Source organism: Hoplias malabaricus, chromosome 2 (assembly GCF_029633855.1).
Source record: "Hoplias malabaricus isolate fHopMal1 chromosome 2, fHopMal1.hap1, whole genome shotgun sequence".
In the NCBI taxonomy this organism is placed as follows: domain Eukaryota; kingdom Metazoa; phylum Chordata; class Actinopteri; order Characiformes; family Erythrinidae; genus Hoplias; species Hoplias malabaricus.
In genome coordinates this window covers 15,961,411-16,202,611 of record NC_089801.1, presented here as the reverse complement: position 1 = coordinate 16,202,611, position 241,201 = coordinate 15,961,411, and the positions used below count along the sequence as shown (strand labels likewise).

The window sequence follows — 241,201 nt, the reverse complement described above, 5'->3', positions numbered from 1 at the left end:
ACTCACACACTCACACACTCCCTCAGTAATTCACACTCACCCAGTAACCCACACACTCACTCACACTCACCCAGTCACTCACACATTCACCCAGTCACCCACACACTCACCCAGTCACCCACACACTCATCCAGTCACTCACACACTCACTCACGCACTCACCTAGTTACTTACTCACACACTCACCCAGTCACCCATACACTCACCCAGTCACTCACACATCCACCCAGTTACCCACACACTCACCCAGTCACTCACACACTCACCCAGTCACTCACACACTCGCCTAGTCACTCACACACTCGCCCAGTCGCTCACACACTCGCCCAGATGCTCACACACTCACCCAGTCACTTACTCACACACTCACCCAGTCACTCACACACTCACCCAGTCACTCACACACTCACCCAGTCTCTTACAAGGCAAGCCAAGCAAAAAGGCAAGTTTATTTATAGAGCACCTTTCATACAAAATCAATTCAATGTGGTTTACAGAATAAAAAAACAGTTAAATTAAAAGCCAGAATAAAATCATAAAAGTCCACTAAAACATAATTACATAAAATTACATAAAAATAGTAAAATTATTAAATGATTAAAACAATTTAAAATGATGAGAAAAAAACTAAAGTGCTGTTACAGAATAAAAGTGCAGAGTATTTTAAACTGAGCTGTAGCTGCTCAAACAGGAATGTTTTAAGTCTTGATTTAAAAGTGTCTAAAGTCGGGGCTGTTTAATATTCTCAGTCAGCTGGTTTCAATTAAGAGCGGCGCTGGAGCTAAACGCTGCCTCTCCATGTTTAGTTTTGACCTGAGTCAAGACTAACTCTAGTTCCTAAAGATCTTAGAGCTTTGCTCGGCTCATTTCTCTGTAGCAGATCTAAATACGCTGGTCCTACCCCATTAAGACATTTATAATATTTATAACCAGTAACAACACCTTAAAGTATTTTCTGTAACAGATTCAGTGTAAGCATTTGAGGATGGAGATGATGTGATCTCTTCTTTTGCTCCAAGTGAGACTCTGGCAACTGTGTTTTGAATCAGCTGAAGCTGTTTAATGGTCTTTTGTGGAAGTCCAGTTAAGAGACCATCATCTGCACAGTTGTGATAGGAACGGCCCATAGTCCGGTAGAATCTGGCCAACAGGAAGCATATATAAATTAAATTAAAGTGGACCAAGAATAGAGCCCTGGGGGACACCACAGGTCACTGGCATGTTCTCTGAAATATTGTTTTCTATTCCTACAAAGTAGTTCCTGCCTTCCAGGTAAGAAACGAACCACTTCAGGACTGTTCCTGAGAGTCCAACCCAGTTTGCGGGTCTATCTATAAGAATCTTATGGTCAATGGTATCAAAGGCAGCACTAAGATCAAGAAGTAATAGAAGAGATACTTTTCCATCCTCTGTATTTAAGTGAATGTCATTAATTACCTTGATTAGAGCTGTCTCAGTGCTGTGATTAGACCGGAACCCGGACTGGAATTTGTCTAGGCTGCTGTTTATGGACAAGAAACTAGTGATTTGCCTGAAAACTATTTTCTCAATGATTTTGCCAATGAAAGGTAAATTAGAAATTGGCCTGTAGTTTCTTATCTGAGATGATTCTAAATTTAGCTTTTTTAGAAGAGGCTTTACAACTGCAGTTTTTAGTGAGCTCTGAAAGACCCCCGACATGAGTGAAGCGTTTACAATGTGAAGTAGATGACAAGGGAGTAGGATTACAAATGAGACACTGACGGGGACACTGATGAGGAGGAGGAACAAAGGCAGGACTAGAGCGGAGACATGAACAATAACAAACAGAGCCATGTGCAAGAGTGTGCACATGGTGTGGAAAACAGACACGACAGGACAAGGGCGTGACACTCTGACATTTGAACTAAGGAGTCTTTACGAGGTGATGGAGAGGGTACAGACTCATTGTCAGATATAGATGTACTAATCACTCGTCTGATATTCTGGATTTACGTGTTAAAAAATAATGCAAACTCATTACATCTTTCAGTTGATACTAATTCAGGTGCCATTGGTGTGTGTGAGTTAGTGAGTCTGTTGACCACGGTGAAGAGGATTTTGCTGTTAATGACGTTGTTGATGATGCTAGAGAAAAAGGATTTTTCGTGTTTCGGGTCGTGTTTTGAATATTATCTTGCTGTATTCACGTAGCCTATCTTTGTAGATTTCTTTGTGAATATGAAGACTTTTCTTTTTGTTTTACACCATCTGCGTTCTACCCTGTGACACTCCCTCTTTTGGATTTGAACAACAGAAGCATTTCTCCATGGTGCTTTCTGTTTGCAAGACATAGCTTTCACTTTAACTGGCGCAATCTCATCCATAACACTGACAATTTTTAATTAAAACTATTCAGCTGATCATCAGCAGAGTTGGATCGTTCATATGGCGTAGTGCACATTTTACTCATGAAAAGTGTAGCTGTGCAGTCCTTTATAATCCTTTTCTTGACACAAACTCTTCCGTTCCTGATGACTGCTGAGGCCCACATACCAAAGAACACACAGCAGTGATCTGACAATGCCACATCCTTCACAGAGGCTGATAGGTTGAGACTCTTTGAGATAACAATATCCAGCGTGTGACCATGACAATGTGTACTCCCTGTAACATGCTGTGAAACACCAAAAGAGTCCAATATGGCATGCAGTTCCTTGGCAAAACAGTCCTTGGGATTGTCGATATGTTAAAGTCACCAGCAGTAAGGGTCAAAGTCAGTAGAAATAAAAGACAGCATCTCTGTAAATTCATCAATAAAATTAGCACTGTACTTCAGAGGCCTGTAGACCATTACTAGTAATACCTGTGGTTCCATTCAGAAGTACACAGAGGTACTCAAATATTGTGAAGTCACCAAATGATAACTGCTTGCACTGAAAAGAACCATGGAACAGAGCAGCTAGACCTCCACCTTTTCTACTGGCACGAGAAGCATTTAAAAAATGAAAATCTGGAGGAGCCGACTCCAATAAAACAGTTGCAGCACTACATTCATGTAGCCAAGTCTCAGTTAAAAGTATAAAACCAAGCCCATGTGCTGTAATAAAAGCATTAAGTGTGATTTGTTTGTGAGAGATCTGATATTTAGAGCTAACTCAGTAACTCGTGCACTTTGCCACAGAATCTGTCTCACATTTTATTTGCTGTAGATTGGCTTCATTCACAGAATCTGACCTGAACTCACTGTTTCTCTCTCTGATAAGTACTGGAATTGGAGAGATTACAGGCACCAAAGGTCCAAGCTTGTTTTGAAAACATGTTACTGCTGACATCATCACTGCAGCAGCCAGGACCCGAAAAACATCACTTTTCCTCTCCCTTAACAGCTGACGAAGCTGTGTGGATCTATTGCTGGCGATGAGGCCGTGAGTGAAGCTGCCTTTCCAGGGGTCGAGGAGCTTGTCTCTTCCATTGAGGGGCTCTAGGTGGTGATGGAGCGTGATTTTTCTTAGGGGACAGTCTGGGGGGCTGCAGTGGGGAAGTGGCAGTACATGAGGGTGGAGTAGAACCTGGGGTGGTTCTTCTTTGCACCTGAGGCTGGCGGACAGGGAAAGAGGGGGTGGGGGATATAGGACATGGAGGATTCCTCTTGGGGTCTTGGTGTCTCTGGCAGCTGATAAAGTTGGTCATTGCCACTCATGTCCAGTGTCTGCTGCACCCTCAGGTCGTCCTCAGTGGAGAGAGGATGTTCTGGCTCTGACATGGTGTCATCAGCTTGTACAGCAGAGTTCCTGGATGTTGATGCTGATGTGCCACCACCAAGAGAAGTGAATAAATTACACACTGAGAAAATGAGGTTGTCTGTCAGACGTTTAACACCCCTCGTTACACCCCTTGTTCATGTGCAGTCCATCTCTCCTAAAACGTTCTCTCTTCACAAAAACAAGTTAAAGTTGTCAATGAAGTACAGTCCATTTGACCTGCAGCTGTTCTGTAGCCAGGTGTTTAATCCCAGTAACCTTCAGAAAATATTAGTGTCTCCTGCAGATAGAGGTCCACTGATGAAAAATTGGATTTTGAACTTGCTGAGTGTGTTAAGGAGGTCATTAAAATCTCTTTTAAAGTGTCATTCTTTCCAATGTGTAAATAATCAGCTTCACAGTCGTGTACTCAGCCAGTACAGCTGGAAGCTTTGCAGTAAGTTCAGGGACTGTGATGTCTGGTTTACATTGCACTATGAGTTTTGGGTTTGTTCCCCATTAACAGTGTCATCTCCAAAGATCAGGGTGTCTGCAGTAGGTTTGTTAGGGTTTTTTGACCGGCTGACACTTCTGGCACTTTCTGCGTTGTGTTCACTGTGTTTGTGATTCTCACGAAGGGCATGCAGTGGTTCAAATCTGTTTTTCAGCTGAAGTGAGTGAGAGCGATATTCTGGTCTGGTTCTGGGCTGTGATCTCTCAGCAGCAGTGTTAGGTTTAGCAGCTGATTTTCCTGGACCAGCTGTAGTACCAGGAGTAGAAGACAAGACTACAGAGCTATACAAAGCACGGCGCTTGGGTCTAGCTTCAATCTGCACCCATTGCCAATCTCTAGCTGTACTCACAGCAGTGTTGCCATCCACACAATCCTCTGGTTTGGATGTGTGTCCCTCCACTGTCCACTGCTCTGTTAAGTCCTCAGCCCGCTGTCTGCTGCCCGTACTCCCACTCACTGTTACTCCTCACACAGCTCAGAAATGCCAGTCCTTAAACTCTGACAGCAGGTTCCGAAAATTCTGACATCACATGTGTTGAACAAAATGATGAGGCATTTCACAAGTTTCTTCTACTGTAGCCTGATGAAAATGTCCTGGTTGTTGGAACAGTCCTCGTTCCTAGAGCAATCGCACTACTTTAAAACGTATCAAAAGCAGAAGATATCCAGTTTTGGCTTCGTAGTGCTGCTGACTTGTGTATATAAGCTCAGATACTCTATCACAGAAAAAACAGAGAGTGTGGGAGAGAATGTGTGTGTTTGAGAGAGAGGGAGAGAATGTGTGTGTGTGTGAGACAGAATACGTGTGTGTGTGAGAGTGATTGTGTGGAAGAGAATGTTTGTGTGTGTGTGTGTGTGTGTGTGTGAGTGTGTGTGTGTGAGAGAGAGTGTGATTGTGTGTGAGAGAGAGAGAGAGAGTGTGTGTGTGTGTGTGAGAGAGAGAGTGATTGTGTGTGTGAGAGAGAGAGTGTGTGAGAGAGAGAGAGAGAGAGAGAGAGAGAGACAGAGAATGTGTGTGTGTGAGAGAGTGTGTGAGACAGAGAATGTGTGTGTATGTGTGTAAGTGTGTGTGTGTGTGTGTGTGAGACAGAGTATGTGTGTTTGTATGTGAGTGTGTGTGTGTGTGTGACAGAGAATGTGTGTGTGTGTGTGTGTGTGTGAGCTGCAGGCGTCAGATTCTAACTGTGTTCATATTACACAGTACATGAAAATATAAAGGGCGGCATGGTGGCGCAATCACACAGCTCCAGGGGCCTGGAGGTTGTGGGTTCGATTCCTGCTCCGGGTGACTGTCTGTGAGGAGTTGGTGTGTTCTCCCCGTGTCTGTGTGGGTTTCCTCCGGGTGCTCCGGTTTCCTCCCACAGTCCAAAAACACACGTTGGTAGGTGGATTGGCGACTCCAAAGTGTCCGTAGGTGTGTGTGTGTGTGTGTGTCTGTGTTGCCCTGTGAAGGACTGGAGCCCCCTCCAGGGTGTATTCCTGCCTTGCGCCCAATGATTCCAGGTAGGCTCTGGACCCACCGCGACCCTGAATTGGATAAGGGTTACAGATAATGAATGAATGAATGATAATATACAGAGCACAGTCGTGTCTGTTTTTTTCAGGTTCAGTCACTAAATACATTTCAGGAGAATTAACACAGCACTGATTTTCCTGAAGTTCACAGACTGGAGACAATGTTTAATAAACTGAAGAGGTATAATTAATACAGACTCATTCATATACAGTAACATTGTTATAATTAAAAATGATTATATTAGTCAAATACTACTTCATTAACAAACAAATATTATCAAAGTTTCCACAGAAATAGGTTCCTCCTGTTTCTGCCGCGCTGAAGTTTGGGTCCACTCTCCTCAGTTTGGGTCCACAGCGCCCCCTGGAGGTGAAATCACATTATATCAGCAAGATTGGTCAACATACATTGCTGGGTTAAAGGGGAATTCCACCCATTTTCCAAAATCTGCATCAGGGTTCTATAGAGTTCTGTGTGAGGTTCTAGAGTGTGGATGAGAGGTGCTGGGTCGGTGTAGTGATTTTACCTCGTCCACTTGCAGCTACAGGAGTTTAACTGGAGACAGAATGGAAAGAGCAGTGCTGAGAGACCATTATTATTATTGTTATTGTTTATATAGTTGTTTTTATTGTGGTTGTTTACCCACAGACGCACCTGTACGGCACACTCCATTCGCAACGCCTTTCCCTGAAGACATCAAAAACGTTCACAGATCAGACACAAACAAAAAGATTAAAATCAGTGAGTTCATAGAAAAACACAAACACAATGATAATAACAATAATAATAAGTTTCTCTCACCAACGTCCACCACCTTGTTCAGCCAGTTCATTACTGCAGTGGAGAACAAAGTAAGTGTCTGTATTTAATGTTGCTCACTGTAAAACTGAAATATGCAAATGAGGTTGGTTGTGGTTTGCTGTGTCTGAGTGACATCAGCAGAAAGGAGTCACTGACTCTGATCTACAGGCGTAAACACTTTCGACTGATCCCCAGCCACCGAACTTACCGTGATCTCACCGTGAAGAAAAACAACAGAATAAAGGACTGACCGTTGTTTTAAAGAGAGACCAGGAGGGGACAGAACAAAAAAATAACAGGATGATGTCTTACACTGAGTAGACACTGTGAAAGACAAAAGATGACCACAGTTAAACACTCTGATAATACTGATCTCATATCTCTACAATGATCACTATTTCACAATCACAATCACCAGTATCACTACAATCACAGCTATCTCTGTAATCATCACTATCTCTACAATCATCGCTATTTCTATAATCATCACTATCACTACAGTCATCACTATCTCTACAATCACAGCTATCTCTGTAACCATCACTATCTCTACAATCACAGCTATCTCTGTAACCATCACTATCTCTACAATCACAGCTATCTCTACAATCATCACTATCTCTACAATCATTGCCATCTTTACAATAACACTATCTCTACAATTACAGTTATCTCTACAATCATCACTATCTCTATAATCATCACTATCACTACAATCACAGCTATCTCTACAATCATCACTATCACTACAATCATCACTATTTTTACAATCACAGCTATCTCTACAATCATCACTATCTCTACAATCATCACTATCTCTACAATCATCACTATCTTTACAATCACAGCTATCTCTACAATCATCACTATCTCTACAATCATCACTATCTCTACAATCACAGCTATCTATACAATCATCACTATCTCTATAATCATCACTATCTCTACAATCATCACTATCTGTACAAGCATTGCTATCTCTACAATCATCACTATCTCTTCAATCATCACTATCTCTATAATCACCACTATCACTACAATCATCACTATCTCTCCAATCACAACTATCTCTACAATCATCACTATCACTACAACCATCACTATCTCTATAATCATCACTATCTCTACAATCACAGCTATCTCTATAATCATCACTATCACTACAATCATCACTATCTCTACAATCACAGCTATCTCTACAATCATCACTATCTCTACAATCACAGCTATCTCTACAATCATCACTATCTCTATAAGCATCACTATCACTACAATCATCACTATCTCTGTAATCATCACTATCACTACAATCATCACTATCTCTGTAATCATCACTATTTCTACAATTATCAGTATCTCTACAATCACAGCTATCTCTGTAATCTCCGCTATATCTACAATCATCGCTATCTCTACAATCACAGCTATCTCTACAATCATCACTATCTCTACAATCACCAATATCACTACAATCACCAATATCTCTGTAATCATCACTATCACTATTATCACAGGTATAATTATTATTATTATTGATATTATAAAAAAATTTAATGTAAATTTTGTCGTTATTCTCAGTGTTGTTATTGTTGAAGATACTCACGTCTCACATGCTCGTTGACGATGCTGTCCTCAGTGAGTTTGGCTGTGGAGAAACTTTCTGTAGTTTATATCACAGTCAAATAAAAAGTGGAAGAATCTCAGCCTTAAATCAACCCATATCAACCACTTCCAAAAGCTCTGTGTGAGGTTCTAAAGCTCTTAGTGAAGTTCTAAAGCTCTGTATAGAGTTCTAAAGCTCTGTGTAGGGTCCTAAATATGTGCATAGGTTATTAAGCTCTGTGTGGGGTCCTACAGCTCTGTGTGAGGTTCTAAAGCTCTGTGTGGGGTCCTAAGCTCATTGCGGCGTTCTAAATCTGTGTGTGAGGTTCTAAAGCTCTGTGTGAGGTCCTAAAGCTGTGTCTGAGGTTCTAAAGCTCTGTGCAGGGTCCTAAGCTCATTGCAGCATTCTAAATCTGTGTGTGAGGTTCTAAGCTAATTGTGACTTTCTAAATCTGTGAGGTTGTGAGAGATAATGTTAGAATGTGTTTTCCCTCACCCAGGTCCATGTCTTTAAACTTGCGCGAGGGGTTTATAATCTCAGAAGGGTCTGAAACACACAGCAGCAAGACATTTTCACAAAACCATCACACACTGTGTACACACACACATACACACATACTCTGCACACAAACACACACATATTTCACACACACACACACACACACACACACACACACACACATCGTACACATACACACACACACACATACTCTGCACACGAACACACACACATATTTCACACACACACACACACACACACACACATTTCACACACACACACATATACTCTGATCACAAACACACACACACGTATTTCACACACACACACACATTTCACACACACACACACACACACACACACATACACACACACATACCGCACACACACACACACACATACTGCACACACACACACATACTGCACACACACATACACACACACACATATCACACACACACACACACACGGCTCACCCATTGCACATACACTACACATAAGACACATCATACACACACTACACACAAACACGCATCATACACACACACACACACACAGACACACGCCTTACCCACTGCACATATAATACATATAACACACATCGTACACACACTACACACAAACACACATCGTACACACACACACACAGAATCAGAATGTGTGTGTGGCTGTACCTAAGGCGTCCTCTATGTTGTCGGCGGTCCGGCTCAAAGAGGTGGGTTTCTTTTTCTTGTTTACCCTTTTTCCATCTGCAAAATAAATTAATCATCAACATTACATTCCTTCACCTTCCCCACCTCATCTTCACTCTCTCCACTTTATCTCCACTCTCTCCATCTGATTTCCACCCTCTCCATCTCATCTCAACTTCAACTCCTTCATCTCCATCTCATCTCCACTCTGTCCACTTCATCTCTACTCTCTCCACCCTCTCCATCTCATCTCAACTTCAACTCCATCACATCTCCACTCTGTCCAATTTATCTCCACCCTCTCCATTTCATCTCCACCCTCTCCATCTCATTTCCACCCTCTCTACCTCATCTCCATCATCTTCACCCTCTCCATCATCTCCACTTCATCTCCATCTTTTCCATCTCATCTCCAATCTCACCTCCACCCTCTCCAGCTTCTCCATCTAATCTCCAACCTCCCCATCTCACCTTCACTCTCCCCATCTCATCTCCACCCTCCCCATCTCATCTCTATCCTCCCCATCTCACCTCCACCTTCTCCACCTTCTCCATCTCATCACCCTCTCCAGCTTCTCCATCTAATCTCCAACCTCCCCATCTCACCTTCACCCTCCCCATCTCATCTCCACCCTCCCCATCTCATCTCTATCCTCCCCATCTCACCTCCACCCTCTCCAGCTTCTCCATCTAATCTCCAACCTCCCCATCTCACCTCCAACCTCCCCATCTCATCTCCACCCTCCCCATCTCATCTCTATCCTCCCCATTTCATCTCCACACTCTCCAGCTTCTCCATCTCATCTCCACCCTCTCCATCTAATCTCCACACTCTCCATCGCATCTCAACGCTCTCCATCTCATCTCCACCCTCTCCGCTTCATCTCCACCCTCTCCATACCCCCTCCAGCTTCTCCATCTCATCTCCATCCTCTCCATCTCATCTCCACCCTCCCCATCTCATCTCCACCCTCTCCTGCTTCTCCATCTCATCTCCACCCTCTCCATCCCAACTTCACCTTCTCCACTTTATCTCCACCCTCTCCATCTCATCTCCATCATCTCCAATTCACCTCCACCCTCTCCACATCATCTTCACCCTCTCCATCATCTCCACTTCATCTAATTCTTCTTTACCTTCTCCATCTAATATCAACCCTCCCCATCTCATCTCCACCCCATCCACCTTCTCCATCTCATCTCCACCCTCTCCAGTTTCTCCATCTCATCTTCACCCTCTCCACTTCATCTCCACCTTCTCAATCTAATCTCCACCCTCCCATCACACCTCCACCCTCTCTACTTCATCTCCATCATCTGAACCTTCTCTGCTTTCTCCAGCTCATCTCTCTCATCTCCGTCAGTGTGTCTATTATTTACTCACCACAAACACACACCAGTAGAAAGAGGACTAGGGTCAAGCTCAGAAAACCCCTCATTCTGTTCTAGTCTGCCTCGATTCTCCCGTTCCTTTGTTCTCCCGTTCCACGGTTCTCCCGTTCCTCTGTTCTTCTGTTCCTCTGTTTCTCTGGGCCACTGTTCTCCGGTTGTTTCTCTCTGTTTAACTGTGTCCCTAACCTCATCTATTCCGTTTAAACACCACCCTCGGCTCCATTATTACCATCCTCTTATTACCACCATCACCATCAGTTATTACAGTCACCCAGACCACACCCACACACACACAGAGAGGGAGAGAGAGAGAGGGGAGGGGGAGAGAGAGGGTGGAGAGGAGAGAGGAGGGGGGGGGGGGGTGAAGACCTGGAGGTTGTGGGTTCGAGTCCCGCTCTGGGTGACTGTCTGTGAGGAGTGTGGTGTGTTTACCATGTGTCTGTGTGGGTTTCCTCCTGGTGACTGTCTGTGAGGAGTGTGGTGTGTTTACCATGTGTCTGTGTGGGTTTCCTCCTGGTGACTGTCTGTGAGGAGTGTGGTGTGTTTACCATGTGTCTGCGTGGGTTTCCTCCTGGTGACTGTCTGTGAGGAGTGTGGTGTGTTCTTTCTGTGTCTGCGTGGGTTTCCTCCAGGTGACTGTCTGTGAGGAATGTGGTGTGTTCTCCCTGTGTCTGCGTGGGTTTCCTCCGGGTGAGTGTCTGTGAGGAGTGTGGTGTGTTCTCCCTGTTTCTGTGTGGGTTTCCTCCTGGTGATTGTCTGTGAGGAGTGTGGTGTGTTCTCCCTGTGTCTGCATGGGTTTCCTCCTGGTGACTGTCTGTGAGGAGTGTGGTGTGTTCTTTCTGTGTCTGCGTGGGTTTCCTCCAGGTGACTGTCTGTGAGGAATGTGGTGTGTTCTCCCTGTGTCTGCGTGGGTTTCCTCCGGGTGAGTGTCTGTGAGGAGTGTGGTGTGTTCTCCCTGTTTCTGTGTGGGTTTCCTCCTGGTGATTGTCTGTGAGGAGTGCGGTGTGTTCTCCCTGTGTCTGCATGGGTTTCCTCCGGGTGACTGTCTGTGAGGAGTGTGGTGTGTTTCCCCTGTGTCTGCGTGGGTTTCCTCCGGGTGACTGTCTGTTAGGAGTGTGGTGTGTTCTACCTGTGTCTGCGTGGGTTTCCTCCGGGTGACTGTCTGTTAGGAGTGTGGTGTGTTCTATCTGTGTCTGCGTGGGTTTCCTCCGGGTGACTGTCTGTGAGGAGTGTGGTGTGTTCTATCTGTGTCTGCGTGGGTTTCCTCCGGGTGACTGTCTGTGAGCAGTGATGTGTGTTCTACCTGTGTCTGCATGGGTTTCCTCCGGGTGACTGTCTGTGAGGAGTGTGGTGTATTCTACCTGTGTCTGCGTGGGTTTCCTCCGGGTGACTGTCTGTGAGGAGTGTGGTGTGTTCTCCCTGTGTCTGCGTGGGTTTCCTCCGGGTGACTGTCTGTGAGGAGTGTGGTGTGTTCTCCCTGTGTCTGCGTGGGTTTCCTCCGGGTGACTGTCTGTGAAGAGTGTGGCGTGTTCTCCCTGTCTCTGCGTGGGTTTCCTCAGGGTGCTCCAGTTTCCCCCCACGCTCCAAAAACCCACATTGGTAGATTGGAGACTTCATTGGAGTATGATTTATTCAGTATGCGATTCAGTATGAATTATTCAGTATGTGATTCAGTAAAAGTGATTCAGTATGAGTGATTCGGGAACGAATAATTCAGTATTAATGATTTAGTAAGTGTGATACATTACAAGTGATTCCGTATGAATGATTTAGTAGGTGTGACTCAATATGAGTGATTCAGTATGAGTGATTGAGAAAGTGTTATTTAGTATGAGTGATTCAACACACAACTTCAGTAACACACACACACACACACACCTCGCTCACTCTCTCTCTCTCTCTCTCACACACACACACACGCACCCCTCTCTCTCTCTCTCACACACACACACACACACATATCTCTCTCTCTCTCTCTCTCTCTATCTCTCTCTCTCACACACTCACAAACACCCCTCTCTCTCACACACACACACACACACACGCACACCTCTCTCTTGCACCCCCCCCCCCCAACCACTTACACACACACCGATTTATTGGAATAATCTGGATGTTCTAGACACAGGAGGTTCTAAGAGGTTCCACCGCTGCCACGCCCTCCTCTCTTTAACTAACCTGTAGAGACTGACCCTGTTGAATGCAGAAGTTAAGGCGGCGTGATTAATTTACTGACACAGAGCATGGGGCTGCATTTAAGGTGGACAGGAACAATGGGAAAGCGTCTCTCACTGAAATAGATGGAAATCAAACCTAATCTCTGGCGTGTCCCGGTCCACCGGTCCGGTTCTGCCTGTAGCTGTGTTCATGATGACAATCAGCAACAACAACAACAAACAACAAACAACAGCTACAAACTACACTCACCTCACCAGCGCCACATTAAATACCTTTAGTCCCTTCCTCCCTCCCTCCCTAGAGCCACCCTGCTGATATCAGCCCCATGGTTCTTCCACCTGTCCCCACCCATCCTCATCTGTCCCCACCCGTCCTCATCTGTCCCCACCGGTCCTCATTTATCCCCACCTGCTCTCATCTGTCCCCACCCGTCTTCAACTGTCCCCACCTCTCCTCATCTGTCCCCACCTCTCCTCATCTGTCCCAACCTCTCTTCATCTGTCCCCACCTCTCCTCATCTGTCCCAACCTCTCCTCATCTGTCCCAACCTCTCTTCATCTGTCCCCACCTCTCCTCATCTGTCCCAACCTCTCTTCATCTGTCCCCACTTCTCTTCATCTGTCCCCACCGGTCCTCATTTATCCCCACCTGCTCTCATCTGTCCCCACCCTTGCTCATCTGTCCCCACTTCTCTTCATCTGTCCCCACCTGTCCCCACCTGTCTCCACCTGTCCTCATCTGTCCCCACACGTCCCCATCTGTCCCCATCCGTCCCCTCCGTGACTGGGTGTAACTATAATACCACATTAATGTAGAACATAGTGAAAAGACAGAACACTTCAGGGGCCCAAAGCAGAAAAAAACAAGATACTTAAGGTGGAATGGAAAACTAAATATAGTAATAAACACAAAAAACACTAATAATAGGATATAGGATAAGGATAGCACTGACATTTGTTATTTTTAGTTGTGTTTAATGTCCACTGAGGGTCCGGCTTGGGTCCAGTTCCACTTTAAGAGCCTGCACCTTCGAGAACAGCAGGGTTTTACAGAAATAAAACTGTTTCCCTTTGTTCCCTCTATGATACTCTAGTCTTGGGGAATACACTGTGTTAAAGTCACAGTTTATAAGTGTGTGAGTAAGGTTTAAAGTCTTTATTCTGCTGTAAAATATTACAGAGTTCACTGTTCCATTTAAAAAGAGTTCAGAAAGTGTTTGGCCTTTATTTGAAAAGCTGTGATTCGTCATTTTATTCTATAAAATAATACCCAGAGCGTAAGAGCGTAGGGTTTAGGACCGTGTTTAAATTAAACGTACTGAGCATTTTATTGTGGATTTCATACGTAGTGTTTATTATGTGTTGCCTGAATGAGTGTGGGTCTGATGTGTTTATCACACAATGAAGTAATTCACTACTGAAGTAGTTTTGTTTTGTTAGATATCTTCATTTTACTGGAGAAATTAAATGACTTCTATTCCTACTGTTCAAGTCATTATTGTTTTAAAGTAACAGTAATTTCACTTGAGAAAGTCGACCCTTGTCTGATGGGGTTTAAAGTAACAGCGTGCGTCTGATGCTTGGAGCAAAGTTACTAGATAATGTTACTTTAATAAACAGCTACAGGCAACATTTAGCATCAGTTCCTCCCCCGCTACATTCACTAGGGAACAGTGCGAATTAACCACAATAAAGAAAAGTTATTTCTCAAAATAATCCTGTGTGAAACGTCCACTGTCTCCGATGAAACCAAGGTGTGAGAGAAGTGCTCACTGAACATGTGTCGGAGCAGAAATAATGGCTGTGATGTGCCGTGTCTCTGTGAAAAACCCAAACACATGAAGATACCGAGTCTGTGAGGGCGTAAATACACTAATGAATGAATGAATGAATGAATGAATGGATGAGTCAGGACCCGCTCTGGAGCTGCTCCTGTGATTCCACCCGTGTTTTATTACATTTCTCAGAGGTTTGTTCTTTTTATTTATTTGGAAACATTTTTAAGAACTTATAAATAACTGAAATAAAATCAAATGGTAAAACAGTGCGTTATTATCTATCAGAGCCATTAATCAATACCAACCAATAGCGGGAAAGCCATGTCTGTGATTGGTGGAAAACTGTATTGCGTGCGTTTCCTATTCTCTTCTCAGCCAATGAAAGTGCGCCTCGTTTCAATTCCGCCCACTTCCACTTCCGTGCGCTCCAATTTGCTTTATCCGTCCCTCATCAGCAACAAGACCTCCGTAAACCTCCAGGACCTCTGTAAACCTCCAGGACCTCTGTAAACCTCCAGGACCACTGTAAACCTCCAGGACCTCTGTAAACCTCCAGTCTTCCTGCCCGAGGGTCAGAGCGGGTTTCGCGGACAGTGGACCGAGGAGTGACGTATCGGAGCTTAAGATGTTGCCCCTCCGCGCCGTGTGTGTGCTGCTGGTGGTCGGTCTCGGGGTCGCTCTGAGCTCCGCTGAAGAAGCCTGTCCGGATGAAGGCGGGTCCTGTAAACGACACATTTACAAACAGCCGCTCGGTTCAGGTTTGGATCCGCTTTAACTCCCCTTTACTCCTCTTTATCTCAGCTTTACTCCTCTTTAACTCCCCTTTACTCCTCTTTATCTCAGCTTTACTCCTCTTTAACTCCCCTTTACTCCTCTTTAACTCCGCAGTGAACGGGGAAATCTCGGCAGTGAAACCGGTCCGAACTCGGGTTTTGTTCTAATCTGGGATTTCTGGGCTGTAGTTTCATTAAAGTCACAGTTCATATTCGAGCCTAGTTCTGATTCACTGCCTCCGTCTGATCCGTGTTTTCATTTACAGCCGTAAAGACTCGTTATTTACAGTTAATCAATAACTGATAAATCTACACTGACACGGGGCGGCGATGTGGTTGTGAACTTTAAAGGCGAGTCTTTAAGAAGTCTGTTATTTGACTGATAACAAACTCATTCAATCACGGACACTTTCAGAGCTGTGAAGTATGTCGTAATTTAAGTGAGTAATGTTACTGTAATAAAGTCGCGCACATGGGGCTCTGCACGTATCATCTGCAGCAGTGTACAGCCACCAGCAGAGGGCGCCAGAGAGGCGGGAAATGCCACCCGAACATTTAATCAGCCTTTTAACCCTTTACCATTAAACCCTTTATCGTTTAACGCTTTACCATTTAGCCATTTGTGCTGCAGTCTTAAATTATTATTATTAAATACATTCATTCATTGTAACCCTTATCCAGTTCAGGGTGGTGGTTAGTCCAGAGCCTACCCAGAATTACTGGGTGCAAGGCAGGAACACACCCAGTCCAGTCCTTCACAGGGCAACACACATTCACTCACACGCAGAGAACCCAGAGGAAACCCACGCAGACACAGGGAGAACACACCACACTCCTCACAGACAGTCACCCGGAGGAAACCCACGCAGACACAGAGAGAACACACCACACTCCTCACAGACAGTCACCCGGAGGAAACCCACGCAGACACAGAGAGAACACACCACACTCCTCACAGACAGTCACCTGAAGGAAACCCACACAGACACGGGGAGAACACACCACACTCCTCACAGACAGTCACCCGGAGGAAACCCACACAGACACAGGGAGAACACACCACACTCCTCACAGACAGTCACCCGGAGGAAACCCACACAGACACAGGGAGAACACACCACACTCCTCACAGACAGTCACCCGGAGGAAACCCACACAGACACAGGGAGAACACACCGCACTCCTCACAGACAGTCACCCGGAGCGGGACTCGAACCCACTGTCTGTGAGGAGTGTTGCGTGTTCTCTCTGTGTCTGTGTGGATTTCCTCTGGGTTCTCCACTTTCCTCCCACAGTCACATGTAGGGAGGTGGAGTGAGTTTGTTGAAGTGCCCTTGTGAGGGTGACTGGGTGAGGGTGTGACATCCTGTGATGCACTGGTGCCCTGCCCAGTGTGTGTTCCTGCCTTGAGACCAATGTTAAATGCTTAGAGACAATGAATGAATGAATCAACCCCAGAACACACAGTAACAGAGTTTGTTTCAAACAGAAGGTTTTATATTTTTTCTTGTGTCTCTGGTTCAGTGAAGAGGCAGAGATAAAAGTCACACTCTGTGAAGTTGAAGGACTGTGTGTGTGTGTGTGTGTGTTAGATGCTGAGGTGTCCTTTGAGCAGTTGAAGCAGATGTTGGCCTCTGGAAATGTGCAGCTGTTTGATGTACGCGAGCCCAGTGAATTTGAAGAAGGCGCAATTCCAGGAGCCATTAACATCCCCTGTGAGTAACACACACAAACACTGTGATGAGATCATATAGACATGATGATAAAGTCCACATACATTTGTCCCTGTAGTATGTGTGTGACACTGTAAATGATGTGTGCAGTGTCGGAGGTGGAACAGTCCTTCACTCTGACCCCAGATCAGTTCAAAGAGCTGTATGGAGCCTCAGTGCCTGGAAAAAATGATCCTGACTTTATCGTGTACTGCCAGAGGGGGCGCCGCAGCCTCACTGCACTGGAGATCCTTTACGGACTGGGATACAACAGGTATCTCTCTCTCTCTCTCTCTCTCTCTCTCTCAGCACATCCTCCAGCCCTTACACTGGACACCAGTCTGTTACTAAATAGACTTAAGGGTGTTGTTACTGGTTATAAATGTCTTAATGGTGTAGGAGCAGTGTATTTATCAGATCTGATACAGAGATCAGAGCCGAGCAGAGCTCTCAGATCTTTAGGAACTAGAGTTAATCCTGACTCAGGTGGAGAGTAAACATGAAGCAGCTTTTAGCTCTGGCGCCTGTGGATGTGTGTGTGGTGGAGGGGGCTCTCTCCTCTCCCTCTCCTCTCTCACCATGACACACACTCTCTCCTCTCCATCTCCTCCTTTAGGGCTCTATTTAGGATGTTTATTAACATCGGTTCTCTCTCTCTTTCGCTCTCACTCTCTCTCTCTCTATCTCAGAGCCCGTCATTACGCTGGAGGCTACGGTGAGTGGGAGAAGCTGGACGCTCAGTGACTGTAGTTGGAAGCTGTTCTGGGGTCAGTCTCAGTGCTGTGTAAAAGGAAATTTTTTTTTTTGCTGCTGATTCCAGACCAGTGTTGTGAGCCCTGTGTTAGCGGGGTTATTTTTACTGAAGGAGCCGCTGTGATCCGACTGATCCCTCTGCAACTCTGACTGGGAGGGCGTGTCTGACCAGGGGTGGCAGGGGGCGGGGGTCTGACCGGGAGGGAGTGTCTGACCAGGGGTGGGGGAGGGGGGGTCTGACCAGGGGTGGGATACATGTTTTTACACTAATCCGGACATTGACACAGTTAATGACCCTTTTTTTATATAAATACTAATCTTTATGAGCTTCATGTGAAAATGCAGAGGGGAACATTTCCAGAATAAAGTATTTTTGCTGTTATAAACTTGCTGTTTTATTTCCTGAATGCTGATGTAACAAACATCACCTTTAAACCAAATAAGACAATCTTAGTAAAAAGATAATGTCACATTCTTATAGAAGGTAAGTTTCCCAAAGAGAATTAGTGTGTGTTCCAGTTCACACTCGTACCTTTCAGTGCCTCTCAGAACCAGGCGTCTGAAGGACCTCAGCTGTGACAGGAGCTAAAGTTCAGTACTCGTCCAAATGCTCTTTGGTTCCTGTAATAGCAATGACCAAGGACCTGGAGGTGGACACAGGTGGAGAGGGAGGCAGAAGATGGAGGTTGTCTGAGCTTGGAGGGGCTCTGAATGTCATCAAAGAGGAGCTCCTTAACCCAATAAACCTGCCATGGGCAGGAGGCAAGACTGGAGTCACACCTCTGTGAACTCGCCTGGACCTCAGGGGCAGTGCCTTTTTAAAAACTATTGAGGCATCACAGCGTCCAGAGGAAATCAGCTCCGGGACACAATCTGTGAAGAACGCAGAGTCAGTGCTGGTCTTTTGCAGATCTCTGTAGTTTGTCAGAGGTGGTCAGAGGAATACAGTCACTGTCCCAGATCACAGCCGCGAAGAAGGAGCTGAGCCTAAAGCATCGCTCTCTGATAATGATGCCACCTGGAGGCCGTCCCCTATTCCTAACCCTAACCAGACAGATTTTCCCAGAGGAAGAACCAGACAGCCACACACACTCTAGTGCACTAGGGCTAGAGAACACACACCTGGAGCGGGGGGCAGTTGGAGTTATGTGCCATGAATGTTGAGGGAGGTGACAGTGCTGTTCCTTCACTTCACCAAGAGAAGGAAACATCAGAGGGAGCTGAAAGGCAGGTCAGTGTCGGGTAAAAAGGGGGGTTGTCTGGGGAAGCGCATTGAGTGTTTGATTGAACACTAACCCTAACCATGGCCGTCACTGTCCAGACTGAACGCAGACTGAAAAGCCACCTCGTACGCGTTGGAGGGGGGTGAATGAAGGAGGTCGGATCTCACTGCTGAGCCTTCCAGAGGTGTCCTGGACTTAATTCAAGTGGAAATTCCTACCTGAGAAAAGCTGATAAGCAGCAGGTGTGGGCCACGGGTGTAATTCCCGTGATTATGTGCAGGGCGTTGTCGTCTTATTCTGTATCATTTTAACTGGAGGACAAAGGGAGGTGTGACATGGAGATGTAGAAATGAGCAGTGGCTGGGTGAAGATTACAGAATAATGGCCTTTAATTCAAAAGAAAACATACACAAACTTGTTTTGCTTTTAAACTGCAGCAGATGAATACAATGATGCCCACCGCACCCACAACAGCAGAGCAGCTAACAACTATCACTAGGATGGCTTCTGAGACACACACACAGTTACAGTTTCAGACAAAAACAAAATAAAGCCGAGGGAAGTGAAGAGTGATCTCAGAGTTCTCTGTGAGCGCTGGCCCTGTGTGAGGAACCAGCTCATGATGTTTACACCCCACTGTTCAGCTCTTTACAAACACAGCAGCAGGACACTCACTGGAGTTAATGCTGCCACCGCTGCTGCTTTTGTCCCTGCTGCTGCTGCTGTGGAGGGGAAAGAGGACAGAGGACAAACTATGGAGGTGTATTTAGTGCAAAACCCCTGAGCACCTGTGACAGTGAGATTTGTGGTTTGTAGAAAATAGTCACACATGTGTATCAGTAAATTTGAAGTCACAGAGAAAATCTCTTCAGGAGTTCAAACCTGTGGGTTTACTTTCTCTCCAACAATTACAGCTTAACACTTACACCTACACACACTCTTCACTGCAACTGCACAAATCCAGCTACACACACACATACACACACACACACAAGTGGGAAATCATTCGGCACTGATGCTGACACCTACGACAGGGATTTAGGGCCACAGCTGCTCAGGGGTTTCACACCAAATACACCTCCATAGCAAATCGTGGAGCTGGTGGTTAGTGTCTATACTGTTTGTGTTTGTTGTGATTTCACAGGAGTTCAGGAAAAATCAGCCACAGTTTTTCTCTTGTGAGGGTCCAGAGCTGCTCTCCCTCAGCTGGTCATTTATCAGTTTTACTGCTTTAAACATAACAGGAAAACACCTGCTAAGATTTTAACCCTCGCCGTGCCTCCTGTGGAGGAGGACCAGACAGGGCCATTATTAAACACCTTCATTACACTCCACTTCTGTCCCAGCATCAACCAAACAGGGACTGGAGAGGGTCAGTGTGAGGGTGAGGGTGAGGGTCAATGTGAGGGTGAGCATCATTGTGATGGTCAGTGTGAGGGTGAGGGTCAGTGTGAGTTTTGTGTGTTTTATTTAAAGAAAGTGAGGCAGAGTGATGTTTGAAAGGAGTCAGGACTGTGTTTTGTGTGTTTTATTTAAAGAAAGTGAGGCAGAGTGATGTTTGAAAGGAGTCAGGACTGTGTTTTGTGTGTTTTATTTAAAGAAAGTGAGGCAGAGCGATGTTTGAGAGGTGTTTTGTGTGTTTTATACAAAGAAGGTCAATAACAACATGTTTGAAAAGTGTAAATACCATTGCTTGTTTGTGTTAAAGAAATTGATGTAGATTCTCTGTGGTGTGTGTGTGTTAAACAAATTAAAGAGTAAGAATTGTGTTTGAAAAGCCTTGAATATTCACCTATTTAAGGTGGAATGGAGAAATCAAGCTTGGTAGTACACAGCAAATAATAGTAGGTAGACGTTTTAGTGACATGGTATTTACCTGGTTGTGTTTTAAATAGATAAAATAGGAAATAGTAAGTGTTTCACAACAAGTATTGTTCATAAACCTAGCCCTAGCTTTAGCTTCACATAGCTGTTTAAGGTGGAAATGCGTATACACGGGCCGTTTCTGACCCGGGGGTGGTATCTGACCCGGGGGCCGTTTCTGACCCGGGGGTGGTATTTGACCTCTACACTTTAACAATTTTAATCGTGATTAGACACATGAAAAATTAATTCCACAAAAGTAAATCCTACTTCTAAAACTGAGCATTGGAGGCGTGGGGGGAAAGCCCTGCAGTGAGTCTCCTGTCACAGCGAAGTGTGGATAAAGTGTGGAGAGTAAAGAGTAAACGCTGAGTGGAAATGAAAGAGGGGAATAAGACCAGGACGCATCTGTGTGCAGCAGAGAGATTTTATTGACACTTTTGCTGAGGGAATCATAAAAATGGATGGAGGACTCTGATGGTCAGCAGATGGAAGTAGTGAGAGAATCTTGCGGAGTGTGTGAACCGTCCATGCTCATGGTGAAGAACTGTATCCAGTTGTGTCTGAATCCGTGCGAGTGTGTTCCGGTGTCCACCAGCAGGCCGCAGAACCTCCGGCGCCCGGTTCCGTTCCTCAGCGCCAGCTGGACCTCGCGTTCCGTCAAATTGCAGCTGACATTAATGAGCTGCAGGATCAGCAGGTGCAGCAACCCTCCTGTGATTATACAACTGTACCACACACACGTAAAGCACAGGGCCGTACTGAACGAACACACACACACACACACACACAGAAATATAATTCTTCCTCCCAGGCCACCAGGTGTCAGTGTGATGTCAGTAATATAAGCAAACAAGGCTTTTTTAATCCAGTCATTTTTGAGCTTTTCTGTTCATCACTCCATCACACAGAGTCCTCAGATCGAGATAAAAACGAATTTTTATCTTTTCTGGCTGTAGACCTCAGAGCAGTACTGTGTGTGTGGGGTGTGTGTGTGTGTGTGTGTGTGTGTACCTGCACTGGTTGTAGACTTCAGAGCAGTACTGTGTGTGTGTGTGTGTGTGTGTGTGTGTGTGTGTGTGTGTGTGTACCTGTACTGGTTGTAGACCTCAGAGCAGTTCTGTGTGTGTGTGTGTGTGTGTGTACCTGTACTGGTTGTAGACTCCAGGGCAGTACAATAAAGCAGTGAACACACTCTGGCGTGGGCAAATGCTCCTCAGTACCAGGCTGATCCCGTACAGTGATGTCAACAGGAAGAGGAGGAGGGTCAGGAGGAAGTCTCTGTGATTGTCCTGTCCCACACAGCAGTTTATCCTAACACACACACACACACACACACACACACACACACACATTTAATAACTGTGTGATTAAGGATGTTAGTCACAGGCTCACTTTCTGGATGGTGGAGTGTCAGCGTTGAACTCTGCACTGAACAGTGCAGTAATGTGGTTGACACAGTGCAGTAAATCAGTGAACAGTGCAGTAAATAGGTGGACAGTGCAGTAAAGTGGTGGACAGTGCAGTAAAACAGTGGACAGTGCAGTAAAGTGGTGGACAGTGCAGTAAAACTGTGGACACAGTGCAGTAAAGCAGTGGACAGTGCAGTAAAGTGGTGGACAGTACAGTAAAACTGTGGACACAGTGCAGTAAAGCAGTGGACAGTGCAGTAAAGTGGTGGACAGTGCAGTAAAGTGCTGGACAGTACACTGGGGTCCTGGGGTCTGTATCTGACCTGGGGTCTGAATCTGACCTCGGTTCGGTGTCTGACGTGGGGTCTGTATCTGACCCGGGGTCGATGTCTGAGCTGGGACCGGTGTCTGAGCTGGGGTCTGTATCTGACCTGGGGTCGATGTCTGAGCTGGGTTCTGTGTCTGACCTGGGGTCGGTATCTGACCTGGGGTCTGTATCTGACCTGGGGTTGGTGTCTGACTTGGGGTCGGTGTCTGAGCTGGGTTCTGTATCAGACCTGGGGTCGGTGTCTGACCTGGGGTCGGTATCTGACCTGGGGTCAGTGTCTGACCAGGGGTCGGTGTCTGACCTCGGTTCTGCATCTGACCTGGGGTCGGTATCTGAGGTGGGGTCTGTATCTGAACTGGGGTCGGTGTCTGACCCGGGGTCCGTGTCTGACCTGGGGTCTGTATCTGACCTGGGGTCGGTGTCTGACCTGGGGTCTGTATCTGATCTGGGGTCTGTATCTGACCCGGGGTCCGTGTCTGACCTGGGGTCTGTATCTGACCTGGGTTCAGAGTGTGACCTGGGGTCAGTATCTGACCTGGGGTCTGTACGATGCTGGACTGAGAGTGACCCTTGTCACATGAATGACCCAGGAAACCAGAAGTGTCCAAATAGTTGTGGTTAAATATTTAAATATTAAATTGTGTCATTGATTATTACACATTATTGATGCATACATTAATCTCTGTTATTGTTCACTGAGGTAAAGCCACTGCAGGCTTTGAGCAGTGTGTGTGAGAAACCTGGCCACACTGAGTTTGCTGCACTGTCCACCACTTTACTGCACTGTGTCCACTGCTTTACTGCACTGTCCACTGCTTTACTGCACTGTCCATCGCTTTACTGCACTGTGTCCACTGCTTTACTGCAATGTCCACCACTTTACTGGACTCTCCACTGCTTTACTGGACTCTCCACTGCTTTACTGCAATGTCCACCACTTTACTGGACTCTCCACTGCTTTACTGGACTCTCTCCTGCTTTACTGCACTGTCCACCACTTTACTGCACTGTCCACTTTTTTACTGCACTGTCCACTGATTTACTGCACTGTCCACCACTTTACTGCACTGCCCACCTTTTTACTGCACTGTCCACAGCTTTACTGCACTGTCCACCACTTTACTGCACTGTCCATCACTTTACTGCACTGTGTCTGATGCTTCGCTGCAATGTCCACCACTTTACTGCACTGTCCATCACTTTACTGCACTGTGTCTGATGCTTCGCTGCAATGTCCACCACTTTACTGGACTCTCCACTGCTTTACTGAACTGTCCACTGCTTTACTGCACTGTCCACCCCTTCACTGCACTGTCCACTGCTTTACTGCATTGTCCACCATTTTCCTGCACAGTCCACCACTTTACTGCACTGTGTCTTCTGCTTTACTGCATTGTCCATCATTTTCCTGCATAGTCCACCACTTTACTGCACTGTGTCTTCTGCTTTACAGCAATCTTCACCACTTTACTGCACTGTCCACTGATTTACTGCACTGTTCACTGCTTTACTGCACTGTCCACCATCTGGGGTCGATGTCTGACCTGGGGTCTGTATCTAACCCGGGGTCGGTGTCTGACCTGGGGTCTGTATGATGCTGGCCTGAGAGTGACCCTTGTCACATGAATGACCCAAGAAACCAGAAGTGGCCAAATAGCTGTGATTAAATATTTAAATATTAAACTGTGTCATTGATTATTACAAATTATTGATGCACACATTAATCTCTGTTATTGTTCACTGAGGTAAAGCCACTGCAGGCTTTGAGCAGTGTGTGTGAGGAACCTGGCCACACTGAGTTTGGTGGTAAACGTGGCACTGACAGAGGACCAGTGGGGGTCTGGTGAAGCAGGTCGAGGTTACGCGGTTTTGTGTTTGGGAGTTTCTCATGCACAGTGCAGTGTTTTCCTCTTGTATCAACCCAAAAAATGAATTAAACTCAGGAAGATGACAAACATCAAAGAGGGGAAACTAAGCAATGAGACGCACTCAGAGCTGGAGACTTAAATACACAACGTTACAGTGTGTATTATAAACATAGCTGCAAATTCCTCATGCTTAGATTGTGTGTGTGTGTGTGTGTGTAAGAGAGAGAGAGAGAAACAGTGAGAGTGTGTCTGTGTGTGTGTGCGTGTGAGGGAGAGAAAGAACCTGTAACAGATTGTCCTGGAGTGTGTATCCAGGCTGAAGACTGATCTCCTGTGGACTTCACACATATTTCACTAAGAAAACTCAGCTATGGTGACCAATGTGTGTGTGTGTGTGTGTGTGTGTGTACGTGTGTGTGTATAGCTCCTTTCACACCTGCGCAGTAATCCAGGAATTTTACTGCACTGTCCACCTCTCTACTGCTCTGTTCACCACTTTACTGCACTGTCCATGTCTCTACTGCTCTGTCCACTGCTTTACTGCACTGTCCATTGCTGTATTGCACTGTGTGTGTGTGTGTGTGAGAGAGAGAGAGAGAGAGAGAGAGAGAGAGAGAGAGAGAGAGAACATGTAACAGATTGTCCTGGTGTGTGTATCCAGGCTGAAAACTGATCTCCTGTGGACTTCACACATATTTCACTAAGAACACACAGTTCTGGTGATCAATCTGAGAGAATGAGGGAGAGAATGAAAATATTTTTGTGTGTGTGAGAGTATATTTGTGTGTGTGTGTATAGCCCCTTTCACACCTGCGTGGTAATCCAGGAATTTTACTGCACTGTCCACCACTTTACTGCACTGTCCACCACTTTACTGCACTGTCCAACACTTTACTGCACTGTCCACTGCTTTACTGCACTGTGTCTGCTGCTTTACTGCAATGTCCACAACTTTACTGGACTCTCCACTGCTTTACTGCATTGTCCACTGCTTTACTGCACTGTCCACCACTTTACTGCACTGTCCATCACTTTACTGCAATGTCCATCACTTTACTGCACGGTGTCTGCTGCTTTACTGCAATATCCACCACTGTACTGGACTCTCCACTGCCTTACTGCACGGTGTCCGCTGCTTTACTGCACTGTCCACCACTTTACTGCACTGTCCATCACTTTACTGCACTGTCCATCACTTTACTGCAATGTCCATCACTTTACTGCACGGTGTCCGCTGCTTTACTGCAATATCCACCACTTTACTGGACTCTCCACTGCTTTACTGCATTGTCCACTGCTTTACAGCACTGTCCAGCACTTTACTGCACTGTCCATCACTTTACTGCAATGTCCATCACTTTACTGCACGGTGTCTGCTGCTTTACTGCAATATCCACCACTGTACTGGACTCTCCACTGCCTTACTGCACGGTGTCCGCTGCTTTACTGCACTGTCCACCACTTTACTACTCTGTCCACCACTTTACTGTCCTGTCCACCGCTTTACTGCACTATCCACTGCTTTACTGCACTTTGTCCACCACTTTACTGCACTGTCCATTGCTTTACTGCATTGTCCATCATTTTACTGCACTGTGTCCACTGCTTTACTTCTCTGTCCACCGCTGTACTGCAATGTCCATCACTTTACTGCACGGTGTCCGCTGCTTTACTGCAATGTCCACCACTTTACTGGACTCTCCACTGCCTTACTGCACGGTGTCCGCTGCTTTACTGCACTGTCCACCACTTTATTACTCTGTCCACCACTTTACTGTCCTGTCCACCGCTTTACTGCACTATCCACTGCTTTACTGCACTGTGTCCGCTGCTTTACTTCTCTGTCCACCGCTTTACTGCACTGTCCACCATTTTACTGCACTGTCCACAGTTTTACTGCTCTGTCCACCGCATTACTGCACTGTCCCCTGCTTTACTGTATGAATGTTTGTGTTTATGTTGTAAAACATGTAAAAACCATTAATCTAACTAAAATATAATGAAATAAAAAACCCACCAAACACAGTGATGGTCCATCCGCAGAACACACACACCACAGATCCTGCAGTGACCCGCTCTGGGAGGACGCATCAATCGGCAGCTGGTGCACCATTTCCACTTCCTTTCTATGGCCGTTTGTGATTGGCTGACTCCACTACAGTGGGTGAAGTCTTGAGTAAAATGTTTACTCTGTTCTGAGGTGTAAAAGTTGTGTTCACAGCTGGACATATCTGGTCGGACAAACCCAGGACCTTGTTTAGTTCGCACAAGTGACACCAACATCAGTATCATGCCAGTTGTCACGGTAACCACCTGCTGGTTACTAATGTCACCCCTAGGAAATATTTCAGTGAGGAAAAGGTAGTACATGTATCCAAGAGAGAAGAGTGCCAAGCTGAGGAAGAAGAGAGTTCTTCTCTTTTTGCGGTGAGTTATGTAATAATACCAAAACACTAGCCCAGGCAGAGCTGTAAGGACTATAACTCCAAGCATGCAATGCAGCGCCGCCACCTGCAAGAGGACAGGGAGGAGCAGCATTGGAGGCAGGACGGACAGTTCAATATGCATAGATCCCAAAGAGCAACATGGAAAACACAAACGATCCGAAAAAACAGACAAGAGACGGAGGAAGTCTATTTTCTTCAAATCCCTTGGAAACAATCTGAGAGAGAGAGAGAGAGAGAGAGAGAGAGAGAGAGAGAGAGAGAGAGAGAAGGTTAGAGGAACTGCAGGGGGCGATAAAAGCTTTTTCGCTGCACCATAGAAGAAGAAATTTAGGCGAGGAAGTAAAAACGCAGGAGGAGCAGTAGCTAAATGTTGAAAACAGAATTTAATGAATGACAAGTTTGGAAATATTGGCTGCAGTGCTAATGGTTATCATATCATTTTAATTATTACATTATCCTGACCTTTCACTGGCATTGTCTACCTCCTCACAGTTGCAGCAGCAGTGCTCCCTCTGCTGGTCAATATCTCCACAGCAACACAGTGGATCATCTGGCTCCGGAGGTTTAAAGTGCTCACACTTCATCCTGAACACCAGGAGGCACTGTTATCAGATTGAAAGACAGGTCAAACCAGTTTCAGAGAAGACTAATACTCTAACACTAAACCTGAACCCAGAGCCCTCAACATCACTCTAATTCTAGTCCGGTGGCTCTGCCAGCTGTAATCTTGTACTGTGCACATTTTTTAAAAACATTCTTTCTTGAAAATAAAATTGTGACAACAGCAGATCAATTGGCTTTTTACTGAATATTTTGCTTGAGATTGAGATGTGGTTTTGGCTTGGAGAGACATGAGTCCTTGTGAAAGCGGGTATTAAAAGTTCTTTCCCACTCAGACCTTGTCTCTGTAGAAATTAGCAATCTGGCTGCTGGTTCTCCTGCCTTGCAGAGCACTGATTGTCCAGAGAGTCGTCACTCTACGCCACGCAACGCAGACGTCCAGCACCAACTCTCCATCTGTAAAATCTCCAGCTGCAGCAGAGATCACGTTTGTTTTTATCCGACTCACGATGGCAGCTCGTAAAATTACGCTGTGGTCTTTTGAAGAGGTTCAAACGCTCAACCGACGAAAGAATCCAGCGAGAGCTGGACGCTGCAACAAGGAAGAAACAAACTCTACTCTACTACTCTGCTTTTGTCTGAACTGATGACGGAGCTGTACTCGGTCCAAAACAACAACAATAACTACTTGTTTCCAAAATGTTTCCAAAGCCCGCTGTTTCCATTAGAGATGGCACCCAATACATTTCAGAGGGGGAGCTGGGGGAGAGGGAATGTAGGGAGAGTATGTTTTTCAGTGCCGAGCTGAGTCAGGTAGGTACAATGCAATGGAAAAGGGCCATCAGTGTAACCCTAGCGATGCTTTTAGTACTGGTGTTATCGCTACTTTTAGCACTGATGTTAGCGCTACTATGGTTTTAGTATTAGTGTGCAACACGATACACTGTGCATTTCCCACAGTATTGAACCAGATTAACAGGTCAGCTATCTCCCTGAAAGGCATCTGCTGAAATTAACTGACCACCCAGCACTATGGTCAATCTGGACCACCACACCCAAATCAAACCTGAGCTGGAGGAGACACACTGTGTCTCTTGTCCATCAAATATATGAAGTGATTCAGGATTTTCTGGAGCAGCAGCCATTGAGCTCAATGCAATGTGTGGGATGGGATTCATTGTCTTCACAGGGGAGGATCACTCACACACACACACACACACACACACACACGACTGTGTATTTGAATGTGTTTAACTGTAACACATTTCCAACGTCAGTGACTTAAAAACCAAACCTTCTGGATGTCCATATGTTGTGTTCTCTCTCTCTCTCTCTCTCTCTCTCCGACCTGAAGAACTGTTTCCTAAGAGAGATCTCTATCACTAAAATCTAATGAGTGACACAGAATAATACACAAAGGGCCTGTTCCAAATTGCACTTGCTCCCTAGAGTGCGCACTGTGATGAGCCCTTATGTGTTTCAGGTTTTTAAAAGAAAAAGTCCTGTGCTGAAAATAACTGTTCAACATGTGAACCATTTGAATGTGTTATATCCGCGTTTATTACATTTTTACACAGTAACATGTTACATGTGACTAATTCTAAACTTAAACTAACCCTGCATTTCACATGACATCACACTATACAGTCACCACCGTTTAGAGAACATTAATCATAAAGAACTCAAAAACACACTGGGGTGTTTACATTGATTGTTCTTTCTGTCTAAACATTTATACCTCATTAAAATGAAAGAAGTGAGGAGTCCTGACGGATTTATCCTCATCACGGTTCTGTCGGACTTTGTCAGTCTGTCGAGGTTCGGGCTGTGTCCAGCTCCACAGATATAAAACTAGCACTATACACCCAGACAGCTAATTGCTTACGGAAACCTTTATTTTATGACCTACACTGTGCAGTACATAGAGTATAGGGAGACATTTAAAATTCAGCCACTGCTTTGTCACACCATGGAAACATCAGCAACACTCTCACGTTTTTAGACAAGAACTACTTTATTAAACTTTAATCCAGACCAGAGGAATAATTTAGACTGACAGTTGTGATAAAACATTATCCTCGAAGAATCTGTTCCACTCTCAGAGAAAAGACTGAGACAGAGGAAGACGGGGCTCATCTCTTACAGACTACAACGACATAGGAGTGAAATACAAGTATCCTGTGTATGACCTGTGTGTGAATAACTGGCTCAGATTCAGACAGAAGAGCAGAGAGAAACATAGTGGGATCCTTTACCCCTTGACGTGAAGATGCAGTGGGCTTCTGTGTGTTAAAGTGCTGTGAGACCCTCTCCAGCGCAGGAACTGTGTATGAGACAAATATGTCCATCTGTTACTTTTTTACTTACTGTTACTTATCTGTTACTAGTGCTGCATTGAGATAGTCACTCAAACACCAAACTTTAAACATCACTGACTGAAACCCGGGATGGCATGGTGGCGCAGCAGGTAGTGTCGCAGTCACACAGCTCCAGGGGCCTGGAGGTTGTGGGTTTGATTCCTGCTCCGGGTGACTGTCTATGAGGAGTTGGTGTGTTCTCCCCGTGTCCGCATGGGTTTCCTCCGGGTGCTCCGGTTTCCTCCCACAGTCCAAAAACACACGTTGAGGTGGATTAGCGACTCAAAAGTGTCCGTAGGTGTGAGTGAGTGAGTGTGTTGCTCCCCTGGCGCCCCCTCCAGGGTGTATTCCCACCTTGCGCCCAATGATTCCAGGTAGGCTTTGGACCCACTGCGACCTGTCTGTGAGGAGTTGGTGTGTTCTCCCCATGTCTGCGTGGGTTTCCTCTGGGTGCTCCGGTTTCCTGTTGGTAGGTGGACTGGCGACTCAAAAGTGTCCGTAGGTGTGAGTGTGTGAGTGAATGTGTGTGTGTGTGTGTGTTGCCCTGTGAAGGACTGGCGCCACCTCCAGGATGTATTCCCGCCTTGCGCCCAATGATTCCAGGTAGGCTCTGGACCCACCGCCATTACAGATAATGGATGAATGAATGAATGACTGAAACCCAAGAACAGATGATTTGATAGCATTCAGCCACATAAACGTCAGTGAGGTTAGGTTCTGATCTGGATCAAAAACACAACTCTAAATCATCTCTGAGGATCTTGATATGTTTCCATCACAGCTTTAGATCCCCCTCATCGACCTTAGCATTGGGCATTGTGAATGTAGACTCATGTGCAGCTGCTTCAGAGTCACCCTCTTAAAATGGGCAAATTATATACTTTTTAAAATGGAAAGCTCTGGAATTTATTTAAAAAAAAAATTAATTGTGCCCCTACCTTCAACTCAGGGCTGGAGAAACACTGAGATACAGATTCCTGTGGTTCTTCACTTGTTCCTGGCTCTGCCTGTTTCTGTACGTTGTTTGTGCTGCTATTGTGAACGCCCTTTAAAATTGATCAGTAGGTGAACAGGTGGGTACTCTCCAAACACACATGGGTCAGAAACTACTCTTCTCTGATGCAGTGGGGTCCAGTTCTGCGCCGTGAGGTCCAGCTGAGTAAGGTCCAGCACAGTTGCTTTGAAATGGTGTTTAATCCGGGAGAAGACACACACAGTTCATTCATTTCAGCTTTAACTCGACCACTCAGAGAGACAGGAGAACATACACACACTCTCGCACTGTCTCTCCCTCCCTCTCTCTACCCCTCCCTTTCTTCTCTCTCTCACTCTACTCCTCCCCTCTCCCTAACCCCTTGTTATATTTCTTGGCCTCTTTCTTCCATTTTCTTGCTCGCTCTTCTTAGATCTCGCTATCTTTTATTGTTATTGTTTGCTCAGCGCTCCCTGAGGGTGGTGTAACAGGGGTGGGACTCTGGGGGGAGTGGTGGTGCTGGGGGCATGAATCTACACACCCAAATGTGGGGTGGGTGGGGCATGACTGGACCTGATAAACACACACATAGAATAACTAAAGCTAATAATGAAGACTTGAAGGTGCTGACCCTGGGCACAGTGACCCCTGGTGGACTGTTGACTCTGGGCACAGTGACCCCTGGTGGACTGTTGACCCTGGGCACAGTGACCCCTGGTGGTCTGTTGACTCTGGGCACAGTGACCCCTGGTGGACTGTTGACCCTGGGCACAGTGACCCCTGGTGGTCTGTTGACTCTGGGCACAGTGACCCCTGGTGGACTGTTGATTCTGGGCACAGTGACTCCTGGTGGACTGTTGACCCTGGGCACAGTGACCCCTGGTGGTCTGTTGACTCTGGGCACAGTGACCCCTGGTGGACTGTTGACCCTGGGCACAGTGACCCCTGGTGGACTGTTGACCATGGGCACAGTGACCCCTGGTGGTCTGTTGACTCTGGGCACAGTGACCCCTGGTGGACTGTTGACACTGGGCACAGTGACCCCTGGTGGACTGTTGACGCTGGGCACTGTGACTCCAGGTTCCAATCAGATCCAGTTTTATGTTCTCAGTTTTCCTGGAAAATAAGAAATAAGCTTTATGTGGGATTTGTTTTTTTACTGGAGGACGCTACACAGCCACCTCTCCGTCCTCTCAGTACTGTACAGTTTAACAGGCAGAAGTGTGTGTGTGTGTGTGTAATAGATTCAGGCTTTTAACACACTTTCTGCTACTCTCTGGTTGTCTCTAGGGTTAAGAAAGCCTTTTAGCGTCAGCATTATTACAGTAATGCTACACTTAGAACTCCACTGTCCGGAACTGATAGACATCTCTCTCTCTCTCTCTCTCTCTCTCTCTCTCTCTCTCTCTCTCTCCCTCTCTCTCTCTCTCTCTCTCTCTCTCTTCTTCATACACTCATCTGTGGTTTTATGGAAGATATTAACCTGTCATTAAAATGTACGTATCTCCACCCCCATCTGGCAGTGTGTGGACAGACGTCTGTTCTGGGGTCAGTTCAGTTGCTCTTTTCACTGAGCACTGAGCACTTAACTCTGCGTCCAGAGGCAGAGGAACACGGAGGAAGTGGAAACTGTCTGAACATTTATGGACTGGATGAAGGAAGAGGACGAGCCAGAGACAGAGCTGTAGAAAATTTAAACTCCAGCAGAACTTAGTCCTAAAGCCCATCAGCACTAAACTACTACTACAACAATCCTAACACTAAACTACCACTACAAAAATTCAAGGCACTAAATTACCACTACAAACATACAAGCACTAAAATACCACAACAAATACACCAGCACTGAACTACCACAACAAAAATTCTAACACTAAACTACCACTACAAAGATACTAGCACGAAACTACCACTACAAATACACCAGAACTAGACACCACTACAAACATACCAGCAGTAAACTACCACAACAACAATTCTAACACTTAACTACCACTACAAACACACCAGAACTAAACTACCACTACAAACATACCAGCACTAAACTACCTCTACAAACACACCAGCACTAAACTACCTCTACAAACACACCAGCACTAAACTACCTCTACAAACACACCAGCACTAAACTACGTCTATAAACACACCAGCACTAAACTACCTCTACAATCAGAATCAGAATCTCTTTATTTCGCCAGGTATGTTAAACATACTAGGAATTTGTCTTGGTGACAGCAACACATGTATGACATGTAACACAGACTGTTAACAAACATAACTCTAAAAGAGGTACAATAAACAATAAATAGACTAAAGAATACAGTTAAAGTACTAGAAAAAAAAGAGCGTTAAGACATAAATTAGACAACATAAAATATAAAATCTATACTGTACAGATATGAGTATGAATATAAATGTTTCCAAATATTCCTAAGGTAGGTTATATTATATATTGTTGTAGAAGTTACAGAAATAGAACTTCTGTACAGCTGTGCAAAATAGCATATTGCAAGTGAGTAAAGTGTCCTGTTCAGTGCAGTTAAGTCCAGTCGGTTTAGTTCAGTGGTTTGGAGACTCAGAGGTGTTCACTGTGGTTGAGGAGAGCTACAGCTCTGGGAAAGAAGCTGTTAGCATGTCGTGTTGTGCTGGTTTTGATGGTCCTTAGTCTTCTACCAGAAGGGAGAGTCTGGAAGAGGTGATGTCCAGGATGTGAGGGGTCAAGCGTAAGTTTCCTCACCCTGCTGGTGTGGATCTCCTGAAGCGTTGGCAGGTTACATCCAATGATCTTCTCTGCTGATCTGATGATGCGCTGGAGCCTGGCTCTTTCTTGTGAGGTAGAGGAACCAAACCAGGTGGTTATGGATGAGGTGATGATGGACTCGATGATCGCTGTGTAGAACTGGATCATCAGGGTCTGTGGCAGGTCAAATTTCTTGAGCTGTCTCAAGAAGAACATTCTCTGCTGAGCTTTCTTGGTGATGGAGACGGTGTTCCTCTCCCACTTCAGGTCCCTGGATATGATGGTGCCCAGGAACTTGAGTGACTCTACAGTGGAAACTGCGGTGCCATTGATGTAGAGGGGGGATACAGGGGGTGGGTTGCGTCGGAAATCCACCACCATCTCTACAGTCTTGTCTGTGTTCAGCAGCAAGTGGTTGTCACTGCACCAGGACACCAGCTGACCAACCTCCTTTCTGTAAGCAGACTCATCACCATTGGCTATGAGGCCCACCAGAGTGGAATCATCTGCAAACTTCAGGAGATTTACAGCTGGTTCCTTGGAGACACAGTCGTTGGAGTAAAGGCTGAAGAGAAGGGGTGAAAGAACACACCCTTGTGGAACTCCAGTGCTGAGTGTTCGAAGGTCTGAGGTGTGTTTCCCAAGCCGCACATACTGTCTTCTGTCTGTGAGGAAGTTTGCAATCCACTGACACATGGAGTCCGGCACTGACAGCTGGGACAGTTTGCTTTGAAGTAGCTGCGGCACAACGGTGTTGAAAGCCGAGCTAAAGTCAACAAACAGAACCTGAGCGTAGGTTCTAGGGCTGTCCAGATGCTGAAGGATGAAGTGGAGAGTTAGGTTGACCACATCATCAACAGATCTGTTTGCTCTGTATGCAAACTGCAGGGGGTCCAGCAGGGGGTCTGTAATGGTCTTTAGGTGGGCTAAGACCAGGCGTTCAAAGACCTTCATGACCACAGATGTCAGGGCGACAGGTCTGTAATCATTAAATCCAGTGATGGTGGATTTCTTGGGGACTGGAATGATGGTGGAGGTCTTGAAGCAGGCTGGAACACAATGGAGCTCCAGTGATCTGTTGAAGATGCTGGTGAAGACTGGTGCTAGTTGGTCACAGCAGTGTTTTAGGATGGATGGAGAGACTGAATCAGGTCCCGGGGCTTTCTTCACCTTCTGTCTGCTGAAGAGTCTGTGGACGTCCTGCAGGCTGATGGTGAGACAAGCTGGGGATGGAGGTGTGAGAGCCAGTGTGGGGGAGGAGGGGGGTTGATGATGGGGTGAGAGAGTCTGCTGATTATCTATTGTTTGAAATCTGCAGAAGAACTCATTCAGGTCGTTGGTGAGCTGACGGTCGTTCAGGTGGAGGGGGGTATTTCTCACCTTGTAGCCAGTGAGAAGCTGAAGACTGTTCCAGGCTGACGATGGGTCGTTAGCTGTGATGTGGTTATCCAGCTGCTCTGAGAACTTTCTTTTCGCTGCTTTAACCCCTTTCTCCAATCTGTACTTGGCTTTTTTGTAGACAGCTCTGTCTCCATTCCTGAATGCGGCCTCCTTCTCTCGCCTAAGCTGTTTCAGTTCTATAGAAAACCAGGGTTTGCTGTTACTGTGTTTAACACGTGTTCTAGTTGAAATACAGCTGTCTTCACAGAAGCTTATATATGACGTCACAGCGTCTGTGTATTCGTCCAGTCCGTCTGTCGCCTCCTCAAACACAGCCCAGTTTGTGGATTCGAAGCAGCCCTGCAGCTTCTCTATGTCTCCACTGGTCCACCTCTTCACTGTTGTAATGGCCGGCTTGTTGGTTTTGAGTTTCTGCCGGTACGTGGGAATGAGGTGAACGAGGCTGTGATCGGAGAGCCACACCACACCAGCACTAAACTACCGCTACAAACACACCAGCACTAAACTCCCTCTACAAACACACCAGCACTAAACTACCACTACAAAAATACCAGCACTAAACTACCTCTAAAAAACACACCAACACTAAACTACCACTACACAAATACCAGCAGTAAACTCCCACTGCTAAAACTGGATAGTGTCCTGGGGGATGATGGACACGGTGCTGGACAGTGTCCTGGGGGAAGGTGGTGGACAGTAGTGACTCAGATTTCTCTCCAGACATGGCCTCTCCATGTCTCCAACACACACCCAGCATTTTATTCCCTCTCCTCCTCTAGCGGTGCTTTCACCATCTACAGAGTCTCTATGGAGTGATGTACGTCCCTCTCCACCAGGACAGGGTTTAAACACTACCCCCTTCTCCACACTACATTCAGACACCAGCCCTGTGTCCCCCACCATCTACTGTCATCACTTTCTGTGAGGGGCTTTTAGAGGAGGACGTCTGCTTCCATTCACACAACACTGTCCAATGCTCTGACTCTGGAAGGTTTTTCTGATTTGTTTAACTCTATTAGCTCTCTGCTGACTCAAATTCCCATGATGCATTTGGTCACCAATAATAATAAGAACAATGTGAGACGCTGCACAAGTCGATACAAAGGGAGACGTCCCAGAAGACCGCAGCTGATTCTCCACAGGGAGAACAAAAACAAACAAACACACACACACACATTAATACTGTGTATTTTTTTTTCAGTTGCTGCTCTTCGCTCTTCCTTCCTGGGAGCGGCGCTGTTCGATACCAGCCAGAGCACGTCCGGGAGCTCCCGCCTGTGTAGGAGTGCGCGCGGTGGCGATTCTCCGGTAAACACGTTTTCTTAAGCTTTAATCTCCGCTTGTTTCGGCGCGGTCCGCGGACCGGGACGGGTCGGGGCCCTGGTGTCTGTTGTTGCGGTAAAAGTCAGTTTCTGGTGCCTTTTAAGACGACATTTTCTTCCCTTTGTTAGAGAAGGAGCCAAAGAGTGACCCGCCGAGGCCGCGTTCCAATAAGTACCCTCGCGGACTAGGGAGGGATCTAAACAGTCCGTGTAGTTAAGCGAATAATTTGAGCGCCGCGTGTCCGTCCATAAAGCACATGGTTTGTGTCTAGAACGTGTGGTCGAGCTTTTACATCAAGCAGAACGTGTTTAATGAGAGTGGAGCGTAGAACGTCGTTGTCCCGTTAGAGTTTTGTTAAAATTCGCTAATGTGTTCAAATCAACTGCGTGTTTACACTCGAGCCCTAAACCATAGCAAGTGTATAGTACACAAGTGTAAATATCGGGACGCGCCCAGCTCGCCCAGTGGAAATGCTAAGCTAAGGTGTTTAAACATATTCGAGGGAAGTTGCGTATTTTTGGTAACGTTTTAGTTATGATTACCTCTTTATTTTTTAAGTTGCGGGTAAATGTATTACTCAGCGTGTTCTAGACATAGCCTTTAGCTCAGAGCTCTAAAACGTTTAAAACGTCTGAAAATTAACCGCTTTTCAGTTCGAAATTCAGTTTGATCTCGTTCACACTGTTTTCAGAAACTGATTATTTGATGTATTTTCTTGGATTGTAAACGTGGGTTAGGAGCGTGTGTTAGAGATTTGTTTGTGTCTGTAAATGTGAGAGAGACGTACGTGTGTGTGTAAATGTGAAAGAGAAGCATATGTAAACGTGAGAGGTGTGTGTGTAAACGTGAGAGAGATGTGTGTAAAAGTGAAAGAGAAGTATGTAAACGTGAGAGGTGTGTGTGTGTGTAAACGTGTGAGAGGTGTGTGTGTGTGTAAACGTGTGAGAGGTGTGTGTGTAAACGTGTGAGAGATGTGTGTAAAAGTGAAAGAGAAGTATGTAAACGTGTGAGAGGTGTGTGTGTGTAAACGTGTGAGAGGTGTGTGTGTGTGTAAACGTGTGAGAGGTGTGTGTGTGTGTAAACGTGTGAGAGGTGTGTGTGTGTGTAAACGTGTGAGAGGTGTGTGTAAACGTGTGAGAGATGTGTGTAAAAGTGAAAGAGAAGTATGTAAACGTGTGAGAGGTGTGTGTGTGTGTAAACGTGTGAGAGGTGTGTGTGTGTGTAAACGTGTGAGAGGTGTGTGTAAACGTGTGAGAGATGTGTGTAAAAGTGAAAGAGAAGTATGTAAACGTGAGAGGTGTGTGTGTAAACGTGTGAGAGGTGTGTGTGTGTGTAAACGTGTGAGAGGTGTGTGTAAACGTGTGAGAGATGTGTGTAAAAGTGAAAGAGAAGTATGTAAACGTGTGAGAGGTGTGTGTGTGTGTAAACGTGTGAGAGGTGTGTGTGTGTAAACGTGTGAGAGGTGTGTGTAAACGTGTGAGAGGTGTGTGTGTGTGTGAGAGGTGTGTGTGTGTGTGTGTAAACGTGTGAGAGGTGTGTGTGTGTGTAAACGTGTGAGAGGTGTGTGTGTGTGTAAACGTGTGAGAGGTGTGTGTGTAAACGTGTGAGAGGTGTGTGTGTGTGTAAAGTGAGAGGTGTGTGTGTAAACGTGTGTGTGTGTGTAAAGTGAGAGGTGTGTGTGTGTAAACGTGTGAGAGATGTGTAAAGTGAGAGGTGTGTGTGTAAACGTGTGTGAGAGGTGTGTGTGTGTGTAAAGTGAGAGGTGTGTGTGTGTAAACGTGTGAGAGATGTGTAAAGTGTGAGGTGTGTGTTTGTAAACGTGTGAGGTGTGTGTTTGTAAACGTGTGAGGTGTGTGTGAAAACGTGTGAGAGAGGTAAGTGTCTGTAAATGTGAGAGAAGTGTGTGTAAACATGAGAGAAAAGTGTGTGTGAGACTATGGGGTGTGCTTTAATGTGGGTGTCTCATTGTTGTGTTGCAGGGAATTCTGGGAGTCTCACCTGATTGGCTGCAATGGCAGACAGTGATGACGAGTACGATCGGCGGCGCAGGGATAAGTTCCGCAGAGAACGAAGCGATTATGACCGCTCGAGGGAGAGGGAGGACCGGCGCAGAGACGACTGGAGCGACCGGTGAGCAGCAGGGAGTCAGTGGGGGTCTTTACTCGGGAGTTCGTCCGGAAACTAAGTTTAACAGCTTTTAGTTTGCTCTTTTTTAAACATTTAAAGCAGACGTTACTGAAACCTTTCTCAAACATTTCTGCTGTGTAGCTGAAGCGTCACTGCTCTGGTTCGTACGCTGCTGGATTTCCCTGTGTCCAGGAGAAATGGCAGGTTCAGTCCCCTGATAAATGCATGGAGCCCAGCGTGGGCCACTATTCACTCCTCATTCCTGCATCAAAGCCACCCCCCCCTCCCTCCACCCTTGAACTGACTGTAAATGTGATGATCCAGGACCAGTGTCTTTTCCGCAGTGATCTGAAGTGATTTTAGAGGGTTGTCACTCCTTATGAAACGCTGTTATTTTTGGCTATGGTTTTTATTTCTGTTGCTTGTTGTGTTTGTGGTTTACTGGCGTCCGTCGGCCAGGGAGTGGGATCGAGGCCGAGAAAGACGGAGTCGAGGTGAATATCGAGATTATGAGAGAGGAAGAAGAGAGAGATTCTCTCCCCCGAGACACGACATGAGCCCACAGCAGAAACGCATGAGGAGAGACTGGTACAAACCCCATGTCTATATTTGTTTGCTCTCTCTCTCTCTCTCTCTCTATGAATGAATACAGTCGAGTTGTTCAGAGACAACTTTGGAAATCTATTATTTCAGTTTTGTCGCTAATTCTCATGGAGCTTTATTTAAAACACAGGTTCCTGCTTTTTGTAGTTTATAAATTTTACAGAAAGTTTAAAATGTATTTGACGAATGAAGGTTGTGCTTTAAGTTTGAGTTAAATCTCTTGTGAACAAAGTCCTGCTGATGTCTGGTGCAGGGACGATCACGGAGGAGACCCCTACCATGGTGGTTATGAGGTGGGTTTTGGAGGAGGTGGAGGAGGACCCAGTTATGCCCCGCCACAGCCCTGGGGTCACCCAGACATGCACCTGCTCCAGCCTCATCACGGCATCCCCATCCAGGCCAGGTGAGGGCACTCTCCTAAAAAATGTATTGTTTCAATGAAAAGTATAGTCTCGTAATGGTGGTGAAAAGTGATTATGTATTTCACAAACTCTTATAAACCAGCTGTTCATTAAGCAGTAAAACTGATGACACCCTGCTGCTGTGCATTTCATGAATTATTGTAGATTTATATCCCGTAATTTTGATTGAGTCGTAATCGTACTTCTGGAACAACATTTTTCACTGAACACCAGGGTTTTACTTATTTATTTATTTGATGTGGACAATAGAGCAACATTGGAACTGCAGCATAATACAGTGTTTATAGTGTTTCTAGCCGAATGCTAATTTACAACACTGTCCAGAGGAGGCATTGTTATAAATGAGAGCAATATTGTTTTTCTTTAAACCTTCTGCTAAAATCAGTAACATTGGATTCCTATTGAAGGCAATGTGTGAACTGTTCCAAAGTGTTGCTCCTCTAATAGAAAAATGCTGATTGTCTAAATGAGGTTTTACACAACGCAGTGCGACAGTTATCATTGATCAAGACCCTAACCCTGCAGACGAATGTTTAAAGGCAGGCATGTGCCGCATGCGCAGTCTCTCTCACTGTGACTGTGTGAGGCTGCACTGTGATTGGTGGCTTTGAGAAGACTGCTGTGATTGGTTAATCCTGTGATCACTGTCTGTGGAAGTTTACTTTTTCCTGAGAAGCTCACCGGTGACCTCTGACCTCGTATTTTAATAATCTACATTTTTTAATGTTTGGAAGTTTATCAAATGGCACACGAAAAATTCAAAAATAAAATATTCAGATTCAGAAACATGTCATTGAATTAACTCCATAATCTGTCTGTCATTTTCTGGACTGTGATTTAACCGTGTTCTCCTGCTGTTCGTCAGGTTGGGAAACATCCACGATATGGACCTGGGTCCCCCGCCTCCCGTGATGAAGACTTTTAAAGAGTTCCTGCTGTCTCTGGACGACTCTGTGGACGAGACGGAGGCCGTAAAGCGCTATAACGAGTATAAGATCGAGTTCCGACGGCAGCAGATGCAGGACTTCTTCCTCGCTCACAAAGACGAAGAGTGGTACGACTGGAGCTTTTGGCTTTGACTCGGTGTGAAAGTTAAAGCTAGAGATCAAGGGAAAATAAGCGCTAGGTCGTTATCAGACGCTCACAGCTTCTCTCCGTCAGAAAAATCTCTGGCCTTTCAGTTCTGATCTGGTTTATATTACATTCAAAACAAAGGGTACTGCTTTAGATTCAGTGAAAATGTCAAATGTAAATGTGATTTATCAAAGGTGTGAGGGTTCGTTTAACTGTGAAAATCTCCAGAGGAACCAGAGAAATCTCTTTATAAATATTCTCTCTGGTTTTAGGTGGAGCATTGCTCTGTGTTTCTATCTGGAAATGACTGAATACACTGAAATATAACTTGTCTTTGTTATTAATTATTAAGTAATGGTCTCATTAATTGTTAATTGTATTAGTTTGAATACATTTCGAAGTCATAAAATCAAACGCTAGAGTTATTGCACAAATGAAAGCTACAGTAATAACACTTTCTCTTAGAGAAGGTCACAAATATCAAAGATTTTTAAATAAAGTAATAAATGAGAAAAAAAACAGACAAGCTGAGGAGCACGGCTGAGTTTCAGTGAACAGAGCTGCGTCAGAACAGTTTTGATCTTTGAATATTTTGTAATTAATGTTTAAGAACAAAACCTCTCTGTTCTCTTTCTCTCTCTGCGCTCTCTCTTTCTCTCTCTGCGCTCTCTCTTTCTCTCTCTGCGCTCTCTTTCTCTCTCTGCGCTCTCTCTCTCTCTGCGCTCTCTCTCTCTCTCTCTCTCTGTGTTCTCTCTCTCTCTGTGTTCTCTCTCTCTCTGTGTTCTCTCTCTCTTGATCAGTGTTCTCTCTCACAATCAGTGCTCTCTCTCTCTGTTCTCTCTCTCTCCCTTGATCAGTGTTCTCTCTCCCTTGATCAGTGCTCTCTCACGATCAGTGCTCTCTCTGTTCTCTCGCTCTCTTGATCAGTGTTCTCTCTCACGGTCAGTGCTGTCTCTCTCTGTGTTTTCTCTCTCACGATCAGTGTTCTCTCACGATCAGTGTTCTCTCTCTCTCTCTCTCTCTCTCTCTCTCTCTCTCTTGATCAGTGTTCTCTCTCTCGATCAGTGTTCTCTCTCTCTCTCTTTTGATCAGTGTTTTCTCTCTCGATCAGTGTTCTCTCTCTCTTTTGATCAGTGTTTTCTCTCTCGATCAGTGTTCTCTCTCTCTTTTGATCAGTGTTTTCTCTCTCGATCAGTGTTCTCTCTCTCTTTTGATCAGTGTTTTCTCTCTCGATCAGTGTTCTCTCTCTCTCTCTCTCGATCAGTGTTCTCTCTCTCTCGATCAGTGTTCTCTCTCTCTCTCTCTCTCTCGATCAGTGTTCTCCCCCCCCCTCTCTCTAAAACAACCCAGTGTTGCAAAGTGCCTGTCTATAAACCATGAGGTGTTAGTGAGCTGCACATAATAAACTTGGAGAGAGAATTAAAAACTACAGAGATGTAGAAATGCTAAGGAAAATATTTATTATGAAAGACATTTTGCTTTAAATTGGTGTGAACTTTTAAATACAAAAAGATTAAATGTCGGTTTAATGTTATTGACGACACCAAGGCTGTATCTGTTTTCAAATCGACCCAAAACGTTCAGTACCGCTGCCTCCCTGCCCTAAAATAAGACCTTTGGAGGGTTTAGGGTTTGGAGATAGGGTTTTGTTCAAAGATGGATGCAATGGCACACTTTGGCTGTTTTTAATTGTGAACATTTTCTCCACAGGTTCTTTCTTAGTTTTGATTTGAATGAGCTACTGATTTATTTTGTTTTGTTGTGAAAGAATAAACCCAATGCTTCTCTCCTCCTCCTCCACGGAAAGGTTTTGGAGCCTGCGGACCCTGGAGGAAACGCTCAGTCAGTCAGGGCACTGCGCACAATGCAGCTGCTTTAGAAACCAAAGTCAATAGGGACATTAGTTAGATCGTCAACACACTTCGTCTGAAGATGATTTTATTTTCTTTGTTGTTTACTCATTTTTATCCCCGTTTTCTTTTTTTATTTTTTTATTTTTATTTTTTGGTGTGCGGATCTAATGCAAAATGCCAAGCGTGCACAAATGGGGTGTGTTTTGTGTGAAAACACACTGGTGCGCACTCCCACTGCTGAGGAGACCTGTCTGTATGTGTGGTAATTCTGGGAGTACTGCAGGTAAATTTAGTACACTCAATGAAACCTAATATTTTAGCTTCTCAAAATCTCTTGATTTTCTGATTGTGTGATTCTCGGTTGTGACTGGGACTGTGGTACACAGGAGGAACTCGAGACAGTGATTAGAGCACCCCCTGCTGTTTGCATTCAAAGTTGTAATGTTAGTGGACAGTAGCGAATAAATCCCACAAAACAGCGCTGCATCAAGCTGCATTTGCCTCGTTTGTATAATTTTGAATGAATTGTTATATAGAATATTTTGAATGAACCAGCTGGTGGCGCTGTCTTCACTTTCACACAACATACATCCTTCTTATAGATCCCTTCACTTGTGAAAACCTTTCTGGGCAAAATAGGGTGGGGGTGACATCAGTTTCTAAATTGCCCTGAAATATCAAAAGAATAAGTTTTTATTTTGTGTGAATTTAGAGACAGAAAAAGTCTGAGGACGTTCTAACAGACTGTTTTCTCCCATCGTCCCACCTTGTTTCTTTCTTTCTCTTTCTCTTTCTCTCTCTCTTGCTCTCTCTCTCTCTCTCTAAATCTCTCTCAGGTTCCGCTCTAAATACCATCCTGATGAAGCTGGAAAGCGAAAGGCTGAAGCCCATGCTGCTCTTCAGAACCGACTGAATGTGTTCATGTATTTGATGGAGAACACATGGTTTGACTCTGTTTCCATGGACATTGATCGCGCTCCTCAGATCCTCAAGATCTTAGACGCAGGTGAGAGACCGGAAAGATGTGCATCACACTTCATTAAAAAAGGAAAGAGGCAGAAATAAACCCAGAGTCGACGTTGTTATTTTCTGCAGCCGTGATAAAGATGGAGGGAGGGATGGAGAACGATCTGCGGATTCTGGAGCAGCCGGCGGAGGAAGAGGAAGAGAGGGAGAGACTCTCCTCTGGTGGAATGACAGAACCTGCAAAACGAGAGGAAAACAGAGCTGTGGAGGGAGAGGGCAAACCCTCCACAGAGAAGGATGAAAAGGAGGTGTGTTTATGGAGCAGTTACAGTTCTTCCTCATGCAGTTACCCTGACCCCTGGTGGCCTGGAAGCATAAGAGATGTGGAAGAGCTACATGGACTTTATCTCATGGGAGTTAGGGTTTAGCGACTTTGGAAATAATCATTAAATAAAATTTGTTGTTTTTTTCTTTTCTATAGATTTTTAAATTTTCAATCTACAGATTTAATAATGTGCAGTTAGTTGTCATTGTACAATCAAATTTGTCTTCTGCATTGAACCCATCAGGGTGAGAGTGTGGAAAGTGGAGAAAAGGAGAAAGAAGAAACTGCAGCAGCAGAGAGAGAAGACGATGAAGGAGAAGAGAAGGCTGATAAAAAGCCGGCAGCGGAGGAAATCCCAGAGCCAAAGAAGGTGCATTTGTGTTTTTAGGAAGAATTTAATAATTTCTACTTAAAACCTCAGTTATTTATAATGCAAAGAAACATTCTGAGAATTTTTTTTAGCATTATTTTCCTTTTTTTGGTATTTAAATGAATTCTTTAGCACTTTCTATCTTTTTTTTTTGTTATCGTCCTTTCTCTCGTTTTCATCTCCTCCCTCCACTCTGACCCCCCCCTCTCTCTCTCTCTCTCTCTCTCTCTCTCTCTCTCTCTAGATGAGTAAGAAGAGGAAGAGGAAGCACAGTGGAGACAGTGAAGATGAAGCAAGTGTGTCGGAGAGTGATTCAGACTCTGATTCAGACTCCAACTCCCACAGTTCAGAGAAGCCACCTGAGAGACAGAGGGACGGAGAGCGGGAGGAGGGGGAGGAGAAGGAGGAAGACGAGGAGGATGGAGAAGGTAAGTCTGTGGCTGTCAGTGATTGGAGGGTGTTGGGGTTTGTGTATAATCCCTGTCCCTGATTAAAGCAGAAAATGATCCACTGTTTTCACCGAGTCTAAGACTAAGTCTAGTCTCGTTGCTGGACTTTGCCATCGACCTGTTCAAGAGACTCCTGCTTCTACGACAGAACGACTGGTCAGAAGCAGGATGTTCCTGAACGTACTGAAGGAGGCAGACTTTTAAAACACAGGGAAAACTCGCTCGTGTGAGAAGCTCATGTTCAGGAACCTCTGAATACATCTGTGTGTGGGGCTCATGTACCACGCAGTGTGTAACTCATAGATCAAACCGAATCGGGTCAGAGTAGCTGACACTGTGGCCAAGTTAACTGTGGAGATTTTTTGTGCTGTGTGCAGGTGAAGTGAAGGAGCGACAGGATGAGAAAGAGAAAGAGAAAGAGGAGAAGAAAGTTAAAGATGATCAGCCTCTGAGGCCACGCCCCCTTCACAAAACCAGCTCTCTGTTCATGAGGAGCATTGCTCCCTCCATCTCTAAAGCTGAGATCATCGCTGTGAGCATGCACACACACACACACACACACACACACACAGAGAGAAGCTGATGTAACGAGATGTAATTCATCTTCACTCATTTTTAATTTTTTTATTTATTGACGTTAATAATTCGAAAGCATCACTAAATCTTTTTATAATAGTTTTTGTTCGTTCTGAAATATTCCTGACCCTTTGTGTGTAATTATTTCAGTGACATTTTTCAAGTTATTGCTGATGAAATGAACTATTAAGTGATTCCTGAATTTACAGAATTCTCAAATAAACAAACAATGTAGCACACTGCAGCCGTGTGATTCACTGTCTGTATCTCTTCAGCTCTGTCGTCGTTATCCTGGATTTATGAGAGTGTGCCTTTCAGACCCTCAGCCAGAGCGCAGGTAACACACACACACACACACACACACACACACACAATATCAAGTGTTTCCATCCTTTTTCAGACATCTTGCTGTAATCGCTATTTTTTTCTTGTCAGGTTTTTCCGGCGCTGCTGGGTGACCTTTGACAGAGCTGTCAACATTAAAGAGATTTGCTGGAACCTGCAGAACATCAGAGTGAGTTCTAGATGGTTCTCTAATGATTATACTGTTGTAAAGTAGATTAATGTGTGATGTGTGTAACACTGTGGTGCAGGTGCTTTGAGAATTAGACTTTTTTTGTGTAAAATGTCCATGTGATTTTTAATTTGTTTGCATTTAGACCCAAGTTCTCAACATTTATTTGAATGTTCTCAGAGATGAACCTGAAAACAATTGCTCGCTTAATGTTTGGAGATGAATTTTAAATATTCACTGAATGATGTTAGTTAAGTAACATTTCAGTCTTTAAACTGAAGCTTTGTAATGAACCAAATCAGTTCAGTTCCCAGTGGCACCTTGCACTCAGACCTCCATATGAGTCTTTTAGAATATAATTAGACGTGTGTGTGTGTGTAACATCTGCAGCTCCGCGACTGTGAACTGGCTCCAGGGGTGAATCGTGATTTGGCTCGACGTGTTCGGAACATAAACGGAATCACACAGCACAAGCAGGTTCTGCGCAATGACATCAAACTAGCAGCTAAACTGATCCACACCCTGGACGACCGCGAGGGGCTGTGGATCCTTCAACAGATTGAAGACCTTCCGTCTGTGGAGGTGACGCTGCTCAAAATTACTGAATGATTAAAGTATTTTTTCTGCCAGAGGCTTTTAGTTTTGAAGAGGGTGGTTTCTGTCGGAAAGATAGGGGTGAATATGCTACTGACTTCTGGGGGGAATAATTATGAATATGTTTGTGTTTAGCTTCCAGCTCAGAACCCCATTCTGAAGAACATCACCGATTACCTGATAGAGGAAGTGAGCGCAGAGGAGGAGGAGCTGCTGGGAAGTGCAGGTGGAGCGGAGACTGAAGAGGGCGCTAAAGAGGGAAATCCCACTGAGATCACGGTGGAGCGAGACGACAAACTCGTCAAGGCAAGTTTTAAATTTTTCCATGTAGAGTTCAGGGGTGGGGGGGGGGGCATGGTAGGAGTCGGGGGCTGGTGTGAGTGGTGGGGGGAGTCGGAGAGGGAGAAGTTGGGGTCTGGTGTGAGAGTGGTGGTGGGGAGGGGTTGGGGGAGTAGTGGGTGGGAGTAGTGGGGGATGTGGGAGTTGGAGGAGAAGTCCTCAGGAAAAGAAGGAAATGTCAAATCTTCTGTTGTGAAATTTTAACTTTGTCTCAATCTACACCAAGCTTCACTGTGTATTTTCACTTTTCAGGTGTTGGATCGTCTGCTGTTTTATCTGCGTATTGTTCACTCCATTGATTACTATAACACCTGCGAATATCCCAATGAAGACGAGATGCCAAACCGGTGTGGAATTATCCACGTCAGAGGACCGATACCCCCCAACCGCATCACACACCGAGAGGGTATACACACATACACACACATACACACACACACACACACACACACACAGAGGAAAGATAACCCCCAAAAGCATCACACACCGAGAGGGTACACACACAGAGGAAAGATAACCCCCAAAAGCATCACACACACACAGGACCGATACCCCCAACCGCATCACACACCAAGAGGGTACACACACACAATTGTTTTTGCTGTGTTTAAAAGGCTTATGAGGCCCCTATGTTGGGCCGGGAGCTCTGTGGTAATGTTGTGTTCTGGTCCTCAGTGGCGGACTGGGAGAAGACGTTTGAGGAGAAGCTGTCCCCTCTGTTCAGTGTAAAGGAGACGCTTTCCGAGGACGAGGCCCTGAAAATGGGGCGGAAGGATCCGGAGCAGGAAGTGGAAAAGTTTGTGTCTGCAAACACACAGGAGCTGGGGAAGGACAAGTGGCTGTGCCCCCTCAGTGGGAAGAAGTTTAAGGTGGGTGTGTTGGAGGGATGAGGAGAGGAGGTGGTTGGGGGTGCTGTAGAAGGGATGATGTGTGTAGGGGTGGAGTTTGGGGACTGCTCCCACATTTTTTCTGGGTTAGGTTTGGGACATTGTCAGTCAAAAAAAAGCCTATGGTTTGTGAGAGTGCTGGGCCTTGCCTGGTGCTTGTAGTGGTGGTTTTTCATTTTGTTTGTTTTTTTTTCCTCTTCAGGGTCCGGAGTTTGTGAGAAAGCACATTCTGAATAAACACGGTGATAAGATTGAGGAGGTGAAGAAAGAGGTGGAGTTCTTTAATAATTTCCTGATGGACGCTAAGAGACCCTCCCTCCCCGAGATGAAGCCACTGCCCCCTCCAGGACACGGGCAAGGTCAGTCACGCTCAAACACTGCACATGTCCCTAACCTATTTCTGTTTGAGTCCGAGTATTGCTTCTTACAGTAATACAGCTGTGACCCGACTCTGACCTGCTGTGTCCATTTTCTCTTAATTTTGGGTTTAAACAATAATCATTGATGCAGAGCTCAAATGCATTCATGTAATTAGTTTAAAATACTTCTATAATTAAAACTCCTTGAAGGTTCACGATCAAATAAACCCCCACAATCTCTCTGTCTCTCTCTGCAGGTTTACTGTCTCCTACTGGTCCTCCGTTCCCTCCCCAGGCTCCTCAGGGTCTCCTGGGCTTCGGGCAGCCGAGACCTCCCCTCCTGGGCTATGGAGGTACACGTCTATAGTTTATAGTCAGAAACACTTTCTGTTGACGTGAGTCTTTCTGATTTAATGAACTCTCTCAGTGCCTCTTTCTTCTCGAGGGTCACATTAACTTGGACCACAGAGACAGGGTTAGAGTAAACCAGCACTAACCCTAGGCCCACTGAGTCTTTGAGGCTGTCTCAGTGGTAAAGGATAGCCTCGTCAGGATCTGGCCAGTTTAACTCTTTACTGAAACATGGATAATTTTATGTTTGTTTGTATTAATTAGTTCATATTCATTGTTTCTCTTCCTAAGGTGGCCCAGCTTATCCTCTCAATCAGTACGGAGGAGGAAGAGGCAGCTATGATAATTTCCGTGGACAAGGGGGCTACCCCGGGAAACCCAGAAACAGTCGGTAATGAATTTTGAATGTTAGTGTGAAACAAACACCAATCACATCACAGATTTCTAGGAATATTTGAATATATAATGTGTTCATTTTTTTCTGATAGAAAACCAGAACTGAAAACTGGGGCATCAGTGAAACACAGGGTTAAGGCTCTAATATAATTATGTAGTTCTCGGGTTTGGTTTTCTGGAGCTGCATGGAAAGCTGTAGTTATGGATGAAGGGAATTTATACCCAAACTCTTCCTTACATCACAATTCTCACTCTGCTCCAAGATTAAAACCTTAATACTTTGAATAATTTAGTGGAATCATGACTTGAAGAACTTGGTCTTAATTGAAGCTCTTGTCTACAGCCCTGCAGACTTCCTTTGTTGAAATTATACAAATTAATACATTTTTAAAATATATTTTGTATTATTATTGATTTTTATTTTATTTTTTATTTTTTCAGTATGATCCGTGGTGACCCTCGTAACATCATTGAGTATCGTGACCTGGATGCCCCTGAAGACGTCGACTTCTTTTAGAGCTCCATCGTTCTACTCCCTTTTTTATCTCTTCCTTTTAATCTTTGTTTGGTTATTTCTTTGATGATCCATTCCTAGATTTATGTTGAAACTTGTTCTCGTTCTCTCTCTCTCTCTCTCTCTCTCTCTCTCTCTCAAATCCTTAAGTTCGCCGAACATCGCAACCTCCTCTTTATTTTTGTACTGAGTTTCTTTAGAGGATGAGTGCAGTGTTACAGAGAAGAACTGCTATGTTTTAGCTCTTGTTTTGTTCTTCATAAAAATAAATTTGACCAAGTCTTTTTTTTTGTCTGTGCTTGAGTCAGTTTCTTTTCCGGCTCTAGACCCTTTTGCTGTTTTAAGAGCTATGTATGGAAACCCTGATTGTCCAAGTAGGTTCCCTGATACTACCCACTTAGCCTGTTGGAGGATAGCCAAACCATGCCCAGGTTTGCACACCGTAATGTCGACTTGGATTATGTTTTTTCTTCCCCCCCTTGTCTGTGTTGTGCTGGGGTGAAGCAAAAGAACATTTTCTGCTTTTACAGCACAATGAAGTTTTATTGTTGTCTAGCTGCCAAATGACAAATGTAGAGTAAAATGCATTTTAGTTATGGGCAGGGCTTTGGAATGCTCAGGAAGTGCTCCCAGCATGCACTGCAATCTCACCTTATTCACTCTTTTGAGATGTATTTTGGGGTTTTATTTCACTGTTGTGTGCTGTGAGGGTGGGAGTAATACATATGCTTTTAGGTTGTTTATTGATGTTTGGGGCGATTAGGTCTTTTTTGTAGTGAAATATGTGTTTTGTCAGAGGCCTCACCCTCACAGTGAAACACAGCAGCTTTGGTGAGGTTTGGCTGATGCCTAGGTGCTGCTTGTCACATTTTCTCTGATGTTCTTTCAAGAGAGTTTATAAAGAGTGTTAATGGTAGCTATGATGCTGGAAAATACTGGAAAAAAACATGACAATTTTGTTGAGCAGTCTGATTTCAGATGTTTAACTGTTGTCTGCCATCAGTTCACAACCCATTGGATTTCCAATGTAGTAGAAGCTTCGTATCTTCCTGAAAGAATTCCAAAGGGGAAGTTCTGGAATCTGTAAGGAAGCTATCTGCTGCATTGGAGCTCCAGCCAAAACTGTCTGGGAGGTGACGTATTGCACGGGACCTATCTTCCCGGGTTTTGGATCAGTCACCCGGCAACGGGCTCTCTGGGCTCTGGGAGGTAATGCTTTGATTATTCCTGAGATCTTAGTGTCTGGTTTCTTGGCTATGGTCCCTACCAGAGCAGGGGCTTGGGCAAGGTGACCAGGGAATTTCATGAGACTGGGAGGCAGCGATCCGTTTGAGGCTGGCCCTGTTTTTTGGAGCTCTGGACACCAGTCCCTGTTCTACTCCTTTCATTGGGAGGAGAGGACTCGGATATGCCCCAAGATGAGACCATTTCTCAGGCCCTTTCAGGATGACTTGGGTAACCAAGTGATGTTAACAAAGTGTCATTTGGTCAGGGGGTAAGTATCCAGCCCCCCTGGGTCCACTAGGACAGCATATAGGGATGGTGGTCTGGAGCAAACAGACCTTAAATGGGTGCCAAGTTGTTTATTGGTGAATAGCACCAAGATGCACAATAGCACATAAGGCCTTCAACACCAGCTGTGTAGGATCCTTAGTCCTTAAATTCCCTTCAGCTTTGGTGGACCCTTATGCCTTTATGCTCCCCTCAGCTAACCCTTCAGCTCACTAACCCTTCACCCTCCCCTCAGCTAAACACTTCCCCTTAGGCCTTCAGTCCCCCAATATGCACTGGCCTACCACATGTAAGTCACAAGCACACTCCCTTGACTCCCCACACTCTCCAATTCATATTAGATATCCCATAATACATGGAGTCCAATTTAATAATAATATTTGGGGCTCCTGATATGGTATTTAATTTGATTTTAGGGTTATTTTTTAATTTAGTCTTGCATTTACATTTTTAAAGACATAACAAAATTATGTCTTAACATAAAAATATCTTTGAAAAACACTGAATATTGCATTAGGAGAGAAAAATATCACCCCTGCAAATTTAGTATAATTTTTAACAATTTTGTAAAATTGCCAGGAAAGTTATCCCGACATTTCTCGGAAAAATCCAACAAGTGGGGAAAAATATTCTTAACGATTTCACATCTTAAGCCATTTGTATATTATTTAATATACATTTTTTTTGTTTGTTTTAACGTCACACCAAAGGACATCACATTTGCATTTACAGTGCAGTGCAGTATAGATGCTAAAAAAAAACATTTTTGACCAAGATTGTGACCACTTGTATTTTCTGAAAGGAACTTTGAAGATGAATTTCTCAAAATAGTGTACAATCAGTACAAAACAGTTTCAAATGGTTAAAAAAAATAAAATAAAAAAATCTTTCATGTAAAGGAATTTTGTTCATATTGTCGGTTTCCAATTTACGAAGCATTTGTAATCATATTCATTTGTCACCATACTAACACACACAAATCAAGCATTTATCAGATTTACGATACAATATCTGCCTGTATAAAAGTCCTAGCTTTTACGTTGAACAAACCCATTTGCTTTAATTAAAAGAAATTATATTATGTAAAATTTGTTTAACTTTAGCCAAGTTAATTCATACAGACGCAATGTTTAACCAGGTTGCCATTTTAAGGAAAGCTATTGCGCCAATGAGTGCAAGACAAGATTGAGGATTCTGGACCGTAATTGCTAAAAAGAATGAGCCGTTATCCACTTATGTACACAGAAAATGTTCAACCTATACTCATGCTAGCAAAAGGCTAAAGCGTGAATGAGCGTCCACTGTAGTCCATATATTTACAAGCTTTTTAATGCTTTAGACGAGGCTGTCATCTTCGTTATTTATTTTATTCCTTCCAGAATACATGTCATTTTAGGACACAGATCTTTGCTTCTTATTCACAATTTTCATATTAAAAAATGTAGTTCCACCTAAAATGGGTCAGTTTGGGTCTTATTGGTGCTATTCACCAGCATCCTACTTGAATCCTCTGTTCCAGCTTAGATAAGCAACTGTGGATCTGGATCTGTCTTGTAGTCTTACTGTTTCTAAGCTGCCTACAACTTTCATATACATCGCCAGTATTTACTCCTCCTCTGGTCATGGAGAATTTAAGAAGAAAGTTTAGGGTTTTAGCTCCAGCTGAATCTTACCTCCTCTCTGTTAGCTTCGTCACTTCATAGTCAAGCAAAATGTCCAATGGAGTAAAGTTCTTCAAATTCTGATTCAAACTCTTAAAATTCAGGTTCAACTTCTCCAAAACTATGTCCAGGGTCTGGGGTAAAGCAATAGAGGCTGGCAATGAACACCTGTCACTTTCCAGCCAGCAGCTAGGCACAACAATGGCACTTCTGTCTTTGAATTTAACTACAAAATATTGCTCTAGAGGTGGGCGATACTGGGAGTTTTGGTATCGATCCAATACCAAGTAAATACAGGCCAGTATCGCCGATATTGATACCGATATCGGGGCGAGAAAAAAGACTTGAGTATCGATCATTTTCCACGAGTATTGATCAATACCAGTACCAGCATTGGTATCGATATTATCTATATTTGGATCTATCTGTCCACCTCTACTCGCAATGTGACTTCGCGGGGTGAGGGTGCTCTGTGCTGCTCTGTACTGCCTCGCACACAGACTTTAGCGGCAGAGCAGTGGGAGAGGAAAAAGGCTTGAGTATTGATCTTTTTCCATGAGTACTGATCAATACCAATACCAGCGTTGGTATCAATATTATCGATATTTGGATTGATCCGCTGACCTCTAGTCCCAGATAGCGAGCTAGCTAGGTAGAAAGCTGCACATAAGGGCAGACAGTTTGAATGTTGTGGACCGGATTTTGGCGAAGCCATTTCATAGTCTTCCTTACGAAGAAAAACTTAGAGTTAAACAACAGGGCAGATCAACTCCTCAGATTAATTTGGTGCAAAAGGTGGGGGAAAGTAACAGGTCTTTTCAGCTGTCCTGGTATGACAAAGTGAGCTGGCTGACTGGAAGTGCTGTAACAAGTAAAATGTACTGTTGGCCATGCCTCTTGATGAAACCATATCAGGTATGTGTTGTCTGGTCAAAAGTGGGTTTTGGGGATCTGTCCAACTTTGACAAGGCATACAAAAGGCATGAAAAAAGCAATGAACATGTGAGTGCATGTGCAAGGTTAAGTTGCCTGGGCAGAGTCAGGGTTGAGCAGGCAATCAATGAAGGCGCTCGCATTCAAGTGGCAAAACATAATGAAGCAGTTAAACAAAACGGCTTTCCTAAACCACCTTATTGATGTGACTTCCTTGCTTGGCCGTCAGGAGCTGTCATTTAGGGGGCATGATGAGTGTTGAATCATCCAACAAAGGGAATTACAGGGAGTTTAATGAAACATTAGCTATTTCAGCCACTGTTTCTGATGAGATCAAGGATGAAATCCAGGCTGCTCCCTCTTTTGCATGGCAGGTGGGTGAAACAACTGATATAGCTTGCCATGCTCAACTCTGTCATTGTTCGCTATGTGGATAGGACAGGTAAAATTCAGGAGCGCTTTGTTGGATTTTTTGACGTTTCTGGGGGAAGAGATGCTCAGTCTGTTTTTGAAGTCTCGAATGAGAACATGCAGGGCTACAATTTTAGGGAGAAACTTGTGGCGCAAACCTATGATGGGGCTGCTGATTGCTATGCACACAGACTGAATCTGGTTCTATGTCAGGGGGCTAAATCTGAGTGCAGAATATTTTTTTGCATCACTCTCTGGGTTTGCCACATTTTTCTCAAAATCCCAGAAATGCTCCTACTCAATGGAATTTCACATCATGGATAGTGAGCACTGTGGCAAACAATTATGATGCCCTCCTACAAACCTTTGAGATGATTATTGCAGGTAAGTCCATGGATGATGACACATTAGACTGAGCCAAAGGCCTTCTGATGAAACTGGAGGATTTTGAGTTTGTGTTTATGTTATACACATATGAACAAATCTTCTTTGAGACTGATGTGGTGTTTGACATTGTCCCGCAGAGAGATATGGATGTTCTGTACTGCAAGAAAAGAATTGAGTCTCTTCTTGCTTTTGTCAAAGAGAAGAGGTCAGAGGGGCTTTCCAAGTTGTTTATGCCAAAGCAGCAGATCTCACATCAGACCCACAAACTGAGCCCATGAGAAAACGCCGTCTGTCACAACTACAGGATCCCAAGGAGCGCTACAGAAATCTGTACATGGCCATCCTAGACAATCTCACAGAGCAGCTACCTTGACGTTTTGCAAATTTGGAAAGTCTGCGCTTCTTGGAATTGGTCAATCTAGGGAAATTTGTTGAGATGAGACAAGTGTTTCCAGAGGAGGCATTTCAGAGTGTCCTGAAAAATTTTGGCCAGTTCTTTGATTCAGGGAGACTGAGGTCTGAACTTCAAGTCCTATATTCAAACCAGGACTTGCAGGGCAACAGGGGAAAGCTATGTGATTTCTTGCTGTTTTTGAAAGACATGGAGTTGGACAGTGCAATGCCTCAGGTGTACAAACTATTGTCATTAGTGGCAACGATTGGAGCTACATCTGCAGGTTTAAAGCGGCTGAAGTCTTACACCCGCCCAGCCCTACAAAGCATTAAAATGTGAAAATAAATTTAGGATATGACATGAATAAATGTTAAATATAATTAATTTTTTAAAAATGTGTGTTTTAGGGCGGCACGGTGGCGCAGCAGGTAGTGTCGCAGTCACACAGCTCCAGGGGCTTGGAGGTTGTGGGTTCGATTCCTGCTCCGGGTGACTGTCTGTGAGTGGGTGTGCGTGTCTGCATGGATTTCCTCCGGGTGCTCCGCTTTCCTCCCACAGTCCAAAAGCACACGTTGGTAGGTGGATTGGTGACTCAAAAGTGACCGTAGGTGTGTGAATGTGTGTGTCTGTGTTGCCCTGTGAAGGACTGGTGTATCCCTGCCTTGTGCCCAATGATTCCAGGTAGGCTCTGGACCCACCATGACCCTAAACTGGATTAGCAGTTACAGACAATGAATGAATGAATTAAGATAAAATTGCGCTCCAGCAGAAATGGCACTTTTCTCATTCAGGGCAAAAGGGCAGGTGCTTGAACACAACTAGGGGTCTACCTGTGCATGTGCCTGCCTATACTTGATTGCATTTATCACTTGTTTGAGATTTATTAGGAACAATATGCTTGTTTTCATTTGTTGGAAAGGGACTACAGGAACAACATCTTTACCTTCAAGCACACGTATAACCCAACGTGGGCTCAAACCCATCTCTTGCCCTACGAATTGTTGTATCTGACACATATTTTTAAGACTTGCTTTGGGTAAGATTTTTTCAAAGTAAGGAAATGTAATTTAAATGTGTCACAAAACACACGATATCCCGTCTTTATCAACTTTATGTACTAGTCCTTCATAACTGGCAATACAATTCCCATCTGAATAGGGCTTTGATATCCTGGATTTGGCTATTAAATGTGATGCTTATAAAATGCACATCATTTTATCATCATTATGTTCCTTATTTTAACTTTTAAAACAAAAAATTCACATTCCTGCAGTACAGTATGGCACCCTGTGTATCAGACGTGCTGAGAAAACATAGCTTTGCTTAGTTGTATCACAAGCTGAGGTGGCTTGGGTATCGGATACAGACATTTCTTAAATTCTTGAATTGTTTAAATAATATAAATGTGCAATTACTTCACTTTCCCAGACATCAGCAATGATTGAGGATTTGTACTGCACTTATGTTTATTTTGTATATCTCTTTAGGGCTCAGTCCTGTGTCTAGCAAAGACTTAGTTAAAATGTATTTGGTCTAAAACTATTTCTTCTGGTGAGGGTGTATTATCTGAACAAAAAATGTTTGTTTGGTGGCCCTTTGTTGTATTATTGCTTATATGATGAGGAAAATGTATTCAATGAGTCACAGTTCTGGACTCTATATTGTGTGTGTGTGCATTTGTGTGTACAAATTGATCAGCATTAAGGCAGCCTTTACAAATGTGAAAATCATTCATGACAAATGCACTAATGTATCTCCATACCATAACGGATACTGGCCTTTGATTTGTGCCCTGAAAACAAGCCAGATGCTCTCTCCTCTTTAGCCTGGAGGATGTGGTGTCCATGATTTTTTTTTAAAAAAAAAGGAATTTTAAAGTGTAACCACTGTTGGACCACAGGACACTTCCCTTTTCCACTTCACGTCAGTCCATCTTAAATGAATATATGATATATGGTTTCTTCTTTGCAGAGTAGCTTTGTCACATGTGGATGCAGTGAAATGTGTTAATAGAAACTGGATTTCATAAGTGTTCCTGAGCCCATTAATGGATTTCCAAAACTGAGTCATTTGTGCTTTTAATGCAGTGGAATTCCTACACTTCAATATTAAAAAGAAAAAGGAAAAAACCCCAGCTAACAAAATGTATACGTATCGTATTTACGACATCCATTAAAGTTGAAAGGATGTCAAAAAATAACGTTATATGGACGTTATGTTGTAGGGTCCCAGAAACCGTTCAGAGGACGTCGTCACGTTTCAACGTCCCCAGCACTCATAAAACCACACCTTTAGGACGTCTTTTTATTTTGTAGGATGCTTTTATACAACAAGATTAATACACATTTGTAAAATAAATAAATTTTAGAAAATAGAAATTACTTTTCTAAATACATTATCATTAAAGTGACAGTAATTGTTTAATCAATAATGAAAATAACATTACACATGCCCACATTTTGTGTGGCTATGTAAATAATATTGTGTTATAATTTACCCAACAGACAGCGTACATGTCTAAAAATAATTAAGGCTCCAGGGTTGTTAAACGCATTACATTGTAAATTGTACAAATTCCACAATATGTTATCTGTGTCAGAGTAAGTCACCTTGCATGTTAATGTTTCTTGTATGTTCTTTAAATGGATATTTTAATAAATATACAGACTAAAATTTCAGTCATCTCTTCAGTAAAGTTAATACTGAAAACAAACACACATTTTTCATTCATTCATTATCTGTAACCCTTATCCAGTTAAGGGTCGTGGTCGGTTTGGAGCCTACCCAGAATCATTGGGTGCAAGGCAGGAACACACCCTGGAGGGGGTGCCAGTCTTTCACAGGGTGACACACACACACACACAAACACATATTCACACCTATGGACACACTTGAGTCACCAATCCACCTACCAACGCGTTTCTGGATTGTGAGAGGAAACCAGAGCACCCAGAGGAAACCCACACAGACACAGGGAGAACACACCAAACACTTTACAGACAGTCACCCGGAGCGGGACTTGAACCCACAACCTCCACGTCCCTGGAGCGGTGTGACTGCGATACTACCTGCTGTGCCACCAGCTTTAAAATTAATTAATTAAATTAAGACCCTAGAAAGGTGTTTCAAGAGCAAGCAAAGACATACTTATCAGCCAACTTGTGGATGATTTTTAAACAATGCTTCACAGTTTCCAAAAGACATTAACATAATTCAGGCATGTTCTAACATGTCAGCTCTCATCCTAAATACTGACAAATGTAAATTGCTTGCATAAAGTCTCAGATTATATGTAATACAGGGATGTAGCTGGGATTTCTTAGCATGAAAGACTTGGATATTAGATGATCAGCAACCTTAATCCTGGTATTAATAATTGCAAAAAAAATTAATACAGTGGCTGCAGAGAGATTCATCTTTGAGAGAAAAAATATAGTAAGCAAAGTTGAGGGTATAACTGGGCAGTCTCTTGATGTTAATTATCTAAATTCTGAAACAATTAATGACCTATTTTGTAATATTGTTAGGAGAAATAAGTATTATATTAGGAAATCTGTTTTAATTAATTTCTAGGATAATGGTGGTCTTAATTTTCTTAATTGTTTAGCCATTACAACAGAGGACATGTCTTTAGACCCTACTGTTACTGTTATAGGTCAGATGTGTGTCTTTCCTCAAAGCAGGATTAATAACTCTAGGGCATATGCATTGTTTCAGAAAGACATAGTCTTGGTTTCACATGTAGTATCCTATTGACGTTATTTTGTAGGGTCCCAGAAACCGTTCAGAGGACACCCTCACGTTTCAATGTCCCCAGCACTCATAAAACCACAAATTTAGGATGTCTTTTTATTTTGTAGCACGCTTGTATATTTATGTGTGTCACCTTAACTGGAAGAAAATTTGGAATTTGGCCTCAAAATATTGCTTGTCAATTAAGTATAGTATCATTTTAAATCTTACATAAATGTATCTCTCAAAATATTTTTTACAAAGATGTAATGAGGATATAAATGTTAACTTTTCTTTTTAACTGTCCAACCCTCTTCCAAAATGACATAGTACAGTTTCTGCAGGGCAGAGCCCAGAGCAGGACCAACAGAGGCTGTATTCTCCCTACTACAGGGCGGTGAAGTATAACAATGATTTTGAAGTTGTAATCTTCTTGTCTTTTCCATGAACATTGCTGTTTTGTTATATATTATATATATGATGTAATAATAAATTATAAAAATTACTAAATAAAATATAAGTGTCTTTTGATGTGCTGCATGGATGAGCAGTAATGTCAATGGAAATGACCACTGAGAGTTGTAGTATATTCTTTCTCGCCATCTTGGTATCAGTAGTCATAGTTCTTTAATGTGTCCCTATCTAAAGCAAAACTTGCATAAAACACCAAAATAACTGTACTTTGTTTCTTTTAAAACACACTCTTACTTAAGGCACACAATTCTTACAAATTAGAGATTTTAGAGATTATTGTCGCGCCCTTTTCCTGTGTCTGTTTTCCCCGACATTTGCTCACTTAGCACATGGCTCTGTTTGTTGTTGTTCGTGTCTCCGCCCTTGTCCTGCCTTATCCGTCCCCCTCGTTATCTGTTCCAGGTGTCTCTTGTCTGCGTTATGTATTTAAGTTCCTTTGTCTCACTTCCTCTTGTCGGTCATTCGTTTCCTATGTTATGTTGTTACCAAGTCTGTCTGTCTCTGTCTGTCCTCTGTCATTCCCAGTTTAGTCTGTCTACCTCTGCTGTTCTTTGTTTAGTCCACCTTTGTTTTCTAGTCCAAGTCTGTCTTTGTTTTGTTATATTTTGTAAATAAAAGTCTTTGTGTTTTAGTGTTTGCGTCTGCCTCCGTCAGTCCGCCCCGTGATCCTGACAATTATGTACAATTTTAAATATGTACAATCTTTCTTTTTCTCTCAAAGCTCATACATGACATACATACTCATACATGACAGAAGCAAGCTTAAACTGTATTTAAATATGCATGAGTAGTGTTGTGAAGTTTCAAATCACAGTATACTTCACATACTCATACTTATTTTTCAAATATACTCATTTTCATAAATTTCCTGAACCCAGTCTTAAAGAAAACCCACCAAAGTTTTTGGAAAATGCTTTGTACTTTTAATCTTTCTGACAGTAAATGGGGTCAAGAATCCTTCACCAAAATAACTAAAACAAAAAATGCTCTGTAGATTAGGATTGCCCCATTTAATAGATGTGCATTACTTCTGTAATCCATAATAATTTCATGTGGATGCAGTTTAGAGCAAAAGAAATAAAACATTTATACACATATTTCACTCTTTTTTTAACAGTGTAGATGGTTTAACAGTATAGATGGATGTGTGTTCACTATTTGGCAAATAACAGTTGCACTGTAACCTTTCTATCTATGTGTTATAACTGATTATTAATGACTTTTAATGTTTTTACAATATGATTCTTAACATTAATAAACAAATTTAAAGAGAGGGTATTCTTATTCAAACATGGTAACAGGAAAAAAACATAACCATCTTTATCATATTATCAAACCCAGGCTACTTTCTACTTATATCACAGACTGCCAGAGAAGGGCACTTTCATTAAATTTATTTCCTATAGTAAAATAAATTGATTAACTTAATTACTATTTATTACTGTCTCTATATATATTTCAAGATGACCTTACAGGTTGATAACTTGTGACTCTGATTGAACTCAAACAAGGCAGGAGGTGGGTGGAATAGGGGGCTATCCTTTTTCCATTTTAAATAAATTGAATCCACTTTAGCCAAACCACATAGGACTTCCCATAGCACTTTACCATCAGTCTTCACTTACACAAACAGCAGCAGCATAATAGAGCAACTGAAACTCAGTTATATGGCGTCAGTTCACTCACATCTAATGACAGCTACACACAGGAAAATATTGATTAGCTTTTTTAAAGAATAATAAATGCCTGTGTGTGTGTCTGTAAGATGGAGGGAGCATCCATCTGTGTGAATGAAATTCATAGACATAAATTATGCATTTCTAAATCGAACTCAAATTGAATCTTTATGGCTGATAGCTCCTCAAGACATTCTGAGTGGTCTCAAAGCAACTGGTCTTTAATTGGTGCTTTTATAGAGGGGATTTGAATGGAAAATGCCATTTGATCACTACTGATGACGAGGGAAAGGAGAGAAGGGAGTGGGAACAGAATAGCAAGACAGGGGGAGAGAGGAAGACATTTCAGAGAGACAGCTGTCATTGCAAGTGGATACAAATCTATTTTGGCCTCTTTCAAAACAAATATTAATCTGTTTTAGCTGCCTTTTACTCTGTGAAATGTCATCTCTTTTAAAGGAAGAGATGCAGAGAGTTTTGTTTAGACCTGAGAAACACAGACTGGTGGAATTTATTGAGATCGAGGAGGAAAAAAGGGGACGGCATTTTCTCTGTGTATCTGGTAAGACACCTTACACACTTTTGCATGTACCTTATATTTGAAATGTTTGTGCTGGTTTGGTTATTTTAAAAGGCAAACCAAGTACAGCTAGTTCTGGTGTTAGCATGTGTTTTGGCCACAAAAACGTAAAAATCATCAGTTCAATCCTAACTGTCTCATTTTGACAAGATTTGTATCTGAGATCTAAAGTCTAAAACTGGAAATATTAAAAGCTATCTATCTATCTATCTATCTATCATATATATATATATATATATATATATGTATGTTTTTTTTTTTTGCTTGATTTTGTAGTTTTTCTTACAGCACACTAGTGCTGGGTAGCTTTTGAATTGGTTAAGGTAAGCTTAATTTGTGTGCATCTGCTTTAGAGTACCGCTTTTCATTTTAGCATGTTTTTATGGAGATTATTCACGTAGGCAAAATTTGATATATTTTTCAGCAATGGCTGCATCAAGTTCAACAAGTCAACCTTCATCAGGTTCTCTCAAATGCACTCTGATAGCAGTAATAAGACACACATCAATATTTTATTTATGGGGAAAATGGTTGAACGTTTTAGCAGTTCATATCCTGAAAAGATGCTAACAGAATCCCTGGTGTAATTGTCTATGTCAAAATGCTCTTCTTAGGCTAATTTAATTTCTAAAATATGTTTTAAAATACCAATGACAGGACCATTAATATGTTCATTATAATATATATATATAAAATATGTAATATAGTTAACACATCATCTACAATAACTAAATGAATAAATGAATTTCTGAATAACTCTCTGGAATTGTGTTAAAATAAACTGATTGAAGAGGATATATTGTGATTGTATTTTGATTTTTTGATTATTTATTTGATCATGGTTTTCATGAGCCAACTACTAATATGTGGCCAATTGCTTTCCATCCCTGTCAATATTCACTAAAACTAAATAAATAAAGTGGGGAAAAAATCAATATTAACTGGGTCTATGTAATGTGTTTGTATGTGCGTAGTGTCTAAGAGTAATGAAGTCCAGATTGCAGTGGTGCAGTGTCAGAAAGCTCGGCATGATGGTAGAAAATCTAAGCGTATTGGCCTGGAGGACAGCTATGTGAAAACAGAGATATGGGCTCTTCACGAACTGAGGATTCTGGATGGAAGAGACCCAGATACAGTAAGCAAAATTTTATATTAAATTGAACTCTCCATATAGATGCCTATGTACTATTTCTGCGGCGGGGCTGTGCCCCAATCAACCACTGAAAAGTGAAGTATAGAACATTGATTCTCATACAATGGCACCTGGCTAGTGGTGGGATGTACTGGAAGCAAAGAAAATTACTTGTCAGTGTTCCTGATAGGCAGTACTTACTGTCTAATAAAAGTGGTAAAAAAGATCACTGTTCATTGCAATCTGTGAATAGGCTATTTGTCTCAACTAAATAATTAGTTCAACTTAAATTATAATAATGCAAATAATGCAGTTATAATGCAAAAGAAGTATTTTAAGCATATGTCTTTATAAGTGATAGTTTACCACAATTAATTAAAAGCACTCACTTTAAATTTTGAGGACAGTTAATTTTTCTATTAACTTTTGCCTTTAGATTGTTATTGTCTTTTTCCTAAAAATGATCTCATCGTGCTCACAATATTGACTGTGTAACAGCATGTTTAACTGACAGCATTTTTTGCCAATAAGAATTATATTTTGACCTGCTTACTGTTTTGCACGTGACCTTTCAACAGAACCCTCTTCTAACAGGCCCAATAATCATTCCTGTGGAGAGGCTTTGGTAATTTTCTTCCCTAGTGATTTGTGGTGGTAGTGCATTGATCTTTGGGCTGTGCGCCAAGCTCCCTGGTTGTTAAGCATGACGCAGTGTATCTGATGCTGAATATGAAAAGGATTCCAATAGCATGTGGTGCTCTTTTAATAGTGCCTCTTTCCTACTTAATATTATTTGGTTATCATTTAGTAGAACTTAGTGCTCACTTAATAGCAGAGGTGAAAATAACAAAATACATTTACTTGCGTTACTGTAACTGAGTAATTTGTTTGTGTACTTGTACTTTTTTAAGTAGCTTTTATAATCTGTAACTTTACTTTTTGCCCTACATTTTAAATCCCATCCCTTACTGAGTAAAAATGTAAATTTAAATGCAAGAAAAAAAATGGGCTGGAGAGAAATCTACTGATAAATTCACAAGAAATATGGAAAAGGACAAGTCCCTTACCAGTGCAGACCCAGCTGACTAGGCATGAGTATCTCATACATATCCACTTCAAAACAACAGAAATATCCCTTTAATAGGAATACGATGTTAAATAAAGCATAGACCTAACTTCAACTATTTTAATAGCCATGTTCATATCTTCAGGCCTCTCTATAAGCCGTTTATATACCCTTGTCCTTTTTGCACTACACATGACCGAGTATAGGGTACTCACTCAGTAGTATCTGGAGCTCCCTAAATAGTGTCTATTGCTCTCTTAATAGCATTTCCTCACTAAATAGTGTCTGGTTCTCAATCAGTAATATCTGATGCTCACTCAAAAATATCTGGTGGTCAATAACTAGTTGTGCTTACTAAAAAGCTTATTGTATATCATCTGCTGCTCTCTTCATAATATCTCTTTCTCACTTAATTCTTATTTGTGCTTACTTAACACAATCTGAAGCCCACAATTCAAAAACAATGTATAACATGGACCAATCACAAATTACATTAATCAACATAGAGAAAATATTGTTCCTGTCCAAATAAAAACATATAACTCCATTACTATCTTTTTATGTTTAACCACATCATTTGGACACAGCAGCTGTTCTTCGTATTCTGTGAAAAAAATCATGATTTGGACCAATAAAAATGCTCCACAATATAATAAAATATTTTATACATTGACTTCCACTGAAAGTTAAGAAGGTTTTTTATTTCCTTTTTTCTCTATAGTTACTGTTTAAGAGAATTTTTCTTTATTGGACATAGACAATCTGCTTTAGCTAATACGGTAGCTAATAAGCTAGGGTCCCTCTGCAGTCCATGGGGAGGTAAACATATATTCAATGCTAAAAACTATTTTAAAAAATACTATAAAAATATATACAATGCAGAATCACAAAAAGCCAACATTTCAGTGTACGACCCACTCACACTCCCAAATTCATCAAACCATTTGATCCAAATACATACAAAAATATAATCCATTATAATCTAGCCTGATTACAATAATGCAAAAATGATTGAATGATTCACAAAAAACATAAAATAAAATTAAGATTCACATTAACTTTCTAATCCATGGGTAGTGTATTGCATTGTGTTATAGCTTGGTTAGAAATAGCAGATTGTGCAAAAAAAGTAACCCCTGTAGGAATTGCCCCCTAAAGGCAGGTCTTGAAGCCCTGCACTGATTTTCAGGGCCAAGCAATACAATGTTCTTTAAACATGGAGGTGAAAATTTTATGAACAAGCTTATACACAAGACGGATATTTAGATATGTAGATTGATTGTCAAAATCTAGCATATCTTCAGAGAGTATTTGACAGTGATGTTATCACAGGGATTTCCTAGCAAAACGTTTAATGGCTTCACAGTAACACAACATACTATTTCACTTGGTTTAAAAATGAATATTAGTAAGTGAAGTTCTAATATGCCTAAAATCTGCCAGGTTATATTTTATTGAACAACTCCTCTTTTTTATGCGTTACTTATATCTAAAGATTACATTTAAAGCAGAACCTAAATATTTCAATTCAGTCACATTTGTATTTCCTTAGACCATTTATCTTGATCTAAGGGTAATGCCTCATTTTTAATTTGATAACAAAATACATTGTTTTCTCAACATTCAGAATTAAGCAGGAATTGCTGAGCCATACAGGATTGTGTCATCAGTATGCTGATCTGAATCCTCACTCCAGTATATACTGATGTCATATCATTTATGGTAAATCTCAATACAAAAGGTCCAAGGATAGATTATAGTGGGGTTCCGACGGCACATACTTTGATGACAGTAAGACAGAATTTATCCACACATATTGTGATTGACCACATAAGTAAGATTTTATCGACTTATCCATATTTGTGCATCCATGGAGGTTTATATTGAGCTAAATTAGAGAGAATTATTTGATGATAAATTGTATCACAGGCCTTATTCAGATCAAGAAAAACTGTCCCATGCCTCCTTAGTCTAATTTAGCCTCTAATAACTTCAAGACATTAACGACATGCTGTGTTGTTGTTGTTGTTTTTTCCAAACCCATATTGTATAGGATGCAATATTCTTTCGAAAGTAAAATGTGTATTAGCTGCTATGCAGTTACCTTCTTAAAAGCTTTTGACACCACAGGGAAAATATTAATTGGTCTATAATTGCTTGCTTCCGGTATGTCTCCTGATTTATGAACAGGAGTTAATGTTGCAGACTTCAATGTACTTGGAAATGCATTCTCCTGAACTGACTGATTTATAATGCAAGTTACATTGGGAATTAACTCTCTGTATTTTTTAAGACAAACATATCAATTTCAAATATATCCTTTGTTTTAGATTTAGATAATTATGAGAAATTATTTTTTTTATGAGTTCTTCATTTACATTTGTCTAATTCAATCCAGTTCTATTACCAAATGGTGTATATTTTTTATCACTTAATAGTATTTTTAACTGGTGCTCACTACCGTGTTTCCCCGATAGTAAGACGCAGTGTGGGTTTTAGGGGGGTCGGCTAATGTAAGACGTACCCCGAAAGTAAGACATAGTAAACTGTACGTTGGAAAAATATAAGCCATAGTACCGGTACCTTTTGCTGCATTAACTGCGGGATGCGGACGGATCTGGAGCGGAGTGAGCGGAGGGATGTGGAGGCCGCGGGAGCAGCAGTAATGTTGTCCGTGGTCCAACACGCAGCCTCAGTGCCCTCACGTGCAGCCGCTGGTGGCCGCTCTGATTGGCATGGCCATGGTTGTCATGGAATAAATCTGTTTTATCTTCCAGTATAACATATTCAAACTGTTCGTTCTTACCGTTTTTCATTGTTTTACATGTTATACATGGAAAAACCGTCATGATACGGTTGTAACTAGACATTCTTGGCACTTGCTTTTATAAAACTGTTTTATGGTGAATACCATGCTGTTCAGGTTGTTAATAAATGTTAATTTTATGGTTAAAACAAAAATCGACATTTTTTACCAATATAAGACATACCCCGAAAGTAAGACATAGTGGGACTTTCGGGGGTAAAAAGAATGTAAGACACTGTCTTACTTTCGGGGAAACACGGTATATAGTATCTGGGGCTCAACAGTTATCATTATAAAAACCCACTTAATTTCAGAAGCAAATATAGGCATAATTATGTTATTCCCACACACAAAAAAATACATAAATATCAATTTTTTGATATTTTTTGCTAAAAATAAATGTAATAAAAAGATATATACATAAACCACAACCCTGAAATGGATTAAGCCATAAAGAAGATTATGATAGGGATATATAGATACATTCATAATTATTACCAACAATTTTTGTTTCCATAACTTGAGAGAGCAATCAATTGTGTTTTTCAATGATTCTTCTTAATGTTAATAAATAGCTATTCTACTGACCCAAAATGTCCTGGGGATAGTAAAGCTGCTCTATGGAGTCTCTGCTCTGTGACGACTCAACTTCAAAGCACCTAAAAAAAGGACTAAAAAGCAGCTTTATTTTTCATCTCACGATTTGAAATTTATATATATTTATATATATATATATATTTTAAGTTTGATAAATGTTGTTTGTAATATTCTGAAAGTAAACTTTATTGCCCCTGCAAATCAGCAAGGTTTTTGAAATGTTAAAAAGTGTAAAAATATTTTGGATAGTAACTTCTCAAGTGTGTCTTTCACTTTTCTTCACTCTTTTCTGTTTCTCACTTTTAACAGGATGACCCTTGTTTCATGATGCACTTTGAGACGGTGCGTACAGTGAAAGCAGTGAGCTGTGCTGCAAAGTATTCACTGGCCCGCTGTCTGGTGGCCCTGAGCGACACACATAAGCACACTGAGCTTCACCTTCAAAATTTTGACTGGACATATGTTCAGCCAACATCCATATACTCCAGCAGAGGCGACTGCATGGTCTTGATGAGAATCTGTTTCTATGCCTTCAACCTTGTGTGTCTCTCCTTGTGCCCAGTACCTCTTTAAATCCATGGAACTACGGATGGTTCTAAATTTACATTCTTCACAGTCTTCACTTCATAATTTTCTTATTTTATGAGATGGATACCAGATGAAGGTGTCATATGAAAGCTGGAACTATCATTTCCATTGAATTATTGTAATGTATGTAAATATTAGAAGATGAATCACCTTTATTGTCCCTCTTAGGGAAATTGCTTCTCTGCATTTAACCCATCTATGTTAGTGAACACACAAACACACAATAGGAAGCAATTCTTCACACACACACATATACATACACACATGCATGCACGCATGCACACACACACACACACACACACACACACACACACAACTGGAGCAGCAGGCTGCCAACCACCTCAGCAGCCTGGGGATTGGGATTTTGGTGCCTTTTTTATCTGCTGGTCCTGGAAATAGTTTCCAGTTTGCTTCCCTAACATTAAGGCCACCACTGCCCCCAGCTAATGATGAATCTACTTCAAAGAAATAATGAGCCCAAAAACAATTTGAAGAAATGCGAAAGGGAATGTGAATATTTATCATTTCTACAAAACTAAATTTCAACCAAAAGGTATAAGTCATGCATCAAATGAAAGTGCTGTTTTTCAGGATTATGAATAAATGAAGAATTATTATTCAAGTGTTTTTATTTATTATAGGAAATATGTTTAATTAAAATACCATTAATTAAATTATTGAAAAACGTTTTCTTTCACCTTTATTTCAATATATCTGTGGTTATACAAGTTGTATGTATAAATAAGGCATTCATGAAATTATCTTGAAACTTACAAGCCCTCATTTGTCTGTCTACAAACTTCCTGTCAAATACAATCCAATATTACTGTGAATCAGCCTATCACATAGAAACAAAACAAAACCCAGAAATGCAGCATGTAATGTTAGGTTTTTAATAATAATACAAAAATTTTAGAAGTTGGTATCCACTGATATGGAAGTTCTTGAGCAGTAAGGGTAACTGATCATTTTAATATTGTTGTGGCCAAAGTCTATGCTAATACCTGAACCAGTACATATTACAATTCATACATGAAATGTTGTGTCTTATAGTTTTGTGGGATTATTCTCACAATTCCTAGAAGGTGTGTTATGCTACCTCAATTTCTCCGGACTAACAGTTCCCAAAGTTGGGAGCACAGCAAAGCAAATAAATGAGGCATGTACTGCTAGCACTATGCATCAGAATTGGGGGTCTTGAAAATATCATGTACAAAATGTTTAAAATGTGTTATTTAATATGATACGTTTTCAAATGTATTATAATAATAAGATTACATTTTTGAAAACCATTTTGCTCTAATGTGCATTTTTGTGCTTTACTCTTGCTGTACCCTTATTCTGGTATACACCAGAAATGAGACTGATAATGATTATTCAATAAATAATTCTGGTGTACCAAATTAGCAGGTAATCAGCCATTGATACACAGTTCCTTATTAGTTAATTCAGTTACTTTATACTGGACATGGGTGGCACAGTGGCGCAGCAGGTGGTGTCACAGTCACACAGCTCCAGGGACCTGGAGGTTGTGGGTTTGAGTCCTGCTCCAGGTGACTGTCTGTGAGGAGTTTGGTGTGTTCTCCCTGTGTCCGTGTGGGTTTCCTCCAGGTGCTCCTGTTTCCTCCCTCAGTTCAAAAATACACGTTGGTAGGTGGATTGGTGACTCAAAAAGTGTCTGTAGGTGTGAATGAGTGTGTCACCCTATGAAGGACTGGGGCCCCCTCCAGGGTGTGTTCCTGCCTAGTGCCCAGTGATTCCGGGTAGGCTCCAGACCCACCATGACCCTGAATTGGATAAGCGATTTCAGACAATGAATGAATTCATATATTGGACAAAGAAGTTCAGATGTGCACACACAGCTAGTATAATCTCCACAGAAAAGTATACATAGTTTTATATTAAACAGCAGGTGGTGGTTAATGTGTGTTGTGCTGGTATGAGTGAATCAGACAAAGCAGTGCTGTTGGAGATTTAAACACTGTCCACTCACTGTTCACTCTGTTAGACACACTCATTGGTCCACCTTGTAGATGTAAAGACAGTTGCTGCAAAATTTGTGGTGGTTGTCCTCTAATCCTTTATCAGTGGGCACAGGATGCTGTTTGCTGGATATTTTTTTGTTGATGGACTAATCTCAGTACAACAGTGGCTCTGAGGGCTTTAATACCCCAGCAGCACTGCAGTTTCCGATCCACTCTTACCAGCACAAAAAACACTAACACACCACCACCACAGTGACATATCTATTCTGAAATGTATGGTGAAAAGGTGAAAGGTGAAACTACTGTGTCTATTAAATATGTAATTCGCATTCCATAATAAACAAAAATATATTATCAAAGAATATATCACATGTAAATATATATTTTTTTCTCATCACAGTGAACAAGGGTATGAATGACAATAATTCATTTTATTATTTAAAAATGGTATTATCAATCATTATTATAATGTTGTTGATAGATGTTAGGAGAATAGATCCTTGGGCTAGCAACTCATAGCAGCAACAGCCACAGTGTAATCAACCATGTGGATGCAACCAATAAAGGCAACAATGAGACTTATAGATTCAATCCCCTTTGAGTCTGTGATAGCAGGGGTGGAAGATGGAGGAGGATGGAAAAAACAGTGAAGTCAAGACAGCAAGTAGAAATAGATAAACTAATTCAGGAGTTAAGAGCTCTTAGAAGGCAGTGGAGCTGAGTAGGGGAAGAGGAAAGAGATGGAAAGAGAGGGTATATAGGCACTACAGAAAGAGCCTAAAGGTAGGCTGACAGTGTTGAGAAGAGCAGAGAACTTGAGGAGCAGAAGGAAAAAGAAGGAACGTGCTAGGGCAGCATTCTTTAGGAATAATTTTAGTTTTGTGAAGACCTTATTTGGTAAGGAGAAATCTAGGCATTTCAAAGTTGGAAAGAGGGAATTAGAGGAGCATTTCAATATTGTGTAAAGTGATAAGGATAAAGCAGTGGAGCTAGATTTGCCATGAGATATTCCACCACTAGATAGAGAGGCAAATGGAGGTTAGCCAACCAAAATAGAGTGAGGTTCAAGATGTAGTGCATCATGCAGAGGCTGGTTCTGCAGGCAGGGCTAATGGTGTGCCATAATGGGTGTACAAGTATGCAGGTTTTTAAGTTTTTGTGGCGGTTAATGGTCATAGTATGGAAGAAAGAGATCATTCCAAAAGAGAAGAGGAGAGCAGGTGGTATCCTTATCCCTAAGGAGAAAGATGCTCTGGGTTTAGAACAGTTTTGTCCCATAAGTCTTCTTAATGTGGAGGGTAAGATTTTCTTTAGTGTGATAGCATGGAGACTTGCTGCTTATTTGAAAGCAAACAAATTAATAATACCTCAGTACAAAAGGTAGGGGTTTCTGGCATTGCAGGATGTCTGGAACATAGCAGCATGTTTTTGCATCAGATTCAGACAGCAAAGAAAGAGGGTAGGGATCAACATGTCGTTTTCTTAGATTTAGCTAATGCATTTGGCTCAGTGCCACACAAATATATGTAGACAGCTTTTGAGTTTTTGCAGGTGCCAGACAAGGTTACTAGTCTGGTTAAAGCATATTTTGAGGATATTCAGTTTTGCTTTAGTAGAGGGGAATTTGTTACATCATGGCAGCGATTAGAAATAGGTAAAATGGCTGGAGGTACAATTTCACCATTAGCGTTCACGATGGCAATGGAGGTAATAACTAGGGCCTTTAAGTGGGTCGTAGGCGGTGAGATGTTCGGCGATAGTTTTCAGCGCCCCCAATTAGGGCATACATGGATAGCATGACAGCCCTGACTACAACTGTGCCTTGCACATGGTGGTTGCTCTGGAAGTTAAATGATACTCTAAGGTCAGCTAGGCTGAAAGTTAATCCGAGCAAGTCAGAAGTCTGTCAATTGTAAAGGGAAAACTTGTGCAAGAACATTTAGTAATTTTGTGAAGAAGAAATTATCCCCATGGTAGTGGAGAGACCAGTGAAGGGTTCAGGTAGATGGTATAGTGCAGCGCTACATGATACTGAGAAAGTGGTGCGACTAAAGGCTTAATTACAGAAAGCTATTAATATCATTTATTGTTCATGTTTGCGAGGGAAGGTGTTTGCAGTTTGGCTTACTGCCTCGTATTAGATGGCCATTGTCAGTTTATGATGTAAAATGAAAAGGATTTTGAACAAGGCTATAAGGAACCAGGGGTGCCGCGTTGTTTAAGTAGTGTGGCATGGTATGAGAGCGGGGTGCTGGAGCTTCCACACACAAGTATAGTTGAGGAATTTAAATGTGCAAAGGTGAGTTGCGAGATGAGTTTGTCAGGATATTTCACATCTTATCTTGTGTATGATTAAAATAAGAAGAGAATATAACATTTAACACCCAATAATCTAAATAATATTAATAATGATAAAAATGTTTTTAATATCTGTGTGAATGGAGATAATTTACAGATAAATACAATTATTAATATAATAATAAAAATATAATAATAATAATAATAATAATAATAATAATAATAATAATAATACTAATTGTAGATCTCTGTGAATAACTAATATTTACACATACACATTTCAATGATTACTATATTCAGCTTCATATTTTAATGTTTTCTGTTGTATCAGCTATTTTATGTACATATTATTCACTTTTTAATTAATACTTTTATAACATATTTAGCATTGTTCCAGAATGAAATTTTTGGAAAATGCAAAATAAAAACTTAATACTCTTTTGTAACTGCTTATGCAAATCGCATACTAGCTTTCTAACCTGAGTGTCAGAAAATGTGCGACACCACTGACATCATCATCTTCTTTGCGGCTTAATCCATTTCAGTTTTTACTAGTGTGTGGTTTGAGACGCCCCGTCATTTCATCCAGTGCAGCAGGGGGCGCTGTTCTCTCTGCGCGGCGGCAACAACAGCAAAAACTGCGGCGGCAGTAGCAGGAGAAGAAGAGTGGGGCACTTTCGCGCGCCAGTTTTTGAACGCACTCAGCTCCTGAGAAAAGAGGAGTGAAGAGAAGGGAGAAGAGGGGAAAACTCAGTGAATCTGTGGATTATTTCAGAGCTGCTGTCGGTGATTTAACTGAAGATGTATATAAAGAGTATAGTGTTGGAGGGTTTTAAGTCGTACGCGGAGAGAACGGAGATAAGCGGGTTCGACCCGCTTTTTAACGCCATCACCGGCCTGAACGGCAGCGGAAAGTCCAACATACTCGACTCCATCTGCTTTCTGCTCGGAATATCCAACCTGTCACAGGTCGGTAACGGATAGATCCCGGACAGTAAACAACTTACTCTAGCTTCCTTTGTAGATCTAAGTTCCAAACCGCACACTAGGACACTGAACCTTACTAGCGGTAACTTAGTGGCCTTAGAGTTAAACAGTCCTCACTAGTATGTTTTGTAGCTGTCTACAGTCTGAGTGTGAGGTTTGGGACACAGCCTTAAGGAACATGAACTTAGCTGTTTACGCTGAAGGTTGCTTTGAAATGCAAAATGTAGTTAGGTTTAACTCTAAAACTCGTGTTATGTTAAATAACGTTACGGAATTTTAAACTAAAGGGGTGCCTATAAGAAGTGAACTGACGCTAGATTTACGTGAACGTTGCTCTTTTGTTATTCAAAAGCTGAACTCCCAAATATGCCACTTTATGTTGTTACACTTCTTCAATCAAATAGTTAAATGTTAGACATATCATACTACATTTCCCTCCATAACCCACGGCGGTGGTCATTTGAATTAGTTACAAAAAAAAATGGAGTAATCCTCAACCTATTTTAAGAATTGAACTGAGTGTATATGTATTTTAATGGTTATCACGAATTTTCAGACATTGGAATATGCCAACTATATAGAACACAAATAATATAAAGGAATATTTTTAAACAAATCCACAGAACAAGAGAAAAACGAAACAGAACAGAGCGAATACTGGAAATGTTCGCTCTTATAAACAAACATTAATATCGTCGAAGCAACCAATACACGATGGGCGATGTTGAGGTGATGTCCACATTCTGTACAAGAAGTCAATAGTGTAATAGTCTTAACAGACCTAATGGTACCCTAAATTCATGATATTCATTTTCTTGAGTGTCTCAGTTGACATGTATACATTCAGGACGTTTTGCACTATTTTCATATCTGGATCAAAAAATGTCTGACAGTTAAAATAAACTGTGTTTTGTCCCGTTAATTGTTGTAGGTAAGAGCGTCTAATCTCCAAGACTTGGTGTACAAAAATGGGCTAGCTGGAATAACAAAAGCGACAGTGTCCATTACTTTTGACAATTCCAACAAGAAACAGAGCCCACTGGGCTTTGAGACCCATGATGAGATTACTGTAACCAGACAGGTAAGCCACCTGACTGCTACATTGTATTTTTCTTTTTAATTACATTTTTAGACTGAACTGGAATCAGTATATGATTTTTATTCTTAGGTGGTTATAGGTGGGAGAAATAAGTACCTGATCAACGGTGTGAATGCGAACAACATGAGGGTCCAGGATCTCTTCTGCTCTGTTGGTTTAAATGTCAACAATCCACATTTTCTTATTATGCAGGTACATTTACGGTTAAGAGGAAACTTGTTTAATGATACATTTTCAATTTTTTTGGGGCTTTGATATTAATAGTTACTTTTCGCATCTTTTGTTCAGTAATTGTTAAACATTTTGTGCACTTTTGTTCCTCTCCAAATGTATCCAGGTTTTAATATATGATCTGACTGCTTGGTAAATAATGGCTTAATCTAAATGCTAACTTTAAAACTGTATTGTAATATATGGAACTTTAAATCTGATGTTGTTTAAAAATTAATGTTGAGTGTTGATTTTTTGCATTAAACTAGTGCTCTACTTTCAGGGACGAATCACCAAAGTTCTGAATATGAAACCCCCTGAGGTGAGGATCAACCCGATTGGTTTTCTTTTACTTCAAAAGAATTATTTACCTAATGGTTATATTATGTTGCCTAATTATTGTCTTAATAAACATGTCATTTGTCTGTACAGAGAGATGTTCATAACATTAACTTAAGATGAAGAACTGCAACATATTGCATATGTTCATCTTTGTGTATAGATTTTGGCCATGATTGAGGAGGCTGCTGGTACCAGGATGTATGAATGCAAGAAAATCAGTGCTCAGAAAACAATTGAGAAAAAAGATGCCAAACTAAAAGAGATTCAGACGGTAAACTTTCGTTGTATGTATATATGTGTGTGTGTGTAAGTGTGTGGAGGTTCCTTGGAGTTTCACTGTTTGTGTGTATGTTGTTTTACTTTAGATCCTGGATGAGGAGATCACCCCTGCTATGGAGAAACTGAAAGAGGTTAAATTAAACAAATTTATTTACAATTTTATATATATTCCTACCTGCAACCATACTTTCTGTTGTTTAAATCTGACACCTAAACACTAAGTTTTCTGTTGCTGTTTATGATTCAGCAACTAGGTATCCTTAATAACTACTACAAATTGATCCTCCCAGCATTTAAGTACCCAAACCACCCACAGCTTTACAAGCTCTTCATAGGGCTCATCAGATAGGCAACTTCTCTAGTGTGTTTTGCTGAATTAAGCCCACGACGCCTCCGGAAGGCTCAACAGTGAAGTCTGGCATCCCAGACCCATGCAATAATAAGATATATTGTACATGTAATAGGGTTGCAAATGGGGGAAAACTTCCCGTAAATTACTGGTAACGTTTTATGGAAGCTTTAGCTCAGGAACTTTGGAAATATTCCAAAATGTAAACTTTCCATGTGAATTTTGGGAATGTATGGGAATTTATTGAAATGAATAGAAGATATTGGAACATTTTAAAGGAACTATTATCAATGTACTTTTTTTTTTTTTTTGGCAGCAGACATGAAGGCATAACAATACAAATAATAACTATGACACATGTCATAGTTGCCGCACACGACATGCTTCTTTTAAATAAAATGAAAGTTTAAAAACACTAAATGGTCTACAAAATATTAAATAAATAATAAGTATTAGTACTTGATTACAGAAAATTGTTGAGGAAAAAATATATAGGTAGCTAGCATGCTGGGCTTTTCTGATTTACCGGATAGGAAGCACTTGTGAGATTACACCTTGATTTAATAGTTGTTTAAATGTTACAATGCTATTATTGTCAATAAAATATGAACCTCATCAAAACTTAACTGACTTTAGGTAATCCTTTGGTCCAAATGTGTGCTCAGTACTTAGTAGTGGTGAGTGTCAGGTTTCTAGAAATTATCTACATATGCTGTACATGTGATGGAGGAATAAACAGTGCAGGGGGTGTGGTCTCAATAGTCCTTTAGTGTGTAATTTGCCATGTGCCTGGGATTGAGGAGCAGCTTTACCTTTCAAGTGGTTTGGTATCATATCTAATTATTTTAGCCAAGAGTATGCTTCGGTATATGTTTTTTTAACAACTATATGTAAGTTTCTTACCCATAGCTTTGAATATTCTCATTTAATTCCCATTAATTTCTATGGTAAACTTCCCAAATTAGAAAATCACTGGAATTTTTACAACCCTAACCTGCAAACCTCCCTTATTCCACAGGAACGTTCTTCCTACCTAGAGTACCAGAAGCTCATGCGAGAGATTGAGCATTTGAGTCGGCTGTACATTGCTTGGCAGTTTGTCTGTGCAGAGGAGACAAAAGTGAAATCTGCAGAGGACCTGCAAGTGATGCAAGCCTCAATCAGCAAGCTACAGGAAAGCATGCAGCAGAATGCGTCTCATGTCCAGGTGCTCAGTGAGGAAATTAAAGCACTGGAGAAAAGCAGAGATAAGGTAATCCACACCCAACAGGTCCCTTTCTTGGTTTTCCTCAGTTTAGACCAATAACTTAATCCTAATATTAAGCCTGTCTAATCAGTGTAGGGATATTCCTATTTCATAGTCCTCAATGTAACATATGTTGGTCACTTTTGTAGGTAATCTGGTAAAGTATTATATCACATATGCCCAAAACACCAAGACGAATCATTAGATCCGGTGCACGATTAGTTTTGATTAATCCCTTACTGTAACTGCATACAATTATGAACGATGAACCTTTTAGTATTGTCTTTTTTTTTCATAGTAATATAACTGTTGTCACTCACTCTGGTTATAGGAAGTAGCAGGAGTGTTAAAATCTCTGGAGGAAACTCTGGCTGAGGCGCAGAGAGTGGATACCAAAGCTCAAAGTGCCCTTGACCTTAAGAAACAAAACCTTAAGGATGAGAACAAAAAAAGGAAAGAGCTTGTGAAAACCATGGAGGAGGTATGGGGATTAAAAAAAAATAATTAAATATCAGTGTTTTGTTTTTTTGCTCCGTTTGTCATATTCTTTATAATTATTTTTAATAAATTTGGCACCACAATCTATTTTTATTGTAGGATAAAAAAGTTATGTCGGCAAAAGAAAGTGAGGTTGCCAAGGCAACAGAGCGATTGAAGGCGGTGCAGGAGGAGGGGCAGAAAGATGCAGAGGCATTAGAGGCAGCTCAGCAGCACTTCAAGGCAGTGTCAGCTGGCCTTTCAGCCAATGAAGATGGAGAGGAGGCCACACTGGCTGGGCAGATGATGACATGCAAGAATGAAATGAGCAAAGCAGAGACAGAAGCCAAACAAGTAACATTTTATAACAAACATAAAATGCTACATTTTATGAGTGGTCTCTGTTATTGGTGATTTAAAATTGTTTTCCTTTCAGGCACAAATGAAGCTAAAGCATGCTCAGCAGGAGCTGAAGACTAAACAGGCCCAGGTGAAAAAGATGGACAGTGGATATAAGAAAGATCAGGATGCCTTAGAGGCTGTGCAGAAATGCAGAGACAAGCTAAATACTGAACTGAAGAAACTCAGCTATGAAGGTTGTACCCATAACATATTGTAATGTTAATTTTTTTAAAAAAAACATTACAGATAAAATTCAAAAGGGTAATGGTGACTAAATTGAGATACAAAAGTCTGTGAATAGGGTTGCCTTCTTGATAATATAAACTTCTAGGTTTATATAACTTTGGATAAGGAAAGACCTTTTAAATGAAAAACTGAAAGCCTTAGCAAAGTTTTCCATTACATTAAGAAAGAACTTTGAGATAAATCTAAACTATGCTTTTTGTGTAGATGGACGAGAGGAGCACCTAATAGAGCAAAAAAGACAGCTGTCCTCTGAAGTCAACCAGCTTAGAGAAACATATGAGTCCTTCATGGGCCAATTCCCCAACCTCCGCTTTGAGTACAAGTAAGTGCTTGTGTGGAAATGTTACACTGAATGTATAACTCTCACTAATGTTACTTTGCCTTTTTTTTCTGCTTTAATATTTCATTGTTTGTACATAAGCTTAAGATTCACTGTGGCCATTTTCTGAGTTGCCTACTGTTATGAATATTGTTGCAGTCTGTTAATCAAATATGGTGTACCTTTTCAGGGACCCTGAAAGGAACTGGGATCATAGTAAAGTGAAGGGTCTGGTAGCAAACCTGTTTACAGTGACTGATGTGTCTAACGCCACAGCTCTGGAGGTGGTGGCTGGTGGTCGTCTCTACAATGTAGTAGTGGACAATGAAGTAAGTGTAAAAATTTTTCCATTGAGGGAGCTTGTTCGCTACTGCTGAAACTTGACAATTAATTGGTCATTTGATTTGTGTATTTGGCTTGGACTTATCTGGGATAGCATTTAATAATTTAAGTAAACCGTTACTCTTGACAACTTGATTCACCTGATTCTCTGTTTTGCATTTTTTGTTACATCCGGCCTGTTGCTGGAGATTTCCACTGTCAAGACTGCATGGAGTAGAATTTGTCTTTTAAAATTAATTTCAGGTAACTGGAAAGAAAATTCTGGAAAAGGGAGAACTGAAACGCAGATACACCATAATCCCTCTGAACAAGATCTCTGCACGGACCCTTAATGACAATGTGGTCAACACTGCCAAAAACCTGGTAATGAAATGAAAAATGTAAAGTAAAAAAAGGGAAAAAAAAAAAAAACAATCACATTATGAGATATTTGCCTTTTATTCTTTTTAAGTTCATGTTCACTATTGCCAAAAGCAATGCTTTAGGTTAAGTACTTGAAATCATGTCTTGGTGTTTGGCAAACTTGAACTCAGCACTCTGGTAAAATGTTTTTTCCACAGCTAATTTATTTTGAAATGAATAGGATCTTTCTTGTAAAAATTTTGCTGACAAATGTTGGGTGTGACTACACTTAATTATAATCCAGATGGATAAACAGTGGATATGAAATTGAACCCATGAAACTGGGTTTGTTTTTGTTTTTTTTTTTCTTTCCCTCCTCCCCCCTACATGTGGAGGAGAGGCCTAAATACATACAAATCGCTTCATTAAAAAAAAACAAAAAAAAAACATTGGTGTTCATCTGGACAAGGGATTATTAGTTTTAGCCACAGATCCTCTGCCCACAAGTTGAAGGAGTCTAATACCTTCAGTGCAGTAACCTGGCCTGTCAGGATTCTGCCAGTTACATTCTGATTTGCTATATGTACATCCACGTAATTGCACTTTTATGTATCAGTTTTTACTGGCTCTGGTATTGGCCAGACATAAATTGCCTCCTACACGTTGTGCCAAAATGGCAGACTTCAGACTTCTTTTCCTGAAGTAGTAGGTGATTCTTGGCCACGTTATGTGGTGAAAGGCACCAAACTCTCCCTAGAGTGTATGGTATTGTGAGATTAATGGTATAGTTGCCACTTGCAGCAGAAGCCAATGTCAGCCAATACCTTACAAAACATCAAAGGGATCTCATGGCTGAAAGTTATCAGTTAAGTACAGACTTAAGACTTAAAATATTTTTAAGTCAAATATGCCATGGAAGACAATCATATAAAATTGGATATAATATGGCACAACAGCGACTTTACCAAGAACTGCATTACCCTACAAAACTGGTGGAAACATGAGAACAAAACTGATCTGGGAGGCTGCCGAGAGGCCTACAACATTTATTACAGGAGCTGAAAGCATGTGAGAAACGTGAGAAGCATGGTCAGATGGGGCCATGGTTTAAATTGTTGGCCATAATTCCAAGGGTAAGGATTGATAAATCACCTTCCATGCTGAGGGTGTTCAGATATATTTTTGGCTAGGTGTCAAATCAAAAGGTTCTTCAACAAAGTATTAGTTTAAGGGTGTGCATGTTTATACAATCACATAATTGCCGTAAATCCCTGCACAGAAGATATTTTAAAAAAATTGTTTCTTTTTCCTATTGAACAGTGCAGATTATATGTCACATTAGGTGGAAAAATGATCTGTAATGATTCATATTGTCCTCGTTTTTTCCATCACTGGGCTTTTAAAAAGGTGTCTGCACATTTCTTCTGTGCATTGACGTCAAGACATGTGCCTAAATATAACATGGCTAACAACCTGCAAATCCATGCTTATCTTTGCAAATTATTAAGTTCAAATATGTTATGGGAACATTTTAAATTGTCTTGTTTCAGGTGGGGGAGGATAATGTGCACACAGCTCTGTCCTTGGTGGGCTATGAATTAGAATTGCGGAAGGCAATGGAGTATGTTTTTGGGACCACGTTGGTTTGCGATACTCTGGACAATGCTAAAAAAGTTGCTTTTGATAAGCGTGTCAGCACCAAAACAGTCACTCTTGGTGGGGACGTGTTTGATCCACAAGGAACGCTGACTGGAGGTGTGTATAATGTTTATAAATATAGTAGACTAATGTATTAAATTAATTGATTTTATTAAGAACAAATATAAACTACTTTAAATGCATGAAAATATTTTTGTGTTCAGGTGCTCGTGGTCAGACAGCTTCAGTGCTCTCAAAGTTGGCTGAGGTGAAAGATGTTCAGGACAACCTGAGGGCCAAAGAGGCAGCACTCTCTGCAGTGGAAACAGAACTCAGTAGCCTCAAGGGAACTGCAGAGAAGTTAGTAAACTCTGTATTCAAAAGTGTCATCCAATTAGCTTTGGGAGGTTGTGCTTGTAATAGGCAAAACATAGAAATAATTACATTTTATCCTGCAATTTCATTTATTATCACTTAACACTTGAGAAGGGGTATAGAGGGAAAACAGGTTGGAGCCATTGTTTTTGTTAGGTTGTGGAATTTTTATTCTTTTAAGTAAATTTCTAGCTTGGAGTCTGGATATATTATGATTTAATCCTTGTTCCTGTCAGGATTTTGTCATACTAGCACTCCTATGGCATTTTGTGTTTTCATTAATATAATGCATGGGTGTTATCAGAAACATTCTTGAAAGTGAAATGACCATTAGTTGACCTAGTTAACCCAATCCATGTTACACTGACGTTTTAAAGCATATGGTTGTCTAGGAGTGATTTTATAGTGTGCACCTTTGTCTAAGGGTAAAGAATATGTGGGTGGTGGGAAAGGTGTTTTACCAAATACAGCTTGCCAACATTTAAGGAGAAAGAGACAGTTACCTGTTTCATGTTGTTTTGGTAGATTTCGGCAGCTGAAACAGCAGCTGGACCTGAAGACAGAGGAGGCTCAGATACTCGAGACTAAACTACAACAGAGTTCATTCCACAAACAACAGGAGGAATTGGAGAACCTTTGCAAGACTATTGGTATATACACTTAAGCTGAAAGAAATACCATACAGATGCGCTTTGTCTTGTTAGGAACATAATACTTAAACGTGCGAACAACCCCAAATTCATTGAAGTTGGGACGTTGTGTAAAACATAAATATAAGTAGAATATGATGAACTGCAAATCTTTTTCAACATATATTCAATAGAATACACTACAAAGACAGGATATTTAATGTTCAAATGGATAAACATTATTTATTTATTTTTTCTCCCCCAAATATTCACTCATTTTGAATTTGAGGTCTGCAACATGTTCCAAAAAAGTTAGGACAGGGGCAACAAAAGACTGGGAAAGTTGAGGAATGCTCAAAAATAATCACAGAAACCTGGCTGCAGCCAAGCATACCGGCTGTCGAGTTAGCATGCTATACGGCTCATCACTACGACCAGAATAGCGACTCCGGTAAGAGCAGAGGAGGGGGCTTATGTGTTTACACACATAATAACTGGTGTAACGATGCACGTAAACTAGACAGTCACTGCTCCCCAGACCTGGAATATGTGACTGTTAAAGCCAGCCCCGTGTATTTGCCACGCCAATTCAGGGTTGTCATGGTAACGGCGGTATACATACCTCAGAGAAAAGAACAACTTTTCTCAACGTACAATTGCAAGGAACATAGGATTTCATCATCTACAGTACATAATATTGTCAAAAGATTCCAAGAATCTGGAGAAGTCTCTGCAAGTAAGCGGCAAGGCCGAAAACCAACAATGAAAGCCTGTGACCTTCGATCACTCAGGCGGCACTGCATTAAAAACCGACATCATTGTGTAACGGATATTACCACGTGGGCTCAGGAACACTTTAGAAAAACCACTGTCAGTGAACACAGTTCGTCGCTTCATCTACAAGACCTATATCAACAACACCCAGAAACGCAGCAGGCTTCTCAGGGCTCGAGCTCATCTGAGATGGACTGACGCAAAAAGTAGGAAAAGTGTCCTGTTGCAGGCCTCAAATTCAAAATGAGTGAATATTTGCAAAAAAAAAAATCCAATAAAATTGATCTGTTTGAACATTAAATATATCTTTGTAATGTATTCAATTAATTATAGATTGAAAAGTATTTGCAAATCATCGTTTTCTGTTTTTATTTGTTTTACACAATGTCCCAACTTCATTGGAATTGGGTTTGTAAGGGTACCTTCCTGAAAACTACATTTACATGTGTAATGAAGGTTCAAATCATGTAAAATTAGCCAAATTGCTTTTATTTATATCTGTTGTTTCCTACGTTAGAGGATAGTGAGGAGACACTCAAGAAGACAAAGGAGGTGCAGAGAAAGGCAGAGGAGAAGTACAAGGTACTGGAGAACAAAATGAAGAATGCTGAGGCAGAGAGAGAGAAAGAACTGAAAGCGGCACAACAGAAACTTAACCAGGCCAAGAGCAAAGCAGATGCCTACAACAAAAAACTCAAGGAGAGAAAACAGGTATCCAGTTTTGTTTACTTAAAAAGTCTTGAAGTGTATCAGCATATGTAGCTCTACAGTGTCCTAGCAGTAAAACTTTTCCTTTGTTTTTTTTTTTTCTACCATGGTTGTTTTACTTTGTTGAACCCTTTGATTCTTGTCCTTTTTAAATAATGGTTTCTAATAATGGTTTGTTCTTGTCCAATATCTCATCTTATTTTCTGTTTTCCTTGATTACTTCATATTTATGAAGGCCTGTGTAAGCCTTCTTAATTAGCTGTAGCTTTTCCTCCTCTGCTGTACAGAAATTGTATTTGACCATGAGTAAGTGTGTGTGATATATGCATTAAGGTGTAAAACGTGGGACACCCCAAGAAAACCCTAACTTTTTTAACATTGTACTTTTGATAACTAATAGTTAATGTTTTTTCCCTATGGTAATATGCAGACATGTTTAAACTGGTTCTGCGTTGTTCAGCAACTCCCATTTAAATATCGTTAAACGGTGTATCACATTAAACACTCTCACCATTTAAGATGATCTTAATAGTGTGAAACTGTAGAGAAACTGAGCACCATAGGAAACTGGTCAGATTGCTTTCAGTATAGGATCACTGGTGTTGATTTAATCACTCAGAAAAAGGGGACACTTTATGACCTGAGCTGACAATTTCATACAGATCTCACATTTCAAAACACATGTGCTCAAGATTTCCTGCAACAGCTTGTGCCTTGCTCTTCACCCACGTGGCAGTCACTGTTGCGTCAAAATAGGGCCACGTTGGAAAGGCAGAGAAATGGTTTCAAACCGGACTTGTCTTGTAAACTTTGTTTTCCTATTACCTTCATCAGTCTTGTAGCTGCAGCATATCATGTATTCCCTGTGAATCCAGGACCATAACTGTTTGGTACAGATACACGTACTGTTACACCTCTACTGTTCAATGTGTATTTTAAAATTCTTATTTTATTTCTCTATGTCAAACTCTATGGGATATTATCCCTCTAAATTAATGTATTCTATGTAGAATAGGGTTCCTACTATGAGTCTTGGTTTCTTCGTCCAGCCTTGGGAAAGTGTTTTTCGCCCCTTGCCACTGTTGCCTTTGGCTTGGTCATCTGAGGCTTTTTTTTCTGATTTGCGGGTTGTTGATATTTTTGTTTTGATTACTGGAACATCAGTTGTAAAACCTGCAATAAAAATAAAATTTGATTGGTGACTTATTGAATATTAATAGTTTTAAGCTAAACCCTCCAGTTGTTTACTGAACTGTAAACTCTGTTCAGACTATTCATACAAACAGTGGTTCTGATTTAGCATGTTCAGATACCATCCCAGTTAAGATGATCTATACAATAACTACAACTGTACATCTCCAAAAATGTCTGTCTTTGACTGTTCTGAACTGTGTGTGTAGGAGGCTGATGCTGTTGCTCTAGAGCTGGAGGAGTTGAAGCGGGAGCAGGCTGGCTATGAACAGCAAATACAGGCTGTAGATGAAGCTATGAAGGCCATACAGGAACAGATAAGTGCCATGGCAACTGATGTCGCAGCCAATAAGGTAACGTACAGCATGCAGACTAAATCACTATGCTACTAAATGGCTTCAAATGGACAAAACTGTTGTGCTAAATCTAGATAACTTGTACTCATATTAGTCCAAGTGAGAATTTCCTAAATTCCACACCTTGTTAGACTTTTGATGGACTATTCGCTATTAAATATTTCCTGCGGCTGATTCAATTTGTGTGTTTTGTAGGAAGCTGTGCGGCAAGCTCAAGAGCAGCTATCTCAGCAGAAAGAAGTGATTTTGGGTCAAGAGAGAGAGATCAAAGGGAAGAGCGAAGAAGCAAACAAACTCAGAGAACAAAGCAACGATGCTCAGCTCAAAATTAAAGAGCTTGAGCACAACATCAGCAAACACAAGAAGGACAGCTCAGATGCTGCTGCTAGAGTATGTGTTAGATGGATATTAACACTTTCCCATGGCCTAAATTATCCTGGTGCACTAGAACATTTGTTCCCTACAATATAGTCCCTACAAAAATTAGTGATTTGAGGGGGAAAAAATTACAAAAAAAACTACATGTGAAATCCTGGCTTCAAGGCTTTGGAAACCACAACAATGCAGACAGTGAAGCACTATTAATGACTCAGTTATTGTAATTGAGTCATTAATGACACTACTGCTGGCTTTTAAAGCCTGTGGTTCCCCTTAGAGACGGTTTTGCAAGTCACTGGCTCGATTTTGCAGGTCTCCTGTGCTACTTGAAAAGTTGAGCTGATCCCATGGAGTGGAAAAGCACCATATGTGTCACGAAGCTCCTAATACTAGGGATCTAGACAGTGCCTGAATTCTATTTAATGTTCAGACTCATTGCAAAGGGAACTGTTGAGCAAATTTAGACACATACTGTATGCTTTTAGTTGAAGTTGGAATATAGCTTTGATTTACGTATAAATTATATAATCTGCCCTTAAATGTTAGGTGACACGCATGCTAGCTGAGAACGACTGGATCTCGTCTGAACGGCACCTCTTTGGCCAGCCCAATTCTGCATACGACTTCAAGACTAACAGCCCTAAAGAAGCTGGTCAGAGGCTGAAGAGACTGGAGGAGACAAAAGACAAGTTGGAGAGGAACATCAACCGAAGAGCCATGAACATGCTCAGTGAGGCTGAGGAGAGGGTAAAATAAAATTTATTGCTGGCTTCATACAAGGTTGAACATAAGGGCATTTGCTCACTAAATTGAGCCGTCTCGATGGAAGCATTTTAAGAGAAAAGCAAAACACAACAATTTTGTAAATTGTGCAATGTTTAGATTTTTTATTCTATTTTTGGCACAGATCCAGAAATCTAAAATAAGTGAATCTTTTTTTAATGTAAGCTCCACAGTGTTATATAAGTGATTAAACTGATAATTTGGTACGGCCATAGAAAATATTTTATATAATAATTGCATATTTTATATAATTTTTGCTGACCATGTAATGCATGTTAAAAATGATATTTTTTAATACTTTTGGATGATATTTGAAAGAAGCATTTTACAAAAAGACGGGACATTTCATAAAATGCAATAAAATCCAATGTGTGTTTGGAATGTTTATATAACTGACAAAATTTGAAAGAAAACATAGCCACAGTTTTCTCTGACCAGTTTGGTTGTATTTTGTGAAAAAAATAATTTCACTGAATGTGAATAATTGGAAAAAGAAATCCTGGACACACATTGCTTCACTATTGGTTCAGTGAGTTTGAGAGAAAACTGTGTGTGTTACTGGGGATTGCTACCATCTATTTATGGCAAAAACATAACTTATTATGATTTATATCCAAATATGTATTCTCTATTTAATGGTAGATATTGTTTTTAAATGCCATTTCTAGTACAATGATCTGAAGAAGAAAAAGAGGATAGTAGAGAATGACAAGGCAAAAATTCTGGAGACAATCAAAGAATTGGACCAGAAGAAGAATGAGGCACTTAATGTTGCTTGGCAAAAGGTAAGTATTTCATGTTTAAATGTACTTACTCAAAACTGCAATCTTCCATGCTGCCGTGGACCACCTGTAAACGTAGTCCTTAACTTTGTACTGTGTACTTTAGGTCAATAAGGATTTTGGTTCCATATTCTCCACTCTGCTGCCAGGGGCAAATGCTCGTTTGGCTCCACCTGAGGGGTGTGGTGTCCTTGATGGTTTGGAATTCAAGGTTGCTCTTGGAAACACTTGGAAGGAGAACTTGACTGAACTTAGTGGTGGACAAAGGTCAGTCACACACAGACCTGAAAATTACAGTTATGATTTGTGTATAGTTGCAGCTAATATGGTCTCTTGCGTTGATGTGTTTTTCAGGTCTCTGGTGGCACTCTCTCTGATTTTGGCCATGTTGCTGTTTAAGCCTGCTCCCATCTACATCCTGGATGAAGTGGATGCTGCACTTGACCTCTCACACACACAGAACATTGGACAAATGCTGCGTACCCACTTCACACACTCTCAGGTAAGATTTTATTACACACACAATTTATTTTCCACACAGGAGCTCCGGACAATATCAAAAACATTTGCCCTTTCACACGCGGAGATTATGTATGGCAGATGTGTTCTCACAGCTGGAAATGTTCCATTCGCTTTAGGCATTTGGAAGTATGGAATGGAGTTCTCTAGAACATTACAGGCACTATTTACACATGGGTTCATTCCGACGTTACCTGGATTTGTACTGTTATGGGCATTTACATTCTACAAAGACAGCTCCTCTGGGTAATGTCTAGAATGGTTCTGGGTTACGGTGCATGTGTGAAAGGAGCTAATAGCAAGCGTATAGCCTACTTTTGAAAATCTCTCTAGAAGTTAAAGAAGAAATAAGAATTTGATCTCCCATTGTGTGGTGTCAGCACTATATATTTAGCCCTCTTTGCTTCATGTTGTTTATTTTGTAGTTTGTGGTGGTGTCGCTGAAAGACGGAATGTTCACCAATGCTAACGTGCTCTTCAAGACCAAGTTTGTGGACGGTATTTCCACAGTGACACGCACTGCACAAACACACGAAGGTAAAGTCCTGGCCCAGCGAACACAGGATAAAGCCAAGGACAAACGGCAGCGGGAGATACTTGCTAGCTAAATACACATACATCTTTCCTTACAGAGCACTAACAGATGTGTGCATAATTGAATTCTTGTTTAAAAAAAAAAACACCTTTATACATGTACCACCATTTAGCTTTAAAAAGAAATATGGAATTAGGCTTTGCTCCTGTCTCTTTGTAAGCCATTTTTTCACACCTGAAATTCTTGTACATTTTAACTGATATGCAGTTTATTGCAGATATTTATACTGTGTAATGTTTTAGTAAACGTTCATATTTTCTGTCTTGTACGGGCCATTTTCTACCCAAACTTTTCTTTAAAATACACTTCTCATGCTTTTAATTCATTTGAGCCAATGTTAATAAATGTGCTTTGACAGTATTTGTCTTAAAATTGATTTTACATTAGTTTGATTACTTTCTATTCTGTGCAATTCAATTTCTTATGGAATGGTTTCCTCACCACCTTTCCTTTTAGCCCTCAAGTCTGTTCGTGTGCTAGTCGGTCCCTTGCTCTGAGATAATTGATACAGTGTATAAACATTTAGTTTAAACTTCAGCCATGTACAAATAAAATATTCCCCAAAACAGTTTTGCCTTAAAGACATGGAGCTTCCGAATGTAAACAAACCAGAGGGAACTGTTTCCCCACAATTGTAGACGTTCTCTTTGAGTTTATTAGAAATTTACAGGGTAAATTTTGTGAATGTTGCTAAATACAGAAAGGTATAAAATACATCCATTTGTATTAAGTATGAATGGTGCTGTCCACTTGCCTTGTGTTATTCTACAGACACTGTAATTCCGTTTGTGGATAAGGCTGCATTTTGTGTGGATTGAGCGACAAGTCTCAAAATACAAAAACCTGCAAGAGGGTATTAACAAAAATACATCACTGGAAAAACAAGCAAGTGACTTTTGTAATTATTGGGTTAACATTTACACATTTGTCAAGTATTTGAGACTTGGCTCTCTCCATATTCTTCTATCTAATGGTAATCCTGGCTAAAATTTACATTAATTACATTAATAGTCAAAGCAGCTGTTATTTTTGGGGGGCTGGACTGGACTTGAGCCAAGATGGTGGCTGGAAGACAACCTTGCTATTCTGGATACAGCAAAAAAAAATGTAAGGGTTCAGACATATTTTATTAATGAGGATTTCCCTGAAGCTTTTTGGCAAAGACCTGGTCCCAGCAACAAGTGCAGAGTGTGAGAGTTGATACAGCATATTTAAGATATGACAAGTTCATTGTCTGTTCACCTGCGCAAAATCTATTGCACCAAAAAGATGAATGTCTAGATTTCAACCGATAGTCACATTTATATATACATAATGGACTATAAATGTGACCCACGTTTATATTTCATTGTTTAGTTTGGTGTCTCTGAATGTCATTATTAAACTGCAGAGATTGTTATAATGTTCCTGAGTCTTAAGATATATTCTTCTATTCCTTTGAAAGTCTTCCCAACTATAATAAACATTGTTTATAGTCACTTTAGCATGATTTGTGGGTTACGTGATCAGAAACTTGGCTGACCAAGGATTCCAGAAATGCTTTAAAATTCTCAAATATAATTGGGTTAACTACATAGACCTTGGTGTTGAGTATTTAGGTGATAATTCAAATGTATAATTAGAGCTGATCTTATTTTGTTAGATATGGCTTGGGTTGAATCTATTCTTCTATAACTCCCTGGTGCTTTCAGTAGGGGGGGGGGGGGTTGTTGGGGTTTGGACAGGTCCCTTAACTTTGGATTAATGTAGAGGGTAAATTTTATTAAGTTGACTTTATTTAAAACATGACAATTACACACTTCTACTGGGAATAAAAAATAAACAAAATTCAAAGACTATTCACCAATTTTGATCAATAACACCTTAACCCTTTTCCTTAGTAAACTTATTAGTATTAAATAATTTAAAGTATATTTCTAAAGTCAAATACATGCTTGCTAGTGCTATATGGGATTTATGAGGATAATGGTAATTAGTTCTAACTTTTTGATTTCCAATTTGCGTGCCTGAGTATAATGAGCAGTGTTGGTCATCTGTTTAAAACATTGTCTTCTTACTCTTTATGGTCATTTATTACAATTGTATATTGTTTTATTGTTATTTTCAAATGTGCTTTTATGACATATTCAAATGAAGGAATTATCCCTGAACAATTTCACAGTAAACTCAGAGGTATATCCATATTTAACCTTGGGGGTACAAACTTGTGGAATTGGCCTTACTACTTGTTAAAGGATTGGTCATCTATATTTTATGAAAAACATTTTTCAAATTGTATTTTTAAATATCTATTTCCTATATCTTGTCTACTACAGATTTCTAGAATTATTTGGGTGGAGGCTTTATGGGGTGTATGCATCTACCCACAAATGATCTCTCTGTACTTGTAGTTTAAAATGTTTGAATAACTAAACTGACTGTAGTCCGAGGGCAAGAAGCAGAATTATGTTCTTCTTTTTCAGCATAAAGTACTTCTTATTTCACTGTACTTTTTTTTCACTCAGACAACAGTTCTAAAATCTCTGCACATGACAACACAGTACTAATGCAGAAAGGTTTTTTTTTTCTGAAAATATATATTTTTTTACACACCAAAGCCAGTAACATGCAGATGTGAGTGAGATCAAATTTTCAGTGTAACTTGCATGAAGAATTACTTTACATACAGACTTTAGCCAGTCCTTTTATGTAACATGTTCCAAAGCTTTTGTATGGACGTGTCTCTGTCTTCACTTCATGAACATTAGCAGTATTAAGGGGGGAAAAAATGTTGGCATAGTAACAAAACAAATGTGAAGTTTCACTATACTGTAATGACGCAAGTGCAAGCAAGCTGCAGTAGTCACACCACCCAGTGAGTGTCTAGTAGTTCAGTGCAGGTAAATATATGCTCCATGTTTAAACGTTTGTAGATGCTGCTTATGACTATATTCAGCTCCTTTTAAGCTGCATCCATTGTGGACACAGGCCATAAATTGTATAACCTCTGCAGAAAAGCTTGAAACAAAATGTGAAACACTTCAGCAGCTGTGCATAAGCTTGAGGTCCACTATGCTCAATGGCAAGAGTTGACAAGTGGGCAGAGCAACCCCAGAACTTGGCTGTGGAGCTGTTCTCTCACATGACATTTCTGGTCCAGAACGAATGACACTAATGCTCCAACATATAATGTAAAGTCTTTCCTTCAGATGAGCTGTTGTTACTGCAGGAAAGAGAACACACTACTTAAGACCCTTCATTTCAACAAAATTTTAAAGCACATGTGCACACTTGACCATACAATGCAATTTAAAGTGGCTAAAATGACCCAGAATCTAAGGCCCATATATGCAGTCTGGAGTTAAAACACATCCGTAGAGTGTGCAATAACTTTGGTGATACATAAAAGACTAGGTCAAAACTTCTAGGTTCTGGATCTAATAACGCACAAGATAGAACACAACCATACATGAGAGTACAAAATTACTCAAATGGTCTTTCGTGCAGGTGGCAAGTGTACGAAACTTGGAAAAAGCAAAGGAAGCCAAACTGGCTGTCGTTATAAGCGCATTGTATCTGCATGTCCCAAAAGTTCATCCAAGAGACCACTGAAAGTTACGGGATCAATGAAAAACTGGCTACTAAAATCTGGATATGGCATTTTAAAAGTTTTGCTTGCCTAACATCAGGTGGCATGGAGTAGGATTGTACAGCCTTATTAAAATATTAGAATCTGAGTTGGCAGAACAGTGGGTAGATTCCCAAATCATTCTGTGTGGGGACAGACTGGTTCAAGGCAGGCCCTGGATTTTCCTCCTCAATGTCTGGGCTTTGTCCTTCAGCTCTGGACGGCTGTCGGTTTCCATGGTAGCGAGAGAACGCTGGAGCTGCTGCCGACTCTTCTCAGGTAGGCAATCCCACTGATCACTCTCTATAACACACACACAAACAAGATGTTAACGTTGACCACCTTGTTTCTACATTCGAGGTCTATTCTCTCAGCTCCACCGACCAGACAGGAGCACTCTGTAGTACTATGATTATAGACTGTAGTCCATCTATTGCTCTGAATACATTGTTAGCCTCCTCTAACCCCATTCTTTAATGGTCAGGACCACCACAGGGCAGGTATGATTTGAGAGATGAATTATACTCATTGCTGCAGTGACACTGATGTCTCTCTGATTTTACATCTACAAGTTTGATGTGTCTAACAGAGTGGACATAGTGTTTAAAAACCCCAGCAGCATTGCTGTGTCTGATCCACTCTTACCAGCACAGCACGCACTAACATCACCAGCATGTAAATATTACTGCAACGCTGAGAATGATCTACCACCCAAACCATACCTGCACTGTGGTGGTCTCATGGGGGCCCTGATCATTGAAGAAAAGGGTGAAATGGGGATAAAGTATGCAGAGAAACAGGTGGACTACACTCTGTAAATGTAGAACTTAAGTACTCCTGTATGGTCAGTGGAGCTGATAAAATGGACAAAGATTGTAGAGAAAAGTAGGTGTAAATCTACCTCCAATCTTCTTCAGTAGTAGTTCAAGAATGGACAAGGCTTCTGTTCTCACAGACGAGTAACTTCTGTTTTCTGGAGATAAAAGAAAATGATTAAAATTCTCTCTGATTGTGAAGAAACTACTTCATCTGTAGACATGATATGGTTCCACACCTAGTGGTGTCGCAAGTGCAGTGCAGGTGGTCGTCAGAAGTTCAGTCAGTGCTCCAGAATTCAGATGACCCTGTTCTAACAGCAATAACCTACAACACAAAGAACAGCACATCATATTTCGAAACGGTTTTAAAAAATAGAGCTTCTTAAAGTAGCCATGAAACTTTAAGCCCACAAACATGTTTGAAAGTACAGTGGAACCTTTACTAACGACCTTTCCAAGATATACAATCAAGATATGAAGATTGAATATTTTTTGCCTCCACCAACGAACCATGACTCTAGAAACGAACCGAGCCCCCGCCGAGCCGGCGGCTGGAAATGGCCACTGACCCCAGTAGGCGAGTCTCCCAGCGCGCCCAGACATTGAAATTCGTGCTAAGTTAAGCCGTATCTACGCTTCGTCTCCCCACATTCACCCGCCTCCTCTCCGTTATTCCACCCACCCCCCACCTCCCGTCATACAACCAGTGCCTATGTTACTCCTCCAACCAGTCGTCACATCTTCAAGGTAGCGATGTGTAACGACTTAAAACTTTCTCTTTTTTATTACTGTTACCACTGTATTTCTTTTTTTTATTTTTAGTAATGCTGTATGTATTTTTTTTACTAATTTTTACTGAGAGTGTTGTAAACATATATCAGTGCAAAAAGGGTTACATTCGGGGTGGGGGCTGGAACACATTAATTGCTTTTCCATTATTTTAAATTAGGAAAATTGACTTTTCCACTTACGAACCGGGTCATAGAATGGATCAAGTTCGTAGGTAGAGGTTCCACTGTATATCTCAGTTCATTTATTTATATATGTTTAACTTTAGGACACTTTCCTAAGCATAGCATACAATCAAAGTGGGAGGGTTAGCACAAAAATACCCTCACACCCCCGTGCTGTGTGAAGCCAGCCAACGTTCCTGAATAGATCAACGTCATTTGGAGGACACCCATTCTAGCATTATGCTAATAATGAAAAGACAATGTAGGTAGGCCATTTTTTTTCTCTTTTGGACCAAAAATGTATTAAAAAGGGATTAAGCCTAGTCTTAGACTATACATGAATGGTCTAGGACTAGATTCTTCTTTAAAAATTAAACTTAGTTTCTACTTCCATGATGTGAAATGGGTGTATTAATTATCATTGTCCATTTAGGAGTGTGACTTATTCGGAAGGTATCAGGATTTAAGCAGTCCTAAAAGATAACGTGCCAAAATAATTGCCATCTCACCTTTGATAGAAAGCCTTCATACACTGAAGGACCCCCAGCTGAACCCTCCATGTGCTCAGTTTCAATCTATCACACATTAACCCACACACTTCTGCTTGATATTGATCTGCAACACACACATATACACAGAGACATTTATTCCTGCACACACGTGAACATACATATACATACAGATGTTTCTCTAGAGCAAGGGTCTCAAACTCCAATTACTTGAATAATACGAGGTGGTCTTTAAATTGGCTTGGTCAAACAAGTGTCCCAGTGTTTTTGTTTCCTCAGATAATTAGAATTTTAACTACAAAAAGCTAACATTTTACCTTGTAATAAATTAAATATGGGAAGTGTCTCATATTTAAACAGTCATTAAAATGCTTCTTTGCCAAGGTCATCCCTCTATCCCCCACAAACCACTATTAATACTACTACTAATACAATAATAATTTTGGAATTTCAGCTCAATGCAATGTAATTATTATACGACTGGTCAAGTCCATATTCTAATTTATTTAATAATTCCATTCATCTTTTAATACAGGTGCTTTTTATTTATGTCTGTGTTGTGACCTAACCCACTGAGGCAGATTAAGAACAGTAGTAAAATTAGTTTAACAACAATTGCTTTAACAATGTAGGCTTAAGCAGATTTGTTTAGCACTAAGTTTGGCAGTAATAGTGTCTGGAGGGTGAAGAAAATCTGTCCATCTGTTGAGACCTCTGCTCTGCTGGAGGGAATGTACATTTTTTGTTCTTACTCTGCGTCTGTTCAGTTTTGGGCCAGGCTTTTCCAAGAGTCTCAAATGCACACAGCAAAACTTCCATCCGCATTTCTCGTTCTTTTGCATCTTCATCGTCATCATCTTCATGCTTTGGTGAACCAGCACTTGTAGGTTGATACTAATGACCCCAGGAAAGACACACATTTAAAATGCAGTAATTATATATATTATACACACACACACACACACACACAAATAAAAAAGAGCAGCTATGGAATATGCTTCCAAAACGTTGGAGTGTACCTTTCTAATGAGGGGGAACAAAATATCCGCAAAGTCCTGAAAGCGGTCCTCCTCTGTGGCTTCTAAAATGTCTGCGGTACAGCGCAAGGCAGCCATTTTGTAAACAAGACTCTCCTTTTTACACTCCTTCAGCACCAGGTCCAGGACCTGACCCACACTTGGCTGACCTGCCACAGGCTTCTTCAGCTCCATACTACAAAACACAAACAAATCTGATAAAACACAGTGTCACATACGTAGCTTAAATGCAGTAAATTCTTATTAAGTAAAATGTTTATTAAGCGAAACATCTGACACAGTTATGTTTTGGTGGACAGTTTTGATTGAGTTTTATGACAATTAAGCAACCAGTACATTTATAGTGCATATATTTATATACATATATATATTCATTTATTCATTATCTGTAACCGCTTATCCAGTTCAGGGTCGCAGTGGGTCCAGAGTCTACCTGGAATCATTGGGCACAAGGCAGGAATACACCCTGGAGGGGGCGCCAGTCCTTCACAGGGCAACACACACACACACATTCACTCACACCTACGGACACTTTTGAGTCACCAATCCACCTACCAACGTGTGTTTGGACTGTGGGAGGAAACCGGAGCACCCGGAGGAAACCCACGCGGACACAGGGAGAACACACCACACTCCTCACAGACAGTTACTTTTGTTTACTATTTATGTAAAATAAGTAATCATAAAGTTAATAAGAAAACATAAACTTCATGGGAATGCTGGTTTGGCTGAGAACACATACAAGATAAAATATCATTAGAAGAGAGAAAAAGAAGCTGCCTAACCTGCATTTTGATACCACAGATCCAACAGCCTTTAAGAGCTCCTCCTAAAGGTGAAAAAGATGGCCATATAATTATTAGCTACAAAATCATTCACTAAAGAAAACCAAAAACAATGATGTTGATGAGAAGAACTGAATATCATTTTTTTGTGGCGCATAGTTTCATGGTGTGCTTTACAATAAGGGTAGATTGATGTGAAACACTGAATATCACCCCATGGAGCATCTGATGATGGTTGAGATTGGTTGCTTTTTATAAAAATTCATTTTGACATTTAATTTTAATTTTACTTAAAACAAACGAATTGGTACAAATGCTCAGAAAATACTTTTTTTCCTTTACTTTTGGACTTGTGATTCCAAATAAAGTATTTAAAATGTGTTTGTGTACTCACCTTTCCTGCCCAGGTGCGTCCAGAGAGACCCTGCATCAGTGCATTCAGCACCATGCCCAGGTGAGGCGCCACCAGAGATCCTATCTGTTGCTTGGCAATGGAGGCCATGGCAATACCACCCTGTGCCTTCATTTTCCATGACTGAGACTGCAAAGCCCTCTGGGTGATGGCTATGAGCTCTGTCATGTACAGCCTGATCCCTCCAAAACTGCCTGAAAAGAGCAAAAGATGAGTAGAATGGACCAATGACAAAACCCAACATCCTCCTCCATGTTGAACAAAAACAATTCTGCCTTCAGTGAGGAGACTGGAGGGGGGAGAAAAACAAATTCCCATATAAATGTCATTGGCATTGCTTATTACCACAGCATTTTAATTAAAAACAAACAAAAAAACCTCTGAGAAATAACATAAATAAATAAAATAAAAAATTATCAGTATTCAGTTAAATCTGTGCAGCTCATAGAAAAATGGATGAAAAAAAAGAATCAAACTAAATTGTCTGGGGTTAGATTTAGATGTAAAAAAGGGCCTGATTTAATAAAATTGTATCAGCCTATGCTTTTGGTTCTTTGTAAGAGACAATACTCTAAAGTGATATCAGTTCCTAGTGCAAGATTCCTGTGAAAACCTTGAAGTAACAGTATTCCCAGCTTCTCTTCTATGGTGCATTTATCCCTCTCCTTACCAGGCACATGCTCCTGCCAAACCTCAGACCACAGGCTGGCATCAGCACTTTCTCCCTGTTCATCTGCTTGCTGATGCATTCCCAGGAAGGCCAGCGGCAGAGCCACACCTGCATGAGCCTTCAGCACATCTGGACTGTAGTGACTGATGGCATGCATCGTCAGACAGCAGGAAGACTTATACACCACCTCTAGAGTCAGGGCATAAGAGGAACGATTTAAGAAAATAGAAAAAAAAAAAGGAAAAAGTGTGCACATTAAAATTAAGCCGGAAAACAAACAACAACTAAAATATATATTAGTTTTCTGAACATGTAACTTTTGGATTATTGTTCAGAAAATACAACTGGTTCTTGATCAAACACCTTACATCACAAAATGATATATTGTTAGATCTAAATCATTGTCAACTTTCAGTGCAAAGTAACTAAAAAAATGTATTTAAAATATTTATTCCAAGGTATTCTGGACAATTTTTATTTTTTAAATCATTTCCAAAGTTTAGCAAGATATAAATAGAGGTTTGGTAAAACAGCAACACATCTAAAAAACTAAAAATCCACAGACACCATGATAATATGATGAGCAATTAGCATCACAGATCACAGTATAAGTTATGGAATACTGGCACACTGAGGAAAAAACTAATTGTTTTTTTTTTTTTTTTTTACCTTCTTTCTCCAGGTACCATGTACTGAGCTTCTGCAGAAGCTTCTCCACACTGCTGTCTTTTGCTGTCTGCAAGTGAGGAAAAACAAGTTTTAGGCAAGATATTTGGACAAGCTCTATTAACAGTTAATTAATAAGACTAACAAGAGCTTACCCTGACCAGATGACCAATGGCAAAAGCAAAAGATTTCTGAACAGCAACACTGCGGTCATGGATCCCATTCAGAAGTGCACTCATTAGTTTTCCTATATGACAGATGTCAGAGGTATGTGTAAGTGATTTGTTTAAAAGAGAAAAATATAATTTTTATACACACACAGAATGAGAGATTATTTTGTTTTGTATTATTGACCCTCATAGTTCAGTGACGAGGCTTGTACTGAAAATATGCTCCATGTTTAAAGCTGGGCTATTTTTTCTAATATTGCTGGGAGCTTGTTCATCTTGTTTTTTGAGTGCTGACTGTTTTTTCCTCAGCATTTACATTTGACTTTTTTTTGTTTAGTGTCATCTTAATTACAGACAAAACACAGCATGTCCAAACCACAGACGTTGTGTTTTTCTTTGGTAATAGCTGCTCGAGTAGCTTGGTCTGCCTCTGCTTTAAGGTTGCTTCCATATGACAGAATCACGTGACTACAACTTGGTAACGTGGTTTTAAAGGGACACTACATGAACACACAGCGGGGACATAATAGAATAATTAAAAAAAAATTATGTAATTGATATAGACAAGAACTTGTCGATAAGAAGTTAAGATTCTCCTGATATCACATATGTCCACATTGGGTTATTACCCAGGGACGAGGTCACTCTCAAATTTATGAGAGTTAAATCTCACCAATGCATTCAAAGCACAAAGCCTGTTATGCTCTCATCAGCCTATCACCCCTCCCTCTCCCACTCCTGCGCGCGCGCGCACACACACACACACACACACACACACAGTGTGAGGCGCACATCTACCTCTCCATCTCCACAGAGACAACAGAACACCAAGGACCATCTTTAAGAACAAAACGTACCCTAAAGTGTGGCTTCTGTCTCAGGAAAGGTCATATGATGAGCAATTTCTCTGCATAGATTGCCCACTTTCACCTTGGTTTTTCACCGGTTTCACCCACACAGCAGGTATGATTTAAGTATTAGAGTTTTAAACCCCTCAGCATCACTCCTGGACTGAGAATAGTCCACAACCAAACTACATCCAGCAGACAGTGTCTTGCATCCATTGATGAGACTAGAGGATGAGCAACACAAATTGTGATGCAACAGGTGAGCTATTGTCTCTGCCTTTATATCTATAAAATGGACCAACAAGGTAGGTGTATCTAACAGTGAGGACAGTGATTGGACACAGGTTTAAAAATCTCCAGCAGCACTGCGGTGTCTGATCCACTCAAAAGAATGCAACACACACACTGATATATCTCCACAATGTTAGTGTCACTACTTTGCTGAGAATGAACCACCACCCAAATCATATCTGTTCTGTGGAGGTCCTGAATATTGGGGTGAGAAACCAGGGTGAAACTACAGAATGAGTTCTGTGCTCTGTGTTTTATCTGTAAACCCAACACCCAGCTTCACATTTCAGGAGACCAGAAATTCCACAGCTTATCAACTTTGCCTCCCTCTCACACTCCCATCTCCACAGAAACACCAGAAAACCAAGGACCACCTTTAAAAACACTACAAAAGCTACGCCAAATATGTCCATATTTGGTCAATATCCAGGGACGAATATGTGCTCAAATATATTTATTAATATTATTATTATTTTTGCTCCTGTAGCTCCCCAAAATGCACTTAATTTTTACAGCACTGTACTGGTATCAACGGGGTGATGGAGGGGGGAAGTGGTTTCCAACACTCCTCCAAAAACTTACATAATACAGTTTCTGCAGTGCTGAGTGGTCCAGAGTAGCAATGAGGCTATTATGGCTCAGTGTACCATCACAATGATTTTGAAACTGTAATTTTAAGGTAAAAATATTAAAACACCACTGTAATGTGTCTATCTCTATGGTGAGAGATACCTGAGTAAGGCGTGAGGTCTTGTGGGCACTGCACAGTCAAAGACACAATCACACTGGCACAGCCACCCTGTGGATCACACAAATATTATACAGTGACAATGTGTACTACCATGCACTATATATATATATCCCAAAGTTTATAAAAATCTGCTTATCCCACATTAAATGGAGATTTTTTTTTGCTCTATTTGCTACAGTAACAGCCTCTGCATTTCTGGGAAGGCTAATATTAAATCCTCAAACAGCTGTGCACACTGTGATACCTAGATTTTATGGCACTCAGCCATGAGAACATTAGTGAACTCAGGTATTGATGTTGGATGATTGGTTCTGGATCACAAACACCACTCCAACCCATCCCAAATGCATTAGGTAAAGCCCCATTACTTCAGAGAACAGTTAGACTGCTCCACAGTGCCAGAGGGGGCTTTATACTCGTCTAATCAACATTTGGCATTGAGCATGGTAACCTTGCACTTATAGCTGCTCAAATTTCAAAACATCCAAATGGAGATCACACAAGCTGTGTGCACAACTAAACACAGATGTACATGATGAGTGCACATTAAGGTAATACAATTCACTCATTATATGGAGTCTCTACAAACCTTGGGTATATATCTACATTGGTAACACACAAAAAATGCACAGATTGATTGACCATGACCAAAAAAGGCCCGTTTTTAGCGTGATCGGCCGGACAATGTCTCCAAACCAATTTTTGCCATATTTCTACATGTGCATCACGTGAGGGCAGCAGCATCGCAAACACAGCTACACACACTCACTGTTTAAGCAACATAGCAGTCATGTGAGCATTTGCTGAACATATGATAAAAGAGAAAAGAAACAGACTATCTGGTGACAAGTTAGAATGGCTTCTTTTTGTCAAGAAAAACTTGCCATTAATGTTTAAGTGACTGCTTTAGATGTTGAAACAAATATAAAGGTGCCTTGATTTTTTCTGTTGCACTTGTTTTCATTTGGCAATGTTAACACTTTGCTCTTTATTTTATTTAGAGGTTTATCAAAGACAATATTATATTAAAAGACATATTAGTGCACAATTTTATGTTAATGAAAGAAAAGATGAACAAAAACGTTTCTGTATGTAGTAACCACATATATAAAACAAAAATCTGATTGGATTGTCACTTTGGGGGGGGGGGGGGGGGGGGGGTCCGAAATCGGCCCAAAAATTTCCAATTGATGCATCTCTAGTAACAATACCTTGGTTCCAAGACCAACTCCACTCTTCAGAAGGTCACAGAGTCTGGGGACCAGCTCACCCAACACAGACACATCTAAATGCTGCAGACACTATACCATACAGAAATAAACAATCAATAAATCAGAATACACAAGAATACTATAACATCACTGCTGAAGAAACGTATATGCAAAAGTGTATTTAAACAAAAAATATATACATGGCCATTGTGCTTTTACAAGCAAGCTTTTGTTTTACTGGAATTATAATGTCAGCACTGACATGGTCTCTCCCTCACATCACCAGTGTCTTTATAACAGTAAAATTCTCTGCAATAAAAATAATAAAATTTGTATTGATAAAACCATATTCCTACCATGTTCACTGTCTCCATCATGGGAGAGGACTTGGCTGCACTCAGTCTGGCAGTATCCATAGCACTCTGGAGAAGGGAAGATTCTGATTTTACATTTGCTCACATTTCTATACAATGCAATCACATGCCAGAAATAAGTTTCATTTTGACTTTCAATGTCTCTTTTCCCACCTGATTAACTAGACTTGGACAGGAAATATGACCCTTGATTTATGAACATTGTACTAGGTGACAGCTTGATTTACTATTATTAAGCTTTATTATATAATCACAATAAGAACCCTGTAAGAAAAAACATGAACAAATTGTAAAGAGTGGTGTTTTAATAATAAATATTTAAGCATTTATTTTGTGTTGAATTTGGAGAAACCATTTGTTATATTAGTTGTATAGATTAGTTGATAAGATATTTAAATTGTTTTATAGCAAACATCTATAGACACAGATAAACAGAGAGTTGCTAGTTAAAAACGGAATATTTCTTTACAGTTTCAGTTACGTAGAAATAGGGTCACTCACCTTCTCCTGCTCGGTGGCTCTCAGGCTGAGGTAGTTAAGCACCTGTGGTTCTAACATACTCAGTGCCTCTAACAAAGCCGGGATGAGACAAGCAGCATGGGGTTTCAGACGACTGCCCGCTGCTTTACTGATCTTCACCAAGGTCTGGATACTGAGTCAAATAAGTTTCATAATAGACATATATTAAAAACATAAAAAACTGTATTACAGTCATTTGCATGTGCTACTGAATTTTACTGCAATATACACTCTAACAGCTAATAACTACTGGAATATATTGTATTGTTCTGTTATACATACCTTTACACATCTAATCTGAACAAGCAATGTGACTTTATTCACTACATATTCCACTTGACAGTTTACAATGTCAGAGGTTTACTCTGGATATTGTTTACTGCATGTGTCTATGTTTTAGTCACATAATATTTTGTTATATCAGTGTGTATTGTTCAAATTCTGTGTAACAAATAATTGCACATATCAAGTGATACTGATTAAATAACTTCAAGAAAGGCAAAAGTCAGACTTCAGGATGGCAACTCATACTATTTCTGCTATTCAACATATATTTAATGCATTTTTATGAACAATATGACAAAGTCTGTTGGGGAGTATTAAGCAAAAGGATTGATACTGTTTGTATGAGCCTAATTGGTAGAATATAAGCTTTCATAACTTGTTAGCTAGGACAATTAACATGACTTTAGCTGATGGAGAGTTGAGGATGTTTAGACCATCTATGCTTTTATAAGTTACATAAATGAAAATGTACTGTACACAAATCACTACAAAAATCCTTACATCAAATGATTTAAAACCAACTGCTGCTTCCTACCTCAAGGAGCGCACTTCTGCTACATTGCTAACAATGCCTTTGTCCAACAGTATCGGCAGCAGAACCCCAACAATGCGCTGAGCAGATGCACCTGTGGACTCACACATCCTCACACACACCTGAAAGACAAAGATAAAAAAAAAAAAAAAGAAAGAAAAAAAAAACAAAAAAAAAAAAACACACAGGGATTTTGAAGAAACGGTCGAAACAAGATGGCTGATACTTCAGTTAACAATTTGACAGTAGAATCAGCTAAAAAAAGTTTTTATTTTAAATGTGGCTTTTTATGTAGCTATGGACACACACACACACACACACACACACACACACACACACACACACACACACACACTTGAGAAATTCATGTACCTTGCTGAGAGTCTTCAGAGTCAAGTCTGCTGCCTTTCGTACTGACTCCTGAAATAGAAGTAGCAGACATGAATGATACTGGACTATATAAAATATCCATAGCCAAGTAAATGCCAAGACTAATGCAATATGGTATGCGTAATACGAATATGAAAGAGACTAGATACGAGTTTGGCTCAATGACATCCACTGCAAACAATACAAAGTGAAAATTAACACAAAACTACAAAACAACTATTAAAATCAGACTACACTAACACTTTAAAACAAAATGCAAAGGCAAGATTTAAATGCCAATGCTAGGGCACAAATACATAAAATGAGTCAGAATTAAATCAATTTCATACACATTGCCAAGCAAACCCAAGACGCCCCAAAGCCTACGCATTGCCTGGCTGTTATATCTATGAAAGCTTTTCCATGAATCAGGGAAACTGATGCTTCGCTCAGTGAAATTCAGAATGCACCTCCAACGTATCCATTGTGCACTTTAGTTAACCACAATTTGCTGAGCATGACAGAAGAAAAATATATGGAACTTGGTGGAAACCAAGGTCTCCAGATTGGAGATTGACTTAATATATGTCCTCGTGTTCTTAAGAATCCAGATGTTGCATCATGTTTATATTTAACTTGACCATTCAAAAGTTTGAAAATCAATTTAAAAAAATAATGATAATAATAAATAAAAAGACTAATACATACTGATTCCAATACTTATGATTTGAAGTAATCTAAGGGACCACTGTTTTGTGTAAACTTGTGTGAATTTAAGATAAACTCTAAGTTTCATAAATTCTGAAACTCCTGTTTAACTCTTATGCCAAATTCATTACTCTGATATAGTCCCTTCAAAATGCTAAAGCTGTAAAGCATCAATAATTAATTCATGACAAAATAATACCCCTTTTGTATTTCATTTTGAAGACATCAAATTTCAATGCATATATTAGTGTAAAAGAATAATTTCAGTTCATTATTAATGATTTTATTTAAACTCATTTCACAGAAGTGTACAACAAACCTGATTACATGTGTGATGATTCACGTTTAAAGCCAAGTATCAGTTTTGTATGCAACATAACAAAATACATTAATATTAAATTAAAAGTTACCTTAATGTCATCCACAACCCGGAAGAGTGTCTCCCAAATTTCAGTAAGGTGGTCAATGAGGTCATCTGCCTGTCTTCCACGGATCAGATCATTTAAAGCCAGACAGCTAAGCACAGTAAATAGAAAAGCATATATATTAAAACCTGTACTAAAATAATTTAAAAAATTAAATTATGATATTCTTAAGTAACCCATGGTACCATGACTCTCGAACTCTCCACATGTTACTGGTCAGGTTGGATATGACATCCTGAAAGATCTCCTTTAAGTATTTATCAACCTGGGTAGAGAACCGAAAAAACGTACATGCATATTTTATTATATCCTTATCGATTACCTATAGAACTAATAATAATAATAATAATAATAATAATTATGAACACAAAAAATTCAATATGAACCTGTAATAACATACAATACATTAACAATCAGCTAAATTCCTATGTAACGAGATGAAATCTCACAATATTTTTGTCTGTGACAAGGGCGTCCCAGATGCTTGTCATGGCCTGTCGAATGGCCAGGTTGGGATCAAACTGGTATCTGTACAGACGGGGTACCAACTGGGGTAGGAAAGGAGCAAGCTGCTCTCCTGCTTTGGCTGCAATGATGTTAAACCCAAATGCTGCCCCCTGCACCACAGAAAGAAAACAATGGACAGAAAGCCAAATAATACATTTGGGAAATATCACTTATATGAAATACACAGAGGATTATTCAGAGTAAGAATGAATGTAAGGCTTTTTCCTTTTTTAAATACATTTTAAAATGCTTTATCAAATATTTGTCAAAACAAACTGTAGAAATCATATGTTATATCACAATTGAATATAAAAAAGGTTATTTTTAAGATGTTAAAACCAAAAACTTAGGAAGTAAAAGTCATTTTAAATCTCTTTTAATCTGTCTCAAATATGGTACATTTTAAATGTTATTGTCATTGTTGCAGTTCTAGTATTTAATCTCAAAATGATGCTGCTTACCTTCCTGGAGTTCCACATAGCATGATGATTGGCCAGGTTCATGAATTTATAAACAAGATCTGGTTGGTTCAGATCACTAGCCAATGAGCACAGTTCTTTGTAGGTGGAGAGGCCATGTCTGTCAACAAAAACAAAGCTGGCTTTGAACAAAAATAAATGCTTATCAATTCTACATAAAAGCTCAGGACATTGCTATGTACTTTAATAATCAATCCAATTGTTTCATCTTAGAATTATGGATAATACACTGCATTTCCAAATATTTGCAGACTTGTCTGTTCGATTCAGCTAAATGTGCAGTCACTATGGAAACATGTGGTTAAATGTATGCACAGCTTTGATAATCTTAATAAAAAGAGATGGCCAGTATAATGGGTTGCTCTAGCATAGCCGCACATGGGCCTAAGTTAACAATGACCAACTGTGGAGGGATGCTATCAAATCCTTAAAGTCTTAAGGATTGATTTTCCACAATGTTATTCTGACCTGTCACTCTGCTAAATGATGTTATTTTCTAACTCAGCAGTATCAATTTGATCTGTTAAAAGCTGAGACCACTGATGTTGGCATTAGATGCTGAAATCTATTTTGTTACTTTGATAAATGGAACACACAAATATGTACATGTAGGAACATTACTTCAGTTAACAACAGCAAAATGGACAACCTCATTATTAATACCCTTCAATTTAGAAGAAATATTGGATTAATAGTTGGTTACAAAGATTTTGCCATATAATGTATGTAGATGAGAGTAAAACATGAACAGACTGCATACAATATAAATGAACAACGACAATACATACCCATCAGGGGCTTTGCCAAGAGCATCTGCTTGAAAGACTTCAGTGTCCTCTGATACAGTGTGTTTGACTCTAATACACACAAGCACAGAGCATTTAAAAGGAAGTGAAATATTGAATCATGCATTAAAGTGGATATTTTGAAATGACTGAGTGATATTAAATTGAAATGCATCCGCTACAAGATCTTTTGATGCACTCTTGCTCTTCCTTGGCAAACACTGATAAAAGCGCTCAGTAAGTCATGAATACACACTCACTCTCTTTACTCAATCTACAGTCTAATATCCACAATAAAAGATTAATGGATGATGAAGGACTGAATCTGTGTGTACCACATACACATATTTTACAACCTTTTTCCAGTCATAAGAGTCTCCACTAGAGCTGACACCAGTTCCTGCTGATCCTGTTCTCCTCCAAGTTCATACACCATGCCCAGGCCTTTAGATGCCACATCCTGACTAAGCTCTACACACACATACACAAAACAAAACAAAAAAAAATTAATGAAACCAAAGTAAGTTACCATTATCAGCATCAATTTAAATACATAAACTAAGCACAAAAAGTAAGGAATTTGTGTTTTTATTTTTATTTCTTTGTTGTAACAATTCTTCTTGGCAATAAATCTTATACCGTTGAAAAGCCAGTTAAATTCCCTTTTAAATGGTGCCACATTTGTAGGGAATATGCATTTGTGGGATGAGCAGAAGAGCCAAGTATGTGGGTTGTGCTCATGAAAAATTTGCCAAATCTTCTCTGCCAATGCCAATTTGGAAGCGTTGCTACAACAAAGAAATAATTTACCAAACACAAATTTCCTTACTTTTTGTTTTAAGTTTATAAAACAATTAATTTAACCTTTTTTAATGGTTTAAAAATACCTCATCTCAAATGTAAAAGTTACGTACATCGCTTTATTCAAACAAAAGGTGTTGCTCATGATATATTCAGACAGTTGGACGTGTTTTTTACCTCATATGCAAAAGGTGCAAACCAATTATTTTAAAAGATACGACATTGATCCATTCCTACGTCGTGTCGTAAACTGATTTTCGGTGTAAGTCGGAACATACGTACATACTGTACATAAATAACATACTGTAAGCCCTTATCCTATCCTAACACTTATCCTCTTCGGTCCCGAGCCGCGTAACCGTGTATTTTTCCGCCGCACACACCAAACACGAAGTTCTCGACGCAAAACCACTTTAAGTCGAAACAAGGCTTTATACAGTAAATGAGAATGTATCGGACTGACGTAACCCGAGGACTACTAATATATATATAGTGATGCAGTGGGTGTTTTGGGTTTCCATGTGCTGGGCTCAATGAGTAACCGTAGTTGATAATGATAGCTGGTTACTGATCAGATCAAAGTGTTGAGAGTGTTGTGGGACGTATGTCAAGCTCTAATGGATTGGCCTAGGATATTTTACATCTTATCATGTGTTGAACGCACCATGGATTGTGTTCTGGGCAATGCCATTCAGTGCTTTGTTTGGACTGGTAATCTCTTATTAGGTCAAAGTAACAGGAAAATGCAAAATGATTCATATTCATATTTTTTGTGCAAAAGTTAGGTTTTCACAAAATAAAACAATTAAATGTAAATTGTTAAATTCGAATAATTTGGATTTTTAAATCTTAACACAGAAAAGCAGCACTCACACACTAGTTTTGTAAAGGAAAAGAATTATATATATATATATATATATATATATATTAGTAGTAAAAATAACTTACCATCAGGGTCAGATAAAATTGAAATGAAGGCTGTCTGAATCTCTTTCAGATGAGACTACAGCAAAGAGAGAAACGTCAAGTTAGTTGTGTTATTACTCGTCTGCTACACATGGAGTTATACTGTTACTCAGTTTTACATTCAGTAAAACAAAATAATCATATGTGTCATGTTTGTATATATGGAGACAGCTTGCTACAGCGATTTTTGACTTTCTGAATTTCTACAAAAGCGAAAATAAATCTGCAGGCAAAATTCTTATAATCAAGAGCCAAAAGTATATGTTGGAAATGCAAAACAGAACAATTATATTAAAAGTCTATTTGTAAAAGATACTTGGTTACCTTATTACTCTTTGCAGTTATTTGCTACTTATTTTCATTTGCATTTTACCAGTCTTTGCTTTACAATTTTTGTTTTTTTTTTTGGGTTTATTTCCTTCTTCAGGTAAGTTATTTTGCTTCAGGAATCTCTCTTTGATTCTGCTCCTTCTTTTGCTTCTGAATTCTGGAACCCTTTTCACAAGTGGGTGGGTCTTTAAAGACATCGTTCACCTTGATTCTCCAATGGTCACTGCTTTTGGGCTGACAGGTACTCTGAAACCTCTGGGACCTAGCCATGCCCACACCATCAGCTTTCGAGCATTTTCAAACATCACAGAGCACCTGTCAGTCCAAAAACAAAAAGTTCTAGGGAGAAGAAAAACCTTGACTAATGAGATGGGGTTTGCAGCTGAACACTGAGCAGCACAGATTAAGAAAAGGCTGAGGCCCCTATAATTTTCCCCCTTCTGTTTGATGATATTCATATTTACGTTATGTTAAGCAGCTTGTGTATGTGTGTTGATTTACCTGAATCTCTTTGTGGTCACTTAGTTTCTTCACTAGTGAGAGAAGCCATATGCAGGCAGCCTGACGCACATGAGGGTTCTGACTCACTATGTATTTAGACAAGATGGAGCTCAACACCCATGGCACCACATCATTATTCTTCACATCTGACAGAGAGACATGAGAGTATGCTATTAATACAGACATATGTTGCATATATATGTAGAAACTGACAAAAAAAAATGCTAATTTCCTGTACTTCATATATTTCAGGTAGCAAGTTATAAACTGTAAAAGAAATAAACCAATGTGTCCAATTAAGTAAGATGTTTATTATTCCCAAATTTAAAAAAAAAAAAAAAGAGAGAATGACTTTAAATTATGTTAATAAATATAAAATGTATTATTTATGACACAGAAAATAACATTCAGGTTTTTAACTTATTACACATACATTTTGTATATGTATTGTACAGAAAATAATAATACATAATTTCAAACAAAAATTGTAACTGACTTCAAACTTGTTGTTTCCAATCCATATATAACAATATTGTCACTGCTTTAAAAACCTTTGTAGGTATAATATTGCATAATGAAGTGCAAAGCTGTTATATTTAGAATGTGATCAAATATTATAGCATATAACTGAACCAAACATTTCCTGCAGTTCTCAAAACAGAATTTATTGAATAAACAATGTTTGCGTTATACAATAAAACAATCATTTAATGTGGTAGGATTTTAATTAATACATTTTTATTTTTTATTTGTCTGTTGATTTGTAATTTACTTAAGGTGGAAGCGTAAAATTGGCCGCTTTTTTAATGTGGAATTCCTAATGTGGCCAGCAAAATATAATGGGAGACATTTTAATGTGGTATATTTTTTTATATATCCACTTCTATGAAGTGGACATTTACTTAAGGTGGAAGCCTAAATAAAATTGCTGATTTTTTTTTAATGTAGCTGGCAAAATAATGGGAGACTTTATAAGGTGGTATTCAGTTTAATGTGACGTAAAGTGGTCATTTAAGGTGGAAGCCTAAAAAAGGCAAATTTTAATGTGAAATCTTTTAAAGGTTGCCAGCAAAATATGAAGGGAGACTTTTTAAGGTGGTATTTTTTTATTTATATATGTCTGTTTCTGTGAAGTGGTCATTTACTTAATGTTGAAGCCTAAATAAAATGGCTGATTTTATAAGGGGGCCAGCAAAACATAATGGAAGACTTAAGGTGGTATTTTTTTAATGTACCTGTTTCTATGAAGTGGTCATTTACTTAAGGTGGAATCCTAAATAAAAAGGCTAATGTTTTTTAATGTGGAATTTTTAAAGGTGGCCTGAAAAATATAATGGGAGTCTTTTTAATGTGGTGTTTATTTTAATGTGACCGTTTCTATGAAGTGGCCATTTACTTAATAAACTGGCAGATTTATTTTATTTTAATTTTTTCTATTTTTAATGTGGAAATTTTAAATGTGGCCTGCAAAATACAATGGGAGACATTTTAAGGCTTTTTTTTTAATATAAAATGTGACAGATTCAATGACTGGTCATTGACTTAAACTCAAAATAAGGTGGATTTATTTTTAATGTGGCAGTCAAAATATAGTGGCCATTTAAGGCTTATAAGGTTTTTTCGAAATGGTCATTTATTTGAGGTGATATTCTAAATAAAAAGTGCATTTTTAAAGGTGCAATTTTTATTAAAGTGGCAGTCAAAGTATTGGATAGAGTGGATGGCAGGACCTAACTGATATCCGGTATTGTTTTTTCGACCCTTTATCCTTTGCATAGAGATTTCTCTGGATTCTCTGAATCTGTTCATGTTTTTATGTGCCACAGATGATAAAATCACAAGTTCTTTGCTATTTTATGTTGAGAAGCCTTATTCTTACAGTCTTGTCAAATAAACTAATTACTTGTGAGACGTTCCATCAGGTGCTTTTTAGCATAACACAATGTCACCAGTCTTCTGGTATATGATTACATATTAAAAAAGGAATAAAATAAAAATTGGATTTCCCCAATTAAAATCTTGTCTTTGTACTCTGCACACAGCATTATGTTTTTTTATTTTACATTTTGCAAAGCATGTCAACTAATATGTAAACAAGGCTTTATTAAATATAGTAGCAACTACAGTTTTGCTCTCACTCTGAGGTGGGCAGTACTGGTCTTCTGTGCATGTCCAGACATCTCTGGCTGCTCCTGAGCAGGTTCCTACAGAAGCACTAGTTATAGCCTCTCCTACTGTAAACTGCAGCTCTACCTGTTTAGCCTGAGAGAGAAAAAGAGAGAGAGAGATAATGTGACAGAGGGAGGGAGAAAGTGAAAAAAGGGCATAGGCAGTAAGGATAGAAACGAGAGATGGTGAGAAAGATTATTATTATTAGCACCATATAAACTAAAGCAATGTTCTTATAAGGTGTGACATCTTTACCTCTACTGAATCCATGAGGCCTTGCAGGAGTTTTTTCTGGTGAGAAAATTCTCCATCTCCCACTGGGAGGAAGCCCAATGTCTGAATTGCACGCTCTTTCATCTGAAAACACACAAAGTACCATTTTGCAATAAATATTTTGCTTGGAAATAAACATTAAGCAGTAATCTTTGGGGCGAACATTTCTTAATATATATCAATATACAAAAAACATGACAAATAAAGACACAAATTAAAAATCTGCACTTTTGACAACCTTTTGTAATTTACCTGCAGCAATACGCTAGTATCAAAACAAAACATCAATTAGTTGCCTTGAGTAAAATATCACTAAGAGGGTAGTATTACTTTCACTTTATTTTCATGTGCACTTTTTTGTGGTTGTGTGTGCATATGTGTTACTTTGCTGGTCTCTTTGCCAGATGGTATCCTGGCGAGTAGGTTGTCCACTAAGCTGAGTTTGGTGAAGCCGTCTCCCTCTACTGGTATCAGCAGTTCACCGTTACGTGCAATCTCTCCCAGAGCCGTTACAGCAGCAACAGTCAGCAAAGATGACCCACTGTCCAGAAATGACCCTACACAGCCATTAATACATTCAGTCACCCAAATACGTCTAGAGTAAAAATGCTTAACAGAAATGGAAATGCTGAAACATGAGTTGAGACTCAAGTGGTAACATGAAATTAGCCTTATAGCCAATAAAATATTAATGACCTGGACACAAAGGAAACCAGCTGTTGTCAGAAATACTGCCACAGATTAGGTCAGGCAAGTTCAGTGAAAAACATGATATCGTGATAGGAAATCTTAACAGAAGCTTAACAGAAAATGAACTCTTTCAAATTCAGACAACGTGGGGCGTACCAATAGTTTTGGTTGCCAAAGTGATTAGCTCCTCATCCTCCCTGGATGTAGCACTCATTTGCTCAAGTAGTGGGGCATCACACATGATCAAGCCCTGTCTCCGGCTCATGTACCTGCCCACCATGTAGCCTAGAGCCAAAATAGCACCATGCTGGGTCTCGGGACTCTGTTTCAAAGGGAAGATGTTTAACATTAGCATTAAAAAACAACTTAAATACGCACACCTACTAGCAATTAAAGTAAGTCACTGAGGTACCTCCATATTTATTTCATATGTTTTTCTGTAGGTTATGGTGTAAAATCCAATTTAAAAAACCCACATGGGCAAAACTACTTTACCAAAAAAAAAAAAATAAATAAATAAATAAATAAAAAATAAAACTGCTGTACTGCTCTGTAATGACAATAAACAAAACCCATGCTTCACGATTAATCTACAGATATTATTTCAGACCTACAAAGTTTACACTTAGAGGCTGGTTAAATTTTATGCTTCTCACAATCCAAGTATTTGCAATGCACATTTTAAAGATGTTTTTGTCTGGACTGTGCTCATTTAAACACTGCACACTTTGCTTCTATTAGACATTTTCTCCTGTCATTCTTTTTACATTATAAATAAAGCCATTATACTCATTGGCCTGTATATATCAGAGATTCTGTATTAAATCTATTTTTAAAAAGGCCATGTGGACTTCTAGCTAAAAAAAACTAAATGTAAGTGTAATGACATTGATAAATACTTTGTTATTTTAGGTGGTAAAATGATTTACTACAACTTTAAAAAGCCACAGGAAACAGAATAACCTGATAACTGCTACAGTGGTACATACGTGAGTGTCCTTGGTAATTTTGATCAGGTTTTGGACTGCCATTTTGAGCTCGTTGCCTGACATGGTGGAGACAACCACGGCGTAGAGCTGAGCTGCTAGTTCTCTCATGTCTTCCTTGTTGGTGTTCATCAGACCCTGCTATATCAAGCAATTAACATTTCCAACATTGATATCATTGGCATAAATCGATTCACACACTTACTAATTGAATCGATTTTATTCAGCTGAGGAAGTAAACAGTCTGACTGAACCACTTACTTTTATCCAATCGATTCTGTGGACAAATCTGGGAGCCAATTTCTGAGGGCAGACTGACACCACCTCCAATAGACAATACATTACAGAAATCCCTGTGGAAAACAATAAAAAATATATTTAGTCAAGTAGCTCAGTGCAATCGATTCATTGAGCGTTCTACAGGAGTCAATATTTTGAAAAAGTGGAAGTCTAAAATTAAGTAGCATGAAGCATAAAAGGCTGATATTTGAAACACAATGTTTCTCTATGTTTATGTTTATATGTGCCAGCTAGACCCATGTCTTCAATTCACTTTAATTTGTTTTTTTTAAGACCTAACATTTAGCTTTTCTTTTACCTAATAAATATTAAAAATAACTGACCAATACTACTGTGATTTTTCTCTTTTCTCAGGACTGGGACCCACATTACTTTGCACATAACAGAGTACCACATAATTGTGTAATGCAAAATCAAACAAATATGGCTTGAACATTTTTTGTTGAAACATTTAACTTTTCTCACCATGCTTAAATATGTATAAATGTAGAAAATTGTTGATGTTTTTATTAAAATCATATTTTAATACCAAGAACTGTGATAACTCTTGACAAAACTACAGGACATTTGCTAACCTATATTTTTCTTATATTATTTAAGACTGAAATATATCATTATGAGCGGACAAAGACAGAGCACTGAGAAGATGAATCATAGAAAAGCAAAAAAGCAATGACAACACTAATCTGCACAGTGCAGTCACCAATTCCTTCTCCTGTATTTACCTCCAACAGCTGACAGCAGCTGCTGAAGCAGATCCATGTAAACCTGCACTGGGCTGGCCTCGCCACCTTTGGGTGGGGAGGAAGAGGGAGGAGCCTCACTGGACAGCAGAGATCGAACGTAGAGGCCAATAAGAGGTGCGTCATCCTGCATATCAATCAAACTCTGAGAAGTAGGCGTAGCTCCAGCACTATGAGCCAGACACATCCTGAGGTACAGAATGATCTGGAAGAATAAAAAACATTATTATATATTAATGGCTCATTAATGCATTATTACCATAATCTCATAAATACAAAGAAATCAGTGCATCACCTCCTCAAATGTGGCAGGGTTAAATGGAAGTGTTGATGTTCCAACAATGTACTTTGCTGGACCCTTCATTCTCTCCACTGCCTTGAACATTGGAACACAGATATTTTATGAGCAAAGACAAAAAAAGAAAATTAAACTTGCATGTCAGCCACCCCTTATCAACAGCTTACAAAACATCTAATTAAAGTCAGTAATTGAATTATTTAACATCTATCACTTACTTTCATGTACCGGTTTTGCTACATGGAATTACGGAATGAGATATGATGCATTTTAGCTTCCAATGAATGAAAATCTATGATTAAAAAGTATGTGTGCATTTCCTAACAGCAACAGGTTGCCTCCAACTGAGTTCTGGCAGAATTAGTGCAAATATGCTAGCAAGAAGAGGTGACCAACAAATCATCTCTGATCAGACAATATGTCAAAACTTCAGGTGCATTAGAAACTTAGAAACTTCCTTATCAAATTTGTATAACAGAAGGCTCAAAAACAATAACTTACGTAATCAATTTCTACCATGACATGTCATGCCTTAAGCTGACAGTCAAAACTGGTGTAACAGTATGGGCAATGTTTTCTTTGTACACACTTGAACCCCAATTACAAGTGTAGCACAGACTGAATGCCACAGGTTAAGTACTGTTGCTGACCATATGGAAAACTTCAGGAATGTGCAAAATGTTATGTTTTGTTAAACAATGTGACATAATGGATATAATGTTCAGAATTTACAACATATAATAAAATTTTAAGCAGTTTTTACACTCATGTTTAAAATGATTTTGCAATGCTCTGTGACTGAATAGTCCTTGACAGATTTTGTGTCTCAGCCAATGTGTCAAATAAGAAAAGAAAGACCTCACTTGCCTAGGTGAAATGTTTGCACCTGTCCAGTAAACCTTGGATGTTTATTTATTGTCCCATTACATATACCAGAGACAAAAACTTTAGAGAAGAATAACTATAGCTCAAGGCCCAAATAAACCAACAGAGGATGTAGTTGTATCTTTTGCTATATTTAGTACCTTCTCCTGTATGTAGCTGACCATCTCAGGAAATGATGGCATGGGCTTGGATCCCTCTTTCTCGGTCTTCTTAGACGAAATAGATCTGAGTGCACGTCGAGCCTCTCCACACACTTCTTCACGACTATGACACACACATACATATTATATATTATAGAAGAAGGGCTATTATACTCATTAATAGAGAGAGAGAGAGTAATTGTGCTTTCTTGAATTCTGCCTACAATAATGTTTGTAACATCAACTTACGAGTCTCCAGCTGCTAGGAGAAGCAGGTATCTGGAGGGCACATGGTCAGGTGCAAACACATTGCTGGCAAACTTCATCGCCACCTGACGCACCTGCACCTCAGTCTAAAAATAAATAAATAAAAATGTAAGTATGTAAAACACCTTGTCATGAACTATTCATAGAATTTACAATTACCGGAGCACTTGACACACAACAACGGTAATGAAAAATAGTTTATCTTTGTTCTACTTAGCTTTACAAATTCTTACATCTGACTCTTCACCATGAAAGGATTCATTAAGGACAAATTAAGAAGGAAGCCTAAATGTAGCTTTTAGAAGCAAGCTTGGCTTTAGCTACTATGCATCAAGCCACTATGAATGACTTAACATCTTTAAATATATTTAAATATTATTGGAAAATATAATTGCTGTAGTTCCCTTTCACTCACTAAACCAAATATAGATATTGTAATGAGACATTAGATGTTTGCCATATTGTCTGACCTCAGTAATCTGACCAACCTTTCCAATGTAAGCAGCCACCAGAGCCTCCATTAGGTTGAGGAGTGCCCCCTGCAGGTTGACATATGCCCCTACCATCATAGACAAAGCCTCCTGAATGGCTAGTCGCACATCAGCTTCTTCCTGTTAAGGATAAGAAAATTGGTTTTACAACTAAATATACAGAATGTTCAGATGGAGTTTCATTTATACACAATACGGCAAGACCTTTGGACATTCCACATTACTTCTGAAGTGTATTTATAGGTAGTCTGTCACTCTTTGCTGCAGTAACTAATTGCAGGAGCCACTAGAAAATTTCTGAGGTCATGTAATGGTGTTAAATATTTACTTCTGGATCACAAACACCACTTCAACACATCACAAATCTTGCTCCTTAGCCCATTGTTTAGGGTCTTTAAATAATATCTTGAAAACTGTGAGGCATGGTGACGTAATGCTCATGTGCACCTGCTGCAAAGCATCACATTTAATTTCATGCTTTTCTACAGTGATTATATAAGCTGTGTTAGCACAACTGAATGTGTACGTCCAACATGTACGGGTCAAACCACAGGACACATTGAATGATACTGTTTGGATAACAGAGTTAATTTGTCAAATGAATTATGATAAATAATAATATAAAGTACAAAGCCCATTTACACAAAAGATATGCCATTTTGTAAAAAGCATTTAAATAAAAGAATCTGTGCATGGTTAACTGGAGCCTTTATTTAACAATATAAACATTTCTAGTGTTTTCAATCATACCATTTTTAAAAACACATTTTAAAAGCCTACAATTGGATGCTTGCAACACACTCAGAAGAAGTTTAGAAAGAGACTCAGCTGAATTCAGCTGCTCAACAGTTCCTAATTGCTCTTGTTTGACTCTCAATCTATTTATTTATACATAAATAAACTTTTGACAACAAAGGTCATCACGAAGCAGCTTTAAACACATCCGGGTCCACTGGTTTAAAGTCCACGTTGAATAAAAAAAGTTTCTTCCATAGCCATGGTGCATCAAATTTTCAACAAGAGGCAATTGGACTGCAGACAGCCACAATCCTTCATTGCCTGCAAAAACTGAATCGTTGGTGACTGTTCCTTTTATACTCAAACATGACATATTCAACTGTTAACAGTTCACCAGCTTATTCTAGAATTTTCCAATCTGTGCACCCTGAATAATCTGTATAATCCTCTTATTTTGCCTCTATCTCAGCATTTTTTAAAGTGTGTTGCTGGCATATATTTATGTTTATGAAATAAAAGTTCATGAGCCAAAACATTACAAAATATTTCACATACTTTTGTCAGTTAAATAATTATTTGATATGGTTCAAGACATATAAAATTCTCAAAATTTATACAATTTTTTTATTTTTTACTGGGAATTTGTAAGTATATGGATGTCAGGGGTTAAACATTCAGTAAAGAATAATTCACCTCCAGTCTGAATATGACTCATTTAATCTTTAATAAAGGAAGATATAAAGCGATAGACTCACCTTACACATGGACTCAAAGAACTGCTGGACCAGAGCAATGTCTTTAGTGAAGAGCTGTGGCATTCGACTATTTGTGATAGAGTAAAAACAAACAAACAGAGTAAAAAGTGTGTTTGCCAGTTATGAAAAATCCAAAAATTGTTTAAACATTTAAATTTTGATATGTTCTTTTATCCTTGATAAATAAATTGTCAAAATAAATTAAATTAACCATAGATTACTTTGAAAGCTTTCCAACAGCTGAGTAAGCCACACACAATAATTTAGGATCCTGCAATGTACAAGGACAAATACGTAAAATTATTTTTATTACAATGAATTAATTTATGAAGATCAAGTGAAGAAAAAATACCAAGCACTGATTTCAGTATATTAAAGACTTTATTCTACCTCCTTGTACTCATTGATGAGCTTAGTGAGGCCATTGAGCAGCATCAAACCCAGGGGTTTGTTAGTGTCAGGGCACCTGCAGAGCAAAAAGAATCATTTATGAAAACTGAAATTAAACTTATATACAGGTTATTACTATTTTTGACACCATGTTCTAACATGGTACAATATTAATAATTCAAATAAATAAGTGTGTATAATTAAAAGAAAAAAAATGTAAACCTATATGAAGGGAATTCAATAGGCCCTCTGTATAATTTACAAATTTCCTACAGGTAATTTTATAATGTTCTAGAAAGTTACACTTTGAGGGTATATAAAAAAAACATCAATTTTGTTTGATATTTTTAGTTTGATAATCACAATTTTTGCAATTGCTATGAAACTAATCTATTATGAGCAACACAATTATGTTGACTAAAAATGGAGCATCGAGCTGTGAGAGACTGGATTCCAGGTCATTAGACCCCTACCCTACAGCACAGACTTGGCCCCAAGTGATATTTACATGTTCCAATATTTTTTCTCAGTGGAAAGCCATTAACTGTTGATGCTGATAAAATATCTTTTCTTTTTATTTTTGAGTAAAAACAAAATGTGTCTTTTAAGGAAATTGCTAATTGCTAGATCTAAACCGTGTACAGAAATGAGATTACATGTAATTTTATTGTTCTATTTGTTTATATACATCTTTTACTTCATTTCTATACCAAAACCTTATCGCTCGCCTCTCGTATATACAGTCTGTGTATGTGCTGACCCGTTTTAACAGGCAAGTGTACAGAAATATGTAGCTCACTATGCAATATGAGAACAAACATACAAAAAAAGTGTAAAGTAATGTGAAGTGTTGTAACTTTCTGTATAAAAGCAGCATAATATTTCATAGTGTTCTTAAAATACACACTCACACAAACATATATACATATACACACATAAATCCCTATTCAAAATGCTGTGCAGTCCAGAACTAGGCTTAATCACTGTCTAAAAAAAGGCTCCAGTAAATCTCTAACTACACACTCATGAGTCTAATATTTTCAAAAGAATGCTGAAAAATTCTGAGCGATACTTACACAACACAAATATGGTGCACAAACTGTAGAGTGAGAGACAGTAGTTTGTTGTTTGTGTTCGTGCCAAACAGTCCATCATATACAACCTGAAATAGAAAAAACACAATAAAATGAATACTATTAATGTGTGTGTTTTAATGTGCAGCGCACAGTCTCCTGACAAGGTGCGTCGTTTGAGCCGTCCCTGTGCTGTGACCATTACAAAACCCTCATAGGGGCTACTAAAACTTGTCTAAAAGTAAAGTCCTTTTTTTCTTAGTTTTATTTGTTTCATCTAAACAAACATCTGTATTTGTGCAGCTACAGTGGGGAATTTTGTTAGACGACTAGCTCAACAGTCATAGATATATTCGAGAACACTTATTTGCCACAAATATCCTGTGTTGTTTACAATTATAATACTGAAACCTCAAGTGGAATGTTGAGATTCAAGTGCAAAAATATGTATAACATAACAGTAGGGTTTTCCTAATTGACCCCCAACTACCCTGATATTGTGGCCCTTTTTTTTCCCTTCGTCTCACTGACCTGGATATTGGCAGGAAAACACTCAGCAGCAAATCTAGACCGAAGAAGGTGTGGGAGAATTTTCAGTTTTACTCTGGTGCTGACCGGCTCATGCTTCAGTTCTCGCTTTACTGTAGTTCCCTGTGCAGAAAATTAAAAATTAGTAAATGAGGTATGTTCTACTATCAACGCCAAGCAAAATTGTTTTTTGTTTGTTTGTTTAAATGAATAACAATGTGCTAAATTTAGGCTGAGCATTTGCTGAGGGTTAGTCAAGTGTACGCCACTCTATTATGCCACAAACATAACCCATAGAACTTGTAGCATTGAGGCACGCTCAAGTGAACAAGTGGATTTAAAATGTAAGCAGAGTGGATCCGATAAAATAAAAAGGAGCTGAAGCACTCGAGTAAAGCAGGCTAGGAATAGCACTGTCCGTGTGTATGTGTGTATGTGGGATATGTGAGAAACAGAGTTAGTGAGACAGGTATGAACTGGTTAGACAACAAGTTATAAGAGAGAACCACTCCTCATAAATTGATGTGGATGTGGACCAAAGCAGACGATGGCTGATATCTTTTCACGCTTCAGTAATTAAGTGGACCACTAAATAAATAGAACTGATTCATTTAGAAGGGTCTGAAATAACTTCACTGGTTCATATATGAAAAAGTTTACCATCCTTTACGTCATAAATTTGTTTATAGAGTCTTAATGTCACTGTGTTCCTAAAGTAGCAATTTAGATCTGGTGCTAATCCAAAAATGAAACATAGTCATTTTAAAACAGTTTCTGTGGAGTTTAATGCAACCTCAGTTGCCAGGATTCGTCTACACTAAAGCTTACCTTTGTTTTGAGTGGAATATCACCCAAGTAAACTTTGAACATCTTGTTGATTATATGGGGATTATTCCAGTCGATGATGCTGTAAAACAAACACACAAACAGTAGATCAATTAACAGTCCTCAGATTATGTCAGAACTAGTCATCCCATGATAGTCACAGTACCTCTGCTTGCTTTTCAGCTCCAGGTCAGCTGCAGTGGCAACACTGTGTCTTGTGTCACTGGAGGCAACCACCAGGTGGATGACTGTTTCCACTTCAGGAACCTGCTGTGCCTCGATAAACTTCACAATGCCTAACTTACACTGCAGAGAGTACAGATACATTCAAAACCCAACACAATCAATGCTAATCAACTAGATCTTGGAGGTCTAATTTAGTCAAATTTACTAATGGGTGCTGATGTGTGTGGTCTGCTGCAAGTGCTGAAGATACTGCTTTAAAAGTCATTTAGAAGTTTTATGTGTGAGTGCTAGGGCTTTTTTTTTGGCTAATCTAATCCCATGACACGAAGTATTATGAAATGGCAACATTTCAGAGTAAAACATTAAGAACAAATCATATATATTAATGAATGTATAAATATTTTTGAGAATAAATAACAGTAATCTATTATCCACTTGTTATTATTATTTTATTATCATTATTTTCTGTAAAATAAAAAAAAATCACTATTTAAACAGTTTTAATCTGTGCTAATCAAAACTGTACATTCTGTTACACAATAAATGAGCCCAATTAGAAACAAAAGCATTGCCAAAAATAATAACTAGGTTCTCTCCATTTAGGTACAAGATATTACAGATCTGAGAAAAGCCACCAGTCCCTTACCTGCTCCAGCTGTTCAGGGCTCCACTGAGCCTCTCCAATGACTCTTTTGACAGCATACAGACTCATCCCTGGAGGAGGTTGAGGAAGGTTTTGTGCTGCTGCTGCTGCTGCTGCTCCTCCTGCCACAGCACCTCCTTGTGGAGAGGAGGGAGCAGGCCGACTGGGTGGCTCATTCAACACAAATCTGGCGAAAGTCATTTGTAGTTAAAGTACAAGCAAATGAAGGCTTCATTCTAGGGATGAGCAGTATCCACATTTTTCATACCATCATACCATCTCAAAATACTAACACGGTATACAGTATTTCCCTGTGGGGGTGGGGGAGTGGGTGTGTGCATGGGCTGCGTGAGTCACATATCTGTGAGCACAAAGTCGAGTGAAGGGCTTTTTCGCTGTGCAGTTCAGCTCAGTACAGCGGAACAGTGCACACCGACACAAATGTTTACAATAAAAACCCATTCTGAGAGAGCAATCTCTCTTAAATGCACATGAATGGACTCTGACCTTAGAGTCAGGCACAGAACAGAAATTTGACAGTTCATACACACTGTAATTTTGAAATGCCACCCTCATTCTGAGACACTGTGCACATTTTTAAATACTGCAGTATACAGCATTTAAGTCCTTGTAGTAGATGGTATACTGCAGAGACTTGTATTGCAAAACATTTTCCTTTCAGCCAAATCTCATAGTGAGCCATAAGTCAGAATGGAGAGTCATACATAAGTTGAACATTAATACGTTTCTGGATTCTGCATTTTTCTCTCCAATGTGGTCATTGCCAATACCACTGGTCACGTATGTAACCATAGTTATGTGAATAGTGAATGACCGCCAGGGCAGTGCTAAAAGTGGATGTTTCACTGCTGTGCCACGGCCAATGGAGAGCTTGTGCCAGCAAAGTCACTCATGTGACACAGCGTGAGAGTTCTGCACAGTATACAACTGTTCAGCTCATGCTGTGCTTCCTCCTTCTCGTCTTGCTTGGATACCGATTGAGCACAGCTCGCTTTGAGCTTCAGAGTTTTTTCTCAGACCTCCAGAGCTGTTTGTCTCTATTTTGTGGATTAGACTTAATGGAACGCCAAAAGATGAAGCAAGCAACACAGTGCGAGAGTCCCATGCAGTACATAACTGCTCGGCTCATACTGTACTTCCTCAGGGACTTGGATCTTCTCGCCACTCCAAGTGACCAGGAACCTTGGCGGTCATCTACTATTCACGTAACCACTGTTACATATGTAACTAGCATTATGTTTCATATCTCCTGACCGCCAGGGCGGTGCTGAAAGTGGAAGACATGTCCCAACTATGTCACCACATAGGACTACATAGCTAGTTCACATATTTCCTGCAGAGAAACACCTCGGAGTGCAGCCCAGGAGTTTGCAACACTTCGGACAGAATGTTTGTAGTATGGATGAGCATTTGGTGGCCTTTGGTCCCAAAAGCCCCCTGAACAACTTCTACAAGCTAATGGACAGTTGTTGCTTGGCCAGTGCCATCCCCAGTTTGGTGGCAGAGAAGCAAGTATACAGCTGATCAATCTTCCGAATGCTAGCTATATCTAACACATAAGCCCTAAAGACATGAACAGGGCATAGAAAGCACCACCTAGCATCAGAGCGGTCCTCATATGCCAAGGTAAAAATAGAGAGCCCGTCGAAACACCATGCCACAGTATCAAGTGGCACGTTAAGACTGCCACAAACACCCTTGCGATATCAAATGATTCACATGATAAATTGCTGGCATATTAACTGAAGGTACTGACACATGCCTCCCTTGAAGAATTGGAAGAAAATGTCTCAGGGTATGCCAATTGCCCACTACTCTAGCAAGATGTGGTCCCGAGCCTCCCAGTCGGACCAGATGTAGAGCCCCCAGCCGATGGCTGACGAGCCTGTTGTAATCACATCGCTGCAGGAGCAGAAGCACCCTAACTCGTCACCAGACAAAAGAAAGGTAGTCAGTCTGGTGCTCAACATCTGGGAAGGTGGAGCTTCCCCAGCGCTACCCCTCAAATGACAGGTGTCCCGTACTATTCCCAGAAAGGTGATGGTTTGGGTCGGAACCTGTACACTTGTCCCAGTTCACTGTGAGCCCTAGTGTCTGCATGTGCTGCAGCAACTTAAGGGTATTTATGTGGCGCATTGTTCTGATGGGGCACACGATTCAATGCCATGATAATTCAGAAATTTTAGTCCCTGAACCATAAGGAGGAACAGGGCTGCATGTGCACACCTTGTTAAAGACCCTGGGAGCCAGTGAAAGTCCAAATCACAACACCCAAAAATGGTACACCTGTCATTAAAGGGACATGGAAGTAAGCATCTGTGAATTAACCAGTGTGAACCACTCTGCCTCGCCAATTATGCAGAGGATTCTGAAGGGCTATGAGCAGAACGCATAATGTGTTAAGCAATCTCAAATAGAAAGGCAGTTGAGAATTCTGACATGGGGGTATCACGAGTCCGTCTGCCTCCAAGTGTATGAACAATGCATTAAAGTGAAAGTATTCTGCAGGGTATCCAAACACAGCCCAAAAAATGCAGCTTGCCCCACACGATGAAAGGGAGAGAGACAGTTTTGGGGTTCCGGCTTGGGGTGAGATGCTTGGCCTCAAGACACTAAAACAGGAACCCCGCTTTCAACGTGGCTGTGGAACGTGAGGAACGTTGAAATTCTGATGGAGCGTGCAGTGAGACTGAGTTCTGTAACTCCACTCTCACCTTGGCTGCTCAAAGGCAGAAACAGGTTCTTCAGTTTGTTTAGCTCAGAAATCACAGAATCTATCCAGTTAGAGAACCCCGTATTTCACATCGCGGCTCAGCACGGTACACCTTAGGTGTGGAAGCAGGGAGAGCGGCCATGTTCTTAGCGTCAAGGCACATCAGACAATCGTGGTGAGCGGCCAAGGGCATCACCGCCCAATTGACACAAATACATTGCAGAATGGATGGACAGAGAATGCAGGTTATCTGTGATAAAACATAGCCGTGACGTAAGAGGAGGCAGCTGGCCATTAGAATTGAGGCACCCCAAAAACATTGTGCATTGATGGAGCATGATGCATGGCTCCAGTGAATTCGGTGTACAGGAGGACCAATGAACGAGAAAAGAGAAGGCAATTAGCCACATAGACGACAAGCACTGCAGACTTCGGTGCATCGAGGCTCATGCGTCACCAGTTGTGCACAGTACTGAGGAGTGAGAAAGGGGAATACGCCAAGTAGGAAATAATATAGTAGGAAATAAATAAATAATTTATTTTATAGTATAAAACATATATATATATATATATATATAAGAAATGAACACACCTTTATAACTGTGTCTACTTTTAAGTGTTTTGACAAAAATATTTTCATTCATTTCCAATAAATGAAGAGCTCTAAACATACCCATAAGGCATTAGGAGAACATCAAGCATGAACTCCAAGAGCTGATGTACAGTCCTGGGTTTCTCTGTGAGAACGAAGGGTGACGGTTTAGTCGGCTCTGAAGGATACTTCATGTGGTAAAGCGTGGGGATCAGTAAATGCATCAAACTGGGGAAAAACAAAAATCATAGATATTGACATAAATAGAAATACATTATTATTTATAGCATGCATAGTATTAATGCAAGTACTAGACCAACAGGTGCAAACAATTTCTAGCAGCTGGTGTTTTGATAATTGTGTTTTTTTTCCTTGTGCTTTCTGCTGCTATAATGTGAAATAGCACATTATAGTTTCTTTACAATAGTTTGCCAAAGGAAAAAGAAATTCTAAGTATGCAGTGTAGCAGAGTGCACTGTCAGTTGAAAAAGCCAACTGCCTTTCAGGATGATAGACCTGATCACTAACCTTATGCCTTTTTCTGGCTAAAATAGTAGCTCTTCTGTGCGATCAGCCCAGAGATGCTGCCCTTCGCTCCCTACGCTTATCAGTGAGCCTTGGCCACCCATGAACCTGCCATCAGCTCACAAGATGTCCATCTTTGGACATCTTTTGGTCAGTACTAACTAGGGGTGGGCGGTATGTCCCTAAAGTAATATTATGATATTTCAGGTTATTTTGGTAACAACACTCTTGGCGATCTGACAAAACACTGAAAAATACTTTTATTAATTTCAGGACCACATCATTGCAACAAAATGAATGTTATATTAATTTTAATTACTTTAAATTAAGTATATTCTTACATAATACAATGATTTATTGTACATCATATATTTTGTAACCAAACCACCTCCACACAACTGAAGTTTTTTTTAAGCAAATTTCTTGACCTCAGAGACACTTTCCACTGTACCTAAATGACACATGTAAAGAATTTATGTCATATTAAGCATAAAAATATGTAAAAGAGTCAGAATATTACTATACCCCGATATTGATTCATTTTTTTAATCATTTTAAAAACTATGAATACATTATCGCGAACAATACAATATGGCATAGCCCTAGTACTAACCACTACATACCCTGAAAGCCCCAACTGCAGATTCTCAGGCCCAGTTGTATGGCAATCAGATTTTGGCCATTGTTGGTGCAAGGATATCCTCACATTTTTATGGGTTCCCATTGTTCCTTCTAAGACACCAATTTTAAGAACTGATTGTTCGTGTGCTGCTTAATATAACCCACCCCTATGTTACCAGTGTAACAAAACAATAGATTATTTACTTCACCTGTCAGTGGTATTAATATTATGAATGATCAATTTATGTTAACAATCAAGGTTTGTTAATGTTATGTTATCAATCAAAAAACAATCCAGTGGAAATAAATGAACAGTTCATGCCTAAAATCGCCACATTTGACTAAAACAGCAATCTCAAGATAATACTCTTAATCAGCATAAATGAGGAGCAACAGCCATCTGGACAAATTTCTGGATCAACAAAAAACATTTATAATCACAGGAAACATTGGGAAATGAAAATTTATTAATTAGTTTTTTCAAAGAATGCTTTATTATTTAATTAATAAAGCCCATGACTCCTCGCATTCACTTCACCATCACATGACTCCTGAACTAAGGTCAGACTCACCTGTCTTGCTGAGGTTCTGGTTTGCCCTCCATTGCTGTTAGTAATGTAGGAGCCAGCTCACATTGTTTGGCCACATCCAGTCTTGGGTAGCCCATTTTTATGTAGATTATGGTGAAATTCTACAAGCACAAATGATATTGAGTGAAAACAGAGCTCAAAGAATGCCATTAAATTTGAATGCATTTCATAAAGTTATTGGGTACACTTTGGCTACTTTCACACAGCAGACAAAATTGTCCTAATATTGATCTTCTGACCAAATCCGATGTTTCTTTTAGGCTATTCACAAAATCCCTAATAGAACCCGTATCCAACATTAGTCTAAACACATCATGATCATAAACTGACACCTGCACAAAAGAACAGGATCCATGCATGATAACCAGAGGGAAAGGTCTGTACATTTCATCCAAAAAAATCTTCCTTTTAAAATAAAGGGAATGGAAGAGGACAGGTGTTTTAGTCTGGAGCATGCTGTACTGCAATACAACTATTGTCAGTTTCCATATGATTTTCTATGTAAAAAAAATTTACAATATAATATGAAAATATGAATTTTTAAAAAGAAAATGATCAAAAGTCAGTAAAAAGTGGTTAAAAACGTATGAATGTTTAGTTTGTTCTAAACTTGCAGGTAGTCACAATGGAACACAAAGATTTTCCAAAGATGACACAAGAGCAAACATATTTCAGCCGCATCCACATTCTAGCAACCTTCAAACTAGAGCTGGGTGATATGGCCAAATATGTTATCAAGATAAGTTTTCTATATCAATTAATCTGGATATATATTCCAATATTTTACATTTTGTCACACACTTCTAAAAATATATGTATATATGACTGAATACACCAAATGTTCAGTACTAATAAATAAATATATATATATATATATATATATATTTATTACACCCCAAACACAGAGAAACAAGAAACTATAACACCAATCACGATCCACACACGGCTGGTTTAGCTGCAGGTTTTCATTCCAGTTAAGCAGAGCACACCTGATTCTATATGTATAATCAACTAGTCTCCTCTCTAAACAATTAAACAGTGTGTGCTTCTGTTTGTTTGTAATGAAAACCTGATCCACACCTAACGTGACCCTAACTTGACCCCTGCTATAACATATATATATATATATATATATATATATATATATATATATATATATATATATATATATATATATATATATATATATATATATATATATATATATATATATAAAATACAATATACACACATACATTCAAGCACTTGATCTAAACTTATTATAGTCTTCTTAACATTGTCACGTTCATGCGGTCTCCTATGTTCATTTCACATAATAGCATGAGTATACATGTCTGAGAGCGTACATCTGGCTGTGCTAATCAGGAATAGAAATGAAGGTTTATTGAGCTCTATTACTCAAAGCTTATCATCATAATCGAGCAAATATTTAAATAAATACATTTTTTTTAAAAAATAAAAAATTATTACCCAGCACTACTTCAAACAGACATGAACAACACAAACTGATAGAAGCTTACTGAGAAACTGTCTCATTTCATTTTGAATTATTTCAAAGCTTAATAAATGTAATGTTTTTTTTAATTATTATTAATAAGTGACCGGAAACTGGATTAAGAAATTTTACACATATTTCATTGTTCAATATTTTTCTGAAAACAAAAATGCTCGACCAGTTTTGTTCCATACCCTAACTACATCAAATTAAAATGAAAATGCTTTGGATGGATGTACACAGTTAATTCCTTGCTATTCTTGTCCCATCTTTCCTTCCTGACGGCGAGATTATATGCAGCGAATAGATGGATTTAGGTAAAAATTGCATGAATTCAAATCTGTTTGTGCAGGCCACAAACAGGATTTGGATTACCATATATGAACTGAAACTGAACTCAAATCCGAACTGAAAAATGTTTTCAATTTTTTGCTGTTCACACAGCCACACAACACATATGAAAAAAGATCAAACTGGGCTGAACATTGCCAATGTGTCAGACTGCAACATGCTTTTTTAGTATGTGTATAAGCAAACTGATTGGTGCTGGAAATAAGCAATAACATTTTGCATACCACAGCGTTCAAATAATCATGCAGTATAAATTATAATTAGTAGATGAAAATGTTAGCATTCAAACCACAAGATGTAACACAGCATTTGTGTGCGTTGCTTTTTACGTACTGTGACGAACGATGCAGCTGCCGGGTCCTGGTACTGCACTAAAAGTGTCTCTACAGGCAGCTGAATCTTGGGTCTACTTTTTATCCTTTTATTTACATGAACAAGAAGTTCCATAACCTGAAACAAGATCAAAACAACATAAGCATTACTTTAAAAGGGTCATTCATTACTTTAAAAAATATGTAATCTGCATAGATGGAATCTATAAGCTCTTAAGAAGATATGTTTTAAAAAGTGATTACACTAAGTGTAGGTTGTACTCCTTTGGTTTTAATTACTGTTTAAAACACAGTACAATATCCATAGTATGGTCATAAGTGCATGGACACCTGACATATATGAGGTTGTTGGATATCCCATTTAAAATGATCAACATTAACATGTTACTTGAACTGAGGGGCCTAAGTCAACACCTGAAAAACTGCCCCAGACTATAATCACTAGACATTGTAGTGAAGAGCACTATCCCACCATCTTCAAAACCCATATTCAGTGGCATTGTAAATAAAGGCTTTTCACACAGAGTATGATTATTTCACACATAAAAAACAGATGCGATTTTTAAAGTTATGGAACCTTCACATCAAGTCAGACACATTTTCTGGCTCAGTGCTCTGAAATCATGGGAAATGGATGGACGAGGAAGAATAAATATATTTATTTTGTAGGAACAATGATGAATTTGTCATTTTACTCTAAGCACTGCAACTAAACACCACACTGAATCCCCCCAGTCTCCAGAACAACACGGAGTTCAGCAGTGTTTCCGAAGGTCACTGGGGGAGTTTGAGGCTCTGCTTCTGCATGTTGCTCCTCTCATTGGAAGGGATTATATTTTCTTAAACTTCTGCATAACTCTGGTTATGTTTTAAGCTTTTGAGTTCTGCTACAAACAAGATGAGCTGTTCAGCCACCGCCATCCTGCTCATTTGTTTGGTCTGTAACCATGACAAAGGTGCTCCGATTGGTCTGCCTGATTTTTAACACATCAGTAAAACGCAGAAAACAGAACAGGTTCTAATTCAAAATCTGATGCAGCATCACAGTCCGTACGTATCAGACTCGTGTTTGTTTACAAAGTTAATGTGCATTTTTTTATGCATAAAAATCAGACTCAGGGTGAAAAGGCCTTTATTCCACAAGTTATTTTATGTGGTCTTTCAGAATTGCTGCCACTTCATATTGGAACTCCTTACCTTCTTCCATCTGCTTTTCCTCCTTTTTTCCCCATGTTCAAATCTTGGCTCAAATCCTATCTTTTCTCAGAATACTTTCTCTCGCTTTGATTTTTTTCCCCTCAATTGTAAAGCTTCCTTGGGTGTGTGAAAGGTGCTATATGTGTGTAACATTATTATTATTACTATTATTTATATTCATTATGTTTAACTGAAATAAATTTTAAAAATCATAAAGAACCCTACATCACATTCTCTCATCTTTCATTCTCTTTTTATTTTCTCTTGACTTCTTTCTTACAGGCACATGTGCACTTACTTTTTTTCTGACACCTTCCTGTGCACTGGAGAGTTTGAGCAGGACAGGCGGCAGGAACTTGGATATGATGTCCTGCAGCTGGTCATCTGTCTCTGCATGACCCAAACGTAGGAACACACGTTCCAGCTGATCTGGAGAAGGAAAGAAAGAAAGAGAGAGAGAGAGAGAGAGAGAGAGAGAGTTTATTCAAAAAATAGCAAAAGAGAACAAGAGAGAAAGTGACCAGGACAGTTTGAGAGCGACAGAGATGAAGAAAGGAATAGTGAGGGGGGAAAAAAACAAACAAACAAAAAAGCCAAGAATAGGCCTGAGTATGCATTCTCTGAAAAATAGCAAGGACATGTCATGGACATATATAAACATACTGTTGCAAAATGTTATATTTATGTTTGAAATCCTTTAAACAAACAAATTTAAATGAATTTTTATAGAAGACCACTTAACCTATTAGTCTGGGAATGGGAATTAAACTGACATTTAAAGACTGACATTTAAGGGGTTGGGCAAAAATGGAAATGTCACAATACTAAAAGACATATCCATAATACACATCACAGCATACTGACACGTTCATAAACAAAAATGTATATTCAGTAATCCAATTAAACGTTTAAATACACTCTACACTTAATGAAGTAAAAAGTCAGTTAACCTTCTTTGAAAATCTAGACCATGGTGCCGGACCACCTATTAAATGAATATTACAGATTTTACAGTGTAAGTCGCAGCCTTTTCTATGCTTTAGTACATTTATCACCTAACTACTTTTCTTAACATTAACTGTATTTAGGTTATCAGCTAACTACGGAAAATTTATTTCGGGTCTAATTCATAGGCCAACTGCTGATGGATTTGTGAATGTGGAATATTTGAGATTGCAGAGATGAATGTGTTCTGGAAACATATTTAAGGAAGTGTTTAAGACAACGTACATTATATAGTAATGACATTAAACCTCAGGCAAACGAGAAACTTTAACAAATCATTTCGTCCAGATGGAAAATACTAAAGATATTAATGTAGCAAGGAAATCCCACTTTCATTTTGGAGCATGACTGTGCATTGGGCCTTTGTAAGGACTAAAGCAGCCGGTTAGCTCTGCAGGTTTAAACCGCTAAACACAGCGCTATCTGTCAATTATTAATGAATTAATATAAATATGCGAATCTTGGTTTTACATATGACCCCCTTTAACAGAACAACTATTAAAACGCGACCGGCTAAACGTAAATAATCCCGTAAATATGTGTCAAAACTTACTGAGCTCATCCTGAGCGGCCATGTTGGAATGAAGTCAGTTCAGCACTGAACACACCACCAGCGCGTATACACATACACATACACATACACAAACACACAAACACACACACACACACACACACACACACACACACTGCGTTCTGAGTTTATTCTATTAATCTAATTTTGAATAAATTGATATACACTGGGACCTTAAAAAAATACAAACTTCATAACAGATTAATTTTCAAAATACATTGGGACCTTTATTTTGAAAATCCTTATGAATGAAAAACATTTAAAAACGTTTTGTAACGATAAAAATAGAACACGTCTAGTTAATATTTAAGGTTTCTTTTTTTTAATTCACTAAAAAAAACATTAATTTTACTGATAAACCCAAAGCTGTGCATGGTTAATGTGACACTACAATGCAGTTTGTTTTAATTTTTTATGCATCATGGTTGAAATATTATTGATATTTAACAAAAAAAAATCAATAAAAAAACAACAATTTAACTTTACAGATAAACCAAAGGGTGTGCATGATTAATGTGACACTACAATGCAGTTTGTTTTAATGTTTTAGGCATCATGGTTGAAATCTTATTGATATTTAATTTTTTTCAAAAGTTCAATAAAAAAAAACAAACATTTAATTTTTCCAGATAAACCAAAGGGTGTGCATGATTAGTGTGATATACATCATACACAAGATAAGATCTAAAATATCCTATACCAATCCATTAGAGCTTCACAATGGGCCCACCACACTCTCTTCCTACCTGCAGCCACCAAAATTCCTGTTGAATCCTACACCTCAACACTAAGGTTGCTGTGGCCATTTTTGATCCGATCAGCAATCAGATATCCTTAACAACTATACTTTTTCAGAGGGTGCTTTTTTGAAGCAGTGTATGTTGAAGGTCATAACTTGTGTTTGATGATATTTTTCTTTATTCACTTGGATAGTTTGATCGTTGATTTATGGAGTAATATGAGTTTCTTAATCTGACAAACTAACAGGATTTATGTTATGTTAACAGAGCAACAAGCAAACATTTTTATATATATGCAAATATTTATAAGTTGAATAAGTAATAAATTCAGAGTTATTTAACATTAAGGTGTACTTACATTTATTCTACATTATATTTGGTTATATTTAGTTACATTTATACTGTCTTAAAGTTACATCTGGCCTTTTGAGGGCAACTATTATGCTGATGTGGCCCTCTGTGAAAATACGTTTGACACCCCTGCTTTAACACCTATCTCCACCAGTCTTAAATGTGCCTGCCACCCGCGTTCCCTCCCCTCAGCTGCCAAGTCTGTATACTTCAGTTGCTTCCTTTCAAATGCTTCATCTACTGCATCCTCAGATGGAACCGTTAACTCTATGAAATAATCTATTCATTTACTTTGAGAGTAGAGCACCATGTCTGGCCTCAGTGTAGTTAACACAATGAACTCTGGGACCTGCAGCTTTTTCCTATGTCCACCAGCAATTTCCAATCTCGTGCTTCACCCCATCTACCAATATTTGTAGCCTGCGCACTTTCTCGAAAACATTTCCCCTCACGCACAAAGCTAACTATTTTATTTCTACAGCCACTCATCAATACAATAACCTCTAGCTGTTTGCTGTCCAGCAAACATGCTAAAACCCTTAGCACCTGATTATGTCTCCATGTATACTGGCTCTGTGACAAACTAACTTTACAAGCTCATAGAATATGCTTCAGCATGCCAACCCCTATACATAATCCACAACTAGGGTCTTCACTGTTTTCTTGCACTGTCCAAGATTTTGTGGTGTTGGAAGGACGTCATAAGTTGCTCCCACCAATAACTTATTACGACTTGCCTCCATCGCCTACAACTCTTGGCAGGAAATCTTTGGATTCTCCCATCAGAGCCACTGGCCTTGTTTTGCCTGTGATGCTGCTGTTGCACACTGTGCCTCCTTCCAGCTCATGAATAAAACTAGTCATCACTTGCCTTCTCTCTGATGATGTGGCCTTGCTAAAATCTTTCCACGAATCATCTAACCCAAGGCCTGCTTGTCTTCATTGTACTTGACCAATCACATTCTTTAGTTCTAATGAGCTCCTGGCTACTTGCACGGCCACTTTCGGATTCCACGTCCTTCCTGTTTTTTTGTGATTGGCCCTGCTGCTTTTACCACTGCATCTTTTGATCCTGACAAAATCATCTCATGACTCACCTTTGCAACTAAACTTGTGAGTGGTAACTCCAGTACCCCTCTCTTGTAGATTAATCCCTACAAGGCACAGATTGTTTTAATGTTTTATGTTAATTTTAAGCAAATCCAATAAAATATATATATATATTTTATTTTAAATTTTATTTAACCAAAAATTTTATTTTACAGATAAATCAAAGGGTGCACATGATTAGTGTAACCAGACTCTACAATGCACAATTTGTTTAAATGTTTCATGCAACATGGTTGAAATGTTATTGATTTTTTATTCTTTTTAAATTCAATAAAAATGTTAATTTAATTTAACAGATAAGCCAAAGGATGTGCATGATTAGTGTGATAAATCTCTACAATATACAGTTTATTTTAATGTTTTATGCAACTTGGTTGAAATGTTATTGATATTTTAATTTTTAAAAATTTTATAAAAACATGAATATTCCATCCATACATTCATTATTTTACTGATAAAATAAATCATGTTCATGACGTCAAACACAATTTACACTTTATATTTAAAAAATTAAGGCTTAACATTAAAAAAACAGATTTCAAAAACAGAATTAAACAGATAAAATTTTGCATGCTCTTTATTAATTTAAAATACAAAGTAATCGTATTTAGTTTTTCTGCTTTACTACTTCTCGCAATATTCTTCTTCTTTTTCTTCTTCTTCTTCTTCTTCTTCAGTGTGTTCACAGTCCTCTCAAGCTTACATTTAATTGTTAATAAGAGCTCAGTATGAAAACTCAGTTGGTGTACATTCTTGAGGAGAACACACCAAAATCCTCCAAGACAGTCACCCAGAGTGAAGCTCAAACCTACAACCGTGGGTCCCTGATCTATATCTATTATATTTAATTATCTCTGTGATGCTATTCTCCTTTAAGGATAAGTTTTAAGGCCTGTGGCATTGATGCCAAGTACAAGAATTGAAAACATCCACATAAATATAATTATATTCATTCATTCATTCATTATCTGTAACCGCTTATACAATTCAGGGTCGCGGTGGGTCCAGAGCCTACCTGGAATCATTGGGCGCAAGGCGGGAATACACCCTGGAGGGAGCGCCAGTCCTTTACAGCGCAACACAGACACACACACATTCACTCACACACTCACACCTACGGACACTTTTGAGTCGCCAATCAACCTACCAATGTGTGTTTTTGGACTGTGGGAGGAAACCGGAGTACCTAGAGGAAACCCACGCGGACACGGGGAGAACACACCAACTCCTCACAAAATGTAATTATATTGCAATTAATAATTATAATTATTATAATTATAATAATTATACTGATTAGGAAAATAAACAAGACCTGAGTCCACTCCCAATTCACAAATATCGTTCAGCTGAAACCACATTTGGAAACAATAACAACAGCAAAGAAGAGTTAACAAGCAACTAGGTCCAAACAAGAAGACTTGACGTTAACAGAATATAGGCAAGAGTCATTAAGACACTGAGCCTACTTTAACTAAGCAGAGAATATTCCCAAGAAAGAATAGCTCTCAGCATTTTTTCATCCAGAATTTTTGCAAAATATTCTCCTCATTTATTAGTCACCTCTTATTCCACCCTTTCAGTGAGGCTTTCACCAGATGTCACTAGATACTGTAATGTTGCTGTGATGTTTTGATTGGACACTGGCTGAATTTCCATAAATAAATGTTTATCAAAATGTAACACTATAGTTCTTTCCAAGACATCCCATACTTAATCCATAGGGTTAATATATCAGCCCACCCTTTGCAGCTATGACAGCTTCAGCTCTTTGGGGAAGGCTTTCCACAAAATTTAAGAGTGTGATTATGGGAATTTTGGATCATTCTTCCAGAAGCGCATTTTCTGAGTTCAGACACTGATGTTAGATGAGAAGGCCTGGCTCGCATTCTCTGCTCTAATTCATCCTCAAGATGTTTTATCGGGTTGAGGTCAGGAATCTGTGCAAGCCACTCAGTCAATATCTTCCAAAATCTCTCATCCATTTCTTTATGGACCTTGTATGTATGTATCTTTACACTTATATAGCGCCTTTCTAGACACCCAAAGACGCTTTACAATCCACACTGCTCAGAACGCTCAGAACACACACACACTGGTGGAAGCGGCAGCCAAAAGCACATAGCGTACTTTCGACCAGGAATGGCCGTCCACCTGGAGGACTGCATCGGGCACTAGGGTTTCATCCAGGACAGAGTGCCAATCCATATCTGGGGTCACACACATTCACTCACACATACAGACATTCATTCAAGCACCAGGACAGTTATTAGAGAAGCCAATTCACCTACCCTCCATGTTTTTGGACTGTGGGAGGAAACCGGAGACCCCGGAGGAAACCCGCGCAGACACGGGGAGAACATGGAAACTCCACCCAGATGGGACTTGAACCCAAGATCCCAGCTTTGGGAGGCAAATGTGCTAATCACTAAGCCACCGTGCTGCCTTGCTTTGGCACTGGGGTGCAGACATGCTGGAACCGGAAGGGGCCATCCGCAAACTGTTCCCACAATGTTGGGAACATGAAATTGTCCAAAATCTCTTGGTATGGTGAAGCATTAAGAGTTCCTTTAACTGGGACTAAGGGCCTGATCCCCACACCATGATCCCATTCCACCAAATTATACACTTGGCACAATGTAGGCCAACAAGTTCTGTTCTCCTTGCAACCGCTAATCTGAAGACCACATGTCTGTAGGAGGTCTGTAGTGATTGAGTATGCAGAAAGTTGACATACTTTGCAGACTATGTGCCTCACCATGCACTGACCCTGCTCTGTCATTTTACATGGCCTACCACTTTGTGGATGAGATGGTGTCATTCCCAATCACTTCCACTTTGTTCTATTACTACTTAAAGTTCTCTGTGGAATATTTAGCAGTGAGGAAATTTCACAACTGGACTTGTTGCACAGGCATTGCACTATTCTCTCACAAATGTTTGTTTGGAATACCTGAATTAAACAATTTGGATGAGTGAGTGAATACTTTTGGCAATATAGTTTATATGTGTGGCAAAACTAATGTTAATTTAAAAAACGTTTTCAATGTAGCCAGTAGATGGGGTACTTCTTCACATTCCCTCCTTATCCAAGGCTATTCCAAAGCACGGATTTATATCTCTTAAAGCAATACTGCATAATATATACCTTAACTTTACTTTATCACTATAAAGCACCAATGAGAACAGAGCCTCTGTGATTCATATTCTAGGCTCAGCACTGCAGAAACTGAGCCGTGTAACGTTTGGAGAGGGGTAGGAAACCACCCTCTCCCTACCCCCCCCTTCAATACAGTACAATGCTATACAATTCCACTAGGGGAAGTAGCAAAATCTTCCCTAGTGTGTGTATATATATGTATATTAATTCGTTATCTGTAACCGCTTATCAAGTTCAGGGTCGCAGTGTGTCAGGAGCCTACCTGGAATCACTGGGCACAAGGCTGGGACACACACTGGAGGGGCCGCCAGTCTTTCACAGGGCCACACACACACCCTTGAGTCAGCAATCCACCTACCAACATGTGCTTTTCGAACTGTGGGAGGAAACTGGAGCCCCTGAAGGAAACCTACGCATACACAGAGCAGAACTTGAACCCACAGCCTCCAGGCCCCTGGAGCCCCGTCACTGCGACACTAATTGCTGCACCATCATGCTGCCATATATATGTTGTAATAACATTTAAATTATATATATATATATATATATATATATATATATATATATATATATATATATATATATATATATATATATATATAATTGTACACTTTAAGTAGGACTCCCGTACAATGCTTCGCTTAGGAAAGCAAGGGCAAGCACATGCTTCTTGAGAGATGTGGTACCAACTGTTCAAACATGCTGGCTACCATTGTGCTTGTCATGAGGGGAGAAGTAGAGGGGGGATAATTATGTTCTTTTGGATTCATCCTGAAACCTTGTGGAAACCCAGCAACATGAAAACTCTGTAACTTGAACTAAATTTGTAGTCATTCTGTAAGTCAGAACAGATAATGATAGAAAATTTAATCATGACATTGTACTATAATGATGCCAATCTCACAATAATTGTATAGTATCTCATGATAATCAGTGAGTATCTCATAATGAATTAACAAAGAATAATTACTTTTCATTCATCCATCCATTCATTATCCTTAACCGCTTATCCAATTCAGGGTCGCGGTGGGTCCAGAGCCTACCTGGAATCGTTGGGCGCAATAATTACTTTTGATCTCATAATAATAATAACTTAATTTAGAAAGACATAACTAAGTGTTTAACCATAGCTTACATGTGCATTGGACAACACGCTGTCAGATCACTTGATTCACATTATCATAGTTGATGTCTCAATGCTTAGTCCCTGTTTGCTATAGTCGTCATTCTTCAGGGAAGACTTAGAAGTAGAAACCTGTGAGGATCTGTTTACAGCCTGTCAGGGAGATTCCTTTTGTGTAGGCCTCAACTTTCGGCTTAAGTTAACTGGCTAAATGAGAAATCTTGCTTTGTGGAATACCCCCTGGTCTTGATGTCAGGTTGATGTGGATCAGAAACACTACAACAACTTAACCTAAGGTTAGGGTTGCAATTTATTAGCCAAAGCCAAAGTGTGAGCTGGCCTTAGACTTATTTGCAACTGCTCAATTTCACTTAGGCCTACATCTCTAAGGAGATTATTAAAACTGTGTACACAACCGTTTGGAGATAATTTGTATGAACTCACACACACACACACTCAGGCGCGCACACACACTCCGCCTGCTTCATGAGTGTCCACGCCTCGCAAACAGCGAGAGGAAAACATCCTTCCTCCATAGAGAGACTTGTTTAAAGAAAAGCTACATGCGCCTGGATTGAGCGATGGAACCGTAAGCAGCGACAGCCAAGGTAAGCCCTGACTCGATGAGCTCTGTTGATGTAACAACGACTCTGTTTTAACACAGACTTGACTGCAACAAGCTAATTATGGAGCTGCAAAGTTGTACGAAATTCTCCATAACGTTTAATGTTTTCCTTCGGCTTATGCTGAAGCTAACGGCCGTTTGTTTTGAAACTGCACGTTCTGGCGCGGTGTATTTGAGCGGCTTCACTGTGTTTTGTTTGGGTTTTTCGCCTCGCCGCTTTACCAGAAAAGATTATGTAGGCGTGTAACAACAGCCGTATCTTGTGGCTTTGTGGCTGAATGTGCCCCTAAAAATGCTAAAAATACATTCTTTAGGCCTGTATCTAACTGAAAGATGATGACGGAGTGAATAAATAAGCCTCGGTGTAACAGAAAGGCTTAAATTGAGCAGAATATGGCAGATATACACATGAACAATTAAATAATAATAAAAATAAATAATAGAGCCACAATCCTGTTCCTACTATCTGCATCCACTATGGTGCCTTCCATGCTCTTAACACATGTCCAACTCATCAGCACACGGGCACTGTTATGGTGTTATAACTTTAGGCTCGTTAATATATACATTGTATTTTTAGTTGTCAGAGAGAGTGGTCTGTAAGCGGTCAAATCGATACGACTCTTTTGAACTGTGGACAAACATTCAGAAACTGAGACTTATATAAGCAACATTTGACCTAAATATCCAGGGGATAAAATCTCTACTTAAAAGAAAAATAAGTATAAATTGTAGCTTTAAATTGTTGCTTCAAAATCATTGTGATGATTAAATGACTGGTAATGGAGAGATTAGACCCTTTGTACTTCCTACTCCTGGCTCAGCACGGCAGAAACTGCACTATGTAACTTTTGAAAGAGGGTTGGAAACCACTGTCCCCTCCTTGATTTTAGGACAGTAATTTATATACATATATAATCATTCACATATGTAATAGTTGATTATTTTCATAAATGTGCAACGTTTTTTTATCGCATTCTCTTTATCTGCTTATAGGACTTGAAAGACTGGTGGATTTTTAAAATGTTTTTAAGACATTTATGCTGCAGTATTAGGGTGACCAGATCTGAGACGGTGAAAAAGAGGACACGTAAACAAGGACTACTGACGTGCAGACTGACCAATTAAATGTTTACAGAGAAGGTTATCGACCAATAAATGTAGCTCTACAGTCAGACCGTCCAATCAGAAGATTTTAGGCTACTTCACCACGCCCCCTTCTCACTCAAGTGAACCAATCGGAGTAGGGGAGCGTGGGACTAGTTTGTGAACGAACTGCTTCTCGAAGTTCTATGTAAGCTCTAGAAAAACAAAATCCCGGACGTTTGTTAAATTCCGGACGAACATTTTTTTATTTTTTATTGTCCGGGTAAAAGAGGACGTCTGGCCACCCTATGCAGTATATAAATTCTAAAGTGTAGACACACATTCAGGCACAAGCCATGTTGAGTACTGATGTTAAAAATTCAAGGTAAATCACGTTTCAAGAAGGCATTGGGACAAAGTTACTTGAAAGTTAACTTAATAGAAAGAAGTGGTTGTTTCTCAAAGATACATGTGTGAGTGTTTTCTGATGTGTTACATATATTTATTATTATCTATTCAAATAAACAAAAATAAATCTCAATGCTACGTATCGTAGTATCAGTTATCTAGTAATACAGTTTGCATGGGTCTAGCCTGTGGCTAACTGGATGAAACGTTTTATGTATTTATCATAAGCAAATGCAAACAACATTTGAAAATGATTTGAAATTTGAAGTTTGTTTAAAAAAATGTTTTCCTCCTCCATTTACCTGGAAAAAAATCTATATTGTTTATGTAAGGTAAAACAAAAGTAAGCAAAAATGATATCTAATAGGCTGTTGGAAAGCACCAAAAAAAAAAGTTTGTGTCTTTTATAAAAATGAAATATTACTTTTTCCATAAATGCCTTCTTATCCCTGCAAATAGCATGGCATGTTTGTTAAATTTTAAGTGTAAGTTTCACCTGCTTGCATTAGCTTTGTCTCGGAAACAAGCTTTCCTATTTTCTGCACAGGTGCGGTGGCGTGAAATGGAGGTGGGCAGCCTGCCTGTGGAGCTATGGCGCCTCATCCTGGCCTATTTGCCCCTGGCTGACCTGGGCCGGTGTTGTCTGGTGTGCCGTGTATGGAGAGAACTGATACTGAGCCTGGACAGTACACGCTGGCGGCAGCTGTGCCTCGGTTGCTCAGAGTGCCGCCACCCCAACTGGCCTCGGCGTCCACAGTTGGCCCCACCCTCGTGGAGGGAGGCACTAAGGCAGCATGCTCTGGCGAGCCGCACGTGGACACAGAATGGCGCAGAGCCTCATTCATCTGCCTGCCTGCATTTATTCCGCCGCAGGAAGGACCGGAGAGTGTGGCATGTGGGCGCAGTACCTGGCTGTGGCTATGAAACTCTGAGGGTTGCTCTGGCGGCAGCGGGGCCATATGATAGGGTGTTGCTTCACCCTGGAGTCTATGAGGAGCAGGCAGAGGTGACCTTGAAGGTGCCTGTGGAGATCGTGGGCATGGGCAAACTGGGTGATGTGGCACTGCTGGTCAGCTTTGATCAGCAGTGCCCCACTGCCAGGCTGTGCAACATAGTGTTCATGCCAGCATGGTTCTCACCAGTGGTGTATAAGGTAAGCCACTAGATTGAAGATGTATGTTCTTGTATGCAATTTTTCTCACAGGCATTTCTTTGTACTGCATCTTTGACAGCTGTGCCCTGATTGGTCAACATGATTTTAATGTGTCCCTCAATTGAGTCAGAAAAAATGAGTTGGATCTGATTTAATTAGTTTTGGACTCTGTGTACAAGACAGCATTAATATGTATTGTTTACTAATTGTGATTGTTTTTTTTTAAAGACATCCTCAGGTCACGTCCAGTTGGACAACTGCAACTTTGAGGGCTGCCAGTTGCACATCAGGGGACCAGGTACCTGTCAGGCTCGTTTCTGCTCATTTGCCCAAGGCAGCTCCGCCCATTTTCTGGGCGTAAATATTAGCTTGATGGACAGTTGTGAGTTCTCTGGTGGCGATTCTGCTTCCATTACTGTCGAAGGTCCTCCAGCTTCAGAGCGCAACTGGGCTTGCAAATATCTGGCTGCTTTGGCCAAAACTTTAAGCGCAGCTACAATGGCGATGAGCAGTGGCTCGTTGGTGGACAATCAGGATATTAAAGACAATCTGGGCGGAGTCAGTCACAGAGACTCACCTCTTGGGGGACCTATCACCATGGACTGGACTAAACAGGAAGCAGAATGGGAAACTGGCTGGAGCAAACCGAAGGCATTTAAAGGAGGTCTCCTTCCAGGTAAGGGCTGTACTGAACAGCATTTCAAGGCCAGCTGCCGTTTCTCTGAAGGGCAATACAGATTAGACGAGAGAGAGGGTTGGAGAAGTGTGTGAACAGTATTTATGTAAAGAATGTGAACTTTACACAGGCAATAAATGTATTTTAGCAGAACAGTTGTAGGGTTTAGACAGTGTGTATACATAATTGGAAACCAAAACAAAGTTTTGCAGACATGAAGCATTGTATGAAGCATTTTAAAAAAGAGTTGTGTGAGTGATTTAAAGACCAGTTCCAATGTTTTGCATCTAAAAACATAAACAAAGACTGTGTAAAAACCCGTAATTACCGGTAATATTTTCCACCATTATAATTTTTTATACCAGAGCATAGGGAATGTAGCTAACGTTTTTTTATTTTAGTTTATGTTCATGTATATGTCAGGTAAAGCACCAGGGGATTGATGAACTGAGATGGAGATTTAATAAGCATTTACAGAAATCAGGGAGGAAAATAACAAACAGGCTGCATCCCAGTTGTGTCCTACACTCTATTACTATACAGTTAATTCTATGTACTAATCTTAAAAATGTGAGTTTGACATGCTATTGACATGCTATTGACATGCTATTAACATGCTACACATTCCTTACTACAGGAGGTGATGAAATATTGCAATGACAAAGCATGTAATACCAAGATGAAGCTGCAATGCTCTTTGACATTGTTATATAAAGGCTGACTTCCTCCACACCACAGTGCACAGTATAGGTCATAAAATAACGCTTCTTGCATTTAAATTAATGCATTATGTTTCAGAAGGCATTATATATTAAAAAAAACTAGTTAAGTATAATATAAGCTTAATTTCTCTCTATCTAACATTAATGCACTGTATGTGTGTAGTATTATTAGTTTTCTAATTCATCCCAAAGGTGTTCAGTCGAGTTGAAGTTAGGACTCAGGTCAGTCAAGTTTTTCCAGATTCCTTCATCCATGTCTTTATGGACCTTGCTTTGTGCACTGGTGCGCAGTCATGTTGGAACTGGAAGGGGCCAGCCCCAAACTATTCCCACAACGTTGGGAGCATGAAATTGTCCAAAACCCTTTTGGTATGCTGCAGCATTATTTCTTTCACTGGAAATAAGGGGCCAAATCCAACTCCTGAAAAACAACCCCACACCATAAAGTCCCTCCACCAAACTTTACACATGGTACACTGCAGTAAGACAAGCAGAAAGTTAGCAACTTATGCACACTAGGGACCTCAGCATCCACTGACCCCGCTCTGTCATTTTACATGGCCTACCACTGTGGTTGGGTTGCTGTCATTCCCAATCACTTCCACTTTGGTATAATACCGCTGAAAGTTTACTATGGAATATTTAGTAGCGAGGAAAATTCATGACTGGACTTGTTACACAGGTGGCATCTCATAACAGTGCTATGCTGGAATTTCCTCACCTCCTGAGATGACCCATTCTATCACAAATGTTTTTAGAAGCAGTCTGCATGACTAGGTGCTTGGTTTTATGCACCTGTGGCCATGGAAGTCATTGGAACACCTGAATTAAATGATTGGGATGGATGAGTGAATCCTTTTGGCAATATAGGGTATGTGTGCATCAGATTTTTTTTTCACCTTCATGGTGAGAGTTGTGTGCTATAGTCACTGAACAAAATAAAAAATAGCTTATGCTAACCTTGCTTCATGGAAGTCACTCAAATTGTATTTGAAGCATTAACAAACTGAAGTCATGTGTTGCCAGCATGTGTGCTGCTTTGTTTTCTACAAGTCTGTTTTTCTTATAGAACGTGCATTTCGGTATGTACGTCAGTCATATGATTCACTTTTTCAAACTAGATACTTTCCGGCATTAAAAGAGGTACCACACTTACTGTTGAAGATCTGGAGGTCTGGCTCCTGAGGCTAACGTCTCTGAGGTCAGAGATATCAACCCTGGGTAGTGTGTTGATATTTTTCTCTCTGCTAACAGGCCAGGAGGGTACAGTGATCGAGGATGACAGCATGGATACATCAAATGAATCCAGTGATGAGAATGAAGATGACAATGGAGAGAATGTAAAGAACACAAGCTATACGCTATCCTATGAGCAACATGGTCTGACGCACCTCTCAGAACCAAGACCACTGGACACTGCCATGCTTCCAGCGCTGTTGAACTTGAGTGCTGAGCTGCAGCGGGACACTGAGGCCCGGGAGCTGGCTGGCTCAGTCCAGGGTTGCCTGCTGCGGCACTGTCTAGTGCGGGATGGCAAGGGGGGCATGCATCTCTGCAACCAGGCTCAGGCCAGACTGGAGGCCAATGTGTTCAGAGGACTTAACTATGCAGTACGCTGTGTCCAGAATGCTAAGGTAAAGCAGCTACACATTTGGAAAAACGGTATCATGGTCGTAAAAAAAATAAAGGGCCTAACTCAAAATGGCTGAAAATTAACCCTTTATCTAATAAGATATCTGTATGAATTAAACCAACAGATGTGAGGTTTTTTGAAGACATGCAGACAGCTTTATACAGAAGAGTGAATACTGTTCCACTCAGTGTTGTTGGCTTCTAGCATTTGAGAGTTAGAAACATTTCCAAAGCAGTGTTGTACACTGGATTTCATTACAGTTGCTGCCTTGTAATGAGAGATGGCACTCATCTGATATTGGAGTAAACACGTCAGTTTGTTCAGCAATCATTTTTACTTTAACAAGGTTGTCTCCCATTTGCTGCAGTAACCGCCTTAGGAGGTCTGGAACTGGTCATAGACATATAGATAGAATTCTTTATTGATCCCAGAGGGAGAATCAATCCAGATGGTCAGTCAACACTAAGTCCATCATGAATAATCAAGAATCAATAACTAGTTCTAGATAAAGAACCCCACTCATCCCAGAATTATTGTATAGTGTTCCATCACTCCAGAGAATACGGTTTATATGTCCCTCTAGACTCAGAATTGGGTATGGTGACCTTAGGCTCCTGGGTGACTGTTCCAAAGCATCAGAGATTATACAAGCTGTGAGTATACAATGTACAATGTAACAACTCTTAGTAATAGATCCTTTCTAAAGGTGATAAGTTCATAATTTTAAAAAAGGATACAATTTTGAAGGCCCAGTACCAACAAACATGGGTAAATTGGAATTTATTTATTAATTTTTTCACATTTTGCCCATTAATTACCCACCACTGAAAACAATATATAGCTTTTAAAACACTAATATATTTGTCATGTCACCTCCATGGTTACAAAATGAAAGTAGTTCTGTCACTGTTTTACATATTTATGTTATTAACTGCAGTAAATAGATTAAACTAGCCTCCTTGTATTCATTTGCAAAGCTCAAAGTAGTGTTCAGGAAACTTCTAGGAAACAGCAAAAAAAAGTCATTTTCCAAAGTACATGTGTTGGTGTAGACAAGGCAATGCTGAAGTTCTTATAAAAAACACCATATTGGACCATTTGACTATCTGCTGAAGGTATTGATAAAGAAAAAGAATACATACAGGGGTTAGTCAACGAAACTGAAACACCTGTCATTTTAGTGTGGGTGGGAGGTTTCATGGCTAAATTGGAGCAGCCTGGTGGCCAATCTTCATTCATTGCACACTGCACCAGTAAGACCATGTGCATTAAATGGTTCAGACATTGTGTCCTGAAGGCGGTGCTGTGTATCAGGACGACAATGCACCAATACACACAGCAAGACTGGTGAAAGATTGGTTTGATGAACATGAAAATGAAGTTGAACATCTCCCATGGCCTGGCCACTATCCTACAAGAAGAATGGCTCAAAATCCCTCTGACCACTGTGCAGGACTTGTATATGTCATTCCCAAGACAAACTGACGCTGTACTGGCCACAAAAGGAGGCCCTACACCATGCTAATAAATTATTGTGGTCTAAAACCAGGTGTTTCAGTTTCATTGTCCAACCCCTGTCTGAATTTGTGACCAGCACTCCTAATCCAGTTAAAGGTGTAGTCTGCTGGGTTTTCTACATTTTTAAATTTATACATTTACAAATACAAATTCTTTCACTGAGATTCCGACCGGATTGATTGTACACTGTAGAGAAACACTGTAGAGAATTGCTGTGCCTTGCTTGACCTGCTTGGACACCTGGCAGGGCTCACAAAGTGTGAGTGTGCTCGCTGTGCCCTTCAAAGTCATAAACCAGTTCTTATCACATTGAGCTAATCAGAAGAGGTGGGGGGGTTAGGATACAATTTATCACATAAGGAGCACTCTGGGTCCTGAGTCCCTTCTCCAGAGAGTGTAAATTGCATTCCAGGGAGGAACATTTCAGACTCAGGCTCACTTGCAGAGAAACTTAAATGAACAATGAACAAAGGATTATAAATTGTAAGAGTATATATCTGCCTAATTAAAATCTGCTCTTAATTATTGAGATTAAGATATATCCTGCTGCTAACATCATTTCTACCAAAACTGAAAAATAACCTCTCCGTGCCTAATGAATAGTTACAAAAATTAATTTTGGGATTTTTATGTTCCAATGGCCATTGTAGATCCTCGCATTTAATTCTTTGTTTAATTAATTTTTTTATTTTGAATGCATTAGCTAAATGAAAAGTAAAATAGGACAGCTGTTATTAAAAAAAATCACATTAAACATTAAATTAATAAGTGAAAGTAAAACATAAATAAAGAATGTTACTAAATAATGATAATCAATAAATTAATAAGATGGCGTAAAATGTACCATTTACATTAGTACGGTCATACATTGGACCATTCTGCCACAGGGAACTTTAGTATTGTTAGTATTAATAAGTAGTCTTAATGGGGATAATGGGATATATTTACAATATACAATATTTTGAGATCAAATATTACAGGAGAACCTTGTTTCCAAAATAAATTGTCTAGCTATTAATGTGACATACACTCTCTGGGTCTTTCTCTTTGCTAGTTGGTGATGTTGCGTAATGAGGTGAGTGGGTGCCGAGCATCTGGTATTTTCCTGCGTCTCTCAGCCCAGGGCCTTATCGCTGAGAATAATATCCATGCAAATGGGGAAGCGGGACTAGACATCCGCAAAGGAGCCAACCCTATCATCCTGGTAACATACCTTCTACCACCTTGAAGTGTTTGTTTGAACTCTTGTGAGTCCAAAAGGTAGCTTTTGTTTGGCCTATTTTCAATTTATTTTTGGGTAACATAACAGGATGAGACATAAATATAATATTCAGATTCTACATTGTAAAGTGTAATACCATTCACATAAATTGTATCATTACTACACTGAGAGAAGCAGTGAGCTTTAATAATAGTAGTAATAATAATGTAATTATGCGATTGTGATATTACATGAGCTGTACAGCCAAAACATTTAAAATTACCTCATTGTTTTTGTACTCATTATCTATTTTATCAGCTCCATTTACCATATAAATACACTCTGTAGTTGTACAGTTACAGATTATAGTCCAACTGTTGTTCTGCATACTTTGTTAGTCCCCTTTTGCTCTGTTATTCAATAGACAAGGTTCCCACACGATCACCAGGGAGCAAGTATTATCTGGATGGTAGATTATTCTCTTCACTGCAGATATGTCATGATGGTGTGTTAGTAAGTGTGTGGCACAAGTGGATCTTCTGCTAGAGTTTCTTTTTCCATGTACAGTGTTTTGCCACAGCCTCATATAGAAAATAGAAACACTGACAAGGCTAGATGAACCTTTGCTAAAAAGCATCTGTGGACAGAGGAGGACTGATCTAAATTTCACTTTAGTGAAGAAAGCATGTTTAATAATGTTTGTTCAAATGGGAAGCAAAATTTTGCATTAAACTGAGGAACTACTGAACCCAAAGTTTGTGAAGATGTGGGTAAAGCACATCCTTAATGTCGTGGCCAGCCCCAGAGTCCTGATCAGAACCTTATGAAGAATCTCTGGAAAAACATTTGCAACAAAGCTATGAATGGACTCAAGGCAGGAGCACACCCTGGACAGTGCACTAGGGCATCACACTCAATTCACTCATTCAACTCTTAATTTACTGCCCTAATGTTATCTCTCTCTGTCTCTGTCTCAGTGTGTGTGTGTTTCGCTCTCACACTTCTTTTTTTTCTTCTTCTTCTCCCGCCCCCCCTCCATGGCTGTAGTGTAACAGAATCCACAGTGGCCTGCGTTCCGGGATTGTTGTCCTGGGCAACGGGAAAGGTTCCATCCGCAGCAACCAAATCTACGGCAACAAAGAGGCTGGAGTCTACATTCTTTTCAACGGCAACCCTGTGGTCAGGTAGCCAGGAGAGAGAGAGAGAGAGAGAGTGTGTGTGTGTGTGTGTGTGTGATTTTAATTTGATTTGATTTTGTAGCTGTACAGGGATCATCATCCGATTCATGAAATATTTTACGACATGGAAACAAGCAGAGATTCAGAGTTGAAATCATATAGTCCTTCCCTCTGTAAGTGTGTAATCATTTAGATGAAGCACAAACTAATTCATGCCGATGTGAATTAGGATCATGAGGCAATGGCTGTGCTTGTAGGTGGAGTTTGAGTTTGGGCCATGAGTGCTTTTCTCCAGGCTGAACAAATTTTATAGTGACAAAATTACTACGACTGCAAAATCTTAAATAAACAAAACATCTGAGCTTTATTTCAGAAGGAATAATTATTATATATTCTGGTTATTTTCATATAATATTACATATAAAGTGTATAAGCAGTGTATTAGAGGCTTACATTTTGTAATTGTTGCAAATTTTTCAAACAGAGGCAAAATGGCTCTCCAGTAATATTCTGCATTTCTTTGGTTTAACAACTGGTGAATGAGCAGATGAAGACAGATTACAGTTCTGATATCTCCACTGACAGTAGCTTTTGTAATCAGCAACATGAGGAATGCAGTGAAAACTCTGGGAATTGCAAAAGCATGGGCATGTGACAAAATTACCTAAAGATGTATGATGTGGGGCGGCATGGTGGCGCAGCAGGTAGCGTCGCAGTCACACAGCTCCAGGGACTTCCAAGTGCCACTCTGGGCGACTGTCTGTGAGGAGTTTGGTGTGTTCTCCCTGTGTCTGTGTGTTTCCTCCGGGTGCTCCGGTTTCCTCCCACAGTCCCAAAACACACGTTGGTAGGTGGATTGGCGACTCAAAGTGTCCATAAGTGTAAATGTGTGAGTGTGTTGCCCTGTGAAGGACTGCAACCCCCTCCAGGGTGTGTTCCTGCCTTGTGCACAGTTATTCCAGCTAGGCTCCGGATCCACCACGACCCTGAACTGGATAAGCGGTTACAGAAACACCTGTAAAAACCTACACGACCACCAGCTTTTTTGGAATTAATATATTAAACTTTGCATGGGTGATCACACCAGCACATTGAAAGTATCTGATGTAATATTGTATCTCTTCCCCACTTAGGAATACTACTACTTTCATTTAAAAGGAAAAAAAATGTAAGGACTTACCATTTCATATCAGTGAAAAAGTTATAATTAATATAAACATTGTAGAATTTGCCTGGTTTCTGTAACATGGCTAGTAGTTTTCTTAATATTAGCCTCACACTAAAGATTGTGTTTATACGTTTTTGTTATGAGTAATAAATTGGTCTACTTGGTTTTGGTCCATATTGTTGTAAAAAGGTACAAAGCTGTTGGTTGCTAATTAAACGTCTCTAAATAGAACGTTGCACAGCAGGTAGTGTCGCAGTCACAGAGCTCCAGGGACCTAGAGGTTGTGGGTTCAAGTCCTGCTCAGGGTGACTGTCTGTGTGGAGTTTGGTGTGTTCTCCCTGTGACTGCGTGGGTTTCCTCCCATGGTCCAAAAACACGTTAGTAAGTCCTTTGGCTACTCAAAAGTGTCCATACGTGTGAGTGCATGAGTAAATGTGAGTGTGTAGCCCTGTGAAAAACTAGCGCCCTCTCCAGGGTGTGTTCCTGAGTTGCGCCCAGTGATTCCTGGTGGGCTTCAGACCCACTGTGACCCTGAACTGGATAAACAGTTACAGACGATGAATGAATTAGTAGAATGTAGATTATCTTTCCAAAATACTTAATGTACCTTTTTGGAGATACATTGGTGTGCTTCTTAAGGCACAGTCTGTGACCTTCATTTTTTTACCACCACTTCCCCGATGTTAACCTAGCTGTTTCTTCTAACTGTACGATTGCGTGGGTAACCTGCTGCGGTCGCGTCTGTTGCACACACCTAACCCCTGTTTATGTGAGTGTACAGGCGGAAGCCAATTTCTCTGCAATGTTGTACTTGTATAACTTTGTATGTGCAAATAAACATCTGTCTGTCTATCTATCTATCTGTCTATCTATCTATCACAAAAAATATGTCCGTTTCAAATGCCATATTAAGATGTGATGAATTAAAGCTCCAGCACAGAAACAACACCGATTTCTCTTTTCCTGTTTTCTGTCAGTGGGAATCATATATTCCAGGGCTTGGCTGCTGGCATTGCTGTTAATGAGAACGGGAGGGGGCTGATCACTGGTTTGTATCACCCTGTGTTTTTTTTTTTTTTTCTTTGAATGAATCATAACCAGGAAATGAATCACTGACATTCCTCAGAGCATCAGAAGCACAATCCAAACCTCCAACATTTTCTACCAAATCTCTATCTGCCACATCTGTATCATGCAATCGATAAACATGACCTGTGCAGAAAAGCTGTTCACTTGAAATGCACTTATAAATGAAGCCAGGACAGTTAAAGAATCTTGAGAAACAGCATTTTCCGAAACAGATTCCACAAGTGCTGTCAATCGATATATATTTTTTATTTTTACTACTTTATTAAAACATCTTAGTGTAGTTTTCATTGTATTTGAATTACAAAAGCAAAAACAACAGGTTTCTGAGGTTTCTCTCAGGAGCCGCCACTTTAACAGGAATCCACCAGCTTTATGATCAAAGCTACAGTTAAGCAAGTGCTGGAACATTTGACAGTATATGAGAGAAAGTAACCTGTACAGTATTTTATTCATCGCAAATCTGAGACTCAAAAATCAATTTGTGAAAGGCCCACTAACAGTACCATTCTGATAATGAATCACACGTGGTTCCTATTAATTATTTAGGCTAAAGCTTAGTTCACAAATTCTGACTGAACAATGCTTGAAAGTTGACTGAATGCTACAAATGTGAAACAAGGAGATTAGACTGAAAAATACTGGTGTATTCTTTAAAGACATTTGTATGATGTTCTCTGTGTTTTTTTCTCTCTCTTTCTATAGTTCTCTTCTCTCTCATTGTTTCTCTCTGTTCTGCTGTTTATCTGTCTGACCTGTCATCCTATGTCTCTAATAGAAAATGTGATCAGACAGAATCAGTGGGGTGGTGCAGATATTCGTCGAGGAGGCGACCCCATCCTGCGCAATAACTTCATCTGTCATGGCTACTCAGATGGAGTGGTGGTGGGGGAAAGAGGAAGGGGTCTCATCGAAGGCAACCACATCTATGGTCAGCACTCTTTTTTTTTTTATGGCACTCTCAGTGTGAATGGCAATTTTTCATTGAAATGTACTGAGAAAAAAATGAATCTGCTAAATCATCCGTGTAACAAGCTCCATCATGTGTCAGTGAATAATCTTTTCATTTGTCTATTCTTTGCATATTTAAAGAGGCCATTTTTAATATTGACAGCAAGGTTGTAAAATGGGAACTGCTAAAATAGCTACAAGGAATGTGCCTCAATCAAACTATTTACACAGAAAAGTGTACATAATTTCACGTAAATATTTACCTGGTAAAGGCAAAAATTTAACAAGCAGCCAATGTTTTTCCTGCATTTACCAGCTTCATATTTGACTTTGCAATTTCACATTAAATGTTTCACTAGATGAGGTTAGTTTTACCTTCCTTATTGAACTTACCCCTTAAGCATAAATATCATTTTAGGAGGCAGATATTTGCTTTTTTTCATATTGAAACCTTTAGTTACACCTTAAATGTGTCATTGTATGAGGCAAATATTGTCATTATTCGCTAGCTTCATATTTGAATTTTTTTATTTCACCTTATATAGGCAACTATGGCTTATATGGCTTAAGTTAGCTTTTGAAACACAAAAACTGGCTCCATCTTTCAAATACATCACAAATATTTACTCTCATTTTTCAGAAGGATGTTGTGAGTTTTGGACCAGTAGAATCTAATGTTATGTGTTTACTCCCTTCTTTGATTGCAGCAAAGTATATTTGTGTCTTCTATCGTGTGTTTATACATGTCAACCTGGGGTGTGGAAGTTGTACTGGGATTGGACAGTGGGCGGGATCATAGGCTGAAATAGAATAGAAATAGAGTTCTGCTCTGGAAATCTACGAACGCACCTCACAGAACCTACTGGCTCCACTGCTGTCAGAGATGCCAGTGCTTTAACTGAACGTGGTTCTTTAATGTCAGATTACACATACTGGACATTTTATGATATAGCACAGTAACTATTACACATGTATTTACCCTCACTCTCCCCAGTTGTCGTTATTGTGTGTGTGCCTGGGGAGAACAGGTTTTGTATCTCTCGCTTTGTTTCTTGTAGGTAATAGGGGCTGTGGTGTGTGGGTGATGTCATCGAGCCTTCCTCAGCTAATTGGAAACTACATTACCCATAACCGCATGTATGGGCTGGCAGTGTTTTGTCGGAAGGACCCAGAGTCTTTGGGAGCCGTCGAGGGCTATCGGCCAGCTCAAGAGCGAGAGAGAGGTGGGGGAGTTGGAGGAGGGGAGAGAGGAGGTCAAGAGAACTTCCATGAGGAAGGTGAGCTGCTGGCCTGGGAGAGTGACCTGGACAGCGAGGACGAACGTTTCTCTTCTCGCCGACCAATCTCTGTGGCCTTAGTGGAGAACAACTGTATGAGCCGCAACGGAGGTAAGAAACACTCATGAGTATAAGCTTTCATATTTTCTTAACTTCAAAATCTCAGCACTAGCAGTTTATAAGGTCCATCTAACCTCTTAACTTCGCTTACTATCATCATATTCTTAAATATGTCTTAAACACCTACATTATACACAAAAAAGCACATATGTAAGGGATTAGAGTATTAGCACAAAACGATATGTTATTATGAAAAACTGTATATGAGGCTTTAATATCCTGCTGGGCCACCTCTAGCCTGGATACAAGATAAAATATAGTTGGGCACAGATGCATACAAATTCCATATTGTACCTGGTGGAATATTTGCCCACAGATGTTGCAGCTGGGCCTGTAAATCTTGCACACTCGCAGGTTGCAGAAGCTGGCATCCCAGCAGGTTTCATAAATGATCATTTGGCAATAAATCTGAAAATAAATTTCAAAACAATTATTGCATAACAAAGTGGCCATAAATAGTTTTCTTCTCACTTGCACAAATGCTCATATACTCTCTTATCTCTGCAGCAGTGGGAGTATATGTGAAGAGCAGTGAGGCACTGAATGTAGTGGGCAACATGGTAGCCAGCAACCGGGCTGCAGGCATGTCCATCATCCAAAGCTCTCAGCTGACTCGGCTGGTTGGCAACTGCGTCCATGGTAACGGCAGAGCGGGCATAACCGTGGACAGAGAGTGTCGGGTGGAGCTACGTGGCAATGGCATTTACGGCAATGCTGGTCACGGCATTTGTTTCTGTGGTGACGGGCAGATTGTGGAGAATGACGTGGTTGGAAACAGCGCAATTGGGATACGAATGATGGAGAGCGCAGATGTAAAAGTGTGTTTCTGCTTTGTTTGTTTCTGTTTTATAAACTGGTTGAAAAGAGCGGAGCAGTGACTGTAGTCCATGGGTGGTTGAAAGGTCTTGTTAGCAAATCAAACATCAAAATAAATATATATTTAAATATATTTTGTATATGATTAGGGGTGTTAGGAACATCATTGAATGTCATTTAAAAGAAGACAACACTTATGATCGTTATCAGAAACAATAGCAGAGAATATATATTTTATAAAAGCAGCAGAAAACTGCACAGAAGTGGAGCCCAAGGTTTAGTAGTATGTGGAAGATAAACTGCAAATAAAGCAGGCATTTGATTAGAAAAATAACTGCATAACAAACCTCAACATTAAAAACAAGATGTGTGCACCCATGCTTGTGTGTAGGACCAAGATTAAGAGCCAGAAACCAGTGGCTTAGTGGGACAAAGAACATGAATATTAAGTTTGTCAACAATTAACAGTCATACATTACTGTAAAATATGCAGTTTATGTGGTATATTATGTCTGGTAGATAGAAAATGATTACAGAGCAATTTTTTGTTTCTAGCGACATAATCTTCAAAAAACATCAGCTAACTAATCTCTTGTGTGTATGTTTGTGTATGTAAGCTGGATTTCTTTAAAACGTATACATGTATATGTAATATATTTTGTATTGATTGACAAATAAATAAAGTTTATTTAACAAAGAAAAGAAAAAGAAACCCCAGTGGTAAACGTTCTGAATACAAGCTTGACATACAGACATTCTCCAAAGTTTTCAGTCACAACAGATCCAAGCCATGGAAAACTGCTCAGAATAAATGTATCTTAGCCAAGGATCTAGCATTTACTGGTGTTAAAGGCTTCATACGTTCATCCCTCTTTATATGAGACAGGGAGAACGCAGGGGATCTGGATTTCTTCATCTGGACTGGCAAAACAAACAGCATAAATGTGCACTTACAATTAACAGTGAATGGCTGTAGGAGCAGAATTTGTGTACTTTTTATTTTTTTTGTTAATTACCTGTGTATGTGTTCCTCTTACAGGTTCTGAGGAATCGTGTGCAGTCTTTGCGAGGTTGTGCTATCACAGTAAGGGAGCATGTTCGGGGTGTCGTCCAGGAAAACCTGGTATATCAAGGCCACCCTTCTAACAGTAAACCACCTATATACACAGACCCGCTCAACCAAGAGTGTGTCGTACTCAGCAACACTCTGCTCACACACAGGTAAGACTGGTCGTACTATCTTTACTTGAAATATGTTACTTTTGATTACAGAAGCAAGTTATTTTGACCAACAGAAAGCAGCAAGTTCATTGTGTCTCATCAGATGAAGAAACAAATTAATTTGCAGTCCTCCATTGATGGAGTTTATGAAACATAGAGTGGGTTCCACTTCATGGGGCCATGTTTAAATTTTTAATGCAACATATCTGATACATTCAGTGCAAGTGTCTGTTTCTGAACACGAAGCAGAATCAATGGAGAAAATGATTTATTGCTTGTTTAACATGAATTTCTTATACTAAATAACAATTTTTCCCTAAGCCTAGTTAATAGTGATGCATGATGATATTGGAGTCATATCTTTATCAGCAGAATATTGTCATTGGTCAGATATTTAAAATGGATCTAAAATGGATTCAGAATTAGTCAGAATCACATTTCATTGGTCAAATATGTTTGCAAACACAAGGAATTTGTTTTTGTTTAAACAGTAGCTCAGTGCACAGAAAATAGCCATTTCACAGTATAGTAATATGGACATCCTGTCACACTTGAGCACACACATAAACACACTTGTAAACATGAATAGGTGTGTGTATATGTGTTTATTGTGTGCTATGCTAAAATGTATTTAGCATATTTATCTGCATTTGTAACACTGCATAACTAAACAGCACATTCCTGTGGACTACTAATCCCAGTATATGTAGTAGCAATTCTTACACTTCAATAATCAGTAGGTTATTTGATATTTGGTATCAAAAACACAGTTACTAATTTCTTGAAAGCCTTGAAACTTTCATTTAAATTTTGTTCTTCAGACCAAACACTTCATGGGCTCTGGAAAATCCATCGCCTCGGCCCCTTGGAAACAATCCAGCCAACGCTGCCCCTCCAACCCATCCAGCAAACCTGGCCATCAGTATGACCAGCAGAATCACTGCCACTGTGGAGAGTGGTTGCCATAACAATGGCAGTATTTTCTGCTCCATACTTTGATGGTAGAAAATATCCTCACTGATCCACAGAAAGACTGATGTGACTTAAGACGAGTGGGTATTTAAAGACAAATAAGGACTTAAGGGCACTGTCCTAATCTACATTCTACTTATCTTAGTAACTTACAACTGTGAGAAGTCTTCTGCCTTCAGTAAGACTGGATAAGTACATCAGCCAAGAGACTAAATAACTCATTTACATACTTTTTTCCCCTAACTACAAATGTAATTAGGTCAGAATGTTTAAATTGTTTCCAGGAGGACATGTCTGCTTCTTTAGTTTTGTTTCAAGGCTAAGGTAATGTCATATATATAGCCACAGGTGGCATGGTGGCGCAGTCACACAGCTCCAGGGACCTGGAGGTTGTGGGTTCAAGTTCCACTCCGGGTGACTGTCTCTCAGAAGTTTGGTGTGTTCTCCCCGTGTCCGCATGGGTTTTCTCCATGTGCTTCATGTTTCCTCCCACAGTCCAAAAACACTGGTAGGTGGATTGGCAGCTCAAAAGTGCCAGTGTGTGTGTGTGTGTGTTGCCCTGTGAAGGACTGGCGCTCCCTCCAGGGTGTGTTCCTGCCTTGCGCCCAGTGATTCCGGTTAGGCTCCGGACCCACCACGACCCTGAACTGGATAAGCAGTTACAGACAATGAATGAATGACTGAATATATAGCCACAGTACGTCCCAAAGATGGCAAACAGTGGTTTAAATGTTGCCATGGCAAAAGATTTACTGGTTTAACAGCTCGTCACTTCTATATGTGCTGTAAACACTGAGCATCCATGTTTCCAGTAAAAGAAAATTACTATTCATCAAGAAACCTACATCAGATTCATGACTTGTTCTTTAACTGCAGAATTGTTTGCCAATTTGTTCTTGAGTGTGTGTAGATCCTGTTCTCGCCTAAGAACAAATGAAAACAAGACAACAAAGGTGAATGTCAGTATATTTATTAAAAACTGCAGAATTGGGATAAAAATAGAAATGTCGTCTTAAACTGGTGAACTAGGTCCAGTATTCTGTTTATTCCATTGTGGCCATTTTTAATTAAGAAGGGAACATTTTTTTAACTTAACATTGCTGCTACCCCAAACATAAGTACTGGGCAAACTCAGTTTGATTTTTGAGTGACCTCAAACAGACCTCAAATGCTATGATATGTTATCTATGAAATCATTGGATTGGATGACGGTAAGCTATGATTACAATGTGGTCCATAGATTGAAGCCACATTGATATGAATTTTGTTTTAGCATTTAAGCCTACAAATAAACAATAAAAATGTGACAATCACAGTATGTCCTTTGCTGGTATAATATATAATATAATTTATATTGAAAACCTTAGTTAAAGGTGATGACAAAATAAAAGCTAGTTTCCAGTGGTCTCAGACTTTTCGTGGCACTAAATATTAGCCTTGTGTCTCTATTGCAAAACTAAAGAAGCAAACTTCAAATAATAAATATGTTTGGCTGATTGAGTTTTGGGGTAAAGGTAATATTTATGCAAATTCCATGGAATTGCCAAATTATTCCCCATCCTTCTAAAATATAGAATAACATATAGAAAAGTTTTCTCTACTGTTTTGTGCTATGTAACTATTTTTTGAACGTTTTTGCTTTTACAGAATTGCACACATATGTATTATATGTAGCTCACAATGGCCGTGTTACTCAGATGTGATTGTAAAAGTTTGGACTGAGCACCAAACTCTCATCTGTAACTTTGGCCTGCTCAAAATGCTATGGACATTTTCAGGTTTTTGACATTTTTAAACCCTAAAAAGGTCTTTTATATTTTTAAGTAAACCTGAGCCAACATGTGAATATTGAGGCAAAGGATCACTAATTATACCATGGCAACATTTTCCAGTTTTAATGTATTAGATGTAGAATGTTGGCACAAACATTTGGAAGAATTAAAGCACTACACAATAACACCATATGGTTGGTGTAGTGTAGTGGAGAATACTTCTGTCCCTTGGCACAAAAATCTAGAGAATGATTTCCAGCTTGGCCTTTGGCAACACTCCTAACTCTGTAGCATGACTAGAAACGCATGTTGTTCTGGATGAATGTCCATTTAAATACTTTGCACAAAATATTAGCTATGTCCCAAAGCTATATTTCTTGGCTTTTACATCATATAAAGATTTTACAATCTGAAAGATGCTTGGAGTAAAGCTAAGAAATGCAATAGTGATTTTAAAGTCGCTGTATCCCACAGTTCTCACAACTGAAGTTGTTGATGCACTTAGCGGTCTAGTTCTCCCTGTGAAAGTCCTCTGTAAAGAAATTTTTGCCTCAAACCTTTTCCAGTAATTGTTTTTTTACACTCAGATTTGACCGTGGATGAATGAATGAATAAAGTCAGCATACTCAGACACAGTGAGCTAAAAAAAGACCTCTATATTGATCAAAGGAATAATGCTTCATAGATGGCAGAGGCAGAGCTGCCTTTAAGGCAGAACAAATGTTATTAGTAACCAGCCAAAAGGCATGGATGAACGTGATTGCTTAGCACACATTGGGCTAATAAACCAGTGAAGTTCGGCTTAGACCGACGTGTTTGCCTGCTCTACAGGCTCATAACTCAAATGAGCAGGAAAGTACGACTTCAGAATCTGCCACAGAGGCAGCAGAGCAATATATATTCTGCAACTTCCTCAGAGGCAGTTACATGATCCTCGATTCAAGCACACAAAAAAAAAAAAAGATTTTTTGCAACACCTCTAATAAATTATAAAAGACAGCTAAGTCTACAGTAAAACAAAAAAGAAAACAATACTGCATTTTATTCTTCCAGCCATTTACCAGTTTATAGCCCAACATGTGCTAACCAGTCACATTCGTCCCTACCTTTTGGTTGGTAAACAATAACTTTCCTTCTGCCTCAAAGGCTGTGCTGCCTCCAGAATATTTAGTAGTGTTTTTGCACAAACTATAAGGCATGGCCTTGTTGGTCATGAGTTCCCTTCATTTTGAGGGTTAAGGTGGCTTTTTGTACTTTAAAGCTGACTTTAGAGCAGTATGAAATAGGGCAGGGCTATTTTGCATGCATATGAACAATTCAAGGATACTTCAAGAATTTTTCCCAATACACACCAGTGGTTTTTGACATATCTGGAGAATTGGAGCTGATAAACACAATAATGCCCAGTTTAAGTAATATTGTGTGCAATGATAATTTTCCCTCTGCACGGATTCCAAGAATATAGGACTAATGTGCTTGAAGGTTATTAGGTTTTTCCTGCTGCAGTAAAAGCCTGTAATCTTTTGAGAAGACTTGAAGTAGAACATTTCTGTAAGGATCCGACCTCATTCAGCCTTGAACATAAGCAAGGTTGGGTTTTGTGATTGGATCTTTGGGATAGATTGGGGTGGTAATTGTGAACCAGATCCAAAGGTATGAATGGTTGATTTCCTAACGCAGTGCTGGGAGCATACAAACACCACCATTTCATGCTTTTCTGTGAAGAATATACCAGCACAACTGAAACGTGTCTGTGTACATTAAAGTAGATAGCAGATATTTGCTGAAATATTTTCCTTAAGAAGATTTGAACAGTTAAGCTTTTCATATATTTTTTCATGAATGCAAAGTCATTAAGAGAGCAGAAAGAAATTCATGAATGCACAGCACTTGCCCTTTATCCCAGAAGACAGACAGGGCTCAAGATAGTAAACAATTGAGTTGCACCATGGGAATTGGAGTCCCGCTCGTACCTGCAGCAAATCTTGCACCTAAGCGACAATAAAACATCACTGGCTACAGCTGGCCTGCTGCCATGGAATTGGCATGTGGCGCCGCAGGGTCCAACCACAGCATGGAAGTGCTTTTTGCAGACTCTTGAGGTTTATTGTGTTTTTTTTTTCCTTATTACAACCTGGCAACCCTGTGCTGAATCAATGTGAAGGGGGAATGCTGGTACACACAAGAACGGTCCAGTCCAATTACACTTTGATTTCATTAGACGACCCGTTTTGTTTATAAAACACTGCCTCATCAAAGAGTATATTCACATAGAATAAATTGCACTGTCTCCTGTGGTTACTACTGCAGGAGGCTGAACTGAGAACTGTGACATTAAGCTTTGCACGGAATTCTTCAATTATCCTAAGTTTCTTTCTGTTTTACCCTCTTTCTCCCAAATTGTGCAATAGCTAATGTGCCTCTTTTTGTGCCTGCCTATATTATTTTTATATACACACATTTATTGAACATTTTGAATGTGCCTCTTATTTTCATGTTAAGTCAGTCTGCAACATTAATACACCAAGGGATTTTGACGTTATATCATACATATAAACCTGCATTATTTTTTATTAAATTCAATAAAACCAGCATTAAATTTAAGTATGTTGCTCCATTAAAACTCAGATTTAGACTTTATGAATGCAATTTACAATTTCCATTTGAGAAAAAAGTCCTTAAATGGAGGGCTATTACAATAGAGCAATTCATGCTCATTAAAGTAGCAGAAATCACTCATTTAAAGAGGTGTCTACACACTAGGAGGTTCTGTGAATATTGAGAATGAGGGAGATGGGTAATTACAGAGGGGGAAAAAGGCAGTAAACTCCTGTTCATGTTTCTGAATTTGCATTTTATTCTGCATTTATTGAAACTAATTCATTTAGATCCAAACCACATTAGCCTCAACATATGCGCATGGAGTTTTTCCATCTTCATGCACGAAGATTCTGGAACGCCATATGCATCAAGTTAATATACCTGAAAAATACTTATATTTAGAGTTCTGTATAAATGTCTCCTTTTTTTAAACAATTTGAAGCTGGAAAAAAGGGACGTTTTCCATTATTAGTTTATTTCATCTTCTTGCGTTTCCTGCCATCAATGCGGCGTTCGTAACGGACCAGTGGAAGTTCCAGAGAGACCATTTTGTGCTCATCCTGTACACCTGACTCCTCTAAGTTTGCGGTGGGCTGGCGGGAGATTGTGAGCCCCATGGCCTTCGCCACTTCCAGCATCCTATAAAAGACATTTTAAAATATCTTAGCATCCTAGTATATTTTCCACATCACAGCAATATTCTATATATTTTAAAACTACTATACAGCTTGCATTCACTGCTCTGTCCAATATTGTCTGGTAATACTGTTCAAGAGTGTAATAAATTGATCTTTCACCATCTGAGCTAAGTAAATGATCCTAGACAAAGAATGAAAAAATCCCATTGTCAGGCCAGTGAGGAAAAGAAAATCCAAATAAGACACTTGACTATGGGAAGTGTGAGATACTTGACACACTGGACTATTGGTGCTTTTCCACTGTAGGGAACCTACTCAACTCAGCTTAGCTCTTTTGCATTTCCACCAGCCAAATCTGGTACTTTAGTCCCTGATCATGCCTTGTACAAAACAAGCTGGGTCGGTACTAAATGTGATGTGTAAATCTTGAAGAGCGCAGAAAGACCTCTCAATCACCATGAACTGCAGACCTCCAGCATAAACAAGCCACTTGTAAAATCTCTCATGTAACAGCGGTCACATTTGTTTTTATCCAACTCACAACGGCTGCTCGTAACCCCATGGCGTTTTGAAGAGGTTCAAAGGCTACTTGGGTCAGTGGCTGAACAAACACTTGCAACAAGGAAACCTCTGCTGATTTTTGAAAATGGGGGCACAGAGACATGTTCAGTCCAAATAAAAAAACAACAGCATGAGCATACACAAGTAAACAGTGCTTAACATTACAGTTGTTGTGGTTTTCAAAGCCCACAATTCCTGTTAGAGATGGGATTTTGAGACATCACCCACTCAATTTGTGGGGGAGATGTGTTTGTGGAAAAGTGACCAGGAAAAAGCTAGTCAAGCTGAGATGATCCCAGAGGAAAAGCACCATTGTGAATGTAAGCCTTACAGGATAAAATACAGTACAGCATACAACAAGGCTTCTTCATTTAGTGAAGTGGAATTACTGAGGAAAATAATAAACAAAAGATAGACTGAGTGACTGCAATTGTGTGTGCGGGTCAGAAAGGAATTATTATTTTTTAAATATAAACGATAGCCCAGCAGTTAGTGTCGCAATCAAACAGCTCCAGGGACTTGGAGGTTGTAGGTTCAGGTCTCACTCCAGGTGACACTCTCTGAGGAGTTTGGTGTGTTCTCCCTGTGTCTGCATGGGTTTGCTCCGGGCACTCCAGTATCCTCCCACAGTCCCAAAACACACATTGTAAGTGGATTGGTGACTCAAAAGTGTCTGTAGGTGTGAGTGAATGTGTGTCTGGCGCCCTCTCCAGTGTGTGTTCCTGCCTTGCGCCCAATGATCCACCACAACCCTGAACTGGATAAGCAGTTACAGACAATGAATGAATAAAAGAGTGAGATACTCACTTGTTTTCACTGATATTCAGGTCTCTTTGTAGGAGGGTGAGGTTTGCTGTCTGATCTTCCAGGTGCAAAAGCAGAGCCAGGCAGTGGGATGCGATCTTCACTTGCATGGAAACAGATACTGTATTCTTTAGTCTTAAAAAAGGAGAAAGTCACAAAGAGTAAATATTCTGTGAAAAAAGTACAATATCTCAATGAATATAACATGCTTACAAGACAAATTTTATAGGAGTATTAAATGTATTTATTTATATGTATTGAAATATAAATATTGTTCTGGCAATAACCTAAGGTCACTTTGATGGAAGCTTTGGATTCAGATCAGTAAGACTAACTGCGTCACGTTATAACTACAGATTAGTGATAAAAGACACAAATTTTTGGCTGAAACAACTAAATGAAACAGTAGAAGGCTGTATATTGAACACGTTTTTTCCCCCCCACAGTGTTGCATTAATTTTTGCCACTTTTTCATCACTTAAATTCATAAATATTCTGAATGTATTTTTGTCTGAATTTCCAAAGGGAAAAAAAATACTAAACTGCTATTTATTTAACACTTAACATTTTAACATCCCTGCAGACAGACGACAAAGTAACAAGTTAAAAAAAACAAATAAAAACAGTACGACCATATTACTTAACATATATAAATGAGTAAAAAAAAGAATTTAATATAGTACTTCTCTATATAATATTAACAAAAAAGTCACACGCACCAAGAAAATAAATGAGAGAGAGAGAACCAAGTGTGTATACACACATGTGCGAGCTGTGTGCCTCGCTTGTAAACGATGTATTCGGTTCTTTACTCTTCCTAGAGTTATATTTACCTGGAACGTTTGAAACTGAATAAAAACTTCATTGTGTTCTGAGGTGACTCGCTGTCAAAAATAATACATTAAAGTGGGTATTTCCCTAAAGAAGTTGCAAGTAGCCCTGTAGCTAAGAAGTGAAATCTATGGCCAGGAACTAGAAAAATGTACAGCATAATTAAAAACGTCACTATTCTGTATAAAATATTCTGCCTTTTCAATTCGCTGGCCAAAGGCTGCATTTCTTATTTATTTATAAATATATTTAATAATTTTCATTCTTGAATATTTGGTGCATCCCTACTAGTGATTTTTTTCCTTTTGTCGGAGGGGGGTATTAAGGGGGGTTTTTGGAATTTAAAAATATAAAAAATATTCTGTAATTTTGGGAGGAAAATATAATGTGTATTACTGACATCTTTAATATTACTAAACTACTAACTAAATACAGTGTAATATATCTTTCAATTTTTTTGTTCAGTTTTCAGATTTGTAGTTATATTAGAAAATATTAATTCATTCATTATCTGTAAGTGCTTATCCAGTTCAGGGTCGCGGTGGGTCCAGAGCCTACCTGGAATCATTGGGGGCAAGGCGGGAATACACCCTGAAGGGGGCGCCAGTCCTTCACAGGGCAACACAGACACACACACACCTATGGACACTTTTGAGTCGCCAATCCACCTACCAACGTGTGTTTTTGGACTGTGGGAGGAAACCGGAGCACCTGGAGGAAACCCACGCGGACACGGGGAGAACACACCAACTCCTCACAGAGAGTCACCCGGAGTGGGAATCAAACCCACAACCTCCAGGCCCCTGGAGCTGTGTGATTGCAACACTACCTGCTGCACCACCATGCTGCCCAGAAAATATTAATGTAATTTTTAAATAAGGGTAGGGGTGAACATGATGCAAGCAGGGCTTTTTAAGTGGAGCAAAGAGGAGTACACTATATATTTTTTAAATGTTTTATAAAAATTAGCAATGAAATCAGTACCATAATGGAACTAAGAAATTAGTATATCTGAAAGTTGGGGTATATAACGGTGCAAAATAAAATACTGTAGAAAATATATTTAAACACAATGTGTTGTCAGACTATATTGTATTCTAATATAATATTACTTTTTTTAATACTCTACGACTCTATTTTCTCCATATTTTTACACACCTTCCATTGGCAAAGCTCTCCACTGTAAAGTTCTTCAGCAGTTTATTGAAGATGATCTGTGGACAGCTGTCCTCACCCACTTCAGGCATAAAACAGGATAAAACATGAGATAAGTATTCCCACAACAAAGTAGCAGCACAGAATCATTCAATCATTGTAGTGTTTGATACTCACACTTGCGGTTAAGTCTCCTCTGCTGAGCGATTTTGATGAGGATATGCAGGTACCAAGCACAGCAAGCCTGCCTGCTTTGTAATTCAGGGGTTTTGGGCAGGTGCTGAATGAGTCTCAGCACGGTCTCTGGACTAAAGAACACCCACAGAGAAAATATTCAGTTGAAGTACAATTTAAAACTGTAATCAAAATGTAAGATTTTAATTGGCAAACATAACTGGTATGTCATTTTTTGGAACTGAAAATGAAGTAAAATTGTAGAAGACATTATATTACTTTTTCTGGTTTACTATAAAACATGACTTGCTTTAGATAGGGAACTTAGAACGAGTGCATGATGTAAATCTTCAGGTTAACAATATACTACACTGTTAACCCGACAACTACCACCACCAAAATATTCAGCCATTTTAACTCACTCACCAGTCCTCCTTTTTCATGTTCTGAAGGTCTTCAGAGGACAGTGCAGCCATTTTGTCTCCAACAAATTTGAGTGACTCCAACTCATTCTTAGACAAGACTAAAAAAACGTTAAGAAGCTTATGGCCAGTAATCAGAGGCAGGAGACACAGAATGCCAAGGGGTTAATTTAATTTTAGATTTTTTTCTGGTTTAATCCCACATTTGTTTTCTGATTGAAAATGTTCCGATATTCAAATGTGGGGGCGGTGTAGTTCACACCCCCAAATTAAAGTGCAAATGCACTGCTTGTACGTATGTAACATGACATAAATATTTAGATTCTCCCCAAGCTAACGATACCAACCAGAGGCGATTGCTCTAAGACTGCAAGGGAAGCTCAGCTTCCCCTAAAATGTCAAAAAACAAGTGATCAAATATATACTGTTGTGTGTACATGTCATTGAATAAATATGCACTACAATGCGCTCAACTTCTTATCACTGGTAAAGACGCGGCTTTCCTCTCAATCATTCCCGCAGATTCACAGTGCTTTAAAAAGTGAGGATGCTGAGCGTCCACAGAGTTCAATAGCGAAGCAGCGAAACGAGACGAGTCATTGGATAAATGCTGGGCTTTGTCGCGCCCATCAGACTCTGCTCAGCGTCTCTGGGGGTCTATGGGGCAGTGGGCTGGCCTCGGCTGGCCCAGACACTCAGCTTCTGCATGATGATTGGATGATCTGTCTGACGCTGAATCCCTTTTTGATTGACAGCATCCTTTGCATTGATCAGCGATCCTTTGGTGTAAAGATCCGTGGGAGCATTAAATTTTCATTCCGTTCTGAGTTGAACCAGAGACTTTCTTATTCCTCTTAGTGGCATTTTCTTTGTTAAAAACGACTAGCAACAAATCAAGCTTCTATTTCTCGTGGTTTTTTTTGTAGCTGCTTGTTTTTGGAGACTGACTTCTATCACTCTTTCTGACTTCTATCACAGTTTCTGTCCAGCGGGTGCTGCTGAGCCCCTCCACCGTCACAAAGCACTCGCAGGCGGACACACTTCACATGGGCCAAGGCCGTTTAAGCAGCCTAGCTCTGCTGGCCACTGAGAGGACACTAGTCAAGTCCCTGGAAAAGACGCCTTGTTGGTACGACAGGGTCACAGATCATTTTCTTGAAAAGGAACGGAGGGTAGAATTTACGTATAAATAATCCGACACATTTTATGATGTAGGCCGAAATTGAGCTTCCCCTCCTTGAAAGATCAGCATCTGCCACTGATACCAACCTTGTGATAAGCTCAATGCTTATGACACACATTTGCAGCTGAATATGAAAAAATATATATTTTTTAAACATTTGTAAACTATTGGAAGACTACCTGAAGCCCAAAAATCCTTTGGCTGGAATTGTAGATACTGAAATATATCATGAAAAGGATACGGCTGTCAAAGGGGTAAACATCCTCTCGCTTGTCTGCATTCTTGTTACAGGGTGGGAGAAAGTAAGCAATCTCAGTCTGAGCTTCTGATTCTGCCACCTCCTGCTGCAGAGCTGAAAAACATTGGGAGAAGGGGTTGGGGTGGGGTAGGTGTGTCAGGAAAGACCTCCAGTTCTTTTCATTTTCTACTAATATTTTTTAACCAACCCTCCATCACACATGGAAGTGAAAAGTGTGGTATTATAAAAGCCATTCTAATCTTACATCCTGAAGTATATTACGATATATGGAGGTTTTCAGAGTTGATCCTTAAACCCATTAATTCATTCATTATCTGTATTCGCTTATCCAGTTCAAGGATGCGGTGGGTCCAGAGCCTACCCAGAATCACTGGGTGAAAGGTGGGAACACACCCTCTAAGGCATGCCAGTCCTTTGCAGGGTGACACACACTCACACCTATGGACACTTTTGAGTGGCCTCCTTAAACCCAGTTAAAAACGTTTAAAATACAGTGTTTTCATCCATGAATATCATTTAACTTTCATGTTCATGATTTAAACATCTTCGCTTAGGAAGTTGAATTATTCTGACACATCGTTTACACAGCAGATGAAGGACCTCTGTCTGAACGTCCAGTTTCTTTTGGAACTTTTTGTATTACCAAACAATTTTAATACATCCACATGTACAATTATTGTATGCTGCAGTTACGCTCTGGATATAAATGACTCTATCGTACTAACAAAATGGAAACCTATATTACACTTACAACTGTATTTCTTCCATCCTGCACCATATCTGCCAAAATAAAATTTTGGTTGTAACCCTGTTTGCAATTGCAGTTCCAATGTCAGAGTGGCACTCATGTCAGCATGAGCAACAGGAGAGACTTTGTTTTAAGAAGAACTGGGGTGGGAAGATGGCACTGAACAGTTTACAGCTGATTTTACACTGGACAGCATGAAATAGAGCAATAAATCCTCTGATGCTCACTGTGGGTTTACCTTCTAGGCCCTTCTGGTCAATAATGGTCCCAGCGGCTCGAGCTACGGCTTTCTGAAGCGTCTCGTTTCCAACTTCATTCAGTCGTCTGGAGCTCAGAGCTCGTTTCTGTTTAGTCGTTCCAAAAGCCTCAATGAGAGTATCCACCTGTAACAACAACCAACACCCACGAACTACATCAGGGCTCATTCTGCTAAAAATACTCAGCAAAGATCAGGGGCTGGTTTCTACCTAGGAAAAAAAAACATCTTAAAAAGATACTAAGGTCTGGAGCTAAACTCGTTGTTCCTATTATGAGGTGGTTCTGGAGGAAAGTGTGAAAAACTACTGACTCACCTTGTCTCTGTAGGATTTGGTCTCATCATTATTAGCATTTTCTACAGTTTCTCCTGGGAAAACAAAACCAAAAAACAGTTTCACTCCCTTTTCCATGAAACCCTCATGTAATAAATCTACAGTATCTACATGTACAAATCTATCTGCCTAAAAAGATACAATGCTGCATATTAAATTAACTCAATTCATATCACATTTAATAAATCGAATCAACTCCTATCAGGTTTGTCACATCGCATAATATAACAGTCATGATTAAGATTGGTGGGCCCTGTTTTAAATCACTATATGACACCTCATACTTTTAACAAAGTACGGACATTGAGTTCCATTAGTAATAATAGATCTTTAAGAATTATGAATCCTAAATAATCATCTGAAAGATTCATACTGCAGGATTTCTCTGTTAGCTGGAAAACCTGAGGCAAAAGATATGACTATCCTATCCAATAAAAAGATGTCATTATCATCTGTGTATAAATAAGAATCACTTTGGGTTTGAGGTACCTGTAGCAATAAAATTGACCGTTTTACCATTCACTTCCCAGCCCATATATTCCATGCATTAAAACCGCACATTAAAAAAAGACTAATTTTTGAATTGTTTTAACGATGTAAAAGAAACCTCCATATTGGAAAATGATTATACAAAGTTAAATTAGAATGGTTTTAGTAAATAAAACTATATCAGTAGTTATGTGGACCATTAGGATAATGTGTTTTTGGGGAAAAATACTTCATTCTACACTGACATATGTATACAGCTGTTAGAGCAGATTAACAAGTCATTTGTGTTGGCTTACCTGGAATACGGGGTTGCAGGTTGAAAAGATTAGCTTTTTGCACCTTCATCTCCATGGTTGTTTTGTCCAAGACCCCCACAAAATAACTACGACAAAGAACAATCCTATCAGAAACATAGCTGTTGCATTTCAACAAACTGTTTCACTGCGTAACTGAACAATACCAGAATGTGTTTGGTGTTGTTCAGATGAAGTATGAACACAAAATACACCAAAGACATCTGAACAGACCACAGACTGAACAGTCATCTCTTCTGATTAAATTTGTGGAGATATTTACAGCTGTAACAAAGTGCAATAACAGAGCAAAATGGGTTTAGCTTCAATCAAATAAAACTTGCCAAGCGTGAATGAATGAAACTTTAGGGTGCAGCTGACTGTATAAATATAAGTATGTCATTTTCCCCAGTGTTTTTTTTCTTCACAGTGTGAAACAACCATGTTCTAACACCTAATAACCTGAAGGCATCAGAGATACTGTACTAGACCTTTTATAAGTATGGCCACCACATGTGGGGGACCAACTCACTTCTTCAATGACTACAAAACAATTTAATTCTTTATGTGAGTTTCACAATATATGAAAAAAAAAAAAATACTAAAAATTAAAAATGTATTTGTTTTCTGTAACCACTTATCAAGTTCAGGGTCACAGTGGGTCCAGAGCCTACCCAGAATCACCAAGCACAGGACACACACACTCACACTTCTGGACACTTGTGAGTAGCCAATCCACCTACCAGCATATGTTTTTGGACCAGGAGCTGTATGAGAGTGACAATACCCTTTGCACTACTGTGCTGCCCTATAATAAATAATCCATCCAACCATCCATTATCTGTAAGCGCTTATCCAATTTAGGGTCGCGGGGGGTCCAGAGCCTACCTGGAATCATTGGGCGCAAGGCGGGAATACACCCTGGAGGGGACGCCAGTCCTTCACAGGGCAACACAGACACACACACATTCACTCACACACTCACACCTACGGACACTTTCGAGTCGCCAATCCACCTGCAACGTGTGTTTTTGGACTGTGGGAGGAAACCGGAGCACCCGGAGGAAACCCACGCGGACACGGGGAGAACACACCAACTCCTCACAGACAGTCACCCGGAGCGGGAATTGAACCCACAACCTCCAGGTCCCTGGAGTTGTGTGACTGCAACACTACCTGCTGCGCCACCGTGCCGCCCTATAATAAATAATGATTTTTTTTTTTAATAAATACTGTCTGCTACCTTTTGGGGGGGAATGACTGGGCCTTTAAAAGGAACACTAGTTAGTATTTTTATTTTAAAATCACAGCTTCAAAATCATTGTGATGCTTCACTGAGCTGTTATAGAGGGAACAGAGCCCGTGTCATAGCTAATCTGGGCTCAGAAACTGCATTACGTAACCACTGGATATCACACCCTCCTCTTGATTTCAAGACAGTGCAGTGAATTACAGTCTGCAACTGAAGGCAAAATACCAAATCTTACCTAATGTTTCTTTAAAAGAACTAGCCACTGAGCTGCAGAACAGTTACAAATCTGAGCAAATTTAAATAAGCTGCCAATGTAAATAAAAAAACATGATCAAAATCAATCACACTATTAGCATATTGCTGGCTTTACCAAATCAGAGGAGGAGTTAAGGGCTTTGAGGAGAGGACCTTTTGATGATTTGCAAAAGGAACTAAACTCGTCTTGGGTGATAGCTGTCAAACATCTTTTGAAAATGTCTTATAAAATCATATTTTAACTTGACACACCTGCAGAGATTGTTGCATTGTAAGGAACCGGATCCAAAGTTGTTCCCAACATAGGCCAGTCGGTCTGACTCTGCAACCTATAGCGACAGAAATGTATCAACAGGGAGACTGTCCACCACTTTTACAGTAACATCCTCTACATTACACTGAATATTGAGATATTGCTGAGTGTCTCATTGCATTCAGCCACAACATCACTATTGAGTCCCGGTACTAATTTTGAACAATTAGTTCTGGATCACAAAGAGCAAACAAGCTCATCACAGATATTGATTTTTTTTTTTTTTATTATTACCACAATCCGTCTGCTTTTCTTTCTTGGATTGTCTTTGTCGATGTGTCTGAAGTGCCTGAAGTCCAGCTGCTCTGGACTTTTCACAAGTCCATTGGAAAACTTGACTGAAAAGAAAAAATAGAGGCAGATTTTATAACTCACAGTTTGTATCATTATTATTTATTTATTTTTTAACATCATCTCTATTAGGGAGTGTCATGTGAAGAATATAAATTTGTAATATAGTATAAATGGCTATTTCTATATATCTATATTCATAGATCTGCATTTACTGAATGAAGGAAGGTGTAGGTGTAGTTACTGCTAAGCCACTTTTAAAGCAGACAAAAAAAAGCATTCTCTCTTTCTGCTCGATGCAGAGACACGGCATCTGGAGTTGTTTAGACAATGAAGAGACCTCCAGATGTTGACAAGCACAAACCAAGATGAGGATAATGCTCTATTTCTGCTCCATAGACGAGTAATATAGATTTATATTTGCTATTTCTGATTACTTACGGTGCTGGAACTGATGCCACATTTGTGGACCACTAACTGCACAAATGTAAACACAGATTGCTGCAAACTAAACCAATCAAGTTACAAATGAGTTTTTGTGGTAATTCAAACAGCAAATAAAAACTTACACACAAGATAAACATGTCTGTCATTTTTTTTGTAGAAGGTTTGCGGCCACTGCTCATGACCAACTCTCCCTCACTGGATATTGGCCGGCAGGTAAAATACAGTGAGAAATGCTTCTGCTTTCCTTTCTCTTAGTCTCAGCCTGTCACTGTCTTGGCATGGCTCTCAGTGGAGCTGCACACTCAAGCACTCATCCTAAAGACAGACTTCTTAAAGATTAATCAGAGCGGCTCTGATGTAGTAGATGTCATCAGAGCATTTGTTTTACTGAATTAGGGTGACCAGACGTCCTCTTTTACCCGGACATGTCCTCTTTTTAGACTTAAAAAAATGTCCGGGATTTTGTTTTTCTAGAGCTTACATAGAATTTCGAGAAGCGTTTCGTTCACAAACTAGTCCCGCCCTCCCCTACTCCGATTGGTTCGCTTGAGTGAGAAGGGGGCGTGGTGAAGTAGCCTAAAATCTTCGGATTGGACGGTCTGACTTTAGAGCTACCGTTATTGGTCGAGAACCTTCTCTGTAAACATTTAATTCGTAAGTCTGCACGTCAGTAGTCGTGAATGCTATCAGGATGTGGTGTTTTATTCCAGGCAATTAAAAAAATAATATATTTTAAAAATTAATTTAGCTATTTATTTAAAATAATTTAATCCGTTTTGTATTACTGTTTTTATGACTAGACCGTAAATTATCAAAGCGAAGACTGTCCACGGTCCTCAAGACTTGGAATTTGAGGCATATACTCCTCAAAACTAGGACACAGATGTATTCTTGAAGAGCTGGAAAACAAGCTGCTAATATTCCTTCAATTCGACTGTCGGACTATTACATAACGTTTTATTTAATTTCATATCTTTATATGACAGCGCATGTACTGGGTGTACTAAATCGTGAACTATCATTTTAGGCAGAATATGTAACATAAGACAGGTTTCTGAACTGTGGATGTGTTTATTAGCTAAGCACCAGTCACTGCAGTACTATACCCACGTGGATGCCAAAATACCCACAAACTATTCGTTTTAATTAACCGCTGACCTAAACGAGTATTCACGGGAAAATATAACAGCCGAAAATGGGATTGGAGCTAAAATTACCAATAATAGCGCTTTCTTCGTTCTCCTCTTCTCCGCACACTTTCCATTCACAGGTCGCCGCCATCGTTGTTGTTATTCGCCGACTTGGACTGCGCATGCGCAGAATATCATATTACTCTGTTTTGCTTTTAAACAGATAATCGGTCTTTTTGTTTGAAAGGTGTGTTTACTGTGATTGCGTTTACACTTTTATCTCATTTGCCTGATCTTGGCAATTAACGTTAATTTTATTAATAATAATAATAGTAATAATAATAATAATAATAGTAATAATAATAATAATAATAGTAATAATAATAATAATAATAGCTTGACGGTAGCGTCCAAAAAGTAACTTAATTTAAATTATTTACACAGGACTATTAAGGCATCTTCAGAAACATCAGATGGAATATTTCAGCTGTTTTCTCTCTATCTACAACTTTTACAACCAAATAATCCTCAAGTAATTTTTTACAAGTTCATGGAGGGCTTTGTGTGGACTGTAAATATACAAGGTGAAATATCAAATAAGTATAAATAAATTATTTAAATAATAAATAATAATGGAATGAAACCTGCTGTGATTTCAGGCTGAATCTTAAATTGATCCCTGACACTGGCTTATACATTCGTATAGTTGGCTAAATGCCTGTTCCAATGATGAATCACTGTCACAGTCACACTGTTTATGTAAGACTACGTTTAATGTTAATCTGTTTCTTTACTATTACATTGAAATTGTAGTGTTATGAAGTGACTTTTATTCTGTCGGCTTGCTCAAACGCAACAGACCCGGAAATCACAGTGTTTTGAGAGTTTTTCGATAAATGTTGAACATGTAGCAGATAATGTATAATTATTTTGCCTTCAGTGTTTATTTCGAGCAGCGTCTGGTTGTGCAATGGACTCAAAACGGCCTGTGGTGTGTATTTAAATAGTTAATTTTAGGGTATATATTAGTGGTGAGGAGCTGATGAGTTACTCAACATATTTTTTTACTCAAATAATTTCACAAGCCAAGGATACACATTTCACAAAGCAGGGGGTTTGAGGTGTAACCTTTCTATTTAACGTTTTTGACGTTTATATATTTCACGAAGCAATGATTTTGAATTTTGTGTTTTCTACAAAGCAGGGGTGTGTAATGATACATATTTGTGCAGTGCAGGTTTTTGAGTCCTATAGGCCACTTTCACAAAGCAAAGAGTTTAATCTGTCATAAAGCAGGGGTTTTGGGTTGTATATATTTAACAAAGCAGTGGTTTGGGATTTTATATGTTTCAAACGCATAGTTTTTTAGTTGGACATGTTTCATCAAGTGGGTTTGAGCTGTTTCAATACACTTAGTATTTTGCATAACATATTTCACAAAGCAGGTGTTTGGGTTGTATATTTTCAGTGTTTTTGTATGTTCTGTTTTTAAAAAGTAGTATGCTACAAGTTGCATTTTAAGTCCACAAAGTAGAATTTTGTGTTGTATATTTCAGATTGAGGAATCTGGGTTAACTGGATGATTTACCGTAGTTTAATGGATTAATTTCCACAAAGAAATACATTGTAGAATTTTGTGGAAAATATTGTTCCTGAATACAAAGTGTGTAACACAGCTGTTAGGATTTTGAACAGTAAAAATACAGAAATCATGTTTTTTTTTTTTTTTTTTTTTTTTTTTTTAACCATACCTATATTTCAAGAAGCATATGTATATCCTCTTATAACAAAACATGGCACTGTCATTCTGAATTCTGAATCTGCCCTTTAGTCACCAGCTTTAGTGATTTCATGATTCTACATTAGAATAGGCCTCTTATAGTTGTTCAATTTACCCTGGCAAAATTGGTAAAAGACAAAAGTATACTGGGGTATTCACTGCAAGCAAAAAGTCTAGACTTCAGTAGCAGAAGAGCTAAAGGACACTTCTCACTTTTGGGCTCCTGTTTCCTGTGAAATACTCCTGTTCTCAGGCCAGAACGATGGATCATTGTCAAGGTCTTTTAGCTATCTACTCTACTTGAAGCAGTCATTTTAAAGGTGCTTGGGCAATGACATTTCTAACAGTGGTGAACAAATACACATTCATTTGCATTTGTTCGTCTGACAGAGGTGTTGGACTTCAAAGAAACATCAGTGTGATGACTTCTAACTGGCACTCTGGTAGTTTGTGATCTGAATGCACAATCTCCTCCTTTCTATGTGTATTTATAGAGTAACACGAGCACAGATTTCACACAGAGCATTGAGGATGACCCTTTGATTGATGGGCCACTCATATCCCAGGATGCTCTGGAGTCTGCCATGAAGAAAGAGTTCCAAAATCTGCCTACTCCATGGATAGCAGGGTTACTGGCTATAGTAAATGTGAGTATGACTTTAGCACTCTATGAAAGTCTTTGTCATTACTTAAAGTTTTGAAATGGATCTGTAAGGACAGCAAAGCTTGAAAGTTGGTGCAGAGAACCAACTGAAGTAGTACTCCTGAAGCCTTCATGACAACTGGGAGATCCATTCTTTCAACTTAGAGCTAGCTAAATTTTTTCACTCTAATCTAGCAGTTTCTAGTAGGAAAAAAATCACCCGCTCAGAAACTAGTACATGTTTGACTGCTGCACATATATAAGGAATTATTTTTTTGGAAAATAAAGGAGCAATTTTTTTTTCACATTATAATGCAACCATTACACTGACACCTCCTTCTTTTAAAGCTTTTATACTGTGACCTTTTTTCACAATGTATTCATCTGCCTCTCCACTCCAGTTAATACTGTGGGTTGCTGTATACCCCCACCCCCAGTCTGTAAAGTGACCGTGTGTATGAGAATGGTGCTATATAAATTAAACAATAATAATAATAAAAAATGCATATTCTGTTGGCACCTCCACACATTGAAACAAACTGATCTGTGTGAAATCTGAGCCCACAACAAACCGAGTGGGATTTACAGGTTGGTAGGCTGCTGAAATGCTTTTTGTTTTTTCTTTGGAAATTAGAACTTTTCTGTTCCATCTTCAGGGCATGGAAGCAGTAGCTGAGCCTGATATTTTAATCTATGTATGTACTGTGGCTTAATAATTGCACAATGTCACTGGAGTCACTGGAGCTTTTCTATTGGTCCATTCATCATTTAATTTTCACAAAGTGTGATGGACAGCTGCTGTGTTTAAATAATGTAGTAGATTAAAAGTCCACAAAAATACGTTCATAACGCAGTACACATTTAGTAGTCCAGTTTCTACTGATACCTCACCTTCTGTTTACCACAGTCACGGGTTATGTAACTTGTTCACTATAGTGCTAGTTCTGGGCACAGAGAGGTAGTGACTGAATACTTGAATGAATCCTGGATTATTTAATGTTGCTGGATGAGGTAGCCATGTGACCAATAAACACCTCCACACCACTGGTACATGCACACATATGCAAGTTATCATACAGTGGGCACTGATGAGTTTGGTTTGTACGTGGCTGTGGTTGTAACTTGAGTTGTTTAGTTTTATAGCTCTTTCGGTCTGCGTTTACTTTCACACAGTTAGCGCGCTCCCATTGAATTTTTCACAGGGCACTATGGTGGCCTTAGGATTGGCCATGGCAGCTGGGTGCAATACAGATTGTGAAATTTTTGGTGATTATATCTAAATGCTTTAACAGGGTACTGTTATTTGGCTAGGCAATCTCTAAGAATCTGGTAAGAGACCTGGAGCTTGTGGTTTTTTTTCCCGGTTTTGTTCAGCTTTCTACACTTTTGTCTAAACACCTTTGTTATCGTTATTAAGCCAGGGCTGAGTTAACAATGTGGGCATTCTAGGTTTAAAGGGAGCGACTGCGTTCATAATTCTGCCACATGTGCAATTATAAAGTGAGTAAACATCAATAAGTAAAAGTTTTATTTCTACACACATTCTTATGCAATAAAATACACAATTTACATTCTGTTCATAGAACAACATTCAAACATGAATCAGATTCATAAATTGTCTGTTTGTATGCTTGCATGTGACCCCTAGGTGGCGTACGTGAGTTTGTGTGTGGTCCTGGCTGTTCTGTGCTGGTTAACGGACGATCACTTAGCGGAGTGCAAAGCCGTGCTTAACGGAGTGGGCACTCAGACAGTGGTCCTGCTGGGGAAAGTGGCCCTGTGGCTGCTAGTGTTTGTGTTGGAGCGCTGTATACAGCGCCACCACAACTCAGTGAGGAAGAGGGGATATCTACAGTTCTACAGGAACACAAGGAACCTCAAAAGCCTGCCTCTTCTCATACATTCTTCAGGTACAATCACACATTTTCGCTGTCCCAGTAAAAACAGAAAAGTCAAAAGTGGTATTCTAAATGCTGTACAATTCCTTACCTCACCACTAGATGGCAACATATGCCATTAAGTCTCTCAATACATTGCGGTTACGGTTCACTTTGCAGTACAGTTGCAATTCAGTTCAGAACAGAGCAACGTGTGTTTAGTTCAGTACAGAACTGTTAAAATGGTCTTTCTACTGTAATTTTCTTTTGTCCACTTTCTACGGTAGTTTTGTCAATCTGTGCCATTCTCTATTTTTTTTCTTCTTTTCCATGTAACACTTGTTTACTTCCTTTCTTCTCTAAAAATATTTTATTATCTTATTCTATCATTATTTATCTTTATTTTTCTGTTTTCCTCTTCTTTCTTTTCTCTTGTTACTTCTCTTTTTTCTTTCCTCAATATTTTCCTTGTCTTACTCTCCCTTTTTCTTTAAACCTTTTCTCTTATCCACAACTTTCACTTACTCTTTTCTTTGTTTTTTTAATACTTATCACAGTTTTTGCATTCTTGATTTTCTCTTTTTTTTCTTTCTTTCATGTGTTTTTGTCTTTCATTCATTCATTCTTTTTCTGTCTTTCTATTCTCTCACTCACACTCTTTTTCTCTTTTACTTTAGGGAATGCAGCCGTTCTGCTCGTCATCGCACCCTCCTCCCTACTGAATCAAAAAGTGAAGAATCTCTCTATTTATCTGCTGTTGGTGGTCATCTGTGTGGAGTTTGTGATGACTCTTATATGCCTGCTCATATACACAGGTACATTCATTCATTCATTCATTCCTTCCTTCATTCGTTCACACATTCAGCATTACATATAATTAAATGGGGATCAGTTAACCCCAGTCCTTCGTGTATGTGAAGGAGCTTTTAAGGCACTTCTTTTCATACACATTATAAAGCAGTGTGATACAGACTGCCCTCCCCTCCCCCCACGCATCACAATACCACAATACTGTCTTTATCCTCTACAGGATCACTCACCAGCCCACTGTATCACAATTACAAATACACCTCTTTCTTCCTCCAGACCTCACTCACTCTATCCTTAATTTGTTCCTTCTCTCATTCTAGGCCTCTTTATTTCACTCATGCCTTTCTTCTATTTTTCACTCCTTTTTTGTTCTTTCCTCTTTACTTTTTCCTTACTTTCTTTGTTGCCTTATTCCTTTCATCTGTGCTTTGTTTCAGTGTTTTGCACACTCTCTTCTTTCTATTTTTCTCTGCTTTCAGCCTTTTTACTACCTATTTTTTAATTGTTTTCTTATACTTTGTCTTGTCTTTCTATTACTTTTTCATTCTCTCTGCTTTATTCTTTTCTAATGAGGGTTATTTGGTGCAAGTACTTACTTTTTCCACCCCACTTCATTCTTTCACAATGTGTTTTACACATAATTCAGCATCCTGAAATATATTAAAAGTTATCTAAATATATTATTTACATTTACAGGATATTACAAACACTCGTTTCCAGAATTTCATCTACTAAACTAGACATGGGCAAATGTAGCATTTAGAGTCTTGCCCAAGGATACATTACAACTGTCATTTTAATAAAATAAAAGCAAAGCATTATTAATATGCAAAAATGGCAGGAAAATATTTGAAATAAAATACGTTACACAAAATTATATATTATTCCTTATATAAATAAAACTATTTTTTTGTATAGGTTTATTTTTAAAACCTCATCTAAACATTGCACTGAGTCTATTACAAACACCTATACCTCCTCAATCTCAGGGGGTGTTAAGGAGAAGTGGAGATAGAGGTTTAGGAATGAGAAGAGGGCACTCAAGATGGTCACGGGATACGTCTTTTTTTGCCAGAGGCAACCTGAAGCCACCCCACCCATATAAACCATGGCATTGTCTTACTATTGACACTCTCTCTGATATCAGTACCTGGATTCCTTGGATGATTAGTGAACTGATGCTTGACCAAGGGGTTGAGACACACCCTTTTAAGTTTAGTGCCTTTTAGTGTTAGATGATCTAGTCAGGATCTTCTTTTAATGTGAAAGTAGCTGTAATATTTTGTGTTTAAATTGTACCACTCTGCATTTGTGCGCATACAGTGTGTGTTTTCAGGGCTTATAAAATGCTATAGAAGGACATGCTTTATTACAAAGAGAGAGTGCCTAGTCATGTTAAATTGGATTTAGTGCAGTGCACAATTTAATATACTGTTACCAAAGGTGGGTAGAAGCTTATTACATTTACTCGAGTACATGTACATAGATGAAGTTTTATGGATTGTAACTCTAGATATTTCAAGGTTTCTAAAACTAGGTACACATTTCTTGTAGTTATTTTTTCATGAGCTACCCTTCCCAGGTAATTGTGGAGAATTCATATTGATCCATTTTATGCAATGGGGAAGCTACAGTTTTCAAAAGATGTTTAGAAAAAAAGAGCAGCAGTATTTATCTGTACGCCGTTATGTCTGCTGTGACAAAAGTAAAGCAGTGTTGAGGTTTCTGCTCCATTTTTATTTTATTTTTTTGCCCCATACTAATTTAAATCCATGTTTATTGTGCTAATGAGTAATCCCTATCCATCTGGCCATCTCTGCCCTCCATCTCCCGTTATCCATCTCTCTTTGCCTCTTCCTAAAGGAAGGTGCAGTTAGGCCAGAGTTCTGCTCCGGGGGCTTTGATGTGGCATCTTTCTCTCCCCTCTTCATTTGAACATGAATGCTGTACTTCTGCATGGGCTGTGTGCTGCCTCTGCACTTCAAAGCCAGTTTAGGGCCCTTCAAAGAGAGCGAGGGAGAGAAGGAGGGCATTCAGACTTGTATTGTCTGACATTAACGCACAGGGAAGACGAACTCCAACTCCATTGTATCTCAACGTGCTGCTTCAGAACTTTGGGTTTGTGCTGAAAGTCATCGAGGCTAGCGATGGTGGCTGCGGCGCTAATTTGGAGGTGGAGTTTTTATTGTTGTCCTTCATTACATGTTTGGAATATCTTAGGAAAGCACTGGAATGGCAGACTCTGTAGAAGTACCATACAATGTCAATTGAATGCAAAAGTATATCCATTTAAAGGTGACGTTCACGATTATAATAATAAAAAACACAATTTAAAACTTCAGAAGACGTTTACTCACTATGCCAGTCATGTTGCATGCTGGAAACAAGTCTAAACTGTTTATGAAGCTCTGGTGTCTGTATGAGTAAAAGAAGGGGGGAAAAAAGGCAAGTAACATGCCAGGCTTTCTCTCTCCCTCCTCATGGAAGAAAAATGGGAAAGCCATTTATTTCCACACCTTGAAAATCATGAAAAACATTTTTGCAGTTTCAGATTATTTGGGTAGGAACCCACTCTAATTTCAGGAGACTGCCAACTGCATGAAAATAAACACAAACCCAAAATGGTACAAAACTACATTCAAGTTACAAACGAGTTTCTGTGGTAACTCAAACGGGTAATAAAAACTTACAGAAAATGTAAACTTCAGGCACACTTAAATGAGTCTGTTTTCTCCCCAAACATGACTTTCTACATTAAAGGACACTGCGCTTCTGAACGTAGACAAACCAGAGGGAACTGCAGTTCCCCACAATTGTCAATTTGAGTCATTGGCTGAGTACTGAATTGTTCAGGTTCTTGATTCCAGATATGGGTTTTACAAAAAAAAAACAAAAAAACAGGTTCATATAAATTATAGTATGATTCTAATGTAACTCAAAACCTGAACGTCCACTAAGTGTAAATAACCTTTAAATACTGTAGCGGTCCAATTTAAAAAATGTTATATTTTATAGAATTTTAGCACAAATTCACATTACATCACTGCTTACGTCGATCCTTCATTTTGCAGCTGTGACATCAGGTTTGGAACCATGTGTTTATTGATTCAGCAGATCACCTTCGACTTGTATGGACTCTGCAACTCCACTTTGTAAATTTAAGTGGTCTGCTCCTTTGTGGCTGAATTTTTGTGGTTCCTAATGGTTCCAGTTGTCAGTAATGCCACTCTGTCCCATTAAATTTGTCTGTACAGTGTATGTGTAAGATGTTCTACTCTGGGAATGGCTGGACTAAATTGCTGTAGGCTCAAATTGCTCATTGTATGATGTAAATACATATGTAAAGGATTTGAATCTCACAAAAAAATATTATCAGATATAAAGTGTTTGTTTGAACAGAAACCTTCTTTTGTCAATTTTTATAAAATACAGGATTAAAAAAAAAAACATCTTTATCACCTTTATCTCCTTTTTCTTGTGTCAGAAGTTCTTAGTGAATGGACTAAAAGAAATGGTCCCAGACTACATGACAATACTAAGGATGTTCCATTATCTTTGATTCAAATGCAGAACAAATTCAGAACATTTACAGTTTAGGAATTTTTGTTACTGAGATGGACTTTACAGATAGACAAATGAACGTATACATATCATATTATATTCCTCAACGGCCGAGTAGAGGAAACATTTTTCCATAAAGTGGCCCTTTAACAGGAAAATGTTCTTTCTATTTTACTTTGCTGACGGCTGGTGGATGTTCTGAGCCGTGAGAAGCATGTGAGTTTATAAAGAGGTGTATGTGTGCGAGAGAGGATGAGAGGAAAAAAAGAGAGATAAGGGTTATTATGAGCGTGTTTATTTTTATGGTGTCTCTGATGGAGGGAAGCACTACAGTTTAACAGGCAGTTGTGGAATGTGACACATCTGCTGAATGCTCCTCTCTCTGTGTCTCTTTCTGAAAGGACATTCCACAGATGCTCTTGATGTGTGGTGACAGAACTGTCTAATTACCCTTAATTACTCCCTCCGTATTAAACCCACACACTGGTGGGTTCATTTCTAAACAGCCCATTTCACTGGAGCAGTAAACGTGGAGGGATTTTGTGAAGGTAACGATGTTCTGGCTAATGTAGGTGGGTGTAAGTATATAAAGCAGTTCTAGTCCTCTTTACTTAACAGTCTAGTAAATTGCCTTTCACCTGGAGGAAATGGAGTGCTTAGTACGAAGTGCTCATATGATATTTATTGTGTCTTTGCAAATATATATTTAACAAGACAAAAGAAGGCCAGAAATAACTCAAAATATGTTTTGTAAGAAATGAACCTACCTTGCTTATTTTTCTTTTTCTTGCAGCCCGTGTGGTCAGGTTTAATAACCAACGCCCAGGTCCAGATATCAATGAAGAGGAGAGAGCTCATGCATATGCCCCAAATGCCAGTGACGCACACACAGAGACAGGCTTCAGGTAACAGGCACATGCACAAGATGGGCTGCTGCGGTTCCAAAAACAAACACTGCTTTAGTGCAGTTTAAAATGTGTAGCATTCTGAAAACAAGACAGGACAGCATGGACCAACTGAACACTTATGGGTCATTTCAGGGAAAAAAAAAGTTTGAAAAGTTCACACTCCATTCAAACAAATGCAGCAGGAGGCTAAAGGATTAAGAGTTCATTCAGATGAACTGAAAGCCACAAAAGTTGAGTGTAAAGTAACATTTACTTATTGTCAGCTTCATGATTGCTAACATCGTAATCACTGTGTTTAACTCTTCTAAACCAAAACTCAGACATACTTTTGGATGCGATATTATCCCTAAGAACAGAGGAAGTCGATGCACGTGATGAATAAATTCTTCTTGATTGATATTTTCATACTATACCTGTTATTATGAGAAATATGATGTTGTTGTTATGTTAATGCAGGCACTTATTAGTAATAATGTCAGCGATATCTAAGTAAATATATCTGCAGGGGCCCAGTGTTGGTGCATTCCCAATACTTAGGAGCAAAAAATTGTATTATGTTTTAATCTGAAGGTGTATTATTTATTCTGTATTATCAGAGCCAGGCATAACTATCTTCTGGCATAATTTCTATCTATATTTAAAAAAAGGTTTTAATTTATATCCCAATTAAATAACCAGGGTTCCGTTTACTGCCCGGGTAAATACACCATGCTACTAATAAGTCCTAGGGCAAGACACCTAACACTACAGTTGCCTACCTCAGACTTATTTGAATTGTAAGTCACTCTGAATGAGAGCATCTACCTAAATGCTGTATATGAAACATAATGTTTAAAACTGTAAACGTTGTACTGAATCTTACCAAATTCTTTCAAAACTTAAGCATGATTATTTTCTTGAAGAACTCAAAATCTATTAAATCTTTGCGTTGTCAAAATTGTGATATTCCTCTAACTTCATATGTTTTGATATTTGGTTTTATCCAGATTCTGCTGACATTTTCTCTACCTACTTCTTTGTCTATGATATTTAATGGTGCTCTAGTATTAAAGCAAGAATTTAACTCTCCCCTCCCATATCTCTCATTAGCATCTCCATAGGTGGAGACACCCACACACACAACACACAAATCTCTGCAACAAACACACCCAAACCCACCCTCTGGTAGTGCTAAAGGGTCTGTAAACAGATCATATGAACCCTGTTTCCTTACAGAAACACTGCATTTCCGTCATTCTCTCTCACACAGAACCTCAGTCAGTATAGCCTCTGGGAAGTCTGAAACGTTTCTAAGCCGGCCAAGTTACAGTTTGATGATGAAATACGTATCTTTCTTTACTGTACGATGGTAGTTCTATTTTGTGCAAAATCAGAAAATGTATCATCTGTATAATATTAGCCAATGTACCTCCAAGTTGCGTTTATGTGCAGCTTTATTTTTTAGCGTGAATACACACAGCTGAGTATGAATAAATCCTCAGTTTTATACGTCATTAAACTAATATTAAACTAATAGGCTTCAACTGATCCAAACAGAGCAGTCAAAGATTATAGACAAAGACATAGAAAAGCAGTGTAAGTATTTGGCAGCGGATTTAAACAAGTGGCTTACTCTTTTAAAAATTATTTAAAAGTAGGGGAAAACCACTGCTGCAAGCCCAGAGCCCAATTTGGTTTAACTTTTACTACTTGTGAATGCTCATTAAATCAGATACTTTTGCAAACATTTAACCTCATTAACTGATGTCTGCAATTTTCGATTTGATGACATAACTCATCGACATTTAAAAATCTCACTTTGTTTTTAAGACTTCACAGCTCAGGGTTAATTTATAAATATGATCCACAAATCACTATTTGAAATATTTTTGATTACACAGAATTGTAATAATGCAAAATAAAGCAAAATGTAGGGTTTCAAGATTTAAAACACAAAGTTGAATGCTTTCTACTTCTGACATAATGAGCTGTTGATGAGTGCCTCCTCTTGTCTGTATTTTACAAAACAGAGATGGATCCTGTCTTGAAGAGGTCGTGGAGAAACAAGCCGATTTGATCGAGTATCTGAAGCAGCACAACACACTCCTGAGCAAAAGAATCCTCACCCTCACCTCACAACAAATCAGAGAATGAGAGCCCGAGAGCACAGAGCCAGCCTTTTCTTGCACTGGATTGTGCATTTAAATGAAAGTGTGTGTTTGTGTGATTGTACTTTGACTGACAGTGATACGCGCGGCTGACTGATCAGAAGGCTTTTAATGGGGAAAATGAGCTTTGGAAACCTCTTCTTGATGCCTTCAGGTTCCCATAGCAGCAAGCCCTAGAAAACATTTGTCACAACATATCAGGGGCTACTCTTGTAAAAATCCACAGACTGCTATCAATCTTTTTTCCAGCCTTTACCTTTCTTGTAACCAGCAATGATCCCGAAACCAAGTCCATGCTCAGGTGATATACTTCGCCATAAATTTATAGAAGTAAAGAGACTGGGTGAAGAAAGTCTGCCCTGTTTTCTTTACTGCTTTTTTATTTATAACTTGTGACTAAAATGCACTGAGCATTAAAAAATACTAAATCTTCTACACTGCTGTTTTTTGTGTTTAAATCAAATCTTTGTGTGTGACACTGTTGTAAGTTCCCTGCTAACATTTGATGGAACAGTTTGTTACCTGTCAAATATTAATTTCTTTTCACCATAATAAAGTCTGATTTATTGAATCAAATCTTGATTTATAGGTATTTTTCTTTTTAACTGTCTTTGCTTTTCCCCATTCTAATCAAACTGTATCAATAGGGTGTTTATTTCCCTTTGCTGCGATACCAGATCCTACTTTCCTGGAAAGGCTTGTTCAATCGTTTTAATTACGTTTTTAAAACATTTTTCCCCATTCTTTTTTTAGGATAATGATTGGAAAATAGAAAACACACAACAAAACAAATGAAGCAAAGCAAATGGCTGGAAACAGGAGTCTGTTTTTACAACAGAACTATAAGAACTCCATGCTTTCATGAACAGCATTGCAATGAAATTTGACTTCTGCATTTAAACCAGTAATGGAAACATACATACAAGTGGCCAGCCATGCTTGGAATCCAGGGAATATGTGGGGATTAGGAACCTTGCTCAAGGGCACCTCAGCAGTGTTAGGAGACAGCTTCCAAAATTCCATGTCGCATACAGGGATTGAACCAACGACCTTGATGTCATTAGCACCGCTCTCTGACCAAGAAATTGGCTGAATGACATGGGATTTATGTTTTGAAAAAACAGCACTAACATGGAAACCACAGAAGCGGTTTTGCTGCATGGATGATTAGATGAATCATGTATCTGCAGTAACCAAGGAGAGGATGCTAGAACTTCTCAAATTTGTTGTGTCTGATCTGCTTGTACCAGCGCAGCACACACCAACACACCACTACCGTCTGCTTCAGTGTCTGAGAATGATCCACCACCCAGATCATACCTGCTCTGTGGTGGTCCTGACCTCTGAACAACAGGGTGAAAGGGGGCAAACAAAGTATGCAGAACAACAGATGGGTCAGTAATAAAACTACAGCATGCTCCTGTATGGTAAAAGTTTAGAAAACAGCCACGGACATTACGTTATGTCAGCTTTTCACTATTATTTTCCACTATCCCAGCTTTTTTCAGTGTGTTGTTGGCATCAAATAAAATAATATATAATTATATATTATAAAATATATAATATAATATAATAATAATAATACTAACCAATTATGTTAATGGATTCTATGTGTAAAATGGAGAAAAAAAAAAACAATTAAACTCAAGGATACAATACAACTTCAGACTTCAGACCAAAACCAAAAACTCGGTTCCTTATGATGATCAGATTGATATGAACAACGAATTAGCATTGGCATAAATGTGAAAGGCAACATTGTGTTATTGGGATTGCGAGAACATTAAGAATCCAAACCTGTGCCCTTTTCTACGCTCAAAAACTGGATGGAGACAATCTCTAGAATAAACCAGGCAACAACTTGTCTGTCTCATGTGATGTGTTTTCCAAACTGTCTATTAAAACACCATGATCAGTTCTTTTAGAAGATGCATTGAAAAGTTTCTGTCAGAAAAGTCAATGTCCTGTGGAGTATAACAACAGTAGATTAGTGACAACGGCATCCTTTGCTGACCCTGTGCTATTATATTTCTGGGAAATCCTAAATAGAAAGGGTTTTTTGAAGGTTTGATTAAGGGTTCTTTTGAAATGACATCATGTGACCCCATGTCCAACATGACATGGAAAATGATTAAATAAATATATAATAATAATTATTTTAAAAAGCCAGTCTCACATTTTTTGAAAAGAGAATGCTTTTTTATTTAATACAAATAATAATAAAATATTTGAAGTGCATAACTTACATATAAACACATTTCAATCAGTTCAAACTATTTACAGTGGTTGAACAGTTCTTGACACTGTGATGTATTACAATTGATGGTCAGGTCTTTCTCAGCCACATACACTGAGACCTGATGTGTACCCATATATATATATATATATATTGTGCAAAGCTGTGTGTGACTGAATATATATATATATATATATATATATATATTCTGTCACACACAGCTTTGCATAACATTGGAGAAAATCTATTTTAATCCTTTGCCACAGAGTAATGAACTTAGAGTTTGAGAAAGTCTTTGGTGTTGTCCTTGTTCTGATTTTTCGCACTTGTGAAGAGACCATTGGTCTTCGGTGATGTTGAGGTATGGTTCCTCTGGTCCAGTACTCCTTAGACACGTGGACATGATCATGTACTCCCCCATATTTCTTCACAGCCAGTGAAGTATGTAACCTGTAGAAATGAGATGAAAGTTGTCAAATTAAAAAAAAGTAACACATATATCTTCTCTTGCTCTGTGCCATTTCTATTTCTTTGTGCGGTGTGTGTTTTGTTAACTCCAAGCTGGCTTTGGCTCTTTGTGTGGGGGTCAGAGAGGTTGGGTGAAAGGTGACGACCCCTCTGGAGTGTCTGAAAACAGTAGGCGGCTCCGGGAGGCTGTCACATAGAGTGTGTGTCCTCGCAGATACAGTGTCACTTCTCGCACACACACATTGTGACATTCACACCCAGCCGATGTGCGTCTCTTAAGGCTCACTAAACAGTGTTTTAAATTTAGCTTGTAGGTTGCATGCTATCATCTATTTGCTGATATTTCCTGCTGTCACTGAATAGGAAGTAACACATAGCCTCATCTCATAAATTACAGAAAGATAAGGGGAGTTCTTGTCTACGTTTGAATGCACAATTATTTAATGCCTAAATATGTCAAAATACTATATTTACTACTATATTATAGTAAAAATACTATAATTGTACTTTTTTGTCTCCATGGGTAATGTGACCTTAAATATTAGAAAGGCGCTATACAATTGCAACCTATTATTCTTATTATTATTAGTTTGATTTAAAGGAACCATACCTTATAGATTCTTATGTTTAGCCTACTTCAGATTTTATATGAATTTTTCAGATTTTTTTACACGGCAATTATCTAACCTCCTTCTTACATTTAAACACAGTAATATTTACAGTGCTATTCACACAGGTACATAATGAATGAGCTCGGTTCTGATTGACTATTTTGTATTTAGCACCATTCAAAAAGGTCCCCAGGTTAAAACACTCCAAGCTAAGGCTGGGACTCGTAAAGAGCACAGTTTGTTTCTCTCTCTGAGGGGGTGGGATGGGCAACACTGTCCGCCCATCTCTCTGCTCATGATTCTAACTAGCAAAGGTGACTAACTGATGTGACCCTCTGGCACACTGAGCTGTTCAGAGGTGTTATATTAATGGCAGTTTGAAAAGAAGCAATGGATTGCCCTCATGTGTCTTGGAGGAAGCACATACTTGTCTCACCTTCCTGAAGCTAGTGGCACTGTGTGTCATTGGTGAGGTGTGTGACACCAAATTGGTGACAAATATAGCTGGGTTGAAAATCATTACATTTTTTAATGTTACAGTAATGATACACTGTAATGCTTTATTGTAACTGGAAAGTTCTGAGGCAAACACAATTCCACATTGGTGGTCCCAGCCACTATTATTGTAAAACATAAACTTTTAATGGTCAATTTACTGAGTCCTTTCATTTAAGAGCTGCCTTAATGCATTTTGATCTTTATTAGCTGCTCTGTATAAAACAGCTTCTTAAGCAGACACAAAATAAGTCCCAAAACAACCATGCCTTATTTGCACTAACTATCTTATCCATGGTGAGTTAATATCTAAATAAAACAACTGCTGGACTATACAGGATGTGGACAGTCATGGTGCTGGTGTGTTGTGATTTAATGTCGCAGAGAATGCCACCCATACTTTACTCTGTGTGTGGTAGATAGCTGGAATTGCAGACCTGGGGGTGGGGTGGAGTGGGTACTCCTCAGCCATGTTTGGGTCTATTTCAGTAGTGTGTGTGAGATCTTTTGTGATCTTTTGTGAGTATGTGTTTTGTTTACTACTCACAGTCCAAAAGAAAGTCTAGATGCAGCAATTACCCCATCATTTAGTACAGAACTGTTTACCCACAGTGTGTGTGTGCGTGAGTGGTTTGACTAATGCTTGATAGTAAGGCTGGCCTAATTAGAGCTCTGTTAATTAGGCCAGTGTGCCCTTCTGGGAACAGACACAAACACACACAAACACTCAGGTCACAGTGGAGTGGTAAACTCTGTTACACTCTTAAATGAAACTCATGCAGAGTTGTCACAGACCTACTGCAGACATTTAAAGTATTTAGCAAATATTTGGTGGCGGTTTTAAAGAAGATTGTTAATACTTCACGTCTATGGGCTTAATCTATTTAAACATAGTCTGTGCAAGATATTCACACATAATCCACAGTGTATAATTTAGGACTTAACCATAGGAAGTAGCAAGAAAGTTTTCTGAGTGTACTGCAGATGGTGAATCTTTAATTTACCTCAAGGAAATGGTACTCTCGAATGTAGGGGCAAGCAGCGCTTGTGTGGGCAGTGATGTCGTCTGTATTTTCGCCTCAAATTCAAAAAATCTGAAACATAACCATAAACAGTTCATTAAATTGGATGTATCATTGTGGTTTTAAACATGCAACAAAAACATTACAGGTATAACCAGAGCAAGTGCTTAAATAAGACGTGTGGTGTTGTTAAGCCCTGGGTAAATATATAGATAGCAGCACCATTTTGTCTGACATACTGTTATTCAGCCATATTTGTTTTTTATTTTTAATATCAAACGTATGTGAGAAACAAGCTAAATCTAATATGATCAATTCCGTTGCGGCCGTTTCTCGAGCACTAATTGGCTAAAGTTGGAAGAGCCCGTGTCTGGTGCGCGCTGATTGGCTAACTGGTCTCCAAGCTGTAGTTGGCGGGAGAGTGTGGGGGGAACGTAGCGACGTGACTTTATCTCTGTAAATACCTTTGACTGAGGCTACGTGAACGCAATAAAAGCGACATTTAAGCTACGTTCATCCCCTCCCTCCCTCCCCTCACCATACACCTTTTCTATTCTCTTCTTTCTCGTTCTCTCCGCGGTAGCCGTATGCTAATATCTTTTGTGCTGTAGTGTTTAACAATAGACATGCGCCCGCGGGCAGGAGATGCACTGGGTGAATGGGGAAGGGGTGGTCACCTTAACATGTGAAAATAAATCGTCCTGAATCCTTTTTTGCATAAAATATTACCAGTAACAGGAACAATGTGAGACTCTTAAAAAGGCAATTCGCCTTTCTTCGTGTTTTTCATATACCAACAATGACAAAAAGTGGTAAAAACAAAGCTTAAGGCACAAAACATGAACGGCACACAGATAATACTCTAACAGTTGGCGAAGGATCGTGCAGCTTATGGCTAAACTTAAATGGCTTAATCATAAAATGTAAAACAGTTGTATTAAGCCGTTACTTTGTTACCTTCGTGATGCACTACAAAGTGAGCAGGGCCCTTCAGAAGCTGAAAGCGTAATACGCGGGAATGTTCCTAGGAGCGTCATAACCGTTATTTTCACCTTAAGCCATTATCTAGGGTGTCTGTAAGTGCCGGGGTTGGGATGTATTAATCCTGTACTAAGAACACCGTTTAACATGGCGCTTAATCTTAATCTTCTCATCCGTGACAGCAAAATAGGCTTTTGACCTTTTTAGAAAGCTTATTTGGATGGAGCCACCTTAAACAGCTTTGAGCAAATGGCAGAATGAATTGGAAAATGAAGCAAAAAAAATTTCTTTAGGTGTGAAAGAGATAGTGGGACCCTTCTGGGACCAAAGGAGCCTCTCAAGTTTCTCCTGAAGCACCACTTAAAGACCCCGACTAAAAACCAATGACCCCAAGCCTGCAGTCAGTGAACCTTCTCTTTCTTCACGGCCCAGTGACTGTGTAGTAGCACTTAAGTCGTTTATACTTAGGGCAGCTGAGCATGAATCAAAACAGAAACAAATTCACTACATTCTTGGAGTTTGTTTGGTTCTGGGAACATCCTACTACACTGATTTTAGATTGGTTGAGAACTGCTTAATGGCTGCACTGGAAAACTCCCAATTAACACTTATAGCCTGGGGACACTCAGCTTCAATATCAGCGCTATATATGCGGTTCAGAAACCGTACATCATTCGGACACAGCGTCTAAACGCCTTTAACTTTAAGGGGAAGTCTCTTCATGAACCGGCGAATAGAAATGAAAGTTGATTAAATAATTTGACTTTTACTGAAAGATTGCTTTTTTCCATATTGCGACGTTCTAAATAGATGTATATTTTATGGCAATAAATCGGGCTGGGTCTCAAATCGCTCCTTATATTAGTGCAATTTATAGAGGAGTATTCAATATCCATAAAGCATGAAATATCGAGATCCCGCCGTGGATAACACGTCTCCTTATAGAATATGCAGTGCATTACGTTGATTTTTGTGATTTATGTAACTCATTGTAGGAGGTAGGGGGTGTTGCCGTACTGAAAACTAGAGAACCAGTGCGTGAGAATAATTATTTTTTAAATTATTTGAATTATTTTATTTATTTATTTATTTATTTATTTATTTAATTAATTATTTTTGGTCAGAGAATTATCCATGTCCATTGGTCCCAAAAGCGTTTCCATTCCTAATAAACGAATTAAATGTTAATAACAGACTCAACACCCCTGCGCTGAATAACGGAACAAGTGTCTCGCTCACCTGAGTTACGGCAAAACGAGTTCGGAAAACGAGCTCGAAACGTCTGTAAATTGTTAGACTTTATGTCTGTCCAAGAAACCACTTGAATAACCCTGTTTGTAGATTTAGTAAAAAAAAAACCGTTTATTTCTTACCAGGTTTCTGGGCACTGCTTAGCGTCAGCGCGAGCGCCAGCAGCATCAACACCAGGTAGAGCGGCTGTAGGATCCTCATTTTGCCGCTGTAGCTGAGCCTTAAATCGGGAAGTTTGGAGACTCGGTGAAGTGAAAAAGTGAAAGTCTGTGTAAACTTTGGTGCCACTCCTTCTTCTCACGTGTAACTCTCTCTTTATTGCTCTCTCTCTCTCTCTCTCTCTCTCTCTCTCTCTCTCTCTCTCTCTCTCTCTCTCTCTATCTCCAGCAAAATACGTGAAGGGTCAGATCACTGAGGAGAAATTCAGCAGTTGGAAATCCTCCAGAGGTCCCTGGCTGTCCTTTTTCAGTTCTTTCTCTCTAGATGGATAGATGTCCTGTGGTCAGTGTGTGGATGTCTACTCTGAACAATTCTGGATGCTCCCCCTCTTTAAACAGATAACAGAGAGGAGGCGGGGAGAAAAAGAGAAAGAGGGAAGAGCCCAGGAGAAGAAGGAAGGGGTATGGAAAGCACCCTAAGACTGGGTGGGGACAAGGGACACCCCTCATACACACACACACACACACACACACTTTGCATTGCACATATTGACCCCACATGTAGAAGGTAATAGGGTTGACAGGAAGGCACCCTCCCCCACAATGCCTAATTTTAGGTGGGGGACTAGGAGATACTGCAAAATTGTATAGTTCTATCTATCTATCTATCTATCTATCTATCTATCTATCTATCTAGACACATATTTAATTGTGTGGTTTATTGGTGTCACGGTCTAATGCTCTGGCCCACATATACTGAGAGTTTGGATTCTTCCTCACTGTATTTAAAATAAGTTCATTAGGTTCAATACATGGAACATCTTAGAACATTCAGAATCTACTAGCACAATAATTGATGTTTCTGTGAGTATTTTCATCCATTTTTTTAGATTCTAGTATTTTGTAATTAATAATAAAGTGATAAAATCATTAATTTGATTAGAAACAAAACACCACACGAACCAAACAGAATAAAAACGTAAAAAGATTATTAAATATGAATGAATATTTAATATTTATTTAAATATTAAATAGAAATAAACTTATTGTGATTTGAAAATACACATCCTTTCTGTGTTCTAGTGAAGTACATGTACTCAAGGAAATGTAACCCAGCTCTTTTTCAGAAATCATTTACATGGATTAATGCCAATAAAAAGGACAGGTCTTCTCTCATATTTGTCTTTTATGTGACAAAATGATGCAACTGTATTGAAAAGACTGGACGTGCATGCATCTGTGTTTCTGACTATGTGAGTAGTTGAGTGAATTTAACAAGAACCTGTGTGTAAGTTTGCGTGAGTCTGGTTCTGGTTAGACATTATTGCTCTGCTGGTCAATGAGGTGTGTGGGTGTGTGTGTCTGTGTGTATGTAATGATTGTTGGTCTGTCTGGCCAGCGAGATACATGTGTGTGTATGTGTGTGTATGCATGTGTGCATGCATGTACGAACGAGCTGTGAAGTCCTGTCCATAGTTGTTGGATCTATGAGCTCTCACTGGCACTAATGAGCTGCTATTGACCTCCACTACACTACTGAGAACAAAACCTCACGCCAGGAGAGCCAGCCTCACACACACACACACACAAACTTCAGATACACAAATGGACATTAGTACTGAACAGCTGCTGACCATTAAGCACAAAAGACCTTGAAAGTGATTGCATGTGCCTGTCTGTGTGTGTTTCTGTTCAAAGATATACTTGACTCTTAAGTGCAAAAGTTCTGTTATAAATTACTTAGAGTTAAAGAAATCAGGCACAATATTTGAAACCGGTCAGATCTTTAAAAAGCTATAAAAATCGAATAAATCTTACCAACTCTAATATAAGACTTTAAATGTTTACAAAGATAAACTATATAAAGCATCAAAAGAACTTTTTTAAATGCATCTAGGCATCCAGGCATAGACAATTATCCCATATGGTACTTTGAATTAAATTACATTTAATTACTATATATATATATATATATAATAAAAATAAATACAATTATAATATATTATTCTCTGTTGATCCTAGTAAAACTATAAGCTAATATGCACAAATCTCTTAAAAGTACAATCTGATGTCAACTCTGTCATCATTGTCGCATCAAAATATTTTTCTATGGAGTTTTTTCACAATATGTCATTCCGTTAATATACAGGGTGGGCCATTTATATGGATACACCTTAATAAAATGGGAATGGTTGGTGATATTAACGTCCTGTTTGTGGCACATTAGTATGTGGGAGGGGGGAAAACTTTTCAAAATGGGTGGTGACCATGGTGGCCATTTTGAAGTTGGCCATTTTGGATCCAACTTTTGTTTTTTCAATGGGAAGAGGGTCATGTGACACACATCTAACTTATTGGGAATTTCACAGGAAAAACTATGGTGTGCTTGGTTTTAACGAAACTATATTCTTTCATGAGTTATTTACAAGTTTCGGACCACTTATAAATGTGTTCAAAGTGCTGCCCATTGTGTTGGATAGTCAATGCAACCCTCTTCTCCCACTCTTCACACACTGATAGCAACACAGCAGGAGAAATGAAAGAATAAAGTTACGTTAAAAGCAAGCACACCATTGTTTTTCTTGTGAAATTCCCAATGAGTTTGATTTGTCACATGACCCTCTTATAATAATATGATATATCACCAACCATTCCCATTTTATTAAGGTGTATCCATATAAATGGCTCACCCTGTAGAATGGTAGAAGTGCTCCAAATGACATGAAATAAATTCTTGCAACATGAAATATGAAAATAACCAATGTTTGTTGTTCTCTTCTGAGTAATTTAGTAATATTTCAGTCTATTGTTTAAGCTATTATCATTTTAGCAAACACTGTTATTAACATAGTAAGTAATTTCAATCAATGTACAATGTAACTGTAGTTATATGTATATATATAACTACATATATATACTTTTTTTTTCGTCCAGCTGCTGTCTGGTCAAATGGAAGCTCTAGTCAGCAGACAGGGTGTGCTCTCTTTTTGGGGCACGCATTATGCCACACTAACTAATGTGATGCTAAACTGCACAGAAACTGCACTGGGAATGTGTTTTGGGTTCAGTATTGTAATGTTATCAGATACAGAGACACTGTGTCTCTCTTTTTCTTCAATCCCACTCCTTCTGTCTGTGTGTCTCTTTCTGTCTAGGTGTGCTGTAATGAGCCAGAATCGTTAATGGCTTGGCTATTGTGTAGGCAGTGGGTAATACTAGTATGGCATGCAAATGAGATTGCAGCCCCATCAAGCGAATAAGTAAAAGTAAATATTGAACAATTTGTCCAGGCATTAATGTGTATGAGATCTATTAGTGACTTCAAACTGGGGGTGTATCTGTGTGTAGGAGTGTGTCTTTGTTTATGTCTGAGTTCAGAGTGTGTGTTTGGGTTCATAATTAATCCTCTGTGTGTGTGTGTGTGCCACATGTTTGTCCACTCTTTGACCTATGAGTGCCTTCATTCATCACAACTCTAGTGATATACTGGGGTTGTCCTGATATATGGGGAGGTTAATGGCTCACTAGCTGGACATTTTCACAGAAATATGTGTGTCTATGTGTGTGTGTGTGTGTGTGTGTGAGGGTTTTCAAGACAAAATGGTCTCTCACTCCATAGAACCAACAACACGGTCATTTTGTAAACTTATTTTTAATAAATATAAAAAAGAAACCCTACAGTGTATTTACCAAATTTCAGAACACAGGATCCTCTAAACAAAGCCATTCACATCGTGTGTGGTGTTCATGGTCAAATCCCATTGTAAGTTTCATACTATTATTATTATTATTATTACGTCTAGCCTCCTACTAGCATTACCAATATACCTAGACCTACTTGACTGTTGCCACAGATGCAGAGCAGCCCCAGTATACATTCACTTTGCCAATGGTGCGTGTGGGTAACTGTGAGTACACATTCTCCAAGCTTTTTCATGCCAATTAGGATTAGAACTCAGCATGCAGCTAATGGATGAGGTAGAGAGACAGACCAACGGCCCAACACTTCAACTCTAAAGCCCTGCCTTTAACCCCCATCTGAGCTGTGAGTGTGTGTGCCAGTTTGTGTGTGTGTGTGTGTGTGAAAGAGAGAGAGTGTGTGAGTGTGTGTGTGTGTGTGAGAGAGAGAGAGAAAACACTACACCTTTTACTGCTTTATGATGTTTGTAAAAAATGTTTGCCTTTAACTTCGTGCATTCCACCTTTACTACGTAGGTGAGAGTGTATTTCTATGTGGCAAGGACTCTTCTTTTTTAACACACATAATCTTGAACACATGTTGAACATTTATTCCCTTCATTTGAATATGCTAATGAAGTTACATTGTTATTCCCAGACACCTGGTATCCATGCAGGCTAATGCCTATTCAGTAGAGATGGGATGTAGGTTACAGGTTTTAAAGAAATGTCATGATATAGAACTTCACAATAATAATGCTCAATGTATAATGTCCAAGTGTAAACAAATGCTTCTGTACTTTCAGCCTACATTGTGTGTGCTGCATCTATAGCACCATATATCTTATGGTGGTTTAGTATGGACAAATTTCCCTATACTTTGAAAACTCCTTGATTCAAATATTATCTATGCTAGAATCCAACAGAGAGGTGAATTAAGAATTGTTTTCCTTTGGTAATTAAATGCTACAAAGCTCTAGATAAAGATTGAGAAAGGAGTATTTCTTTAACATTCCAATGGCTATATGATAAGTAAAATAAAAGTAACTGTTGTAATATATAAATAATATAGTCAGGTCATTTCTAAAATTATTTTAATGCATATCAGACTTTTAAAAAATATATAGCATATTCTAATAGTACTAAAGTAATAATGGGACCAGCATAATTTTAATCATATAAAGTGTCAGCCTAAAATTGTCCGATCCCTTTGTCCAATGTAGGCATGAGAGAAAGGACAATAGAACAACATTTATAACATGAACAAATTTAACTGAATACACTGATTCTGGTTTATGTGTCATTGTGTGTAGACAGTAAATAAAGTGTGATCTATCCCTCTGTGACAGGTGCAGCCGCTAAGTCTGCTATGTTTCTGCCTGTGTGTGTGTGTGTGTGGTGTGTGTGTGTCTCAGTTGGTCAGCCTGTCTTGTCTGCCTGCCGGCCTGGGCCGCCATGTTTACTTTGTTAGGGATTAGATGTCGTTACTAGGATTAACCTGCCTCCTCAAATAATCCCTCAGTTGAGAAGCAGAGGTTACTGACTTTCTACACACCCAGAGACTATTCAAATAGCATTATGTAGGCCTTACACTTGCACTGATATCCGTTAGCCATCTGCACAGTATCGTTGTTGATACTAAAAACCAGAATGATATATAGCCTATAAAACAATATATAGCCTATTGTTGCTGTCCAAAGAGAAACACGCACCTCCAACATAGTAACCTTTTAGAAGGGGAAAAAACTTGTTAACTTTCAGTGGAAGTCAATGTAAAAATATTTTGGAGTATTTATATATTATAAAATAGCTTTATTCAAATGATGTAAACTAAAAATGGACAAAAAATGGATATACATGTGTTTTTGGACAGTGGTGATATATTAATAGATATATGTTTAACTTTGTCACACTACAAGCCTCAATTCTCAAAAAGTTGACAGCGAAACGTGCTTTGTGAGCACAAAGAGAGTCCAGGGAAAGCCTGGCCCACATAAACAAAATTAGTTCAAAAGTAAACAAATTTGGAGTGAATATCAATCAATTGATCAAATCAATCAAACTTTATTTATATAGTGCGATGTTGTCACAAAGCAGCTTTACAGGATTGGTATCAGAACAGATAACGTGGATCAGAAAGCCCCAAACAAGCAAGACGAAAGCGACATATCATTTTGAAAACTGAATAATTTTCATAAATCTAGAACTCAGGCCATATGTTATTGCACTGTCAGTTCATTTCCTTTGAGGTTACTGTTATAGTCCAGTTGATCTGTGCACTATGAAAAACAGAATGGCTCTAGCTGACTTTGCCTTTTGCTTCATGGTTCAAAAACCTAAAGGCTTGCAACAGATCTGCTAAAACTAAACAGGTTTAGGTCTGGCCAGTACTTGGATGGCAGACATTTTAGGGAAACTTTGGTTGCTGCTGCTCCATGGGGCCAAAAGAAAGCCCTCTTTCTGTGGTCTGTGTATATCCCAATTGACAGATCCCATTATATTATATATATACATATATATAAAATGGACCCAGTGATCCTGCTGTTGTCAGTGGGGCCACCTGTGGTCAAGGGTGTCACCTCCTGATTAGCTTCTCATGCAGTGAATACAGGAAAAGTGAGAGACTGTGCAAGCGCCCACATGATGCTAATATCCAACATGCGGTTCCTACAACATTACAAACATTCAAACATTACAGCACAGTGTTTTGGTTCACAGCCTTATTGCTTCAGCTTTAGCATTGTTGTGAACGTACATTTTTAAACAATGAAGAGTATGTCAAGCTTCTTGTAGTATACTTTGGAAGGCAAATCCCAGGGGCCTGGTGGATCCCAATGCCCCAGTGCAGTGATAGGGACACTATTGAATGCCGCTGTCCTTTGGAGGAAATGTAAAACACAGGTCTTGATTTTCTGAGGTCATAAAAGATCCCAGGGGCATTTCCTCAAAGAGAGCAAGGAAGTAACCCCTGTAGTTACTCAGTGTGACCACTTCTGGCCTCCCAACAATCCCCATCACCTAAAAAAAAAAATAAACCCAGAAAAAACAAAATTGTCTCCAGTCTGTCTTGTCTCCTCTCTAACTAATAGCAGATATTGGTGAATGTACTGCCGTGGATTGGCTGCTGCTGCTTCATCCAGGTGGATGTTGCACATATGCATGTGCTATAATTGATGCTATATTATAATATAAATACAATGCTATAATATTAACTAATTTTGAGCTTGATGGTAGCAGTGATGGGACAGTGCCAACAATTGGCTGGAAAAGTAAGTTGCACTAATAAAAAACAGGTATTGGTTTAAAATGGACCTTTTAAAGAGGCAGTCCCTCAGAACAAAGATGAGCAGAGGTTTACCAATCTGCTGAAAACTGCATCTAAAAATTGTGGAACTACTACAGAAAAATGTTCCTCAATGTAAAAGTGGGAAGACTTGAAAATAAATAAATAAATAAATGCATTTATTTAGGGCGGCACGGTGGTGCAGCAGGTAGTGTCGCAGTCACACAGCTCCAGGGGCCTGGAGGTTGTGGGTTTGAGTCCCGCTCCGGGTGACTGTCTGTGAGGAGTTGGTGTGTTCTCCCTGTGTCCGCGTGGGTTTCCTCCTACAGTCCAAAAACACACGTTGGTAGGTGGATTGGCGACTCAAAAATGTCCGTCTGTGTTGCTCTGTGAAAGACTGGCGCCCCCTCCAGGGTGTATACCTGCCTTGCGCCCAATGATTCCAGGTAGCCTCTGGAACCACTGCGACCCTGAACTGGATAAGCAGTTACAGATAATGAATGAATGAATGTATTCATTTATTGGATTTCAAAAATATTTCACATATATAATAATTGCACTTATAATTGGTATAGTACTTGTGAATACCCACAAACTACAATACATAAACTCATCAAAAGACTCAGAGAATCAGCAGAAATTCCTGTAAACAAGGGACAGGACCGGCAGTCAATTTAGGACGCTCATGACTCTTTGACAGCCGATGAAAATGGGACAACATTCTGCTCCATAAACTGCAGCAATTGGTCTCCTCACTTCCCAGATGTTTACAGGTTGTTGTTACACATGACACACAATGGTAAATACGGCTCTGTTCCAACTTCTTTTGAGATGTGCCGCTGCCATCAAGTTCTAAATGGGTTAATATATTTTTAACTAAATGTTAAAGTATCTCACGTTCAACATCTATTTCAGATGTGGTCTATGTATATTTTACATGAGTCTATGAATTTTGCAAAGGTTGAGTTATTGCATTCTGTTATTTTTTTACATTTACATTTTACATAATGTCCCAACTTTGTTGGAATTGAGGTTGCATTTAAATAGTAGTTCTCTTCATGTTGGACAAATCTAATCATTAAACCTTTTGGCATTATATAGATACAAATGTCTTCTATGTCTCGCTCTCACAATCACGTTGACCTTTCTCGCACCCTTGTCCCACCCATCAGAGTTCGAGTCTGTCCCACAAGAGTAAGAACACATGATGTGCCAATCACATACCTCTCTCACACACACACACACACACACACACAAAGAGTAGTCCTTGTGTGTTCATGTTTATAGACCAAAGCCTGTGTCCAGAGCGAGAGTATTATTGTTGATGCTTAGTGTTTTCCTCATACAGTGTGTGATTACTTAGGTGTAACAGGAAGTGTTATCAGCATTGAACTTTATTGATTGTTCTTAGGGTAGATAAGTGCAAGCAGTATCCTCCCATAATCCTCCTTCCTCCTTCAACCTTCATTTAAAGCCCCAGTGCTTCAGTTTACAACACACAAGCACACACTGCAATGACCTCCTCTAGAGTTTACAACACCTATATAGTTACAACCAGGAAGCTAGCACCCAAACCACACCCACAACATCTTCCTCTCTTACACACATTCTATTTATCTCCTTCTTACACTCATTAAAAAATAGAACTATATTAGCATATATGGCAGTTACCATTATTTGTAGCCATAAAACAATGTTGTCCAATTTAATGCTGAGAAATAGTGTACACAATTTGTAGAAACCTCTTCTTATATCTGATTTCCATTGCTTATAGGTCCAATTTTTGCTGGCAGATGTTCAATTGGGCACACACAAATTGTATAATCCTATTCGAAAAGCAATGACAACAAGCAATGAAAAGAATGGTAAGTTATAGAGCAGCTGCATGGGACTAAAGGCACTTTTCCACTGCATGGTATCTACACTACTCTACTTGACTCTACTTAGTTGTGTTGCGTTTCCATTTGGCAAATTTGGCACCTGGTACCTGCGATTGCATACTTTTGTATACCTGCTTGCTTGTTGTTCCAAGTAATGATGTGTAACACAATTGTGTCTACACAAAGAGTGTTGTGTCGCAGACACAAACTAGACAACTGTAAAATCTTCAGGTTATAGGATCGATCAAATTTTTATCTAACATCAGCTCATAAATTATACCATGGGTTTTGAAGAGGGACTATTGTTCAGTCCCAATAAAAATAGTAAACAAAACAAAAAAGATACTGCGACTGTTGCTGCAGCTTCTAAATCCTGTGGTTCCTGTTAGAGAAAGTGTTTTGTGATGTCAAGGGCTACATTTCAGGGGGAACAGATGTAGTAGAAAATGAAACATTTTGGGTCCAGAGCCTACCTGGCGTTACTGGGTATAAAGGCAGGAACACACCCTGGAGGGGGCACCTATGGATAATCCAGTTACCAACGTATGTTTTTGGACTGTGGGACTGCAGTCACCTGGATTAGGGCTGGAGCCCACAACCCCAAGACCCTGGGGCTGTGTGATAGTAACACTACTTGTGCCACTGTGCTACCCCTAATCTGCATCAGTATCTCATTAATCCTCTTGTGAGTGCTGAATATAATCAAATCCTCCTAATAGTAGTGTTCTTATATCGAGTCTAAAGCTTTCCCAAAAGAGTATTTGTTACCAACTAATTTTTTAACAGAAAGGATAGAATGGGAATTTCTGGAGCAGCTACAGTCTATGAGCCTAAAGTCACCATGACCTCTGCTAGAGTGGTATAAATCCTCCAATCATTGGGTTGAGGAGAACTGTAACTATCTTCTCTGGATTAACAAAGATTTAGCTCCAATTTTCTGGATGGATTTAAATGGTGTTTGGAATCCAGAACAAATTTGGGACAGTACCTGACCTCATTAATGTTGTTGTGAGCGGTGAGTTCAATCAAATCCTACATCTAGCCTTCTGAGTAGCTGCTGTTTCTTCTTTTAAAGGAGAACCAACTACCATTAAATAATCTTACATTTCAGAAACGTTGTTCGGTAAGCGAGTCTTTGTATTGTATACATTTAGCCATGTAATTTATAGTCACCGGACGCTGAAATATTTAAACCACATTTGAGATATTGACATTGAAACATGAAGCCAGCCATGCTTCCATGTTTGGACTGCCATTTGTAATAAATGGAAGCAGGGTTTAAAGGCTAATCACTTCCACAGTAGCGTAAAATTGCTTACAATGTGAGAAAGAAAGACAAATTGTCACCTTTAGTGTTTTAAAAGATGCTTTAGATTGATTACTTCTACTAGTGACCGATTATCTCTGTAAGGCACCTTGGTGACTGAGTCTTTTGTCAAAAACTCTATTGAAAGTATTGTAAGTGTCACCACAGTGACCACAGAAGGTTCACTCAGATGTTTCACTTATAAACAAATAACCAGTTCACAGATGTTCAAAAAAACATTGACTGTTTAATTGCTGAACTTATTTAGGAGCTACGTTTTGGCATAGCTGCTTGAGATGAGGGTAGGTACATGAGCTTTGCTTTGCCTGACATAAACAAGGACTACTGACGTGCAGACTGACCAATTCAATGTTTACAGAGAAGGTTACCGACCAATAACTGTAGCTCTACAGTCAGACCGTGCAATCCGAAGATTTTAGGCTACTTCACTATGCCCCCTTCTCACTCAAGCGAACCAATCGGAGTAGGGGAGGGCGGGACTAGTTTGTGAACGGAACGCTTCTCGAAGTTCATATGTAAGCTCTAGAAAAACAAAATCCCGGGCTTTTGTGAAATTCCGCCCGGACATTTTTTTAAGTCTAAAAAAGAGGACGTCTGGTCACCCTAAGTAAATGCTCTAAAATGAAATTCAGTAGTTAATAAATATAAACTGTTTTGTAAATTTGTGTTTTTCATATTTTGAATACACTGTAATTTAGGAATAATAAACTTGGAAAGAGGGACTGGCCCTTAAGAATTTTGATATGATCCACTTCCGCCCCCTTTGAAACAGGTTTGGACACAGACTGTCTTTTTCTTCTTGTTCTTATTCTGTGTAACCTCTACCTATTGAGCCCTTTGTTTTGTTATTATTTTATTGTGGCTGAATTTAATTTATGTTATTTTTTTAAAGACTGAATTTATTGTTTCAGTTGTTTAAGACATTCTCTGGCTCTGCATTTGTTCATTGCTGTTTTATATTTTTGTGCATTCAGGTGTATCATCTGACGTCCTGATTCTTAAACAGGGAGGTTACTCAGCAATTACTCATTATTGGATATTTTTTTCACTTAATACTTTTTACTCTCACGCAAGTAATTAATTGGGTGACTACTTTTTACTTTTACTTGAGTTACATTATTTTAAAGTAACAATACTCTTACTTGAGTAGAATTTTTGGCTACTCTACCCTCCTCTGGTTAGGTTTCATTTCAGGTTAAATCTCCACTACTAAGAGTTGTCCAAGGATTACAGTATTTAGTATTGAAGTACTCAGGAAGTAAAACCAAAACAGAATGTTTAAAAAAATTGTTGGTTGTTCCCAGTCAGCAGCTTCCCACTGTTAATGATTCCAAAAGTTTTCTTGCCTACTTTCAGAGCAACCTCATTTAAAAGACCTGTATATCATGTCTTTTACAAATAAACATGTACCACTAATTTCCACATTTTTGCTTTCTTATTTTATTAACTTACAGAAGTACATATGCCAGTTAATAAAATCAGTTCTAACTTAAATCAGTTAACAGTAAATCACTGTTAACCTTATAGTGATGTAGTGTATAAATCTTAAGTCTGACTCTCAAGTTAGAAATTGACAAATGATAAATTAGTTAGAGGCTGGTGGACAAATATAACTGGACTCATTCTGAATATATACATTTTACTAATGAGTATGACTGTATCACAGTAATGAAGAAATGCACTGCAAAAGCACTTATTTAAAATAAATACTTTAATTTAGTCTATACAATGATTTAAATATAAGCATAAAAATTGTAAAAGGTGTTTAGTTTCACAATTTTGCTTGGTTCACCACTACATTGCACTGGTCAGTGTCTTCCCTGCTGTAATGCCTGACTCAGCCTGAAGGAAAGCTAAGAATCAGGTCCTAAAATTCTGTAAATCCCCAAAATTTGGCTCAGTTCCTCTGTCATTTTTACAGATTCTGAACTCCACAGTCTACACTGTCAGAAATGCTGTTTGACTCTTTTTCCTTGTGTAATGTATATGTTGTTCATGGAAGCTCCATTGAGTTGACAGTCTTGACTGCATTCTTCTGTTTCCTTTTAATCCTGCTTTTGTGATACGCTGTTTTCTCCTTCGTGTGCATGTTTTCATCTGTAGTAGAACAAATTTGCACACACACACACACACACACACACACAAACATACATTAGAGAGGAAATTATATTGCAGTGTAAAACTCATGCTCAACAAATTTCTTTTTTTGTCTTGTGTCCTGTGCTTCCTCAGCTTAGTCACACACAGAAAACCTTGAAATAAATTGGGATACTCTAGAGTGAGCGGGAGTTCCAATGTACAGAGCTTTCAGAAACTACAACACAATTAGATACTTTATCTAAGTAGAAGGTAGAAAGTAATTCATTCATTGTCTGTAACCTCTCATCCAGTTCAGGGTTGTGGTGGGTCCGGAACCTACCCGGAATCACTGAGCGCAATACAGGAACACACCCTGGAGGGGGCACCAGTCCTTCACAGGGCGACACACACTCACACATTCACACCTATGGACAATTTTGAGTCACCAATCCACCTACCAATATGTGTTTTTGGACCGTGGGAGGAAACCGGAGCACCTGGAGGAAACCCATGCCGACACAGGGAGAACACACCAATCTCCTCACAGATGGGACTTGAACCCACAACCTCTAGGTCCCTGGAGCTGTGTGACTGCCACACTACCTGCTGTACCACCATGCCACCTCTGAGTAGTATTTTTTAGAAAAAATGATAATAATATATAATCACTATAAATAGGGCGGCACGGTGGTGCAGCAGGTATTGTCACAGTCACACAGCTCCAGAGGCCTGGAGGTTGTGGGTTCGATTCCTGCTCTGGGTGACTGTCTGTGAGGAGTTGGTGTCCCTGTTTGGGTTTCCTCCGGGTGCTCCGGTTTCCTCCCACAGTCCAAAAACACATGTTGGTAGGTGGACTGGCAACTCAAAAAGTGTCCGTAGGTGTGAGTGAATGTGTGTCTGTGTTGCCCTGTGAAGGACTGGTGTCCCCTCCAGGGTGTGTTCCTGCCTTGCGCCCAATGATTCGAGGTAGGTTCTGGACCCACCGCGACCCTGAACTGGATAAGCGCTTACAGATAATGAATGAATGAATGAATCACTATATATATATATATATATATATATATATATATATATATATATATTCAATAAAAATGAAAATCACTTTATTGGCCACTGTGCTTGCACACAGATGAATTTGTTCTCTGAATTTAACTTAATCCTTGCAGTGAAACAGACACACTATTGAACACTAGGGAGAAGTGAGTACACATGCCTGGAGTGGTGGGCAGACCTAGCAGTTGGGGGTAAAATGCATTGCTCAAGGGCACTTCAGTCATGGTCTGCCAGCTCTGGGAATCAAACTGGCAATCCGGTTACAAGCCCAGTTCCCTAACCACCAGGCCACAGCTGCTCATTTGTGATGATACATATCACTGATGACAGTATACTCAAGCATTCCAAGAATCCCAAGCATCAGCAAGAAGGTGGTGAAGCATTAGTTCTGAGCTGGGCAGCAGGTGAACTGTGTTCTTTGGCTTTTGTTATTTATAGCTAAATAATCAACATCAGTTAACTCACTATTGTTGTGGTCGAATGCCATTAAATACATGAAATGTTGTGCAAAATCTCATCTAGTACTGTCCTAGAAATATGTATACAATTAACACCCATGACTTCTGGAGAAATGTTGGATGAGCATGTTTCTATAAATGTTTGTCCTTTGTGGATGCACATACCTCGGTTGTCTGCTTGGTTGTGTGTATAGATGGCAACAACGCTGAACGCACAGAACACAGTGAAGGCAATGAAGATGAAGACCAGCTCCAAACCTGAGAATGGAATCTCCATAACACCCTACATAGACAAACATATGCACATTAACCAGTTAAACGGTATTTTAATGAGGAGTACACTGAAGGTGACCTTTATTTTATAGGGGATAATGTAAAAAAATAATAGAAGAAAAACATCAGGGATTGAACAAAAAATTTAAATTAAAAATATAAAGAACAATAAAATAAAAAGAGTGATACAAATAAAACAACATTTTAAAAAATACTACATCATATTAAAAATAAAGTAAACTGAAACAACTGCAGGCTGAGTGGAGGTGCTTAGACAGTAAAGTTTAAAGCTTTAAAGCTTCCTATAATGAATTCCAGCTCGCTGGTGTAATGTTGCTAAAAGCAGATGTTACCAGTTCAATAAAAGCTTGTGGTACCTTGAGGGCGACCCAATCACTGGAACAAGTGTAATAAATTGCATGCAGCATTTTTGTGATGTATGTTTTGGTGGCATGTGGCCAGTAAGTGTGACAATATATAACCTTTAATATGACATATAATCATAGGGAGAGGGAATAAAAATAAACTTAGAATAACATAGTTACATACATATGCACATCCTTAAACTAGTACTTTGTTGAAGCACTATTTGATTATAAGGCTACATTCAGGGTAGTGAAGGACATCTCGTGAAGCCTTTCTTTTGTTGATGTGAAGGTATGCTTTGAGTCCTTATCACGCTGAAAGGTAAAATTCACTTCATCTTCAGCTTCTTTCCAGAAGCCTGAAGATTTTGTGGCAAAAATGACTGATATTTGGAATGGTTTAAAATTCCATCCACCTTGAATAAAACTCCAGTTCCAGCTGAAGACAAAACAGCCCAAAAACATAGCGTGTGTCGCCACAACATGCTTCGCTGAGGGTATGGCTCTCTGTTGGTGTTGTGTAGTGTTGCTTCTGCGCCAAAAATACCTTTTGGAATTATGGTCAAAAACTCATTTTCACAAATACAACACATACACTTGTACAACACATGAAATGCACACTGAAAAACTACAGAACAAGAACAGTAAAATGACAACAACAAACAACACACTCACAATGAGTGAGACCAAGTTCCCGTCAACATAGCCCTGCCTCTGACCCCCCACCACATGTGCAGCCCAAGGCAGAGGCAACAAAATAATTTTACCAGAAGACCTTTCCACAGTACTTAGGGTGTTTCTTGATTATAGAACCCCATTGGGGTTTTGAATTGAAGCCACAGTTTATTTATCATTTCCCATGATTTACAGGTTCTTTTCTTTTTTTTTTTTCAAAACACAACCACATTTAATTTCCCCAGTAAATTAAAGGCTAAGCACCAGCGATATGAAAGTGTCGAACAAATAAATACAGTGGAATTTGAGTTCCTAACATGTGTTTATTGATAGTCAAAAAACATGTTATTTCTTACTAATTCAAGGAATAAGGTTTAAAAGACCGTTGGTCCCCCCCCCAACGGTGTTCGGAAACTCTAATAGGCGTCCTGCCTGTGACGTAGATGGTGGACAACAACTCTAGAAGTTGCACTTAATTTAATGCAAAATGATGAAAAGGTGTGTTGTTTTTGGCTGCAATCATTCAATGTACAGTGGGACATCTGTGAACAAATGGCCCAAAGATCCCAAAATATCCAGAAAATGGACTAAATTTGTCAACTTTAAACGGGCACTTTGGAAAGGGCCATCCGCTCACTCCGTTATCTGTAGCTCATTTCACTGGCGCTTTTCCAACAATATGGACATGTAAGGTGTCACGCCTTCGTCCTGTCAGTCTGTTGTCCCCGCCATGTGCTTTATTTGCACATGGCTCTGTTTTGTTTATGTCCTGGTCTCCGCCTCCTCGTCCGTGTCATCTGTTAACCCGTCCTTCTCGTTATCTGTCTCAGGTGCGTCTCGTTTGTGTGAGTATTTAAGCCCTCTTGTCTCTCATCCGTTGGTCGTACATTTCCCCTTTATCCTGTGTTTAGTTGGTCATGTTATTTAGTCTGTCCGTCTGTCTCTAGAGTTTCCCCGTTTCTTCTCCTTTTTCGTCGTGTCGCTTTTCGTCCGTCTGTCCTGTTTTCCCTGTCCAGTTTCCTTTGTTTTATTTAGCTTGTTTGGCTCCTTGTTTGTTTGTGTCCTGTTTTAGTATCGTTGTTTTGTTTATATTAAATTATCCCGTGTTTTAGCGAATGCGTCCGCCTCCCTCAATTCGCCCCTCGCTCCTGACAGAATGTACGACCCTCAGGACGCAGCTAGCACGGACTATTACATCAAAGGTTGTGCCGTTCGCCGGACTCCATTCCGCACAGGCCACAAAGATCCTGTGGAGGAGGCTTTGAAAGCGGCCTCGGAATGGAGTCGCCGGCTCCAGCTCCTGCCTGGCGCTGTTCCGGATCCTATAGCGGTGGAGTCGACTCGGGAATCGAGTCGTTGCGCCAGCGGGAGTCGAAAGAGCCGGCGGAAGAACCGTGCTGGAGTTCCCCCCTCGCTGGAGGATTACCCCCTCAGGTCCGGGGAAATTTTTGGGGGGGCGTTAAGGGTAGGGGCTGTTAGCCTCACCTCCGTACCTCTGAGGCCTGAGGCTAACAGGGGCGCACCTCGAGGTGATCTAATGGGTGCGCCTGTGAAACCCCCTAAACCCTTTACAGCTCCAGCGCGAGCCCGGCGAGCAGCACAAACCCCTGTCCTCGAGAGCGCGGCGCGCGGCTCTCCTGTCTTCGTGAGCGCGACGCGCGCCTCTCCTGCCTCCTTGGACGTCGTCGCAGGTTCCCCTGCCTCCGTGGACGACGTCGCAGGTTCCCCTGCCTCCGTGGACGACGTCGCAGGTTCCCCTGCCTCCGTGGACGACGTCGCAGGTTCCCCTGCCTCCGTGGACGACGTCGCAGGTTCCCCTGCCTCCGTGGACGACGTCGCTGCAGGCTTCCCTGCCTCCGAGGACGACGTCGCTGCAGGCTTCCCTGCCTCCGAGGACGACGTCGCTGCAGGCTTCCCTGCCTCCGAGGACGACGTCGCTGCAGGCTTCCCTGCCTCCGAGGACGACGTCGCTGCAGGCTTCCCTGCCTCCGAGGACGACGTCGCTGCAGGCTTCCCTGCCTCCGAGGACGACGTCGCTGCAGGTTCCCCTGCCTCCGAGGACGACGTCGCTGCAGGTTCCCCTGCCTCCGAGGACGACGTCGCTGCAGGTTCCCCTGCCTCCGAGGACGACGTCGCTGCAGGTTCCCCTGCCTCCGAGGACGACGTCGCTGCAGGTTCCCCTGCCTCCGAGGACGACGTCGCTGCAGGTTCCCCTGCCTCCGAGGACGACGTCGCTGCAGGTTCCCCTGCCTCCGAGGACGACGTCGCTGCAGGTTCCCCTGTCTCGGTGATGGCGGCACCCGCCGCTCCAGTGTCCGTGACTATGGCGGCTCCCGCCGCTCCTGTCCCCGTGACTATGGCGGCTCCCGCCGCTCCTGTCCCCGTGACTATGGCGGCTCCCGCCGCTCCTGTCCCCGTGACTATGGCGGCTCCCGCCGCTCCTGTCCCCGTGACTATGGCGGCTCCCGCCGCTCCTGTCCCCGTGACTATGGCGGCTCCCGCCGCTCCTGTCCCCGTGACTATGGCGGCTCCCGCCGCTCCTGTCCCCGTGACTATGGCGGCTCCCGCCGCTCCTGTCCATGTCCGTAGGTCGGCCCGTAGGACTTCAGGGCCGATCCCCAGAACTGTGCCCAGGCTGGTTCCTCAGACTGCCCCACAGACATTAGCCAGTCCTGGGCACCCCCCTGTTATTTTGGTTCCCTTGTCTGTCCCTGTCCTGGTTCCCGTCTCTGTCCTTGTCCCTGTATCCGTGTCTGCCTTTGTCTCTGTCCCTGTACCTGTTACTGTATTCATGTCTGTCCCCGTAAACGTCTTGGTCCCTGTTCCCCTACCAAGTCCAGTCCAGTCTCCTGTGAGTCCTGTCCAGTCCCCTGTCAGCCCTGTCCAGTCTGTTTCAACCCCCTATCTTGTCTCATGTTCAGTCCCCTGTTAGTCACGTCCAGTCTCCATATCCGTCCAGCGTTCAGTCCCCTGTCTTCTCTCCAATCCAATCTCCGTTTCAACCCCCTGTCTTGTCTCAAGTCCCGTCTCCCGTGAGTCCTGTCCAGTCCCCTGTCAGCCCTGTTCAGTCTATGTTTCAACCCCCGGTTCAGTCCTCTGTTAGTCATGTCCAGTCTTCGTATCCGTCCAATGTCCAGTCACCCGTCTTGTCTCTGTTTCAACCCTCTGTCTTGTCTCCTGTCCAGTCCCCTGTCAGTCCTGTCCAGTCCCTGTTTCAACCCTCTGTCTTGTCTCACGTTCAGTTCCCGTATCCGTCCAATGTCCAGTCACCTGTCTTGTCTCAGGTCCAGTTTCCCTTCCAATCCCCTGTCCAGTCTCCAGTCCCGTCTCCGTTCCAGTCTAGTGCCATGTCACCTGTCCTGTCTTCTGTCCAGTCACGTACCCCTGTCCAGTCTAACGTTCCTATCCTGTCCAGTGTCTTGTCACCAGTCTCTGCTCCCGTCCAGTCCCAGCACCAAGTTCTGTCACCTGTCCCGTCTTCTGTCATGTCCAATGTCAAAAACCCTGTCAAGTCCCATGTGTCCACTCCTGTCCTGTCCAGTCCGTTCTCGTCTCTTGCTGCCCCCCTTTGTCAGTCTCCTGTCATGTCCCATGTCCCGTCTCGTATATTCGGTCCTGTCGTGTCCCCAGCTCCTGTGTCTGTTCCCGTCCTGTCCTGAGTCCTGTTACCCGTTGGTTTGTTGTCCTGTCTTGTTTTCCGTGCCCTCTCCAGTGCCAGCTCCTGGGGGGTTTAGGAGTACGCGCCCGGGAGTTGCGCGTTCTTGGGGGGGGCATCTGTCACGCCTTCGTCCTGTCAGTCTGTTGTCCCCGCCATGTGCTTTATTTGCACATGGCTCTGTTTTGTTTATGTCCTGGTCTCCGCCTCCTCGTCCGTGTCATCTGTTAACCCGTCCTTCTCGTTATCTGTCTCAGGTGCGTCTCGTTTGTGTGAGTATTTAAGCCCTCTTGTCTCTCATCCGTTGGTCGTACATTTCCCCTTTATCCTGTGTTTAGTTGGTCATGTTATTTAGTCTGTCCGTCTGTCTCTAGAGTTTCCCCGTTTCTTCTCCTTTTTCGTCGTGTCGCTTTTCGTCCGTCTGTCCTGTTTTCCCTGTCCAGTTTCCTTTGTTTTATTTAGCTTGTTTGGCTCCTTGTTTGTTTGTGTCCTGTTTTAGTATCGTTGTTTTGTTTATATTAAATTATCCCGTGTTTTAGCGAATGCGTCCGCCTCCCTCAATTCGCCCCTCGCTCCTGACATAAGGACACCAACGAAAGGTGTCCAAGAGCCTCTGTAACATGGAGGTAAACAGGGTAAGGACACTCACTTCGCCTGTTTTAGTTGGTGTTAGTTAACGTTAGCTTGACTCGCTAAACTCTGTGGCTCAGATTATACTCGGCTACGTAGCTGCATTACGGAGGTTTATAGTGTCGGATGAATTCCAGTTCGACTTCGATCACATTTACAAGAATAACGGTTCCTCTAAATTTGAGTTTAGCTTATTGCTAGGCTATTGTCATGAATAATGTTGGTTATTTAGCTAGATACTGTCATAACAGTCAGTCATAACGGTGTTTTACCGCGGCGTTGTTCAGCTGTTGTCCACCAGTGACGTCACGGTTGCGTTCAAGAATTTCCATAGAGCTCGGGTTTTACCGTCAATTTAATAAAATTGTCAGTTTTAAGCTGCTATTTTCATTTTAATACATACTTATATATGTCAGTAACTAAAATAATGTGAAATATTCATGGAGGTCCATTAAGTGGTGCTTAGCCTTTAAAGTAAAATTTCCATATCCTTTCAATTGTTCATACGTTGATTTAATTTATGGAATGTTTTGTCATTTTTCTTAATCCTTTCCCATGGCTTACAGGTTTACCCTTAGTTTTTGGGGAAAGGTTTAAGTGTAAAAAAAAAATATATATATATATATTGTATTTTTACAGCTTACAATGTATTGCCTAATATATGTAATGGTTAAAATATAAGCCATATTTGCAAATTTAAAATCGTAAATGTTACGATTAATCGTAAATGTAAATATATTAGGACATTAAAGGGTCCCTGGGAACCCTGATTTAAAGTAAGTACGTCTTCATATTTACTTGAGTAGGAGCAAAAAATAGTATTAATCATCACATACATTTCCTTAAAATACCCCCTTAATATAATATAATATATTGTTTCTGACCGTGATTATCTCTGCTTTTTCTGGATTTGCCCACCACTGCATAAAAACGTATCAATAAAAAAATTACATTTGAATTTAGTGTTTTGCAAGAGAGAGACTTTTTTTTTACCTTCTGACTCAGGAGTCTTCCTTCATCTCTGATGCCCCTTTAAACAGTAGAAATGCCATGCTACAAGTGTCTTCTGACTCACTGGTCAAAGTCCTCAGCTTCTAACAGAGCTCCATAAACCACGTCAGCACACAGTACACATTTAACTCACACACCTTACTGGCCTGGTCCTTACACAAACACACACGTCTCTGTATTTTCAGAGTGTGTCAGGCACCTAAGTTCATAAACGGCTGGAATAATAATAGAGGCCCAATGCCTCTTCAGCACTGTATGAAACGTACAAAAACTTAAGGTGTCCATAATTGGTTATAGCTGGTCCCAGATCAGTCCTTAGATGTCCAAAGATCAATTGAATTCTGCCATGGTTCACGCTTGTCACCGCTGAACCCAGTATAGTCTACAGCTCACACTATGAGTGGCTCTTGTGGTTCTTCTGGTCCTTTATAGAGGGAAAGAGAGACAGAGAATTTGTCCGTTGTTGTGCAACTGGTTGGACATGTTTGATTAAGCTTCATATGGCTCTCACTCGTAATTCAAAGCCATAATGAGTTTGCTTTTCCATATCTGTGTGATGGCAGTTTTCATTCTGTTTGTGCTTCAATATTAACATTTCTGAACAATGCTGTTTGCAGTGTAGTCATTACTCTTTTTAGGTTGTTACATTTAATATTTTTACGTTATTTATTTTATTATTGCTTTATTTTTATGGCTTTAAAAATTTTACACAGTGAAAATGTACTTTATTACTCTCTCATTACCAGTTTTATCTGTGCAGAACTTAACTTTTTCTTTATGATGTATCATAAAATGGCTTATGAAAACAACACTAGGTAGTATTTTTACTGTAAAATAACAAATACTAAATCATTTTGTTTCTTCACTGTCCTGTAATAGGGAGAAAATAGCATCTGTCTTTGCAACTCTAAGGCTCAGCACTACAGAAACTGCACTAAGGATTCAAAGAGCGTAGGAAAGCATCCCTTTCCCTACGAGCAATAAGTCTATAAACAGTGAAAGTAAACACAGTCTGTAAGGTTTATTTATCTATTGTGTTTCCAGAATAGAGTAGCAGTCTAAACTAGGCCTTATCATTGGTAGATCACCTCACACCAGAAACTACAAAACAATTAGGTTCTTTATCTAATATCAGTACAATGTAATTCATTTATTCATTGTCTGTAACCTCTCATCCAGTTCAGGGTCGGATATAACGAATGTAGAAGCAAATTACACCACTAAAATGAAGCTAAATAATTGAATGCCCCTATATGAGCAATGTAAAACTGTTAATATAATTTATCTGCCTGTACATCTTCTTTAGAATACAGTTAACAGATTTGTCAGTCAATATAAATGTGGGACTTTTAGCTAAAGCTAGACCTGGTCAGTTAACAAGGGGCTGCAGGTAAATTTCAGCTTGAAAGTTTGAAATGTCATCATCAAATAAATCAATAATTTATTCATTGCCTGTAACCACTTTTAAAGTCAAGGTTTCACTGTGTCTGGAGCATACCCAGTTTAAGTCAGAAACACACAGTGGACTGGGCATCAATCCATCACATGGCACCACACACTCACACAATTTGTGTGATCCTGGATCAGTGACAGCAAAACTACATTTTTTTACTTGTTACTAACACCCTGCTGCCCATATATAAGTAAACTATACTAAGTTAAATTACCTGGCTTTTTAGATATCACACTTGGAATTATATTAAAATTCAATCAGCATATTGCTGACTATAGATTCACACACCTTTTCAGGTGCTTCTGTCTGGTCTATGTCTGAATCTGTGGCCAGAAACTGACCAATTATAAATGGTTTCACCAAGAGCTGATGGGTAGGCTTCATGAAGTGGCAGGTGAGTAGAAGTAAACACAGGGTGTATCTCCCTAGGATGATAGGCCTATAAGAGTTTATCTTGTTACCTGTGGTAGGTGTGCATCTCTCCTGTATCATGCCATGTAGAGTGAAAAGACCGAAGACCAGCAGAGAGAAAAGAATAATGTAGTGCTCCAGCTCGGTGAAGGGAGAGGCCATTTTCTGCAAAACAAACACAGACACATGAACACATAAATACAAAAATACATATTTTATTTAAATTATTAAAATGTGAATAATAGATCAAACTAATTTTCAGAGCCTAATATTGAACTAAAAACTATGACAATTATTTGCAACTACTTAAAACACACTAATATAGACAAAACTGTCACCACCAAACCATTAATATTACAGCTTAGGTTACACAATCTCAGTGCAGCAAAAAAGAAAAACAGTTCTTACTGACAGGACCAAACAGATATCAGCAGGTATACTCAGTCAGATGCTCATGGAGAGAGAGTGTACCTGCCTGCATCTCTACACTGTGTAATGTAATATGATGAGGAGGTGAACCCAGCACCTGGCTCATATTACCAGTTAAGATAATGAGCGGTCTGCCTTAGCTACCTGCTGTTTACCACACATACACACTGGTTGAACTGAACTGAATAATTAGACAAACCCTATGCTGCCATGGAGTGTGTTTATTATTACAGCGTGCAGCTTTATGTACTGTGCATCCATGTCTCCTGTCTCAGCATCATGATATCTGTTGTCATTGGTTACCTGTTTTGTTCATAAATATATGTATTGAATTAACATTGACTAGCCACAAAGGACTTGATGGTTAGTTTGGATTGTTGTAAAAGGCCATACAAAGTGAAAGTGTATATCTTTGTTACATGTTTTTCCCTTTTGCATTTTAAAGGCATTTGCTGAAAAGATCTAATTTATAATTTTTAGTAAAACCACGAACGTAGTCCATCAATCAAAACATGCCCAGTTTCACGTTTGCTTCATTCAGTTTACACTGGAGCTATGAAGGTACAGCAACTCTACAAATGAAAATGATTCAGACTGTACGCCTAAATCATCACAAAAATGCATGAAACCACATGCAGACAGACAACAAGATCTCCAAATATTATTCATTCATTCAGTTATTGTCTGTAGCTGCTTCTCAAATTCAGGGTCACTGTGGCTCCACAAGCATTCAGGGTATTGAATTTAATTTCTGGGGGTTTATTTAAGTATTTTGAACAATGGCTTATTCAGTGGGTAAATTAAGAGCTAGCCTTCTGGAATAAACTGGCACCATGCACTCATGTCACCTCATGTACGAATACAACCTGTAACCACTAGATTTATAAATCTTTCTCTTTATATACATACTGTACAGTATTTGTGGAGAGATTTATCCAGGAGTTCATCATAAAGGTCTTCTTTAATAAAATTACGTTGTCTTTACAGCAAATCAACTGTGGTCATAAACAAATAAATTGTTGTCCTTACTGATATTTTGAAGACAGACCAGCTTTATCACTACTCATATAAAATTCTATACATTTTTCACTCTTTAGTCTCCAGATATTTTATTTTAGGTACAGTTCCAGACTAAAGAGTGCCCAAAATTAATCAGTGCCCTATTTACTATATACTTCACTACATGGTGAGCAATGTAGGAAATAGCGTAGGGGGACAATTGGAACATGCCTCACATTGTACAGGATGAAAGTACATTGGAGCGAGCCCTCCCGGAACCCACTGAGAGTGTACTGAAGGCTCTGCAGCTCGAAAAAAAGCCAGTTTGTGAGAGAAATCTGGGGCCATTTCCCACCATCTTGAAATTGTCCAAAAAAAGAGTATAAGGACTATATGGAACAAAACTTAATGCTTATTGAGCTGTGATAAATTGTCTGGCAGAGCTTGAATAATACAGAGCCATGTGTTTTTACTGTAGTAGAATGAAAGAAAAAAAATGTCCTCCCTTTTCCTTTTGTCAGTGTTGCCCCATCACCCTAATGAACAAACCACCCTTTAATCTGACCCTGCCTTAGCCCATGTGGACACAATCTTTTGGGGTTTGAATTCAGTTTTCTGGAAATATTTTGACATCCAGAAGTCAAAAGATCTGCTCCTCCCTTAGTCCAAACAGATATGGAGAGAGATTAGTCTCAAAATACTTTACAAATGGGTAAATGTTAATCCACACACTAAACACAAGCCACAAATGTTTCACTATTCACCAATGAACACGTTTTTGGTTTTCATAGATATATCACCATTTTACGCGAAAATAGATACATCTGTTTACATTTTACATTGAATATATTTGTAAAGTCGAAGTCCCGAATTAAAAATGTATTTGTAAAATGTTGAATCTGCGTTTGTGGATCAAATCAATCACGTGATTTTCGTGACGTGTACTTGTTCATTTCCTCTCGCGGGTTTTTGGATTTTGAGATTTTCTTTTCGCATTTCACCTCATCCACACACAAATGCAGCTTGATCCACAAATGTGGCCAGCAGGAGAACAAGCCACCGCCAGGTGTCACTGTTGTCTTAGGACGTGTGGGGTCATGTTAAATGGAGACGCATTCGAAAAAAAGCCGCTGAATCCAGCTTCATACCACAGACAGCAGCGGGTGATCACCGTGGAACACTTTTGATGTTACCATATGTTTAACGATGTTAAAGCCCAGCGGAACGTCCCTAATTTCGCTGCAGACTAGGCTTCTCAAATAAAATACTTTAAAATCATCCTGTATTTGGACACTAAAAGCCATGTTGGACATATTGGACTGATAGGGGACGCGTTGTGTTCCATATTATATTGAGATTGGATTGTTAAGACTCCCTCAGCCGGAGGGAGGGGCAGATACCCCACGGCTCCCAAACAGAAAATGCCCTTCTCATTGGTCATCACTTTTATTTAGCCAATCCGCAGACAGAGTTAACTGTCTATCGTTTACTGCAGCAGCCAATGGAGTCACAGTCCCGCCTACAGGGGGTTGTTTTGCTGCGGCCCTGAGAGCAACAGGTCAGTCCTGAGACACTGGAGGGAACAACAGCGCCACCTGGAGGTGGCTTGTTCGCCTACTGGCCACATTTCTGGATCAGGTTGCATTTATATTGGGATCAGGTGAAATGCGAAAGGAAAATCTCAAAATCCAAAACCCGCGAGAGGAAAGGAACAAATACACGTCACGAAAAACACGTGAATGACTTAATCCACAAACGCAGATTCAACAATTTACAAATACATTTTAGATTCGAGACTTTGACTTTACAAATATATTCAATGTAAATTTAAACAAATGTTTTTGTTTTCCCATAAAATTGTGATATATCTATGAAAACCAAAAACATGTATTTATGAATGTGACTGCATTTGTACAAACTGCAGACAGAGAGACACAGATTGGGATGCATTCGTCTGTGAACAGTGAAACATATTTTTGACTTGTGTTTAATTTGTGGATTAATATTTACGCATTTGTAAAGTATTTTGAGACTAATCTCTCTCCACAGATGAAAAGGAAATCCTCAAATGCTTGTTAATATGAAAGTGAAGAACTAGAATATTAAATTATTATTTTTGCTAGTAAGATAAACACAAATGTACTTTTAAAATGCACTTGTATAAATTCCTGTTTGTATACCATCTTTGTCATCTGGATATGGCTGTATCAAGGGTGTAGAATTAGCATGGACAGAAGTGACACCCACCAATATCCAGCGATTATTGAATTGTCCCTACCAATAATTTTATCCCCACCAAAAAGGAAAAAAAATCTGATCTGTCAACATCTAAATAACCTAGAGGTGCAGAAAGGGTTAAATCATGTTCCCTACTACAGTCGTACCTCCCAGTAACACATGGCCAGTGTGATTGGCTGTGCCTTTCCCTGCTGTCCCTGCCGTCCGTCATTAGTTTAACATTAATTTAACATTATATATTTAAATAATTTAAAACACGTAGAATAGTGTATGTAGTAAATCAGTCCTTTATCAATTTATCACTGAGCATAAAACAGGTCGTGCGGGGCCAAGGGCCCTCACCGATGATCAAGAGATGATCTATGCCCTTGGGCTGTATGGTCAGTCATAAAAACAACCAGGAGGTCACACCACATCCAGTTTCATCTCCACAAACTATCGCTCAACCAGGAGCTCATCAACTTGTAAGAGTCAATAATACTTTCTCTCATGCAACATACAGCAGTCATTTCCTTGAACTAGAACAATAGGACTGTGAGAGTAAACTGGAGCTCCCCAAGGAAACCCACACAGACACAGGGAAAACACAGCAAACTTCTCACAGGCCATGACCCGACGCAGGGATTGAATTCACAACCCTAAGACACTACATATGCACAGATAATAACAGAGGTATATGATTTGTGGAATGCTTATGTGTGGGGTAAAACATTCCGCTAGGGTCCTACACTACAATTTGTGAATACAGTCCTTTGGTACTCCACCCAGTGCTGACCTTGTGTATTCATACACTATATAGCTAATGCAGACGGCGGGGATGACCTTCATGAATCTGGATAGGATGCTCCGGTAGAGGCTGAAGAAGCCTTCCTTTGCCACTATGCTCTTAATCAACGAGGTCATTGAGTGGTGTTGTGAGTTACCAAGACCAAAGAAAGACAAACAACCAAAACGCCATTAATACTTAAACTTTAATATGAGAAGATTTTATATAGAAACAAGGACGTTAAGCCCTGTGAAGGACTGGCGCCCCCTCCAGGGTGTATTCCTGCCTTGCGCCCAATGATTCCAGGTAGGCTCTGGACCCACCGCGACCCTGAATTGGATAAGCGCTTACAGATAATGGATGAATGAATGAACAAGGACGTTAATATGATTTTTAAAAAATGTAAAAGATTTACACTACCATTCAAAAGTTGTGAAATACACATGAGATTAGGAAATATAGCAAATGAACAGGACATGCAGACATTGTCAGTGTAAGAAAAATTGAATTCAATGGAAAAGATAACTGCGCACTTAAAATATCACCTTTATCAAAAAAGCCACCTTTTGCATTCCTCCATTCCTCCTGGAGCATCTCCCACAACATGGATTGACTTGATGCAGTCTTCCGCCATACCACACGGTCAAGCTGCTCCCGCAACAGCTCAATAGGGCTCAGATACAAAGACTGTGCTGGCCATTCTATTACAGTCAGAATTCTGGCTGACGTCTTATATTTTAAATATTGCTGACACATTTTGAAGGTGTGTTTGGTGTCATTATCCTGTTGTAGGATGAAATTGGCCCCAATCAAGCGTTGTCCACAGGGCATGACATGATTTAGTAAAATCTTGTGGTAGTCTTCCTTCTTCAAATTCCCTTCAACTCTATATAAATCTCCTATTTTACCACCTCCAAAGCATCCCCAGACCATCATGCTGTCTCCACCATGCTTGACAGATGGCAATAAGCATTGGTTTAGCATCTTTTCATTGTTTCTGCACCTCATAAATGTCTTCTTTTTCAACCTTCCAGTGTCTTTTATCCTGGGCCCATCATAGTCTTCTCTTTTTATTGGCCAGTCTCAGGTATGGCTTTATCTTGGTAATTCTGCCATTAAGTACAGCATCCTGAAGTCACCTCTTCACTGTTGATGCTGACACTCACAATGTAGTCTGTAATAAGGCCAGTCCATGTCTCAACTTACCTGTCTTTCAAATGATCAGATATGTATATCTGGATTTAGCTCTTGTATGCTCTGGCACTTTCTGACTTGGATTAGAAAACTTCTGTGGTTTCTGTTAAAATTCATTTTCCATCCTGCCATTGTGGTCCTTGATGGCCCTATAGTCAGTATATATTGGCCAGTGGAAAAGCTAAAGAGCCAAGTGGAGAAGAGTCGTGTAGGTTCCATGCAGTGGAAAAGTGCCATTAGACAGCTCATTAGGTTTTAGGACAAACCAAGTGTGCCATTTGGTTTGGTTTGACATTGTGACAGTGATCACAATGTAGTCTGTAATAAGCCCAATCCATGTCTCAACTTATCTGCAGTCCTTCAAATGTACAGATATGTCTTTCTGGATTTAGCTCTTGTAGCTCTGGCACTTTCTGACTTTTAGATTAGAAATCTTTTGTGGTTTCTGCTGAAATACGAACAAAAAAAAAACATAAGGATGTTGAAATTCATATTCCACCCTGAAAAGACAGTGTCTGACCTGAAGAGTGCAGTATTTACTATAGATCCTCCATGAAGTACCTACATAAAAACGCCTGTGTGTTTGTGTTGTAGACTGAACGAGTCACACCACTCAGCTTGAACAACAGTGCAATATTTTGGGAAATGTAATGCGATGTATTGATGACCTACAAAGTGGAGTTTGTCCGCAACTTTGTTTAGACCCTAAGGGATGGTGGTGGAGTTCTTAATTTGTAAGACTACATGGGCCGCTTAGTTGGGGGATGGGTTCTCTCAGTCTGAAAAGCCCAACTTTTAACCCACCAGGTTGCTAACCATATCAGAGTTTGGGTGACTCAAAGCTCAATTAATTTAATCTTTTAAAACACTGATGTATCATGTACCATGTATCTTCAGCTGAGCCTCTGATTCTCTCTTACAATTCTTAGGGGAAAGCAGTTTATGTGAGTGAAAGGACATGAATTGTTTAAAGCCAGCCCTTGTGGGTTTGAAAACCCCTGGGAAACTGGAATGAATTCTGATCAAAGATCAGTCTTTGCCTTTGTCCAGACACTGAAAAGAGCTATGAATAAGCACTGATCTGTTTTCAGCATGTGCCCTCATATTTAAAGGTGTGAGAAGAACAAGTGTAGACACAAATATAAACAAACAGTCCATTTATATTTGATTTGGAAAAAAGGTGAAGGTAATGCATAAAATATATATATTCAAACACTATTTACATTATATACAGCAGTTTCACGGTTTTGGCAGGATGACTATGTGAATCCTATAGCAACAACAAATTTAAACCCTTCCCAGCAAAAGACTTCTTGTTCAACCCTTAATCAAACAGGAGCTCCTCATTTATAATAATGTCCAGCGGTGCTGAAAATGCAGTCACATCATTGCCATTGAAACTGTACAGCCGAGGCCGCAGATTTGCTCTCTTTGAAGAGTGATTTATAAAAGGACCTAACGTGGTCATCCCTGGATGGCATTGACACTCCTCCTCATGGGCATCTATACATTTAGAATGCCTTGCTGTAATTTTTCATGGGCACAACCCACATTCTCAGCTCTACTTCTCATCCCACATATGCATGTTCTTTACAAATGTGGCACCATTTAAAAGGTAAATTAACAGGCTTTCCAACTACTTTTCAAATACTTTGAATCACGCAGCAGCCCCTTAAGAAGCAGACTTGCTGTCACCACAGGTCCACACTGCCTCATGCGGTAATGCTTCTCTGCATTGGCTGAACTGTGGATAAGGTAGTGTACCACCATGGACTTCTCAGAATCTGTCATCTGTTTGGTGGCTGGCCATCAGGCTGGTCACCTTCAGCAGATTATACCTGATAAAAGGTTATATATTCATTAATACAACATACATTGCACACAACAAACAAAAGAGTTTTGAATTTAAATCTATAGAAAATAGAAAAAATTGACATGTACTTGGTGCTAATGCTAGTACTTACAGTCATGTGCGCCACTATTCCAGCAGCCTCTAGGTAATAGTCGACCAGCTGTGATTCTGCCTGGGTCAGCTGAGGGGCAGCAAAGCACGCAGGCTCATTCAGCTTCCCCATGACAGCCAAGAAATCCCTCTTGGCAGCAACCAACAGAGCCATGTGTGACTGGAACGCCACCCTCATTCAGAATATCACATCTGAACAACTCACTGCATAATTGCAATTATTATTATTACTATTATTATTATTATTATATAAAATTAACAAAAATTAAAAGCCACTGAACTCTTTCTAGTCACCTCCTTGCTGACTTGCTTGGAAGATGCTGCCTGAATGTTCGAGAGGAACAGGAGGCAGTTCTTTCAGTCCTCGTGAAGAACTAGGTCTTTAAAGCAGAGCTTGGTGCTTCCAACATGAAACTTCAAGAACCTTAAATTAAAAGGAATTCAAAATCAGTCAAATTTTGACTTCTATGATTCCAAAGATCTTGCAGTTTGGCATAGTCTACCAACATCAACAATACACTGATTACCTTTTAACACTCTTTATGTCGTTCTGTACAGTCTGCTTGCTGAGTCCAGCCTCTGATAGCTTGCCAAAATACTCCTGAGTCTGCTCATGTTGATGGACACACAGAAGGCTGGTAATACACGAACCTAGCAACATTCTCCACCTGGAACAAAGCAGAATGTTATCAATTTGGTCTAAAATGTGTTGTGTTCTACCTGAATGATGCTGTGTAATCTACGATTGCATTATGAGTGCACTTGCCTGCTGTTTAAAATTCTTGTTGGCCAAGTCATCTTGAAAATACTTGGTGTAGCTCATCAGGAGGGGATGGTCAATCGAGTGTTTGTTATAGTAGCCCAACAAGCACATTTTTAAAAATTATTTAATGTTACCTACATTAGAAAGGAAGTGACTTAGGACAAAGGAAATTTAAAAATGTCTTCCTAAGTTTATAAAACACATTTGGCCAAATTTCTGTTAATCTTCAAGGCCTCAAGCTTGTGTTCAGAATTTACCGTCACTAATCCCATACCAAGCCTGTACACTCCACTGAACAGGCCCAGTGTAAACCAAGATTTCTCAGTGTAACATGTGTTTGGTTCTGTGCTGTGTTCTGTGCTGTGTTCTGTTCGGGCGGCACGGTGGCGCAGCAGGTAGTGTCGCAGTCACACAGCTCCAGGGGCCTGGAGGTTGTGGGTTCGATTCCCGCTCCGGGTGACCCTCTGTGAGGAGTTGGTGTATTCTCCCCGTGTCTGCGTGGGTTTCCTCCGGGTGCTCCGGTTTCCTCCCACAGTCCAAAAACACACGTTGCAGGTGGATTGGCGACTCGAAAGTGTCCGTAGGTGTGAGTGAATGTGTGTGTGTCTGTGTTGCCCTGTGAAGGACTGGCGTCCCCTCCGGGGTGTATTCCCGCCTTGCGCCCGATGATTCCAGGTAGGCTCCGGACCCCCCGCGTCCCTAAATTGGATAAGCGGTTACAGATAATGGATGGATGTGTTCTGTTCTGTTTTGGTTTCTGTGTCATGTGATCTTTCTGCCCTCATGTTTCCTCTGGTCATGTGATTACTCCTCCCTAGTGTCACGTGTCTTGATTAGTTGTATTACATTAAGTAATCCAATACAAATTCTTGTCCCTGCAGTGAAATGGCCTAAATTCAGCCCAGATTTTTCAGCCTCTGAAACTAATTTATTAATATATTGTTACTAAATGTGCATGGGTTGAGTTTTTTCTTTAATCCATCATATGCTTCTGTTGATTGTGGCTGCTTATGGTTTAATAAGCACTTTTAAGCAAGCATGAAAACAAACAAATAACAAAAACAATGTAATGTCAAATGACAAATGACCTGTTAAGAGTAGGTGCAAATGGGGTGTAATCAAGGCGGTAGTATTGACGGGCCATATTTAACACTGGGTATGAATAGGGCAATTGAATGGCGGGTTCTTAATTCCCAATATTATATATATATATATATATATATATATATATATATATATATATATAATAATATAAGTACTGTTTGATCAGTTTTCTGCTCAAGATAACTGCTGATTCACAGGTGCCTGCTTATCTATTCAAAGCGGTGTAGCATCTTTTGTAGTAGAAATGTATTCTTTAAAAGGCCTTACTCTCATTTAAAATATAATCTGTTTGCATGATAAGCAACTTTATCAGTTGTCATTTTACTGTGTCTTAGGAAAATGTAGTAGTTATACTGTATGCAGGTTAAGATGCTGTTGATAATTTCATTAGGATTAATGAATGCTTTAATGTATAATGCCCAATATTTTTGTCCTTTTTCTTTTCTATTTTATTTTTCTGAACATTCTTAGAGTTGCAACAGCACCAATCTCCTGTACGCTATTTGAAAGACAGCTCATTGGAGTCTCCTTGTTCACATGAGGAACTCCCCAGATGTGGACATGGAGAGGGCTGTAGATGCTGCCCAGAAGGAGGAGCTGCTCCTCACTTGCCACATCTGGAAGTATGGCCTCATCAGAAAATTCCTGGACAACTCTGACCCTGTTGGCAGATACAATGCTGACCTTTTCTTTCACACATTGTACTTCATTCTTTTAATTTTATCTGATGACATGTTTTATTTTAGTCTGAAATATAGCCAATTGTTCTTTTTTTATTCTTAAAGGATTAGGGAGCTGGTGAGTTTTTACATTTTCTGGTTTCTCACATTCTTTTGAGATTTGTCTCAAGCCACTTCAGTTCTAGTGTAGGTAACACATTTAATTAAAATAAGAGTTTGGTTTTTTTTCCATGGACAGCAGTGTTGTCAAGAAGCAGACCAGGTACCAGAAATGGAAGGGACTTGTCATCATTGACATTGAAGGGAAGGGTAGGGGTGTTTTAGCCACCAGGCAGTTTGTGTGTAGGGAGGTGGTTTGTGACTACCACAGTAGAGTGCTGTCAGGACAGGAGGAGCTAAGTACTGATATAGCTAAGCAGGATAGTGGTCACATGGGTGTTTTTTTATTATTATGAAGATACAGCAGGACATTCTAAATATGTAGATGCCCATGAGGGGGAGCGTCCATGCCATCCAGGAATGACCACATTTGATCATTTTATATAGTTAGGTCCATATATATTTGGACACTGACACAATTTTTATTTATTTCTTTTTTACTGAAACATATTCGAGTTATTATTATATAATGAATATGGACATAAAGTCCAGACTTTCAGCTTTCATTTGAGGGTATCCACATTAAAACTGAATGAAGGGTTTAGGAGTTTCAGCTCCTTAACATGTGCCACCCTGTTTTTAAAGGGACCAAAAGTAATTGGACAATTGACGTAAAGGCTATTTAATGGGCAGGTGTGGGCAATTCCTTCATTATGTCATTCTCAATTAAGCAGATAAAAGGCCTGGAGTTGATTTGAGGTGTGGTGCCTGCATCTGGAAGATTTTGCTGTGAAGAAAACATGCGGTCAAAGGAGCTCTCCATGCAGGTGAATCAAGCCATCCTTGAGCTGCGAAAACAGAAAAAACCCATCAGAGGAATTGCTACAATAGTAGGAGTGGCAAAATCTACAGTTTGGTAGATCTACACTCTCCAGGAGGTAGGTGTATTAATATCTAAATCGACCATAAAGAGAAGACTGTGTGAAAGTAAATACAGAGGATTCACTGCACGGTGCAAGCCACTTATAAGCATCAAGAATAAAAAGGCTAGATTGGACTTATCGAAAAAACATTTAAAAAAGCTAGCACAGTTCTGGAAGAACATTCTTTGGACTGATGAAATGAAGATCAACCTCTACCAGAATGATGGAAAGAAAAAAGTATAATGAAGTTGTGGTACAGCTCATGGTCCAACACACCACATCATCTATAAAACACAGTGGAGGCAGTGTGATGGCTTGGGCATGCATGGCTGCCAGTGGCACTGGGTCACTAGTGTTTATTGATGATGTGACACAGGACAGAAGCAGCTGGATGAATTCTGAGGTATTCAGAGACATATTGTCTGCTCAAATCCAGCCAAACAGATTGGTCAGCATTTCATAATACAGATGGACAATGCCCCAACACATACAGCCAAAGCAACCCAGGAGTTTATTAAAGCAAAGAAGTGAAATATTCTTGCATGGCCAAGTCAGTCATCTGATCTCAACACAATTGAGCACTTGTTAAAGACTAAACTTCAGACAGAAAGGCCCACAAACAAACACCAACTGAAAATTGCTGCAGTAAAGGCCTGGCAGAGCATTAAAAAGGAGGAAACTCAGCCTCTGGTGATGCCCATGTGTTCAAGACTTCAGGCAGTCATTGCCAACAAAGTCATCCTGCCAAAACTGGGGAACTGCTGTATATAATGTATATAGTGTTTGAATATTTTGGGCGGCACGGCGGCGCAGCAGGTAGTGTTGCTGACACACAGTTCCAGGGACTTGGAGTTGTGGGTCTGAGCCCGTTCTGTGTGACTGTGTTGTCCACATGGGTTTCCAAAGACACACGTTGGTAGGTGGATTGGTGACTCATAAATAGGGAGTGTTTCGTCGCGTCAGGAAGGGCAGATCAACGGTGCGGATCGCGGTTGAGTCACTGGGCCACCTCTGACAGGAGCAGCCGAAAGAAAGTGTTGGAATATTTTGTTATACATTACTTTCACCTATTTTCCAAATCAAAAATAAAGGTCCTGTTTGTTGATATTTGTGTCTACACTTATCCTTCTCACACCTTTAAATATGAGGGCACATGCTGATAACAGATCATGGCTCACTGGTTCACAGTTCTTGTCAGTGTTTGGACGAAGGTAAAGACTGATTTTGATCAGAATTCATTCCGGTTTCCCAGGGGTTTTCAAGCCCACAAATGCTGGCTTTGAACTCTTCATATCCTTTCACTCACAAACTGCATCCAGAACCAGAGACTGAGCTGAATATACATGGATCAGTGTTTAAAAAGATGAAGTTCATTGAGTTTTGACCCTAGAGCAACTCAAACATCTGATATGGCTAGCAGACTGGTAGGTTAAATGTTTTCAAACTGAGAGAACCCATCCCCCAATTAAGCAGCTCATCTACTATTGTCTTACAAATGAATGGCCTTTCAGCCTAAGAACCCCAGCACCATCTGTTAAGGAGCATATAAACCTCTTCAAAACACCTTGAGGTAAAGTTATGAGTTGCCGTTGTGAGTCTGATAAAATAAATATGAAAGCTGCTGTAACTTAAGAGATTTTCCAAGCGGCGGGTTTGTACTAGATATGAATAAGCTCAACTTTTTGTGCACGATGGCTGGAAAGAGAGCTGCTTAAAATGTGACCTGGGAATTACAGTGAAATATCTCTGTGATGTTGTGAACAAACACACAAAACAAACAGCAAAAACCAGCAGCGCCCAGCTGACCCGTCCAGAACTTAAAGAGAAGATTACAGTAATGTAGCGGCTGGAGATTTTTGCTGACCCTTTTTTGTTTTTGTTTTGGAAAACATCAGTGCAAATTACGGTTTAAATCACATACAAAAAAAACTATATTTATGGGCACTGTTGAGACCTGGCGAATGCCGGACAGCTGAAAATAAATAATATTAATTATAATAAAACAATGTACAGAAGTTTTTTTGTGTATTTTGAAGAACAGGATCTGGCCCCAAGCACAATGACTTACAGCAGTAGTCGCAGTTAAGTTTCAGCAGTTTTAGAAGTAATTTTAGCTGTAGCAGTCAAGCAGGAGTAGCCACTGTCCGAGAGACATCTGCCATTCGTGAAGAAGAGAAAAAAGTGTTGATCAGACTCCTTTATTCCTTTGTTCCTTAGAGTCCAGGAGCCGAAGTGATTGTACCATTATCTACCCATAAAGTGCTTTTCTCGATTGAACAAACAAAAACACACTTCCAAATGAGCTCGTCCTCACTCTGAGATCACTGTGAGAATATTATCACATTATTCACCTGTTTTTAGATATTTTCAAAAAAGCTTCTTTATCCACATCACTCCTTAAAATAGTTTTTTTGTGCCCAAGATGAAAATAAATTACCCCAGAAACCAGGAATTACCTGTCCATCCAAATAAAAATCACTGTTCTCGCTGTTTTTTGAGCATGCTCTTGTTCATTTTCCACTTCTGTTCTGTTTTTCTTTTCTGCTGTGTTTTGTGTATTCTTTTGTCTGTTTGTGGAAGTGGTTCTGTTCTTTTTCTTCCTCAAAATTAGTCTATTGGCTCTGGCCAATCAGTGCTCTGCAGGATTTACACATCACCATTTAGTTCCTACTCTACATGGTTAGAACCCGGAGTGAGCTGGGACTGAAAACTTACCCGGTCCCAGGGATCAGGTACCAGATTTGGCCAGTGGAAAAAACAAAATAGTCGAGTAGAGTCATGTAGATTCCATGCAGTGGAAAAGCGCCATTTCAGTCTAAATGTCTGTGGACACACACTCCACTTTGTAGTTATTTGGTGGTACTGTACGAGGATAGTTTTCATCAATACATCAAATTTCATTTCCCAATATATTGTCTTGTTGTTTGAGCTGTAGGAATTGCCTTTATGTAATCTGATTATCCCATGAGTCAGTGAGGCTGATCTGACATTCCAACAACTCAAACAGACACTACCTTTTCAGGCTTTGAGTTAGATTTCTGAGGGTTTCTGTGAATAGGCTAATCAGAGAAATGACCCCAGCTTGCTGTTTAGCTGGTGAAAAGCTAAATGTTGGGTTGTTCCCTACACTGAAGTTCTCATGGACTACTAACTATCATCACCAGTAGATTGACCAGAGGAGGATGGGTCACCCCTTGTGAGCCTTGGTTCCTCCCAAGGTTTCTTCCTCAGCTGGGGGAGTTTTTCCTTGCCACTGTCGCCCCTGGCTTGCTCACTTGAGGGTTTTACATTTGTCTTTACATTTCATGTCAAATCTTGTCTTACTGGAATTCTGTGAAGCTGCTTTGTGACAACATCAGTTGTGAAAAGCGCTATATAAATAAATTTGATTTGATTTGATTTGATTTGTTCTGAACACTAGAATGTACAATATGATTATAACACTTCATTTCAAGCGATAGAAAGTGTGATAAAATCAGAAAGGCACAATTCCATCACACACACAACATACAAATACCAGTTCTGTGTACATTTTTATTTTTCCCTAAAAACATCCATGTTTATATGAGAAGCATTACAAATGTTTCCACACGTTTACCCAGACTCCTGGGGTTCTTAATGAAATGCCGGTGACATTATTTGGTCAAAAAAACCACAAAGATAAAACAATACAGCACCATTCTCCTCGTCTCATCGGTTCTGCTCAGAGCAACTGGTATTAAAGCCTGTTGTTTTAAATGAGAATGAGCCACTGTTTAGTTAGGGTGACCAGACGTCCTCTTTTACCCGGACATGTCCTCTTTTTTAGACTTAAAAAAATGTCCGAGCGGAATATCACAAACGGGATTTTGTTTTTCTAGAACTTACATAGAACTTCGGGAAGCGTTTCATTCACAAACTAGTCCCGCCCTCCCCTACTCCGATTGGTTCGCTTGAGTGAGAAGGGGGAGTGGTGAAGTAGCCTAAAATCTTCTGATTGGACGGTCTGACTGTAGAGCTACGGTTATTGGTCGATAACTTTCTCTGTAAACATTTAATTGGTCAGTCTGCACGTCTGTCGTCCTTGTTTACCTCAGGCAAAGCTCATTTACCTACCCTCATCTCGAACATCTATGCTGAAATGTAAATGTAAGTTCTCGGATGAATTAAAAAAGAAATTCTCATGTTTTCCCATGTGTAGCAAATAAAGGTGTAAAGGGCCTAAAAGCACACATAGGTTCAGCTAAGCATACAATCCCCCAATAAGCCAAATTCACAGCCCAATGAGACAGCACAGCAGTGAGGAAAGTGCAGAAGCTGTCAATTTTAGCCATTGTATCCTCTATAAACCCAATGACATGAACAGCAATTTAGGGTGGAGATTTTTATAGTTGGTCCATGTCAAGGCTCCACCCTGCAAAGCTGATCTGTCAGCAACAATTCAAAAAAAGTTAAAACCAGCTTGATATAGAAAATTGATTTAAAAAATATCTTATTTTATAATTATTACTTTTTCATCTTTGGCACAGACTCAACTCAAAGTCCATTCAGTTCCTGCAACAGCTTCTTCCTCTGCAGGGTCATGATGGGTCCAGGACCCACCTGTTATCACTTGGTGCAAGACTGAGCCTGGATGGGGTTCCAGTTCATCACGGTGCACCGCACACTCACTTTTTATTATGAGATTTAACAAATCACAGATCAAATCAGAGATTTTTGTTTTTATTGCATTTTGTAAAACACATTTCCAAGGACAATGTTTGTTTTAATGTTCATAATGTGTATTAAAACTATTTACAAATGTACTTCTGGTCTTCTTCCACTTAATCCACAGTCATTTTAAATTTACATTGGCAATCAAAACACTGGCAAACAGGCCATAATGCCAAAATTAGAGTTAGTTCACATTAAAGAAATACCCTTTGCTTTTGTCAGATTGTGAATATGAATATGTTAATCTAAAAATGTCAGTTTCAGGACTTTGAATATTTTAAGAAAGAACAGTCTATGAACAACCGCATTCAAGTAAATGAATATAATTTATAATGAACATGAATGAATCAACTCTGTGTCTGGCCATATAGAATTGCGTCTCGGAGTAATAATAATAATACATTACATTTTATAAAGTGCTTTTCAAGAACACAAAGACACAAGTTACAGGTAAAGTAGCAACAGGCAGAAAACAAAGACAACATGAAAAAAAAAAAAATAAAAAAAGGACAATCATACACAGGATAAGATGTAAAATATACTAAGCCAATCCATTACAGCTTCACATAGGGCCCACCCCATTCTCTTCTGTTGTTTGAAACCTACACCTCAACACCAAGGCTTCTGTGGCCGTTTATTATTCGATCAGCAGCCAGCTACATCTAGCAGCGTTTAATAGTATCCTACACCTACCCACTAGGCTTTCTGTGACCATTTATGATCCGATCAGCAACCAGCTATCCTTCACAACTACGATTACTCACTGAGCCACTAGCTCTTCACATGGGTCATCAGATAGGCACCACCCCTCATCAGTGTTTTGCTGGATTAAGCCCTTTACACCCCCAGAAGGCTCAGTGGTGAGTTCTGGTGACCCAGACCCACCCCACAAACGGACTTGAAAATGTGACATCAGAACAGCATTTTTTAAAATCCTGCTAGATGACTTTCTATGTAATTTATCTATCCTTTTATAGGTGTGTATCGATATGTCTAACCTTTGGTGTCTGTTATAATCTGTACTGACTATAGACTAGTGAAAACACTTTATATTTGATCAAAATCTTAATTTTCAGATTAAGAGATTGCAATCTATTTACCATTATTTCTGAATCCACCAAAAAGAACATCTTCTTCATTGTTTTATCTTGAAAGAATCCACCAGTTAAAGCAATACTGTTCGGTACACAACCGATTATTCTTAAAGTTATACTCCAGTTCTTCAGTACAGCAGATCATCTCCCGTAATAGTAGGTTGCTCAGGTTTTTTAGTCTGTATTTTGGGCAGATGAATTCTGCTTGAAGCCACCACCAAAATGTTGGCTCCATGTGTGACGGCACTGGCAACACATAGCCAGAATGAAAATCCAAGCTTCTCTTCTAAAACCACAAGGTGGAAAAGGGTCTCATGAAAATTTGCCACATTTTCTGTCAATCGATGGCACCGAACTGCTGCAATGAAACTGGCAAAGCCAAGGCAACTGAACAAAGCTAAGGGGTTAGGAAGAAAGAGAGAGAGAGAGAGAGAGAGAGAGAGAGAGAGAGAGAGAGAGAGAGAATATATTTTTAATCATTTAGCACACAATAAGCTGTTTACATTGTATTGTTCCATTTTACAATGGCTTACCTGCAATAAAGTTCCACAGGTAGAGACCTAGGGGTCCTTTGATGGACTGATAGGGCACTTTTCGGGCATTGTAAATGCAGAAGGCCAGACTCACTAGTGCAAAGCCAATAGCGATAAAGTGGAAGAAAATTATGATCATATGAAGACCACCATTGACCTTCCTTATCAGCCTTGGGAAAACTATGTGTGTGTATATGCGTGAGAGAGAGAGAGAGAGAGAGAGAGAGAGAGAGAGAGCATATTACACTTCAGCCCTGCACATTACAAAATATTAATTATTTTGAAGAATATGAAGCCTTTTGAACAGATATTTCAAAAATGATTTTCAAGTTTTAATATTAAGGAGCAAATAGAATCACTTGGAGTTAGATGAGAAATAGTGTATTGTAACATAAAAACGGTCTACAGCACAAATATAACAATATTTTTGTACATGCCAATGGATCAGAACCTCTATGTATCAGAGGTAATATGAACAATGGTAGAAATGTGTTAAAATGTTCATGTATTTCCTTGAACTATATAAAAAGGCTGTGTAAACTTTTGTTTTAAAAATTGTTAGCATTCTGCTCCTTGCTGGAGTGCAAGTGTGTGTTGTCATTTTGTGCAGAATGAGAGGACATTTTACATAGAAATCAATTGCAGGTAAATTCAAAATGGCTATCTGACCATTTTTATTTTCTGCAGGTTTTTCTTCCTTTTATAGTTCACATTAAATGATACAGTGTCTTAAAACACATTGTCTGATCTACTCTGTATGAACGTGTGGTTGCAGTTTGGCATGTACTTAAAAATGCTATTTAGTGGACTATTAGTTTGCACTTTGTTGCCAACACTAGCCGTTTAGCTCTAGCTCAATAAAGAAGCAATATTTGGACTCAATATGTTTTTGTCCAATCAACTGCATCCGTTTAAGTTCAAAATCAGGTAAAAATAATATGGGTTTGACTGAACTATTCTGGAAATATATGGAAATGTTGAAAATCAGTAGAATTAAGTTTACAGAGAACAATAATTGCGCATCTGATTCCACAAATTTAAATACAATATTGTTGAACACAAAATATTACATTGATCCCAGAGTCAATAAACTGTGGGATGTTACAGCAGGGTGACCAGACGTCCTCTTTTACCCGGACATGTTCTGTTTTTTAGACTTAAAAAAAATGTCCGGGCGGAATTTCACAAATGTCCGGGATGTTGTTTTTCTAGAGCTTACATAGAATTTGAAAAAGCGTTTTGTTCACAAACTAGTCCCGCCCTCCCCTACTCCGATTGGTTCGCTTGAGCGAGAAGGGGGATTGGTGAAGTAGCCTAAAATCTTCTGATTGGACGGTCTGACTGTAGAGCTACCGTTATTGGTCGATAACCTTCTCTGTAAACATTTAATTGGTCAGTCTGCACGTCAGTAGTCGTTACAGTATCTTTAAATCAAAACACTGTTAATCTGGCAACTGGCTTTTACGGTGTCTTAATTAAATTCAGTTCACAATTACAACTTTTGGGGTGCTGTCTCTCAATGATACTTGATACATTTGTTTTTCTTAATATAAGATATTCAACATAAAATAACTCTTTAAATTAAGCTAAAATATTTTGAATATATAAGAATTAAATTGATGAATTTCATATTTGGGAGGTTTTACCAGGCATGTTGAGTCACTTTATTTGCACCTGCACGGCTGAATTAACGGGGCATTTTTATTACTAAGTCAATGCTCACTGTATATTTTCTGACGCCTGCTCCCGAGGCCGCATTTCCTGGTCTTTCCGCCTTGAAAAAGTCCGTAGTAGATGTCCCCGGTGAAGAGGGATAATTCGGGGCTGGAGGCGTTGACCAGGTCCACTCCGGTCTGACAGAGGATGGTCCCCGTGACCCAGCGTTCGGTGCACAGCGCCACGACCAGCAGCGCCGCCGAGCCCAAACTCAACACGGAGCCCAGAGAGAACACGATCCGCTTCCACACACTCAGCATATCACCACCCCATTCCGCACAAACACCTCTTACACGCTCCCGAGCACGACCCTAACCAAACATACCCACAGGATGTCCAGCTGGAACACTTATATATATCACAAATACCGCTTCAGAAGACTTTCTCTCCAGTAATACCGACTCTGAGTAAAGATAAACACACGAGGGTTGACAGAGAGCTGAGGTAAAGGTGAAGAAACCCAAGCTGGGGGCGATCAAACAGATCACTTACTGCGTGAAGACATCCAATACCCATCCAGCCTCGTCCCGTGGTTTAAATGCTCTCTCTCTCTCTCTCTCTCTCTCTCTCTCTCTCTCACACATACACACACACACACACACACACACTGTACATGTGAGGGCATCCCATATTCAAATGTCAATCTTTTACCCTCACTGACTGCATCAGGTCATTGCTTTCTAAAATTAATTGAATAGGTTAAGGTCAAACAAGAAATCTTTATTATGGATGGGACATATACAAAACATAAAAATAAATCATTGTAATGAGTCTGGGATTGGCCTGACTCTAAGATGTTAGAGTGCTCCTGCAGTCCTCCTTCCACGCGGAAACATTTTGATTATTGTTTAATGTTCTCTGTGTGACGTTTAAAAACGTGTGTCCTACAACAATGTACAGGGAAACTGGAAACAACGGGTTTTCTTTGATATATCAAAAAGTAAAATGTGTTATTTGTATTATTATTTCCCAAGAGCTGGGCACTTAGAAATAAATTATTCATGTCACAAGGACCAGCAGATGAAGGTTGTTTCACAGCTGACTTCTGGGCCATGGATTTGTGGTTGGGGAAGCCCTGCTTTACTAGATAACTCCTGTTTGTCTATTTTAATTCCTGGAGAACACCTTGATGTATACAGCTTTTCTGCTCTCGTTTGTTTTTGCTCTAACATATTATGAAGCTAAGCAGGTTTGAGTCTGGTCAGTGGTGGAATGGGAGACCTCCCAGGAAATATTGGGTGGCTGCTGGAGGTGGTGTTGACGAAGCCAAAAGAGGGCGCCACAAAACTGTGCTTTAAAGCTGAGTGTCCAGGCTTCTACCCATTCTGGACGAGTAATACTTTCGAACACAAGAGGGAGACATCTCATTAAGAATGAGTGAACTGAAAGAAAGGTTGCCTATTAACACTGTAATCTCAGAATGTGTTTTTGGGCGTTATGCGTTGGATTATTAGAGGTCGTTTCTGAAATACTCCTTTACACCTTTATGTGCTACACATGGGAAAACATGGGAGTTTCTTTTTTTAATTCATCCGACAACTTACATTTACGTTTCGGCATAGCTGCTCGAGATGAGGGTAGGTACATGAGCTTTGCCTGAGGTAAACAAGGACTACTGACGTGCAGACTAACCAATTAAATGTTTACAGAGAAGGTTATCGACCAATAACGGTAGCTCTACAGTCAGACCGTCCAATCAGAAGATTTTAGGCTACTTCACCACTCCCCCTTCTCACTCAAGCGAACCAATCGGAGTAGGGGAGGGCGGGACTAGTTTGTGAACGAAACGCTTCTCGAAATTCTTGGTAAAGTCTAAAAAAGAGGACATGTCCGGGTAAAAGAGGACATCTGGTCACCCTAGTTAATCCCAATTTGTACTTCAGCGTCGACCCTACACCGAAGTCTTCATATCTTCAGAAAGGGCTGCAACGACTGCAACGAGGGATGAATTAAAATGTTGAACAAATGATATATACGGACATCTCGGGGAACAATAAAATGAAAAGATTTAATTGGTTCCATTAAAAAACAGGAACCAAGATGAGGATATCTGTTTCTGCTCCATAGATGGGTAATATTGACTTATTTTTGCTCTTTCGTATCACTTAAGGTAGAAATGTCTCTAAACCCTGGAGGCAATTAACTGCATTACCATTATTATTATCTGTAACCGCTTATCCAATTTAGGGTCACGGGGGTCCAGAGCCTACCTGGAATCATCGGGCGCAAGGCGGGAATACACCCTGGAGGGGGCGCCAGTCCTTCACAGGGCAACACAGACACACACACACATTCACTCACACACTCACACCTACGGACACTTTCGAGTCGCCAATCCACCTGCAACGTGTGTTTTTGGACTGTGGGAGGAAACCGGAGCACCCGGGGGAAACCCACGCGGACACAGGGAGAACACACCAACTCCTCACAGACAGTCACCCGGAGCAGGAATCGAACCCACAACCTCCAGGTTCGTGGAGCTGTGTGACTGCGACACTACCTGCTGCGCCACCGTGCCGCCCACTGCATTACCAAAAGTGCTTAAAAACTAAACAAGTCGATTTACAAATGAGTTTCTGTGGTAATTCAAACAGTGAATAAAAACTTACAGACAAGTGAAACTTCAGCCACTTACAAGTAACAGACACTTTTGTTCCCTGAAACACACCTTTACACCTTAAAAGACAGCGCTTCTGAATGGAAACAAGAAGAGAGAACTGCATTTCCCCACAGACATAGACATTGTCTTTAAGACTTCTAAATTCCAAAAAACTCTTAAAGGGAACACATAAGATTCTGGTGAACCATTGTTCTGGCAGCAAAACAAACAACAAACAAACTCCTTCATCTTGTTTTCTTTCAGAATCTCTACATTTTTAAAGGAACAGCTTGTGTAAGAAGTTGACTGTACCTTGTGTGTGGTTGAAGTTGGACTTTTTTGTTCTTTTTTGTTTTCAGTGAAACTCATTTGTAAGTTGAAGAGTTTAGTTTAGTATGCACTTACTTTCATTGAAACGTAGTCTTCAGAGTCAGATCTACATTAAGTTAAATATTACATCCAAAGTAGCAAGAATAAATCAATGTTATGTCACTTATGGAGCAGGAATAGAGCTACATCTTCAACAATTTTCATGCTTTTCAAGGTTCTGAGGTCTCTTCATAACACAAAAGTCTCCAGATGGTGTTTTAGGCCATGGCTCAAAAAGGAACACACAAAAAGAACACCTGAGAACTTTGTTTCCTTAGCCACTGCTGCGTACACACACTGGACCTGTTTTCCAGTGTGCAATCATAGAGGAGACTTAACAAATGGTGAAGGTAAATTGTGTAAATAAAAAAATTAAAAAATTGTATTGGATTAAAATCCAATAATCCATATCAAATATTTAACTAAATGTAAAAACATTTGAACACTAACATTCATTCATTCATTATCTGTAACCGCTTATCCAATTCAGGGTCACGGTGGGTCCAGAGCCTACCTGGAATCATTGGGCGCAAGGTGGGATTACACCCTGGAGGGGACGCCAGTCCTTCACTCTCTCACACATACACGTGTTTTGGGACCATGGACCCACACAGATACGGAGAACACACCAAACTCCTCACAGACAGGTCCCTGGAGCTGTGTGACTGCGACACTACCTGCTGGGCCACCGTGCCACCCTTAATTTGATTTAATTTAGTATAATTTAATATTGCTACAAAGGCTTCGGACCTTTTTACAGCCCATTAATGAATAATAACGCTGTAAGCAGCCTAATATAATGAATATGGGCAGTTTGGAAAATGTAAAAACCTGGAAAGTTTTATTTATTTATTTATGTATGTATAGCATTTCACTAAACAGGCTACGGAATTATATTGGTCTGTGAATCATTACATTGCTCCACATGGGCTAGGACATAATCCATTATAATTGACTAGGATCATTAGGATCAACATAAATCTTACACCAATAATGTATTGTAAAAAGAGTTACCATGATCCCAGCTTTAAAAAATTAAAAGTTACCTTTTTTTCAGAGGTGATAGAACTAATTAAAAAATGTAAGCGCTGCTGTAGCCTAAGCCAGGGATAACCTTTCTAAAGGCACCCCTGAATAAAACAATAACTGAGACTATACACTAACATTATTAGTTGTGTTGTGAAACTAAAAAACAAAATAATATAAAAACAAGATGTTCTGCAGGCAGCACAAGTGCAGAAACAATCATGGAGAAGTCTGTTTCATGCTATTTCATGCACCATATTTCATGCTTATTCCCTCCACATTGAACATTGAAAACAATTTGTTTTTCTCCTGGGGCTCCCCTCAATGTAATTCAAAATTTAGAGAACTGTATTGAAATTGATTAGCAGAGGTGGGGGTGGGGGGTTGGTTCCATATGCTCCTCCAAAATGTACATAGTGTTGTTTCTGTAGTGCTGAGCCTGCAGTATCACAATAAGAGGCTCTATTCTCCCTATTACAGCTCAGTGGAAATCACAATTCACAATCACGACTTCAAAATTTTAATTTTAATGTAAAAATATTATGTAGCGTTTCTTTAAACCCACTTTAAACATAGGCTGCAATTCTTGGCTGTGTTTGAAAGTTTCTTAAGTCAGAAACGGCCTTCAGTGTCAAGAGATCCTAGAAATCCAGCCCAATCTCTGAGACACAGCTACTAAACCAAAGCACCAAAAGCTGTTTTTCATATTAGTTTTCATTTCAAAATAAGAGTCTTTTGTGGTTGGATTTTTGCTTTGTTTTCAATTAGTCCAATTCTTAAGTCTTGTATCACTGACAAAGCCAGCAGTAATGGGGTAGAAACAAGATGTAAGGGTTCATGTGACAAATTTAAATGAAAACAATTTGTTTGACATAGTTGGCTTGCATGATTTGAATAACATTTTCCAACTTCAGCATAGCACTATCAACAGCTTACCTTCATCATACAAACACAATACAATACATAATTTGGTCTCTGTGGTTTTAGAGTCTCGCGATATTGATTATGAAGTGGAAAGTTATTGACAGGAGAAAGGTAGCAGTGCCCACTAAGCTAACTGTGAATGTTCAATGATTATACTTTGTGGTTTGGCAGTGGTTTATGGGTTTAATGCATGCTGGAATGTATTGTAATGCTTTTAATGCAGTTATGAGGTGAATTATAGGGCTTGTTTTTGTGTGGTTCAATCATAATATAAAAAGGAGAGCTTTATTGTCAACATCATTCTGTTCCATGTCCTACTCCTTCACCTATGGGCTCAAATGGGAAGATATTTACAATGAAAACATATCTTAGTTGTACTCAGGTTTATTATAATTTCAGTAGAATTTACTAAAGTGTTTTCCAAAGTTTAGAGCTGTAAATCACTCATTTTGTTCCCTTTTTTTATATAAATTAACATACCTTCCCATAATGTAAAATCACACAGGAATGACAGGGCCTTATTGTAGACCCTGAGGCTAAAACAGTAGATTGTGATCAGCTTGTGGCCAGATCTGAAATTACTTTATACATATACTTTGGACTTTTATACAGCCATGTATATTTATAAATAATTATACCCAAGTAAAATTTTGTTCCGTACACTTAAAAAGGCAAATGTGTTTGACATTGGAATTAATGTAAATAGTGCCTTTATTGGGTCATGTCAGACAGCTTCATGGTCTTGGGGTTGTGGGTTCAAGCCCCACGTCTGGTGATTGTCTGTGAGGAATTCTGTGGTGTGTTCTCCCCATGTCTGCATGAGGTTCATACAGGTGCCCCAGCTTTTCCTTCTACAGTCAAAAAAAACCACTTGTTGGTAGGTAGATTTTCTATTTAAAATTCACACATAATTCACCCATTGGTATGAGTGAATGTGTGAGTGTATGGTGCCCCGTGATGGAATGTTGCCCTTTCCAGAGTGTGTTCTAGCCTTGCGCCCAGTGACTCCATGTCTTTCTTCTTGTGTGAGCATATTTGTCTGATTTCGTTTCTCCACTCTTAGTTATTCCAAAAATATTTATATACTGTAGATCTAATGTTTGTACATACCCTTTATAATGAATCTATTCAGCAAATTTAAGTTGAACCTATTGTGAACACTGACATTTAATCTTCAAACACTTGATATATTGTTGGTGGAAAAGTTTAAAATGATATGGGACACAATGCAGAAGCTGCACTTGAGCCAAAAATCATCATGTTCTATGCCACGCATCAGTTAGAGGTCTGTAAATTACCCGGGTCTTGAAGCAGAGGCAATACTGTCTGGAGTTATGAAACTCCATCCAGTACATTAGGGAAGAGTTTCTGATCCATGCCTTTTCATCAATCCATCCATCCATGTTCACGTGGCTGAATGCCTCAAATGTCCCCAAGTCTAACGTATAGCCTTGGACAAACTACCTCTTAATACATTGTATCTTAGTTTCATAGAAAATGCTAGATAAGCAATGGTTTTAAACTATTGGTAGCAGTTGGTATGTAGTGTAGTTATTCTAAAACATTAAATGACAAGACAGACAAGGAAGCAAACCTGCAGAACTGCAAGAACCAACTGACATGGTATAATTCACAAAGAGATGTGATCTTTCCAAATGTTCTGTGTTTACCTCAAACTCTTGGGAATACCATTTTGGGTAAATGTATATTATAACTTTCCTCTCTTCCACTTCAGGTCAAACAAGTTCACAATATCTGTGGAAAGGACATGTGAAGATGGCCCACAAAACCATTGCTCTCTCAATCCAAAGACATATAAACACTTAAAAACCACTATAGAGCACACCCTGTTACAGCCTGATGATCTTGTTATGCGATGTAGGGACTAATGGTCATTAGGTTGGGGCAGACTGGGGTCTTCTGCACAGTCAGCAATAACCCAATGGGCAAACTTCATTAGGTTATCATCATCCTCCATTAGACTGACTTTCATCATTGGCCTCTCTACTCCAGCATGGCTTCAAGTTCAGTCTCAGAGGTGAAAGAAAGGATAATGATAAGACAAAGGAAGCTACCAAACCTTTTGGATAAAAGTAACTCCAGACTGGCTTTTTGTTACATCACTAAGAATAATCATGACTTCTTTTGGGATTTCTCCTTGAATTATGGTGATGGTGATGGTGAATTGTCCATCCATGCAGTTATCAAGAATTCAGTCTTTCGCTTAAAATAGCTGTCTGCAATGGACTTCATATTCACAAGTATGTCTTAATGAAGAGAAAATAAAAGAGTAATAATACTTAACTAATCATTGAAATCAACAAAGACAAATTATTTCACATTCTTCAGTGTCTACAAGTCCAACATATTCTTCATCACGTCCCCCTTGCTCTCGCTAGGTTGGTAGAATGACACTCCATCTCCGCTGTCACTAGCCTGAAATTTAACCAGTGCTGATGTAACAGGGTTGTGCAGGAAGTGTTCTCCTCCAAGTGTGTTGAGCTGACCAGTGGCTTCATGACTTAACATCATTTCAAACATTTCATGTATCTTTCACCCCCTCAGCTTGTCGTGTCAACGAATACATGATTTAAAGTGGTATCAATCCTAATATATATTAATATATAGTAGCTATGGATTGGCGACTCAAAAGTGTCCGTAGGTGTGAGTGTGTATTCCCACCTTGCGCCCAATGATTCCAGGTAGGCTCTGGACCCCCCGCGACCCTAAATTGGATAAGCGGTTACAGATAATGGATGGATGGATGGATATAGTAGCTAGACTCCTTAAAATAAATGAAATTCTTTCTCCGGTGAGAGTCTAATATCTCTTCCTTAAGGCTTGTAGGTGTTCACACACGGACAACCCTAGTCAGTTAAGACCAGAGGTTTCCAGTAACATTCAAGATGGGGAACAGAGATAACCATGGGAATAGAATGCCTTTCTAGAAAGTCAGCTATTTCTTTGTTTATTTTGAAGACCTTTGTTCTGTTGGAATACCCATCGTTTACAAAAGGCAGCCAGTGGACTCCAAGGATATTTTAGCCATATTTTAAGAGTTTTTTTTAAGTAGGAGTTCTTCATTTTTGTATATTTGCAAACCTGTTCTATAGAAATGTATCAGTTGATCACTGATATTACTTTTGGCCACTCTTTTGGCTCGCTGCCTATGAAAATATTTTCTTGACTGCGAAAGGTTTTTTGTCTTTAATGTACTTTATTTTTATTTTATATTTCTCTTTTCCTAAGTAATACACATGACTAGCAGTTTATACTGGGGCTATTTTTTTGACTCTGACCAGTTTTTATAGCTCCATGAAACCACCAGTCACTCTGCTAGTTCTCTGCTTCATGACTTTTTTATTTTTTAGGATATTTGCATGATTAAGGTGTCATATGAAAGCTGGAACTGTGATCTTTCCATTGGATTGGTGTAATTTATGTAAATATAAAGACAGATAATGAGAAATCTGCCTCAAGCAAACCACGTACAATCCTTATTTTTTTTAGCATTGTATGAAGTTTTCATCTTACATTTTATAAAAAGGAATAAACATTTATCATGCAATACCATTTAATACCGGCCAGAAGAGAACTCTAACCATTAATTTAATGCCTTATTCAAGGTGATTGAGCACTGTTTGATATCAACTGGATATTTATTACCACAATATTTCAAAAAGGACTAATATATACTTTCCTAGTCCATTTTGGCTTGTTAGAACCCACACATAAACCATGAAATGTATATTTGAAGTGATTCATAATAGAAAAAGAAATTATGAAAAAAAAATTTTGATTCCCAAAAAAATACTATGAAATACCACATGTGATCCTCTATTTAGACTTGAATAAATATAAAAATAAATATTTTTGGAACACTCAGAACCTTTTCTGGTAAAGTTCTATAAATAAATTAACAGGTGGATCACTGTTGATGTCTCTAGGGTCATTTATGGTGAAAAAAACCCCAAAAACACACTGTGAGCGTCTACATTTTTTGGCATTTAGGAGTTAATTGGAAGCATATGTAAACTATGTTAGGGTCAAAAACCACATATTTTTCTACTTTAAAGTGTCCTTTTACACAAAACCCCAACTATTTTAATTTATTCCAGGTATTTAGAAAGTAATAATAATTCCAATTTGGCAATTAGCTATTTTACGGAAATTCAGAAAAATAACGAGAGTCGAAAAGGTTTACGCTGGATGCATTTTCTGAGCAAATCGTTCTATGCCTCATTATAAGAGTTTATTCAAAGACATGTTGCAGACTTTCTAGCAATCTTTCAACCATAACATTTTAAAACAGTTTAAAGGGCAGTTTGTGTTTTCCATTAACATTAAAATAGTTACATGTATTGCATTAATTTTCTGGATGTAGTACAGTCCCAGTTGTAAGCCTGGGTAGTGAAGCCCAATTTTTATTTGTTTTTGCGTTAAATAAATTGAGTGATTTTACTAAGAACCTAAATAGGTGCATAATTAAATCCATGATTAAATCCATGATTAAAAACAATGCAGAGTCTATAACAGGAGTTATGTCGGAGTGAGTAAATGAGTCCAGAAATGGCTGCAGGTGCCTGGTGAAATGACTGGGTGAAGTCAGGGAGGAACAAGCGCAGGACTGAACTATTCCCAGGTGGAGTGGGGACACCATGGCATGAGTTCTAACATATGCTGAAAATATTTAAATATTTCAAATAATGTAAATCAACCAATATATAAAACTTTGCATATAACTCTAGGCCTTAGTGAGTGCACTGCTTTCCTCTTTATGCTAACTTATGTAAAGCCATCTCTTAATGGTTCAGGGATGTTGTTTGGGGATTTAACTGCAAAAAGAGAAGTGTTTAAATACATGAAAATATTCAATCATTTCAATAAATTGATTTGTGTTTATGTTCTTTTTGTGCCCTCAAGAGATGCTAATAATTCCAGAGTCTATTGATCATGTGCTCGCTCTCTCTCTCTGTCTCTCTGTCTCTCCTCACACTGGCTCTCATATTCTCTGTCTTTGCCTGATGCTGTCTTTCTTTCTTCTACACACATACACATACAGGTACCTTAGGATATTAATGTGAGATGATATGAGTGTTTTAAAGGGGAGTGTATTCCCTGAGGAAGGCAGTGATCATATGCCTATAACGAGTGGAGTGACTCACTCTACTGTGCAGTCAGAGTCAAGCAGTGAGTCAGCATCTTCCATCTTCACCTTTCTTACACACACACACTATCAAAGATGTAAGCAATACACTCTGCGGGTGATGAGTAAGCACTGATCACCACTAAAAACCTGCCTTTGGCATAAATAATTGATCAAATGTAAAGTAACTTATACTGACACACAAGTACACGTGTGCACCCGACTGCATACCATTTGCAATGTAAGGCATAAACATGAACGATGTTAGTACACAATGTCATTACCACATGTATCCAGTGCATGAATATACAATATAAACCTGCCTGTACTTTTGGAAAGACTATATACAAATAACAGCCCTGCTGTAGATCATCACAGCAATGATGTTATTAGCTGTTACTTACAAAAGAGAATAAATACATTTATGTTTTAGTTTCAAAACCCCATCCTTTCCCAAGTTCAAATGGAAATACAAGTGCATAACCAGTCTTTACATATATCTGCTCTACATAATAGCTCTGACTATTCACACTGAAGTTATTTAGCTGAGGTTATTTAGCCTGGACTGCTTTTTGATTGATGTGGAATATAGGGAAGCTGCTATAACAGAATAATCATTTACATGAACTGCCTGGCCACTTGTCATTGCTGTGAGGATCTGTTTACATTCAGCCAGAGAAACATCCTGAGTCAGAACTCATCACACCTGGGAGTGGGGTTTCACTGCTCTGCTCAGTGCTCTCAGTGTTAGGGGGCTTTATTCCAATCTGAGTTTTAGCACTGAGCACTGGTCATGATCAGCTGCGTCAGAGCATTTTACTTTATTGGCAGTGGA

At 39.7% G+C, this 241,201-nt stretch overlaps 11 protein-coding genes across 18 annotated transcripts; 6 read left to right on the top strand and 5 right to left on the bottom strand.

Moving 5' to 3' along the window:
• The first annotated feature begins 15,096 nt into the window (after nucleotides 1–15,096).
• Nucleotides 15,097–18,097, top strand: LOC136686708 (thiosulfate:glutathione sulfurtransferase). The gene is made up of 4 exons (XM_066660636.1): nucleotides 15,097–15,430; nucleotides 17,038–17,160; nucleotides 17,269–17,431; nucleotides 17,847–18,097. Exons 1-4 carry the CDS (start codon nucleotides 15,298–15,300, stop codon nucleotides 17,899–17,901), a joined length of 474 nt encoding a protein of 157 aa, XP_066516733.1. The 5' UTR covers nucleotides 15,097–15,297; the 3' UTR covers nucleotides 17,902–18,097.
• A 3,334-nt stretch (nucleotides 18,098–21,431) lies between these two features.
• Nucleotides 21,432–31,183, bottom strand: zdhhc23a (zinc finger DHHC-type palmitoyltransferase 23a). The gene is made up of 5 exons (XM_066660635.1): nucleotides 30,908–31,183; nucleotides 27,514–27,653; nucleotides 26,622–27,266; nucleotides 22,143–22,310; nucleotides 21,432–21,757 (listed from the first exon to the last, which is right to left on the bottom strand). Exons 2-5 carry the CDS (start codon nucleotides 27,633–27,635, stop codon nucleotides 21,478–21,480), a joined length of 1,215 nt encoding a protein of 404 aa, XP_066516732.1. The 5' UTR covers nucleotides 27,636–27,653; nucleotides 30,908–31,183; the 3' UTR covers nucleotides 21,432–21,477.
• A 5,023-nt stretch (nucleotides 31,184–36,206) lies between these two features.
• On the top strand, nucleotides 36,207–49,534 carry srrt (serrate RNA effector molecule homolog (Arabidopsis)). Of its 6 annotated transcripts, none has more exons than XM_066660702.1 (20): nucleotides 36,207–36,394; nucleotides 38,389–38,540; nucleotides 38,982–39,124; nucleotides 39,393–39,542; nucleotides 40,427–40,615; nucleotides 43,325–43,494; nucleotides 43,584–43,762; nucleotides 44,024–44,149; nucleotides 44,394–44,577; nucleotides 44,976–45,130; nucleotides 45,450–45,511; nucleotides 45,610–45,688; nucleotides 46,079–46,270; nucleotides 46,418–46,588; nucleotides 46,874–47,027; nucleotides 47,297–47,490; nucleotides 47,711–47,867; nucleotides 48,125–48,220; nucleotides 48,510–48,625; nucleotides 49,056–49,534. In XM_066660702.1, the coding sequence occupies exons 2-19, from the start codon at nucleotides 38,421–38,423 to the stop codon at nucleotides 48,611–48,613; spliced, it is 2,625 nt and encodes an 874-aa protein (XP_066516799.1). In that variant the 5' UTR covers nucleotides 36,207–36,394; nucleotides 38,389–38,420; the 3' UTR covers nucleotides 48,614–48,625; nucleotides 49,056–49,534. The 6 variants fall into 6 exon arrangements, with proteins under 6 accessions (XP_066516799.1, XP_066516798.1, XP_066516794.1 ...); XM_066660701.1 differs by having other exon boundaries at nucleotides 38,389–38,539; nucleotides 38,996–39,124; nucleotides 48,510–48,609; nucleotides 49,056–49,529; XM_066660697.1 differs by having other exon boundaries at nucleotides 36,208–36,394; nucleotides 48,510–48,609; nucleotides 49,056–49,527.
• Nucleotides 49,535–60,749: 11,215 nt separating this feature from the next.
• exoc1l (exocyst complex component 1 like) lies at nucleotides 60,750–67,062 on the top strand. The gene is made up of 3 exons (XM_066651125.1): nucleotides 60,750–60,870; nucleotides 61,863–62,023; nucleotides 66,799–67,062. Exons 1-3 carry the CDS (start codon nucleotides 60,750–60,752, stop codon nucleotides 67,060–67,062), a joined length of 546 nt encoding a protein of 181 aa, XP_066507222.1.
• Nucleotides 67,063–71,972: 4,910 nt separating this feature from the next.
• smc2 (structural maintenance of chromosomes 2) lies at nucleotides 71,973–87,393 on the top strand. The gene is made up of 24 exons (XM_066650478.1): nucleotides 71,973–72,329; nucleotides 73,279–73,428; nucleotides 73,516–73,638; nucleotides 73,940–73,978; nucleotides 74,159–74,269; nucleotides 74,364–74,408; nucleotides 75,645–75,878; nucleotides 76,204–76,353; nucleotides 76,470–76,703; nucleotides 76,786–76,945; nucleotides 77,202–77,319; nucleotides 77,507–77,645; nucleotides 77,902–78,021; nucleotides 79,551–79,755; nucleotides 79,863–79,998; nucleotides 80,539–80,663; nucleotides 81,934–82,127; nucleotides 83,525–83,668; nucleotides 83,867–84,061; nucleotides 84,596–84,796; nucleotides 85,501–85,617; nucleotides 85,721–85,881; nucleotides 85,969–86,116; nucleotides 86,559–87,393. Exons 1-24 carry the CDS (start codon nucleotides 72,162–72,164, stop codon nucleotides 86,739–86,741), a joined length of 3,600 nt encoding a protein of 1,199 aa, XP_066506575.1. The 5' UTR covers nucleotides 71,973–72,161; the 3' UTR covers nucleotides 86,742–87,393.
• Nucleotides 87,394–87,723: 330 nt separating this feature from the next.
• ecpas (Ecm29 proteasome adaptor and scaffold) lies at nucleotides 87,724–129,453 on the bottom strand. 3 transcript variants are annotated; one of them, XM_066650454.1, is made up of 49 exons: nucleotides 129,413–129,453; nucleotides 128,153–128,283; nucleotides 126,659–126,775; nucleotides 124,462–124,580; nucleotides 122,825–122,971; nucleotides 119,421–119,604; nucleotides 118,755–118,894; nucleotides 118,592–118,670; nucleotides 117,767–117,886; nucleotides 117,239–117,324; nucleotides 116,163–116,238; nucleotides 115,994–116,043; nucleotides 115,773–115,839; nucleotides 114,277–114,399; nucleotides 113,771–113,874; nucleotides 113,522–113,645; nucleotides 112,494–112,574; nucleotides 112,181–112,403; nucleotides 111,417–111,508; nucleotides 111,159–111,296; nucleotides 110,326–110,491; nucleotides 109,864–110,036; nucleotides 109,462–109,563; nucleotides 109,176–109,299; nucleotides 107,038–107,183; nucleotides 106,189–106,243; nucleotides 104,796–104,910; nucleotides 104,443–104,511; nucleotides 103,637–103,754; nucleotides 103,118–103,285; nucleotides 102,854–102,933; nucleotides 102,654–102,759; nucleotides 101,539–101,586; nucleotides 101,170–101,288; nucleotides 100,332–100,482; nucleotides 99,813–99,878; nucleotides 99,457–99,546; nucleotides 98,227–98,293; nucleotides 96,341–96,432; nucleotides 96,189–96,255; nucleotides 95,520–95,708; nucleotides 94,832–95,043; nucleotides 94,438–94,481; nucleotides 93,635–93,827; nucleotides 93,368–93,509; nucleotides 92,616–92,721; nucleotides 91,390–91,478; nucleotides 91,237–91,308; nucleotides 87,724–90,638 (listed from the first exon to the last, which is right to left on the bottom strand). In XM_066650454.1, the coding sequence occupies exons 1-49, from the start codon at nucleotides 129,432–129,434 to the stop codon at nucleotides 90,499–90,501; spliced, it is 5,532 nt and encodes a 1,843-aa protein (XP_066506551.1). In that variant the 5' UTR covers nucleotides 129,435–129,453; the 3' UTR covers nucleotides 87,724–90,498. The 3 variants fall into 3 exon arrangements, with proteins under 3 accessions (XP_066506551.1, XP_066506558.1, XP_066506566.1); XM_066650461.1 differs by having other exon boundaries at nucleotides 111,159–111,293; XM_066650469.1 differs by lacking the exons at nucleotides 124,462–124,580; nucleotides 126,659–126,775; nucleotides 128,153–128,283; nucleotides 129,413–129,453 and adding an exon at nucleotides 123,272–123,356.
• Nucleotides 129,454–136,408: 6,955 nt separating this feature from the next.
• fbxo10 (F-box protein 10) lies at nucleotides 136,409–156,074 on the top strand. The gene is made up of 12 exons (XM_066662142.1): nucleotides 136,409–136,519; nucleotides 138,578–139,183; nucleotides 139,412–139,859; nucleotides 141,836–142,215; nucleotides 144,787–144,936; nucleotides 145,981–146,117; nucleotides 148,257–148,327; nucleotides 149,144–149,296; nucleotides 150,375–150,704; nucleotides 151,221–151,531; nucleotides 152,569–152,750; nucleotides 153,572–156,074. Exons 2-12 carry the CDS (start codon nucleotides 138,593–138,595, stop codon nucleotides 153,747–153,749), a joined length of 2,931 nt encoding a protein of 976 aa, XP_066518239.1. The 5' UTR covers nucleotides 136,409–136,519; nucleotides 138,578–138,592; the 3' UTR covers nucleotides 153,750–156,074.
• A 2,034-nt stretch (nucleotides 156,075–158,108) lies between these two features.
• On the bottom strand, nucleotides 158,109–170,106 carry polr1e (RNA polymerase I subunit E). Its single transcript, XM_066661545.1, has 12 exons — nucleotides 170,018–170,106; nucleotides 168,297–168,400; nucleotides 168,002–168,078; nucleotides 166,246–166,331; nucleotides 165,443–165,495; nucleotides 165,109–165,253; nucleotides 164,105–164,215; nucleotides 162,685–162,781; nucleotides 162,262–162,392; nucleotides 162,088–162,166; nucleotides 160,102–160,233; nucleotides 158,109–158,734 (listed from the first exon to the last, which is right to left on the bottom strand). Exons 1-12 carry the CDS (start codon nucleotides 170,079–170,081, stop codon nucleotides 158,569–158,571), a joined length of 1,245 nt encoding a protein of 414 aa, XP_066517642.1. The 5' UTR covers nucleotides 170,082–170,106; the 3' UTR covers nucleotides 158,109–158,568.
• Nucleotides 170,107–170,776: 670 nt separating this feature from the next.
• On the top strand, nucleotides 170,777–182,232 carry tmem192 (transmembrane protein 192). The gene is made up of 6 exons (XM_066659954.1): nucleotides 170,777–170,921; nucleotides 172,205–172,357; nucleotides 174,002–174,263; nucleotides 174,908–175,045; nucleotides 179,395–179,506; nucleotides 181,519–182,232. Exons 1-6 carry the CDS (start codon nucleotides 170,901–170,903, stop codon nucleotides 181,640–181,642), a joined length of 810 nt encoding a protein of 269 aa, XP_066516051.1. The 5' UTR covers nucleotides 170,777–170,900; the 3' UTR covers nucleotides 181,643–182,232.
• A 1,900-nt stretch (nucleotides 182,233–184,132) lies between these two features.
• Nucleotides 184,133–188,921, bottom strand: apela (apelin receptor early endogenous ligand). The gene is made up of 3 exons (XM_066650027.1): nucleotides 188,846–188,921; nucleotides 186,471–186,575; nucleotides 184,133–184,342 (listed from the first exon to the last, which is right to left on the bottom strand). The coding sequence occupies exons 1-2, from the start codon at nucleotides 188,919–188,921 to the stop codon at nucleotides 186,472–186,474; spliced, it is 180 nt and encodes a 59-aa protein (XP_066506124.1). The 3' UTR covers nucleotides 184,133–184,342; nucleotide 186,471.
• Nucleotides 188,922–227,060: 38,139 nt separating this feature from the next.
• On the bottom strand, nucleotides 227,061–230,562 carry clrn2 (clarin 2). Its single transcript, XM_066662320.1, has 3 exons — nucleotides 230,310–230,562; nucleotides 228,587–228,766; nucleotides 227,061–228,450 (listed from the first exon to the last, which is right to left on the bottom strand). The coding sequence occupies exons 1-3, from the start codon at nucleotides 230,560–230,562 to the stop codon at nucleotides 228,182–228,184; spliced, it is 702 nt and encodes a 233-aa protein (XP_066518417.1). The 3' UTR covers nucleotides 227,061–228,181.
• Nucleotides 230,563–241,201: the final 10,639 nt, after the last annotated feature.

What these genes read in the sequence shown, in the direction of transcription:
- LOC136686708 (XM_066660636.1), top strand. Translation starts at nt 15,298, where the DNA reads ATGTTGCCCCTCCGCGCCGTGTGTGTGCTGCTGGTGGTCGGTCTCGGG. An exon ending in CAAACAGCCGCTCGGTTCAG is followed by an intron (nt 15,431 to 17,037) that starts GTTTGGATCCGC and finishes TGTGTGTGTTAG; the next exon opens with ATGCTGAGGTGTCCTTTGAG. An exon ending in TACGGACTGGGATACAACAG is followed by an intron (nt 17,432 to 17,846) that starts GTATCTCTCTCT and finishes TCTCTATCTCAG; the next exon opens with AGCCCGTCATTACGCTGGAG.
- zdhhc23a (XM_066660635.1), bottom strand. Translation starts at nt 27,635, where the DNA reads ATGAAGTGTGAGCACTTTAAACCTCCGGAGCCAGATGATCCACTGTGT. An exon ending in GTAGACAATGCCAGTGAAAG is followed by an intron (nt 27,267 to 27,513) that starts GTCAGGATAATG and finishes TCTCTCTCTCAG; the next exon opens with ATTGTTTCCAAGGGATTTGA. An exon ending in ATGGACCATCACTGTGTTTG is followed by an intron (nt 22,311 to 26,621) that starts GTGGGTTTTTTA and finishes TGTGTGTGTTAG; the next exon opens with GATAAACTGCTGTGTGGGAC.
- srrt (XM_066660698.1), top strand. Translation starts at nt 38,421, where the DNA reads ATGGCAGACAGTGATGACGAGTACGATCGGCGGCGCAGGGATAAGTTC. An exon ending in GCTCACAAAGACGAAGAGTG is followed by an intron (nt 40,616 to 43,324) that starts GTACGACTGGAG and finishes AATCTCTCTCAG; the next exon opens with GTTCCGCTCTAAATACCATC. An exon ending in CAGAGAAGGATGAAAAGGAG is followed by an intron (nt 43,763 to 44,023) that starts GTGTGTTTATGG and finishes TGAACCCATCAG; the next exon opens with GGTGAGAGTGTGGAAAGTGG.
- exoc1l (XM_066651125.1), top strand. Translation starts at nt 60,750, where the DNA reads ATGTCATCTCTTTTAAAGGAAGAGATGCAGAGAGTTTTGTTTAGACCT. An exon ending in GCATTTTCTCTGTGTATCTG is followed by an intron (nt 60,871 to 61,862) that starts GTAAGACACCTT and finishes GTATGTGCGTAG; the next exon opens with TGTCTAAGAGTAATGAAGTC. An exon ending in ATGGAAGAGACCCAGATACA is followed by an intron (nt 62,024 to 66,798) that starts GTAAGCAAAATT and finishes CACTTTTAACAG; the next exon opens with GATGACCCTTGTTTCATGAT.
- smc2 (XM_066650478.1), top strand. Translation starts at nt 72,162, where the DNA reads ATGTATATAAAGAGTATAGTGTTGGAGGGTTTTAAGTCGTACGCGGAG. An exon ending in AACTAAAAGAGATTCAGACG is followed by an intron (nt 74,270 to 74,363) that starts GTAAACTTTCGT and finishes GTTTTACTTTAG; the next exon opens with ATCCTGGATGAGGAGATCAC. An exon ending in CCCACTTCACACACTCTCAG is followed by an intron (nt 86,117 to 86,558) that starts GTAAGATTTTAT and finishes TTTATTTTGTAG; the next exon opens with TTTGTGGTGGTGTCGCTGAA.
- ecpas (XM_066650454.1), bottom strand. Translation starts at nt 129,434, where the DNA reads ATGGCCGCTCAGGATGAGCTCA. An exon ending in CAGCTGCATCGTTCGTCACA is followed by an intron (nt 124,581 to 126,658) that starts GTACGTAAAAAG and finishes TTGTGCTTGTAG; the next exon opens with AATTTCACCATAATCTACAT. An exon ending in TGGCTGCTTACATTGGAAAG is followed by an intron (nt 113,875 to 114,276) that starts GTTGGTCAGATT and finishes ATTTATTTTTAG; the next exon opens with ACTGAGGTGCAGGTGCGTCA.
- fbxo10 (XM_066662142.1), top strand. Translation starts at nt 138,593, where the DNA reads ATGGAGGTGGGCAGCCTGCCTGTGGAGCTATGGCGCCTCATCCTGGCC. An exon ending in GAGCCAACCCTATCATCCTG is followed by an intron (nt 144,937 to 145,980) that starts GTAACATACCTT and finishes CCATGGCTGTAG; the next exon opens with TGTAACAGAATCCACAGTGG. An exon ending in AACACTCTGCTCACACACAG is followed by an intron (nt 152,751 to 153,571) that starts GTAAGACTGGTC and finishes TTTGTTCTTCAG; the next exon opens with ACCAAACACTTCATGGGCTC.
- polr1e (XM_066661545.1), bottom strand. Translation starts at nt 170,081, where the DNA reads ATGGCGGCGACCTGTGAATGGAAAGTGTGCGGAGAAGAGGAGAACGAA. An exon ending in TGTTTACCCCTTTGACAGCC is followed by an intron (nt 162,782 to 164,104) that starts GTATCCTTTTCA and finishes ACGTTTTTTTAG; the next exon opens with TCTTGTCTAAGAATGAGTTG. An exon ending in GAGGAGACTTAACCGCAAGT is followed by an intron (nt 162,167 to 162,261) that starts GTGAGTATCAAA and finishes TTATGCCTGAAG; the next exon opens with TGGGTGAGGACAGCTGTCCA.
- tmem192 (XM_066659954.1), top strand. Translation starts at nt 170,901, where the DNA reads ATGGACTCAAAACGGCCTGTG. An exon ending in TCTTCTCATACATTCTTCAG is followed by an intron (nt 174,264 to 174,907) that starts GTACAATCACAC and finishes CTTTTACTTTAG; the next exon opens with GGAATGCAGCCGTTCTGCTC. An exon ending in ATGCCTGCTCATATACACAG is followed by an intron (nt 175,046 to 179,394) that starts GTACATTCATTC and finishes TTTTTCTTGCAG; the next exon opens with CCCGTGTGGTCAGGTTTAAT.
- apela (XM_066650027.1), bottom strand. Translation starts at nt 188,921, where the DNA reads ATGAGGATCCTACAGCCGCTCTACCTGGTGTTGATGCTGCTGGCGCTC. An exon ending in GCTAAGCAGTGCCCAGAAAC is followed by an intron (nt 186,576 to 188,845) that starts CTGGTAAGAAAT and finishes AATGAACTGTTT; the next exon opens with ATGGTTATGTTTCAGATTTT.
- clrn2 (XM_066662320.1), bottom strand. Translation starts at nt 230,562, where the DNA reads ATGCTGAGTGTGTGGAAGCGGATCGTGTTCTCTCTGGGCTCCGTGTTG. An exon ending in CAGGCGTCAGAAAATATACA is followed by an intron (nt 228,767 to 230,309) that starts GTGAGCATTGAC and finishes ACACACACATAG; the next exon opens with TTTTCCCAAGGCTGATAAGG. An exon ending in CCTGTGGAACTTTATTGCAG is followed by an intron (nt 228,451 to 228,586) that starts GTAAGCCATTGT and finishes CTAACCCCTTAG; the next exon opens with CTTTGTTCAGTTGCCTTGGC.